The sequence below is a fragment of the Podarcis vaucheri genome (genome assembly GCF_965113315.1).
Source record: "Podarcis vaucheri genome assembly, chromosome: 2".
In the NCBI taxonomy this organism is placed as follows: Eukaryota; Metazoa; Chordata; class Lepidosauria; order Squamata; family Lacertidae; genus Podarcis; species Podarcis vaucheri.
This window is the reverse complement of record NC_138760.1, coordinates 99,545,244-99,833,601: the sequence shown is the minus strand read 5'-3', so window position 1 is coordinate 99,833,601 and position 288,358 is coordinate 99,545,244. Positions and strand designations below refer to the sequence as shown.

At 42.6% G+C, this 288,358-nt stretch overlaps 1 protein-coding gene across 6 annotated transcripts; it reads left to right on the top strand.

Moving 5' to 3' along the window:
- The first annotated feature begins 69,265 nt into the window (after nucleotides 1-69,265).
- CHL1 (cell adhesion molecule L1 like) lies at nucleotides 69,266-278,299 on the top strand. Of its 6 annotated transcripts, XM_082209262.1 has the most exons (30): nucleotides 69,266-69,465; nucleotides 70,745-70,902; nucleotides 119,783-119,865; nucleotides 195,221-195,402; nucleotides 198,725-198,830; nucleotides 202,006-202,196; nucleotides 211,937-212,059; nucleotides 214,607-214,777; nucleotides 217,702-217,743; nucleotides 218,999-219,116; nucleotides 221,049-221,230; nucleotides 230,210-230,263; nucleotides 233,594-233,725; nucleotides 233,895-234,041; nucleotides 235,950-236,061; nucleotides 238,840-238,991; nucleotides 240,765-240,930; nucleotides 248,355-248,479; nucleotides 251,401-251,502; nucleotides 251,701-251,898; nucleotides 254,984-255,054; nucleotides 256,499-256,718; nucleotides 260,059-260,174; nucleotides 260,320-260,524; nucleotides 261,336-261,458; nucleotides 262,622-262,801; nucleotides 269,567-269,728; nucleotides 271,470-271,601; nucleotides 272,403-272,475; nucleotides 275,177-278,299. In XM_082209262.1, exons 4-30 carry the CDS (start codon nucleotides 195,312-195,314, stop codon nucleotides 275,391-275,393), a joined length of 3,711 nt encoding a protein of 1,236 aa, XP_082065388.1. In that variant the 5' UTR covers nucleotides 69,266-69,465; nucleotides 70,745-70,902; nucleotides 119,783-119,865; nucleotides 195,221-195,311; the 3' UTR covers nucleotides 275,394-278,299. The 6 variants fall into 6 exon arrangements, with proteins under 6 accessions (XP_082065388.1, XP_082065386.1, XP_082065389.1 ...); XM_082209260.1 differs by lacking the exon at nucleotides 119,783-119,865; XM_082209263.1 differs by lacking the exons at nucleotides 119,783-119,865; nucleotides 217,702-217,743.
- The last annotated feature ends 10,059 nt before the right edge of the window (nucleotides 278,300-288,358 follow it).

Sequence of the window (288,358 nt, the reverse complement as noted above, 5' to 3'; positions counted from 1 at the left end):
GGTCAAGGCGAGATTGAACAACGAGAAAGGGGTGACATGAACTTTTGAAATTTCCTTCCATGTCCCAGAATACAGTGCAAAATACATCCCAGTTACATCATGAATACATTAAGGAGAGGTTGGGTTACACAGATTACATCATGAATACATTAAGAAGAGGTTGGGTCACACAGGATTAATATATGGAAGAGGGAGGGGGGAATATGCAGAGCTGGAGATATGCGCAGATAAGCACATCCTGAGTACCTGATGAGAAGACAATGGTCCATGTATGCATGGTCTGCCACCTGGCCTTGCCCGGAGGAAAGGCTTGGCAGAGTGATTTGACAGGATTAGGGTCTTGACACCTTGCTTGAGGGATTATGGAGGACAGGGGAGGTGTCATGGAGTCCTAGAGAAATTGAGCAAATTGGCACGTTGATTTTCTATGAATTTTATAGATTTTAGTCCCTTTTGACATTGACAATTGGAAATAAATGGATATATTGTAGCGAAGAAGGAGGTGAAGAAGACATGGCCCCCCTTCCGTATCAATGTTTATGCCAGGCTGAGATGGGATCCTTTAGGAATTCCCTGACATGCACCAGCTGCATGGAAATGAACATACACCTGGCACTGCAGAGGAAGGTATTGAATGGTGACCATGTATGTAGATGACACATTGCTGCTTGATCTATCGTCTGAGGTGCAGAACCTGATTGGTACAGATGTCAGTGCAAAGTCCAAAGAGGAGGGAAGTTATTTGAGCATGTTATACTGTATTTCAGTGTAGAGCAGGCAAGAGGTCCCTGGTTCAATAATTGGCTTCTGTAGGTAGCATTGAGAAAGATGCAACTCTGAAACTCTGGAGAGCTGCTGAGTCAATGTAGAAAATATTAAGCTAGAGAGACCAATAGTTCCCATGGTGTGGTACTATCCACATGGCAGAACTGGCTCACTATCAGGGGCGTCTTACCCATAGGGGCTAGTGGCGCAGGGTGCCAGGGCGCCAAATTCTGGAGAGCACCAGGGAAGAGGCGGAGGCTGGACGCGGTGCCTCCCGGCATCAGCTCGCTGCCCTCACCCACCTCCACCATACCGCGGCAAAGCAGCACCACACCCGGAGCCTCCGTCTTCCATGGCCACCGCGGCACGAAGCAGTCAGCTGAGCCGGGAAGCGTCCAGCCTCCGCCTCTTCCCCGCCAGAGGAGCCACCCTCCAGCCGCTGTCCGCCTCCTCCAGCCCTGCCAGCAGTGCCGTCCTCCTTTAAAAAACTCTGGGAAACGGGTGGGGTGGAGGGAGCTTTGCACCATGGCACCAGATATGCCTAAAATGGCCCTGCTCACTATGCTAGCTAACTCTCAGATTGGTCGCTGTCACTTTTTGGGAGGAGAAGAGTTTGGATTTGATATCCCACTTCATCACTACCCTAAGGAGTCTCAAAGCGGCTAACATTCTCCTTTCCCTTCCTCCCCCACAACAAACAAACCTCTGTGAGGTGAGTGGGGCTGAGAGACTTCAGAGAAGTGTGACTAGCCCAAGGTCACCCAGCAGCTGCAAGTGGAGGAGCGGAGACGCGAACCCGGTTCACCAGATTACGAGTCCACCACTCCTAACCACTACACCACACTGGCGGCAAGGTGGTGGGGCACTTGGCATGGTGCAAAAACATTGAGTTGGCTCTGCATCACATAAATTTCCCTGGTAACTCACTCTTCTCTCTTCTCAGAAAGCAGGAGTGACCCACCTCTCAGGAAGCCAGTATAGTCAGGCTGTTTTCAGTGGTGATGGAACAGGCTCCATGCTTTGTTGCCCTGATGCAAGTTCCACTTAATTGACTAGGTAGGGCTGAATGGGTAGGTGGGCGCATTCAGATATGTACCTAAGGGTAGGTCCACTGAAATTAATGAAGATGACTATCTTAGAATCATAGAATCATAGAATCATAGAATCATAGAGTTGGAAGAGACCACAAGGGCCATCGAGTCCAACCCCCTGCCAAGCAGGAAACACCATCAGAGCACTCCTGACATATGGTTGTCAAGCCTCTGCTTAAAGACCTCCAAAGTAGGAGACTCCACCACACTCCTTGGCAGCAAATTCCACTGTCAAACAGCTCTTACTGTCAGGAAGTTCTTCCTAATGTTTAGGTGGAATCTTCTTTCTTGTAGTTTGGATCCATTGCTCCGTGTCCGCTTCTCTGGAGCAGTAGAAAACAACCTTTCTCCCTCCTCTATGTGACATCCTTTTATATATTTGAACATGGCTATCATATCACCCCTTAACCTCCTCTTCTCCAGGCTAAACATGCCCAGCTCCCTTAGCCGTTCCTCATAAGGCATCGTTTCCAGGCCTTTGACCATTTTGGTTGCCCTCTTCTGGACACGTTCCAGTTTGTCAGTGTCCTTCTTGAATTGTGGTGCCCAGAACTGGACACAGTACTCCAGGTGTGGTCTGACCAGAGCAGAATACAGTGGCACTATTACTTCCCTTGATCTAGATGCTATACTCCTATTGATGCAGTCCAGAATTGCATTGGCTTTTTTAGCTGCCGCGTCACACTGTTGGCTCATGTCAAGTTTGTGGTCATCTTACGTCCATTAATTGTGATAGATCTACTCTGAGTAAAACTTAGCTGATAAGTGGCATCCTAATGAATACAGTGCAGACAAACACTGGCAAGCCATGGCAGCATTGTGCGAAAAGTATGCAATGCTGATGGGAAATAAATTTGATGGGGTGAGGCAGGGCATGTTGGACCAGTTGACTGCCCAAGAGAGACATGTGGCTTTTTTGCCCACTCCCAAAGCAGCTACCATTGGATCAAAACTGGCTGTAAGAGGTGAAAAAGAGTGGGAGGTTGGTGTTTTCCAAGAACAATTTTTACCTCTCCCAAAATGGCAGTTTTAACAATGAGGTGAAAACTTCATGAAATTTAATCCAACATTCATTTAAAATGCACACCTATGAGCCAATAAATTACACCTATTTGATTTTTTTAAAGATTTTTTTTGCTATGTTCAGTGCCCACCTTATGCACAACAGGAATTAAATTCTCTCTCTCTCTCTCTCTCTCTCTCTCTCTCTCTCACACACACACACACACACACACACACACACACACCAGAGAGAGAGAGAGAGAGAGACAGAGACAGAGACAGACAGAGAGAGAGACTTTTATTTCTGTAGGGTTTTTAGTTGCATTTTGTTCTGGATTTTTCCATCCTTTGATAGAACTTGCATTGTGATGTATTCCTTCATTCAAAAGAAAACATTTGGAAACACATTTTGGAAATAATATTTCTCCAATGTAAATGCACAAGGTATCTTACTTGAAACTGTCTACAGGATAAGTATCTTTAAAAGTCCCAGATGGACATGTATTATTGCACATATATAGTGATATCTACTGATGTGCAAAAGCAAAGACAGCTGAAATAGATTTGCTGGAGATTGTCCTTGTAACCATGGTTACTCTATTCAGTGTCTGTGTTGCTTACACAAGGGTAGAAATTTTGGCCACTGCACAGTCAAACTTATCTCTACAACCACGAGGGCTAGAAATGTGTCTGCTCCCTTTTAAAATGAAAGCTGGGATTCTAATGTGAATCTCGGGATTCTGACAAGAACCTACAAATTGCAAAAACAGCCTCAGGAAGTATGTGCACTCACTAATCCCTGATATAAAGTACATGCAGAGGGCTGTTTGATTCTCTTTCTTCTTTTTAAAGTGCTAGGCTTTCCCTTGAACCTTTCCTGTTCTGTATAGGAAAAGATTAGATAGTATTTTGCAAACAATTGTGGAAGACGTATCTTGCTTCTTTGTTATTTCTACTAGGAATTTTCTAGATTATTCAAATATATTAGCTCCTCTTCCCAAAACCATTAGTGTGCTACTCTAGATCCAAGGCCAGTTGTGTGAGATATGTTCCCCGTATCGCCAATAATAGTCTCAATCAAGGAGAGATGTTTGTTTGTTTGCTTGCTTGCTTGCAAATCCCCACACGCGCACACACTTTTTGTTTAAACTCTCCTGTTTACAGTCTTAAATTGGTAGCTCTAAATGAGGCTTTATAAGAAACCATGGTTCAGTGTATTTTTTAAAATGTTGAGTATTACAGAGTTAATGTACAACAGGGGAATGAAAAAGAAAGGTTTACAAAATGGCGTCTGCATCATACTCCTGTCACTGGTGATGTCACAGATGATGCCACACTGCACTTATAACATCCATGCAGACATGCTAGCCACACGGTTCAGAATAGTGAGTGATATATTGGGAGGGGGGTGCGCACTTTATTTTCCTAGAAACAATATATTATAGTTTGAGCATTAGAAAAATGTGACTTTGAAGCAAAGGATTAGGTCCTGAGTAGCAAATGAGTAACAATTTACCGGATCTACACATTTATTATGCTAAAGCCTCATGTTGTGGAACGGTCCTCAATTTCTTCTTAGTGAAAATGTGAGAGTGAATTGGCAAAGATGTCACAGTTGAACAGGGATTTGATCTATTTAGTCTAAGTTTGACATTCTTTCCACCACACGCACTTCTAATATGAAAAGCCACACAAGATGCTCATTCAAGGCCTATCTATCAGACACCAGTTCTATTGAATTCCTGAGAACTTACTCCCATATAGGGATGGGGGTGGGAGGGAATTGAGTCACTTCACATTTAAAGGGAAACCTACAAAATTTGTCCATTTTGAAATAGTATGCAAATTGAAACACGGATGTACTTTCATACTCCTCTGAATTCTGCAGTACAGTATTCCATCCAAGTGAAGTGTAAAAATATATATACTAGGGTAAAGTGTGCATAAAATACATTATACTAGTTAAAATAATATACAAATGCATCGTGTTAGGGAAAACTGCTTCAAAAATGCGCACGTTAGTCAAACCTGCATACAAAAATATGTTTAGTAGGAGAAATTTGCACCAAAATTCTGACAAAAATTCATGAGAATTTTTTAATATATAACCCCCCCCCCCACACACACAAATTGCTGCAGAAATACTAGATTGGGAAATTGAGAAACTCAAAGAAGCGAAATAGACAGTATAAGTCTGTAATGCTGCACCCCCCTGCAATCCCTACACAGATCTGGCTGGTACAAGACACAAAACCATAGCTCGCCCTTATACACGAAGCCAAGCCAGAGCACAACTAAATGCAGCACAGCCATCTTCTCAGAAAAACTCTTCACAAGCTCAAGAGGTCAAGACACGAAAGCTTTAGCAACTAATCTACACTTAATGACCCACCCAGTGATATTCAGAATATCACTCATGAAATCACCCAAGATATCCCTCAAGTAATTAAAGAACAAAAGAAGAAAAGGCACACTAATCTAGGAACTTCCTCTCTGCCCAGAACGTTGGAGGCTATACACCACACCCCTCAACAGTATTTATAGGAACTCAAACACCAGACTCTGCTCTGTTCCAGTAACAAGAAGCCGAAAGCACCAGCCTGAAGATGACGAGTGAGACCTCGTCGAAACGTCGCACAGACACCCCGACTCTTACACGGGAAGACACCCGAAGACACCAAAACCTGCATTCCTGTACCCGTGAAAATCTACGAAAGCAAATATAAGTCTGTAATCCTACACACAAGGCACAAAGAGCCTGTGGTCCTCCAGATGTTATTGGACTTCCTTCTCCTTTGGCCTTAATTGGAAAGGCCAATGATGAGGGATGATGGGAGTTGTAGTCCAGTGACAACTCAAGGCCTCAGGCTTTATGCTTCTGCTATGCACACTTACCCCTTGTGTGACATATCCAGGTGACATCCTGGTGGTCACTTTCTGAAATAGTTGTCCTTTTCAGACACTAATTGATGGTAGATCCATGTGGAGTTCCTTAAAATTTTGATGGCAGGTCATGATAACTATACAGCAGGCATCCCCAAACTTGGCCCTTTTGGGACTACAACTCCCATCATCCCTAGCTAACATGACCTGTGGTAAGGGATGATGGGAATTGTAGTCCCAAAACTTCTGGAGGGCTGAGTTTGGGGGTGCCTGCTATACAGTATTCCTACTGCTAGGAAAAACAGTGGGAATGGGCTGCCTGTAGGCTTCCTAAGTGCCTAAGACTTTGGTCTTACCCAATGGGGCCCTCTTGGTATGTTCCAGCTAAATCACCAGGTTAAGTAGGTGGCCAGGCAAAAGAATCTAATGCATGGAAGGGTTTCTCTTGGTGCTAATGTGTTTTCCCAAGGTGGTCTCTCCTTTGGTAACTGGACCAGCTATTACTTCAAATAAAAATTATACTCTAATCATTCATCTCAAAAGCCTCTAAGGCACATTTTCCTGCATTGTTGGACTCCATTGTTTCATACAATGAACAGTGCAATCGCTTAATCATTATAACAGTTGAATAAAATGCACCAGGAACCAAAATTGTACCAGCATTGATCTTTCTCTCTCTCTTGTAACTCTAAGGGGGGGGGTGTGCAGGAAATGCTGAAATCTGTGAGGAAGGGGGCAAAACTTTTTGACAGCACAGTCACATCTGAACAGTGACTCCCAACAGGGACATTAAATCAGCTCTATAAGGATGAAAGCAAACTGTAGATACACAGAATTCCCTATAGAGGTCTTCTTGGGAGCTACAGCAAATGTTTTGTGTGAGTTTTATAAAGAAATGAGGGTTTCACAAAGGACTCTGCCAGAGCTTTTCTCCCACTGCTGCCAAACCATGTTTAGCAGCAATGGGATAAAATGCCTTTCAGAAATGCAGCTCTGTAATTAGGGTCTGATCCTGCTCATTTTCAATGGGATTACTCACACAAGCTATCTTTCCAACAGAGACACTCTAGGGTAAGCTTTGGACCAAATTCATATTTCTCGTCTGGACAATTGAATAAATTAAAGAAGATCGTTTCAATGATTGTGGTTGAAATAGCAGCAATAATGAATTCTATGTGTCAGTATGAAAAAAAAAGTCTTGCAGGATAAAGCTTCTGTTTAAACAATAATACATATAGAACGACTCACAGCGCTCAGAATGCTTGACAGACATTATCCGTATTCGGACATTAGCCTTTATGCAAATGTGTGGAGGTCAGAAAGGATCTAGCTTGTGCCTTCTGGTCTCACATGTCCCTCTAACATCGCATGCCAACATCACATACCTGAACGAAGATATCTGCAAAGGGCCACCTATATGTGAGCAGCTGTTTTCACAAATGTGTGCCTCATGACTGGGATGCTTTTGCATTCAGGGGGCCCAACTGCATACACAGCATGTCCAAGAGCAGCTGGAACTAAAGCTAGAGGCGGGGCTAGCATGGCATGTGACATTCCATTCTCAGTCCACTTGCCAATGTGCGGGTGGCCATTTTGGATGGAGCACCTGTCATATGGTAATCATCTCTGCATTAGCCAGGGAGCCAATGGTTAGAAAGCTGAACTAGCGCTAGGAGAGCCAAGTTGGAAAATATGGCTACCAGTAATGGAAAATTTGGGCAGAGGCAGGGTCCCCTTGTGTGCCCACCTCCCAGACATATGTTCTTATGGGATGCGGGTGGAGCTGTGGTCTAAACCACTGAGCCTCTTGGGCTTGCTGATCAGAAGGTTGGCGGTTCAAATCTGCACAATGGGGTGAGCTCCTGTTGCCCTGTCCCAGCTCATGCCTACCTAGCAGTTCGAAAGCATGCCAGTGCAAATAGATAAATAGGTACCACTGTGGCGGGAAGGTAAACAACGTTTCCGTGTGCTCTGGTTTCTGTTACAGTGTCCTGTTGTGCCAGAAGCAGTTTAGTCATGCTGGCCACATGGACTGTCTGTGGACAAACACCTGCTCCCTCGGCCTGAAAGCGAGATGAGCGCCGCAACCCCATAGTCACCTTTGATTGGACTTAACCATCCGGGGTCCTTTACTTTTACCTCTTATCATGCTTAGAGGGAGTCAAATGAACTGCCCTCTAGTTAACATATAGTTACGTATAGATGGATGAGGTTCAAAAACAGGCCATTGCCAATTCATGAGTGCGTCAGATTCTTATCATTCGATAATAAATGCCACTGCAATGTTAGATTTGCTTACCTGGAGAAATACACAAAAGCTAATTTTAGTGGCCAAACAACTGATTAACCAACTGCGAGAAATAGTCGTACATTCATCTTTCCCCTCCTCCCCTAGTAATTTCAATGCTACTCAAACTGAAGCTGCTTGAAATGATACATTTGTGGATTTGCTTGCTGGAAAAGAACTTGGCCTCCCACAGCTTTTTGTAGAAGATCAGACTCAACTCATCCCTTTAATTCCATGCAATCTCCCCAACCCTCCCCCATATGCCATCTTTTAAAACAGATTTGTGTCATAAAGAGCTTTGTTCTAACGGGCATTACTTAAAATAGCGTGTCAGTAATATTTATTATTATGGCTTCAGCTATTATTCGTCTGATAATATTATCTTTGCTTCAGACAACACATAATCCTAAATCCCATATTCACGTCAAGGCAGCAGATAACTGTCTGTGAGGAGGTTTGCATACAAATTGCGGGCAGCTACTACAGAATGCATACGTTGAAAGCAAAGGCATTTTAATTCATTTTGATAAAGGGAGCACTTTGCTTCAAAACCCCCCTTTTTTTCTTAGTTAAAGGCAAGAACCCGTACGATTAATTACAATTGTTGTGGCTGGTCACAAAGGTGGCAATAAAATAAAATAAAATCTTGCCGAAATCCTAAACAGTGTGTGTGTTGTGAGACATTGTGATGAAGCCTGACTGACTGAAATGACCTTATTTTCAAACACAGAATGCTTTGTGTTGACCTTAGCTCTTCACCATTTTCCTTTCATCAAATCATTGATTATTTCATATTGTTTTTAAGTATCCCAGCACCCTAAGTAATTTATCACAGAGAGATATAAGATCCAGCAGGCTCCGAAAAATAATTGAATTTTGCAGAAATCCTCTGAGGGCCTGAAAAATCTATAAGTAACATTAAATATTTTAGTTTGTGAAGGCTGTTGAAATATTGCCCGTGCCTTTTAATGGAGAATTCTTTTTTTTTTAAGTTGTAAAATGATTGTAGTGTACGCAACAACTTACAGTGCAAACCTACAGATATCTACTGAAAAAAAGTCTCACAATGGCCAATGGGGCTTTATCCCAAGAATGTGGGTATAGGATTGCAGCCGAACAGAGCAATCCCAGTTACAGGAAGCTACCAATGTAAGTTACCCCTCTTCCATACTCCATTCTGGAGCCTCTGGGAGGGGTTAGGCTGAGCTGGCAGGTGAGTGTGGCCCTGTGTTCTGAAGATTGGACCCTTAGTCACATGGCTGATCTGAACAGGGTTAGAAGAGATGTGAGTCTTTAGTTGCCACGCGACACTTCCGCCATTCCCTCAGATCATCCTTTGTGGGGGGGACCTGTGGTGGCATAAATTATGTTGGCTTAAAGTTTGCTTGCTGAGTTCCAGCTGAACTGGCACAGTCAGGGTAAGTGACTTACGCAAGCATATCTAATTTTTGACTGCAGTGTTTAACACAGACAATTCATTATTATCCTGATAAACAAGCACATCTAGTAATTAAACCCCAGCGCAATGCACAGGAGTTGGAGGAGATGTTTGAAATGTGACTCCAAAGAGAGGGCAAAAAATTGTATGAGGCTACCAACCCCGCTCTGTTTTGAACTACGCCTCACCACTATAGACTTGATGTGACTTTATTAAAATCACTGCACAAACATGGGGATGCTCTGCATGGATGTCTTGCCAAGGAAGCAGCCTCCATCTGCTTTCATTTCACGACTGCTAATTTGCCATTTGCATGTGTGAACCAGGTCTAATGATGGTAACCAATTATTGCAGCAATGTTTTTTGTTTGGCAAGGTTCCACTGCGGAGGACGATAGTCAAGAATGGAAATGTGAGGGTTCATTTCATTACTTGTTGGTTTCATCTGAAGTTTTGTTCTGCTGGCTCCTATTGCAATTTGTACCAGAGCTGGACCAGTGAAAAGGTTTACCTTTCGACATCTCCATACTGCTTCACTTTTGGACCTTTGAGGTCCACCCAGCTCATTCCTGTTTGGAGGAAGAAAGACAATCATAGATTCCTTGGTCATGAACAATTATAACATTGTGCAAGTTTGAATCATAGGTGTTCCAGAGTTCTATGTCTGTGGGGGGATCATTTAGGATGCTCTATTTCAGACCATGAACGACTGAAGGTGTGTCAGCCATTTTGTGTCCTCTTTTTTTCTGATGTACACTGATATTTTAGTTATATTTTAGTTTTTACAATATTTTTTATTAATTTTCACAATTTAACATTATCATCACATAAGTATAAAAGAGTAAACCACACAAAATAAAAAAATATGAAATAAAACATTTTCACACCTTGATATTTTAATTTTAAAGGCTGTTCTGTCCTGGAGGGTCAAAAGATCACAGGAAAGTCCAAAGCATAGCCCAAAATAGATATTTAAAGATTTGTGATGAAACCTAAAAACATAGGGAGGACAAGATAAACCTAACACATTTGGGGAAACTGAAACTAATTTAGATGCTACTTCCTTCCAATAGGCAAAGAAGTTGAGAGGGAGACCTGAAATAATGTATATATGGTAAGCTAGCAACTGAAGTTCTTTAGAGTTACGAGTGCCACTGAAGAAATAAGAAAGAGCTAAAAACAGAAGAAAGAAGCTAGAAAGCCAAACTGCTCACCAACAAGTTTTATTTTCTAAAAACTCTTCATGATAGTTGTTTAAACTGCTGCCTCACAAGTACCTTTAATAGAAGCTAAATTTGTTTCGGGAAAACTGCCCCCTCTATCTGATTGCTTTACCACACTGCCCTGTACATAAGTTCCAGACATGAAGTCGTTGTTCACTGAGGCTGCAAAGGAATCAAGATGACCACTTCTGATGGTAGTGAGGACCACAGAATAGGAGCTCACTTAACTGGCTTGCTCACATATCCCATTCACTCTCAAAGTGCAGCCCAATATACTGTACACCAGTTGATCCAAGTAAACTAAACCTTTTCCACAGTGTTGCCAAAACTTGTTGAATGCCTTTCCCAGAAATGCTTTTTGGAGCATTTCAAGACATATTTATTTCTCCTGGGTTGATTTTATACAGTATTTTATTGCTATTGTGTCATTCTTTGATTATTTCATCTGATAGCTTTGTTTTATCAGTTGCTGTTGATTATGGATTGGGTCCAAAGATTCTTTGAGTGGAACATTGGTGGTGGGATGCTTCCACTGGTGGAAGGGGGCAGAGAATCAATTTTTGCCAGTTCCTCTTTTGCAGTGCAGCAATTTATGCTCTCTGAAAAAGTACTCCCTAAGGGGTTGAGTGAATCTTGGGTGGTGCAGGACTGCAGCAGAATGGAGAAATTGGTGAAAGCTGCCTTCCTCTAAATGGACTACTGGATCTCAAGAGGGACGATCTGTATCCGACTCCATGTATTTGTAATGATTTTTATTTTGGTGCATGCTTGTTCTGGACAGAAAAGAAGCATGGAAGTGTTAAAAGGAATAAAGAAATAGTGACCTTAATCTATATTTATCTGCTGAAAAGTCTGAGGTTCGTGCTGCTGCTAAAGCGCTATCCATCACATTTGGAAGCCGAGTGGCCAAGTGTTTGATCGCACAGCGCTAACAATATTTTTCCTTCAACCAGACAAGTTGCAGCACTGATGATTCAAGTTGACAACCAGCACGCAAAGATTAAGAAATAAATCTGCTCAATCCCTTGCTCACCGCCTGAACACAGGCCTGCTAGCCATATGTGTTTGTTTATATATATATATATATATATATATATATATATATATATATATATAAAAAACCCCACTCACACCAGAAAACTGGGAATGGAGAGTAAGCAAGAATTAAGAGCAAGCACATCCTGCAATAATTTATTGCAATCTGATTTATTTATTTTTAAAGAAAAAGATACAGAACAGCAAGCTGTAAAACAATTTATCATGTCAAGCAAAGCTATGACATTATAAGATGGATCATTTAATATAGCAAATGATGCCAGGGCTGTGTACTGTTCACATTCAGATGACAACATTTTTATCAGACAACTTTTTTATCCTTTGCGAGCTCTGCTTTGCCAGTTCGTGGTCTAGCAAATCTATCATGCCATTAGTCTTTGTTTGCATTCATTTCTACAGATTTATCTCACTTTTGTTTTCTGGTAGAGAATCTCTCAGATGACATGAGGTAGTCAAATAATTATTTTTTGGGGGAAAGCTATAGGTGTGTGATATATGGGTATATTTACAGTAGTAAGTCTATTGATCAAATGTTAGCAATACCGTCAGAAGCGACTGAGCAGAGAAGACACAAGCCCGTATGATCGATCATCCATTACTGCATTGTGTAGTTTCAAGGTGGGCATTAGAATGTGCCGCCATATTGCCATTGATCACACATAATGAGGACAGCAACAATGCTTACTTCCTCCAAGTCTGGATCAATTCCAATTTTTAGTGCATGCTGTGCAACAACAGTGTCTTCTAGGGGAGCTGTTGTGACCAAGATAATGACTCAGCAGAAGTGATGGTTCATTATTTTTATTTATGTCTGTCTTCTCTAATCCTTTGCTACAGGAGAAAATAGCCTGTGTCCTAAGTTAGTCCAACATTAGTGCTCCTTTTGTATAGTTCTAACCATTCATATCGGGGTGGCGGGTGGGGCTATGGTCTAAACCACTGAGCCTCTTGGGCTTGCTGATTGGAAGGTTAATGGTTAGAATCCCCATGACAGGGTGAGCTCTCGTTGCTCAGTCCCAGCTCCTGCCAACTGAGCAGTTCGAAAGCACGCCAGTGCAAGTAGATAAATAGGTACTGCTCCAGCAGGAAGGTAAACAGTGTTTCCAGCAGGAAGGTAAACAGTGTTTCCAGCAGGAAGGTAAACAGTGGTTTCGCCAGAAGCAGCTTAGTCATGCTGGCCACATGACACGGAAAAACTATCTGCGGACAAACATCGGCTCCCTCAGCCAGTAAAGCAAGATGAGCGCCACAACCCCAGAGTCATTCGCGACTGGACTTAACTGTCAGGGGTCCTTTACCTTTACCTTTTTTTAACCATTCGTATAAAATCAAAAATTGTAGATCAATAAATGCAGGCAAGAGTGGCAACTGGGTAGTGGCTGGGTGATTGAGTTCTATTCCTATTTTCTTGATCATCTGTCCACCAGAGTAGATATATTTCAGATGTGGAAGGTTCCTCTCACCCGGATAGCTGGCTGATAGCTGGCTCCCTCATCTCTCCTCTAGAGGGAAACCTGAAGAAGGCAAGGATGGTAAGATTTCTTCTCCAGCCTCCTGGAAGTTCCAAATGGTAGTGGAGGTCTTGTTTATGTCCCAGCCAACACTATCGTTTTAGGAAATGTAACCTGCAGCACATTTCTCTCATATCCGGTTTGAGAATTTTTTAATGCATTGGAAAATAAACTAGCTCTTTGTAGTTAACCAAACACAGGACCATAGCATACACTCATGTATGCAAAAAATCAGAATAAGCAAAATAAAATAAAATATTCCAAGGAGAGTAATAAGGTTCTCATTTTGGTGACATGTTGTTGGGTGTGTCTTTTGCCTTACACTTCAGGAAAACAAAAACAAACACACAAAGTGGAAGAAGAAGCTTCATGATTTTCTAACAAGCAAGAAATGATTAACAGCATCCAGAATTCATACACAGCTGGAGTGGAATTGATTTTTCAGCATCCTAAATCTGATTCTGAATAAACCCTGCTGTAACTCTGCAGAATGTAAAGACATTTTTTAATATAAAAAGGTGATGAAAACAAAACAAAAAAAGGCACCAGGCTATTCATTTTCACTTACCTGAGATGGCACAATGCCATCTTCTCTGACTTTGCATTGATCAAGTAATAGATGAAGGATGGGGCTTGTACCAAAGTCATGAAAATAAATGGCATTATGTTAATGCTTCAAACAGTGCTTTGCACAGCTACTCCAAAGAGATTAATGTTATCTATATAGGAAGTGGGAGGAGGAGGAACTGTGGTCATGGGAAACTTCAAGTTTCTTAACATAACCTACTATTTATGTCACCCTGAGAGAGAGAGGGAGAGACAGAGAACCTCTGATTGCTGCCAACACCTCCGTTGTGTGAATAAAAGAGCAACAAATTCAAAAAGTCTTATGCTATCTCTTCAGACTAAAACATAAAGGGCACATTAGGTTTCGCAGCAACCCTGGAATGACTGCATCTTCAGATTATGTCTCACATACTTGGGCACCTCCATTGTTGTCAGTGGAAGCACACAAGACCAAAACTGATGCTCACAATGGTGAGCATTTCTCTGACATTGTCCCTAGAAATGGAGAGGAGAAATATCCCTCATAAATCTAGAGAGGGCAAAGTAGGATGGCCACGTGTCCTTGTTTACAGAGGACAGTCCTCTCTTGGAAGGAGTTCTTTGTTTGAAAGGCTGTCCAGTTCAAGTCTGTACAAGCATAAGAAGATTCCTGCTGGATCATGCCAGTGGCCCAACTTGTCAAACATCCTGTTCTCAGAATGCCCAAGCAGATGCCTATGGGACTCCCAAAAGCATCTCCTCTTCTGCAGCTCCCAGCAACTGGTATTCAGAAACATACTTTCCACAGGGAGGGCGCCACTACTGAGAAGGCCCTCTGTCTGGTTCCCTGTAACCTCACTTCTTGCAGTGAGGGAACCAGCAGAAGACCCTCAAAGGAGGACCTCAGTGTCTGGGCTGAACTATGGGGGAGGAGATGCTCCTTCAGGTATACTAGGCCAAGGCCATTTAGGGCTTTAAAAGTCAGCATCAACACTTTGAATTGTGCTCGGAAAGGCACTGGGAGCCAATGAAGATCCTGTAGGACCGGTGTTATATGGTCCCAGTGGCCACTCCCAGTCACCAGTCTAGCTGCCACATTCTGGATTAGTTGTAGTTTCCGGGTCACCTTCAAAGGTAGCCCCATGTAGAGTGCATTGTAGTAGGTCAAGTGGGAGATAGCTAGAGCATGCACCACTCTGGCAAGACAGGGTGCAGGCAGGTAGGGTCTCAGCCTGCGTACCAGGTGGAGTTGGTAGACAGCTGCCCTGGATACAGAATTGACCTGTGCCTCCATGGACAGCTGTGAGTCCAAAATGACTCACAGGCTGTGCACCTGGTCCTTCACATGGTTTAGGGCCAGGGAGTCCCCCACACCTGCTTGCCCCCTGTCCCCCCAAAACAGTACTTCTGTCTTGTCAGGATTCAACCTCAATCTGTTAGCCACCATCCATCCTCCAACTACTTCCAGACACCCACACAGGACCTTCACTGCCTTCACTGATTCTGATTTGAAGGAGAGATAGAGCTGTCCAATCCATTGTTGACTTCCATGAACAAAAGGGAGAGTGGGGTGATATTCACAAATGCCCCCTTTCTCCTTCAGACCCCTGTGTCATATTCCTCGCTGCTCCAAAGTTTTCTCCAACCCTCTGACGTGATGTAGGAGGGTGTAGAGGGGAAGAAGCAGCAGTGAAAATATCCTCCCTGATTCACAGAATCCTCCTTGGATCAAGGAAGAGATACAACTGGATATAACCCATAGAAGATAAGACTACATAGTTTATTAGACATGCTTGCAACATAGAACTTCCCTGTCCATCTGAAAATCAAATGCTGGGAATGAGCAACAGATGGGAAACAAGCTATTGCCTACTAGCCCTGCAGGCTTTCTGAAAGCATCCTGGGGGCTTCTTGGAAGCAGGACATTGAACTGTATGGACCTGTAGGCAACCGAGCTCTTCATCTATTTTAAAATCTTTTGCCATAAGGATTTAGAAGTAACAACTTTGGCTGAATGGTGCCCTTTATGTTAGCACAGTCTGTTTGTATGTATGTATTTATGTATGTATGTATGCCTGTCTTTCTCTTTCTTTCTTTCTTTCTTTCTTTCTTTCTTTCTTTCTTTCTTTCTTTCTTTCTTTGCATACTAGCTCCCCCCCCACAAAAGCAGCAACATTCCTTCTCTCCCCCCCCCAATGCCACATCCTTTGCTTTTCAGATCCTTTGCTTTCTCTGTCCCCTTAGGAGTACAGGTTGTTTGTTCCTCTTTCATTTCCTATTATCATTCTAGTCAGCTTAGCAAGGCAAGAGCAAATGGCTGGAATTCTACAAAAGGCACTTTGAGTACCTGGATATAGTTTCTGGTGCTGTTAAATCAGAAAACTGTCCATTGGTGCTATCAGTCCCAGGTTGGAAACAACAATGGAATCAGCACAACACATCACCAAGGCTGGAAATGGCTTTCTCTTTTGTTCTTTCTACCATGTATCACACTGCAGAATATTGCAATTTTGTCTGACTTTCCTTCACCACCAGAGTTTAGAAACAGCCACCACTGCTGCCTCAGCAATGGAATATTATCCAAGCAAATATCACCTTTAGAGGTAGACTTTTCTTCAGGACCACAGCAGAGGAAGAAAGTATTAAATTCCCTCTCCATGTCTGCTGCAGTCTCTGTAATTACCCATCCTCAGCAGATGCTAATTATATTTTTAAAGTCTGCATGCATTTCTGGTCATCCTTGCTCCGGAAGGGAAAAAAAAGAGCTTTTCACATTTGAACTGCAGTTTATCAATACAGCACCATGCTTATCTTTCCAGGCATGCATTTTACTTGAAATGAGTCAGTGTCTTTTTGTGACCTAATACTCTTCTGTCTTTCCTGCTGGATGAGAGAGGATTAGTGCTGCTGAGGAACCAGAAAAGGAAATAACTGCCTCCTCCACCCCCATCCCAACAATTTGTGGCTTTGGTAGGAACTTCAATAGCACAAGCACCTTCAAATGTGTATACTAGCCTTTTATTTTGAAGCGACCCATCCTACGAAAATGTCCCATGTAGTATCCTAAGTGCAGTCAGCAGATTCATCAGAGGGTGTAAGGATGCTACAGAAACATAATTGACATCCCACAGTTTCTTCCCCTGTTCTGCCTGAATCAGTGAGGAATTCTGGAATTCTAACTAATATTAATCTCCTCCACCCCCTGCATGCACGCGCGTACACACACACACCTAATTTATGTTGCTTTGTCTTTCATGCTAACACACATATTTAAAAAATCACACTGACAATGTATACTTTTAGGAATGATCACAGCACAGTAGCTAGGGTGTCTTTTACCAGCTTGAGTTGTTAAGACAGCTCTGGCTGTTTCTGGACCAGGCTAAGTTCAAAGTGCTGGTACAGGTATACAAAGCCCTATACAACATGGGACCAATGTGCCTTCTCAGTCCTCATGCACCCAAACCAACCCTGCATTCTGCAGGAGAAGTCAACCTGAAAACAGGCGTGGGAGAAGAAAGTCAATTCAGGTCACATTGAAAGACGAATCTATCAAGTCTGCAGTTTCTGAAACAAGATGCAAACCAAACCACAAAATTCACACAATCTGATTTTTTGCTATGCAGTTCACCAACCAAAGTGTTTACAGAAATGCATATATTAAGGGAAAGAGTGCATAAAATGAATATATTGGTGAAATTAACAAACGCGTTGTACTATTTAACGTCGTTTCTAGACTTACTTTCTGAGCAATGCCTGTCAAAAGTGGCTTACTGCAACAATAAAATAAAATAAAATACAAAAAAGAGAGAATTGATAACACGAGAGCTAAAACCATTAAATCCCCACCCACCCACCCACAATAGGATAAAATAGATTCAACCAGTCAATGAAATGTTTTTCACAGCAGCAAAAACAGTCCATTTTTCACATCCCAGCCGATAAAAATATCAATCATAAAACATCATGAAAAGTCAGCTGGAATAGAATCCCTGAAGCATGGCAGCTCACTACAGAGCCACGGGCAGGAAACTCCAAAATTGTGGATCCACAACAGAGTCAGCCCCTCCTTCTTATAGTCAACCTAACTGGTCTAAGTGAGGGATACACTAAAAGAGCCCCTGTTGCACAGCTCAGTGTGGGCCCACTTTGTCCAATGAATAGCTTGAGCCCAAACTGTTAAACACTTCAAACCAGCACTTTAAACTGGGTCAAGTCATGCGGCACCAGTTTCAGTAATTGCAGTCTGATAATGTTGGATGAGTTGCCATACAACATCTTTCCCCGGCCTTTCACTGAAGCATGGGAATCCAGGGAATACTGTATAGCTATTGTGTGGCTGAGATCAAGTCACTCCCTGATTTTGTTTTAAAGGGCCCTATTCCCTTTTACAAAAACATTGGCCCAGTTCACATTTTATAATGAAGACTTTACACAACTTGCACCTTTGCCCCCATTTCTTTCTTCTTTTCTTTAATCTATTTCTATAGACCTTTCTCATCTGGAAGATCTTGATGCAGTTTACATACAGAAGAAAGTGCAAAAATCTACATCAAATCATTCATAGAACACAATGCATAAACAACATAAACTCAATATAAAATAAATAAAGAGAGAACTACAAGGCAGCATAACATGAAATTTCAGATGAAACAACATACATATATTCATTCATCCACCCTCAATCACCATCCATTTCAGATAACCATTGTACCCATTCACTACCTTAAACATTACTTCTACACTCATACTCAACAATATTACAAACTCCTAATATCTGAAGCAGTAATGGACTCATGCTGTACTGCCACTGAACCATCTAATACTTTTCTCCTATCTCTCCCCTGAAGGATATAGAACTAGTTCCATCCATTCACTCTAAACTACAGAATCGTAACATACTTGGCACTACACAACCTGGTAACAGACACAAACATCAACTTCACACTCAGGGTGTTCATGAAGCTGATCACACACTTAAGGTGTTTCAGCTTTCCTTTTCCACCAGTTACTTGGCCTGCTCTATCTCATAAACAATGCTACCTTTCAAAATTCATTGTTTGCCAGCTGCTGCAATTCAGTTATCCAACCCCCCCCCCAAAGTGTACACCTGGAGAAAACATGCCAAAAATCACACATATATTAGTAAAAATAAGATACAAAAATATCAAAGAACATTGCTTGCAAAAATGTGTCTCTTAAGAAAAATCCACATAAGAATGTTCTTATCCACATAAGAATTTTCACGAGGACTTATTTCTTTTTTTAAAAAATCAAACCAATTCACAAACTCACGACTTGAAAACTGAGAAACAGAGGGAAACCAAACTCGACAGATTCACTCACCCTCTTAAAGAACCACCCACAGTGACAAAAGAGTCATTCAACTGCTGTCCTTTCAGGTTCTTTATGGGACAAAAGGTCACTGGTGCTATTGTCAATTAAGAGAAGGATTTATTCATTTTATTTGATTTTTTTCGGGGGGGGGGGAGGGAAACCTGATCACTACTCTTTTACACTGGCCACTGAAAGGATATAGAATCCGGAAGTCATCAATTTGGAGTCATAATATGATTTGACCTAGTGAACTAGAGAAGAAAAGACATATTCCAGACAAGTCAGCCAGCTTTTCTTTGTGTGCATTTAATGCCTAGCCAATAGATTTGAATGCCTTCCTCAACAAATTGTAAGTCTTTCGGTCCATTTTCTCAGCTCTAAGGGATTCTGTCTTTTCTGTTTCCCATCTTTTCACTCTCATAGTGTTTCATAGTCAGTTAGATGCATCTGTGAAGGAGGAAGAAGTTTCACCTTCTAGCTGTTATGGAAGAAGCAATTGGGATTTCAGGAACTAATACACTATATCAAATCCAATTTCCCTATCTCTACAGTATGCAGAAGACTCCAAGTTAATGCATTTTATGCCCTACGGTTGCCACTGCAAATATTTGTACTGTAAATATTCTGAACATTTAAAAAGTATCCTGATGCATATTCAGAGCATGTCTACTCCCTTGGCTTCTGTTTCTTATGAGCGTTGTTTTAGGCTGTGATTCTATATCCACCCACCTGAAAGTACCATAAGTTCCATTTAACTTTGGAGAACTAAGCTTAGAAATAGGCACATATAGGATTGTGATATTTATAAGTGCTGGCAGGTCTCATTGGCACTGGTAGGGCAGGTGGCAAGAAGACCAACAGTAGATGTCATCAGAGCCAGTGACCAGCAGAATCCATGGATTCTAGTTTTGTCTCCATTCTCCTCCTTGCTATGGGGGCAATACTTAAACTGAGGAAGAAGCTGACAGAAAGAGCCAGCGTGGTGTAGTGGTTAAGAGCCGTAGACTCGTAATCTGGTGAACCGGGTTCGCGTCTCCGCTCCTCCACATGCAGCTGCTGGGTGACCTTGGGTAGTCACACTTCTCTGAAGTCTCTCAGTCCCACTCACCTCACAGAGTGTTTCTTGTGGGGGAGGAAGGGAAAGGAGAATGTTAGCCGCTTTGAGACTCCTTCGGGCAGTGATAAAGTGGGATATCAAATCCAAACTCTTCTTCTTCTTCTTCTAAAGGGTGAAGGGACACCTGACAGTTAAGTCCAGATGTGAACAACTCTGGGGTTGCGGCACTCATCTCACTTTACAGGCCAAGGGAGCTGGTTTCTGTCCGCTCTGCAGAAAGTTTTTTCCGGGTCATGTGGCCAGCATGACTAAGCTGCTTCTGGTGCAATGGAACACCGAAACCAGAGCAGCACACGTAAATGCCGTTTACCTTCCTACCTATTAATCTACTTGCACTTTTTGGCATGCTTTTGAACTGCTAGGTTGGCAAGAGCTGGGACCGAGCAACGGGAGCTCACCCCATTGCGGGGTTACGAAGCATCGACCTTTTGATCGGCAAGCCCAAGGGTCAGTGAATTAGATCACAGCGCCACCCGCCACCCCTTAAACTGGCTGTAGGTAAGAAGACACACAACTGGAGGCTGGCTGATGGACCAGGCTCCACTGGTGTTAGTGAATCAAGTCGATGGCCTATTTCAATCAAAGTATTCGTGGATGCAGGGGGTGTGTGGAATCTGCATGCTAAGGATTGACTTTATATGTATCCATCTAGCCCAGATTAAATTATTTGCAAGAAGAAGCAAAGTCACCAAAGGTATATCTGATGAATGGAATAATAAAATCATAGAATTGTAGCATTGGATGGTACCTTAAGGGTCATCTAGTCCAACGCTCTGGAATGCAGGAATCTCAGCTAAAGCATCCATGACAGATTGTCATCCAACCTCTGCCTAAAAACCTCCAATGAAGGAGAGTCCACCAGCTCCAAGGGAGTCTGCTCCACTGTTGGAAGCTCTTACAGTCAGAAAGGTGTTCCTGATATTGTCAGAATCTCATTTCTTATAACTGGAAGCTATTGATTCAGGTCCTACTTTCTGGAGGAGGAGAGAAAAAGGTTTCTCCTTTTCACCCTGCGTTCGTGCTTCTTCAAAGTCCATGATGCCTTTGGTAAAGGTTGTTCTCCCATTGGAGCTTATACCACATTTTTTAAGATTTGCCTTGGTTGCCCACCAGTATTTCGCTTTCCATTTTTAAGTTTGGAATAGAGTAGTTCAGGCATAGGCAAACTCCAGCCCTCCAGATGTTTGGGACTACAATTCCCATTATCCCTGACCACTGGTCCTGTTAGCTAGGGAATTGTAGCCCCAAACATCTGGAGGGCCAGAGTTTGCCTATGCCTGGAGTAGTTGCTTTGGAAGATGATAATCACACATTCGAACAACATGACCAATCCAACAAATTTGATTTTGAAGAATCATTGCTTCCATAGTGGTGATCTTTGCTTCTTCCTAATAGTAATAATAATAGTAATAATAATAGGCATCACTGAAACCTGGTGGGATAAGTCCCACGATTGGAATGTAATAATGGGGGGATACAATCTATTTCAGAGAAACAGACCAGACAAGAAAGGAGGAGGAGTGGCGTTATATGTCAGGGATGTGTATACCTGTGAAGAGATCCAAGATTTAGATCCTCAAAGCCAAAGTGAGAGCATTTGGGTCAAAATTAAGGGAGAGAAGAATAACAGAGACCTCATTGTGGGAGTTTACTATAGATCCCCAAGCCAAACGGAGGACATAGATGATGCCTTCCTGGAACAGATGGCCAAGCATGCAAAAGGAAGGGAGATAGTAGTAATGGGGGACTTCAATTACCCGGATATTTGTTGGACGTCAAACTCAGCCAAGAGCATAAGGTCAAACAGATTCCTCACTGGCCTTGCAGACAACTTCATTGTCCAGAAAGTGGGAGAAGCAACAAGAGGAACAGCCATTTTAGATCTGGTCCTAACCAATGTTGATGACCTGGTTAGTGGGGTAGAAGTGGAAGGATCATTAGGCGCGAGTGATCATGCTCTTCTGAAGTTTACCATACAGCGGAAAGGAGCAGCCAAGCATACTAGGACTCAATTTCTTGACTTTAAGAAAGCCGACTTCATAAAACTTAGGGAAGTGCTGGGTGAGATCCCATGGACAACAATACTAAAAGGAAAGGGAGTTCATGATGGCTGGGAGTTTGTTAAGAGGGAGATACTAAAAGCACAACGTCAGGCAATACCAATGAGACGGAAACATGGAAGGTGCCTAAAGAAGCCAGGGTGGCTATCTAAAGAACTTTTAACTGAATTAAGATTTAAAAAGGATGTGTACAAAAAATGGAAAAGGGGGGAAACCACCAAAGAGGAATTCAAACAAATAGCCAGCACATGTAGACACAAAGTCAGAAAAGCTAAAGCACAGAATGAACTCAGGCTTGCTAGAGAGGTTAAAAGCAACAAAAAAGGCTTTTATGGGTATGTTCGTAGCAAAAGGAAGAACAAAGAAACTGTGGGGTCACTCAGAGGAGAAGATGGTGAAATGCAAATAGGGGACACAGAAAGGGCTGAACTACTCAATGCCTTCTTTGCCTCAGTCTTCTCCGATAAAGAAAACAATGCCCGACCTGAAGAATTTGGAGCAAATGATTCAGCAAAGGAAACACAGCCCAGAATAACTAAGGAGATAGTACAAGAATATTTGGCTAGTTTAGATGTATTCAAGTCTCCAGGGCCAGATGAACTGCATCCAAGAGTATTAAAAGAACTGGCAGATGTGATCTCAGAACCACTGGCAGTCATCTTTGAGAATTCCTGGAGAACAGGCGAAGTCCCGGCAGACTGGAGGAGGGCAAATGTTGTCCCTATTTTCAAAAAGGGGAAAAGAGAGGACCCAAATAATTACCGCCCAGTCTGTCTGACATCAATACCAGGGAAGATTCTGGAGCAGATCATTAAGCAAACAGTCTGTGAGCACCTGGAAAGGAATGCTGTGCTCACCAAAAGTCAGCATGGATTTCTGAAAAATAAGTCATGTCAGACTAACCTGATCTCGTTTTTTGACAGAATTACAAGCCTGGTAGATGAAGGGAACGCAGTGGATGTAGCCTACCTTGATTTCAGCAAGGCATTTGACAAGGTGCCCCATGATATTCTTGTAAAGAAGCTGGTAAAATGCGGTCTTGACTATGCTACCACTCAGTGGATTTGTAACTGGCTGACTGACCGAACCCAAAGGGTGCTCATCAATGGTTCCTCTTCATCCTGGAGAAGAGTGACTAGTGGGGTGCCACAGGGTTCTGTCTTGGGCCCGGTCTTATTCAACATCTTTATCAACGACTTGGATGATGGACTCAAGGGCATCCTGATCAAATTTGCAGATGACACCAAACTGGGAGGGGTGGCTAACACCCCAGAGGACAGGATCACACTTCAAAACGACCTTGACAGATTAGAGAACTGGGCAAAAATAAACAAGATGAATTTTAACAGGGAGAAATGTAAAGTATTGCACTTGGGCAAAAAAAATGAGAGGCACAAATACAAGATGGGTGACACCTGGCTTGAGAGCAGTACATGTGAAAAGGATCTAGGAGTCTTGGTTGACCACAAACTTGACATGAGCCAACAGTGTGACGCGGCAGCTAAAAAAGCCAATGCAATTCTGGGCTGCATCAATAGGAGTATAGCATCTAGATCAAGGGAAGTAATAGTGCCACTGTATTCTGCTCTGGTCAGACCTCACCTGGAGTACTGTGTCCAGTTCTGGGCACCACAATTCAAGAAGGACACTGACAAACTGGAACGTGTCCAGAGGAGGGCAACCAAAATGGTCAAAGGCCTGGAAACGATGCCTTATGAGGAACGGCTAAGGGAGCTGGGCATGTTTAGCCTGGAGAAGAGGAGGTTAAGGGGTGATATGATAGCCATGTTCAAATATATAAAAGGATGTCACACAGAGGAGGGAGAAAGGTTGTTTTCTGCTGCTCCGGAGAAGCGGACACGGAGCAATGGATCCAAACTACAAGAAAGAAGATTCCACCTAAACATTAGGAAGAACTTCCTGACAGTAAGAGCTGTTCGACAGTGGAATTTGCTGCCAAGGAGTGTGGTGGAGTCTCCTACTTTGGAGGTCTTTAAGCAGAGGCTTGACAACCATATGTCAGGAGTGCTCTGATGGTGTTTCCTGCTTGGCAGGGGGTTGGACTCGATGGCCCTTGTGGTCTCTTCCAACTCTATGATTCTATGATTCTATGATTCTATTCCAGTACACTGGCATTAGTTTGCCTGTCTTCCCAAGTGTTGTGTAGTATTTTTTCTTGAGACACTGTTGATGGAATCTTTCGAGGTGTTGGAGATGGTGTTTATAAGTAGTCCATGTTTCACAAGTGTACAGTAAAGTTGGTAGTACAATAGCTTTGTAAACGAGCATTTTGGTTTTCCATCCTCAAACATTCCACTTCATTCAGGAGAAAGTTGGACACTATACTTTTGCTGGTGCATGATGTTGCTGGTGCATGTGTTGCATATTGAAAAGAGGGTGGGACGGGGACCAGAGTTTCTTCATTTGCACATTTTAGAGTTTAGACAAACATGTGAACAGGACCAGGGATGCACTGCCCAGCCCCACCTAGTTCAGTACATCACCATGACCACATTTAGAGCCATTCATGAGTTTCAGAGTGAAGTTATGAAGTGGAGAGCCTCCTCTCTTCATAGTGGCTCCCTTTATTTATTCATTTGCAGCTATTATTGTGAAGAATGCATGGGGAGCACCCACAAGCAGAGAAGGCTCCCTGCTGTAGACCTTTGCACTCAAACACATGGAGGGGTATAATTTTGAAAATAGTGATGTGTTGGAGCATTGAGAGCCCGCTCCTATTTGCATGCTTCTTTAGAGACAAGTAGAATGGAGAGAGTGCAACGTGATGGTTAGAGTGATGGGCTAGGACCTTGGAGATTTGAGTTGAAATCCCCACTCAGGCATGAAAGTCAAGGGGTGACCAGGGACCAGTCACTGTTTCTGGGACTACCCTACATTGTAGGGTTCTTGTGAGGGGCAATTCATATATGCCACAACTATCTGCTTGGAGGAAAGATGATATATAAATAGAAGAAAGGTAGGAAAGGAGGAAATGAAAAAAGGAAGGAAGGAAGGAAAGACAAATATGACTATTGTCAACTTGAAAGCATTTATGCCACTAATGCCATACATCTATCATAATTTCTATGTGGAACTTTAATTATATTTCCTTGTTCTTAGCTAAACACTTCAGTTCACCATCACCCAAATGTCTGAAATGACCATCCTATTGCAGACATGCACCCAGGCACATTCAGATTCACTTTATATATTGTGTGTAAACATACACTTAAGCAAACAGGCAGAAATATATGTGGCTTACTGGGAATGAATATTGCCTCTGGCTTAATGACTGGCAAACTGCAGTTAGTGCAGATAACTGCAAAACAATGGATACTGGAACAAAAGGGAAACCTAGCCCATCTGCTAAAAGCCTAGATGCTGCCGAATACTGATTAGGAAAGAGATCTGGGAGTTGTAGACAAAAATCTCCAAAGCATTCAGCTTAATGTGCAACTGCAGTGAAAAGGGGAAAACGAATGCTGGCTTTCCTTGCTAGCGGAAGACGGTGTTAAATCAAAGCAGCTGGCACGTCTCCTATAAGGTATTGTGCATTGGCATCACCTAAAGTATATTATTGATTCCTGCCTACTATGGGGCCAAAAAGAAATCCTTTGATATTGAAGACGATAAACTGCACAGTACCTAAGATACCAGAGTTGTATTATTTTGATTATTCCATAGAGTAAGAAAGATTATCAATCATTAGGAAATGGGGGAAATGCCATCATGTGATCAAAATGGCTTCGTTGTTGCCAAAAATAGGTCTTTTTTTTGTAAAAATAAAAGAGATCTACCATCCAAGACCCACATTAAGATTCATTTTATGCTGCATGGATAAGCTTTCAGGAAATATTAAGTGACCGGATGAAAAATTAACAGGGGAAGGCTCCAGTGTTCATCTGAAGGTACATGATGCAACTGAGAGTTGTGGCAAGGTCAGGTGTGTGGGGGCACATGGATGAAGCCAGTCCTGTATTCCTCCCAGAGCATCTGCCCCACTACTCCCACACCAGTGGCGTAGCGTGGGTTGTCAGCACCCGGGGCAAGGCAAGTAATTTGCGCCCCCTAACCCGTGGATTTTAGCACTTGAGTGCGAGCGCGCCCCCCCCAAGATGTTGCGCCCGGCCCCCCCTGCACCCCCACGCTACGCCGCTGCTTCAGGCCCCCCAATAAAACATTTGAGGGGGCCAGTCCCCCAGTTGATGGGCATTGCCAATGTGATCAACTATGCAGGGCGGGGTTTACTTGCCTCCCCCCCCCAATATCATACTGTATTCACGTTGGCACCCCTGATGAACTCAGCGGGGCTTACTTCTGCCCCGTAAGCCTTTGCACCTCCGCGTCTCCTTTCCTCTCTATATGTAAGAGGGTGAAGGTCAGGCTGGCAGCGCAAATAAGGGCCCCGCTGCTGAAGGCCTCGCCCGCCACGACCTCCTGGTCCACGGGCAGGGCAAGAAAGTGCCTTTTCCTTGGGGGTGGGAGTCTTAAAAGTTCCTTAAAAGCCGAGCACGGAGTGAGGGGCTGGGCCCGGCGGAGTCTCGCTGCCCCCCAACGCCTCTCGAGGCGGCATGAGGGGCGCCGCGTCAAGGGCGCCCGCGGGCGCAGCGGCGGCTCCTGTCAGGGCACGAGGCGGGCCCGGCGCCTCTCCCCCACCCACCCCGTCTGCCCACCCATATCTCGCTCAGGAGGGGCCGGTGGGCTGGCGAGCGCCTCACGCCAGCAGCACCAGAGAGGGAGAGAAGTCCGCCTCCCGCCGCCGCCGCCTCTTCATCCCCAGCAGCAACTTCCCTGCCCGGCTCCCCGCCGCCGCCGCCTCCTTCTCTCCCTGCTTTGCAGTAGCAGCAGCAGCCACCGCCGCCACCGCTCCTCCTCTCCTCCCGGGGACGATGCTCTGGCTCCTCAGCGGCAGCTCCCGAGCCGTGTCCCCACGGCGCCTCCGCTCCCCCGGGCTCCCCTTGGCTCCCCTTCGCCGCCTAGCTCCTGCTGTACCACCTGGGGGCAGCGCCCATGGCCGGGGCTTCCTCCTTCTCGAGACATGGGGCTCTGCTATAGCCTGCGCCCGAGGCTCTTCGGCGACTCCGGAGGCGGCGAACGCCCCCCCGGATGTTGCGCCCGGTGCGGCCGGCACCCCTGGCACCCCCCACGCTACGCCACTGTCCCACACTGTCAAGCTAGACATGACCAATTTAATTTACTTCATTTTTTTAAAACACACACACACACACACACACACACACACACTATAGTTCTTGGTAGCAGTCTGCTCTTCCCAGCAATAGACCTCTCATTGCTACCACAGGGTAGGGAATGGGCACAGAATCTAATGTAATGGCGGGCAGGTTCATAAAACAACTGCCAAGTGTGGAGAGTCCTCCTCTCCCTTCGGAAACTTCACAGGTAAGAATTAACGAGCAGTTGATAGATTTATAGTCCTTTTATTACAGCATCATGTTGCAAGCACAAATACACAGTTGCAAGCACAAATACACACAGTGCAAGAAGGGCAATTGGCTACTCTAAATCCTTTTTCCAACTTCCACAGCATTTGAGGCGCCAATGGGAAGTTCCTCCCTCCCTCTGACTCCTTTGCTCTCCGATACATTCCGAACTCTGTGTCTGTGGAGAGGGGGGTTCCCCCACACTCTCAACTTGTTACCCCTCCCTTCTGGTTGCCTTGTCATTATCTCGTAGCTGGGTAACTCCTCCCTGAGCTGTTCAGCTTCACTCTCTCTCTGCTTCTGAACACACTGTGGACAAGGGGGGGGGGACTCTTCCCCCTCCAGCTCTCCATCAGAGAGAAGCTGGTCTGCCGTAGAATGCATTCCCCAGTCCTCGTCTTCAGACCATTCCCTTTGTGTATGAAGCATTGCCATCTGTGAAATGTGAGGCGTTTGACGTTGGCACATACTCAATTCTGAGTTAAATGAGTGCAGATCAAGATGAGTTGGAATGATCAGTTATATAACCAATTAAATCTGTATAGCTTGGAGGCTTGGTCGACAAAACAGGTTCCATTTGGATCAAATATTTGAAAATGTTGAACCGCTAAACCTTGCAGGAAAATAGCACTCACGTAGAAGCAAAATTGCAAGCTGCTTGCATTAGGCATGCCCATTTACTGTGGAAGGACTGTTTGCTAGGAGTTTTGCAAGAATTGTCATTTTCATTCCTACATTTAATCCTAAAGGGCTAGAGGATCATGATTTCATTTCAAGTATAGGCTAACTGTTGGAGAATTAAATTCTGTAGTAGAATTATTGGCTACAAGGTGGGAAATCTTGCAGAGACCAATGTGTGCAAATGAAAGGGGTTCCTTATAATTTATAGAAGACAGTGGCATTCTATTATTTCTAAGTGGCAACAACACAATCCTAAATACACATCTTCAGTATCAGCTTCTGGATCATACATATTATTCTGTAGTTTGGCTTGCCCTCGGGTCGAAAAACAACAAGAATAAATTAGATGGAATGCTGGTGTGATTTGAACGGTTTTTGCTGTAACAGTATTTTAATAATCAGAAAAGTCATTCATGTATAGTTATGATAAATTGCTTTGCTACAGGGTAATATAAACCTTAACAAGTATGATGAATATTTCTGCTTCACCAAGAAAAGTGAAGTTATGGAAAACACTTAAAATATATGCATCAGACAGGATGGCGATGGGGAGGAGAGTGCTGAAAATAGCTCAAAATGCATACTTCTGTGTATTAAATCAGAAAGTGGATTTCCTAGATAAGCAATTTAAAACCCAATCCTTTTTCAATAAGGCCAGGAAAGAAAAAAGACAATGGTGCATTACCTTGAAATGTGCCCAGGAATGGAAAAAGAGAACAAGAGTTTCTTAAAATTGGTTTGTCATTTGGGTTACACTGTTATTTGGTCACTTGACTTCTCACACCCAAAAAGTGGAAAAATGGATTAATTAATTCGTTTCACTAAAATGGGCATTAAACTGTTATGAAAGTTACTGATATATCTGCACATACGCAGATATTTGGAATTTTCCTTCTTGCACTGTCCCATCTCCTGTTCTTTCCATAAATATGATGACCTAGCTAGTGTTGATTATTAGAGCTTGTAAAAACCATATTGCACCGGATAGATTGTGAAATTACACTGGCAGTGTTGTCAGGGAAGGCTAATTAGGAGAAGAAGTCTCTCTCTCTCTCTCTCTCTCTCTCTCTCTCTGTATGTGTGCGTGTGTCATTTTGAAATTTTGGAGAGTATGAAGTTATGTGACCTCCGAGCCAAGGAGATAAGTAACTATACAACCTCTAGAAGACATCTGAAGACACCCCTGTATAATGTTTAAAGCTTTATTATGTTTTTATATAAGTTGGAAGCTGCCCAGAGTGGCTGGGGCAACCTAGTAAGATGGGTGGGGTAGAAATAACATAATAATAATATTTTTAATATTTTTAATTATCATCATCATAGATGTCCCTGTTTTCATCAGATAAATGTTAGAGAGTATGCAACCCACAACTTTTGCACGACGGGTTTGATTTACATGTGCAACGGAAGCCTTATGTCTTGTGAAATAACTAAACCAGGACTAAACTGCAGGGTAAATCCTATGACGGGGAGGCTTGGACAAGGGACCTATTTTTAGCCACATAGTATACATCCTGTTTATCTTCCCTAAGGACCCTTTTGTTATGGAACGGCCCCCCTAAAGGTCACTATCACATGAACCTTTTATGGGGCCTTTGACTGGCATTTGCAACCGCAGAGCTGAAGTAAGATGTGGTGGGGATAAGCACAGCTCAGACATCTAGGAAAAGTCTAAAGGGCCGCCCGCTGAGTGAGTGCAGTGGTAAATGATAACAAAGAGCATAGTCACAGGCCAGGGCAGTCATTTAGGCTGTCACTGCAACAGGAAGTTCAAGAGTGACCTTTTTATCTTTAGGCAGGAGGTTTGTGAACAATGCTCTCAAAGTATTTGGCTCGAGTTTATTGCATTCGTCGCTATATATATTTCATTGTACTGTGCAAAGACTTCTAGGAGAGCAGCATTTTATGCTTCTGTCAGATATCTGTATATACCGGTAGTGCATAGAATACTGGCAACCGTTGTTTTATTCTCTTTTCCATCAGATTTCTATATATTTCTGTGGTCCACATTGATTCCTCTTCCATTAGAGCTTTATATCCCGGCCATTACAAAAGGAAAAATAAAATAAAACCGAAGTGTGTTGGGAATCCTTTTCATCAATGAAGACAGAAAGATGAAAACAAGGGTAAACACAACAATTTGTCTGAGACAGGATTTACTACTCCAAAGTCAAAACATCTTCCGAAAGAGGGATCAAGCAACCCTTCATCGGCTCTGCTTCACACCCTCCCTGGAGGTTTTAGTCTGGCTGGAATGTGTCACTGAACACTGATAATAAGTCTGGCTTGCCTAGGTAGGGCGTAGAGATCAGGGGTTGTGGGTGGGTATAAAAACTAGCCTACTTTACAAAGGTAAAATCTGCATTCATTGCTCCACCCACTTTTCCTCTGGGCCTACCCACAACCACTATTGGTATATGGCTCCTTTCTGGAAGACAATGTGGCCCATGAGCCAGAAAAACTCCCCCACTCATGGCATACGAGTCAAAAAGCTTTATTGTCTGTTTTGCATACAAACAGAACAGGGAGATTCACAGTCACCCAACTCTCACATGGAAAAGGGGATACAGGGATGCATGAGCTAGCCTTGTGTAGCAGAAATGCTTTCTTACCATATGCATGCTTGGTTGGTTTGTGGGAGGAGATCTGTGCCCAAATGCCAGAGAGTTCCTCTGTGAGAGAAGGTACCATGCCTGAACCTTGGGGCTTTACACGTGTTGGAGCTCAACACGCATACTGCTCGTTCCCACCCCAGCCCAAAACATGCATTATGGTTGTGAAAATGCTACAGTACTTTAGTCCAAATAAATGAAAGTGCATCTACTATCATGACTTCTGTGTACTGTGAGTGTGAACTTGTGCACACTACTTTGTCACATACAGCTCCAGCCCTCAACAAAAGGACACTTGGAGATGGCTACTGCCATCCTGCAGAGTGCTTTTGACAAGTGGGTGCATTTATCTCAGCCCCCCAGTTCCCACTGTGCAGATGAACCTGATAGTCAAGAACAGACCCTTTCCTGTGCACTGAAGTACCTTTCTGAAATCACATGTTCCTTAAGTGAATCTTGAGAGGTTTTTTAAAAATAATAATAATACAGTAATTTTAAAAAGGAGCATCCTCTCACAAAGGTAAGGCAATTGGGGTTGGGGTTGTTCTTTTATTGTTCCCTTGGGTAACTCTACAAGCCTCACATGCCTGCAGAAGAGCCTAAAGTTGGCAACTCTGTACCCAGAAAGAGTTGCTACTTGCTTCCAAAGAGTCAAGACAGCAAGACAAAGTTTAAATTGTTTCACTTCTTCTTTATTTGTTCTGGTTTTTAATTTGCTTGGAGCTGAGCTTCTGCTGAAACCTAATTTGCTCATCTTAATTAACTGTAAGGAGCTCTTATTTGCTCTGTCAGCTCAGGACTTGCGCAATTTCTTTTGCTTCTCCTACAAGCCAGCATTATTGTTCAGGAAACCTCAATGAAGGAGTAAGTGTTTGGTAGCCCAAGAGAAGAAAATGACCACAAGGAACACAAAGTACCGGGAGAGAAATGGGATTTAAATACATAGTAAGGAAGATGATTGACCCTAACACTGGTAGCTGACCAGTAGAGTTGAATTTTAAAAGGTAGAAAGCTTCACAGAGGATGAACTAAGCTCTGTATGGCTTTTTGCCAAGAAGCAAAGTTTGAGATTGGCTAGCAAAGTGTAGTCTAGGAGCCAGGGCTCTTTGCTACCAAGACAGCATATAAAGTGAGGATTTAACAGAGCCAACATATTGGAGAGTCAGAGGTAGGCAGTAGTATGTTGAAGCACTTTACAGGTCCACACAGGTGTGCCAACTTCTAGGGAGCCAAGCTGTCTTCGGCCTCCTCAATATTTGTTTGAAGGGAGCCTGGCCCCCTCAGTGTTGAGGGGTCATGCTGGTCTGTGCAACATCAGGAGACACTGTGGGGACCAGTGCAACATGGCACAAGAGCTGAGATTTTGGAAAGCACACATGACATCACACGGGCATGTTGCACGTGGGACGTCATGGGCAAGTGATGTGCTCTGGGACCCCTCAATCTTGAGGGCAACCTGGTGCATCTGGGCCCACAAGACCAGCAAAGCAGCCATAATTGCACCATTCTTACTTTGCAGAGACCATACAACAGGGTTGGGGGGGGGGAGGCATTTCTCTGACTGCATGCCATGCCTGTTCCAGGTAATAAAGGATACCTGACCTGAGGACCTCAGAGATCCTAGAGCCAGCACCGTCATCAAACTGAATAAATAACAAAACAATAAGAAATAATGTAGACCTCTGGGTCGGGAGCTGGAGTCGGAAGTAATAAAACACCCGGTGTCAGTGAAGTTAACTCTTTATTCAAAGGACCAAAACAGTAGCTCTTGCTCCAATGGGGCAGTTGAGAGAACTTCCCACTGTTTTCTAAGGCTCCTCCCTGGTTCCTTCTCCAAAAGCCAGGGCTCTGTCATCTTGTCTCTCTTTTCTCTACCCTCTTCATTTATCTCCATGTTCTGGGAGACTGGGGGGGGGGGGGAGAAGAGCTGGTCACAGCAGGAGGGGGAGAATCCCTCGCTTCTTCAACAGCCTCCCTCAACTCTTTCTCCTGGCCTCCTTCATCTCTTGCCTGTGATTCTGGACTGCTGTCTGCTATAGCCTCTTCCTACTCACTAAACCCTTTGCCTCTTCAGCTTCTGATACCTCCTCCCCCCAGTCTTCCCCCTCTTCTTTGACCATTCATCATTGTCCCACACCAATCCCCTGGCTCTGAGCCTTCTTCCCCTGGAGGTTCCCTTGAGGGTTGCCCAGCTTGTTTCCCCTACCACTTCTCTGCATCCAGCCAGTCCGTGACACTCTGTGAGTCACCATCCCTTTTCCAAGATGATGGTATTCCAGAGGGAGACTGGAATCAACTCAAGTGAGTAAAAATCGAGTGCTTGTTCAAATGGAGAAACCACTTGGGAGTTTTGTGCTATGATGAGCAACAGGCAGGACAACATGTTGAACTGCATGACAACATCTTTGGGTGACTAGTCTGATGAGCTGCAGTTGGTTAGAAGCCACCTTTTAAATCTCCCACAATACTATGTGCTGTGTTGTGTGGGGGCATTGTAGCAAATTAAAATGGCAGCTCTGTTGTAGATGGGAATATGGCTGCCTCTGCCACCAGGTAAGCCAACCAGGGCTCACTAATATAGATAGGAGAGAGGAAAACAATGAGGGCACTTTGCCAGTGCCCCCCTCAAACCTGGACCAGCCCTGTTAATAGGGAACTTGAGGTGTGTGTGAGAGAGAGAGACAGAGACAGAGAGGGTTGGGAGAGAGACTTACTGGATAACAACCAAAATATATTTAAATTACAGTATCCTATGAATGCCAACTATCTAAAAGTGATTCATGTGCACTTTACCCGAGGAAACAAGGAGCATCAAAGGAGACAGAGCAACATTTCTGAAACTGTCCATTGTGTCTCTCTTTTCATCCTGTTCAATTTTGTACCTGAGCTCTAACTGAGGTGAAGGTAAATGGCAGAGGAGGGCAGCCCACAATTGTATAGGAGAAATTGGCCACTTTTGATCGCCTTATCTGAGGGCAAAACAGACACTTTCTTACAAAACAGGCTGTAGATTACAATTATTGCTGCAGGCTAACCCACCCTTGAGGGATAGAGGTGCTGCACATGAATTAAGCTGGTTCATAATCACACATTTACATAGTGGAATAGCCTTTGAAAGGAGGATTATTATAAAGCCTAAATACCTAATTGAAACAAGGTACCACAGTTAACACAATAACAGCTTAATTTTGTGCCTTTTTATCAACTCAAATGTAATTTAATGGTAGAGAAAAGAATCCCATCATAGGCAGTAGGTAAAAAACTAATGATGAATATTGTCTCACATAAGAGGCTTATGTAAATGAAGCCCAGAAGAACTCCATTGATTGGAAAGCTTTTAAATGCCAAATAGTTTATAGGTTGTTGTTTTCTTTTTTTAAAAAAGACTTCCTTTAATCTGGTATGTTTTGTGAGTGACCAATGTGGTGACTGCTCATTGTTGTTTGACAACAAGTCCCATCGTCCCTGTCCATTGACCATGATGTCTAGAGTGGATAGCAGTTGTAGTCCAAGAAAAACCAGAGGTATCACACCATACGGAACCTGCAAATAACAGACTAGTGGAATCCCATAGCCACCACTCTGCCTCAACTTCCCAACCCATGATGTTCCACTTCTGTGTCTAGTTTCATACTTCCAACACATAGATGAATTACTGCAGGTGTTAACAATAGGAACTATGCCATAATGCCCTCTGACTGAACTTCTCAGTGCAATTCTCTCTAGAACAGGGACGGAAAAGTCTGCCAGTTTCAGTTCACTCAGCTTCTCATTTTTCCATTATTAATTGATTCTCCACATTGTGAATTCTCTTTTTAAAAATCCTTCAAAATGTTAGTGTGGATTTCTCATAATAAACACGTTTTTATATGCAGTTTTCACTCATGTACGCATTTTTGCAAGCAGTCTCTTCCTAATATAAAGCATTTCATATGTTAGTTTCACTTTGTTAATTTAGTGCATACATTTACCTAATGTGTGCATTTTTGTAAACATTTGTTGGTTTGAGAACTGCATCACAACATTCAGATAGGTGTGAATTTTGATGGATAGCTATGTTTTGGTTTTCCTATTGTTTCAGAAAGTATGGATTTGATGAATATGAATCAAACTTCTCCCCATTCCTAACCTCAATGGTACTTTTTAGATTAGGAGACAAATGAGATCACTGTAGCTCTGTGAGGGGAAACTACAGTTCCCATGATACTTTGGGGAAAATCTATGTGCTTTAAATGTGTGTTGGTTGTACTTTAGATGTGTGGCATGGATCTCCTATCAGAGAAGAAGTGTCCAGAATTCAAAAGAAATTCAAGCTGGAGCATATTTTCTACACTAGGGATACAAAAGTAAACTCTATGTACAGGTAACTCACAACTTAAAAGGGATGCGGGTGGTGCTGTGGTGTAAACCACTGAGCCTTGGGCTTGCCGATTGGAACGTCAGCGGTATGAATCCCCGTGATGGAGTGAGCTCCCATTGTTTGGTTCCAGCTCCTGCCAACCTAGCAGCTCGAAAGCACGTCAAAGTGCAAGTAGATCAATAGGTACCGCTCCGGCGGGAAGATAAACAGTGTTTCTGTGAACTGCTCTGGTTCACTAGAAGCAGCTCAGTCATGCTGGCCACATGACCCAGAAAAACTATCTGCAGACAAACGTCGGCTCCCTTGGCCAGTAAAGCGATATGAGCGCTGCAACCCCAGAGTTGTTCGTGAGTGGACTTAACTGTCAGGGGCCCTTTACCTTTTTTTAACTCACAACTTACACATTTTTGACTTGTGCACATTCGGCTTTATGTGGTTGGCAATAAAAAAATACTAAAAAGGAGATGGAACAAGGCCAAGCATCTAGGAAAGTTGTTTTTTTTCCAATCCCACACCTCATTGAACCCAGTGTATTTTGACTATATGTGATTTTGGCTTTATGTGCTATCCCCAGAATATAACCCCAGCATAAGCTGAGAGCTGCCTGTACTGGAAAAAAAGAGATTCCCTTTGCTAGGTCATGCATATAAGTGCCAATGTAGGTCAAATGACATGACATGGAGGGAAGAGTTTCTATCCAAGAGGTTGATAATTTTATTTAAACCTCCAGTAAGGCTCAAGATCACCAAGATCACATCTGAAGATAGAGGAGTCTTGGCTTGAGCCATAAATAATCCACAATACTGACCTTTTCAGCTCTACCTTTAAGCTGAATGACCAGTTATGACAGTGCAAATGAACTGTTGGCGATAAATGTTCAGAGTTATCCTTTGGTGCACATCTGCTGCTGACTTTCATGCATGAGCCAAGGCATAAAAGCTGAAGCGAGCTGTTGGATGGATACAGAAGGGCACTGAAGCCATTTCTTTTGCTAAGACGGGGGTTGAAGAGCCATTTGCCTGAGTTCTAGAGTGGCTGACTAAGGTGTAGATGTAGGCAGAGGTTGGGGGATTGTGACCCTCAAGATGCTGTTGGGCTCCAGCCTGCAAACCAATGGTCAAGAATGATAGGAGGTTGATGGCTTCCTCATCCCTGTAATAAGGGAAGGCTGTTCATTTTGAAGAGAAGGGGTTCTAAAGTCATTTGACTATATTTTGGTTCAGGTTCACAGTGGGTCAGTAAACATAGCTTCAGCTATGGCTCCTGTTTAACAATATTATTTCTTTAAAGTACTTTTATTGTGCTCGCCAGCTTCTAGAGCAGCTTACATAAGATGAATAAGAACCTGAACATAAAATTAAGACAGTAAACACAGGCTGTTCAAGGAGGTGACACTGAGGGCAGTTTACTTCCTTTTTCCTCTACTGCTCACATGGTTGTTGGTCCTAATTGCCCATGTAAAGTGAAGAAGGGACCAGTTTCAGCTTCACAAAGCAGCAGCATGTTGAGAAGGCCAAAGATGGCAGCCAAGAAGGGCTACAGAGAGACATACCAGATGTATCAGAAGGTTCTGAGGTTTGATGGGCTTCACCTTTGTTGCAGCATTCCAGAGGTAACTGGCGGGGCGCCCTGTAGAAATTGTTGGACTATAGCTGCCATCATCCCTGCTTATTGTCCCTGTTGGCCAAGGAGGCTAATGGGCATTGGAACACAACAACATCTGGTGGGCACCACAGGATTACATGATCTGAAAAGGATGTGAAGGAAACTCAGTGTAGCAATGGCCATCCTAATATTATCTGGGTAAGTCCTTGTAGTGACAATGTGTGATGCTAAATAGGCTTGCCAGATTGCAACTGGGATCTTTCTCCCCCTTATCTCTCTCTCTCTTTCTCTTCCCAGGACATAAAGCAGCTGCTACACCAATTTTTCATCAGCTCCCTTTCTCAACTCTTTCCCCCTATTAGAGTCATACTTGCTACATTAGGCTGGCAGAAGAGCTTAGATGAAAGGGTTGGTAGAGGAATGTGGACATGAAAACATTCCTACAATGCAATTCAAAGACTAAGCAGTTCTTGCCTTTCTTTCCCTTGCCAGTCAGAATGCAGTCTATTTTTATGCCTCCCCTTCCTCCTAGACAACAGCCGTTGAAAACTGATTTCTGCAATTAGCACAATCTTGCTTTTGCATGGTAATCATTTCTCCAATGTGCCGTCTGTCTTGCGAATTCATCTTTGAACAGAACAGATCCACAGGTTCAATAAAGCTTAAATTGGGGGTGGAATCCTAGTTTTTAGAAGCAAACCTGATTAGAAAACAACAACAACAACCCAGACACACTGTTCACTGCTTGATGACGGACAGAAAGGTACTGACTGATTTTAAAATGCTAGATTTTAACAATCTTGTGCCCTAAGTCCAAGTTGCAGTTTTTTCACAGATTATATAATAATCATTTCACATTTCTTTTTCCAAGTTACCCTTCACTGCTATATTAGTTTTTTTGTGAACAGCTACACTTGTTCGTCAGTTACTAAAAAGATAATTGACCATTGGTATGTTGAATATTCAGTTCAACATAATAATGAGGTTCATGAATATGAACAACATGTCACTGGCATGTTCTTTTACAATGGTATATTAACTCATTATCTTCTTAAGTTCCATGGTGAACAACACATCAGTAGAAGTAGATCAATTGACTCTACTGCAGTCCCATTTAAAGTGGCCTGCCTCAACAAGATGAGAAGTGCTCTTTCAGCCACTTGGCATTGCTGAGCCAAGTAAAAAACAATTAGATAGGAACTGGACTTGCCACATGGAGCTATGTATATACAACTTCTTATACTGTAAAGCTTCTGCCTCCCTCTCCCTCTCTGTCTGTCACACAACCTTGAGGATTTCTTAGGGTTTTTTTCTCATCAAACCATTAAACATATGCTATCCTGGTTCACATTATATGGAAAACCACACTATGGCTTCCTGGGACTGCACAAATGTTCAGGCTTCTGGAGGGGAGCTCACAGCCACTCTGCTCTTGCCAGTCTTTAATTTCTACTCCCATGCCATACTGAGTTAAACCAAGGGTTGGCTTAGCTGGTCATCTGAACCCAGACGCTTGATTAAGTTCTCTTCTTGTTAGCCACAAGCTGTGGCCAATGTGATGTTCATGGCTACAGCTCATGGTTAGCAAGGAGAGAACTCAGTCACAAGCCTGGTCTGAGTGATGGACAATCGGTGTGGGAGTTCCTGCTCCCCATCAAGGTAGCTATTACTAGTTAGGAAGAGATAATACCAGAATTTCTGGTGTTCTATTTCGGATTTCTAGAACTAATAATAATTTTATTACAGTGGTACCTCGGGTTAAGTACTTAATTCGTTCCGGAGGTCCGTACTTAACCTGAAACTGTTCTTAACCTGAAGCACCACTTTAGCTAATGGGGCCTGCTGCTGCTGCCGCACCGCCAGAGCACAATTTCTGTTCTCATCCTGAAGCAAAGTTCTTAACCTGAAGCACTATTTCTGGGTTAGCGGAGGCTGTAACCTGAAGCATATGTAACCTGAAGCGTATGTAACCCGAGGTACCACTGTATTTGTACCCTGCCCATCTGACTGGTTTGCTCTAGCTACTCTGAGTGGCTTCCAGCATATACGAAAACATAATAAAACATTAAACATTAAAAAAAACCTTCCCTATACAGGGCTGCCTTCAGGTGTCTTCTAAAAATTGTCTAGAAACAGGTGTATGGAGGATAGGACAGCATGGTGGATACCAAAAACAAAACAAAACTTGGAACTTCATAGATTTGTTTGGCATCAATGGACTCTTGTGTGAATATAAGCAGGGTATAGCATGAATTTTCAACTTGTAGCTTGTTTAGCTTGTGCCTCTTTCTCCCCAGCTGTGATAATATGAGATTACACTACCTTTTTTTCCTCCTAATTTGACTAGACCAATAGTGAAATTCCTGCATGCACTACAGGGATTGTCAAAACATATTTAAACTGTAATTGTATGTGCTGTTTCCATGTAACCCGAACGCTGTAAATTGTAACCCTGTGAAATAGTGTGTTCATGCACCATAGCCCACCTCTCTGATCATTTCCCCTCTCACCCACACCAAGATCTGCAAGCCACCAAACGCATGCATGTAGCCTTTCTATTTACAGGTCAATTTTTATATGCAGCACAAAATTCCATCAAGCCATTAATTGGCTTTTTCTAGGAGACTCTACTCTATTTCCCTTCTTCTCCATTTTTGATTTCCCACCCTTAAGATTCAGTTCTCTTGCTCAGCATGCTCAGGCCTCATTAAGCTGTTTAGCGGTCCTTCTCCCCTTAGTTCAAAAGCCGCCCCATTTTCTTGTGCATCTGCAAAGCTTCCTCTTTCCCTACACCTACTAATACCTCCCTTTTGTGTGTGGATCGTACCAGTTGGCTATATAAAGCTAGGCATTTAGAAAATGAGTTTGCTGTTAATACATGCTGGCATTTGCCAAATGGGTGCCCTCCAGATCATTTGGAGCACAACTGATTGGAGCTGTATTCCAAATCATCTACAGGGTAACAGGTTGGCAAAGGCTGGCATTTATGATAGGACAAGGATGGGGAACCTGTGGCTCTATAGGTGCTGTCCTCCAAGTCCCATTGGCCCTAACCAACATGGTCAATAGTCAGGGATGATGGGAGCTGTAGTCCAACAACATCTGGAGATCACAAATTTCCCATCCCTGATACAGGATGAAGATGGTCCATGGACCAAAAAGTGCCTGCCCTTTTAAGGGAAGATTCCCACACTTGCAGTTTATCACTAAAGAGGTGGACTAAAAAACATGGAAAGCTGCCATGCAGACACACTCTGAAATGCTAATTTATATCTTGCAAATTGGCAGTTAAGCAAATTGGACAAAATTGCATCCAGGCTTTCAAATTTTTCAATGAGAAGTGGTTTTTAATTAAAAACAGCCTGAGCACACTGTGTCACCAGTGCTGTGCCCTTTTCCTTCAATGACATCCCCTTGAGTTACTCTTCATTTACACCAGTGTAATCGATTTTGCAATCAGGCATCCTTGCCAATTTGATTTTCTCCCTTTCCAGGCTATTCTCCTCCCAAGATGTACAAGCGAGTGTGTTTTATACAGTACAGGTGAAAAGGGGATTGCTAATTAAGGCCTATTATTCACTGTCATTCTGGCATGAACTGGAGCTGGTGACGTTTGAACAATTCATCTTATTCACTATCACAGGTCACAATTCAAGCTACTGAACTCATCAGAATAAACAGCCCATAATCACTCCTTATCCACTTCATCACAATTCAAGCCATATTTTGCTCCCACTTGCCTTCCCAAAGCTGCTGCTCTGAACACACTACATGATTTTTTTTTCTTTCCCAGGCACTGCAGAATGTATCAGAGTGGTTCACATACATCTTAGCTGAGAAGGATTTCTGACAATCTCGGCAGCTGTTAGAAATTTATGATCTCTCATATTTCTGCCCGATAACCTATCATGTCTGCACCTTCAGGCTAAATGGAATGTTTTCTTTGGGTGAATGTGCAATTCATGTTCTCTTGGGAGATGGCCATTCGATTACACAAATTAATAGGACATGTCCAAAATTGAGTCACTTTAACATAATCCGGTACAACAATAGGAAGTGCATGATAGCTGATTAATTAAGCTACAATTTACTGCTGTGTAGTACGGCATTCCTAGTAAGAAAATCAGGATACCGATTTTCATCTATGGCTGTGCACACACTCCCAGTTTGTCTGCATCCACTGGTTTGGGTAGTGCTGTACACACGACATTGGCCACAATCCACAGGTATCCTGCCATTTCTTATAAAACACTGCATCGTGATGTGTTTTTTTCTTAAACCAACTTCAGACCAAACTGAGAAAAGGGAACAACCTTGCTACCTTTTACATCGGTGAAGCTGGAACGTGCTGCTAAGGATAGAAGATACGATGGATTGGGTGTCAAAAAAGGTTATTTATGTATGCCACTACTGCGGCCTGTGTTTTGTTAGCCCCAGAATGGAAAATGAGAGAGGTCCAAACCCAAGAAGAATGGCAACTTAAATGGATGGAATATGCACAGCTTACAGACTTAACATATAGAATAAGAGAACAAGAAGAACATACGCTTAAAGAAGAAAATGTTGGAAATGTTGGGAAAAGTTTATTGAATATATGGGGGGAAATTGTGTACACTTGAAAACTTTGGCAGCATTAAGATAAACTCAACAGTGTAAATAAGTTTTGACAGATGTAACAATGGAATACTGAATGGTTTAGTTATGTAAAATATGCAGGGATTTATGGCATGCAAAATGAATGATGGAAAGAGAAGAAGGAAAGTCATTGATATTTTAAGGTTGTTTAAATGAATATTCTAAAGATATGATATGATACTTTATTGTCATTGTCCCATACAGTACAATGAAATTGAAAAATCTACATATGACATTCAAAACCCCCTAAAAACTCTGAACCCCCATTTTAAAAATACAATATACTCCTATAGAGACTCCTTATACTGCATTTAAAACCAGAATTGCATTTGGGTAGAAACTAAAATGTAAAACAGAAAAAAAATTAATAAAATTATATAAAAAAAGAAGATATGATGCACCCCAGCAGAAAACAACGCTCCCTAGAATGCTCACAAATATCCACACCTTGATAATGACCACTTTCCACATCAAATGAGGATGCCCTTTGCGTGCCTGTGCGCAGCACCCCTGATCCTATGTGACTCCTGGCACAGCACTCTTGAACCGCTTACCCAAGTCGCAAACCTTGAGGTTCCTGCCAAACCTCAGTTCAAAGGACCAGTTGCGATTGGGGAATCATAGCCAAGGGAGCAGACCAAGTAAGGGTCTACTCTTTAAGTATAAAAGCAGGGGGAGCCTACACGGGAGCTCTTAGTCAGCTCCAGAGCTTCACCCGCCCTACCCTCCCTTCATTTAGGGTCTTTTTTTATTGCAGGTTAACTTCTTCTTTACAGGTATGCGGGCGCTGCCAGGGTCTTATGATGGTTCCTGTTAAAGGACCAGGAAGGAATTTCCTTGCATTGGCAGGTTTCGCCTTCCCCGTAGCAAAACGTCACAACTTTGGCAGTTATAGGCCTTGGGCGGAATCCTTTAGTCTATCTTCCCTAAAAGGGGGGAGGGCATGAAGTGGTGACACATGACCTCCTGCAGCGGCGATCCCAGGGTTCGTATTGACGAGAGTCACTGGCCATACACTGAAAAGTTATCAGTGCACTCCCCTGTGTTGTGGCAAAATGGAGGGCGGGCTCTCTGCTTAAACATACGTCTTCCAGAGCAAGCCCAATCCCCAGACAGATTGGCTAACCCTGATGTGTCCCAGATCCCCAGCCGGGGACTGGGAGGGATAAATGCCCAATGCCCAAGCCAAGATCTTCCTACACCTGAAAGTTTAATAAAGTTGTGGCCAATTTTAATCCCATAACACGGTGTTACAAGTCATTATTCCACCCGGGTGTCATCTGGGGTTGGGGTGGTCTCCGCCTGGGCACGCAATGAGACCAATGAGCCTACCACTGATGCCAGTTCCCCCCCTTTATTGGGGAAGTGAAATATACTTGGAGTTGAGAGTGGATTTCATGCTCTTTATTCAGCTCATAGTGGTGAGGAGGAATGGAAGTTCCCCCAGAATGTCTAGTTTATATACATTATTTACACAATGGGCCCCACATGATTGGCTAATTCCAGGATTCACCTGTAGGCCAATCAGGTTGCGGATTCACTTCTACCTGGAGCTGGATTGGGTGGCTCCTGTGGACCAATCAGACTGCTGCATTCTGGACCCTATTGTTCTAGGACCAATCAGACTGCTGCGTTCTGAATCCTGTTGTTCTAGGACCAATCAGATTGCTGCCTTTTGGATCCTAATCAACTCAGTACATAACAGGAAGGGATTGAAATGGTGGGGTGTCTGCTGCCACTGAAAGCTGTCTTGGAGAGTGCTTTACAAACTGGGCTTAACTAGGGGAATTTGCATTCTAGTTCCCAGTTCCCAAAGCTGCCACCATCTTGACCTGAAACGTGTCCCTAAATTCTCTGCAATCTTGGATTTACAATCCATGGAGGGATTCCAGAACAGACCAAACTGAAGTGGAGAGTATTTCCCAAAGGCAGAGTGTTTGGAAACCTCCTTTGAGACTACCGCAAGCTGCCAATACTAGGAGCAGGATGCTGAGTGGCATGAATACGCCCAAATGAAGACAGCAGAGTCGTAAATCCCAAGGCAACACAAGTGGTTTGAGTAGGAGTAGAAATCTGTACTGAAAAGAGTTCTGGTGTGTGTGCGTGTGCGCACGCTCGAACACATTTCAAGTTCTGCCAGTTCTTCATCGGGGGAGTATCTGAAAGAAAATAAGCGAGTAAGAATATCTCATCACTCCTATAAAAGGTATATTCAAGCTATAAAAGTATGTGCAATATAACCGTTCAGGGGTTTGCCATAACAATCTCAAACAAAGCTCATAACAAAGCCGTAGAGATAAGGTGCAATATCGCTCAATTGTTTCAGAGCTTATTGCCAGCCTCCTGAGGACATTCTCAAGAGCTCGCAGATCCATTCATCCAAGGGTAGAGATTTGCCCTGTAATAAGAATAGTGTACCTGCTGTTTGCATGTAGTAATGTAGTCTGGATCACAAAGATTGGCTTTTGAGGAGGCAGGAGAGTCTTTTTAAAATGTGGGGTTTGGGGGGGTTATTGGGTTGTATTTTTATTTTGGTTATATATTTTGTGGTTTTATATTTTGATTTTGTTCTGTGAACTGCCCTGAAACCTCTGCGTATAGGCTGGTATACTAACAACAGCAGCAGCAGCAACAACAACAACAACCTTGAGCCCTAAAATTGGACTCTGTGGCCTTTGGATCCTTTCCAGGTTATGACTCTGTGATTTAGGCCTATCAGATCTACTAGAGAGCCAGTGTGGTGTAGTGGTTAAGAGCGGTAGTCACGTAATCTGGGAAACCGGGTTCGTGTCTCCACTCCTCCACATGCAGCTGCTGGGTGACCTTGGGCCAGTCACACTTCTGTGAAGTCTCTCAGCCCCACTCACCTCACAGAGTGTTTGTTGTGGGGGAGGAAGGGAAAGGGGAATGTTAGCCGCTTTGAGACTCCTTAAAGGGAGTGAAAGGCGGGATATCAAATCCAAACTCTTCTTCTTCTTCTTCTTAAACACAGGTAATGGTACTTGCCAGCCTGTTATATCCTGAGCAGCTTAATTAGATTCAGAGAGTCTGATATTGCTCATTGATTAAAGTACTGTGACTTTTCCTAGACATCAAAGGTTTACACAGGGGCATAACATTAAAAACAGCTGCATTTTCCATTCCTTCCTTCTCTATTCCCCACCCCGCACCAGGTCATGGGGAGATTTCTCTCTCTCTTTTCTTTACTAACCATATGTACTATTATTATTTTTAACTGTAGCCTTGGTTTCACTGGCCTCATTTGCCATGAGACACGCCCCCCCCATACTCTCACACGTACTACCTCTCCGTTGTTCGGTAAATTGAATCTGCTGAAAAATAGTGTGGAAAACAAAGTAATCCATCTTCAGCAACCTCATGAGATCACATCTACTAACAAAGATAGAGGCAGCAGAGAAGAGGAGATGCCTTCTTCAGGTGTGGGCAGGGGAAGGTGGTGACTGGAAATAAGTTAATCAATTAGAGGGGGCTGATGAGCAGGACGGCACTGAAACTAAAGGCCAAGCTCAACGTGCCATTAAACCTGCTTTTTGCATTTAACACGCAGGTCTTTAAAAAGCCAAGTAGCACTGGTTTGCTGGGGTGGGGGGGGGAGAAGAAGGGCTGATGTGGAAAAGGGATTTCACATTTCCTTCCTCTGCTGCAGTCTTGAGCAGCACCCCTCTCTTGAAGCCAGTATTTGCTTTTGGGGGAAATCTGCAGTTGATGTCAGTCAAGAATTTCCTCACAGTGCAAATAGCAGCTTCAGAGGAGGGTATTTTTGTTTGCCAGGGGAGGAAAAGGTTAAATTCTGCCCTCTCCACCTGCTGCAATCCCAATCATGCACCCCAGTAATGTCATTACAATGCATCTCAGTTTAATAATGTCTGGTGTTTTATTGTATTTTATTGTAATGTATTTTTAATATTTTGTTGGAAGCCGCCCAGAGTGGCTGGGGAAACCCAGACAGATGGGCGGGGTATAAATAATACATTATTGTTGTTGTTGTTGTTGTTATTTCCCCATGCCCAATCAGATTTGTTAGGAAGACGTTACTCAAGTCATTGACAGACCTTTGATTTTTGAGCCTATGGTAATTTTTCTTGGATATTTAGATTTAATTACTAAAATATAAATATTAAAATATTTATAGCCCACTCTACATAAAACTGATCTCAAGGCAGGGTACATAGTCCAATCAGAACAAAAAATAATAATCATTTTTTGAAAATCCACGTTGAGGGGTTGTTGTTTTTAATTAACAATCAAGGTGTATAAAAATTTTATGAAATAAGCAAGCAAACAAACAGACAAAGAACAGATAATACATGGTGACTGAGTGGAACGGCTCACACTTTAATTATAATATTAAGCTTCAGAGCCACATGTTGAACAAAAATATAGAGAGCTGCTGTGGTAAGAAATGTTGGCAAAAAAATTGGCATAGCTCTGAGGCTGCTACCCTATTAAATTATGGAACACAGCTAAGATTATGAAATGGAGCAAATGTGTACATATTAGAAAGGGAAGAAATACAACTGGAACATTTTATATAAAGCAACTTTCTATTATTGCTTGTGACAAATAGGTATCGTTTGAATGTGTTGAAACACAGAAGTTGACCAATGCTGTAAATGAGAGGTAGAATCCTTTTCTTGGTAATACAGTTAACATTTAGCTGAGTGTAAATTTCTTGTGCTAATGATTTGCGTGTCGAGGTCCCCCAAGCCACCCCTAAATAATTCACAAATCACACATAATTTTTGTTTACGTTTTTTGGCATAATTTTGGCCACAACTTTATTAAAATACATAAATGGGAGTGGTTGCTTAGGCATTGGTTCCGACTATCTGTCCCCCGCCCCGGGACAGAACTGACTTCCGGATTCCAGCGAAAGCCAGTAAGGAAAACAATATTGGGGAGAGCATGGAGCCAGGCATCAGACCCTCATCCCCCTCCCACATGCTCCCGGGGGCTTGCGCGGCCCTAAGCCCCATTCAGGGGTACGGATGAAAGAATGGCAAGCCCCTGGATTCCTTTAACGGAATTCCCTTGCAGCAGCAGCATTGGAGGGGCAGGCACCGCCAATCCTTATCCCTCCACCAACCAATTTTTTAACCAATGCCTAACTGCAACTTTACAAGGTGTGATGATTTGCTACGCAGTAGGCAAAGGCCAAATGGCACCAGCCAATCAGCCAAATGGACAAAATTCCTACCAGGCCCCTGCCCCAAAAGCAGGCAACCCCATGACAGACATAGCAAGGTCAACGCAATAGCCCAAAATTAAGGAGGGTGGGCGGGTGATCCGATTCACGAGCAAAAGAGCCCAGTCAGTGCTGCATGACTTGATTTTATAACTTTTGGTCCAACCCCCTAAATGGCAACACCAAAATTTGCCCAGTAACCCAAACACCCAATCAGTGTGGATGGTCATCCAAACTAACCCGCCCAGCAACGGGGGGGGGGCTGCCAGACCCTACCGCAACACATGCTGTCTATGAATGAGAACACGCTTTGTTTATACATTGTGAAGTTTGTTATGTATCTCCATTTTTAAAAGGTTTTTTTTGCAATAAAAATTCAATACAGGATCAACTTTCATATTTTCTTTAATATTGGCTGTGAATGGCTAACTTCGTTACGAGTTTCTTGGGCATATTGTCTACGAGAAGAACTGGAATAACAAGAGCAATAGATGAAAATCTCCAGGTTAAAAACAACCTATAGTATTGTAGATGTTCAGTTGTAGCATTACCCAGCTGTTTAAATCCAATGAAAGACATAAAGAAGCTGCACAGGCGTTTGTAGGACTGTAGTCTGCATCCTTAGCAAAACAATTGATTGCACTAAAAGGGTTTTGCAATGTTTCTGGTGTGGAAACTATGGTGTATATCGAACTTGCGCTTACTTTTCTACAGAGACTATTTCCATAGAGGAAAATTCCTCCTCACTGTCCTCCATTCAGAGTTCTGGTGAGTTGCATTCTTGCTGAGAGTTTGAATGTTGGCATGGGAATTCTTTTTTGAGTTGATCACCTAATGGATGTGGGCAATTCTTTAAGTACACGACATATGCTAAGTTCAGTTCAGGGCCCTTGCAACAGGTGGGCCCTGTCAGATTTCTTAATTGATACCTTGCTGAGAAACTAACTCTGGCATTTAGAGGCACTACTCCTTTTTGCATTTTTTTTTCTTTTGCCACCAGTCCTTAAACATGCCGAATCTGTTGGGCAATGCCATGTCTACAGCAATAAGCTGGCTGCAAACTTCCAGGGGGGGGGGGGAGAGAGAGAGAGAGAGACATAAAATTTTTCAGAAAATATGAGTCATACTTCTATGTAACATTCTGCTCCATTCTCTTAACAACACTGCAATATGTAGTGCAAATTCAGTATAATTCTGGCCTATGGCATTAAATAGTGTGGAATGGCTATATATGCTATGAAACTTTCTAACATTATTTCCCCCCAAGCGTTCCATGGCACTTAATTTTCAAATCTTAGCTAACCAACCAGGTATTGGGTATTAAAAAATGTTACTTCAGGATATATAGAACTTTTGGGGGCAGTGCGAATCCATTCCTTAACTTTGCTGGCTTACTAAGATTTTCTATGCTTCCAAATAAGCATAAATTTGACAGACTGAAGATAGGCTGTTGCACAATCTGTTCAGGATAATTTTGTAATGTATTATAAAGTTATTTAAAAACTGTATTTTTTGAAGATTTTAGGGTTTGGGGGGGTTTGCCTTGTAAGTTATCTAAATTAGGGAGAAATTCCATAAATCTGTCTGCATGTGCCTGAATATTCTAGGAAGATTAAAGCATATGATGTAGAATCAAAGATGACATGGTTCTTTTTTATATATAATTTTTGTTAAATTTCTGTTTTACATTTTATAACATTGACTTAAACAATCCTTCCTCTCTTTCCACGGTTCATTTTGCACAACATAAATACCTGCATATTTTATATAAACTAAACCATTCAGTATTTCATTATTATATCCATCAAAACTTATTTACACTGTTGAATTTATCTTAATGCTGCCAAAGTTTTCAAGTGTACACAATTACCCCCCATATATTCAATAAACACTTTCCAATCTTCTTTAAACGTATGTTCTTCGTGTTTTCTTATTCTATATGTTAGGTCTGCAAGCTGCACATATTCCATCAGTTTAAGTTGCCAATCTTCTTTAGTTGGGACTTTGCTCATTTTCCATTTGGGGGCTAACAAAACACAAGCTGCAGTAGTGGCATACATACATAAACTTTCTGTCTTGAGCTATCCTCAACAAACATTGTTCTAATCTTGGAGCAGTCCTAATTCCTTGTTCAGAGCAGTGGTGCTGTATGCAGCAATGCATCTACTGCCACATCCAAGGCCCTGCCACTTGCTCCTGCCGGTGACAAGGTGATGAAAATATAGTTTTCCGTTGCGCCAGCTCCTGGCTTGTACAGCAGAGCAGCCCAGTTCAGAACCATTGCCAGTAGATGGAATAATTTAGGATCCAGCAAATCGTCGGCTAGCATAGCTCTACCCACATCCTGTCCCCAAAATTCACTATTTCGTTACATAAGAACACAGGTCAAAGTCCCATCTGTTCCAGCACTCTCTTCTTACAGTGGCCAACCAGATGTCCACAAGAGGCCTGGAAGCAGGACCTGAGCCCAACTCTCTCCAGCTATACTTCCAAACAACTGATATTCAAAGGCTGCCACCAGCAATGAAGGCAGATCATAGCTAATGTGTCATAGATTGCCTTATTCTCCCTACTCTCAGCAGCCAGAAACATCATAACCAGGCACTGGAGAGACCTGTCAGGAGTAAGCATGGACCAATGGTACCAAATAGAATGGGGAACAGCCTTATTAGAAAAATTGACCAATAAACTGAAACTGACACGGGGACTAATAGAAGAAGATGTCTTCACCCCAGTATGGCTCCCCTTTATCACATACACAGCCCAACAAGACAACGACAAGAATCCGCCAACAGAATACGAATCAATATGGCTAACCTGATTCAAAAACACCCACCCACCCCACTCACACATGAAAACAAAGTTCACCACAGCCAGTCACAAACAAACAATTACACCCTAGGCCAACCCCAACCTCTCTCACTACCAAAGGAACACAAGGGAATAGTAAGGAGAACCTGCACAAGCGACACTGACACAAAACCCCACACATACATTAAGTAAAATAGAAACACCGCCACCCGAACCCCACTCACCAGCCCCCCTCCACCTCTTCCCACCTTTTCTTCCTAATGTAACACTAATGCCTCAACAAATGAAACTGATCTGTAGAAAATGTAACTTGAAAAAAGAGACATTGTGCATACTTTTGTAAACCAAGAAATCTTTAATAAAAAACACATTTAAAAAAGCCTTATCCTCCATGTCTTTGTCGGATCTTCTTTCAAAGCCTTCTGTGGGAGTGAAATCCATAGTTTAACAATGTGCTGAGTGAAGAAGCATTTCCTTTGGCCTATCCTGAATCTTGGGACATTCAGCTTCAAGGGTATGCACTGGCTACTGTTGACAGGGTAGATTCTGTCTGTGGAAGATGCTTCTACTGGCAGTATACTGAGCTAAGTGGGAAGATCCCACCACCGTGTACTAACTAACTCCAGTGCCACTGTTTGGATGTTGGTATTGCTCTGTTAGCAAGGAAGTAAGATGCCACAGTAGACTGAATAAGAGAGCAAGAGTTGTACAGTGGAAAGAATCTTAGGTCTGGATACAGGAAACACTGAATCAACTAGAAATCACGCCAGGTGGCTTTGGGCATGTCACTACGTTCTGCCCAATTTACCTCACAGTCTGCATTCCACTCACAACATGGGGCTACTCAGAATTATTTATTCGTATCTGAAATAACAGAGGTGCAAAAAGAGAGTCACTTTTAATCATCACAGGTAAATTATTTACCTCTGAGATAAATTAGGCCAAGCATGCTGGTACTGGGCTACATAAAAAGGTGTATTTATCGCATCTGTAATGTCCCTTCCTCCGAGGAATTTGGAGGAGTGGAAATAAGGTTGCTCTTAAAGTTAATTGCCTGAGCACCTCACAGGCAGAAGCATTTCCCAGCTTTGACTCTCCTTCCCTCAAAATTGAGGCTGCACACTTGAAAAGTATTGCTCTGTCGCTGTAGCACAAACAGAGAGAGTATGCTTCTTCTGAAGATCAGTTGTTAGAAACCGCAGGAAAGGAGGGGGCTCTTGTATTGAAGCCCTGCTTTTGGGTTTCCCACAGTCCATCTGGTTGGCCACTGTGAGAACAGGATGCTGGACTAGATGTGCCATTGGTCTAATCCTGCAGGATCTTATTATGCCCTTACCATAGTCCTTACCTGCCAGGGTCAGACAATGTCCTAGGAATCATTTGCTGGACATGTGCTCTCACACATGTGTGTCTGCCAGAAACCCTTTGGTCTGTCATTCCACTTAGGTCATTCAAGTAAGGATAGAAATGACCTCAACTAGCTTGTGTTTCTAATTGTTCAGGCATTATCTAGCATTACACTGTCAGGATGCAGATGGGCTGTAAATCTCTAGAGCTGAGTCCTTCCTTATCACAGCATAAATTGCCAAGATCAATACCATGCTTGTGTCATGAGGCATTACTCAAGTGCGAAAAAAATATGCATGGGCACCTTTCCCAAGATAAGAACCAGCTGTGCCTGGAAGATCTGAGAAAAGCCAACTGCAAAGGTACCTACATCTGATGCTCCTGCTGTATGTGCACATTTTGTGCAATTTCTGTCATACTGCTGAGTCTGCCCAGTTCTGTCTTTTGCCTCTGGGGAAATTATTCTAGTTATGTGGAGGCAGTGCCTCCTTCATTTCTGGTGGAGATACAGTGCTTCCATCTCCTTCACCCCCTTTTCTTCCAAACCTAATCATTGTCATCTCTCAGTTTGTCCAGCCTCCATAAGGGTTTTTGCTGTTGTTGAGACAGGTCTGTTTTAATTTACTTCTGCAAATGTCAGAATGCTCCTGGTTCTCTCTTTGGGACATGAGAGAGAGAGAGAGGACATCTGGCCCCCTCCAGCATCCCCCAACCTTGTAAAGAAAACCTGATTGGTGGTTCCTTTTGAGTTTGGAACTCTTTGAGCCCTGTCCTAAGCATGTAACTCAAAAAGAAGCCCCATTAATTTGGTGGGGCTCACTTCCTAGCAGATGCGATGAGGACTACTATCTGTAGCCCAAAAAGTACAGGTGGGAGCTACTTGAAGAAGATGAAAAGTAGAGGGAGGGCTATGTGAGAATTAATGAATTGTTGGATTTAGTTTGGTTGGCATGCATATTTCTGGTATGACAAAACAAAAGTGCATAAAGGATTTGGAAACCATGTATTCCATAGATCTCTATAGGAAATATGGGATAGGTATAAAAACCCATTACAACATAAAACACCATGGTGGTTGTCACCTTTGGTAAAAAAGATAAATATAAGTAAAAATCGGGCCACATATGAAAAGTTAGTAAGCAAAGAAGGAAATAATTGGAAAATTAAACCTTATGAAGAGGTAAAAGAATATGTAAATGATTGGTTGCACTATCGCCAAATTAATGAAATGTTTAAAGAAGATTTTAAGAAAAATGGATTTGGTTATACTAAGTCGAAATTCAAAATGGAAATATTAAATAAAAAATTTAAAACATTGTCAAAAATGTATAAATTGCTGTTGGAATTTCAGTTATCTGAAAGACAATTGTAACCAACTGACTACGATTGTAGGACTACAAGAAGTTTTATAAGGAGAGCTATATGAAATATTTCAGAAAAGATTTCTGCGAATGGATTTTAGGATGGATTATTAAAAGTAATAGTTAGGATAACAAATGTCAGATTAAGAGATGAGGTTTCTAACTCATCAGACGTGGTTGATGGAAGTCTCAGGCTAAATAGCCAAAATGTTGTATAAGATGAGATGAGATGTTCTGTTTGGAAAATATATGTAAAAACTAATAAAAATGTATATTAAGAATGGAGAATTAACGACTCTTTCTAAAATATTTCCATGAACTGGCCATAGATTCATCTTGACCATGGACACTGGTGAAGGAAGAGGATAGCGGGGGGAGCATACCCCCCCCCACAGCACAATCCCGGTGGGGTGCCATCACGGCTGCCCGCACTGGGCACCACGCTCCCAGGACACTTACCAGCCATGCCCCCACCTGCTCTCCGCCCCCCGGCGCTGGAGCCTTAAGCTCCGCCACTGACCATAGATTCAAAATATATTCTATTCCGGAGTGTGCGCCCAATCGCATTTACAATGCTGACTTTGATCAAGGCTCTAATTCAACATTAGACAGAATGGGCAAGTCAGAACGGCTTTTGATCCAGCAGAGGTGTCTACTGACACAAGATGAAGGAAAGCAGTTGTCTCATGCCTCCCTCCTTGGCTGTTCTGGGTGATCCTTCAGTCCTCTGTGACAGATTGTGGGGGGCGGCACACTGGAGGCTGTATTAGGAATGGCAGAAAATCACCTGCGCTACACTTACATTAGGAGGTGCTGCTGCTTGATCAAAAGTCATTCTGCAAATGTAATGGCAGCATGGCATTTCACCATTCATATGCTTCCCTGAAACATATTTTAAATTATATCTATATATTAACTAGATTTATAGCTTGTTAAAGTATATTTCAATTAATTGTGCTAGGTTAATATGTAATTTGATCCCAGAAATAAGAACGATTTTAACAATCTGTTCTGTTCATCATGACATTTGTTAGCATTTGTGTAGGAAATAAGTATTGTGCAGCTCTAATTGGTCTGATGATCACTCAGAAAAAAGTGAAGTAATTATCTTTTTTTAAAAGTATGGAACTGACAATTTTATATCCTCTGTATCCTCTTTGAGTAGGCATGTGAAGTGGCAATGATTCAAAATTTAGCTCCCATTACCAAAAGGAATTACATGGGGGCAGAGCTGACAAAAATGCCTGCTTTATCTTATCTTCAGTGCCCTTATGTTGTTTTATGATGTTATCTTTGGCTACGTATTTTATGGTAATATTTAAAATTTCAGGAAACCATTTCCTGGCATGCTGGAAAGAATGAATCATCTTGCCAAGTGAATTTACAATGAAGGCACAAGACTTGTTTACCACTCAAGTGTTCAAGGTTACAAAACAGAACACTGACAAATAAATAAATAAATAAATAAATAAATAAATAAATAAATAAATAAAATAAAATAAAATAAAAAAGTATTGCTACTCCAAGATAGGGCTACAGTCTAGAGAACCACACAAAAGAACTATATCATTTAAAATTTGCATTTGTTGGAGGGGGATCAAAAGTTGATATATTTGCTGCTGATTTCCTCCCACTTAGTAGTAAAGAACGCCAGATTTATTTTCTTATTTCTTTTGCTAGATTTCCCAACTGTTGGGCTAATTCTAACATTTCATGGTGCTTGCTGCTCCAAGTTTGATGTGCTTGGCTTTTGGTTTCTTAGATTTACATGAGAGTGTTATATTTTCTTCTTCTAGGGCTGCGTTAACATTTTCTATTACGATACTTGTCAGTGAATGCAGGTTTTTGAAAGAGGGACATGCAGACATCTGCAAGAGCTGCCCCCCCACTCCATGTAAGAGGGCCTTTTTTAAAAGCTGCGTTGCAGACATGCCTTTTCAGTATGTTTTATTGTTGATCACACAGTTCTCCAGAAGCATATGATTTGTTAGAGTGACTTTGATCTATACTGAGACACATGAATGGGGACGCACTGCTCTGGCAGGCAGATTTTCGAATCCTTCCTTTGAACCTCTCGGGCACATGGCCGCTGTAGGGCTTTTTGCTTAAAAGCACGCAGATGCCAACAGAATGCATCTTCCAAAAGGTGAAAGGGGCTCTGATGGAAAGAGTCACTCCAGTGAGGCTGCAAGTTCCTTCTTTCAGCCCAATCGTGTTTGTACTTGGAACCCATGCTGAGAAGTTACTGTACCGTACAATTCAGCATTGAAGGGCTCTTTCAGAAAATGTCACTGTTGCTTAGTGAAACGCCCTCTACACATACACAAACACAGACTCACAAAAGGCGTGTTAAAGGTCTCATCTAGCTAGGATTTCCCTATCATCCCCCTCCCAAGGAAGAGCTCTTAATTTGCAAGCTACGGCTGTGAGGTTTAGATTGTGGGTTGTTTTTTTAACCGTCAACAGATTTCCATGAAAAATGTGCCGTTTTCTGAGTAGCAAATAACTGAAAGAGCTTCATCCGTTTAATTAAAACATCACACTAGATTCTGATAATTATGGCTAAAAGATTCCAAAGAAACCAAAGTGTGTACACACACCCACACACACATACCCCTGATGCTTTAGAGCAAGGCATCTTTACACAGAGTTATGTTCATTTTCTTTCTGTGCTAAATGCTTGGAAAATCCTTTCCCCTGTTACAGTTGGGGAAGAGCTGTAGCTCACTGGCAAGGAACATGCTTTGCCTGCAAAATATTCCAGGTTCAGTCTGCAGCATCTCCAAATAGGGATGGAAATGACCCCCTGTCTGGAGAGCTGCTGGCTTGCTGGTGTAGACATTGGCCTGAAATAGATGGACCGATGCTCTGGCAGGGGATATATGGCAGCTTCCCATGTTCTTAGGAAAATGGGATTTTCACACAGCAGTAGGGAAAAGCAAATATTTCCCCCCCTAAAATCAGAATATATAGCGAAGCATAACAATACGTTTTGAACAAGATGTGAAGAGACCCATAGAGTACCGCAGGCATGCTTTGAATATTTTTCTCCCTATTCACAACTCTTCACAGTGCCCTAAGATTTAGTGGCGGCCAGTGAGAGGGTTTTGCTAGGTGAATTGTCTGCTGTGCAATGACAAAGTGGTGGGTGAGAAATCAGTACGTGGTTTCGGAGTGGATAATCTCCCGTGCTGATGTCGGCAGCCTGTGTCCACTCCAGAGTAAATACCCACCCAGCAACATTGCATTGGCAAAGTGCTTGTGGCAACATCTTCACTGACAGCTCCTTGCATCTAAAAAGGCAACTGCAGGATTTCCCTTTTTCCATATACCACAGTTACCAGTGGTTCTACCTAGCAAACTGCCTTACCAGTCACCACTGCTAACTCTACTCTTTGAGTTTCCTCAAATTTAGATCCTTAAGATCCTCAGCAGAGCCTCTCCACTTTTGCCCACCAATTAGATCAGTGAGGTTGATAGGCTCCCATGCTTTAGTTATTCCAGAAAGCCTTGAGAACCTAGCCTGCCTCAGGTGGCCTATACATGATTGGTGTTGCTTCTTTGTTTTGGCTGAGATGGCATGGCTGCTTTTCTTTAATGGTTGGTACTGTGGTAGTTATGCTTTATAATATGACTGGAGTATGGGAAGGGGCATAGCTCAGTGGTAGAACATCTGCTTTGCATGCAGAAGGTCTCAGGTTCACTCTCTAGCATCTCCACATAGGTCTGAAATCCTGGAGAGCCACCACCAGTCAGCATAGACCAGTGTTTCCCATATTTGGTCTCCAGCTGTTGTTGGACTACAACTCCCATCTCCCCTAGCTAGCAGGACCAGTGGTCAGTGATGATGGGAGTTGTGGTCCAACAACATTTGGAGACCCAAGTCTGGTGTAGGCAATATTGAACTAGGTGGACCAATGGTCTGTCTCAATCTAAGGCAGCTTCCTGGGTTCCTATTACTGCTGGCTTATTAACGACGGTGGGATTGCAGTAGTCTTCTTTTCCGATTATGTCAAGTAGTGTTAGTATCCCAACTGTATTATGAAACCTGCACTCAGAAAAGTGTCCTATGAATGAATACAACTAATAGAGTTTTACATCATAACAGAATGTATGTACCTTCTTTTACGCCATTGGATGGAACCTGCTGTGGTAGATGACAACTTCAAGGATTGAATGGGATGATTAAAGGAACTATTAATTTTTATTTTTTGCAACACATGTCAGTAATCGAACGGGCATTTTATATCCTGATCTTGCGACCTTCTGCTAATGGATTGCTTTGAGTCTTGGCCCGGACATTTCTTTATGCTGACAGCGGAACACACTTTGTGCCACTCCAGATTAGAACCACTGGTTTATATATAGTAGCAAAAGGCAATTGTAAGACATTGAGTCAATTGTGTAATCATGTACTTGGTGGGAAATAAAAATCTGTCATGACCCCCTCAGGCAATCAATTTATGCCCTGAAGCATGAGATTTGATTAACCATGTTATTATCTTGGCTTGCATAGCTACAAATGTTATATGCAGTCATAAAATTATCCAGGCCTTAAAATGTATATTTTAAAGGATCCCAGAGTACTTGACTCTATGACCTCATGAGACTGAATTCCAAAAGCTGTAGCCGCCTCTAAAATGGCGCCTCCGTTTATTTGCTGCAGATTTTGCTATTTTATAGCACTGACTTCCCCCTCATTTTCTCTCATTCTCCAGAGGTATTAAAAAATATGTCCTGTTATTTCCCTTTTGAAATTTTCAATAGTGCAATCAAGAGCCTTCTAAATAAGGCTCTGAGCTCCAGCGCTAAAGAGGAATAATATTCGATGATCATTTCCAAAACATTGCCTAGCTTATGAATGCTGCTTTGCTCTCTCCCCCCGCCCTTCAGTTTGTTGTGCTATTTAAAGATCACATTTTTTTTGCCTCTTCCGCTTGTACTTGTTACGGACTTCTCCTTATGCTAGATGAAAATCTGGTTACCCACTCCTCATGGAGAGGCTTTGAACAATCAGCCTGAGCCACACAGAGAACCTCTTCACAAACAAATGGCTTTAACCACTTGAAGCTGTTTCCTTGCAGCTCCTACGCTGACTGTAGAATTGGGCCAATCAATCAATAAATCGAGATACACAGTTAAATATCATCACCACTCTAGATAGACACACCACTGACAGAGTAGATTGTCATGTCTGTATACTAGACCTAACTGATTTGAGAATACTAGCCGAAACCAGTAATGCTACATTGGTGAAGTGCAGGGATAGAGACATATGTAAGCTTCCTTCATCATAGCCCTCATCATACCACAATCACCACAGCCAATAAAATAAAGTGAAAGCTATGAAACTTGCAGAACAATCACATCACATGACACATTTGATGCTTCTGCACATTACTGGGGGAGAAAGGATCAGAAGAGGTACATAGTTGGCTGGTGCTGTTGATGGTGATATGATACTCATATTGCTTAGTTCTACCCAACTGTGTGAGCATTGGTGTTTATGTGTATATGTTGAGGAATTATCTCTTTTTTTCAAGAATTATTGAGATGGGCAGATTCATAGGAGAGGAGGCAGTTCTTCAAGCGGTTTGGTCCAAAGCATTATTTCATTTTCATTTCACTTTTAATTTATATACCGCCTTTCTATATTACTATACAGCAACAAAATATGCAACAAAGGTCACACGCCTTATAATAATCTGATCCACAAAAAGTCATAATAAAAACATAGCTTTAAAATAAACAGCTTATATCAAAGAAATATTCAACAATCTAATAGAATATAATAGTATATGATAAAATTAACTCTCAAAATATCAGCAAATAACAATTAAACAGAAATCCACACTTAACAATTACAATACATAAATACTAAATTATAATCAATAAAAATAACAGCAAGTCACAGTGCATAATATACCACAGTACATAAGAGAACCATGTAAAAGGGAGAAATTGAGAAACAAAGACACACACCTTATAAAACTATTCTTTTTAAAAAAGCATTATAGGCAATAACCAACGTCTTGAAGTGCACTAGGAAACAGGGACACTGAAATATTAATGGGGGTCACATGATCCCAGCACCTTGCCCTAGTCAAGATTTTAGCAGCAGCATTCTGCCATTGAAGATTCCAAGCTGTTTTCAAAGGCAGCCCAGCCCATACAGAGTGTGTTGCACTAATTCAGTTGAGGGAGGTGGACCTACCAAGATGGCGGCCTCTGCTGATCTCAACACCTGAGAGGGTCTGTAGAGAGCCTTTAGTGCACATATCAAGGGCCCTCTATTCCAGACAGACATCACAAACTTTATTTCCAGAAGCTGTGGTGATGTTCCCTATTTTAGAAGGATGTTTAAAAGGAGTGTTCAAATTCACGGACTGAGGTTTATGAGCCATGTTCATCAAATAACATAGCCTTCATCTTCTGGGTGAGGGTACTTCCAATCATCCAGTGCTAGACCATTTAAGAAGAGCTTGTGAGTTCCCCAGGACATCTGGCTGCCTACTACCATAGACAGGGTGCAAGACCAGGTTAACCAGCTGCATTTGCTGTGAATGGTTGGCTGTGTTTAAAATGCCAACTGTGAAGACAGAGGATTTTAATATATATTTTTATCTGAACAGAACTTGTTAAATTTGGGAGGGGGAGCAAGTATATGTCTGTTAAAACAATTTTTTGTTTTGCAATTATAATGCAATGCAGAATCGCTTTCTTATTAAAATGGCAAGGGAATTGCTGGCAAGCTTTATAACGGGAAGCCACTGCTTCCTTCAGATGTTGTTTAAATAGATGCATTCCATCATTCTTCAGACTTCAATGGATAATGAAATTGAACAAATGTTGCACAGGCTGAAATCATTCTTAATATGACAGACAAAGACAGTCGCAAGAAGAAAACATGGACAATTCAGCAGTGTCTAAACAACTGGTTTCTCCCTTCCTGGACAATCTCACTGAAAATTTAAAGAGGCATTTAGTAACCAACACTATCCATATATGTTCAGATTGGCCCGTTATTAAATATACAGTAGCTTAATGAATCTTATTTCCATGGAAGACATCTTAACATAGTTTTCTTCACCTTTGTTATAAGTGATACACTTTTATGGGAAACATTCAATAACCTAAGGGAATGTTGGACTGGACGCAGTGGAAAACATACCAGTAACGTTTACTTGTTTGTTTATTGCCTTTATATCCCACCTTCTTCTCTAGTGAACTCAAGATGCTTTGCATGGTTCTGTGCCCCCCCCCCATTTAATCCCCAGAAGAACCCTGTGTGGTAGGTTAGGCTGAAAGGTTGACAGTGACTGGCCCAAGGTCTCCCAGTGGGCTTCATGGCCAAGAGGGGGGGGGTGAACCCTGATCTCCTGGGTCCTAGACCAACACTCTAACCACTACACAACACTGGCTCAAAGCTGACTGTCAGCATCATAAAAAGAGGACCCTAATGACAAAATTTCTGAGCTGATCTTCGGTTGAGGTATACATTTGGATCTGGCCTAAAATTAGTCACAATTGGTTCTCGCTGAGTAAGTTACTCATAGCTACTTGATTTACAGCAAAGTCTACTCTAACCCTGTCTACTCAAAAGGAAGTCCTGCTGAATTGATCAGGGCTTATTCTCAGGTAAGTGGGGTTAGGACTGCAGCCTTAAATAGTACCTAAGCACAACTAACAGACTGGAGCCAAACTATATGCTGTATTCATGAATGGAGGTTGCTTAAATTCCACTGGTGTCAACCATGAGTGAGTCATATAGCAATCTGCAGCCCTGGTCAGATAATCAGCAATAGAGTTAATTATGTGTACATGGCTAAAAACCCCATGTTTGCATTGTGATTAATGTATATAAGGCCTAATTGGATTAATGGCACAATCCTTTATGTATAGACTCAAAAATAAGTCCCACTGAGTTTAATCGGACTTGCTCCCAGGTAAGTGGTCACAGGTTTACAGGCTAATATCCCTGCGACGGGGTGATCTCCCATTGCTCGGTCCCTGCTCTCGCCAACCTAGCAGTTCGAAAGCACATCAAAGTGCAAGTACATAAATAGGTACAGCTCCGGCGGGAAGGTAAATGGCGTTTCTGTGTGCTGCTCTGGTTTGCCAGAAGCAGCTTGGTCATGCTGGCCACATGACCCAGAAGCTGTACACCGGCTCCCTCGGCCAATAAAGTGAGATGAGCGCCGCAACCCCAGAGTCGGCCACAACTGGACCTAATGGTCAGGGGTTCTTTTACCTTTACTTATGTTTAACGTCAGAATGGATGCGTTCTGCTCCAAGTTTCTCTAAGGCACTGTCAATTACAATGGATACATTTTGAATAGCCTTCTGAGCTGCTAAGAACACAGAAGGATAGCAATTCAGATAGTAAATTGTCCTCAAGCATTTTCCCCAAACAAGTACTGCTGCAAAATTTATAACAATACCCAAAGCTTGGAGTAATGCTCCTTATTGTTTGGATTGCTAGGCAGCGACTCTAGCCCCCAGAAATAGAGGGGGAAGGTGGCAGATCAAAAAGACAAAAAAGAAATCATATTGTGGTAGACAGCTCTGTGAAGATTCTCTTGTTCCTGTAAGACTTCCATACTCTGTCTGGGCTGAAAAGAACATGGAGGGCAAGATGAAGGCAGGAGGTACACTGGGTAACTCACAGAAGGCTGTAGGGATTGCCTGGGTGGGTCACACGTGGCCCATGGGTAAAGTTTCAATGGAAACTAAATTAGATAGTGTTAGATGATGCTTGGAAGACGTGCAAATCCTTATATAGGGACCCATCTCTAGGTGTCACAAGGTCATCCTCCTCCACTTCGAGGATAACTCATCTTGGCAGCTAAATTTGGTAGTCTCAAAATTCATCCCCCAAAATTAAGAAAAACTAATCCAAAAGCATAGGAATGCAGGACATTTTGGTCATTAAAATGCTGGACATCGCATTGCACTACACCCCACATCCAGCTCAATCATTTTCAGAACTGCTGTCACCTTTTGCCTTATTGGCTGTGGAATTTTTCTGCTGTTAGCACTTTCTTTCTTTTTTAAAAGTGTATGTTATATACCCTTGTCAAAACCAATGTGCATTTTATTCACCTCATTCTACCTGCAACTAAGCTCCCGCGAACAATTTTGCCTGAGGTACAAAAGAGATGCTCCCCTGTTACTTCAGTATGTTCTGTTACTTTTCTGGATTTTTTTTATAAATACCCCAGTAATAACAATGCCTAACAGTGCTTGCCTGATTCAATACAATGGTTTTATAACTCAAAGACAATGAACATTTCTTTAGGCCTAGTATCTTATTTTATATTTTTGTATCAGACAGAGAGTGAGGACACTGGGCTGGGGGAGGGGGTTCTGAGCAAGCTTGCGGCAAGGGAAAGAATTATTACAGGAACGAGGAAATTAAAGCTAGGAAAAGATCACCCAGCCACTTTCTTATTTCAGTTGAGACCAAAGAGTTGGCCCAAGCTGATTGAAAAATATTTCCTAAGGGACAGAGAAGAAATCCCAACTTCTCAAATGTGTATCAAAAAGAAAAGTTAAGCCTTCAGGATCAGTTTGCTCATGTTTTGTTTTGTTTTGGTTTGATCACAAAGACCCGCATTTCGACTTCCTGTCTGTAGGTGATGATGATACAGCACATCCCTGCCATATCCCCTTTCTTTGAGGCTCAGGTGTTGTTTTGGAGAGAATTCCCTCTGTGATTCCTGATAATTGAAGGAAGATAAGAATAGCAGATCCCTCGTTTTCTAAGATCCATCTTTCCCACTGGACAAATGAGTCACGATTAAGGATACCCAGGTCTTCTGGGACCACTCTACAGATGGCTGGCAGAAACTGCTTTGCTACTTGTTCTGGCCCCCTTTCTGCTTGAGTTTGAGCTTCACCAAGCCAGGAGTGTTTTTGTGGTGGGTTTTTTGTGGGGGAGGGGGAGAGAAAGAGTGTTGCAGCTGATTCCATAGAGTAGGAGCATATTCCCAGAACACTTCCAGGACACTATAGCATGAGACCGTAATGAAATAGGGAATAGCTGCAGTATGAGACGTGCAAAGCAAGGAAGTACACAAGCATAGATAGGTGGATCTGAAGGAGGTGTGTGAAAGGAAATAATCAAAGATGTAGAATTAGTCCTCTTTCTCGCCCTTGGTGATGGAGCATAACATATCTCATTTCCAGTCTCTCAAGATCAACACTGCTTGAATAAAGCAGCAGGAGAAAATGTTGTGACAGTTGTCTAGAGTCTTCCTATTCCTTCTCCGATGGGAACTCTGGCCCTCATTCCATCAGCAGATTGATTTTTCCATTTCTTTTCCCTTCACTGGTTTTAAGCTAATCAGTCCATTCCTTGACAATGTAGAATGGTTCCCTAATGGATATTTTTCCTAGTGAAGTGTCCAGTCTCATTTTAATTAGCTCGGATAATGGACTCTCGGCAAGTTCCCTCGGGAACCTGTTCCAAGGCTGTACAGATCTTGCTGTTTGTAACTTCCCACTCCCTGCTCTTCAGCTTCACTTTCCCCTTTCTTGATTTTTAGCGTATTGCTTTCTGATGAGGTACCAAAAACAAATGATCAATGAATGTGTTCCTATAAAAAGGAAACACGTTTTAGCAGCTGGGAGGGGATACATCTAAAACAGGCAAAGGAAGAGAGGGCCAACATGCGTCATTCCCCTTGATGCAAACAAGTGTTTGAAACTGGTCACCTGTGGTGTGGTTAGAAAGAAGTAAGCCACAGACCACAAACCACAGCGCTTGAGATTTTATTAAGGAACAAGTATTTATTCTGAAATGAACTGCATTTCAAAAACATTTTTATGGCGCTCCAAGGATACAGGATATGCACAGGTTGAATAAGTTCCTTCTTGTAGAAAGACTGGAGTGGGACATTTTAGTTTATAAAACGAAGGGAAAACACGATAAGGCCGGATCAGGTAATACCGCTCCCCGGTCTTGCCTATTTCCCCTGAATTTATACAAAAAAACAAGTCATGCAAGCTAAAATGGCATAACTGCCTCCTGACCATTCCAAACGACAAAATTAATTTCTTCCTTCTCCTCCCCCCCTACGGCCACCACTAGTGCCACAAAATATGGACCTAGCCTTTAACCTAGGGAGCAATCCAAACCCAAGATCCACTGGGATGAACAAGTTAGGATTCAGGAGATCCCTGTCTCAGCTGACTGATTCCTGGCACACTTGGAATGCACCAGCGTAAGACAAACATCCTGGTTCTGGTGGAGATATGGCCGTGTAATTCCCTCATCCCAGGAAAGTAGTGAGAGTAGGACAAGGCAGGGAAGGACTTACAATGGATCCTACTGCCATTCAGCTCAGTCATGTGACCTGGCAAGCCAGCAGAACTCAGGCCAGCAAAAAAGAAAAAAGAGAATGTGTAAGTATAAATTAAACTCTATTTTAATGACTTGTTTCCTTCTGCAAGACTTAGGCTGGCTCGGCCAGCAGTAGCCCCACTCCCAAACAGAATTTGGAATAATTTATGTGGGCTTAATTTCAGGCAGTGTAAATTTTGCTGGCTTTCTATACTTTGCATAGCTCTGTTGGACACTTACGTGAAAGATGTGTCTGTAATGGAGAACCTTTTAATTACATCTTGGGAGCCCAGCTGACAAGGAATTGACAAGCGACTCTGAGATTTCCATGTCAGCACATCACCTTACAAGAAACAGAAAGGCCCCCAAGGTTCTGCTCAAAGTGCAGAATTTTATAGTCTGTTAAGGCAACTATCTGATCCAACTAAGACATGTCAGTTTGTTGTTAGCTGGGCTCTCAAGCTGCTAAGTGATTATTATTATTTAAGAACACACATGTGAAAGGATAACCTTCAGGACTACCAAAAGTCATGATGGTTATGCTCTGCTTCCACAGCTGGAGACAGGAAAGCCAGTGTGGTGTAGTGGTTAAGAGCGGTAGTCACGTAATCTGGGGAACCGGGTTCGCGTCTCCGCTCCTCCACATGCAGCTGCTGGGTGACCTTGGGCCAGTCACACTTCACTGAAGTCTCTCAGCCCCACTCACCTCACAGAGTGCTTGTTGTGGGAGAGGAAGGGAAAGGAGATTGTTAGCTGCTTTGAGACTCCTTAGGGTAGTGATAAAGCGGGATATCAAATCCAAACTACTACTACTACTATTCTTCTTCTTCTTCTTCTTCTTCTTCTTCTTCTTCTTCTTCTTCTGAATACCAGTTGCTGGAAACCACAGGAGGGGAAAGGGCTTTTGTGCTCAAAACCTTCTTGCTGGTTCCCCACAAGCATCTGGCTGGTCACTGTGAGGACAGGAGGCCATTGGCCTGGTTCAGCAGGTTCTTCTGAGGTTCTTAGTGCTCCTCATATGTGGACTAGGCCCACCTTCCATGACCGTAGCTCCCATGCCACAAAGACAGCAGAAGAACAGGCATGAAGAACCACCCAACACATTCTTTGGAATGACAACTCCATCTCATGTTACATTTATGGGAACTTCCTATGCTATCTGAAGAATGGGAGAAGCTCCAGGTTACATGGGGAAAAGTGGTGCTGCAGCTGCATCTCCTCCCCACCCCAGTGTTGCTACAGGACATGGGAGAGGCATCACCAGTCCCTTTCAGGGCCCCAAGGCTTCCAATGGTACTTTCCTAGCATCAGAAGCAGCTATGCTGTAGTTGATCTCAGGCCACAAAGCAATTGCATTTTTTTTTTTAAAAAAAGATTCAAAACTATTACAGGTATAAACATAGTTAAAATAATTACATACGTATATAAAAACAAATCCTGTACAGATACTTGCTGGGATAAAAAATATCCACTTAGAAGGTGTTTTTTTTAGAAGAGGAAAGTCTTCAGCAGACACTGGCAAGACATACAAATGTGCCTGTCTGGTACGTAGTGGGGGGGGGATTTCCAAAGGGGAGGTGTTCTGACACTAAGGCTACAATCTAACCATGTTTACAAATAAGTCCCATTAGAGTCAATTGGGTTTACTCACAGATAAATGAGATTAGGATTGCAGCATCTAGTTCAGCCTTTCCCACCATGTTGTTGCACTACAAATCCCATCATCCATAGCTAGCAGGACCAGTGGTCAGGGATGATGGGAGTTGTGGTCCAACAATAACTGGGGACTCCAGGTTGAGAAAGGTTGCTTTAGTAGACAAAATGATACTTGCTATATGCCACCTCCCAAAGAGCACAGTGATCAGCTGGTTATATAAATTGGTGTGATATACACACCACACACACACACACACACACATATGCAGAATATGTATGTAAGAATATAGATATAGATATGCACAGAATATATATCTATGAATATATACATAAGAAAGAGGCAGGACATAGCAGAAGCCCTGATACTTTTATAGGTGAAAATTATTACCTTGTTTCTCTGATTTACAAGCCTTTCCACTTTACTTTTTTTTCTTCCATGAGAGCTAGTATCATGCAGGTTTTATGTTGATTCGTTTTTACAGCTGAGGGTCTGGGGAAGCTGAATTTTGCACCTGACATCAGAGTCCAGATGGTGCTCATATGAATGTTTGGAAACGGCACACGTATAATCCAATTAACGTCTATCAAAAGTGAGTAAAGGTTTGTAGAAAACATCACTGAAATGAGAAAAGCAAGCCTGTTTCCTTGCCTACATCCTAGAAGGAATAATTTTTTTAAAGCCACCTAGGGATTGTATCAGAACAGTGTTTTTACTAAAACTGAGAAGAAACTACCAAATCAATGTGCATTTTTTCTCCAGATTTTTGCAAAAAAACAACAACCCACTGATGTTGTGCATCTTTAGACTTTATCAATATTAATTGTACAACACAGTTTACAAACAGTGGAATTCTGACCATGGGTGGTATTCAACTAAGTTTTTCTCAGACCAGACCTATTGAAATTAATGGATCTAACTTAGTCAATTTTAGTGGGTCTTCTCTGAGAAAACATATTTGAATACCACCCCATGTCTACTCAGTGGAGTTGACTTCCAGTTAAATGGGATTAGGACTGCAGTTTTAGCATCTATCTTTTTTTACTTGGTATCTCAGAAATTCAGTTGATTTTTTTTAAATTTAACAGAATGCCATCAAGCAACAAACAAGGTGGGAGGTACTTAGTTTTGTAAAGGGGAAGAAGCAAAAGTAAACATATAACCCTGGATATGGAATATAAATTAGCATAGTAATATAGGGAGCTGCCTTCTGCCTTGTCCAAGCTCCTTTCCCTTCATCCACTGAGAGCCAGCTAAGGCTTTGAATGCATGGTTAAACCACCCCTTGGATTTCAACACTGCACCCCAGTCTTAGAAATGCACAGTTTGCAAAGCTCTATTCTCTCAACTTCAACTTCAGCTGCTCATCAAAGAAATTTGAAAATGATACTGATGTATCTCAGAAGGTTGTTGCAAGGAAGGACTGTGGCAAAAATATACCTGAACACTCAGGCAGAGTAAGTCGGAGAAAAGCATAGAAGTGAGGTGCTGTTAGCATCCCAGGAGTCTAGTTTTTGTCATAGGCAGCTGGACCACCCACTTCACTTCTAGGTAATTTCTATGGCCATTCAGATTAAAAATGCATTTATATGATGCTAAATGGGACGTGGGTGGCGCTGTGGTCTAAACTACTGAGCCTCTTGGGCTTGCTGATCAGAAGGTTGGCGGTTCGAATCCCGACAACGGGGTGAGCTCCCGTTGCTGTGTCCCAGCTACTGCCAACCTAGCAGTTCGAAAGCACACCAATGCAAGGAGATAAATAGGTACCGCTGTGGCAGGAAGGTAAACGGCATTTCTGTGCACTCTGGAACTTGTCACAGTCCTCCATGCACCAGTAGTGGTTTTGTCATGCTGGTCACATGACCCAGAAAACTGTCTGTTGACCAACGCCAGCTCCCTCAGCCTGAAAGTGAGATGAGTACTGCAACCCCATAGTCACCTTTGACTAGACTTAACTGTCCAGGGGTCCCTTACCATTACCTTTATGATGCTAAAGAAAGACATGGCTCGCTTTCTCTGCAATTTGATAGCCACTTGTAAGGGCCAATCTTTTATAATGCCCCCCCCCCTGAAATGAGTATAATCTAAAGAAGTGGCAGAACCTTGATTTTAGCATGCTTTAGGCCAGCAGGTTGGTGCAAAATCGCTGCCCAAACTCAATGCATTCCTATGGACATTTGGAATGACAAGCCTGTTGTAGAGTTTTATGTTGAGGCTTTCAGGGCAAGGTGCTAAACCGCAGTCCACTCACTGCAAGATGACGTAACACATTCATAAGGCCAACTGGAGGTATGCCTTTATTCTGAAGCTTTCTGTTTCTGAATGGGGTGTGTGCAGAATTACAGCTGAGGCAATGCACCCCATTCAGAAAGTCTGCTGATTTTTATGCAGATGAGAGTTGAAAGGGGAATAGTTTAAGAGTATCCAAGCCATGCCAGTGCGTTGCAATGACCATTCAGAAACACAGTTGCTTGCGACGGAAGGCACCAAAGGCTGCAGATGGCTTCTCAGGACCAAACATATGCCAATGCTGGCCATTCAGAAGTCTACTTAGTCGCCTGGGTGTATTCTGAGGTTGTAATGGAGGAAAACTAAAATTGGCTACATCACAGGGTTGTTGTGATTTCTACTGAGATCCTGTTTTAGTACCAAAATTAGTGAGAGTGGGAAGTGGGAGATAAGGTTGTAAGCATCCCAAGAGCTTGGGGGAAGGGGTCCCTGACACATCTGTGATTGATGGTGGGTCTCAACTTTATGCAAGTCATTTCTCCATTTCCTACAACCATTTGAATACTGTTTTGTTGGCCACTCCACAATTCTGTTGATCAACATAGTGGACAATAATGCCTGTAGATCATTTAACAGGGTCTGAGCTATGGGGAAGGGCTGTAGCTCAGTGGTAGAGCATCTGCCTTGCATGCAGAAGACCCCAGGTTCAATCCCCAGCATCTCCAGGTAGGATTGGGAACACCCACCTTCCCACTCACTTGAAACCATGGAAAGCTGCTCCCAGTCAGTGTGGACAATATGGGGCTAAATAGACCAGTGAGCCAATTCAGTATATGGAAACAGAAATTCCCCTGTTTTTCAGGCAGAGAAGGGTAGAAAGTGATGGGTTTGCAGCAGCAATTTAGCATGACATAATCTCTTACCAATGGGTTGTAGCGGCAATTTGGAAAGGCAGGTTTTTGTCACCAGCCTCTCTGTGTGGTTAACCAATCACCCTGGAGTTGAAGTAGCTATTTAAAATGGGTATTTCAAATGGCAATTCTCTGTCACTTGTTTTAGTACATCCCAAAATTAGCCCTGACAAATATCTCATGCATCCAAAACTGGATGCAATCTACTTACTTGTTCAGAGCAAAGGGGCATTTATTTTACTTGCATCCTGCAGAGGAGACGCCCCTGTATAAAGATTGCTCCAGCATGTCCTTTTTCTGGTGGTGGTGAAGTTGGGTGTTGAGGGGCATTATTATTATTATTATTATTATTATTATTATTATTATTATTATTATTATTATTATTATCATCATCATCATCATTACTACATAGCTGATCAGAGTGCATGCCCTGTGCCTCATCTCCCACTTCTCCCCCCACCGTGAGAGGGAGGGGTCTTCTTCTCCCACCCCCATTTCTCAGAGTTCCTCCCCTCCACCCCACAGTGTGGGGAACTTTCCAAGCCGCACTTTTTGGCTGTTCTCGCTGTCTAAGCGCATTTTCGCTGGAAGGGTGTGGCAGATACCTGAGGAGTTCAGGGAGGGGAAGTGTGAGGCACTAGCAACATGCCAGGACTGGACCTCTTTACCTTTGGGCAGAGGGAGGCGGCGGCTGGCATGCGATCCCTCCTATCTCATGCAGCCTGAGGAAGGGGGGGGAGGAGTGCGGGGGGGGAGTTGTGCATGCGTGCGCTTGTAGGGGTGTGTGTGAAACGATTAGAGAGCAGGGCACCAGTGCCAAGGGAGACCTTTCTCCAGCCATCTGATGCCTGGTGGTGCCCACTTCCCTCCTGCTTCGCCCCCCCCTCCTCGTTTTCTCCCCTGTTGCAAGCAGCTGCTCTGAAGAAGAAGAACAACTCGGCTGCCTTTCCAAGGTACGGCGCGCTCCCGGAGGAGCTTCTTGTTGCTCTTGGTAACGCAGGGTGGTTCAGCCTGGCAAGGATAGCGCTCTCTCTCTCTCTCTCTCTCTCTCTCTGTGTGTGTGTGTGTTCTCGTGAGGTAGAGGGTGATCTCAAACTTTACCACCCATTAGGGGATATTCGAATAACGATAACCCGGCGTTTTAGACACACACACTTCTGCCCCCTTAATCTAGCTGGGGGTGTCTCCTCCTTGCGTCTGACTCCTTTTGAGTTAAGGGAATGATCATTTCATTCTATGTTTCGAGGCAGAAGGGAAACCTGGGAAGCTGGGATCATCTCTCCTTGTTTTGTGTCTTCAGGGAAAGCTCATTTAATTTTTATGGCTCAATGGGAGAAGTTCCACACCTGGCTGTATTTGTGTGCATGTGTATTTTACTCGACATATTTGCATGTTTTACACACACACACGCATTTTTCTTTTTTTTAAAACAAATCCAATATATAAATAATTGGGATGGTTATACTGTATATCAGAGTACTCTCACCACAGTCCACCCCCCACCCCCGCCCCAGAAGACAGTGACCATCACTGACCGTTTATGTTCAGGGAAGGGGTTTCACATCTGCTGCAATGGGAGGGGGATCAGGCAAACCCTTCCCCAGCCCTCTGTTCCTCTGTAAATCGGGGGAAGACATTTCACTCTGGAAGGCGTGTGTATGTCTCTCTGTGTGGTGCTCCTGGGAATGTTAAGGGGATGGGGATAATTCACTTTGATGGGTTAAACAGGGGCTCCTTCCCTAAAACACATGATTCCCAGGTACCGGGAAACGTTCCTTTCATCATTCCAGGTCGCCACAGGGTGAGCAGGTCCCTCGATGCCCCAAGACACGCACCACCCACCCACCTCTCTCCCCCTCCCTCTCTCACTCTTTCCTAGGGAATACTACCAGCTCTCTCTCCCAGCTTTGCAGCGGTGTAAAGTGGGGAGGGGGGTTGGCTCTGGCTGTCTTTTTCCTCCCTTGAGCAGCAGCAGCAGCAGCAGCAGCAGCGTGTGTGTGTGTGTGTGTGTGTGTGTGTGTGTGTGTGTGTAGCTGGGAGAGATTTGGGAGGTTTAGGGGCTCGTTGCCATGGCTCCCTTGAAGCTCTGCCGAAGGAGATATTGATGCCAGTCACGGAGGGACCCTTCTTCCTTTCTGCACGCTTGATATTTTCTTCCCTTCTTCTCTCTCTCTCTCTCCCTCTCTCTCCTCCTCCCTCCCTCCCTCCTCCTTTCCCCTTTTGGCGGAGCAGGCAAAGTGATTAATTTGGCGAGCCAGGACGGGGCTTCCTGGTGCTGCGCTCGCCTCCCGAGCAAAAACGGAGCCGGACTCCCTGGCAAACTCCTGCTGCCTCTTCCCGGAGAGGTCCACACGCCCCCACCCCACCCCAGGGGCTGCCCAGGCTGCAAGGTAAGAGAGAAAAGGACGGGTGAGGGTGGTGGTGGTGTTGAAGGAGCAAAGAGTGTGAGAGAAGAGGGGGGAGGGCTGCTCGCTCCCTCTCACCTTGATGGGAAATCGATGGCCATTGGCTTCCTGGACGGAGCCAGCAGGCGACTCCGGGGCTGTCCAGGACGGGCAGGAGAGTGACAGGAGGAAGCCCGGGACAGGGTCTCCAAAATATGGGAATGGGGCGGCGTTTCTTCCCCACACCTTGAAATATGCAGAGATGAGGTGGGTGGGTGTGGCCGGAGCAAAGGCAAGGCTTACCTATGGCTCACCTGGAGGGCTGCATTTAAAACCGCGCCCCCCTCCTTCCCCACCTCAGTTTGCTTCCCCTGCCCGATGCCATGGGCAGTTTAACAGGTGCTTGGCTTGGCTCTCCCAAGGCATGGGTTGGTGGCGGGGTTGAGCGAGGGAATTTCCTCGGAATGGAGCCGTGTTGAGTGTGGAGCTTTTCCTGCGCGCAGGTGCGCGTAAAGTACCACCCCCTTTCTATCCAAGACAGAGGAAAGAGATGCTCTCAGGTTGTGGATCCAACTCGTATTGCCAAAGTATGGGGCGTGGGGATTTCACGTTTAAAGTCCACCATCGCCTCTCAAGAGATCGATCAATTGTGCAGTCCCGGGAAAGTGGGCGGGACTCTCCCCTCCCGTGTGTCCGTGTCGCCTGGAGAAAGTTTGCATGTGGACGCGGTGCGCTGGAAACATCAGAGAGACCGTTTCCTGAGTCTCTGGGGGTGAAGGGGGTCGTTTTGTGTTTCTCGACATCGACAAGTGCGAATCAAAGATGTATGCTGCTGAATGTGAGGATTAGGTACCTTTAGTTGTTTGTGCTATATGAAACACTTAAATCTCAGGGGTGTGGGTCTGAGCCCCACATTGGGCAAGAGATCCCTGCGCTGCAGGGGGTTAGACTAGATGACCCTCGTGGTCCCTTCCAACTCTATGATTCTATGTCATGCTGGATGTTTTGGATGCAGTCAATCTTGCAGGGCTTGGTTTGGTTTTCCAGTAGGAGCACAGCTCTTATTTATGAAGATAGTCTTTCATTCAAATAGGCCAGATGTGCTTAAAGGTAAAGGTAAAGGGACCCCTGACCACTAGGTCCAGTTGTGGCTGACTCTGGGGTTGCGGCGCTCATCTCACTTTATTGGCCAAGGGAGCCGCCGTACAGCTTCCGGATCATGTGGCCAGCATGACTAAGCCGCTTCTGGCAAACCAGAGCAGTGCACGGAAACGCCGTTTACCTTCCTGCCGGAGCGGTACCTATTTATCTACTTGCACTTTTTTGGTGTGCTTTCGAACTGCTAGGTTGGCAGGAGCAGCGACCAAGCAATGGGAGCTCATCTGGTCGCGGGGATTCAAACCGCCGACCTTCTGAGTCCTAGGCTCTGTGGTTTAACCCACAGCGCCACCCGTGTCCTCTGTAACTGAAGAGCACCTGAGATGTTACGGTGGTATGGCCTATGAGTTAGAATGTTGGCATGGCCAACTTCCTGTACATTGGACTGAGCTGCAGCAGGATAAACCCTCCCTACACTAGTCCCGCCTTCCCTCCCAAAAGCCACTTCCTCCCACATGCTTTCCTTTCTGGTAGAAGTTCCTTCCAGCCTTGAAGGCTCCTAAAGGGAAGCAGAACTGCGCAATGGATCTTAGAAGGAAGAAGGCAGGGTGAAAATTTCATACCCTTCTTCCCCCTCCTCAAACGCTTTTTAGGAACGTGGCAGCAACCTAACACAGGGTTGAGATGTTTGGGTGTATTGCCTCGGATTTGAAAGCAGAGTTTCTTTTTTATAATAGAAAAGCAGGGTGGAAATCCATTAAATAACTCAAAAGAATTGGCTGCCCCTGAGTGTGTGTCTCAGACCACTGGATTGAATCCAGTCTCAATTTGTTTTTTATTTAATAGCAGCGAAAGGGAGGAGTGCACTGCCTATCAGACTGTAGTGCAGGAGGAGGAGGATAACTTTAAACCTTTCCTCCCCCAGCCATGATCCTCATGCAGGATAAGGGTTAGAAGAAACAAACAAACCCTGCCATTGGTGCCAATGAGAACCCCCTTTTGCCCAAGGCTATTAGCAGTTTGTTGACACAATGGTTCATTGACAGCATCCTACACACTGCGGTCCCCATGAAAACTGCTTTCTTCTGCACCTGCTATTAAAATTTCAAAACTTGGTGCGGTTGCTAATGTTTAGAGTCAATGTGTCAGTTTGGCCCTAATTTTGTCACACACCTGCTTGAAATCAGTGCGAAAAGTAAGCCATTAATAAAATCAAGTTCTGCTCATTTCAGTTGCACCTAAGTGGAAGTAACTTTAGTCTGGATCATCTAACATATAGCTTGGTTCCCTTCTGATATTGTTGGACTACAACTCCCATTATCCCTCATTATTGGCCATGGCCACTGGTGGCTCTCGCCTTTTGGGACTAGGAGGATAGAAAGCAGGAAGGCCAACAGTAGGTGAAGCCTGAGCCAATGACAGCTGGAGCCAACTTCTTCTAGATTCATCCCTGAGTTCTGCATGGGCAAAATTGAAACTAAGGAGGAGGAAGCCAGCAGCCAGGGAGGACCACTTTCAGCTACCAGGCTGGAAGTTCTCCACTTCTGACCTAATCCATCAGAAATCCATTTGCAGGGTGGTGGTCGTGGTGAATAAAAGTGTAGACTCTGGCTCAGCTTGATTTCAAATTGGGCTCAGCTAATACAAGCTGTTTTCCAAACAAAAACTAGAGACTATATCATTCCTCCAGCCCCCAAACCATATTTCAAAATTCAGAAACGACATCAGGAGCAAGACAAGGCATGAATGCTTCCTCTACGTGTGAGATCCTGCCTGCCTGCTAACCTCTCTCAATCCCAAACCTTACATGATGGCAACTTGAGTGAGTGTCTGCCTCAGTTCTCTTTGCAAATCTTTCCCTTCCTCAAAGGGCAGCAAACCTTCCAGATGGAAACAGTGTAGCAAGACGTGTATGCCAGTGGGGAGGCTCTGCCAGTGACAGAAGAAGGAGCTTAGTTTCAGCTTCCCTCTTGATAGAAATTATTTCCCCCAATGCTTTTCTTCCTCCAGACATACAAGCCCTTGAACTCCTGCAGGAAATGACAGACTAGCCTCTCATTAGCTGGAAATGTCATTCTGAACTTCATTTCTAGAACCAGGAGACACCAAGAAGACTTTTCCAGTCGTTGCTGGAACCCCATGCTGCCTGATACCCCATCATTCTTCTCCATTGTGGGGATGGGGAAGGGAGACATGTCACTGATCAAGTCCTTCTTCAAGGGTTCCTTTCTTCAAGCATTTGATAAGAGTGCTTGAGGGGACCATTTGACTATTGGACCAGCATCTCTTCCCACCACATCCCTATTTGATTTCATTCTTAAGGTAACCCTGATGTTGAAGTAAAATGCCCAAGACTACTGGACTGAGGCATGCATATTTTTACAACGCTTTGGGGGCTGATGAGGCTAGCATTTTCAGGATAGTTATCTTTTAGAGAAAAGCACTGTTCTAGATAGTACCGCTTGAAGAACCATGTGGTTAATGGCCATCTGTCATCTGCTGCTGCTATCATAAGAAGCTCATATTTATCTGGTACAAAATATTGATTTTTCCAGATCACAAGTTGTGGCTGACTTATACATTTATGTGTCATTTCCTGAGACTTTTTTCTGGTTCAAAAGGCAAGCCAAATGTCTAAACTATGTATAGATCAGCAAGGGATTCCTGGAGCATGTGAGTTTTATGTGACAAAGCATCCCTTCTGCCCCTTGAACTTCCCAATACCAACACCAAGAATAAGAGGCATGGCAACTATACCGGCCCTGAGACTATCATTTGGGTTAAATCGGGCCACAACTTTATTGACTACAGATGTAAGAGGTTTGGCATAGGCAGGAATCTGCATGTTGCAGAACTCCTTGTGTCTGAGCTGCTGGTGCCCCCTTCCTGAAAATGAAGGTCTTTTTGTATTTTAGGGAATGAAAGAGAGAGGAGCTAAGAGCATGAATTGAATTGGATCGTGTGGCTAGTTGCTGGGAATCTCAACTGGGGAGAATGTTGTGCTCAGGTTCTGCTTGCGGGCTTCCTATTACAGGCATCTGATTGGCACCTGTGAGAAAAGGATTCAAGGCTAGATGGATCTTTGGTCTACTCTAGCACAGCTGCTTGGATGGTCTCATGAGGCAGGGGCTTGCCTGTGGAGTATGCCCACCTCAGTTCTGGTTGCAGCAGTTTGAGTAAGGACACTAATTGTTGCTCCAAACACAATGGACTAGTTCTTTCAGTATGAAATGAAAATGTTTCATTGAAACATTAATAACAGTCAATGCATTTGCATTGTATTTTGGGTATGTAAAAGTTTATTCATAAATGGAAGAGCATACTACCTACGTCATCAGTGACAGTAATTCTCTACTGTACTACTGTGCTGCCAAGAAATGAATAGTTGTATTCTTTATGAGGGCTTGCAACAAGAAAATTAGGATACTGTACATACGTTCAATTGTGGTTCTTTGGATTATAGTTTTCTATTCAACATAGAGTGAGCTGTCACTCAGAGGAGTGCAATTATTACAGGCATTTAGCATGTGCTACGTTGATAATTAAACATAATGAGTGAAAACATAATAGCCCTGCTATTTATTCCAGAAAGCCGCAAGATAAGTATTCCTATAAATAAGAGATTATTTGCAAGCATTTTATGTTTATTTAGTGGAGTCTGAACTGCAGCCATTTTGTTTGCCACTGAAATGCTTAATGAATCACCTGTCATTGGGTGGGAGGGGGCAAGCCAGCAAAAAGTAGCTTTAAGGTAGTCTCAAGGATGTTGTGAATAGTGGGCATGATAAGAAAGCTTCTCTATTCCCCAGCTTTTCTTTATTTTTAATTTCCCCACTGGGAGAGGACAGGAACTATTGCAAAACAGTACTAATTACTCCAGTTTATCTCATATGTGTTACATTGATGTGGTTAATTATTGCTTTTCCCATTAGCAGTGTTTTAAAGAATAATGAATTAACATATCACATTCATCAAAAGAGCATCTACAAAGTTTATCTTCTCAGAGTCAATGTGTTCTTGCGTTACAAGAAGTTACGGAGGTTTCCCAAGGAACAAAATGTATTGGGATTCCTTTACAAGGTGCTTTAGACCTTGATGAATGACTTGAATTGATCACCAACGAGTGACACAGGCAAACTATTGGTTGCTTAGCAACCTGATGTAATTCTACAAATTTTGGGTGCATTTCTACCGCTAGTGAGGAAATTCTGTTTTTGTTAAAGGAGCACTTTTTTTGTCAGTACAAAAGCCGCCCCGGCAAGAAAACGTTACCCAGAGGAATTCTGTGCCACTCTTTGTAACAGAATATATTTGAAGGATAAAGACTGATGGCTGTTTGCTGGAAAACTGTGACAATCTGGAGCCATTCAAATGTTTCCAGTGCTTTATAATAAGTCATAATTGCATATTTGTCCTTTCTGAGTCAGACGTCTGCAGAAAGACAAGTAGCAGTGGGAGAAATCCCACCGGAGGGATTCATCCACTCTGTGCTTTTGAAATGGTTCATTCATGCTGTCTTGAAGTGTGAGGTCCTGCTAGGTCATGTTGAGTTACATGGTGTTTCATTATGAGTAAATGGAACATAGCATGGAGCATGCAGTTCAGTGATTGCCCAAATTATAACAGGGCAGCTTGGCACAGCTTGGGATTCATACGACATGGGACCTTAGCCGGCTAGTCCCAAGGACTGAGATTGATTTCTTGAATGACTCATCTTCTGTATTGTCTTCCCCAAAAGGGATGCTAAAGATCTAAATTTCCAAAAGAAAATGGGGTGAAATTGTGTAGCAATGCCGATTGAAGACAAAGATGGGATTTAAGGCAACTCGTCGGTTTCCACGGCAATTTGGACTGAAGCTTTGTTTAGAAAGAAGATAACTTTGTGGCTCGGCAAAACCATAATGACACTATATTTGAAACCAGCACAGCTCGTTGCTATATTCCGATGGGATAACTGTTTAAGTGAGCCAATCCACATCTCTCTATCTATACCACATCCTAACATTGATTTTTAGGTAGAAATTCTATTACTTTCCGCTGGAGGACCTTCATTTGAAAAATGGCAAAATATGACCTTAAACACTAGATCAATGCTGCCCAACCATTTCTGGCTCATGAACAACAATATTGAGCAAGTAAGCGACTACAGGCTGCATAGTACTTTATTCCTTATCTACCCTGGAGGAGAAACAAAAGAATGAGAATCTCAGGAGGGGAGGGAAGTACATGGAATTCCTTTCTGTCCAACCTTTCCTTGACAGCTACATAAAAGGAACGAAGGAATGATCACGCAGGTTCATTCAAGAAGCAGTTTATGCACTCTTGGGTATATTTCATGCAATTCTGGTTGTTTCAGGCTCCCCAAGAATACAGTATGGGCAGGAGCTGAACTAAAAATAAAATAAAGGTAAATTGAAATGATTCAGTGAATGGGTTGTCTTCTTTATGAAGGATGACTTTAATGATTATATTTTTTAAAAGTCATAAATAGGCTGATTTGTGTGAGAGGCATAAAAGCTGTTTTTATGCCTTGAGATGGAGTGGAGAATAGATAAAAGCAAGGTACTATCAGGCTTCAAACACATGGGATCATTCACTTTTAAGACAGAAGCTTTAAGAGAAGGAAATGCTAGTTTACCTGGTTAAGCTAAATGGCCCGTGAAAACAGCAGTCTGAAGTACAACATCCATATTTAGTGACAGTATATCTCCGGCTGTGAAGTATAGAAAGAGAATTTTAACACTGTTGGAGGGGTGAATTTCCACTTGCTTGCCACCCACCCCAAGCTCATATGATTTATTTTGATCTCAGAACCTTAATGGCTGTGTGTGTGTGTGTGTTTGTGTGTGTGTGTGTGTGTGTGTGTGTGTGTGTGTCACCTACTATTCTCTGTTTGAAGGGCTGTCAGGTCCAAGATAAAGATAAAGAACTATGAAAAGGAAATCAAGGGCCTTGATATTGCACATGAAGAGTTAGTATCCAGACAGAAGAATAACCACTGGTCACAGTGGTTCTGACAGTCTTCCCCACTTTGGTGGCATGTTCTGTATTTACTTTTAAATTATAACAATGATTTATAATTTTCTAGCAATACATATGAATTAGCACATGCAAATAAACACACTCTTTTTCTTCTCTGGTGATGTGTTTCCTCTCTTCCTTTTTGGCACTGTGTAAGTGGACACTCTAGAGGCTAGTCTTTCCATAAAAGAGTGAATTCCACCCTAAATGGCTCAGATCATGCCAAGGTTCTAGTCTAAGCCTGCACAACATGTGACCCCAAAATCCAAATGCAGTCTGCCAGCTGCATATTAAAAACTACCTGGCAGGCATAATGCAAGCCCGGGGGCTGGGAAGTCACAAATTATTCAGGCCTGCTATAAGCAGTGGCATAGCGTGGGGGGTGCAGGGGGGGGCGGCCGCACCGGGCGCAACATCTGGAGGGGGCGCTCGCAGCTCTCTGCCCCCACGGGTTAGGGGGCGCAAATTACTTGCCTTGCCCCGGGTGCTGACAACCCACGCTACGCCACTGGCTATAAGGTATTTGTATTGGTTTGTGCAGGATTACCGGCAGTAAGACATTACGTTTTTATTATTGTAGATTTTATTTGAAACTGGATTCCCCTCCCCCAACAATTACAAAAATACCAAATGCACATATATAGTATGGAGGAGGGTATCTGGCTTGGCAGTAGCATACATAAAAAGGAGTGTAGCTGATCACAGGTTGAACGTGAGTCAGCAATGTGACGTGGTTGCAAAAAAGGTTAATGCAGCATTAATGGAACCAGTTTCCAAGTCAGAAAAAGTGCTACACTTTATTCTGTTTTATGGAGTAACATGCTCAGTTCTGGGTGTTGCCCTTTAAGAAAGGTGTAGTCAAATTTGAGTGGGTTTAAAGGAGCGCAATGAAGCAGTATCTGTGAGAGAAGGTTGAAGAAACTGACTAAGTTCAGCCAGAAGAAAAGAAGATTGAGTGTTGGAAGCGATAGACCTCTTCCAATCCATGAAGGCCTGTCACAGTGAAGATTCAAAGCCTTGTTTTCTGTTGCCCAAGGGGACAGGACCAGAAGAAGTTACAGGAGGGTTCACTTTCACCAGAGGTCTTCAAGGAGACACTGGGCAGCTGTCTGGGGGCATGGCTTAGCTCTGAATTTCCTGCATCAGGCAGGAGACTGGGCTAAATAGCCCACAACGTGTCCTCCAACAATATGACTCAAAATTCCTCCTCCAGGTAGGGCTGAAAAGGGATGATTTCTGTATGAAACCTTGGATAGCTACTTTCCAGTCAGTTCAGAAAACACTAAACTAGATGGAAAAATGGTCCAGCTTTCTGCATTCCTAGGCTATCTCTGGTGCTCACAAAGAAGAGTGACATTACTCTGATGCAACACAATTGCTTTGTTGGGAGAGTGAATTCTACTTCACACACAAAAAACCCCTTATGTTTCATTTATGAGAGCTCTAAGAGTGGCATTTTTAAAAGTTACGTTTATTCCTAAAGAATTAGAATGAACTGAAATCCCTGGCAATGGAGAGAAGGGGTGGGGAGGGAGTTACTTAAGACAATTACATTGTGCTTTTACACATGTCTCCTTGCATTTGAAGCAAACCCCCATTAAAGGAATTTCTGGCTTAATGATGCATGCTTCTAAGGCTGTCATTGGACAACTTGGATTTAGGGCTCAATATTCATGAAGCTAAGGAGAAACTGTGTAAAAGCACATTCCTCTCCTCTCACCCCATATTTCTGCATGCTTTTATGCACGTCTACTGGCATGCACAGATGCCTGATTATTTCTGCCTGCAATTGCAGTAATTGCCTCTGTACAATAGCCAAGCAAATGCATTGCGATATAGGCCCCTAATTTAGTTCCTTTCACTTTGCTCAGTTAACCATTCAAGGCAGTCAGGATAGAGGGGGAAACCCCAGTCTCTTTGATACCTCTGATGATTTTTGCACATCTTCTGTCACCACAAGATGTCTTACGCACCATTCTCCACAAAGATACTTAGCATATTGCCTTGGAAAATGGAATATGCATTGATCAACATAAAGACACTTTTCAATGGGCTCTGTTAAAGACTAGAGAATGCCCTGTATATATTATGTAGGTGACAAGACAACAGCGCAGATGTAATGGTGGTATAATTTAGATGATTCAATGGGTTCCCAGTCTCGTAAGAGGCTTCCTGTTGGCCCATGTTCCGTATATCTAAGCAGAGCTTCATTCAAATCAGCAGGAGACCAGATGGATGCACAGCCCAGCTTCCAGGAAGAGGTTTCACATGACTAAAGATGCAGATTATACACTGAATTATTTGTAACCACATTACTAAAGCACTGACAGCAGCAATTTTTTTTATGCTGAGCGCTTAATTCTTCTCTGCACCCTCATTTCTTTTTTAAAAAGTATATTATCAGATATCTGCTTTTCTCCTCTATCTCTCAGCACGTTAACTCATGGAACAAATTGCACCTAGGTATGAAAAAATAATGGAAGAAGACATTCATTCAAATTGTCTTTTGCAATATACCTGAAGAAACATTATAATACAGTGGTACCTCAGGTTAAGTACTTAATTTATTCCGGAGGTCCGTTCTTAACCTGAAACTGTTCTTACCTGAAGCACCACTTTAACTAATGGGGCCTCCTGCTGCCGCCGCACTGCCGGAGCATGATTTCTGTTCTCATCCTGAAGCAAAGTTCTTAACCTGAAGCACTATTTCTGGATTAGCGGAGTCTGTAACCTGAAGTGTATGTAACCTGAGGTACCACTGTACTGAGGTCAGGGGCAACACAAGGCATTTTTCTGCCTGAGGACAAGATCCTCCTACATTCCACACACAGAAACAGACTGGACAGGCAGTTGTATTAAAAGAACTCAGATTTCCTCTCTAGCAAGAACACCTTGAATGGTTAACTAAGCAAGGTGGGGAGACCTTGGCTGTGCACCTGAGGGCAGAAGGCCCATTTAGGTGGCACAACAGGCTGTGTGCCATGCACACTCTTGTCCTCCAGCAAAGGCGGATGGCCAAGGAATGGCCTTCCTTCCTCTCCTCCTGCCTTTTGTTTCTGTTGCCTGAAATAACTGCCTCATCACGCTGGCAAACGATAAGCCTGGCCTTGACATAGAGATCCCAATTCTCTCTAGAGGTCAAAAGTTGCCATGTGTCTCTTTTCAAACTGAAATATATATATATATATATCAATAAAGTTGATTAAAATATTCAGCAAAGTAAAGAGGCAAGTAGCAGAATGATTTGCCAGAACATATACAGTGGTACCTCGGGTTACATCAGCTTCAGGTTACAGACTCCGCTAACCCAGAAATAGTGCTTCAGGTTAAGAACTTTGCTTCAGGATAACAACACAAATCATGCTCTGGTGGCTAAAGTGGTGCTTCAGGTTAAGAACAGTCTCAGGTTAAGAACGGACCTCCGGTACGAATTATGTACTTAACCTGAGGTACCACTGTATTCACAAGATAAAAATGCCCAGCAAGCAGATGCTGAATCCAAATGGATGCTGAATCCGAAACATAATTTGAGCCACATCCACACCATACATCAAAAGCACTGTTATATTGTTTTAACAGTTCCATAGTAAGCACATAAATTTGGGTCCCAGGTGGGGGAAAAGGACAGGGTCACTATTCTTTCTCACTCTCAGGTTATAAACTCCTCGGAATGAAGTGGGGGGAGGGGAGGGGCATAGAACTTTTTTCATACGTAAGTCTGTAAAGTACTGTATACACCCATTGTAAAATAATGAGAGAGAGAAGAGATCAGCAGTAAATTAAAAAAGTAACAGTGCTGTCAATTATTTGATAAAAATTTTGATTCCTAAAAATTTCTCGGCATTATACTTTGAAGAGCGTGTATGTAATTCAGTCTTGCAGAAGGATTCTTAATCTCTGCAGTGTACACATATGCTGGATTGCCCAGTTTTGCTTTTTCATGTCTGCCTGGCATGAGAAGATCTGATATCAGTCAGGTTATTAAACAGAGAATACCAAACAGTATCAACAAGACCTTGCAGGCATACAGGTATCTAATTTCCCATGTTGGCAAAACCTGTTTGTCCAAATGAATAGTTATCTGGAAACTCTATCTGAAGGGAGAGCCAAGTGAACTTTTTTTGGCATTGCACTTTCAGTCTGCCAGCAAATGAAGTTTGGAAGGTTGTGTCAGTAATAACGTGGATAGTAGGAGGCATCTATCCAAGTGCATAGATACATACAATAGCCCCAAAAAGAGAAGTGACGGACTGTGGAGTGCTTTTTGGGTTAATGCCAGTTGGTTAACTGTATCAAATAAAACTGTATATCAAAGGGAAAAGGAAGTATGTGGCCTACCAATTTACTATCCATACCTAAAGAAAAAAGAGGGGACCTATAGCAGGAGGAAATTCATCATGAAAAGTCAGTTAGGATCCACAACCATTTAATAAGGCTTACTTATTACATTATTGTGGCCCCTAAATGGCCTGGTCTATAGCATTCGCCATCTCTGGCTTAAGCTATTTGAGTTGTGAATGCCAGGCTATACAAATGGATAAGGGCAGAGGAGAGAGGGTTGGCTGCATAGCTGGTGGAAGGCCGAGACCCTGCTTAATAAAGCCCTTTTTATTCAATGCACTCCCTACTGCTGGCAGTGGGGAGCCCATAAATGCAGGGCTTACTGCCTTCTTGACAAATGTAGGTTTTCATCTGCCAATTGATTCCATGTTTACTCACTCTTTCATCTAAAAAATCTGCGATATTATTATCCCTGATTACTCCATTGAATTCCATCATCCCTGCTGTTTGCCTCCGTGCAACATGCGAGCCGAGCTCCTGCATGCTCTATTGGCAGGTGATTTCATGATAATACCTGCCCCAACCAGGGCTCACCTGCTGTGAGGCAGTGTAATTGGAAATGGAATTTTGAGCTTCATTTCCTGTTACATCCTAGTGAGCAGCTAGAAACAAACACAAAATAATCTGCATGAGAATACAGCAGACAATTTTAATCGGGAAGCATTAAGGCAGCGGACTGGCAGTTACAGAAAGTAATATGTGGTAGGGGCCAGTCAAGCAGCCCCTGGAGTCAATAGGATTTCATTGACTGATTCCCAGGAAGCAGCATTTAGCTTGTACAGGTCTTGGAGCTCATTATGGTTTTGGTGCAGGGAGCTTTTGTGCTTCAGCAATGGAGTTGGCTTCCTCCTCCTAGTGTAGTAGAAACTGTGAATGTTCTTGCGTTGGCTCCCTGCAGTATGCAAAGATTTCAGAGAGCAATTCCAGCTCCTTGTCAGGTTGAGAAATTAATGCTCCCTGTATCACAAATAAGCCTGTTTTCTCTTTGGAAGCAGCATTATCAAGTCCAGGAAAAAAAATACGCTATGCATTTAGTTCTGTTTTCCAATCCCAACCAAAACCGGAAATAATCAATGTGTTCAAAAGGTCAGCAACACTGTAGACCAGGGGTGTCAAACTCAAATTAATTGGGGGCCGCATCAGCAGTTTGGTCACCCTCAAAGGGCCGGTTGTATCTGTAGGACTATGTGTGAATGCATGTAAAGTGGAGGTTTCCTGTGTAGAACGGCCGGCGCCGTTAGAGGGCAGGCGTTCTCTGGCTTGTAGGCTGCCACGCATGCGCTGAAGAGGTGGCTTTCTTGTGCCAAAAAAAAAAAAGCGAGAATAAAAGGTCAAGGCTGGCGGCCACCAGCGGCTACATGGGCCACATGATGAGGTCTGGCGGGCCGGATTCGGCCCGCGGGCCTTGTGTTTGACACACGTGCTGTAGACCCTGAGACAGAACATAATTCAACCAATTATGTTAACCATTGTCATAAAGACAGAGAAGTGTGTTTGTGATGTCTTTTGACTAGGCCTGTTTATCTTCTGTGCATGGTTCCACAAATGATGCTAACTATGCCATTTTACTCTAGCAGGTTTGTTTGTTTGTTTAACCATTTAGGAAGTATAGTATGGAAAATAACTATTGTTGTAAAATGGCCTCTACAGAAATGGAATTCAATTTATGGTGAATTAGCTTTTTTCTCTTCATATGAACCTTCACTTTGTTAAATACACATATAACTGGTGAAAGATCTATAATATGGTAGGGTTGTTGAGCTTTACTTAAAGAAATCACTGAAGTTGTTGAGCTTTTATGGGAAAACCCCAATGTTGTTGAGCCAAACGCCAGAAAAACCACAATTTTTCAAATCACTTGCCTGAGATCCAGGACAAAGCGCCACCTTTCGGGAATTCTGGATGTATGGCGCCCTGTAATATGGACATAAGATGCAGTCTTCTACTCAGGAATACTGAGATGAGTGTGCAGCAAATTCTGGTGTTAATGTCTGTGCTTTCAACTGCAGAGTCAGAAGGAAACCGTGTTGAAAGGAAGCCATAATGAAACTTAATAGTGCTGTTGTCCAGTAGCAGCTGTTGAGTCTCTGCAGGTGGGCCTCTATAAGTCTTCCAGCTTCCCTACACAGTGAGTTGCTGGCACTTACTGAGGGGGACAGAAGAGGCACAGGGAATATGGTGTGGTGTGTGGCTCCTGCTGCAGTGCATGACATCACACCAAGCTCCCTATGCCAAATTCCTCCCCTTTCCTTCTCAGTAGGCACCATTGACTTACTGTGCTGGGGAGCTGAGAGAGAGAGAGAGAGAGAGAGAGAGAGAGAGATGGAACCTGCACCACCTCACCAATTGGTACTGCTGCTATCATAACCCTGGCAATTCAGCTACATATACGTTTGCAGTCCTTATGGATGGAGAGAGATTTTCCTGCAAAAACAACAACCAGGAAGCAAATCTTCTCTGCCCCCCATAGTTTCTTGCCTGTCCTTCACAGCTCCTAGTCCCATTTCTTAACCTGAAACTGTTCTTAACCTGAGGTACCACTTTAGCTAATGGGGCCTCCTGCTGCGCTGCTGGAGCACAATTTCTGTTCTCATCCTGAAGCAAAGTTCTTAACCCGAGGTACTATTTCTGGGTTAGCAGAGTCTGTAACCTGAAGCGTCTGTAACCCGAGGTATCAGTGTATTGACAAACTGGAATGTGTGCAGAGGAAGGTAACCAAGATGATAAAGGCTTTGGAAACCAAGCCTTATGAGGAATGGTTGAGGGAGTTGGGCATGTTTAGCCTGGATAAGAAGAGACTGAAAAGAGATGGGAGAGCCGAATGTCTCAAGAGTTGTCACAAGGAAAATGAAGTAAGCTTGTTTTCTCCTGTTCTAAAGGGTAAGCCCCAAACCGATGGATTACAGCTAAACATTAGGAAGAACTTTCTGGTCATAAGAGCTGTTCAGCAGTAGAACAGATTCCCACAGAAGGTGGTGGAGTTGTTTGGTTTGGAGGTTTTCAAGCAGAGGTTGGATGGCCATCTGTCAGGGGTGCTTTTGTTGAGATTCCTGCATTGTAGAGTGTTGGACAAGTTGAGTCTTGGGGTCCCTTTCAACTCAACAATTCTATGATAATAATGAGTTACATCATTAGTCTTCCATTGTCTGCTTTGGCTGGTACATTTTCAGGATCTCAGACAGAGGTCTTTCCCATTCCCTGGCTATTTGGTCCTTTAAAAACAACTTTGAAGTACCAGGTTTTGAACCTGCGGACTTCTGTGTTCAAACTGTGTACTTCATGACACTCTCAAATAACTGTTACATGACTAGATTAAGAACGACACAGTGTGATTACTTGTGTTAGTTCACTGCATTATTAAAGAGCAAAGTACAGATGTACGGATATCCCCCCCCCCACATTATAATCAAATTCTGGAAGTAATGTATAAAAAGCTAAACTCATCAGCTTCATTTCTGTTTCACTGGAAATTCTGACTGTGCCTTTGCAAATCTAATTTGGTGCTATTACTTAGTCTTGATTACTGCTCTGAGTGTGATATCGACTTGAAATCTTACCATGGGGTCTGGCCTTAATTTAATTAAATCTGCAAATATTTTCTTCTTCCATGTCACACGACCCTGTTTGGGCATTTGGGCATGAGAGAGAGAGAGGCCAGACATTGCACTCTGATGCATAGAGCATGTCTGCAGGAGGCAGCCTGGTGAACATGCACAGGCTGTTCACATGATCTGAAGAAGAAGAGTTTGGATTTGATATACCGCCTTTCACTCCCTTTAAGGAGTCTCAAAGTGGCTAACATTCTCCTTTCCCTTCCTCCCCCACAACAAACACTCTGTGAGGTGAGTGGGGCTGAGAGACTTCAGAGAAGTGTGACTAGCCCAAGGTCACCCAGCAGCTGCACGTGGAGGAGCAAGGACGCAAACCCGGTTCCCCAGATTATGAGACTACCGCTCTTAACCACTACACCACACTGGCTCCACATCTGGAAGCCAAAGGAACAACCTACGTATGTTTGTCAGGCTGCCCTGGGGCAGACGTTCTTCGAAGAGGCTGACAGCACTGAGGAGAAACTGGTGCAGGACTCAATGGTGGAGGAGAAATTTTATTCAGTGTGCATTTAAAGCCCGTTATCAGATTTGCACTTTCTGAAACAGTATGCAAACCGAAGCATGGCTCTCCTTTGAAATTTGCTCTCTTTTGAATTTTGTGATGTGGATATTACAGGAAAATTTTGTATACAAATGAATATGTTATCGGAGAAAATTGCTTGCAAAATGTGTACGTTAGTCAATACAGGATACAGATTCACACTAAAATGATGCATATTCACGACAAAATAAAAATTATAATCACAAAGTTTCAAGACTTTCTCATAGATGAATTGTATTCTTTTCTCTATCTTTCCCCTCCCATTCTAATGTCTTTACTTTTAGAAGGTGTGGGAAGGCCTGTGTTATTATTATTTTCTTTTCACCTTGCAATTTTATTAAGTATGAGATGTTTTAGGTGTGTTTCACATCATGTGATAGCTGGGAAGCATGATAGCAGATACTTGTGTGTGGGCACACACTAGTAAGCATTTAAATTTCATTTGAAAAATGGGGTATATATGGCTGCACATTCTGAAACTGTGGGAAGGCATTCGGCCCTTTGTTGTGGGCATGTGTGCATGTGTATTGACTGGATGCATGGTGTAATATCTTCCTTGCTGTACAATTTATGCCTTTCAAACTGTTCTTTGCTGATGTTGAATGTTGCATTGTTGTTGTTGTTGTTTAGTCGTTTAGTCGTGTCCGACTCTTCGTGACCCCATGGACCAGAGCACGCCAGGCACTTCTGTCCTCCACTGCCTCCCGCAGTTTGATCAGACTCATGCTGGTAGCTTCAAGAACACCATCCAACCATCTCATTCTCTGTCGTCCCCTTCTCCTTGTGCCCTCCATCTTTCCCAACATCAGGGTCTTTTCCAGGGAGTCCTCTCTTCTCATGAGGTGGCCAAAGTATTGCAGCCTCAGCTTCACGATCTGTCCTTCCAGTGAGCGCTCAGGGCTGATTTCCTTCAGAATGGAGAGGTTTGATCTTCTTGCAGTCCATGGGACTCTCAAGAGTCTCCTCCAGCACCATAATTCAAAAGCATCAATTCTTCGGCGATCAGCCTTCTTTATGGTCCAGCTCTCACATCCATACATCACTACTGGGAAAACCATGGCTTTTACTATACGGACCTTTGTTGGCAAGGTGATGTCTCTGCTTTTTAAGATGTTGTCTAGGTTTGCCATCGCCTTTCTCCCAAGGAGCAGGCGTCTTTTAATTTCGTGACTGCTGTCACCATCTGCACTGATCATGGAGCCCAAGAAAGTAAAATCTCTCACTGCCTCCATTTCTTCCCCTTCTATTTGCCAGGAGGTGATGGGCCCAGTGGCCATGATCTTCATTTTTTTGATGTTGAGCTTCAGACCATATTTTGCGCTCTCCTCTTTCACCCTCATTAAAAGGTTCTTTAATTCCTCTTCACTTTCTGCCATCAAGGTTGTGTCATCTGCATATCTGAGGTTGTTGATATTTCTTCCGGCAATCTTAATTCCGGCTTGGGATTCATCCAGCCCAGCCTTTCGCATGATGAATTCTGCATATAAGTTAAATAAGCAGGGAGACAATATACAGCCTTGCCGTACTCCTTTCCCAATTTGGAACCAATCAGTTGTTCCATATCCAGTTCTAACTGTAGCTTCTTGTCCCACATAGAGATTTCTCAGGAGACAGATGAGGTGATCAGGCACTCCCATTTCTTTAAGAACTTGCCATAGTTTGCTGTGGTCAACACAGTCAAAGGCTTTTGCATAGTCAATGAAGCAGAAGTAGATGTCTTTCTGGAACTCTCTAGCTTTCTCCATTATCCAGCGCATGTTTGCAATTTGGTCTCTGGTTCCTCTGCCTCTTCTAAATCCAGCTTGCACTTCTGGGAGTTCTCGGTCCACATACTGCTTGAGCCTTCCTTGTAAAATTTTAAGCATAACCTTGCTAGCGTGTGAAATGAGTGCAATTGTGCGGTAGTTGGAGCATTCTTTGGCACTGCCTTTCTTGGGGATTGGGATGTAGACTGATCTTCTCCAATCCTCTGGCCACTGCTGAGTTTTCCAAACTTGCTGGCATATTGAGTGTAGCACCTTAACAGCATCATCTTTTAAAATTTTAAACAGTTCAGCTGGAATACCATCACTTCCACTGGCCTTGTTATTTGCAGTGCTTTCTAAGGCCCATTTGACTTCACTCTCCAGGATGTCTGGCTCAAGGTCAGCAACCGCACTACCTGGGGTGTATGAGACATCCATATCTTTCTGGTATAATTCCTCTGTGTATTCTTGCCACCTCTTCTTGATGTCTTCTGCTTCAGTTAGGTCTTTACCACTTTTGTCCTTTATTATGGTAATCTTTGTACGGAATGTTCCTTTCATATTTCCGATTTTCTTGAACAGATCTCTGGTTCTTCCCATTCTGTTGCTTTCCTCTATTTCTTTGCATTGCTCGTTTAAGAAGGCCTTCTTGTCTCTCCTTGCTATTCTTTGGAAATCTGCATTCAATTTCTTGTATCTTTCATTATCTCCCTCGCATTTTGCTTGTCTCCTCTCCCCCGCTATTTGTAAGGCCTCGTTGGACAGCCACTTTGCTTTCTTGCATTTCTTTTTCATTGGGATGGTTTTAGTTGCTGCCTCCTGTATAATGTTGCGAGCCTCCACCCATAGTTCTTCAGGCACTCTGTCCAGCAAATCTAAATCCTTAAACCTGTTCCTCACTTCCACTGTGTATTCATAAGGGATTTGGTTTAGATTGTATCTTACCTGTCCAGTGGTTTTTCCTACTTTCTTCAGTTTAAGCTTGAATTTTGCTATAAGAAGCTGATGATCTGAGCCACAGTCAGCTCCAGGTCTTGTTTTTGCTGACTGTATAGAGCTTCTCCATCTTTGGCTGCAGAGAATATAATCAATCTGATTTCGATGTTGCCCATCTGGGGATGTCCATGTGTAGAGTCGTCTCTTGTGTTGTTGGAAAAGCGTGTTTGTGATGACCAGCTTGTTCTCTTGGCAGAACTCTATTAGCCTTTGCCCTGCTTCGTTTTGATCTCCAAGGCCAAACTTGCCAGTTGTTCCTTTTATCTCTTGATTCCCTACTTTAGCATTCCAATCCCCTATAATGAGCAGAACATCCTTCTTTGGTGTCACTTCTATAAGGTCTTGTAAGTCTTCATAGAATTGGTCAATTTCAGTTTCTTCAGCACCAGTAGTTGGTGCATAGACTTGGATTACTGTGATGTTAAAAGGTCTGCCTTGGATTCGTATCGAGATCATTCTATCATTTTTGAGACTGCATCCCAGTACAGCTTTCGCCACTCTTTTGTTGACTATGAGGGCCACTCCATTTCTTTTACGGGTTTCTTGCCCACAGTAGTAGATATGATAGTCATCCGAACTGAATTCGCCCATTCCCGTCCATTTTAGCTCACTGATGCCCAGGATGTCAATATTTATTCTCGCCATCTCATTTTTGACCACATCCAACTTACCCAGGTTCATGGTTCTTACATTCCAGGTTCCTATGCAATATTTTTCTTTACAGCATTGGGCTTTCCTTTCGCTTCCATGCATATCCGCAACTGAGCGTCCTTTCGGCTTTGGCCCAGCCGCTTCATCAGCTCTGGATCTACTTGTACCTGTCCTCCGCTCTTCCCCAGTAGCATGTTGGACACCTTCCGACCTGAGGGGCTCATCTTCCAGCGTCATAACTTTTATATGCCTGTTGTCTTTGTCCATGGAGTTTTCTTGGCAGGGATACTGGAGTGGCTTGCCGGTTCCTACTCCAGGTGGATCACGTTTGGTCAAAACTCTCCACTATGACCTGTTCATCTTGGGTGCCCTGCTCGGCATAGTTCATAGCTTCTCTGAGTTCTTCAAGCCCCTTCGCCACGGCAAGGCAGTGATCCATGAAGGGGTGAATGTTGCATACTGCAGTCCAAATCTGGATTTCACCATCTCTGAGGGAAAACAGTAAAATGGCAATTGTCCGCGCACAGGGTTGTGGTAACACATTGTGGCACATGCCTGTAAACGAAGTGAAGGGCACGTCAAATATTGCCCAAGGTGCATTTATTCCTGCTGGCAGTTGTCAACAGTTACTTTGACGGGCTATTATTGACAGCATCACTCCTGCTATATACCATGAAATCATCTTTTCATGGCATGTCATTCGTAATCCTGTTGCTTCACGTTGGCATGAATGCAGGGTTGGTAAGAATATTAAAGCATTTCCCTGCAGACTCCTGTTAATTGACGGCCTGTTGTAGTAGCTGTTTCTTATGGAACTATGTGAACTTTCTTCTTGGTCAGAAAGATCTCCATATATATCTCCATAAAGTGGAAAAGAGATTGAGCCACAACTATGTCACTCTCCCTCCCTAATGAAATCTAAAGGGGAGGTGTTGTACATGCTTTGAAATAAACTGTTTAAAAGTACTTCCATCCTAGCTATAATCTCTGAATTGAGTCTTTATTCTTAGGCCATAGTTTTCGTCTTCTTATTTTTTTATCAGTGTCAATCAGACAACTTGAAAGTATCCTGTTGACAAGCACAGCTTAAGATGCATTGGCTTAGGTAGCTGAATATGCATAAGGTTGAGAAGAGTCACTGCTGTTCTTAGAAGAAAAATAGTTACAGGAGCAGAAACCAAGACCTTCAGGAAGCTTATATTTCTTTTAAATCATTTTGTGCAGTCTTCGGCAGCATGGCTCCTGCCTGGGCTCATGCATATGATATTAGCTTATCTTTCCAGAAAGTAATCGGAGTGCTGGCAGCATCCAACATGATGGAAAGGAAAACAAACAGAAAATGAAAAAAGCTTGAGATGTAGGTGCATGAAATTTTTACATCTCATCTGAGCACATGCATTTTTTATCCCTGTTTAAATTTTGAGTGGATAAGGTTGGCCCATCCATCTTGTTGAGAGCACACCTTTAAGCATGTACAACACCCATTTTTTATTGCTGCGGGCTGATTAGTTGCTTTTGATTATTTTTCTGGCAATTACTTAGGCTTGGTCTTTTGAAATGTGGCTCCTGTGAGAAGTATTGTCATGGGAAAAGACTTTCTTGCTAAATGGAATCATGGCGCATCAGTGTGGCAGTATTTGCAACAATGACCCAGTTACTGACAAACTTTTCTGAGGAGACATGACAGGAGTACTTGTGACACTTTTATTGCTTGGTATGTCTGCCCAGGCAAGTACCGTAAGTGTCAGCTGATTAAGAAGTTCTTGGGACTGGGCATACAGACCAGAGTTCATCCTAAGTGTCAAACCAGACTTAAAGAAGTGCTGAATCCCAATCATGTATATAAGGGTCCCTGTGGGCCTCCAGATGCAGTTGAACTCCAACTTCCATCATTCCCAGTTGGTATTGCTGATTGTCAGGGATAATGGGAATTGAAGGCCAACAGCAATTGAAGTCCACAATCCCCCATTTCTGATGTATCTGATGGGATACCAGTTTTATGAGCAAAAGAGGTACATAGTAGAAACATGTTAAATTTCCAACCCTTGACTCCCACAGTCTGTTCCCATCAGGCACTTTTATTCTAGCTTGGTTCACCTGGCATTGGAGTGAGGCCACACTGTATATTTTTCCTGGTTCTGAGGGATGCTCCCTTTTGGTATTAGATAGCAACAGCATCTATTTGTGTGTTTGTTTGTATGTGTGTGTGTAAAAGCAATATTGTGTAATATCCGCAATCAGGATCAGCAGGACGTAGCTAGCTTCCTATGGAAAGTATAAAGTTGTCAGGAGTAGCTTTCTCTCAAATTTTGTGTTATGCCAAGTCCCCCTATGGTAGCTATTTCCAAAAATGGTTGGCACCCCCCCCCCCGACAGAGGGCATTCCATCATTGGTAAAACTCCTGATGGTGTATACAAGACCCTACCCTGTGTTCCTTCATGTAAATGGGGACTCTTTTATGGCGTTATTTGAGCAGGGGCTTCTGTGATGTTTGTAAAGACCCTGTTGCACACATTTATAAAGGTCAAATATTTATTTATTATTCAAAAAAACTATAACCTGCATTTTAGGACTTGAGTCCTCAGAAGGTGGTCCACAAAACCAGTCATGAAAACATAAAAAACCCCAACTGAAACTGTACAATTAAACTGTTTCAGAATGAGCTGCAAAACATCTTGAGGGTCTTTGGAAAAGGCAGTAGTCCTGCACACTTCAGGCAGGATCGCTTTAAGGAAACTGAAAGGACAACACATGTCTTCCTATAGGAAGAGAGCTGCTGTTGGTAGCCAGCAGCAGTATTAAGAACAATATATATATATATATATATATATATATATATATATATATATATATATATACACACACACACACACACACACACACACACACACCCTTTTAACTCTCATAGTGGTGTCTGCTGTTGGTTTTTAAAGTGCCATTCTACCACACACTTCAATTGTATTAGACTCCAAAGAGGATAGGTGTGCAGGTAACATCATGCCCAAGAAGGGTGGAGATCTCCAGCACTGAAACCACCCAAGGAGCCTGCCAGCTTTAATATACAGATCAGCTGATGACTCATTCTTAAAGTGTACTTGACTGTTCTGGAAAAAGGCTTGCCCCTGGGCACACTTTGGCACAAAGAATGGTTTCATGTTTGAAATGAAAGACTAGAAATTTCCCCCAAAACTGACTACATAAGTCATAAGGGGTGTTGCATACTGTTGCCAGAACTCTCGCTGAGTAAGTGACATGGTCCTATCTCCAATTCCCATAATTTCCTCTATGCTGACCTTGACCCGCCATCCCCTTTTGTCCTTCTTCCCTAGGGAGATATTGCAATGTTTTTGACTCTCTTTTTTTAAAAAAACCCCACATATCTCTTACCTAGTTGTATAGTAAGGGAGAAATCAAAGAGAGGCCTCTGATAGTATTTTGTCGGTAATAGGCCTTCTCTCTTGAGGAGGCATGGAGATTAAAAAGATGGAAAATCCTCTTGCAGATTGCCACTCAGCTAATGATTAGATTGGCCTATAGCAGTGATATGGTTGGTGCTTAGCAGGGGATGGGAACCAATTAGTCTGCTGAAGGAAATACTTGGTCCGTTGGGTAAGAATATTAAGGCTATTTACAGAGTAGACTTGGGACTCAGAAAAGCAGAGTATCACTTATGCCCTAGATGACCTGTGACATCTTGATAGTTGAAAGGATGACTAACCATAGAGATGTTGCAAAGGTTAGCAAACTTAGTGATATAAGACACCGTATGAGCTAGCACATTTTCACAGTTGCAGGTGGTGTGTCTGTGGTAAATATTCCCCCTCGTCAGTGAAAATACTTAGCGATAGTTACCAAGAAAAGAATTACTACCGAGATCTGAAGAGCAGGTCAAAAGGTTTCCCCCCTTTATGGTTTTAATAAATAATAATAAAAAACCAAAATAGAGGTAGCATATCCTCCAGAAATGCCCACTTCAGGCCCTTCATCATGGACAAAGAAAGGTAGGTATGCATGTCGCTAAAACTGTAATGTATAAATAAAACTAATGAGTTTTCAGAAATCAGTTGAAAGTTTTAGCAAACAACTCTTGAAACAAATCAAACAAATTTGAAACCGGGTTCGCGTCTCCGCTCCTCCACATGCAGCTGCTGGGTGACCTTGGGCTAGTCACACTTCTCTGAAGTCTCTCAGCCCCACTCACCTCACAGAGTGTTTGTTGTGGGGGAGGAAGGGAAGGGAGAATGTTAGCCGCTTTGAGACTCCTGAAGGGGAGTGAAAGGCGGGATATCAAATCCAAACTCCTCCTCCTCCTCCTCCTCCTCCTCCTCCTCTTCTTCTTCTTCTTCTTCTTCTTCTTCTTCAAATTGAACAGTTTTATTGAACAAACAGGTTCTAGATGTTATTGAAAAATATTGGATAACTGGCATCAAATTCCAATCTAATAAGAGGACAGAAGGAACAACAGAATCCTATGCATATTGACTCAGCATGCACTGTTTCTAATGGGGCTTTCCTCCCCATAAATTATGCAGTGAGTTCAAATCTACCTTTGCTGCCAATTATTGGGTAAAAAGGCATTGACTTACAGACTTATCATGTTACTGTCTACTCAGAGGGTCCATCTCACTAAGTGTAATGGAACTTACTCCCAAGGAAGTGTAGCCTAAGGCTGCTGTCCTCTATTCAATGAGGTGAGAGTAATGGGACTTAGTATTGTGTGTAGACAATGTATTTGATTGTTCTGTTAGTTTCTTATTGTCATTGCATATATTTATTATCTAGATGGAGGCATAAGATTTATAAAAATATGTTGCCTGAGACAGTTTTTGAAGGTTTTATTCCATTTTGTTGTTTAGTCGTTTAGTCGTGTCCGACTCGTCATGACCCATGGACCAGAGCATTCCAGGCACTCCTGTCTTCCACTGCCTCCCACAGTTTGGTCAAACTCATGCTGGTAGCTTCGAGAACACTGTCCAACCACCTTGTCCTCTGTCGTTCCCTTCTCCTTGTGCCCTCCATCTTTCCCAACATCAGGGTCTTTTCCAGGGAGTCTTCTCTTCTCATGAGGTGGCCAAAGTATTGGAGCCTCAGCTTCACAATCTGTCCTTCCAGTGAGCACTCAGGGCTGATTTCCTTAAGAATGGAGAGATTTGATCTTCTTGCAGTCCATGGGACTCTCAAGAGTCTCCTCCAGCACCATAATTCAAAAGCACCAATTCTTCGGCGATCAGCCTTATTTACGGTCCAGCTCTCACTTCCATACATCACTGCTGGGGAAACCATAGCTTTAACTATACGGACCTTTGTTGGCAAGGTGATGTCTCTGCTTTTTAAGATGCTGTCTAGAAATGGCCAAATGTATAAGTAGAATAGACCAATGTAGCTCTGAAGTCCTTAAATCAACGTGAACAGTTTAACTGTTGACTGAACAGTCTGATTTGCATTAAATCTAAACCACAATTCAAAAGCATGAATTCTTTGGCGATCAGCCTTCTTTATGGTCCAGCTCTCACTTCCATACAACACTACTGGGTGATTCCATAGACCTCTACCATTTTTACTTGATCTTGTGCAGATGGAGCCAGTGTTGCAAACCCCAAACAATCCAAATTCATGAATAAAAAAATGCAAAACAATACATAAGTTTTCTCTTTAGGTCTGATGCCACCTGCTTTTTAGCACTTTCCCATTTTTGGCTTCTTAAAATTATGTTTTTAAGCTCTTTTTCTAGCCTGGAATATAACAGGCTTATGTTATAAATGGATTCAAGAAAGGCTCACACCTTTGCAGCAGCAGATTACTGTCCCATGTATCCCTGGGCAAACAGACACCGTTTTAACTGGCACCCAAATCTGAAAAGTGTTAGTGCTTGGCACACTTCTCAGAGGGGGTCATTTCATAATTGGAGAGGTACCACAGAGAAGGCCCTATCTTGGGTCATCAGCCAAATAATGGTCAATGGGACCATTTCCTGTCTCAGAAGAAAATCAGAACATTTTCATTACTATAAATAACAGATTGCACAGCAGTATACAGTGATTTCCAATTTATTTATTTATTTCCTTCTTTGTGTTCCTGGCTGTTGAACCGTGCATGATACCATTCCGCGCCCCACCCCCCAATCAGGCCATAGCATGTCTGAAGCTTCTGATATGCCAATAATAGCATTTGATCCCTTTGATATTGAGAAGCGCAATGCTTGTTGGTTCTGATAATATATTGTAATAGTTCCTTCATTGGTGTCATCCGCATGTTGGGCTGGAGATGTGGTAGTTAAATGGGGTAAAAATGTTCTTTTCAAGACAAAGATCCAAGACATTGCAGACTCTCCAGGGAACTCATTAAAGTGCTCTCTTCCTAATGCAGCCTAGTGCAACAGCAGATCCTACCATAATCCCCCACAGTGCGCTTTTCAGATAGGTTAGTTTACACAGAATTAATAGTCTAATTTTGCAAGCAACTAGTGCACCGAACATTGATTTTTTTTATATAACATAAGCCTTGAATGTTGCATTTGTGAATTCTGCCCCCCTTCTGTTTTTTTAAAGACAGCTTTACGCTCTCAGTGCTCATCAATATGCCTTTTGTGAGATCATGTGTTGCATATAAGCTTTGGTTTATTCATAATAAAATTTTCTAACAAATTCATCATAGCAAATTGGCTAATTTAGAAGACTGTTGCTTAGGAAAACTGGGAAAAGAAAGTGAAAATTAATATATGACATCCTGCTGGAAGTGAACACAGGCTAGCAATTAAAGGACAAGTGGCTCACAATTTGAATCTTAAACTATAGATTGGAATGGGGAACATGTAGCCTGCCATATGTCCCTTACATACTGGTTGGGGCTGGTGGGAATTGGAGTCCATCAATGTTTGAAGGACCACAGCCACCTCACCTCTGCTATAGAGCATAATCCTGTTCCAAACATTGATTTGATATGAACCCTGAATTCAAATCCTGCAAGTATAACCAAAGAGAGAGTCATAGGGTAGGGCAACCTTTATGGTGCAAGCCACTGTGTTGGCTAAACCATTGAAGTATCCACAGGTAGCATTGGTTCTTAAAGATAATCTTTCTCTTGATAGTATCACAATAGAGTTTATAGCAGATTGGAATTCAACTCTGAACCCTTTGAATGCACCAGTGAATATGGACTAACTGTCAGTTGATAGGCGTTGCAGATCCTTGCACTATATATTCAAGAAAAGTCCCACTGGCATCAGCTACAGTATATCAGTGGAGGAGTATTAGCCATATTCTCAAATCCAAACCTTTGTTTAGGATTTTGCATTTGTTCCAAACAAAATTAGTTCAAGTTATGTGCACTTAGGATCCCACCACAGTTAAATGTGGGTTGAACCCCAGCTTAAAGCCACACAAATTCCACATAGCTCCACGATAATTAAGTGATTGAGTTGAAAACGATTGAGAAAAGCATTTGTGTGAGATTATAGGAGCAAAACCTGGTCCAAAGTGAAATAACCAAACACTTTTTAGATCAGACCCCTGAGCATGTTGAAATTGCTTGAGAACAGGAGTGCTAACTTTGTGCCGTTCCTCACAAACATTCATTTACATTTACGTACTGAAAATTGCCACTGAAATCAAGCAAAGGAAGTCCAGGTTTAGAAAGAGGTTCCTCTTACACATTGTCATAAGAGAAAATGCTCCTGTTCGCTTTTCCAACCAGCTACTCCCTCTCCCATTATGCACCATTCCATGTCCTGGACACCTCCAACATTCTTCATTTCCCCCTTGCCGTGTGTCCTGTTTTACATTTTTGCCCTCTATCTGAATAAAGACAATCTCAATGAAAGGGCTCCACGATTCAAATGGCTGCCTGGTCCAAGTCCTCTTTAAACATAACAAACCATTGGTCTGCTTTTGAAGGTTTCCCTCTACCTTATTAACTCCCTACCTTTAGCTTTCCTCAAGCTTGCTGATCCCTCCCTTGGGTGGTGTGTCGACTTGACTACATAAGCATTGGCCATCCCAGCCTGAATATTGGATATTTCACCTGTCAATGAAGTTAATTATGTAGGCTTGAAAGCAGACTTCTGAGACTTTTGGTTTTCAATGGACTTTTAAATATACTGAACACATTTGTGAAAAATAAACATATCTGCATATTATCTGCGCAACTCACTTGGAGGCGACTTAATTGTTGTTTTTGGAAAGGAATTTGCATGTGTGTATGGGCTTGATGCAATGTTTTCTTTGGCACTGGGTTGTGAGCCCTTCAGTACTAGGATTGTAGTGTCAGACGGATGCTCTCTCTGCATCTATTATATACTAATAAACGCTTTAGATTTTATTCAACACAGGCTGAATCGCTTACTGAAATACAATTAGGCACGTGAAATATGATGGGCAAAAAAATAATTAATAGCTCGATACGAAGCTGCCTCCTTGACAGCTTGCCTTGCTGTAATGCGACAGGGCACAAAACGAAATGTCAGCTTCTGAGTGGGCAAAATGATTTCAGCAGATTAGCGCAAGAGCAGCAAGCCAAGAAAACCTGGTATGAAAACGAAGTGTGCGATGGATCCTAGACAATGAAGCCCAAACCAAAGCCCATCTGCTCTCCAACAATTGCCATATGGTTTTACGTCAAAATTAAAACTGGACTAGTTTTGGGAATCAGAACAGAACAATGCCTCATACAGCAGGTTTTTATTTGTAATGAATTGAGATTAGCGATTCTTCAGAGCAGGAGGAAGGGTGCTAAAAAAGAAGCTATTCATCACCTCTTTGGCCCGATGTCCAAAGTGCCTTTGGAACTGAATGAGAAATGGTTTTGGCATTGCCATCAAGCCAGGGAGATTGCATGCCACATGTGTGGTGTCTGCCATCTTGGCTAGCACAACATGCTTTTCAAGGACTAAAGAGATGGAATTCCAACTGCTCCCATTAAAGAAGACTTAATATAGCTAGGTTCCTCTAACCTTGATCCTAAATACCCTTAAGCCCCATTGCTTTCAGAATAGCAGAATCACAAAGAAATGGGTTTAGAATGGAGTGGGTTATGTTGAACAAAACAAGACCTCTAAGTCAATGTGTTTTGTTTAGCGGCAGCAGCTGTTGGCTAGTTAGGCCAAGTACAATGTTTGTGCAATGCTGAACACTTCATGTTTCTAATGCTTTTCCAGAAGACTAAGCATTTGAACCAAAGGTAAGAAAGAGATATAAGCTTGGTTCATTTCATTAGCCTCTCTTGTTGCGCATAGTGCCAATTTTAAGTTGAACCCCCCCCCCCTTTTAATCACTGAAGGAATCAGCATTCTGTGTTGATCAGGGAGGATAGTGATGGAACCAATATTATAATTTAGATGGAGGTGGGTTTAACTATTCCATATATGTGTGTACGTGTGTGTGTGTGTGTGTGGAATAATTCTAAAGTTTATAGGTGCTTGCTTTAATTAACTAGATATGTGTTATCTGGATCTCCTTAACTAGAGTGTTTACATGTAAATGGATAAACCAATGGGTGTTGGGTAGACTTTGTTAGGTGTGACATTACCAAGACATAAGAATAGGACATCAAATGGCAAAAAATAGAAGTGTGCATGGTCACTTTGGTTTGAGAAGCAGTGGCCATATGAATACAGAACTGACAAGCCATATGTAAGACAATAAGCACCATCATAAACAAACCAAGTCAGACAGCCATATCACTACCAGACACATTGCTTCTGAGGGATTCTATACTTTTTTCTATTTAAAAGAGCCCACTGTTTTATAGGGAATGCAGATCTAGCTTAAATATGCACAAACTGGAAGTATAAAAGGGAGCAATGACAATCAGTGGTTACCACAGCCAATATTTTCAGATCCTATTTAATCTTTAAAGCCATACTTTCCCTTTGGTTAGTCCTGATGGCCAATGGCATAAACAAACCTTTGTTATCTATTGCCTTTTAAAAACATTGCTGTTAATGTGGTCAAGGTGCGGGCTTTTATATTCTTTCATGTTATTTCTGCTCTCTTACGGGTTGATGTGATCATGCTGTGGTCATAACAAACCCCTATGTATTAAACAAGAGACTGCTTCAATACGAACTGATCAAAGGGTGTGGAAGAGCAGAACGGCACAAAGCATATGTATGCATGTGTGTGCACTGAAAGCCCTGGGAGAGTGATAAACTGAGTTCAAAGGCTTTGCATTTCAGTTCTTAAATATTGTGCTTTGAGCATTTCTGGGACTGTCAACAGGCAACAGTTTGGGTTTTGTATGGAGCTCAAAATTCCTTGATTGGGCAGATTCTCATCCCTTGAACCTGTTTGCAGTTTGAAATTCACTACCCCACTAGAACATCACAAACATTCTCATCCTTACACTTAAAATGGCAGTGGCAGGTCAAAAAAACTTAAGCTACCGCAGCAACACTGTTAGAAATGGTGGGCTTTTGGAGGTACTGTAGACAGTAGCAGACTAACAGCAGGAATATGCAGCAGAGGACGAAGATAAGTGTGCTCTGGCTCCAGTTTCTAAACATGTGAAAAACCCTCCTTGGCAAAAATTGGTACTCTCTTTGGCTTGTATACAGCTAAGTCATATCCAGAGTAGATAAGACTGTGCATGACTTAGTTGGCTTCCCTTCATGTATTCCACATAGGGATGATAAGGCACTGATAATTTAGAATTGTACACAACTCCCCTGGATAATTGCCCTAGACTGTGGCTGAGAAGTTTTTCTGGTAGGAACCCACAAGTTCCTAATGGGACATTGTATGGAAATTAGAAACCAGAATAAATCATGCTAAAAGCCTTGCTATGCATTATTTTTCTTCTTCAGATGTTCAACTATATTGTTTTAAGCAGTGATGGGCAAATTCCCTCTTGCAACTCAATTTGGAATGTGATTGGGTACAGTTATATACCGTATTTTTCGTCCTATAAGGCGCACCAACCCATAGGACGCACCTAGTTTTCAGGGGGGGAAATTAAGGGGAAAAATATGATTCCCCCCCCCCGCAGCTCTGGGAGCAGCGGAAGGGCTGCACGCAGCCTGTCCGCTGCTCCAAGACCTTCTCCCTGCTTTTACGGGAGGTGGAGGAATTTCCCCACCTCCCACGAAAGCCCACAGGAGCTGTGTGTGACTCCTGCGGGCTTTTCGACCAGGAGGGAGAAGGGACTGAAACGGCCAGTCAGTCCCTTGTCCCTCCTCAGGGAAAAGCCCCCAAGAGTGGCGTCACTCGCCTTCCCGCTGCCCCCCGATCCTCTGGGGCTGGCGGTGGGGGGAAGCGCTGCTTCCCCCCACCGCCAGCCTCAAAGAGCAGACTCTTCTGGCTTCAGCGAAAACAACGCGAAGCTTCCGGAGTGCAGGCTTCGGAGGCTTCGCGTTGCTATCGCTGAAGCCAAGGAGCCTGCATTCGCCCCATAGGACGCACACGCATTTCCCCTTCGTTTTTGGAGGGGAAAAAGTGCGTCCTATAGGGTGAAAAATATGGTACTTACACTACTTACTTCTTCCCAGAAGTCAGAACATAAATCATTTCTTTTCTGAACCTATTCTAAACTTTGGCTCTGTTTTCCTTCTAGTTACCTACTGTTAGCATTTTGATTTGTACTTCAAGAGCAAATTCATATCGAGCCAATAATTACAAAGTTCAGTGACATCATTAGGTCTGCATAGAGGATGCATCACTCCTATTCCCTCCAGGATGTTTGTGTGGGACATGGCAATGGCAGGAAAGGGAAGGACTAGCAATGCAGCAAGTTCAGTGTGAACAGGGCCAAAACCTTAGAAGAAATTTGGGACCAATTTTGAATGGGCTGAAAGGGACCAATACATGCAAATTAGTGTTCTGGCACCCACCTATCATGGAATTTGGCACCTTCACTTAGTAGAGATGGCAAACCCATCCATCTTGATTCAAAGTGGGCCTGGTTATCCATGCATTTTCAATGCTTAGGTTTCCCCCAACAATTCTATAAAATGTCAGAAAGACTGAACTGGGACAGCTTTCTGGTAGCCATTCTTCCACTGTCCCCCACCTTCCTTGCTTCATTTCATCACTCATCCCTTCTCAGACTTAATTTTTGGGTGGGGGAGGTTTTGGGATCCACAGGGAACAGCATTTACCAAGGCTCTTCTGACTGAAATGCTTCTGTGTCAGCATTTGAGTGCCTAACTGAGTAGTTCAGAACTACTCAAAACTTGTCTGTATGCTTGAGACATGTATTAGCAAACTAAATAAGAATACAACACCCTCAGAAACCAGGTTTCATATGTATTTCTTCACCAATTTTTCCATTCTCTTGATGCCACTGTCTGATTCATTAAAAAGCAAAAAAGCAAGTTGGCATCCTTCATGGTTTAATTAGGAAGAAACTTGTTGGTTGCATTTTTATTATTTGTGTGTGTGACAGGTAGGCATTTTTATAGCTCACTAAACCTGAGCAGAAATGGAGATTGAACAGCTTGCAGTAAGAATTGAACCAGATGAAAACAGATCTTTGTGATCTATTTATCTAGTTAAACAAAATATCAAAACAGGGGGAAATAACAACTGTTTAAAAGTAATACACTATTTAGGAACACTTTCCTCTTCTAAATAATCTAAGACAGCAAACATTACTCTTCCTATCATTTTGGTCTCTTGCGCAGGAAATGTATTTTAATAGCTGTCTCTCAGACTCCATATTTTCTTTGTGACTGCGTGGGAATGAGAATGAATAATAATAGATGTATTATTCAGTAGCCATAAATATCACTTGAGTAATTGATTTTTATCGCCATCCTGCTGTATTACTTGTCAGGCCAAGTTGATGGGTGAAAACATAACTTCTTAATCCACAGCTGAAGACATGTTTGATTAAACATTTTGCCATTCTTTCCCTGAAAACATTTTTCAAGTGTGGTACCCTAATCAGATACATTTATTTTTTTAAAAAGTCAGATGTTAAATATACATAAAAAACCATCTTGCTTTTTTCTTCGCCGGTAATACTGAGTGACCAAAATTATCTGACACTAATGATATATTTGCCTGGAGTTGAAGTTTCAACTGGCGACAGAAATATTCATACCATAATGAGGACATGGTTGGAAAACTCCCAACATGATTGCAACATTTAAATTCATGATCTTGATGGAAATCTATTTATTTATTATGTATCGCTACAACCCTCACACCTTCCTTGCCAAGTCAGCATTTTGTGGGCCGCAAGGCAGGAGACAAAAGAAAGTATGGTGTGTGGCATACCAGCTTGGCCCTTCACATATAGCTCCTCCCATTCTCTGAGAGAACTGGGATGCAGTGGAGACTCTCTGAGGGAGAAGTGGTAAGGGGTGGCAGTCGTTGCTGATCCCTCCTTCGCGTGCAGTCCCCAGCACCACCCCTCAAAGGCTCCAGAGGATCCGCTGCGTTCTCTGGGGAAGCTGCAGTGGGAAGGAGGAGTCAGCAAACAAATAAAATTGCTGTCCCAGCCTAACAACTCTCCCATGAGGGTTGGAACTACCATCGAGTCAGCTGTGGGAGAGAAGAACTGTGGGGCAGGAGGTGCCCTGTGCTCCTGGTCTGGGCATTGTCGCCTGCTCTGTTCCTGGGAGAAGAGTGCTGGTGGGGAGCAGGGAGCTTTTTATCAAGGGCAAGAGCTACAACTTGCTTTCCCCTCCTCCTTCCCATTCTTTTCCTCCTCATGTGCCATGTTGGATAGTGAGCCTGAGGCCAGTCTTTGTACTGATTTTTGCAAGCTGTTCTGAGAGACTTGGGGGCGGGGAATAGGAGCATGGGAACATAGGAAGCTGCCTTATACTGAATGAAACTACTGGTCCACCCAGCTCAATATTGTTTACACTGACTGGCAGCAACTATCCATGTCTTCAGCTGGGGGATAGCCTTTGCTGTATTTGAAGATGGCAGGGATTGAACCTGAGGACTTCTGCATGTAAAACGGATTCTCTCCCACTGACGTATGGTCCTTCCTCTAAATGGTCGGTATATGTGCCATCAATGAATGAATGAATGAATGAATAAAAGTACAGTAGCACAGGTAAACAAACAAACCCTCCATTAAAACAGAAACTCACATGAGCTTAGAGCCTCTAAGAGTTTTTACAAGGCTGGAGAAATAGAAACAATTTATAGACGCATTAAGTATTGCCATTAGGGTAAGACTCTGGGGCAGAAGTCCAGGGCTTCACCCCAACACAGCAAGGTTGGCTTATCACATTTTAAAGCAATTGAAGTAATATGTACTTCCGTCTAAAGAACACCCCAATTCCTGTAAGACCTTGTAGTCCAGAGTCTAAAGTTTCTGTTCAGAAAGAAACTGTGAGTTGCTTTACTGCAGATGCTGCCAGCTTTTAATGATCTCTCCTTTATGTAACTGGAGAGAGGATTGTATTCTTTACCTGCAGTCAGGAACACTTCGTAAGAAAGAGCTAAATTTTTATTCCCTGAACTTCAAATCAAGTCAAGCTGACAAACATCCTTCACTGCTCAAGTCGAACATGAGTGGGGAGGGAAGGGGGGGGGAACCACTGTCAAAATCTTCCCGGAAGTGTCACAAGCAATCTGACAATTGTGCTAACAGAACCTGAAACAGGTGTGTATTCTGGGAAGCACCTTGAATTGGGCTTGGAAGCACACCAGCAACTGGTGCAGGTCATTAAGAATTGATGTAACACGTGCCCAGCCAGTATTGCTCACTAGCACCCTAGTGGCAGCTACAGCATCCAAAACATCTTCAAGGGCAGCCTCATGCAGAGCTCCTTAAATGTGTCAGGTACAGTGGTGCCCCGCAAGACGAATGCCTCGCAAGACGAAAAACTCGCTAGACAAAAGGGTTTTGCGGTTTTTGAGCTGCTTCGCAAGACGAATTTCCCTATGGGCTTGCTTCGCAAGACGAAAACGTCTTGCAAGTTTGTTTCCTTTTTCTTAACACCGTTAATACAGTTGTGACTTGACTTCGAGGAGTGTGGTAGCCTTTTTTGAGTTTTTGGTGATTTTTGAAGCTTTTCCAAAACTTTTCCGACACCGTGCTTCACAAGACGAAAAATTCACTAGACGAAAAACTCGCGGAATGAATTAATTTCGTCTTGCGAGGCACCACTGTACTGATGCCTACAATGCTTCTCTGAGAATGAAGTCTGTAAGGCAGACACTTGCACATTGCCAGAAACAATAAATGCATAAACAACTTCATTTAAGTAATGCAGACATGGAGCCCAGCTTACTTCTCAGTCTTCAGGCCCTCAGCAAGTTCCTTCTTCAAGTATTATTATTATTACAGTCGTACCTCGGGTTACATACACTTCAGGTTACATACGCTTCAGGTTACAGACTCCGCTAACCCAGAAATATTACCTCGGGTTAAGAACTTTGCTTCAGGATGAGAACAGAAATTGTGCGCCGGCAGCACGGCAGCAGCAGAAGGCCCCATTAGCTAAAATGGTGCTTCAAGTTAAGAACAGTTTCAGGTTAAGTACGAACCTCCGGAACGAATTAAGTACTTAACCCGAGGTACCACTGTATTATTAATATACCGCCCTATACCCGGCGGTGTCAGGACGGTTCACAGAATAAAATCAAGATATAAAACCACAAAATACGTAATAAGAATAAGAACAGCTCAAGCCTCTTGACCCAGGAACTAACTATGTATCTGCACAATATATGCTGCTCTGCCTCAGGCAGCAAAATGTCTTGAGCAGCAGTCACTTTCCACTATCAAAGCATGACAACAGGATAGGCAAGAGGGGTGAGGAAGCTATCAGGCCAGGGTGGCATGACAAAAGAGGCTGAGGGAGTGAGAAGGCTTACCTCAGAGGCTTGGGAGATGAAGCGTAGGAGGGACTGTAAGATGCATGAGCTTTGCTGGCCGGTGGCTGATAAAACCGACTTTGCTATAGAAGTTCAGAATTACACAGCTGGAAGAAAGATTCTTGCAAAGGAAGTTGATTTATACCAAGTCAGATCACGGGCTCATCTACCTCTGTATTGTCTACACTGATTGGCAGCTTCAGGGTGGAGTCTCTATCTACAGGGATTCAGGTTGGAGTCTCTGTCAGTCATACCTGGAGATGCTGGGGTCCATCTTGAAGCTGCAGTCCATCCCCATGTCCATAGCCATGCAAAAGTAGCATTTCTTAGATGGTTTAGATTTAATGCAAATCAGACTGTTCAGTCAACAGTTAAACTGTTCACGTTGATTTAAGGACTTCAGAGCTACATCGGTCTATTCTACTTATACATTTGGCCATTTCTAGACAGCATCTTAAAAAGCAGAGACATCACCTTGCCAACAAAGGTCCGTATAGTTAAAGCTATGGTTTCCCCAGTAGTGATGTATAGAAGTGAGAGCTGGACCGTAAATAAGGCTGATCGCCGAAGAATTGATGCTTTTGAATTATGGTGTTGGAGGAGACTCTTGAGAGTCCCATGGACTGCAAGAAGATCACACCTATCCATTCTTAAGGAAATCAGCCCTGAGTGCTCACTGGAAGGACAGATCGTGAAGCTGAGGCTCCAATACTTTGGCCACCTCATGAGAAGAGAAGACTCCCTGGAAAAGATCCTGGTGTTGGGAAAGATGGAGGGCACACGGAGAAGGGGATGACAGAGGATGAGATGGTTGGACAGTGTTCTCGAAGCTACCAGCATGAGTTTGACCAAACTGCAGGAGGCAGTGAAAGATAAGAGGGCCTGGCGTGCTCTGGTCCATGGGGTCACGAAGAGTCGGACACGACTAAATGACTAAACAGCAACAACAGACTGCATGGCATTTAATGTCTTTTTAGTCACTAAAAGGCTGGTGTTAATAACCTAAATACGTGTGTCTGAAACCAATCTATTATGCAAATGAATGCAAAAACCACTGTAAAATAACCTCCTTTGCAGCAGATGTAAAGGGGGCAGGCATCCTCTTTAAAGCAAAATTTGTGCTCTTCAATTTGCATACAGGTTACATGCATATTGCCCACCAACTGTTAGCAAATACTAACTGTTAAACGGATTTATGGATTGTAATGCTAGTCAAATTGAACAGAGGTGTTCTCTCTATGCTAGAGGGATTCTAAATTCAAAATCATTCCAGCCAATATAAGCAGATACTTACTTCACAAAATCCTAACCTCAGGTGAGTCCAAGCAGCCTTACTGTCAATTGAGTGTACTGACTTTAATTGACTGTCAGAATTTATTGACCCAAGGGGTAAATATTGACAGAGGCAACTCCTGACAGTTTCTGGTTTCTGCAGAGGTGTGATAAATCTTGATGTTCACTGCAATGTATTATCCACTTGCAGAGGAATTTATTTTTGCCGCTCCACACAATGTATATTGCAATGGAAGGAATTCAGTGAAGGCAGGTGGAAAGAATTGTTTGGTTCCTTTGAGATGAACACTGGGATGGGTGTGGGAGGGGGGGAATAATGATAAGCTAGCTAGTATTATTTCTTTTAAAAATAAAATTATTTATTTATTTATTAAAATTTTACATACCACATGAATGTAAAAATAAAACCTCCAAGTATTTTACAAAAAGAATGGGGGAAAAATGGTCATCCATAAAACAACTATATAAAATACTCAAAATAATTAAACTATGAGGTAAAAATATATATATTAAAACACCCATCAACCTTGTACATAGATTTGTAGGCTTGCCTAACCAAAAATGGTTTTTAGCAGATGCTGAAAAAAGTACAGTGAGAATGCCAATCTGATGTCAATATTTAGCACTGTTAATATGCAACTGAAATATAATAAGGTTTTAAATTATACTGGGACTAGGAAAGTGAAATAAGTCTTAATCAATAGAAAACTGGCGATAAAGAAGCAGCAGATAAGCGAAAGAAATGGCAGTACAGATGAATGAAAAATGATTGCTGCTTATTCAGTGCAGTTAGCAACACTGGGTACCATGTAGCTTCCTATCAGATCACTGCTCTGTGCTATTTATTATTAATTTACACCTCAGCTTTCCTCAATGAAGTTCAAGATGGTACACAAGTTCTTTCTCTTCCACCTTCCCCAATTTTATACCAACTCTAAGAGGTAGATCAGGCCTCCTCAACCTCGGCCCTCCAGATGTTTTGAGACTACAACCCCCATCATCCCTGACCACTGGTCCTGCTAGCTAGGGATCATGGGAGTTGTAGGGCAAAAACATCTGGAGGGCCGAGGTTGAGGAAGCCTAAGGTTGATCCTCATAATTGGCTGAGAGACAGTGACTGGCCCAAATCCACCCATTGAGCCTCATGGCTGAGTAGAGATTTGAACCCTGGCCTCTCCAGTCCTAGTCCAACACCATATTGACTGTACTTTGACCGGCAACAGTTTTTCAGGAATTCAGGCAGGAGTCTTTCTCATCCCTACTTGGGGATGCTACAGATTGAACCTAGGACCTTTTTGCATGCAAATCCCACCCCACCCCCCTGGCCTGGTCCTATTGGAACCTTCAACCTAAAAATCAAACTGGAAGAAAGTTTGACACAGCAGGATTATGTGAAATCTATCCATGTCATCAAGATGTAAGACCAGCATGTCATGAATTGGTTTGACTCATATGAATTGGTGGTTCGACTGTGGAAGATCTCTGTAGCATGGTAGATGAGCCATGCCTTTCTGATAGTCAAAGCACCATGCCTGGCTCTAGTGGTCAGCCTCCGACTGTGGAACCAGGATCTTACCAGGATCTTGGACTAGTCCAAGTCCAACTCTACTGGCCCCTGCCAAGTGCCCTCATAGCAACAAGGTACCTGGGTGATTGGATGTGTTGGATGGGTAGTGTAATGTACTGAATGGGAGATGTTTACCTCCAATGTATGGTGGCTGTCCACGATCAAATCACCCAATATGCAGTGCCCAATTGGATATTGCAGGTTGGGTATTTGGAGAGCCGGTGCCCACTGTGCATGGAAGTTGAGCTTGCCTCATGCTCTCATTCAAAAGCACCAGCGCTACATACCCAGCCACTACACTGCCCTAGCCACTCTGAACGGCTTCCAATATATATAAAAGCATAATAAAACATTACACATTTTTTTAAACTTCCCTATACAGGGCTGCCTTCAGATGTCTTCTAAAGGTTGTATAGTTACTTATCCCCTTGGCTACAGAGTTGCATAACTCCATATCCTCCAGCATTTCTCCGATAAAAATAGGGATGTCCTAAGGAAAAGTGGGATTTTCCAGGATCACATCTGAAACCGGGACAACTTCTGTAAATCTGGCACTGTCCCTGGAAAACTTTGCTGGGGAGAATGTTCTGGATGGCAAGCCGATTTCCTCTCATTATACAAGCACTGCTTGGGTCATTGATGTGCTTAGTACCTCAAGCCACCAGCTAAGATAATAGAGCAAATGAAGCCATGTGTTTTAACTTTTCCTGCTTATCCAAATGCATTTAACACCAAGGCTCCTTTCATTTTTACAGCTCCGTTTGTCAGGAGTAAGTGGAAGATTAAAAGTATGCTTGTTAGCAGCAGCATTACAAGTTACTGTACTATAAATTATTTTTGCAAGTGTGCATGTCAGAGATTTGGGCTATGTCATCTGTCATATTAATCTGGTAAATTAAATAGATGACTGCTATGGTCTGGGGAAAGAATATCTGTCCCTGCCGGAATAGATTAAAAGCAGGTGGGATCTGGATAGAATCTAAACTAGGGCGGCCTAATCTAACAAGAGCCTTCAGTAAGTGACGTACTCAGTTTGCACCCTGAGCCATGTGCTTTTTCTATCTGATTTTAATTAGATGTGTCTAGAAAAGTTTGAGGACTATAAGCTCCTGGTCAACCCAAGCTTTTTTTTCTCCCCCCCCCCCTTTTTTAAAGCAAACTTGAAATTTCACAAAGCTTTGACTTAATCTGCCAAGGATGTGGGACATTAAGGATTAGACATAATATAAATAGGGAAAATCTGGGCTCTTTATAATGTTCCTCTAATGGGCTATTGAATTAGGCCAGGGTTTGATAGCAGAAGCATAAATTTCCTTGAATTAAAAATCAGAAGTACAATTTATTTTTTTACCTGAATAGCATGTGTGCGCTATTGATCAGAGCAACACAATCAACCGTGGTGGTTTTATTGGCATATTATTAATCATATTATCAGAAATTTGTGATCCTGGTTCTTTATGTGATTTCTCCCTCTCTCTCTCTCTCTTTACTGTTTCCTGTGTGAAGATTTAACAATAGGTTGCATATCCAGTTTTTTTCAATGGGAATAGAAAATGCTTCTTCTCATGGAAGGAGGAGGTCTGGAGTACATTTCCTCCTTCATTCATGGTGCAGAATCATTCGGTTAGAGCATGGTGCTGATAATGCCAAGGTTGCAGGTTCGATCCCTGTATGGGAAAACTGCATATTCATGCATTTCAGGGGGTTGGACTAGATGATCCTCAGGGTCCCTTCCAACTCTACAGCTCTATGATTAGAGGTACCAGGACAAAACCCAGAATGAGTTCTTATTTTATGTTAAATCCTGACAGCCAGGAGCAACTGAATTAGTCTAAATGCCAACACGTTGCTTAGATTAAACAAGCTCCAAGCTTGTTATTAAAAAAGGCAGAGCGGGGCAGTGCTTATGTTTCTCCCCCCCCTTTTAAAAAAAAAATTATTTACAACATAGTCCACAACAACTCATACATACAAACAAACCCACCAACATTGACAATTTAATTATCAAACTCCGATCCCCTTACATAAAGAAAACATAACATAAAACTAAAATACTTCCTTTATCCTGTCTATGGCCTCCTTATTTACTTCTTGTATACTTTTTCTTTTATATATGTGATTATTACAATTTTTCTTCAAAAACTGCAAAGTCTCCTGTAGAAATTAACTGAAACATGTCCAGGTATATATTTGGGGGCACTCTTTGGTAAAGTATTCTCTGCATTTCCCCCATTCTTTTTGAAATTCTTGTTTGGGTTGTCCCCTAATTGTCTCTGTTAATCTGGCCAGTTCAGTATAATCTAATAATTTATCCTGCCATTCCTTTTTTGTGCTTATGTTTCCTTGAACATAAATGCCATCACCTGCATAATATCTGCATGAGCATTTAGGAAATAGGCCATGACCTTCAGATGTTCTGAAATTCCCTTGTAAAGCCACCTGTGGAGATCCAGTGTGAGGCAGCCCCTCTCTACTGTCAGAAAGTTCTTCCTGATGTTTAGTCAGAATCTTGTAGCTTGAAGCCATTGATACGAGTCCTACCCTCCAGAGCAGGAGGAAACAAGCTTACTCCCTCTTCCATGTGACAGTCCTTGAAATATTTGAAGATGACTATCATATCTCCTCTCAGTCTCCTCTTTTCCAGGCTAAACATACCCATCTCCTTCAACTGTTCCTCATAAGGCTTGGCTTCTAGACACTTGAACATCTTAATTGTCTTCCTCTGCACAGGGCTTTTCTTATATAAATAATTGCATGTAGGCATTGTGTTTTTCAAAAGAGATATTTTAATCCCCCTCCCTGTGAAATAGTATTTCACACATAATCCAGTCTTTTAAAAGGACATGACAAAAGCAGGGGAGGGGGGAAATCATTTTCAAAGATAAGCAGGGGTTTCAGGTAATTAGGATTCCAACTGCATTCTAGTTTCCCATACTATTTCAATGAAAAAATGATAAATTCATTTTTAGTTTCTCTTTTCAAGCAATAGAACTTTCAGCTGTAATTATTAAAGACTGAATCATCACAATATTTAAAGATATGAAAATCCTGTCAGCTGAGTGGCAGCTCTGCAATTATAGCTTGCATTCATAATGCAAATGTGTGATGCCAGTTCCTCAAACTGCCGTCTTCATCTTTTGTCCTCTCCTAATTCATTCCTTGATTTTTTTTGTTTTTGTAGTTGTTGTTGTTAATATGGAGGCCCCAATCATGATATCCTGTCCTTTGTGTTCACATTCTTTAGTTGGAATAATAATAATGATATTTCACTCAAGTGTTTTCTGTTTCAAGGACATTAGCCTTATTCATAACACTGGCTGATTCATGTGCCTTTGCAATATTTATAAATTTGCTGAAATTTTAACATTCTATGATATTCTGTTGATGCAGATTTCTATGTCATTCCAAAAAGAGAGATCATATTTTTCAGTTGAGTCAGTGGAGCAGCTATCCTTTTCCTTGACATGCATCTGATCTGAGCTGTCATTTTTGCTGGAAGCGAAAAAAGACAGGTAGAACTTGAATAGCAGGTTCCATTCAAAGTTTTTGAAGAAGGATCTGGATTAATTTTATGTGTTACTATTGGGGATGCATGAAAGGGGAAAGAGTTGTGTTTGCTGGGATGGGACAGGGTGGTGCTCTCAGGGGAGCTCAGGTTGACAACATTGGTATCTGCAGGTGTGAACACACCTGCAAGGCCACTCCTGCTGTCTTGGAGCTCCCCTGTTGACTCATGTTCAGCTTGTGGTCCACCAAGACCCCTAGATCCTTTTCACATGTAAGCCAGGTGTCCCTGATCTTGTATTTTTGGACCAGGTTCTTTTTGTCTGAGTGCAGAACCTTACATTTGTCCCCGTGAAAATTCAGCTTGGGCCCATTCTGTCTTCCGAGGCATTAGCTACCCATCCCAGCTTGGTGTCATTGTCAAATCTACAGTGGAACACTTCTTTTGAAGTGTTTGAGTTTGCAAAGTCTTAATTTTGTTGCATTTTTATAATTGCCCCATAATACAAGTTATCTGGGCAGCATAAACGTAAAGGTAAAGGGACCCTTGAGCATTAGGTCCAGTCGTGACTGACTCTGAGGTTGCGGCACTCATCTTGCTTTATTGGCCGAAGGAGCCGGCATACAGCTTCCAGGTCATGTGGCCAGCATGACTAAGCCGCTTCTGGCGAACCAGAGCAGCGCACGGAAACGCTGTTTACCTTCCCGCCAGAGTAGTACCTATTTATCTACTTGCACTTTTAATGTGCTTTTGAACTGCTAGGTTGGCAGGAGCAGGGACTGAGCAACGGGAGCTCACCCCGTCGTGGGGATACGAACCACCGACCTTCTGATCGGCATGCCCTAGGCTCTGTGGTTTAACCCACAGTGCCACCCATGTCCCAATCTGGGCAGCATACAAAACAAATAAAAGAGTTGAAATGCAGCATGAAACTATTAAAACTTAAACATAATTAAAACACTTTTTTAAAAAATGGACAAGAGAACCAGAACAGAAGGCTTAATTGGTGGTGGTGGTGTGGGCAAACACTAATATGGCATTAGGTGAATTGCTCAATAACTGGGTGCCATTACTGAAAGGCTATCTAGGGATCAGCTTGGACTTGAGTATACACATATGCTATTGCGAGCATCCATAACTCTGATAAGTATCAGGCATTGTGTTTTTCAGTCATCTTCTGCACTGGGTATTTGTCCAGCTTCTCACATGGCTAACTTTGCTACTACCCTATTCCCTCATATTTCTTTTCTAGGCAACCTCTGGGTCAGACAGAACATAGACTCCTGCCCAGTGAATATGTCGACATTAATAAAACTTTTCTGTCCTCAGCTGCTGACTGATCCAAACCCTTTGACCCTCTAGAAAATTGAAGGCACAATGAGAAATTTCTAATAAAAATGAGTGTGATTGCAAAGCAAGGAACTGAAGAGGAGGCAGCATGACTCCAATTCATGGCATAGACTCAATGGTGCAACAAATGCAAATTTACTTTCTGCCTTTGTTTAATCGTTCAGAGTCTTTAGGGCATTACCTTTACTGCTCGCAACCAACACATATAAATAAGAGTATAAGCATTTTCCTCCAGACAACAGAACAGCAGGGCATTTTTTCAGGCAAGTTCTGAAAACAGTGAATTCTATCAAGGAATTCATTGTTTCTAGAAGCTGCCCTTTGCAATAACTTACTAAATGTGGCTGTTGGTGGTGGGGGGATGGTTCTTCGCAGCTGCAAACACACTTCATCCCAGAGCTGGCCGTGCGGATGCTTTGCAAGACAATTGATGCCTATAGCGGTAATGAGAAAACATTCTTCTGCCCCCACATCAAGAAAACTGCCAGCGCATCATAGGGAACCCTCAGAATCATCTGCTGTGGCTCTTTGTGAAATAGTCAAAGGGTGCCCTTGACTCCAGTAAGCAGGTAGACTTCACTGCCATAGAACAGCAGCTCCCTGTTGTGAGAAAACAATGGATCTTTTGTGCTTGCTAGCTAGCTGGGTCTGACAGCCAGGGGAACGCCAAAGGAAAGCACTTCTCTGTCTGAACTGAGCAAGAGCAAACTGATTTCCTGCAGAATTGCCACAAAACTGGATCTCCTCCTCTTGCAGTAATGAAGTTATGAGACCCTCTGGAGTGACTCCATCAGAATTGTACATAGAAATTGTATTTTCTGTAGCTCACCGGTGTTGCTTTCCTGTTTCCATGCCAAAGACAAATGAATGAAGGGTGCACATCCTAACACACTTATGGACACTCATCGGGAAGCCACGTCTCAAGCAGAACTTCCTGATGTGCATTTGTCTGTATTTATGGACTTCTGTCTTTCATTCATATACTGCATGTATTAACTGAATGAATGTCACACCCGTGGCATTCATTGGGGCCAGGTTTGTCCCACCCCTCTTCCCAGAGGAAGCAATGTGAACCTGGCAGCCAGTGTTGGTATGCTGGTGACTCTGGCCAATAGGGAAGGCTGTTATCGCCTTTCTATAGAGGGATGCAATCTTTCTCTTGAGGTTATTCTGTGAAGCCTGCTTATCTTACCGGTTGGTAGATGGGGTGACAGTAGCCAAGTAGAAACTGATTCATTCATGAGGCAGGTAATGTATGCATTGAGGGAGATTGAGATAGACTTCCCTGATGAGACTTCCTAAGGTGCTTTCATACTTCTCACTGCCACTCAGTTCAAAGGGTGGTGGTACTTGTAAGGGCTGTAGCTGAGTGGTAGAGCATCTGCTTTGCATTCAGAAGGTCACAGGTTCAAGACCCAGTATTTACAGAACTGGGAATGTATCTGAAATCCTGGAGCCACACTGCCAGTCAGTGTAGACAACGCAGAGCCAGACAGATCACAATGATCTGACTCGGTATATGGGAACGACCTATGTTCCTGGAGGCTTCATCCAGTTGATTGCAGGCCGGCAGAGATGGGATTAAGTAGCAGTCAGATACCTCCTTGGTTTGCCTTAATGAGAGCTAGTGATGAAAGCCAGTAATGGTCTGGATGTGGGCCACTAAATAGAAATGGAAATGGAGTACCTAGAAGATGAAAGTTGAGATTGGTCTGGAAGCTGCAGCTGGTGGAGAATGGTGTAGCAAGTTTACTCTTGAATAAGCTGTACTAGCTGCCAATGAGCTACTGGGCTATGTTCAAGGTTTTGTTTTCATCTACAACACTCTGAACAACTTGGGACCAGGATGCTTGCAGGGGTGCCTCTCTCCCTGCTTCCTGTCCAGACAACTCTAGTTAGCAGCAACCTGGGAGAGGATCTTTGTGGTGGCCCCTTTTCTATGGAATCACCTCCCCTCTGAGTACTGACAGTGGTGATGACATGTTGTTATTTGTAAAAAACAACAACCATATCTGTGCACACAAGTCTTTTCTGGTGTTTAATGTCAGGAATTAATGATGCTCTTGGGCTATTGCTTACATTTATGGGGTGGTATTCAACTGAATATATGTGTTAATGCAAGAATTAGTGCTAGTGTGAGAGGACTGTGCCCCCTTCTCCTCTCTGTGTGCCCCATGCCAGGCCCAAATCACCCCTGCAAGATTGGATGAAGGCTCTTGACAGATTTAGGAGTGTGCAAGGGAAGGAGATGGTGAGAACATTTCGTGTACAAGGAGAAATCCTTGTGCCAACGGAATGTTCTTGTTAGTGGTGCATTGAATACAACCCATTATTGTAATGTTACCATTTTTATCATCGTTTTATCATTTTATAAATAAATAAAAACAAATAATCATTGGGAAGTGCTGGCTAAGAATGGGGATGGGTGTATAATTATTCTTTCTTCACAATTTTTCTTCAAGGGGAAGGAGAAGTGTTTTTTTATGTCTTCTACTCTTAATTTAGGAGCACAAACATGTTATGGAGATATGGAAGGGAAATGTATGTATAAAGGTCAGCTATGCTGTCTCAAATTATTGTGCTTAAATTTGTGTAAAAGCTTTTTTGTGGGTGGCCAAAGTACTCCTCTTGTTATTCAGATCCCTGGCAAGTTAGCTGGTCTCTGAAGTGTTGCTGAGCTTGGGAGAAACATAGTAATTGTTTGGTGCTAAAGGATAATAGGATAGCTAACAGATATTGTGATGGACTGGGTATACACTGGGTGAAGAGAACATTTATCAGAAGGACTGCCTCTGTTTCAGGACTACAGCCAGTGATGTCACTTTGATTCATCATATTCCGTAAGGTTTTTCCAGGAATTATTTTGTGACTAATAGCACAATCTTAGATTCTCAGTGTGTCCTAACTAAATGATGCCTACTCAGAACTAAATCCTCCTGAATTCAGTTGGACTTACTCCCAGGAAAGTGTAGTTTGTTGTTTCAGCCCTAAAGAAGAAACCAAATTCAACATGGTAGGCTGTGGTTTGTTGGTTTTTTGCAATGTCTGCTTGCTCAACTCTGCTGGCTTATTGATCCAGTCTCCTGCCAGCTGTCAACAATGAAGTGACACAAGAGTCACTCCATCAGCACCAGCTTTGCCCTTCCACCCATCAAGTGGGAGCTAGCATAAAGCATTGGGTCCTATCTCAAGCCAGTTGCTGCACCAGCCTGGAAATGGCAGACGTAACTGGCTCAATCATCTTCCCTTCCTCATCATCCACCATGGTTGCTGTGAGCAGCCAGGATGTGGATGGAAAAGTGGCTCTGCAAAGCTCTGTTGGAGAGGAATGAGGGTTTGGATTGCTCTGTTAGTCGTGGCAGGTTTATGTCATGTAGGACATGTGAAAGGCTTTGGTGATACACGTATTGCTCAAGCAGTAAATATTTTACTTTGTGAATTAACTTCTTTTATGAATAAGGAATTGTTAACCAAAGTGATTTCAGATACTCCAAAATAATACATTGAAATAATAAGATCATGTTCCCTATAATAATTTAGAATGAAATACTAAATTTTTCTGTACCCACTTACATGCTGAGTACCCACAGTACTGTAATTATAATCCTGGATGAAGTTTTATGATTTATGAACAAGGCCTCGGAATACACCCACACCCACACACACACCAAGGACTTCAGTATGACATGTCACAGTGTTTGTGCTTTAGATAGGAACAGGCTGAGGGAAGAAGTTTCTCTCTGGGGAAATAGCAACTTTATCAAGGCTGAGACAAGACAAAGAGATTAGTGAGTAGCTGGGAGAAAAAAACCCAACTAGCTATATCTTCCATTCATCATGTCTCCACCCTGATAATGGCTATGTGCTTTATCTTTCAGGTAGTGATTGACCCAGGTTTAAAACAACAATGCACTATTAAAGATGAGAAACAATGAATACTAATAAAGTCAGAACTATTGGCTTGCTCTTATGTGCACATGGAACTGGCATCTAAAAATTTCCCAGTGCGACCAGAAAGGTTGAGAACAAGTATTAACATACCTCTGTGTGTGTATTAGGCATATGCACCAGGCACAAGAATGGGTTTGGATACCACTTCGGTGCTTCAGGAAACAGCCTTCCTTGATCTGAGGTACTTCATAATCTGCCCAATTTAACTCTGTCCAAGTCTCTTTAATTTCACTTGCTAGGAAGTGGATGAAATTTGTAGGCATACTAGCCACTCAAGAATGGGCAAAGCTTGCTGAGTTTCATACAATTTGTGGGCAACCTTATTGCTTTAAAAAGAAACGTCTATAAAATCTTCACTTTTGAATGCCTTTGGGCAAAGGTGTCTTGCCCAGTACATTTCCAAGGACAGTTCAAAGTGTTGGTGTTGACCTTTAAAGCCCTAAATGGCCTCGACCCAGTATAATTGAAGAAACATCTCCACCCCCATCATTCAGCCTGGACATTGAGGTCCAGCACCGAGGGCCTTCTGGCGGTTCCCTCCCTGAGTGAAGTGAGGTTACAGAGAACCAGGCAGAGGGCCTTCTCTGTGGTGACGGCCACCCTAAGGAACGCCCTCCCACCAGATGTCAAAGAAATAAACAACTATCTAACTTTTAGAAGGCAGCCCTGTTTAGGGAAGTTTTTAATGTTTGATATTTTATCACTTTATTAACAACAACAACAACAACAACCACAACAGCAGCAGCAACAACATTTTGTTGGGAGCTGCCCAGAGTGGCTGGGGAAACCCAGCCAGATGGGCAGGGTATAAATAATAAATTAGTAGTAGTAGTATCAGAAGGAAAACTCGTGTTTTTTTTCTGTAAAGGTAGCCATTCTAGTTTCATGTTGTGTAGAAAAAGAACAATTTAATACTCCCTAGTGTTTTGAGGGCAACTAGTCTGAAAATTGCAGACATAAGTGAGGTGCCACTAGTTTTACAACAACAACAACAACAACAACCATGCCACATTGCAGCTAGGCACCCTTAAAATTGATTTAGAGGTGGAAAAAAACAGAAGTAATTAACTTGTGATTATATACATGAGCTACTAGTCATGAAGGTGCTTTCCCTCTGCTCTTCCCCTCCTAGCTTCTAGAATCATAAATTCTCTTCCTGCAAAGTTGCTTCTTCCTCCAAAGCACTGGGATAAAACCATTTCCCCGTGTTACAACCTAGATCTGTGTCAATTTAGAAGGCACATTCCCTTCTCTTTCTGATCCAGAAATTTTCATTACACAGTAATCTGAGTCACATATTTTCAATTTTAGCAGATACTTGTCTTTTTAAAAAAAGGATTGTTGAGTTGCTACAAAGTGCTTCAGGGATCCCTGGTTTGACTCACGTAACCTTGCAGAAATCCTGCTTTGTCTCAGAGAAGCCACACAGCCCCCAAAGGCACTCACATCACCGTTAACTTGTGGTCATGCTGGGGCTGATGGGAGTTGGAGTCCAACAATATCCAGAGGACCACAAATACTGTATTGTTGAGTTTAAGGATGAGGTAGCAAGTGTTGCAAAGGATCTTGGAGAGATATCTGCAATCTTAGAGAGATGCCACCACTACAGTGGTACCTCAGGTTAAGTACTAATTCGTTCCGGAAGTCCGTACTTAACCTGAAACTGTTCTTAACCTGAAGCACCACTTTAGCTAATGGGGCCTCCTCCTGCTGCTGCGCCGCTGGAGCACGCTTTCTGTTCTCATCCTGAAGCAAAGTTCTTAACCTGAAGCACTATTTCTGGGTTAGCGGAGTCTCTAACCTGAAGCGTATGTAACCTGAAGTGTATGTAACCTGAGGTACCACTGTATAGGGTTAAACGAACAAATAGTCTTACACTGCGGCTTCCTCATGCCATCTAATCCAGTATTGTATTTTCACCAGTGACCAGTGTATTGACCCTAGAAGTTCACAAGCAGGTCATGAGGGAAGCAGCCAGGCCATGGTATTGATAACCAGAATTTGCTATGCCAAGCTATACTGCATCTGGATGGAGAGATTCAAGTTTATTATCATGGCCGATAGGCATTTATAAGTATCCATGAAAGTGTCTAATAATTTTGCTAAAAACTACAGGATTATTGAGCAGTTATGTGGGATTAACCCTCGGAGCTACTGGGTCCTTCACAAGCATATCACCTCAGTTCTTGGGGAAGGGAGGCTGAGAATACTGAAAATATTTAAATATAAATAACTATTATCCAGATGGGAAGCCAGTGTGGCAGAGGGCATGCTGGTTCAAAGACAAACCCAGCTGCAGAAATGAAATACAACAGAAATTTAAAAATAAACCCTACAAGATGATTTGTTATTGCTATTACTAACTAACTGCAAAGTCTGTCAGAGATATTGACAAGTCTGACATTAATGTCCCATCATTGCTTGTATTTTGTTTGTCTAAAGGGGCTGTGAAATGAGAAGAATGAAAGAGATTTGAATGTGTCATCTTATCCCAGGCTGGAAAAAAGAAGGAGCTGGCATTACTGGTTAGAATATTTGTATCCTCTTTGCTCTTTTTGAACAAATGAAAAAGCAAACTATGCTATTATTATTATATTTATTGTGATTATTATGTTTTGTAATAGTAGTAATAAATAGGAGTTTTTCTCTATTGGGTACTGTGCATTACAAGCACAGATTTGAATTCATTTTTAACAGGCTTGGTATTTAAAGATGATAGAAATATTGAGAAAATTTCTCTAGGGTTTCTGTCATGTAATTATGAAATACTTCCATATTAAGACAGACAGTACGCTATATGTAAGCAAGCATGCTTATTTCTGTCAGCATAAGGCGACAAGGAATCATCTACTTCATCTTATTGTGGCACAATCACACTGTGTTTCTATGTTGTGTTTTATTTTTCCCCTATACATAGAAAGATGGTAGCTTGCTTGTGGGCTGCTGTGAGAGTGTTTCCTCCAGAATTCAATTCATTAAATGTTAGAAGACTCTACCTCTTAGGACTGATATTGTAGGGAGCCTGATCTACCAATAGGGTTGCCATACATCTGGGAAAACCAGGACATGTCCTCTATTGGGGGTTGGCAACATGCTCATCTGGGTGGATTTTTAGATTGTAAAGGAAATGTCCAGGGTTGGGGGTTTTTTTTTGGGGGGGTGTTATTTGGGCTCGGGCGGATCAGACTTGGGCTTGGGTTTGGGCTGCTCTGCACTCTACAGCCACTGCTAGTCCAAGCTGGGGAAAGAGGCATTCGGGCATGGCGGCAGCCCTGCATGCCAATTTCCCCAGTTTGGGCTGGCAGTGGCTCGGGCTGTCCTCGTTTTTTGCTCTTCAACATCTGGCAACCCTATCAACCAATCTATAGGCCAATCAAAAGTAAATTAAGAAAACTCTTCTCACCATGAAGAAATATATACATACTACAGAAATCTTTGGGTTTTTTTCACTGCAACAGACTAACATTGCTAGCCCTCTGGAAATCTTGGCATCCTATTTTTAGGGATGAACCAACATGGGACCAGAAGGTCTAAACACAAGAAGGGAGGTTCTGTGTGGAGAAAGTTGAAGATCTCGGTCTACCTATTCCTTCTTTTTCTGGATAGCTAAATCAGAAGTGCTACAGAATATTTCTAGGCTGTAGTATTGCAGCTGGAATAAGCAAGAATAGGCTTGCAGAGGATAAGCTGCAAATCAGTAAGTTCAGAAGTCAGGAATGGGAAACGGCTGTTTTCAGTTAACACATAGCAAATGAATTGTTTTAAGACTGCAATCCTGTACCCAGTTATTATACACACCGATATAGATGTGATAGCACGTAACTGAGGTGTTAAATTAGGGAAATGTTTCTATCTCTTTAAACTCTCTTTAGGAATCTTACATGAACGCATGTAAAAATGTCTCAAAATAAAAGAAAATACAATAATAATGTTATGGGCATTGGGTGCTTCGGAATAGATGCTTCTTTATTCTTTGGGTTAGTTGAATGTCAGACCATATGTGGTTTATCCAGGGTTTCTTGTGTGTATGACTGTATGAATTTCTATTCTGTACCCCATGATTCCACATATACAAAAATAGGATCAAGAAATAGGCTCTGATGGCTTTTAGACCATGGGAACTATGAAAAAAAGTGAAATGGTTAGGTCTGTACTTTAGTTCTGGTCAAGTGGTGTTTGTTTGATGTATAATGCTTTTAATCTGTTTTGCTACCTCTCCTTTGCTTCAAAGGGGGACAATGGTGACAGCTGAAAGTTTTTTGTTTTTTTAAAAAAGAAAACACCTCTGGTGATGGTTGCCATGTTTAAAACTTGAGGGGCATTTGTATTATTCTGCACATTAGAGAAGATTTGTCTGGGATGCAGTGGATTTCAAATTTTTCAAAAAGCTTAGTTTCACATTAAAAGGCCACTGAACACAAAGGCTCTGTCTTGGTGATGACATTGCCAAAACTGTTATTTAGTGAAAGAAGAGGCCTGACATTACCAGATTATTTATCTTAAATTAAGCCTTTTTTCGGCATAGCCTTCCACAATAGTGTCTAAGCCTTTCTGGCTGCTTTACAGCACAAATTACAAAGGCACTTGCCATTATTATGAAGTATATTATTAATTTTCTTTCACCCCCACAAGTACACAGAGAATAATAATTACATTATGTGAAGTTGGGAGCTAAATCCAAGCTGCCTTTCCAACAAGAGATGTCAATGGCACAGTGTCCGCTCACTATGAAGTTTGCTAAATCTTTGCAGATTATTTATGATGTAACTTGACCTGAAGATGCCATTTATCAGGTGGTTCCCCCCACCCAATCCCACTTCACAGCCAATGCAAACAACTTCCCACGCACTCAACCAGGAAAGGTCCAGTGGTGGCAATGACCAGGAGAATTTCTTATTAGCTGCTATGCCAACTGTGGCTCTGCCTGGAGAAATCAGACCTCTCCTCAGTTATCAATGTTCTAGTCATTTCCAGACTCGACAGTAGCTATGTGTTGTAGATGTGGTTGCCTTTAATAGACTACCTCTCCCCATAAGAACTGAAATGGACCCTGTGACCTTCCTCCGAGGCCCTTCTTCATGTGTCTCCTCCAAGAAAGGTCCAGAACGACCCTCCCTGCTTGTGGAATGACCTCCTTATGAAGGCTTACCTAGCACCTTAAGGGCCAGGCAAAGAGATTCCTCTTCTACTTTGGCTAATTAAACCATCTGTGGCCTTTTAAACTGGGGACCAAACATGGGGATAATGTTTTGTTTGTTACCATGTTGTTTTTAAATTGTAAACTGTTCTGTGATCCTTGGGTGAAGAACAGCATGATAAGAATGTTAATGTTAGTAGTAGTAGTAGTTTGAAAAATTCGTAACCTTTAATGGCAATCCAGAAGTGTTATAACAGAGAAAGCGGATAGACAGAAATGTTTATCTGTCTTCCAGAATACCAGAACTTTGGGTCACTCAGAATCAATTGGCAGACAAAATCGTTTTATTTGCCTGTGGAGTTATCTTTCAACTTGATGTGGTGACAGCCATTGTCCAAGATGGCTATTAAAAGAGGATTAGGCAAACACATGAAGGATAGATCCATCATCAGCCATTACCAGTGATAGCTCAGTGGAATTTCCATGTTCAGAGACTCTGAATCCTGGTTGCTGGGGGACAAACAATGGGAGGTGGCTGTTGTTTTCATGCCCGACTTGTAGGCTTCCCAGAGACTATTTTGCTGGAAACAACTGGAAACAGGATGCAAGACTAGATGAACATTTGGTCTGATCCAACACACAATGAATGCCAACATGAAGTAACCTGATCCACACTTCCGTACGCAACAGGGTGCAGCTGTCCTTCAGATTTTGCACATCTTTAATGTTTGGGATGTAGTTCTGGGCTCAAATAAATCTGCAAAAATGCATATAAGAAATACATACGGTACTTTCAGAGAAAGTACATTTAGATACTTTCTAGGAAGCACTTTTTTGTTCATTTTCTAATGTAAATTAATACAGAAATGAGATGGAATGGATTTATAGATGAACATATGCAAAAGTGACATGGACTTGAAACAGATCTGTTTGTCCATCACCACTTGGTGGGAGAAAGCAGTCACAGAACGCTACTAGCAATAAGAGATCCTGAATTTCAACTACCAAAGAGAGAGAGAGAGAAAGGAGTACTCCTACATTTGGTGTGTGTGTACTGTCCTGTTCAACCCAGTTTCTTCAGTCACTCAAAGGCAAGTTTAGAGAACACTTTGTTCCCCCATCCTGTCTCAGCTTTCTTTCTCTCTCTTTTTCTCATCCTTTTACATGCTAATTCCCCGCAGTGTTTAAACAGTTTCCAATTGCACAGACCTTTTCAAATGACCCGTGCTCTGCCTGACCAGAGCATGAACCCTTGCTCCAGTCATTTGCGGGGAGGTTCCCCATTCCATGCATATAAATACATGCTATAAAACCACAGAGCGCATAGTTAAATGCACACTCTTTTGTATGTAAAGCTTCTTTTTCTGCTCAGGCTAGTTTAGCGATTGTATCTAAATTGCTGTTTGTTCTGAAAGGGGCTTCCAGGAATCTTCCCTTGTATTTAAAAGATCTTGAACATTGTCTTTTCTTTTTTGAAAGGTACCTTTCAGTAAATATTTGCAGCTGGTGCTTTCTAAGCTGCGGCGTCCAATTCTGTGCTTTAAAACTTGGATCATATTTCATGCTGGAGTAGTCATTGACGTGAGGCGTCCAAACGGCCTTTGTCTCCTTCCTTAAGGAAAGCCATGCCGTTTGGTTAAAGAAGTGGCCTTGGCAGTAGAATTGGCTCATTAAAAATTAGCTGATCTCGGATAAATAGGGCTTCGGTACACTTCATAAAGATCATAATAACTGTAATAATAAATTAATTAATAATGCATGAAGGGAGAAGGGCTCTAGACATATCCAAAGGCCCTCTCATCTCTGGAAATGAGATTTTCACAAAAGCAGGCTTACAAGGGCAAGTGTCCTTGACGGCTGAAGCTTGGCATTCTTACATTCTGGCGTGTTTTCGATGTACCTTGGAGTACCTCGACAGAAATAATGTTTGTCATTTGCAACTCAAGCAGTCAGGATGCTTTGACAGTGAGAACCATCCCTTTGGCCTCATTTCAGAGGAGGCTGAGCTCCAGAAAGCAGCACTTGGCTCTGAAATCAGAACCACGTGTCAGCAAGGGATTATTTTTGTCTACTGCTTAGACAGGAGGATACTGTTGAGTCATGCGCTGTGTCTTCCTTGCCCTTCCAGCATACTGAAAAGGCTCCAAAGAGAGCAAAGGAAAGGGGCTTCTCCAAGTAGACTTGAGTTCTGACACTTTCAAATTTAAGTACTCCTCGTTTCCTGTTCCATCTGACATTCTGATTGCAAACTGTTAGTTCAAATCAACCATGCTTTCTTAGATAGCGTACCATTCCTGTTTTCGATGTGTGCAAGTTGGATCTGCAGCAAGTTGGATCCGCTGTGGAGTGTTCCTGTTCACAACCACAGCCAGCCAGTCACGTTCCCTTCCAGAATACTCCATTCCATCCTGTTTTCGGCACTCCCAATGTTCTACTCCTTATCCAGAATTCCATGACCACTGAGCACTGGACTGTTTGGGGGTCCACCTTCCAGATTTTTTGCCTCCCTTTTTGAACCCACTGAAACTATTATGCATGGTTTGTACATCAGCTGGCTACTTCAGTATCCACACTCAAAAAATTACTTAGCTCCGTGTTTGTGTGTGATATCTAGGCACAGAGAGAGATGCATACGATAACTTTGAATACAGTTGCTTCATACACGCACACATCTCTCTTTTATTTTAAAATTAATTAATATACCACCCTATACCCACAGGTCTCAGGGCGGTTCATGGAATAAAATCAGAATGTAAAACCAAAAAGTACATAAATCTGTTTCGCAGAGAAATCAGATTTGTATATACACCACAATCAGCAATACTTCTTTTCGACTCTCTACAAAATGCATCATGTTCCCAACCCAAAAGCATCAATGTGGGAATTAGAAGTGAAAAGGATAAAATATGATAAGTGACACTGGCGACAGAGGCAGGGCATGTACGAAGGTTGTATATAGAGAATATATGCGAAACATTATATATATACCATATATGTATATATCCCCATCTTGGAAATACATTTCATTGTTTTCAAGCCTTTCTTATGTGCAAATAGATCCTTTGAAATTACCCTAGGGAATACCCCTATTATTTCCCCATCTTTCCTCTCATTTAGCAAGGACTAGTCAAATGTGTAGCATATATGTGCCTGAAGGAAAGGTCAGTTCAGACTTAGCTCCGTCGCAGGTCTTCCTTGGGGACTGGGAACAGATGGTGTCAAGACCTCCCACCACCCGCTTCAATAGCTTTCCAGAGGTTCTCACAATTCATCTTGGTGGACAATGCTCCCCAGGAGACGAAGCACCTCCCAGAGTGCTGAATGGATTAGCAACACAAATCTCGAACTTAACATTACTCAGGATTCAATGTTAATAGCATGACCTCAAAGAAATATTAGGCTAGCTTGTGCCTTTGGCCTTGTGTACACTGTCTCAACAACGAATTAGCCACAGGTCACACATCATGTGGTGGTAGTTGGCTGATTATGTTTGAAATCAAAAGAATCGCGCAGTGCTGTATTGATGAAGAAATCTATGGATTCTCTTTTTGTGGAATAACCTTGAAAACTGGTTCCATTGTACAAGGGACATGTCCCTTGTTAAACTGGTAGAAAGTTTGCACATTTTTTAAAAACAACAACAACAACAACTTTGCACTATTTTATGATATTTTGCTTGGCCTAATAAAGGTATTGCCCTATATATACTTTCCTATATATATTTATGGGCCAACACAGCTACCTTTACTTTGTGTATTGATTCCCTGGTTCTTCATGAGATCACTTCAAAAGGGATGCATCTTTTTTATGGTGCAACCATGTTAGGTGCAATAGATATTTAAATAATGTTCCTGGGTTTCAAAGCACCACCATTTCTGCGTTTTTCTTCTCATCTGACAGAACTGTATGACTGGGTGAAATTCAGCCATCTTCATCTTTCTGCATGCAGTGAAGATTCTCCAGGGAAATAAAGTGGGAAAATCTCATGCTTGCTGACTACAAATTACACCAGCTATAATTTCAGCTGCAGTTGCACTACCTCAGCAGAGCTCTCTTGTCTCCAGATGTGGTCAGGTGGCTTAGACCTTATGTGCAGCAGTGGAAAGGATTTCCCCTTTAGCACTTCAACTACACTAGCTCCAGTCAAATTGGGTATCCAGATAACTAACTGTGCAAACTAGTGTGTGTTTGTGAGGGGGTAGCTAGCATGGCTGTATGGTAGTTGCAAATTGGTCACTATTCAATTATAGGTGCTTGTGAGAATCACACAAAAATGTTAGTGCTAAGCATTAACTTTCATAAAAAGTAATCAGAACTTGAAGTGTCTTACCTATTTCTAGCAGCTTTAGTGATTTTTGTGAGAGGACTGATAAACAGCTTCGTAAAGTGATCCCCGATTATCTCAGATAAGCTATATGACTGGAAGTGTTGTCATAATTCTAATGGACTTAATTTGGCTATAGCATACCCCCAACGCCTTGAAGCCAAAATCCTGGACACCTTCTTCCTGTTTTGGCAAGGCAGCCATTTTGGTTGTGGTGATCTCATGTGATTTTGTGACATGGTTTCCCTCACAAAAGCACTTTGGGGGGCACAAAACATGCTTAGGTGCTGCAAAATTGTGTGAGATCACGGCCACCAAAATGGCTGCCATTCTCTCATGAGGTAGAGTATGCTATAGTGACTTCAGTACATAACTGCATCTGATGTGCTATATAAGCACTGTGATGTCCGATAGTATGCAGGACTAGAAGCAATGGGTGAAAATTGAAGGGGAGCGTATTTTGGTTAAACTGTAATAAAAATGGCCTAACTGTATGAGCTGTTTGGCAGTGGGAAAGACTGCCATTGGAGGTGGTGGGCATTCCCTTGCTGGAGGTATTTAAGAGGAGGCTGGGCAATAATTTGCCAGTGGTGCTCTAATTGCCATTTTTATTGCAGATCATGCAATGAGCAGGGAATTGGGTTAGTTGATCAAAATGCCATCCAATTCTATGATTCTGTGAGAAGAAGGAAGAGCTACTGAGAGCACCTTGGCCATGTAGCCCCTGAAACCCAGAGTATTAACCCAAGGTATTTTGCCACCTGAGGCAGGAATTCCCACAAATGCCTCTCCACTTCTCTGCCATCAAAACTCTTTATTTAATAAATTAACCAACCATTTCCTGACACCCTGCCTGAGGCAGATGCCTAACTCTGCCTAATGAAAGGCTCAGACCAGGTGGATATCAAACAAAAGAATGAACAAATGAACAAATAGACTTGAAAATCCATGCAAGAGCAAATAACAAAGGGACAGTCCTGGTGATTACAATGTTCTGCTGACATAGGCATTTGTCCCTTAGAAAGTAGACTGGGATCACAAAGTCAAAATCCACCCCCAGCTGGCTTCCACCCACTATCGACCATGGTTGCATTTGAATTGATAACCTTGAGATAAAAGACCCTTTCTTGCGTCCCCAATCTGCAAAGTCATCGAGCCTTCAATATGCCATGTAAAATCAATTTCCATATGACATTTTTTTTGATACAATCATTCCCTTTATTAATTATTATTAATATTAATGACTGCAATTGTCTTGATGGATGTAGTCATTACTATCAGAGTACGTAAGTTCATTGTCTGTGTGCCTATTGCTTCTTGTGTCTCTTCCACACAGTTGCTGTTTAGATAGGCAACACTGATAAAGAAAAGGCAAAGAGAATAGAAAACTAGGTTGCGTTCCTTTATGCATACTGAGTGGCAGTGAAATATTGTAAGGACCCCAGCAGTCAAAAAAATAAAAATAAAAAGGAGAGTAATCCCATCAAAGGTGGTGTGTTATTTCCAGTAAATTGAAAGCTGAAATCCCATTTTGATGATGAAATAAGCATGTCTGCAGACTAATATGTGAGAATGTTAAAAAATAGGTGACTTAAAATAAAATCAGTGAGAATATGCAACACGGCAACACAAATCACCAGAGGGAAAATTCAATGAAGGAAGCAAATTACATGCCCTCAGTGGAATGGCTTTTTGCCCCAAGGAAATAGAAAGCAGGTCATGTTAATGGGCAGGGGGAACCTTGGGAATTCGTCTTTCATATACATGCCCCTTCTAAAATTAAAAGCAATCATTATATAAGGGACAAAGAGCACAAGTTGGATAAAAATCTTAAATACGGTATCTCTCTCTCTCACTCACTCACTCACTCACTCACTCACTCACATACACACACGAAATCAAACCCAGAAAGAAAGAAATAGTGGCACATGTAAGAAATTTAGTCTGTGCAGCCCAAATGCTGAAGTAATGAATGGATCATGCAGCAAACATCATAAATCAGTCTTTTTCATTCAAATTTAATACAAATGACCCACAAGCTCAGAGTTTAAGTGACTTCAAAGTCCAGTTGGTGCCCTTGGACAGGAAACAGATGTAAACAGGGCTAAAAATTACATCAAAGCTAGATTCTCTGAGCACAGTATGCATCGCTCATGCTCTAGTGTGTTGCAGTGTGTAAATTAAGCAGCCAAAAAGCCAGTGTTGCCTTGGGATTGAGGTCACTGAGAGTTGTCTGGCAGCTTGCTCATGGGATCACCACCAAATGACTTTTCTTCTTTCTTCCATGATACCACAGCAGCTGCAAATGGTGGGTCAGGCACTTGCCAAAGGTTGGGTTCCTTTAGGGGCCCATGAGAACCAATAGCATTGCTGTGCTTGATGACACTTGGTACTAGGCTTAGTCTGATTAGAAGCATCACTCCAGAATCATCCATAACAAGGTTACCATAATTTGGAGATAGTTGTGGGACATTACTTGACTGGCATGTTAAGGAAATGTATGAGATGCAGGAGCTGTAGTTCCCCCTTATGACACCTCGGTGTATGTTCTTCTCTGTGGCTGTAGGCCCTTGGCTTATGTCTACGACTTCTGCTTCAAAAAGGAGGAAGTGACTCTTGGATCCTTTTCAGTCTTGTTTTGCACAAGAGACCTCCTTTGAATCCAGCATGATGACAAGATCTTAATTAACTGGCATTGTCCATTTCCCACTGATAATAGGCCTTTGAAATCTGCAATCATGCTTTGGAAAGTTCAAAGAAAGTGATAGCAGTTCCCATTTCAGTAGGCCAAAAGATAGATATCAACTTTCTTTTTTCTTTAGAAAGAAGATTCATGTATGAACCATAAACGTACCATGTGCTTTAGACTTTCAACAGAGTTGTTCACCGAGATAGGAATTTTAAAGAGGCTTCGTGGTTACTGAAGGCATTTCAGCCAAGAAATTGATTAATGTCAAGATGCCTAACCTTATTTATGGATCACACTGGTAAATATACCCAATTTGCTTGTTCAAATTTTATCTCATGCTATCTATCACAAAGGATGAGGGCTGACAGCCACACGAGGCCCAACATTTTGTTTAAAACAGAATCTAGTCCAATTTAACTCTTATAATATTAAAAGCTGTCAATTCAGTTGCACCAGAAATACTACAGACAGAATATATATCACCAATACATAATGTATGTTTCTCAGGAGTATGAAAGATATAGAACCTGGACCTGAGAAAAAGGCACTTGCTGGGTAATCTAGTATTGGGAACACTGTACAAAGGCTCTAGCATATACCGTACGTTTGATGTATGGTGGGTATGCGAGCAGCCTTGGGCTCATGAAAGCCCCCCAGTGAGTACGCAGAACATCATAGGAGATCTAAGTTGAACCTCACCTAACTGCATGATCCATTCATCACAACAAAAGAGAAAGACCATTCCCTCTATAGATACAGCTTATTATTATTCCTTGGCAGCAGGATGCGGTCTCACTGTTGATCCAGCATGTACAAATAGATGCTTCCAAAAAAAGTTCCTGCTCTTCCTCAACATGCATCTACGTATGTACATATGTATGTGCAGGCAACACAAGGAGCCATTAGAAGGAATGGGCGCTGGTTGTGTGTGCCCTTAATATCCTGTCCTTCTCTTCATGATTCAATTTATCAATGCTTTGTGAGTATCTGAGTAATTTGAATCAAGGAAGAGATGTTAGATAGTCCACTCAGCAGATGACAGCTGAACCTGTGTTCGAAGGCAGGGTGCATCGGAAACAGTGGAGGTAAATCCTGTCCCTCTGAATATAGTAGTGTATGCTTTCAATGTAGGTAGTACTGTTTTTATTTTCTTGTATGCTTTTTCTTCACAATTATAATCATCTTAAAACAAGCTCTGGAAACTTACTGGGTCCAAAAGCTGCCAGTAAAAGTGGTTTGTCACCATTGCAGGTATTAAAAGGGATCGCTACTCCAAATTTTAGTCCACGACATCAGAGTAGCTACAATGTCTTCCACTTTCAGGGCACCACCAAACCCATCCAAATAGAACAGTTCTATTAGGATGGGTTTGGCAGTGCCCCAAAATTACTGCGCAATGTATGTGAGACTACAATGAGATTGCTATAGATGGTGGCTGTGAAGTTCAGCTAGGCACCAACATGGGATATGGAATTCCAAGATCAAGTTTACCAAATCTGTTAAGAGAATCTTCTAGGTAGATGGATGAATAATGCACTAAGATAATTCCCAATTTGTCTTAATAATTCAGCACCAGGTACCTACTGCTTGATACGTAAGATAGCTGTCAGAATTCTGGTTGTGGAGCAGCTTATAAATGTTGTTAATAACGAAAAAAATGAAATATGGAGAACCCTGCAAAACACAGCATACCCTGCCTCATTCCATCCCAGTTCTGTGCCGGTTTTGGAGCAAAACTCCAGCTGCATATAGGAACACAGAAAGCTGCCTTATACAGGGTCTTAGCATGGACCGATTTAGTGAAGCATTGTCCAAAGTCCAGGGGTCAGCAGACCTTTTCAGTTGGGGGACAGTCCACTGTCCCTCAGACCTTGTGGGGGGTCAGACTATATTTTGAAGAAGAAAAATGAACAAATTCCTATGCTCCACAAATAACCCATAAAATGAACCCATAGATTCATTTTAAATAAAAGGACACATTCTACTCATGTAAAAACATGCTGATTCCCAGACCATCTGTGGGCACCGGATTCAGAAGGCGATTGGGCAAGATCCAGCCCCTGGGCCTTAGGTTGCCTACTCATGGTCCAAACTGACTGGCAGTGGCTTTCCAGGGTTCAAGATGGGGAGGGGGGAATTCCCATCCCTACCTTGGGATGCTAAGTATTGTACCTAGGACTTTCTGCATGCAAAACAGATAATTTGCCTCTGAGCAACATGGCCCAAATTCTATATGATATAATTCAGGAAAACATTATTTGCTAAATAATTCCAAACATGGCTGCAATAGTAGAATGTATGTCAAAGAGGAAAAACAAAGCAAAGAAGCTGAGATGATTTGGTAGACTTGCAGATGATATGCAGTCTATTTTAAACAATTATTGATTAAGAAGGGCCAGCAAGTGCTTGGAATACATGAAAATTTACATAAGCAAATTGGCTGATCTAGATAACATGCATCTTTGGGGGGGGGGCGCTAAGGGAATTAGTTAATGAATGTACAACTCATAATTGTCTTTAAAATACTTGAGGGCTATTTCTTTTAATCCTTGCTCAAGCAAAGTCAGTGGGGATCAGATACAGTGGGATATTAGAAGGCGTGACATAATTTTTATCTTCATGCTGCTAATTTGCTTGTGCTGATCTCATAAGAAGAGCTCTGCTGGATCAGACCAAAGGGCCTTTTGTCCAACATCCTGTTCTCCTACTGGCGAACCAGATGCCTTTGAGAGGCACAATAAACAGGACATGATCACAACAGCCCTCTCCTACTATTGTTCCCCAGAAACTGATGCAAGGCCCTCGGTTAGTGGCCACTAATGCATGACTCTGCTTTGTTTTGTGTAAGTGTGCAAGTGGGAAGTTCAGCACCTACTCTGTTTTAGATGTGATCATAGTTGACGATAGAATAATTAAAGAATTAGGGTGGTATACAACAAAGTAGTTCCTTCAGTAGGTGGACCTCTGGTTACATGATGGAACTTCTCCCTGTCAACTCCCTTTGGGTTCCACCAATGCTATGGAGGAGATTTGAGGAGGGTAGGGGGCATGTACAGAGAGACTATTGCCCTATGCAAACTTATAATGGGGGAGCTGAATGGAAAATGGAAAATTAGACAATATGGAAGATGGCAGCTGCTGATTGTGTTTTTGTAGTGTGGCAGATAAGAAACATAGGGTTTGGCAGGGAAGAGGGCCAAGGTGTTGAGGGTAAGAGTCTAGGTGGGGTCTTGGCATATTGTGGCTCTGGCAGGGTGGGATATTAACTCAGGAAGGAAGTAGCTCCCCCCCCCTTATTCATTTAGGGCTTTAAACACCAAATGGGCTTAGCCAAGAGCACAGATGTGACTTTGCATAACTTCTGTTCTGTTCCACAGGAAGTCTCTGGGGAACTGTGATCTGTTCCATGTCACATATTAAATGAATGTGATTATGAGAAATAAGTCATTTAGCATTTAACATACACCAGCCCCTTTCAGATTTTGATTGAGTTGATGGACAATGAATGGTGGCTTACTGAAGTGGCAGAACCAAACATTCCAAGAAATCAGCAAAACTAGTGATAGATTCTTGGTTGTCCGGCAGCTTTCCTGGTGGCTGAACTGAGATTTCCAAGAAATAAGTGAAGAAAACATGCCCTATCAATCTGATTATAAGTCAACAGAGCTGGAGTTCGTCAAGCCAGCCATTGTGTGCAGCAGTCAAATGAAATCTTGGCAACATGTCTTCTCTTACTGGCAACAATCCTTGGTTTGTTTTATAAGATTTGCATGCCCCATTCAAAAGTGCTCAGGACTCCTACGTACCATAAAGCAAAAGGCTAATGCTGAATGCCTTGCCTAGATGTCTGATTAAATGGTCCGTCCTTTCCTGCTCTTTGTCATTTTGCAGTGCAGTGCATTGGCATGGATTTCTATTTCCCCCTGAAATAATACATTTAAAAAATGATAGGGGAGGGAAACAACACGGCAATTGTCGAAAAAAACAGGAGCAGCATTTTTGTCTGATTGTAATACTTCTCATAACTTTCTTCCTTCTCACAAATATAGAACCTATGAATAGAAATCTTGTGTGCGGAGAGGGAAGAGAGAATTTCCCCCTATTCCTGATTAGCCATTGGGCTCCCCACAAATTTGTCCCAGATGGTGTGGAGACCCTCTGGAGCAGCATGAGAAGTTACGTGAAGGGCTGAGAAGGGAAAGAGTGGGAATCAGTGAGAATTGCCCTACCTCCTTCCACCACTGGGAGCCTCTGCTGGATCAAAGACTGTGTCATCAATGGAAGAAGCACTGATTTTAATGGAAGGGCAACTCAGATCCAAGCCACTAAGATTGAGGAAAGTGGGGGGTGGGGGAGGAGAGGGCAGTGTGTTAATTTGTCTTCAGTAATGCCACTGTGCAGACATCATCATGCAGCTATATCTGATTGGCTATGTGCTAGCATGATGTCATCATGATGGGCTTGTGATCTGAGATTGGCCAGGACTACATAGGGGAAAAACAAGGTTCTCAAGTAGCAGATGGTGAAGACAATGGCTACAAATAAGCATGAAACAACAACAACAACAACAAAATATCCTAAGAGTAATCAATAGTTTCCCCCATTCATTCATTCCCTCCCATCAAATTTCCCAGGGAAAAGCTAGTATTTTCATATTTGTTACCCTACCCACAAGGACAGAACTTTTAAGAGATTGTTTAAGGAGAACTCAGATGATAGAGTACCGTATTTCTCGTCCTATAAGGCGCACCGGCCCATAAGACGCACCTCATTTTGGGGGGGGGAATGAATTTTAAAATATTATTTCCCCCCCCCAGCCCTGGCTGCTGCCCCAAGCCTTGCGCTCACCTGCCCGAAGCAGGGGAAGCCCTCCGGAGGGCTCCCCGTGCTTCGGGGCGACAGGCTGCCGCCCCAAGCCTCGCGCACCCGGCGGGACCTCCTGCCGGGCGCGCAAGGCTTGCAGACACTCGCCCAAAGCAAGGGGAGCCCTCCGAAGGGCTCCCTGTGCTTCGGGTGACAGGCTGCTGCCCCAAGCCTCGGGCACCTGGTGGGACCTCCTGCCGGGCGTGCAAGGCTTGCGGACACTCGTGGGGGCTGCAGGCTGCTGCCCGCAAGCCTTGTGAGCCCGCGGGTACTCCCACCGGGCTTGCAAGGCTTGCGGATAGCTTCCTGAAGCCTGGAGAGCGAGAGGGGTCGTTGCGCACCGATGCCTCTCGCTCTCCAGGCTTCAGCGAAAGCCTGCATTCGCCCCATAGGACGCACCCAGATTTCCCCTTCATTTTTGGAGGGGAAAAAGTGCGTCCTATGGGGCGAAAAATACGGTAGTTAACAACTCGCCATAGGATCCGCAGAAGACAACAGTTTACCTGGAAAGAGGATAGACATCAGTAGAACACAGACGTTTAACTGAACACTGCTGTAGCTTGATTTCCCCATCATTCTTCCTTCTAAAGGGCTTTCAAGTTTGCTGTTGCCACTTAGAGCTTAGTGTAAATATTGCACTGCAATTATTTACCAGCTGGAATGAACTGGAGAGTATTTCATGTATGGAGTACTGAAGGGACCAGCCTAGTTGCCCTATGAGCACATTAGGCATGAATTATTTCTTGATATGGATTTATTAAGAGTCTTTAAACTAAATGACAGTAGCTCATTAAATTCAATAAGCTGGACACTATTATCAGAATAATAGGCAGGGCCCTTTCCCCCTGTTTCCCTACCGCTTTGCTGTTTCTGTAATCTGCATAACATTTGAAGGCACCTGACAGATGCTTCAGATATTCAAGCATTTGATCAGCCTTGTAACCTTTTGAAATTTAGAAGAGGGATTGTTGAAAAGCGCTGCGCATGAGGATGGGGAAGGGGGGTGTGGATAAATACACCAGCAAATAAATGCATGGTTTTGCGGAGGCTGACAAGTCATAGGGATCTGCTGTGAACAAGAAACAGTTTCTGCTCTAACCAGTCGTTTGAAAAGCTCTGTCATTTGTTGGTTACCACATACAGTGTCTCTATCATCAGAAGAGAAATCTTGGCTCCTGTCAAATGGTGAGAAAACTGCCTACTAATAATTCATTTGGCATTATATCCAAAAAATGTCTCATGCTGGAAAACAAAGGTGCACTGTCTGTGCTCATACTCTCTTGTTATGATTTTGTTGGGAGAAAGAAGGGCCTGCAAATGTTCTATGAAATCTCTTTTATCTAGGATGGAGGAGCCCTTTCTTCCCTAGAAATGCATTCTGATTTTTAGATCGTTTACTAGTACAAAGCCCCTTGAAATTTAGGTGACAGAGAGACCTGGAAGCTATATTGCTAACTGGAGTCAGTGGAAATACCTGGGATTGAACTTTAGACTTTCTGCATGAATAGTGTGTGCACAGGACAAGGAGGAATTATCTATAGGCCTTCTATGCTGGACCCTTAAGGTACCTGGGAATCATCTGAAACATTACCCATTAATGAATCAAGCATTCTGCCTTTGGAAGTGCATTCGCTTCCAATCTTCCCTCTAAACACAATCCTAAGGGCAGCACACACAGTTCCTTTGTGCAAAATGGCACTTTGAAAATAATAACTTGGTTCTCATTGTTGTTAAACATCCATTGCCTATGCTGCATCTTCACCAGTTGAAGCCATTATAGCTCGTAATGTTAGTCATTTATTTAAGAAATCTTTCCAGCATTTGTAAGATCACAGGAGAGATGAGCTGAGAGTGCAGTTAAATAGGTTGGCAGTGAAAGTACTGCATGGATGACGGGCCCATGGAGATCCCCCCCACTGATGTCAGCAGCAGTAGGACTCAGACTGTCATCACTTTTTAGCAAGGTAAATGAATGTGTTTTAGAGACATTTAGTTGATCGACATTCAAAACACTATTCGCTGTCACAAAGGAGATACACAAATAAATGGCATGGGCAGGTGGGCAAGGGCCAGTACTATTCAGAAAGCAATTGCAGTATTACAATATATGCCATTACCACTAAACATACCAATATGTACCATTACTCCTCTAGAACCAGCTCTAAATTCTGGTCACTATGGAATGCTTCCTTTAGCACAAACACCATCCATCAAATTCTAAAATGCAAATGCTTCTTGACTCCCCCCCCCTTTTTTAAAAAAAGGTAATCTGTGGCACTGGTCCGCAGATTTCCTGGAGTTAGAGCAGTGCTGAAACTGTATTTTATTTCCCCTGTGCAAAGACATGTAAGACAACACATTGTCATCGGAATTAAAGTGATACTAAAAGCCTTCTCACTTTACTGTTTTATATTCAAAGCCAGTTGGACAGTTCCCAGAATTAGGCTGCCTTTTTGGTGTACTTTAGAAAAACTAAGCAAACCCTTTCTGTTAACGTCAACAACCAAAGCACATTTCCCTTCCGCGATAGAATGATGTTGGCCTTGAAGAGGCTGTGCAGTACATCTTGGAAAACAAAACAGAAACAATGAAAATCTAAGAGTGTGGAGTATAAACAACTCAGACCTGCTGTCCTGAAAAGAGTTATCTTGTTACAGAGATTGATGCTCTATGGCATTTTGTCAAGTGAAGGCAGGTACAGTTCCACCATATTGAGTAACAGTTCGACTCATCTTGGAACTTTTTCAGTTCGTGCACAGAAGCAGAGATAGCAGAAATGACTTATGCATTGACTTATCTTGCACCCAAGATAACATCTGAAGGAGGTACTTGGACATCTCTCTTAGTGACATGCAGGAGCTTCAGTTACAAATGTGTTCCTCCTCTGGAAGCATAATAAATGAATAAATGCACTATGCCTTAACAAAGTAACCCTAAGTGAATAGCAACAAGGGGGGGGGCACAGAGGCCAGAGTGTGGAATTATGGAGTTCTTAGCCTCCATATATACTTTCCTTTCAGTGTAGGGAACATACAATTTACATTTAGATGTTTTAAAAAAGACTGTCTTTCCCCACAATGTCGTTCAGACATAGCCCCCAAAGTTATCATTAGCAAAGTTTTTAGATCAGTGAAAAGTAATGAGGAGATTTTTAATATGTCTGCTATGAAGAACATAAAGAAACAACAACAACAACAACAACAACAACAACAATTTATTTATACCCCGCCACTCTGGGCGGCTTCCAACTGAATATTAAAAACAATACAGCATTAGAAAAGAAGAAGAAAAGTGGAGGGGGGCATTTTAAAGAATTACTAGGTGTGTTGGGTATCACACAAATGGTAGGTGGCTTGACAAATGGTGATGCGAGGATTACTCATTGAAAGTTAGATGTGGAGGATTTTTGGAAAGTGTTGGTTTGCACCCAGGTTGGCCATGTGGGACCAATGTGGGGCCCTGTAAGTATTAACAACTAAAATTCCCATAAACCCTGACCCTTGGTTATGCTGGTTGGGGATTGATGGGAGTTTACTCCCAAATAAGTGTGTTTAGGATTGCAGCATTATCACCCTTAATCTGTGAGAAAGCAGCCATAAATAAGTACTACATGATTTTGCAATCAGTTCTTTAACAAGAAGCCCAGAGATGAAAGAATTCTGAACCATTCCATGGATAGGGTTCACAGGATAATCTTACAAAAGGCCTTGTGTTATAAATTTTATGCCAGGTATGATTAGTGGTCGCATTTGTCTAGGCTCCTGCTTGGGATGTGTGTGAGAGAGAAGGAGCTGGTTTCTTGCTCTCTTTTGAGGCTGCTTCTCAACACATTTTGAGATTCTTCTAATCCGAGTCTTCCATGAAATTTCAGTGTCTTCAGTATCCAGTGTTTTGGTGTGCATTGTTCAACAATTTAAGTAGTAATTACCTCTTTTAAATAAATAAGGGGGGTAGGGTGGGGGAATCTGCTGAAGTACAACTACTGTGATTACTGTTTCAGTGTAATTGTTAATTACACTGTGGCCTTTCCAGATTTCTTTACTAAGAGATTTCTTAAATAGCAGCCACAACACAAGCAACATCAGCTTAAATGGGAGACTATCAAATGATTCATTACATATGGGATTAAGTGAGGAAACTCTTAGAGGTATGCTCTGAAGGCATGGGATAAAGCATATTTGCTGAAGCTTAAGCAAGGTTGGTTCTAGTCAGTGTCTTGATTGGACAACACTTGAGAACCTCAAGCCTGCTGACTGGAGTTCCCTGATAGACTAATGATGGAATAGCAAGGAAATATATGTGACAGTACAGGGTCCCAAGAAATAGGCAATGTGTGCAAATGAAGGGAAATCCCAGGTTTTGTCTCCTTGCAGTGTAAGAAGCAATAGTAAAGCCTTCTCAGAATATTTGGAAAATGTGACAAGATGATTTGAGCATATGCCACCATTCCTGTCCTGACTGCTCCGGCTGGGCCCCATTCTTTATTTTTGATATCATGAATCATGTGAAATTCTTGGCTTGGTTGTGTACGTTTGGATGTTTTATTAATAGTTTATGACTATTTCATAGTTCATAGTTATGTATTTTTTTGTGTATTGTAAGCTGCCTTGAGCATGATTTCTGCTACAGAAAGGCGGCATACAATAAAATGATGTACAGTATGGATGTATTTAAGGAGGTAGAAGCTTCCAGAGACAGGGAGAAGCAGGGGGAGAGACCCTGTTGCTGCCACCAATGCCATGTTATGATGTAGATTTGGGGAAGAAGGAAGCAAGGGAGAAAGAGGTAGCTTTCAAACCCCAGTACAAAAGAAGCTTACATCCATCTTAAATGAAGGCCCAGGAGCTTGTATTCCAAATTTGTATCCAATTAAAAAATCGCCCCTCTTCCCCACTACAGATTACGTGCACTCATTAGAGCAGCCTTTTTCAACCTTGAGCCCCCCTATGTTGTTGGACTACAACTCCCATCATCCCTAGCTAGCAGGACCAGTGGTCAGGGATGATGGGATTCCTGTAACACCCGGAGACCCAAGATTGAGAAAAGCTGAATTAGAGCACTGGAAGGACAGATCGTGAAGCTGAGGCTCCAATACTTTGGCCACCTCATGAGAAGAGAAGACTCCCTGGAAAAGACCCTGATGTTGGGAAAGATGGAGGGCACAAGGAGAAGGGGACGACAGAGGATGAGATGGTTGGACAGTGTTCTCGAAGCTACCAGCCTGAGTTTGACCAAACTGCGGGAGGCAGTGGAAGACAGAAGTGCCTGGCGTGCTCTGGTCCATGGGGTCACGAAGAGTCGGACACGACTAAATGACTAAACAACAACAGCAGCATTTGTTGTGAAGTGAACAGGTCACACAGGCCTGTCACCCTTCCTGTGCTAGTGAGGTGAAAATTGGCAGCTGATTTGAATATATGAAGAAAGCTATTTGATGTATAGCAAGATTCTTTCTTTGCAAATTGTTGTTGTTGTTTAGTCGTGTCCGACTCTTCATGACCCCATGTTGGACATCACCCATGGAACAAAATGGTGTTTGAAGCACAATTAAACACTTCAAATTGCAAGTTATGAAGTGTTTAATTGTGCTTCAAACACCATTGTGTTCCATGGGTGATGTCCAACATTAATTCTTTTCAGAGTATTAGCTGTTGCTATATCTGTTATTTCAATGGGTCCTCTCTTAGCAGAACTTAACTGGATAACAACCAATGACATTTAAGTTCATCTGTGACATCCTCTAAGTCACTCTACATCATGTGCAACTGAGTATATATGCCACATGTAGACAATATTCACATTCATCGGCACTTCCTGTCTTTCTGATATGCTCATGGACTTTCATATGAAGGAGCCTATATTGTAAATGTGTACAATATTCACAATTACCAAGGTTTTTAATGCATTTTTAATGTTAAGAGTGTCATATTGTTTGTAAACTTTGGGGGGGGGGAGAATGTTTGCAAGGAAGAAACTAGGCTATGTGTGTCTTTTGCAGTGGGGTGGGGGGCATTCATTTTAAATCTCTTTTATTTGAACTGGACTTGGGAAGGGATTTCAAAAGCAATAGCAGATTATGTTGCTTTCACAGTTATTAAAACTCAGCTGTCTCTGTTGTTATAGGCTTAGAAATTTCTCATTTCATAGTATGGAATTCACATTACACAACAGAAACTTGTGCAGACTGCAGATGTATACCATAGCAATGCAATATCTTGCCTCTAAAAAGTACATGCAAAACAAATTTGCCTCAGGTGCATTTTTTCCTGGCGAGAAGATATGTGAGGGCATCTATCTATCTATCTATCTATCTATCTATCTATCTATCTTCTATAACAAGATGATACAAGTCAGATGTCAGTAGGTTTTCATGTCTTTTGACCCTTGCAAACAAACCCAGCTAGAATAATCTCATTTTCTAGAAATAAGAATGAGGTATAAAATAGAAGCCTATCAGTATGTTCTGCAAAGGATAATGGTAACCTATCAGTATGATCTGCCAAGTACCGGTATTTCACCATTTGAATGTATTTAAGTCTGAAAAACATCAGCACTGTTTTAAGTTCCCTCTTTCTCCCCTGTAATAGGTAGAATTTATTTTGTACAATGTATTAGAAGGGTAACCAAACAGTTGCTATTTTGAGTCACTGTTTGTTTGGTCTATGTTCCTCGAGTCATTGTTGCCATCTCCTAGCTAATGTCCACCACCTGTTCTGGACACAGAATTCTACGAATAACTAAACCTTCTGTTAACCTACTTACAGAACCAACATATCAAGGTCTATGATGCAATTGCCAAACAGATGGCAAGGCTCTCTGTTGTTTATCTATTCCAGGTGGACGAAGAGACTCAATTCAAGTATTGATAAGTTTATCGTGAGTGGAACTTAGTTCCTACTGATAACTCACTGCTTACATGCATTGGAAAATGATTTTGGGGAGTGTATGGGGGAAAGGTGGGACAGACAATGGAGTATAGGGTTTGGTGGCAGTCACCCAGCGATGAATATGCCTTTGGAAGATGCATAAAGGTTAATCAAATGTGTTGGATTGTGCATTGGAGTTCAATGGCTACAATTGGTTTGGGGCCATCAGATCAGTAAGGCAGGCTACATCACATTGAATGGTATTTGAAATAAATATGAATTGACTTAGTGATGTGCATCATAAAATGGAACAGAGTTCTGAGAGAGGGTGGAGATGGTAGGCATCTCTCGTGTCTACTGCAGCTGGATCTGATGTTCCCTGCTACTGCCTCCATTGACTGAGGAAATAGTGGTAAAATGCTGTGGTGGGGGTAGGGTTCCAAATATTTAAATATCAGCCTTAGGATCTCATTATTTTTCTTTTTAATTTTTTTAGTTGCCTTTTTAATCAGGAGCTATTCCAGATGACCTCTGATCTCCCTCCGGGCATTTATCTACAGCTATGTTGTGAGGGGTCTTTGTAAACTAGGCATTGCTCATTTCTTTGGCATTCTCAAAAGGCAGTTTCACTGCCTATCTCAGAAAATAATAATCTCTTTCTTTGAATTACCATTTTAATATACAGTCTCTTTTATTTGAAGTCAAACTTACTAGATGTTCCAGACACAATGCAGCATTCTACAATGCTGTTTGGCACTGAATTACGTTATTTTTTTTCTTCCCTATACTTCATTATAAATTTGAACTTGTGGAATATGGATTTGCAGTGTGCCCCCTCAATCTGAGTATAATTAATCAGATTTTTTTATAAGTGTCTCTTTTTATTGTGAATGCGAACTGCATAACTTAATGCAACTGGTCCTAATCATTGCGGAAGTCAATGCACATCTGATGATGAATAATGCAAAGATTGCTTTGACATTATATATAATTGCAGGGCTTTATTGCCGTTGCCTTGAAACTCCCACTTGTATTGTTGTGACATTGTATGACATAGATAAACCCAAAGCCTGTAATTGCTTTTTGTGGGGGGGGGGTCTACTTAAAAAAGAGAATCATGCATAGTATTAAATGCAAAAGAAGACAACCTACCCTTTCAGCATTCCTATAAGTTTTATTGCTATGCAGATATACACTGAAGGCTGAAAAAAAGGAGAAAGGGAAAAGGATTAGACATAACTTTAAATGCCTATGTCTAAAAATCTGTGCATTCAAAAGAAGAGTCAACTTGCCAGCTGATTGAAGTTATCCTTTCATTGGTTGAAGGAACACGGATCGAGCATTGACTTCCCACTAGAGGAAGAGGCAGGGTGATCATTTTTTCTTGATTCCTTCTTCCCTCTGCACCCTCCAGTGCCAGCTCTAACATCGTTCTGGAGTGTCCCAAACCCTCTGAGCAGATTTTTAGGGAACAGGAGGCAAATTTCCATCCCTCTGCATCCAGTTTACAGACTTCTTCTGCACACAAGCCTGGACCAAATCTTAGGATTCTCCCCTCCCAATAAGTGGCAATTCATTAATGTGATAATATCAATAAAATATGTTAATAGAGATTAATTTATTGGCAAGACAAAAAACACACACACAACAACACCCCCCCATATGGCTGTATTAAGATTCATTTATTTAGATGGGCTTTTCTGTTTCTTTTATACTTACACTTGCTCTGTCTATCACCACTATTCAATCAGTCGAGTTCTCAAGAGACATCTTTGGCCAAATTAGTCCATAATCTGTGGTAATGCTCTCTCTCGAGACTCTTATTACTAAATGCTTTTGCTAAGTAATAGCATATGCAAACTAAGTCTCTAGTCCCACACAGTCAATGAACAATAGTGTAGTACAGTAAAAACTCCATTATACACAGGACTAGAACGAAGGTCACTTTCTGGATTTATGTTTTAGGTTTGAATGGTTGCTGCTTTCAGTGAAAACACACATGCAATAGCATTGACAACCTGGTGGTATTTTTTGCTAAGCACACCCCACCCATCGTTTGCTAAATCATGTATCATCTGTTATTGGATTCATCCAGTACAAAGAAAAATGACACAGGCTAATTCATAGCCAACTTGAAAATCAAGCTGGCAATGCTCTAGTAAATGCTAGTGCCCAGAGTAGCTTGCACAAAGGTTTCCATGCAGTCTAATCCCTGAGCAATTGGGGATCCAAATTACATGGAATCCCTGGCATTTAGTTCCCTCCCTGCAGACATTTTCCAGGTACACTGAGATACCAGGTAATGTGTCTGGTTGACATCAGGTGGCTACTCAGCACAGTCCCATTAATGGCAGGGAACAATGCATGTGCAAAATGTCCACACAGGGCTGTGATGGCCAGTCCGTGGCTGGCTCTCTAAATGTTTTGGACTCCAAGTTCCATTATCCCTGGTCCATGTCCATGCTGGCTGCAGCTGATGAGAGTTGGGAGTTCAAAAACATTTGAAGGGCTGCAGGGTAGCCACCCCTGGTATAAGGCTTTGATTTTACCCATATTTATTCAATAACAGTGTTCCCGTGTAACTTTGGCAAATATAAACCAGCACTGAATATTTCATTCAGGTTCTCCTTCCTCCTCTGGCATGGCCACAATGAGATCAGAAGCATTTGTTTCGTTTTAAACTAATTGCACTTTGTTGTGCTCCCACCTTCCCAGTGCTGTGCGTCACTGCCACTTACCAAGAGGGGGTGTGGCAAGGCAGCGAAAGCTCAATACAGTACAGGTGCCATGTGGGCACAGTATTGAGAATGTCAGATGCTTCTGTGAGCAGTAGGGACACAAAGCATTGGAAGGCAGGGGAACAATGCAACCTCAATGGCTGCTACCAATGAGATGAGATAAACCTATCACTTTAAACTGAGCATGAAAAGATGTAAGCAGAACTGGTGTACCATGATCCCATCTGGTTATGCCCATTCGTGTTCTAGCATCTGCATTTTGCCCTGGTTGAACCTTCTAGGTCATCTTCAGGAGCAGCTCCACATACTGCAGTCCATTTGGAAGGGACACACATCCTAATATGTGTACAGTCCATGTGCTTGAAGACCAGGCCAGCTGTTAGCAAGACAAAGTTAAGACAAGGTCAGCTCTGTCCAGCAGCAGAGTGATGTAATTTGTTTCAGGCAACAGGCACCACATAATTTGGGGGTGAGGGGACTGGTGTCTGGTTGGTTAAACAAGACCTTTTAAACTGTTTGCTATAGTTGGGAGGAGGTCATGGACCAGGGCAGGATTAAAGGAATAGAGTGGGCGGCCTTCTGTCTTTTCTGCCTGACTTCTCTCCCTTCAGCAGTGATTTTTCCTAGAGAGAAAAGATACAACCTTGGAAGCAAACATGACTTCACACTGCTCGATTCCAAGCGCACCTAGAGTTGTTTTATTCTAGCCCAGAGTTTTAAAGGTTGGTTAACAAATTGGGTTTTGAAATCATGGGTCCACTGAAAATAATAATAATAATAATAATAATAATAATAATAATAATAATAATAATAATAATAATAATAATAATTTATTTATACCCTGCCCTCCCCGGCCAGAGCCGGGCTCAGGGCAGCTAACACCAGTAAAATTACAATAAAGGCATAATGGGAGGGGGAATTTAAAATACAGGTTAAAATACAATTTAAAAAGCAGTCTCATTTTAATAATAGTCCATAGATCAAAACCATAAGGGGAGGGAAACATAAGGGTCAGACTGAGTCCAAACCAAAGGCCAGGCGGAACAGCTCTGTCTTGCAGGCCCTGCGGAAAGATGTCAGGTCACGCAGGGCCCTAGTCTCTTGTGACAGAACGTTCCACCAAGTCGGGGCCAGTACTGAAAAGGCCCTGGCCCTAGTTGAGACCAATCTAACCACCTTGTGACTTGAGACCTCCAAAATGTTGTCATTTGTGGACCTTAAGGTCCTCCGCGGGGCATACCAGGAGAGGCGGTCCTGTAGGTACATGGGTCCTAGTTCAATAAATGTAAGGCTGACGTACCAGAGCAATATATGACTGCCCTGCCCCCGAGAATGAAGATTTCACATAGCATGGGGTGTGTATGCAAGACAAATTAACCACATTGATCCAATGAAATACATTCACTTTAAATGGGCAGGTGAAAACTTCTTCCAACTCAATGACAACACAACTCTCAAGATCCCTGGGCGTGTGCTGCAACCTTGCACTGCAGCTTCCTTGCTAAGGATGGGGGGTGGGGGGTGGAATTCACTCATTGCCAGGAAAGCCTTGAGTATGGTGTTCCACAAGCACACCTGGGCCCTACTGCTCACTCTAATGTGCATGCCAGGCCTCAAGCCCCACCTGCCCAAGCCATAATGCACCAGCAGATGTCTGAAGGGTGCTCCTAAGAAGGGTGCCCCATACCCAATACCACCTCATTAAACCTAGGGTTTTTTCTCCCTCTGCTTCAGCAACTGCCCAGACTCAGTGCCAAACTGGCAAGCAAGCTGTACCTCTCCCTGAGCGCCAACCAAATTAGCTCAACAGGGTGAAAAAGCAGAGGACCTAAAGCAGGGTGCCCACCCAAAAGATCCTGCTTGGCCTCAGGAGACTGGCAACTAGTCCATAACACTGCTGCAATTCCCAACTCTATGAAGCTGCGGAGTGCAGATGCAGAGACACAGGTGGAATCTACAAACATATAAAAACTGTTCTGAAAATGCTTTTTTTAAAGCATTTTGAATTTTCCATAAGGCTCACCATCACCATCTAGTGTCACATTGTATAGTGCACTTAAAACACACTTAAAATGTTTTATATGCAGCTGTATAGCTGAGTCCACATTAGCAATGCATTCTCTTCTGTGTCAAATAACGCTTGATGTGAGCAGCACATCTTCATCATTGTCCAGCTCATAGAATGCCATAGGGGCAGTTTCTGGCCACATCAGAAGTATTAGGTGAATGTGTTTGACTTTTTACATGTATCTTTTTTTCTCTCCCCCCCCCCCCTTTTTGTTTCTACAATGGTTAGAGTTTGCAGGGCATCAGTTGAAGAAGGAGCAAAAAGGGTTTTCTTGTGTGTGTGTGTTTCTTTGTGGCTCATTAGCTGTTTTCCCTGTGTAAAGGTCAGAGGGGGCAGGGTTTCTGTTGAGGCAGGGGATTAGCTGTGGGAGGAGCTTATCAGAGTTTGCAGGGCATCAGTTGAAGAAGGAGCAAAAAGGGTTTTCTTGTGTGTGTGTGTTTCTTTGTGGCTCATTAGCTGTTTTCCCTGTGTAAAGGTCAGAGGGGGCAGGGTTTCTGTTGAGGCAGGGGATTAGCTGTGGGAGGAGCTTATCAGAGTTAGAGCCATCTTTTAGATTTAGGGGAGCTAGTCTCAAACGTTTGTGGGGGGAGATCTAGGTGTTTTTTTGTGTGGGGGAAGTTATTTGTCCTGTCTTCAAGCTTTTTATGATGGAGGACCTCTGTAGCCAACCCCAACGACACGATCTCAAGATGGAAGGGGAGGGAACAGCTGCAGTCGCCTGCGATTCCTGCGCAATGTTTGCCATCTTGCCAAAGGTTGCAGGCAGCTTTACCTGCAGCAATTGCATGTTGATTGCTCTCTTAAAAGACAAAGTCCAGCAACTGGAGGAACGTGTAGCTACGCTCCAAAGAATTAGAGAGCTGGAGCTCTTCTTGGAAGCAACAGAGCACACTGTCTCCACCAAGGAGGAGACAGGGGACTCCCCTGAGAAGGAGTCTAGTTCACCAACACAGGAGCCAGATATATGGAGAAACGTGACTCAAAGAAGTAGGAGGCCCAGGGTTCACTCTGATTGCTTAGAAATACACAATCGCTTTGAGGTCCTCTCCCCTAGCATGGAAGACGAAGAGCAGACTCCATTTGAGGATCTCTCCCTCATTACAGTCGATCAGGTATATGAAGACGAGCAGCAAAGTCAGTCCTCAGGGAATGTGCAGGCGACCTTGGAACGGACAGCTCACGGAAGAACCCCGACCAAACCCAAGAGGAGGCGTGTAGTGGTGATAGGGGATTCCCTACTGAGGGGAACAGAAGCAGTGATCTGTGGGCCTGACAAGATGTCTCGGGAAGTGTGCTGTCTCCCCGGGGCTAAGATCCAAGATGTAACTGAACGACTGCAAGGAATCATAAAACCCACTGACAAATACCCCTTCCTCTTGGTTCATGTGGGAACCAATGACACTGCAAGCAATAGCCTCCAGAAGATCAAAAGAGACTACGAGGCTCTCGGCAGGAAATTGAAGCAACTAAATGCACAAATTGTCATCTCATCTGTCCTCCCAGTTGAACGACGTGGCCTAGGGAGAGAGGGGAAAATAGTGGAAGTGAACAGCTGGCTTCGCAAATGGTGTAAACAGGAACGGTTTGGATTCTTAGATCACGGACTGCAGTTTCTTGAAGATGGACTTCTGGCAAGTGATGGGCTGCACCTCACAACGGTTGGGAGAAATGTTTTTGCCAAAAATCTCAGAAACCTCATCAGGAGGGCTTTAAACTGACTAATGTGGGGGAGGGAGACAGTGCTCCTGAAGGTAGGAGCCTATCAATTAATGAAGATGATCATCCAAATGTCATAGACCAAATGGAGAAAACAGCACACGGACCTAGTGGTGGGAGGAAAAAATCCTTAAATAAGAGACACGGGGGAATGATTAATGGACTTCAATGTCTGTACACTAATGCGCAAAGCATGGGAAATAAACAAGATGAGCTTGAGCTGTTGGTACAGCAAACTAAATATGACATAATAGGCATGACTGAAACCTGGTGGGATAAGTCCCACGATTGGAATGTAATAATGGGGGGATACAATCTATTTCAGAGAAACAGACCAGTCAAGAAAGGAGGAGGAGTGGCGTTATATGTCAGGGATGTGTATACCTGTGAAGAGATCCAAGATTTAGATCCTCAAAGCCAAAGTGAGAGCATTTGGGTCAAAATTAAGGGAGAGAAGAATAACAGAGACCTCATTGTGGGAGTTTACTATAGATCCCCAAGCCAAACGGAGGACATAGATGATGCCTTCCTGGAACAGATGGCCAAGCATGCAAAAGGAAGGGAGATAGTAGTAATGGGGGACTTCAATTACCCGGATATTTGTTGGACGTCAAACTCAGCCAAGAGCATAAGGTCAAACAGATTCCTCACTGGCCTTGCAGACAACTTCATTGTCCAGAAAGTGGGAGAAGCAACAAGAGGAACAGCCATTTTAGATCTGGTCCTAACCAATGTTGATGACCTGGTTAGTGGGGTAGAAGTGGAAGGATCATTAGGCGCGAGTGATCATGCTCTTCTGAAGTTTACTATACAGCGGAAAGGAGCAGCCAAGCATACTAGGACTCAATTTCTTGACTTTAAGAAAGCCGACTTCATAAAACTTATGGAAGTGCTGGGTGAGATCCCATGGACAACAATACTAAAAGGAAAGGGAGTTCATGATGGCTGGGAGTTTGTTAAAAGGGAGATACTAAAAGCACAACGTCAGGCAATACCAATGAGACGGAAACATGGAAGGTGCCTAAAGAAGCCAGGGTGGCTATCTAAAGAACTTTTAACTGAATTAAGATTAAAAAAGGATGTGTACAAAAAATGGAAAAGGGGGGAAACCACCAAAGAGGAATTCAAACAAATAGCCAGCACATGTAGACACAAAGTCAGAAAAGCTAAAGCACAGAATGAACTCAGGCTTGCTAGAGAGGTTAAAAGCAACAAAAAAGGCTTTTATGGGTATGTTCGTAGCAAAAGGAAGAACAAAGAAACTGTGGGGTTACTCAGAGGAGAAGATGGTGAAATGCAAACAGGGGACACAGAAAGGGCTGAACTACTCAATGCCTTCTTTGCCTCAGTCTTCTCCGATAAAGAAAACAATGCCCGACCTGAAGAATTTGGAGCAAATGATTCAGCAAAGGAAACACAGCCCAGAATAACTAAGGAGATAGTACAAGAATATTTGGCTAGTTTAGATGTATTCAAGTCTCCAGGGCCAGATGAACTGCATCCAAGAGTATTAAAAGAACTGGCAGATGTGATCTCAGAACCACTGGCAGTCATCTTTGAGAATTCCTGGAGAACAGGCGAAGTCCCGGCAGACTGGAGGAGGGCAAATGTTGTCCCTATTTTCAAAAAGGGGAAAAGAGAGGACCCAAATAATTACCGCCCAGTCAGTCTGACATCAATACCAGGGAAGATTCTGGAGCAGATCATTAAGCAAACAGTCTGTGAGCACCTAGAAAGGAATGCTGTGATCACCAATAGTCAGCATGGATTTCTGAAAAATAAGTCATGTCAGACTAACCTGATCTCGTTTTTTGACAGAATTACAAGCCTGGTAGATGAAGGGAATGCAGTGGATGTAGCCTACCTTGATTTCAGCAAGGCATTTGACAAGGTGCCCCATGATATTCTTGTAAAGAAGCTGGTAAAATGCGGTCTTGACTATGCTACCACTCAGTGGATTTGTAACTGGCTGACTGACCGAACCCAAAGGGTGCTCATCAATGGTTCCTCTTCATCCTGGAGAAGAGTGACTAGTGGGGTGCCACAGGGTTCTGTCTTGGGCCCGGTCTTATTCAACATCTTTATCAACGACTTGGATGATGGACTCAAGGGCATCCTGATCAAATTTGCAGATGACACCAAACTGGGAGGGGTGGCTAACACCCCAGAGGACAGGATCACACTTCAAAACGACCTTGACAGATTAGAGAACTGGGCAAAAATAAACAAGATGAATTTTAACAGGGAGAAATGTAAAGTATTGCACTTGGGCAAAAAAAATGAGAGGCACAAATACAAGATGGGTGACACCTGGCTTGAGAGCAGTACATGTGAAAAGGATCTAGGAGTCTTGGTTGACCACAAACTTGACATGAGCCAACAGTGTGACGCGGCAGCTAAAAAAGCCAATGCAATTCTGGGCTGCATCAATAGGAGTATAGCATCTAGATCAAGGGAAGTAATAGTGCCACTGTATTCTGCTCTGGTCAGACCACACCTGGAGTACTGTGTCCAGTTCTGGGCACCACAATTCAAGAAGGACACTGACAAACTGGAACGTGTCCAGAGGAGGGCAACCAAAATGGTCAAAGGCCTGGAAACGATGCCTTATGAGGAACGGCTAAGGGAGCTGGGCATGTTTAGCCTGGAGAAGAGGAGGTTAAGGGGTGATATGATAGCCATGTTCAAATATATAAAAGGATGTCACATAGAGGAGGGAGAAAGGTTGTTTTCTGCTGCTCCGGAGAAGCGGACACGGAGCAATGGATCCAAACTACAAGAAAGAAGATTCCACCTAAACATTAGGAAGAACTTCCTGACAGTAAGAGCTGTTCGACAGTGGAATTTGCTGCCAAGGAGTGTGGTGGAGTCTCCTACTTTGGAGGTCTTTAAGCAGAGGCTTGACCACCATATGTCAGGAGTGCTCTGATGGTGTTTCCTGCTTGGCAGGGGGTTGGACTCGATGGCCCTTGTGGTCTCTTCCAACTCTATGATTCTATGATTCTATGATTCTATGATTCTATATAAGCTTTTATTTTGTTCCTTAGGTGGGTTTTGGGTAGTAACAGTGCATTTATTTATCTAAAGATAAGTAAGCTGAAATGCTAGACTTTGTAGACCCAATGTAATTTGGAAAGAGAAAGACATTCACTCTGCGATTTTAATCAATTTTGGTTTAAGAGAAATGATAAAATTCCATTAATGAAATATCAACATTTTGTGCAATTGCCATGTTGTTTCATTTTTTGAACAAAAAAATGGCCATATATATATATAGTGTGTGTTTGCCAAAGGAACTTCATATTTCTCTTTCCATACATGGAATACATTTTCTATTGGTTTCTAAAGATTTGTATAGATTTATTTCACTGCAGCATACAAAACCAGGCATTCATTTCTTAGAATGCATTAACTGCAGCACAGTGATTGCTTTTCATCTTCAATAATTTGACTGCTTTGTATAGTCCTGGTCTTATCAAGTAGAATAACTAATTTAGTTGTCGTACAGTCCTGAATACAGAATGAAAACTTCTTTCTACCTGCTTTTTACCATGTAGACCATTGTTTTGTCTTACGCTTTAGGCTTTGCAATTTTAAAACAAAATGTGGCTGTTTAATGTTTTAACTAAGCCTGTTATTAGCTGAAATACATTCTGAATTGGTTTTGACCAATCTGGTGGTTTTGACCTATAAAGCCTTAAATGGCTAAGGACCGCAATACCTTAAGGACCGCCTCTTTCCATATAAACCTACCAGTACCCTGAGATCATCTTCTGAGGCCCTTCTTTGTGTGCTTCCTCCTTGAGAGGCCCAGAGGGTGGAAACACAAGAATGGGCCTTCTCTGCAGTGGCTCCCCATCTGTGGAATGCTCTCCCCAGGGAAGTTTACCTGGCACCTTCATTATACACCTTTCGGTGTCATGCAAAATGTTTCTTTTTAACCAGGACTTTGGTTGATTTGATTGACATCCTATGCCCTTTTAAAACGGGGGTGGGGTGGGGGCGTTATTGGGTCGTTGTTTTTATTTTGATTATATATTTTGTGATTTTGTTTTTGTTCTGTGAACCACCCTGAGACCCCCGGGTATAGGGCAGTATATAAATTCAATAGAAAAATTAAAATTAATAAAAATGATTGTTCAGTCATAAAAGACCCTCTTCATACTTACTTGCAGTGTAAAAATATTAAATAACTTACACTGGAAATTGTAGGCAATTAAATTGATTTGGAATACTTGGAGGTTGTTCCAAATGGTCTGGACAATTATCTCAATACCTTATGTCCATGTATTTTATGCCCATGTATAATACACTCGGAGTCGAGAGTGAATTTCATGCTCTTTATTCAGCTCATAGTGGTGAGGAGGAATGGAAGTTCCCCCAGAAGGTCTGCTTTATATACATTATTTACACAATGGGCCCCATGTGATTGGCTAATTCCGGGATTCTCCTGTAGGCCAATCAGGTCGCGGATTCACTTCCACCTGGACCTGGATTGGGTGGCTCCTGCAGACTGCTGCATTCTGGAGCCTATTGTTCTGAGACCAATCAGACTGCTGCATTCTGAATCCCATTGTTCTAGGACCAATCAGACTGCTGCATTTTGGATCCTATTCAACTCAGTACATAACACTTTATGTGAAGGGGGGGGGAGACATATCAGAGCCTAGGTGTGCCAGTTTTTAACAAAGCTAGTCAAAGGAGAAAAATGACAGCAGGGTGCAGAAACTCTTACACAAACCCATTTGGGGTTTTAAAATCTCTAACTGTGTTGGTGATGCTCACTGGTTTGGGTCCAGATACAGCTTTGAGGACTTTCATGCTCATTTCAGACAGACCACTATGAGCATCAGGTTCCCTGAACTGTTTTCAGCGGAGACTTTATGACTTGCACACACACACACACACACACACACACACACACACACTACTTACTGTAGCAAGGATCACAGTACTGGTAGCACTCCAGGCATGAGAGGAGTGAAGAAAGAAGATCTGAACTTCCTTTCCCACACTCTCAAGTGTTCTGATGGCACTCCAGGAAGGGAGGACACAGTGGCCTTGGAAAGATGTGGCTTTAACATGGGCCAATGGAGAAGAGCTTCCGTCTTTCATGCAGAAGGTCCCGGTTTAATCCCTGACATCTCCAGGTAGGGCTGAGACAGCCCTGAAGAGCTGCACCAGTCAGTGTAGACAATACAGAGCAAAATGAACCAGTGGTCTGATTCAGCAGCTTCCTAGGCTATGGCTTGCTATATGAGTAAAAAGGTAAAGGAGCCCTGGACAGTTAAGTCCAGTCAAAGGCAACTATGGGGTGTTGCTTTCAGGCCGAGGGAGCCAACGTTTGTCCACAGACAGCTTTCCAGGTCATGTGGCCAGCATGACTAAATGACTTCTGGTGCAATGGGACACCGTGATGGAAACCAGAGCACACAGAAATGTCACTTACCTTCCCGTCACAGCGGTACCTATTTATCTACTTCAACTGGCATGCTTTTGAACTTCTAGGTTGGCAGGGGCTGGGACAGAGCAACGAGAGCTCACCCTGTTGCAGGGATTTGAACCGCCAACCTTCTGATCAGCAAGCCCAAGAAGCTCAGTGGTTTAGACCACAGTGCCACCCGCGTCCCTTTAGCTATATGAGTGTTCTTGGGTGGATGGGGGAAGGTGGAGGGCTGACTGGCTTACAGACATTTCTCCTAAAACCAACACAGGATATTCCATGGAGTTTCTGCGGCTATCCAAGAACACAGGCAGAATAGCAAAAAACGTGTTTTGTAGATCTCTGCACCTGATCAATGCAGCAATGTTTAGGTACCTGGTGAAATGAATCTGAAACCTTGTGTTCACTACAATCGTACCCATCCTATGAGAATTCTCTCCAGGCTTCTGCCTTTCCAGGTTGGTGGGGTGGGGAGAGCAGACGCATTCTCATTAAGTGCCTGGTTGGCCATTTCTTTGCTGCAAGAAAGGCAGAGGCGCAGGGAATATCATGAGAGTAAAGCTTTGTTGTTCTGAATACCACTGTAATATCTGTATTGTTGGATACATTTTGGTGTGTAATGAGCTCATTCCCAGTGCTAAATCACCCCAAATGGTTCTCACGCTGTCCAAGTTAGTTCATGTGCTGGGCAGGAGAGTTAATTAATCTTTTGGCAGAAAGAATAGCCGTTTTTATTGTCCATAGTGCTGCAATGCATCAATTTAATGGCTATAGAAGACTATTTTGCCGTACATATGTCTCTGAGACACTGAGGATATTTCAGCAGTGCACTAGCCTCTTTGTTCATCCTCTGGCACTTTGGGAAAGCTTTCTTTCTGTCAGTGTCAAAATCTTGCAGCCAAATACTACCTTGTTTCCTCTCTAGAGAAAAATTGCAACATTTCAGTTTGTAAGCACAAAACCCTTTATGCGAGAGCGCCTGAAAACAGTCCAGGAAGAAAATTTGGATTTGTGTTACTGCCCACCGAATCAGCTACTCAGCTACTGCTATTCAGGAGGAGCTTCAAATTTTGCTGGTTGACTTTGTATTTACAGTACTATTATTTATTATTGAAGACACGGGGCTTCCAAAATACAGCATCGCTTCCAAACAACGAATGCTCCACGTCTTTTCCCTATTTGAGGAGATAGCTAAGTGTCCATGGGCATTTCCAAAAATGGGCATCTGTACTCAGAAGCGAGAGGGAAAGTGTGTGTGCTTGAAAGCTGTTGTAATGTTTCCCCTATGAATGCTGCCCAGGAAAAGACACCAGCTATGAATAACAAAGACTGTTTTCATTTGTTATCATACAAATATAGTCCCAGAGGGCTCTTGGCCAATATCACCCAGACAGCCATTTTAGCAAAGCTCCACCTCCTCCATTCCAGATGCTTGCTTCCTCAACTAACCATCCTGCCATATAATCCTCCCCCTTCAGTATTAAAATAGATATATTAGTATAAAATACTAGGTTTTCTTAAACCCATTTTTTAATGTGTGTGTGTGTGTGTGTGTGTGTGTGAGAGAGAGAGAGAGAGAGAGAGAGAGAGAGATATACTACCATTATATTTGTTCTGTGATGCCTTATTTGCATGGCAAACCTCTAGCCTGTGGTTTTTGCATTGTACGTTAAATTTACAGAAGAAATCGGAACAATCTCTTTTCAGTCCTGAAAACTTGTGCATGCCCCACAGAGGAGAAATGGGTTCTAAGGATTTATTCCTAGTTAAGCCCTCATTATTTTGTAACCATTCATACTGGAGATTGGATATAATACTGGGAATTGAATATTGAGCCCTCAGATATAAAAAATATGCATATTGATCATACTTGGAAGAAAGGGGTTGTCTAGGTGAACATAAAGGGTAGAGCTGCCCAGGTTGCCTTCTGAAAAGAGTAGTCTTAGACACAGGATGGGTCACAAAAGAATACAAGGCTCTTAATATGGGACAGTAATATGTAGCAGGGCATTGTTGTGATTGTGGATTGTGCATTTGCACATCTAAGAGTTTTATAACCTAGGGCACTTTTTAAAAAAGGGTATTCTGTTTTCCAAGTCAACAGAGCATGGCTTTGCCTTTGGCAGTCAAGCAGTTTTGTCATGGTTGCCAATTTTAAGTGGTCATGGTATGCTGAGAGATGTTGTGGGGGTGCAGAGACGAAATGGAGGTGAGCAAACAACAGAAGACCCAAAGATGTTACAATGTAGTGTGCCAGCAGGTTTATGTGGAACATCTCCAACTCCTCGAAAGATTCCATCAATTTTACACATCACTTGGGAAGACAGGCGAACTAATATCAGTGTACTGGAAGAAGCAAAGATCACCAGTGTTGACGCAATGATTGTTCAACATCAACTTCGTTGGACTGGTCATGTTGTGTAGATGCCTGATGATCGTCTTCCAAAGCAACTACTGTATTCCAAACTTAAAAATGGAAAGCGTAATGCTGGTGGTCAACAAAAGAGCTTGAAAGACTTTCTCAAAGCAAATCTTTAAAAAATGTAGTATAAACACTGACAACTGGGAAACACTGGCCTGCGAGCGCTTCAGTTGGAGAACAGCCTTTACCAAAGGTGTCATGGGCTTTGAAGACACTTGAACTCAGGACACAAGGGAGAAACGTGCTAAGAGGAAGGCACGCTTGGCAAATCCACACTGTGATCAACTCCCGCCTGGAAACCAATGTCCCCACTGTGGAAGGATGTGTGGATCCAGAATTGGCCTCCACAGTCACTTATGGACTCATTGTTAAAACCGTGTTTATGGAAGACAATCTTACTCAGCTACGAGTGATCACCAAAGAAGAAGAAGATGTGGAACAATGTAACCAGGTTCCAAAGCTATGTGCTGCTTCAGAGATAAGCACCAGAACTTACCAGCACCGTGATTAGAAATGGATATGGGGCATGTCTGAGAAGCAGCACTGACTATTAACTAGTTTGTAATTTGGCATGCACATTTTGGACTAACCATCGTTTCTGAACAGTTTTGAAATCCAAGCCCACTTAAGCCATATTGCAATGGTGTGATCTGAGCATTGCCAAGGTGTGGATAACTATGGTAAGGCCACCTCTGTCCAAGATGGGTTGGAGTAGTTGGTGCACCAACCTCAGTTCATATAAGATGCCCTGTTCCATGGATGCCATATAGCAGGGGTAGGCAACCCGTGGCTCTGGAGCTACATGTGGCTCTTTTACACCTTTGCCGCGGCTCCGGGGCGGATACTAGCAAGGGGAGGAGGCGCATTGTGCGCCCCGACACTCCCCACTGTGGCGGACGCTGTACTGACTGTGACGTCGCATGGGGGCGGTGTGTGCGTTAGTCACGCACCGTCCCGACGTCACCTTCCCGCCCGCCTGCTACATTGTACATTGTACGCTGGTCACTGCATTGAAGGGGGGCATGTACGCTGGTCACTGTTTTGAAGGGGAGTGAAGAACACACACACACACACACACAAAGGTAACTTGTTAATTTAACATTTATTTCTATGAGGAGGAGTAATTCTGAGGGGTCAAACAAAGAAATAATAAAAAGTGACAAAAAAGTTATTTTTATAATGACGAGTTTTGCGGCTCCCAGTTTTTTTTCCTTCGGAAACGGGTCCAAGTGGCTCTTTTTGTCTTAAAGGTTGCAGACCCCTGCCATATAGTCTTGATCTGCCAGCATCCACATCCTTTAGGAGGAATGCAGTCCTATTAAAAAATAGATCAAGCACCATCTTCTTGGCCAGAAGAACTCCACACCAATAGTACTGTGTTTGGGCTGGTGTTTTCATCAAATACTCAGACCTTTATGATGGATTGTGTGGTTTCAGCAGAGCATTTCCATCCAGCCAAGATTCTCAATATGCTGACAGAATTTGTGCGGATTGGTCCTTGCTTGAGTAGGTAGGAAATTAACACACTGCTCAGATAAATGGAGAAAAACTGAAAAAAAGATAAAAATGGAATAATATTGGGAAAGCATTCCTAGTCCCACTGGAGCCATATAGGCTCAGACTACAAGGGGCAGCATATCCATCTCCATATTTCCAGCTGTCTTCCTCATTGACTTTGGTGTGAGATGAAGTGGCCTACAAGAGAAAAATGTGAGGCTATTCAGATACTTTATGACAGAGAGAGGACACTTAATGATTGTGCCAAGTTGATTAAAAATACAATTTAAAAGAGCAAAGTCCATAGAGAGAGCATTTAAATGAGGATTTATTGTTTAGGTCAAAGTGTTTGGGTTTTGTGGTTAGCCAGTTTGTTCAAGAGAAAGAAGTGGTTTCTTTATTTTCTCTTCTAGATGGAAGAAATGGAAGGTTTTTACACCAGCTTCCCATAGGGTTTTGCTTCTGAATACCCTTTTTTTTGGGGGGGGGGATGCAATATTATGAAACACTTTAAGTCTACTGTAATTCGATGAGGCATTAACATAAATGACTATCATCCGAGTTAATGTATTCTGGAATTACACGCCTGTGCATATATAAATAAGGCGACAAAGATAAGCAGTTTCTCATATCTTTGATTGTAATGGGCTTACACGCTAGAAACATTAGTGGGAACGTATAAAATAAGATAGGAAGAATGAGTGTTTTTTAAAAAAATACGAAGAATTGGCTTAAAATGGTAATTATATTAATGAAATCATCTTATTATTCTGCTTTTTTAAAAAAGAAAGCTTAGTACCTTGCTTCTTTCAAGCATGTTAGAAATGGCACATTCCTAAAGATCTTGTTGAGATATGCAGGGAGGAAAAATCTGGAGAGATGGCTGGCAACTGCAGGGCACAGGGGGGAATTGAAAGAAACTTAATGTTTCCCTTTGAGGATTCCAGTCTTATCTTTTCCGCTTCTAAAGCTTTTTGCTGGAGGCTAGTGGCAGTGCCCCAAAGGCGCTGTGCATGTGTGTGTGTGTGTATTTGGATATGTATAGCCAGATTACTATAATTCAGAATTCTTATTCCATTACATGCTAAAGCTACAGTGTAGGAATAAAGAGCCATCATTTACCCAAAGACATTATCAAAACAATACTGGAAAAGTTGGACAACCCCATCTATCATTGTGCAATTATGCAGCCAAGGCCAGGATCTATCCCACCTCATGCAAAATGTGTGGTTTCATAGGGCTCTGTTATGCTCACAGCACCAAGATACCACCAGAGTCTTAGCATCTAGACCACCGCACTATTTCTACAACCACACACCACTTTATTTTAAAACCCACATCTCTGAGACATTTTGTACCAGAGAAATGGGGGGGGGGAGCTTGGATGAGTTGCGCTACTTCTTCTCACACTTTTGAAGGCATATCCTTCATTCATCCAGTGAGGGGAAGAGAATGTAAATAGTTCATGAATCCTTTCTCATGATTTCCTGTGATGTATGTACATTGTCGCCCTAAGTTTTTGACATCATCAGGTATCATGAAGCTAGAGAAAGCCCTTAGCAAATGAAAGGCATTTATTGAGCTTTTTGGTCTATTATAGTTGGCCTTATGATATAGTAGATTAAGTTTTCGCATGTTAAAAATAGTCACATCAATCTGGCCTGTGTTTTCACAAGAACAGCTCCAGTGATGCCATATTCATTGGAATGTGCCTGGTGCATTTGAATAAGCAAAAAAATTCCTACCAGTGAAATTATATGGTCAGAATGGAACACTATAAGAGGTTTGGTGCTGAGTTTGTGCCTCATTTCTGAGCTGTTAATCAGATAAAGAACAGTAAGCTGTTGAGTGGCAAACTAGAGAAGATATAAAGCTCTTTATTTTGTATTATGGCTTAAAATAATCAGTATTATGTGGGAGCAAAGGGAGGTTATTCCACTTTTCTGATTAGCCTTTTTAGCTTGAATGGGACATGAACTCTTAAAAGGTGTGCTGCTTAGTAGAAAATATAATTCTTTGATCTTTCATTCATTGAGGGAAGCTTTTCCAGATATGTCTCCATGACAGCAGATTATTCTTTACAAGAGCTAAAAAGCTAAGTGCATGAGTATTTTTCAGCACAACCCATAGGAAACTTCTCCTGCATGAAACGAATTACTCCTGAGTAGTGTTGCGGCAGAGCTCTACAATGAGGCATATACTTGAGTAGATTTCATGAGCTTTCCCATCTGCCCATAATCAATTTAGGCTTCAGAACAGGAACCTCTGGATTTGGGCAGAAAAATAATCAGTTTTCTGCACCTTCTGATTGTGCATTTCTGAGAGTGTGCCTAGAAGGGGGAAACAAAACCCATGCCATATTCAGGGATCCAAAACAGGCATAGCTAATATCTTTCACCTCCTGGTGTTAGGAACTGATGAACGGTCTCCAGTACATGAAATATTTCCAGGTATTCCAACTAAATGCATCTGGGAGAACCAGCAGCCTTGTCCCTCTGACCTATGTAAGTTCATTAAACATCTGTAGAAAGTCCCATGGGTACAGCTGTGCACATGCTCTTCATGCAATCAGGGCCATCTTTACCCAGGGGTGCAAGGGGTGTGGGGCACCCGGGCGCCAACTTCTGGGGGGTGCCAGGCGCCCACCGCTGAAGCCGCCTAAACTCTTAACTATCTACCTGTTATGAAATAATAAATAATTTTGATCAAGCTAGAAAAACAAAATACATATATACCTAGGTATTACCGAAGTGTATACCTGCTGTTTCACTACAGGACTTTTGACTTTGTGCGCTCATTTACCAAAGACGCGCTGCGCTTGTCATTCACAATGGCAGCGCTTGTCAGACTCAACGATGGCACTTGTCATTCACAACAAGAGATAAGGCATAAGCGTGGTGTCTGACATAAGCATAATAAAAGTTAATTTGGGGGCTAAACTAAATTTTGGGGCTCTGGGCGGATCTTTGCACCCCGGTGGCGCATATGCTAAAGACAGGGCTGCGTGCAATCAAAACTCTATATGTTTCAATTCCCAGTCAAATAGATAGAGCCCTCCCAGGGCATGTGTTGTTGTTCCTGCTGGGACACACATTCTACGTATGTGCAGTTGGGGGAGGAACTGCCTGCACGATGCCTTCCCCTCCTTGCATTCCATGCTGCATTTGGAATGCATGAATAATGACTAGGAAGGGCTTGCGTGGTGTCTGAATAGGCATTGCTTGCAGGTTGAGGCCAGGAGCCAGTCTCCTTGAAGTATCTGATGCCTAACGAGTCATAGATATCTAAAATACCAAATTATCCTATTTAAAGATCTTTATGAAACAAGAGATATTAAACACCACAAGCAGAGAAAGTAAAATATATGTTTTCTGAAGTGGCGTCTGATCTTATTTGTTTATGCCCAGGAGAGTTTTGCCTGAATAAGAACTCCAGTAATAAGCCCCTAAAAAGAGGGTTAAATATTCCTAAAGCTCTTGTGCATCATTCATGCATATATTGCCCAGAGAATCTCCATGATTTCTTAGCACAGATTTTATAAGCTAAAGTAGGGCGGTGTTTCATGAAGCTAGGAACTGTGCAATAAAAAAATAAAAAAGAGCTTGTAGAAAAAGATTTATGTTTCCCATGGAGGATACTCAGTAATTATGTACTGGAAAAGCAGCAAGCTGGAGAGTGCATATGCAAATTTTAAATGTTAATTGTTTCTATAATGAATGTAGACTGCGGTCCTTTGTTTGGTTGTGTTCTAACAAACTGTTACTTCACTGACTTCAGCGTAGTCAACATAGTCCCAGGTTAGTACAAGTTAAAGCAAACTATATCTTATTGGGACATGAACAGGCTGTCTCCAGGAGAGGAGCTAAGATTTGGCTTAGTGCAGGAGTGGGGAACTCAGGGATGGGCCAATACATTTTGGCACCTGAGGCAAATCACAAAATGGAGCCCCTCTCTCTATTGCCCCTGTGCACCCTACCACCCGAGGCGGTTTCCTGACCTTGTCTCATGGGTGGGCCATCCCTCCAGGAATTGGATCTGGTCAGTGGGCTAGATCTTAATCCCCACAAATAAACACACACGGGCCACATTTGACCAGTGAGTCACCTGTTGATCACCTGGAATCGTTATAATGCCCAATGGACATCAATCACCAGATGTCATTCCGTTAAAACAGCTTCCAAAGGTATTCAAAGTGACAGTACTTTGAAGAGACATTGCCTTTGAAGTCCACTTCCAAGCGGTTTCTATTGAGACCGGTTGCAAACAGATTTCGGAGTCCCTCATGGCCCTTCAGTTGATCGGCAATGAGGGGTGTTGCCTTTGAAATCCCATTTCCAAGTGGTTTCAACAGAAATTGCTTGAGAAGTGACTTCAAAATGGAAGCAGCCATTCCTCTCTACCTGCCTCCCACTTGATGATATACTATAGACTGTGACTGAAATGAGCCAGATGTACCACCACTGCTTTTGCCTCATTCTTTAGTTACAGCACTCTAATGAGAATTACAATGGAAAATGAAGGTGTCCCCGTTATAGATATGGAACAGGCTGTGTGATATGCAAGCTCTTGTTGGTCACTCTACATTTGTCCAATTAATGTTTATTGCTTATAGCCTAGGCTATTTCAAACACTCTGCCTTTGTAGAAGTTGCACACCTAGGTTGAGGGGTAAGGGATGGTGGCATCAGGCACACCTCTGACCTAACTGACCTAAACTGTTTTCATTGTCTGAAATGAATGCTTAGCCAGGGTGGCAATTCATGCATGGCCAATAAGGAGGACATGCATCACAGAGAGCAAAAGAGAATAAAGGAAGGCACAGATTTGCCTCAAATTTTCACAAGCTGATTTAGATGTATAGATTGTGATTTGGAAAGAATTACTATAATTTAAACAGAAATTCAATACATCTCACCACAGTGGGAGGAAGGACTATAATCTGGTGACCTGCATGCCTGCTCAGTGCTAACTGTGGAGGGGCAATATCAAGGCCCCTGCTCTCCCTTTTTACGCTCGGCTTTGATTGGGCAGCCTTTTGAAGAGGGGACCCCTTCAACTACAGAATTAGCTTCTGACAACCCTTCAATTAGAGAACTGCCCTCTCTAAAGGAAGACATATAGCTGCCATCCTACTCTCGGTTCAGTCAGGAACTGTGCCTTTGAAGAATTCTTTGTTGTAAGGAGAGGTTCCAAGATGGATACAGTATAAGTATCGGAATACCCTCTGCTTTTGTGTGTTTATTAAGCATAGAGAGAATTGTGGAAAAGAGCTATAATGCCTGATATAACATATTCACTACATAACATTCAAATCCCACATCAGCCACAAAGCCTACAAAAGGTGACCTTGAGCCAGTCACCATCTCTCAGCTTAATCTACTTCACTGGGTTGCTGTGAGGATAGATTGGGGGAGAGGAGAACCATACTACTCTGAGCTCCTTGGAGGAAGGGCAGGGTAATAAATGGAATAAATCTGTGCCTCTACAGCTTGATAAGGACTTGAACTCAGATTAACTGAGTTTTGAGACGAGACTGTAGCTCAGGGGTGTGAAATCACAGGCCTGTGGGTCAAGTATGCCAATCTACTCTATCTGGCCTGTGAAACTCACGCTAGGCCATCCCTCCTTCCTAGACCATGCTCCTCACTAGTCCTGCTCTGCACCCTTCTTGACTGTTTTTGCTTGGCTGGATGTGTCAAACTGTGGTAATGACTGTTGCTTTCCTGGATGGAGGATAGGTAGGTGCACATGCATGTAAAAACCTTTGACTTTTCTGGGGCTTGGATGTGTGCTTGTCAATTTCATATACCTAAGCAAAACCTCCAACATTTTCCGGTGAAACCACAGCTCTTTTCTCTCTTTCTGTATAACATGACTTAAATTGTAACGGGAAGATTACAAACTAGGTCAACATTAAAATTGCATCATGTTAATATACTTTACATCAGCATTAGGAGAATGCAATCAAGGGAAAGGATCACAATTTATCCTTCGTGGAGATTGTTGTGACCAGCTTAATGCAAAAGAAAACCTGCGCAAAGGCTAGAGATGCTGCCAGATTCCATTCAGGTTTACACTGGGTGGTGAATTGGTGAACCTGTGGCAGGACAGACTTCACCATGCAAATGCATGGTTTAATGGCAGTGCGATATCTTCATGGGACATTTGCATAAATGGTTTCTGCATTTGCATGATGAAGCCATGGATCAAGTCAAGATACTGCTTTTTATTGTTTTTCTCTTGCTATTTATGTTGTATAGGTAGAAGTTGGATTCCAGAGCTCTGCTTCTCATCCTTCACCCATAGATTTAGGGCCAAACTAGATGTGATACCATTCACACAATTGTGGATTGGTGCCATGTCAGATTTGGCCTTTAGATTCTGACAGTGCTGTTTTTAAGAACACAAGAGCCTGCTGGATCAAGCCAATGGCCCTTTGAGTGGAGCATCCTGTTTTCACAGTTGTGAGAAACCAACAAGAGGGACCCGAGGACAACAATACTCTCTCCTCCTGTGGTTTCCAGCAACTGGTATTCAGAAACATTGCTGCCTCCAACTGTGGAGGTTGAACATAGTCAACATGGCTGGTAGCTATTGATAGGCCTCCCCTTGACGAGCTTGTCAAATTTTCTTTTAAAGCTACCCAAGTTGGTGGCCTTCACTGCCGCTTGGGAGAGCGAGTTGCATAGTTTTATGTGTTGCACAAGGAAGTGCTTTCTTTTCTCCATCTTGAATTTTCCGACACTTCGTTTCATGGGATCCTAGTGTTCTGCAAGAAGGAGAAAAAACTTTTCTCTCTAGCCACTGTCTCCATGCCATGTGTGGATAACGTTTACCTGACATAAGCCTCTGATAATGTCTGCCTGACATCTTTTGTCATCCATTGATTGTGAAAGGTATCCAGTAAATTGATGGCAGTACAGTGGTACCTCGGGTTACAGACGCTTCAGGTTACAGATTCCATTAACCCAGAAATAGTACCTCGGGTTAAGAACTTTGCTTCAGGATGAGAACAGAAATCACACGGCGGCAGCGGGAGGCCCCATTAGCTAAAGTGGTACCTCAGGTTAAGAACAGTTTCAGGTTAAGAACGGACCTCCAGAACGAATTAAGTTCTTAACCCGAGGTATCACTGTAGTAGTAATGGTAAGTAAACAACAACATGTCCTTCTGATAAAGCCAACACCACGAGGGCATTCTCCCAATGTTATACAGCTTGACAAAATTTTGTTTACAGCATTTAACAACGTCTAAGCATGCTATACTTACTTAGATTTTGACAACAGATGAACAAGCCATAGCATAGGGCTTATGTTTTGTCTAACTGATGGCCAAAGAGCTTAATGAGCTTTGAGCTAGACCAATAGCTTTAGTAACATATGCTTGCGGGAAGAATCCTACTTTTGCTGGCTAGCCACATATTACTTTTAAGCAGTAAATCTGCATTCCTTCGCTTCGCTTATATATTTATCCTTCCCATGTTTCGAACCAACAAGTGCAGTATAGACTTTTCATCCTATAACTAAGCAGATCAGTTTTTTGTTTTTTTGTTTTTTAAATAAGCTGGTTCTCTAATGAAGAAGGGGGGGAAGCCATGAAATGGTTTCAATAGTGGAAGCTGCATTCCGTGAGTAAATTCTCATTTTCTTTTAAACTAACCATTTTCCATCAGCCTTCTACTACATTCTATTGAATGAGTGGATTCTGGCAGACATATGAGAAACAGGCTTTTTTAAATGTTTCCCCAAACCTTTAGCAATCCTCCTTTCATTTCTGTAAAAGAAAAGAGGAGAAAATGATTTTGTAACAAGCGATGGCTTTGATGCAGAGTAATTGTTTTACAGGTTTGCCATTGTACAGTGACATATTATATGATTATAGCTGTGATTTAAACTGAATTGTTTCCATGAGATGGAACAATTGCAAATTAAATGAGGTATAATTTACTGACTTAACCACTAATTATAGAATATTATGAAATCCTCTGGGCATATAATTACTACAAAACTTTCTTTTTCATGACTTCGTCACAAGATCATAATGCAATTGCTTAGATATTTATGCCCTATAAAATAAAGTAATGGTTGAGTGGATTTAAATGGAAAGTGCCAAGTTTTGAGGCATTCTGTACCCTATGTGATAATAGGTTATATTCTTCTATAGGCTAGTCTTTTGAGCCTGTCTCAGCTTTGGAATTGGGAACCTTCCAGTTCTACCCAATTCTATAAAGGATGTCAGAGTAATTATGCACTTCCTATTAGAATGACCACCAATGATATTCTCAGCTGGACTTGACCTCTTCTGTGGTTGAGAAATAGCAGTACCAACTCTTATCTGACTCTTATCTGTAGACTATATTGCATGGAGTATGTGTTATTGCTGTAAACATCAATACATAATTTAATTCAGCTTCTTCTACAAAACCAAAAAAGGCACTTGGTGTGTGAAATGCATGCATGACCTTTTTTCCAGTTTCTGGGGCTTGATTGACATAGGCTATAACGCCCCCCCCCAATTATTATTTTTAGCTTAGTAGAACATTACTTCAAAGGCTCAGTTGGAGGCTTGATTCCATGCTGCAACAGTGTGATACTGTCTGATTTTCAATCCTAGTTCATCATGGAAACTCTGATAAAGAAAAGTAGAACTCCTGCTCCTTGAAGGGGGCAGCATAGCTAACGCCACCCACTGCAAAGAATAGGAGAATATGTAGACGCACAACTTATCTCCCTGGTCTACACTGTAACCACATAGAACCCATCCATCCTGTGGAAATTCTCTTCATCTACTCTGTGAGGATCCTCTGTAAGGATCTGAGCACCTTCTCTGTGGACGTGTGGAGTGTAGGAACATGGAAATGGTGTTCCTTTCCAGTATTGCCTTGCTGTCGCTGTCTTTAAGTGTCAGATGAAAAACATGCTTATTCATCTAGGATCTTAATTATCTGTTTATCTTCTCATGTGGTGGTCTAGGGTGGAGTTGCAAATCTATCTGTGTGTACATATATTTATATGTTTTGTGTGTGTGTGTGTGTGTGTGTGTGTGTGTGTAGTTTCAGATTGTTTTATCCTTAAATGAGATGATTCCCTCCATACATTGAAAGAATATATGGGTAGTGTGGGATATTCCCACCCGCGCTGCCAAGGCATGCGGCAGCCACAACCCCCTGCTATCTGCACATTTGGTCTAATCATGATCTCCCCCCTTGTGCATGCATATATATATATATATATATATATATATATATATACACACACACACACACACACACACACACTCACGCTCACATCAGTATGCTCGGAGACTACCTTCACACAGTGGCTCAATGTGTTGATTGTGATGGAGTGTGTCTGCTGCTGAGAGCAGCAGGGAGCATTTCTGGAATACACTCTGATCTTGAAGGCAGGGTTAGCCCATGTAGCCTCATAACCTCCGTGGCGGATAGAATTAATACTAATGGTACCCACCCAGCTGGATTTGTGCTGTGGAACTAAGTAGAGGTACATTCAAAGGTTGAGGACAGTAGAAATGAATGTGGAATCCAATGATCCTTAGTCTTCCTAATTGGCAATCAAAATTACAGGCACTGGAGACCACAGCATACCAATTTAAGATGTACAATCTTGATTGTATCTCTAAGATATCCGGGTATTTAATTCCCCGAGCAACCAGGAATGCCATCCTTTCTAGGCCTGTATCTTTTGTTCTTTCACATTCCATTGCTATTTCCTCAAGATGCCACATCTTGGTGCTTGTTCTAGGAGCAGGAAACTTGGGTAGATTGGTTTGGTGCTGGTTCCTTCCCAGCCCCATTGGAAACGATGCATGTTTAGAGTTGCTTCTATGGAAAACAACATGGGTTGGGTCCTGCCCTCTTCTGGGAAAGGTGACAACCCTACAAGAGAGACTGCTTTCTCTCTTGTAAAAAGACATGCAAATGCAGAGCATTAACTGAATTGTAATAATAATTAATTAGTGCTTCATGATGCATGAGCCCTTTGCGATTATTAAATGCACACATTCCTCCTCCTTTGCGAAGATGGGCTGCAGTAACAAATGCTGTACTTCACATAATGACATCAACCCTAATAGAGACATTGCCAGCCTGCAAAGTGAGGGGCCCTTAAGGCAAAGACAGAAGGCTCTTAACAGACCTGTTATGTTCACAAGAATAAATGCTGTCCACAAAGATGTTCAGGGGAGAAAAGGCACAGCGGCAAATATTTAATTAAAAGAACTGCGTGGGCTGGCGAATGGAGGTAGCAGCTGCTTAAACAGAGATCTGGTCTTTAAATAAGGTAGACAAAGTCAGCTGATAAAAAAGGAGACCATGTGAAAGAGCTCAAAGGCTAGGCTGTGTAATTGCAAAACTGCAAGCCCTCACTCCCAATCTTCTGCTCACGTCAGCGTCTTAAGACTGTTCCGTATTGCTTGGCTTTCTCATTTAAAAACTCACAAAACCCCAAGTCTGAATGTATGCAGAAAAAGAAACACTGTGGTAAGTAAAGTGTGAGGGAAACGAAAGCGCCAAAACAATATTGGAAAGATCTTTTGTCTTTAACACACTTGGTATCCTCATATGATATATCATATGATGATAGCTTATAAAATTCCCATTAAGATTCCCAGTGAGGGTGAATGAATATGCCGATTTTTGTTTCTTTATGTTTCTTGTTTTCATCTCAGTTCTCATTTGCTGGTTAGTTTGCATCAGAAAAAGAAAAAAGGTCCACATCATCATCATTATCAGTGAATCACCATTTACATGTGTCTCGAAGCAATTTACAAACGTATAATAAAGACGGCTAAAAACAGTTCTGTAAACAGAACAACCCTCTTCCAGCAAAGATTTAAAAACAATACAAAATGAGCATTTAAATCAGATACCCTCAAATCCAACTGGAAAAGAATGCAAAAACAAAAATGTATTTGATTGTTCTTAGAAAGTTCAAAGGGTAGGCACATGTCTTTGTGTGTGTGTGTGTGTGTGTGTGTGTGTGTTGTTCCACAAACCAGGAGCAGCCTCACTGAAAGCTGTGTTCCAATTTACTATGTAGCAAGCTTCTGATATTGGCGGATTTCAAGGAGATACTCTTTTGCGCAGCACAGTGACTTACAGGGAGTATGAGGGATAAGGTGGTCTTTCCGTTAACCTGGTCCTATGCACTTCAAACAATATGTCCATTTCTGTACATAATATCGTGTGTACTTTTTGCAAGCAATTTCTCCTCATATATTTATAATTTCACTAAAAAAAATTATTGTGCACATTTCCCTAATATACACTTTGCATGCATCTTTTTCATCTCAATATTCTGAGAAGTTATCATTTCAAAAAGTAGCTGTGTTTTGGTTCATGGGTTTGAACTGCCAATTAGGTAGGTTAAAGTGCAGAGCAAATGAAATTCTTCCCTGCACCTAGTTCCTAGGCTTCAGTCTGGAGCATTTTCCTTTAAAAGCATTGATTAAGCCATGTATCTGTGACAAAACTGCTGTAACAGTCTAGTATAATAGGATGTTCACAGTGTTTATAACACTTTAGTCAGGCACGGCATCCCTGCAAGTGTGTGTGTGATGGAACTGTACTGCCAATTTTAATTTGACCAGGGAGACACAGCATTGAAAATGCATGTGCAGAGTACACAATAAGTTGCCTTATACTGAGTCTGACCATTGGACTGTCTAGTTTGGTATTGTCTACACTACAGTGACTGGCAATGTGTCTGCAGGCTTTCAGATGGGATTCTTTCCCCTGTGTGAAAATTCCAGTACTGAAAGTGAAACCTTTTGCATGAAACATGTGTTTGCTGCCACTGAGCCATGATCCTTCCCTCAGGTATGTTCACATTAATTTATCCTGACCCCTTCAGTATGCATGCATGAAGTTTCTGTTCCTCTTTCCCATGTAGACCCTTCTTCTCTCTCCCCACCCTCACTCCCCCTGTTTTGACTTTTTCGGGATAATAATTTGCCTGAACGCCCTAGTGCTAAAATGGTGTGGAGGGATGGGTGTGTCACACAAGAACTTGCACTTCTGAGCATGAAGGTTTGAAGAGTCTTTGTATGTACATTTTACTGAACACACAAAGGTCTTAGAGGAACCTAGCCAGGAGAGAATATTCTGGGCACGGAAAGCACAGATGCCCCTTTCCCGCTACAAACTTGCAACCCTTGTGGATTCAGGACAAGCTCTGATTGGCTGCTTGCTGGTAGGACTGTTGCTCAGACAGCTGGGCTGGCAAGGGGGCTTGTTGGACTTCTTCCACCCTCCTGCCCAAAACACACTTGCCATGCCAGTGCATCTTATGGAAACTTGCTGTAGATTGTTTAACTCTTGAAGATGCCAGAATAAAGAACAGTGGGGAAAGGACTTTTGGGGAGTTCAACAGGGCCAATTTTGTCCATATGGTTGAGATTTTGAATGGCTGTTCTTCAGCATTTCATGCCGCATCATTTTTTTTAAGCGTTACAAAAAGAAAAAGAGAAAACTCTAAATAGAAAAAGGAACAATGAGAAAAATGTGAAAAGAGCGAATATGCGATGTTCCCTGAAACTGAGTACAGTTTTAGAAGGACTTCACATTATTATCATTCTCCTATGTGAACAAAGCTTTAATAAAATATGATGTTGTAACAGTTACTGTGCCCCATCCAGAGCACATACTTGCTGATGTGCTGGTTTACAAGATTGGGCCATAAGTTACTATTACTCATGTTCAGAAGTAATTTTCATCTTATTAAGGATTCAATTCCCCTGAAAGCCTCAATACAAAACATTTCCATTAGCTGGAGCTATTGAAACAAGATGATGACCTGATAAATTATAATATTATGCTACTTAATAGAACGTGTCAAAATCTTCTATTAAGATTATATACACTCCACTCCACTTAGATCTCAGCTGAAAAGTTATGCCATTATATTGTCCATACTATTGCACTGTGAGATCAAATCAACAGATCTGATGCGGTCGCATGTTTTTTTCATGTATGCTTAAAAAAAATACCACTTCTTTATTTCATCTTTGGTTGTTTGTTGTTTTTAACTTTTAAGCTATTATTAAAGAAATGCTTAGGAGTAATATCTAAAAATCTCCGCTGAATGAACTAATTCCAGTGCTTCTCTGATATGGACATTTGTTGTTTGAGAGCCATGATCCACAATCTGCTTCCTCGGGCTTATTACCTTTAGACTGATGTAAGCTGTGATCTTGTATACATTAGCTGAAATCAACCATGGATTTCCTCATGGTGGGATACATAAGTAGTATTGCTCAGGCAATCCTTACAATTCTGTGAGGAAAAAAGAAGAATAAACTTGCCCCAAAAGTTTCAAGGCTGAGGAGGTCAAGTTCCACATTCTACTCACTATATCCCATCAGAATTCAGTGGGTTTGATTCTTATTAGGGCTGAAGTTCTAATTCCTTAAGTGTTTCAGGCCTTAACTCATAATAGGTAAGTGAATCCCTTGGACACCAGTTTCATTGTGGTGTACTCTCTGCAGTATCATGGCATTAGCTGCTGAGAATTGTGATCAAGTCCAGAAGAGCATTTGGTTTAGTTTGCTACAGCCAAAACAACACTACTTGTAGCACCTTTAGAATTTTATTTATTGCAGGAAAGGTCTTCATAGGCATGATAAAGTGGCAGGTACTTTCATGCATCAGATGGCACAGGTTCTTGCCTACAGAAGATTAGATAACGTTGACTTTTATCATAATGATTTATGAAATGCAGCCTAATGCCCATATCTTGATCAATGGGTTGGGTATTCATAACTCCCTTATGACCTCAGTACAGGACTGCCAGGCATGATCCAAGTGTATTCAAAATGTTCTGCACTTGCTCAGACATCTGTTTGCAGCCATAGCTTTCCTCCTGAGCCACTTTCCTTGCCAGAAAAGGTACCATTGCCAAATTGGATGGGAGAAGAAGGCAATGGACCACACTTGTAGCCTTTCCTTTGAAAGTAAACCTATCAAATGCCCTTTCAGAATGGGAAAATGTGTCTCCATGGGTGTGCAGACAAGAGTTAAGAATGCTAGAGACCTAAGAATGAGAGGGAAAGAAGGAGAGTTGCGGGGGGTAGATGCATGAACGGCAAGACCTAACCAAGCAGTCAGGAGAGGACTAGGGCTACCAAAGTGCCTCTAATTCACTTTTCTTTTTTTGGAAAATGAATGCTTGAGTCCCAAGGGTCTGAATTCCCTGCCCCCTTCTTTTATATATTTTACTTATTTATAGAATTTTTGTGTGGCATTTTCAGATGACTCAGGAATGTTCATACAGGAAATGAATGCATACGAAACAACAGAAAACAACATTAAGACCACAATCATTTTGAAGTACCACTTCCTGTCTTTGGCGCTAACCAGTGGCGTAGCATGGGGGGTGCAGGGGGGGCGGCCGCACCGGGTGCAGCATCTGGGGGTTAGGGTTAGGGGGCGCAAATTACTTGCCTTGCCCCGGGTGCTGACAACCCACGCTACGCCACTGGCGCTAACTCTCTAGAAGTGCAGTCAAAGTAGTACAAAGATAATTTAAAAGGATTTAGAACAACAGTACAGGAGTATTCTTATGTGAGTACAGGAGTATTCTTATGTTACCTGTAGCCCAGGAATAAATAGCAAATAAAGGTGAACAGAGTTATTTTACAGGGTGAGTTATTTTTTAGCCCACACCCTTTAAAACAATTATTTCTGTATACCATATTCAGCTGAATATTCAAAGCTACCACTTCTATTTCTTTGTAAGTTCATGCATGCAGGACATTTAGTGGTTATGACTTACAAAAAAACCCAAATACTTTAAATAAATAAATAAATTGAGTTGGAGGGCTAATCTTTCATTTATACAGTGAAGAAATTGTAAGAAAGCAATAAGGACATAAGAGCCAGTTGTGATGAAAGCTCTCATTGTCTAGAGTGACTGAGTGCAATATAAATTAGATCTGTGTTGTGTTCATGGTGGCTTGCAATACCCAGAGACAGAATTATTTAGAGATTCATGAGTACTATTGATATGAACAGAAGTGTTCCTGGATTTTGATATTTTATCATGCTTCAGGGACAAGCAGCTGGCATTATTAACCCTTCCTCTCTTGTGGGAAAAGAAACAAACTCTTGTTCTTTGATCACAGATATGTTCCCTTTCTAAACTATCAAGATGGTCTTTGTCAACCAGATGGGAAGACCACTATTTTAACCTAAGTACAAATGCCCTCTCCTCACCTGTGATTCCCAGCAACTGACATTCAGGTTTTTGTAAAGTTGTTATTGCTGGCATCTATCTGTCTCGAGATACAATGGAGCGCACCTCTGGGGGTGAAGTCAAACTGCTATGTTGGCAGCACCAAAGTGTCCTCTCTGGGATGCAAGCCTGGACAGTGTGTATAGGAGTCCTGGGCAAGCTCTACTATTGATGGCTGTTTGGGTCTTTTCTCAGTACTTTTCAATGCTTCTGGTTCCCAGCTGGTTGGTTTTGTGGCTGTTCACACCGCCAGGACTGCTTTTTCTGCCTTTGCCACCAATGCCCCTCTGGGAGATATTTATCAGGTGTCAGTGTGGCCTATTCCTTCCGCATTTGTCAAACATAGATTAAACACCTGTTCCTCTGCCGATGCTTCTATTGGACAGCAAATGCTTCTATTGGTGAGCAAATGCTTCAGAAAGTGGCACAGATATGAGGGTATACAGGTATGACAGGCAGTCCCACTTAGTTGGGTCACTGTCACTCTTCCCTTCCTGCCCTCAGTGGGTAGATCCCATCCATAGAACCCTTCAATCTACTGCAGAAAAATGTAATGTTGGTCATAGGTTCATTTTCTGCAGGCAATGAAGAAAATTTTTGGCAGAAGTGCGAACTCCCAAGCTGGGTGGGGGCATTTGTTCAGGGCATCCTTTTAGATTCTCTCTTATCAAGGGCATGTTCATAGTTTTTTGAGGGGATACCTATAGGAGGCAGAAGGGAGGTGTCAGGAATGTTCCTTCCCAGAGTGACTGTAAGGGCTCTGAGGACCAAGGGGGAGTGGCAGGCAGAAAGAGATAGAGGTTTGTTTTCTTCACATGCAGAGAGTGAAGCAAACCTCTCCAGTCCATGCTCCCACATGCATTCATAAGATTTTCTAATTTACACATGGCTTGTGTAGTGGGGCAAGTGGGGTGGACATATCCTCTCCATCTCCTGTAGAAAATGAACTTATCACAGTAAGTCCAATGTTACATTCTCCACCTCTGTTGCATCCAACACAGCTTTTCTGAATGGTGCAAGTCTTAATAACCTCATCTGTTTATAATTGTTGTTATTGTTGTTGTTGTTATTATTATTATTATTATTATTTTATTGATTTATTGATTTTTTGTTGCTTGTATAGGCTATTTTGTTTTTTAATGTTTGATGTTTTGTTATATTTTTATATATGTTGTAAGCTACCCAGAGTGGCTAGGACAACCCAGCCAGATGGGCGGCATTTTATTATTATTGTTGTTGTTGTTGTTGTTGTTATTATTATTATTATTATTATTATTATTATTATTATTATTATTATTCCCCTTGTAAACTTAGTTCTGGAACCATTAGAAGCCTGTTATGAGAAGTTTGCAAGGCACTGAAATAATAAAGTTTCTGAAGGCACATGGATACACATGTGGTGGAACTGGGGAAAAAAAGGCAGTTCTGGGAAATGATTTACAACGAGCGAGCTTAAGAAAATGATTAAATATTCTTTTCCCCAAAAGCCTGAAACCTTCCTGCTAGGAATTATGGGTAATGAAATTCCAAAAAAGTCCAGGAAAGTTTTTATGTAAGCCACAGTTGCTGCCAGAATTCTAATTGCAAAAGGAAGGAAGGGAGAGGATATCCCATCCAACTCAGACTGGAAAAATAAATTAAGAGAGTACGCTGAACTGGAGAGATTATCAGCAAGGCTATGAGATGTTACAGATGAAAAATTTATCAGAGATTGGGACATATATATAGAATCAATGTAAAAGAACATTGTCAAAATATTAATCCGTTGGCAGAGTTTGATTGAACTTCTGTGCACAAACAGGATAATTTTACAAAATTTAAAGTAAGTTAAACAACATGGAGAAAATAAAGTTAAGTGTGTATTCAAGGAATTTATTTTGAGAACAGAATGGGAGGATTGGAGGTCATGTCAAATTCAGTTACAAAATGGTGTACAAAGCAAGTCTCAGTTAAGGAAGTAACGGTTGTTTATTTTTATGGTCATCTTTATTTGGTCTTTAACATTCACGGAATATCTTTGTTATATATTTTTTAACTAATAAAGCATAAGAAAGAAAAGTTCTTCACCTCCATTCTGACTTAGAAGCTCTTGTTGGTGCAGGTCTTGAAGGAAGAAGAGGCTAGGGAGTTAAGCAGAAGGGACAAAACTACCAGCGAGGCAAACTTTCTGGCATGTGCATCTTTTCAATTCGCTTGCAGTTTGTCCGTAGAATTCTCTTTCATCCTTTTTCCTGTTGAAGGTGAAGTGCCCGTGTCCTTTCGGAGCACATGTTAACCGGTAGCGTGCCAATGTCATTCGCTGAAAAGATAAAAACAGACATTAGTGACAATTATATGTCACATTTTCCAGGTCAACTAACAGTGTTCTGTAAGAGGCAAATAGGCCTTGAGAAATAGGCCCCTTAAACGTCCTTTGTAGGGCAGCTGTTCTGCATGGATAAGAACAAAGAGAATCAAATCTAAATTGTCAGATACTTTTGGCAGCCATAAGGACAGAGCAATGAATGTGGTGAAAATAGCAACCTTATCATATATAGTTTTTAGTGATGCAAATAATCACAGGTTAAAACAGCATTTACAAGATTGTAATAGGGCTGTGTTTTAAGGTGGCGTGAGGTAGATTTTGTAAACTGCTTTGAGGTTTGATTACAATCAAGCTATACCTGTTGTGAAATAAATGAATAAATGAAATAGATAGAGATCAAGATGTGCAGCAACAGCAACAGAAACACAGCCAAACATCTCTGTATCATTGCCTGAAACTATCAGGAAGGTATTTATTTATAGTCATCCGAACCTTAGCAGTTTAAGCTGAGGAGGTAGTGTGAGAAACACATCACTCCTGAAAGCTTTCCAAGCTGTTGCTGACTCAAATTGCTGTCTGAAATACATACAAAACAGATTGTTTGAAGGTTTAAGGACAGAAATGGTAAATGGAAATCTATTTAAAGAGATGAGAACAAATGTTTGGTTCAGCTTCAACTAGACTTAGGCCAGGCTCCAAAAAGCTATGTGAAATAGTGTTTCTTCATGTACCCAGGGATTTTTCGACTGCTGTATCTTATACAGCATTGGTTTCTGCCATATAGAGTACCCTAATCTTCTGGATGAGGGTTTTCTTTCCCTTTTTTATGGGACTACCAGAAGAAAGGAAGCCCTAGATTTCATTATGCACAGAATAGAAATGAGTGAATCTGCAATTTAGGTTTTTCTCAGTTGTCTGTTTCATGGAGGTCCAGCTCTGAGGGCCTTCTGGCGGTTTCCTCCCTGTGAGAAATGAGGTTACAGGGAACCAGGCAGAGGGCCTTCTCGGTGGTGGTGCCCGTCCTGTGGAATGCCCTCCTGCCAGATGTCAATGAAATAAACAACTACCTGACTTTTAGAAAACATCTGAAGGCAGCCCTCTTTAGGGAAGTTTTAAATGTTTGATGTTTTATCGTGTTTTTAATATTCTGTTGGGAGCTGCCCATCTGGCTGGGGAAACTCAGCCAGATGGGCAGGGTATAAATAATAAATTATTATTATTTCTCCAATCTTAACTTCAGTTTGCCACATTTCCATTTTGTGTGTGTATGTGTGTGTTTCCTTGTTTACAAATGTACATTCATCGTCTTTTTCTGCAGGTTGCGTTTTCTACAGATCAGTTACATTTGACATTGGTGTTATATGCAGTATAGGATTGGGAAGAAAAGAGTGGGAGATGGGAGAGAGTGGGTGGGGTGGTAAAGCTTGTGAGACATTGGCAAAGCTTATGTTCTTTTACTTATTTTATGTATGGGGCTTGTGTGTCAGCGTCACTTGGGTAGGTTCTCTTTCTACAGTGGTACCTCGGGTTAATAACTTAATTTGTTCTGGAGGTCCATTCTTAACCTGAAACTGTTTTAACCTGAGGTACCACTTTAGCTAATGGGGCCTCCCACTGCCGCCAGAGCACAATTACTGTTCTCATCCTGAAGCAAAGTTCTTAACCCAAGGTACTATTTCTAGGTTAGCAGAGTCTGTAACCTGAAGTCTCTGTAACCCAAGGTACCACTGTATTCGCTTGTTACATTTCCTTGGTAGTGAGAGAGGTTGGGGTGGCCTAGGCCAGGCATAGGCAAACTCCGGCCCTCCAGATGTTTTGAGACTACAGCTCCCATCATCCCTGACCCTGGTCCTGTTAGCTAGGGATGATGGGAATTGTAGTTCCAAAACATCTGCAGGGCCGGAGTTTGCCTATGCCTGGCCTAGGGTGTGGTTGATTGTCTTTGGTTGGCTGCAGTGGGAATTGTTTGTGCGTGTGTGAGCAGATGGGTTGCTGGGTTAATTTAGCAATTTTTTTAAAAAAAAAATATTTTGAATATTTGTCAGAATTTTAATGAACCTTCCTCCTAATATACACATTTCCCCCAAACACTTTTGGCTAACACAGTGCATTTGGTTATGTTGTTGGGATGAGGACACTCTTTGTTGTTGGAGAACTGCATTGCAAAATTCAGGGAAGTGTGAATTTCAAAAGGCACATGCATTTCAAGTTAACATTATTGTTTGAGAGATTCAACCGTTAACCAAACCAAATTTCTCCACCTTGCCTCGTGTGCAACTCCTTTGGATTGTTCCATGTCATACATAGTGTTCTCAAACTGTAATTCAAGAGCAGAATGTACTGCAGAAACACAGTTCAAGGAAACAAATAAGGGTTGACTGAATTAATCAATGTGTGACATCCTCCTCCTCCTTCTTTTCATAATCTGAAATTTCAACATAATCAGTGGGGCCAAATCTAGGACTCTTCCAGACAGGACCAGATTTAGGTTTGATGAGGCCCTAAGCTACTGAAGGTAATGGGGCCCTTTATATGCCTAGCTGTCCTTTGTCAACAACAAATTGTTGCTGTTTTTTTGTGCTGAATATATGCTATATGATAATTTATGGACCTAATAGGTATCTAAAGCCATTTGCACATCTTGCCACGCAACCAGTCTGTGAAGAATGTAGGCACCCTATATATAGAAATGAGCAAACCAGTGGTATTTTAGGGAGCAGGCTAGCAGGCAGGGCCCATTACTTACATCATAGGAGCCTACACAACACAAAACACTGTTGCTGCATGTAGGTTTTATTTTATTTGTTTTTTTATCTTATATTTTGGAAATGTGCATCCAGTTTTTTCCCCTTTAATTTTTTTTTTTTGGGGGGGGCCAAGAGAGTGGGGCCCTAAGCTATAGCTTGTTTAGCTTATACGTAAATCCGGCACTGCTTCCAGAAATTATAAGGCAAAGATAGAAGCTGAAGTGATGGCTGCAGGGAAGATGGAAAACAGAGATGGAAAACAGCATCGCTTAAAAACAGCACGGAATGTGGGAGGTGAAATAGTTTGCACGGAATGTGGGAGGTGAAACAGCTCTTGGCCCTAGGAAGATATATTGGTACCTTGCCACTATTGCTACATTTTAGTTGGCACAAATGACAATGATGGTGCATGCCATCAAGGTCTGAATGGTCCCAGTTTGCAAAAAAAGACAAGTTATGGTAGGCTGGATAATCAGAAGAAAGAACAAGTATGTTTGTTTTATGCCAAAAAATGATGGGTTACTGTGAAAGGGAGGCATAGTCACTTCCATGGGCTGTGATGAAATATTTAATCAAAATGTTAGTGAACTAGTAGCTTCAAAATGTGCAATTCTGTACATCCCAGGATGCCCATTTCAACACTTAAATGAAGTTATAAAGAAGCCTAGTCTTATTATCAAAGTGAGTCTCATTCCTCAAACACCAAAATATTTAGAAACTAGAAAATTAGTATATGTTCATAAGGTTGTGATGTCAGATTACTGTCACCTAAGACAATTGACATATAAACTCCAGCTAATCACAAACATGAAGTGTGTAGCAACTTGTACAAGGTTTAGAAAATATTATATCATACAGTATCAATTTTGCTAAAGATAGGATGTAGATTCCCCACCCCTTCCCATATGAAGACAAATAAATTGCATCACAAGCCCTTGATTTACAGGTTTTAATTATTATATTTAAAGAGATAAAACTACTCATTATTTTACTGTCCTATCCAATTTAGCCACCTGGTCTCCAATTTGCTTGACTAAAACACGCAAGTCAGATAAGCTATTTTTTGAAAGGACATCTGGCTTCTCAGTTGGATTGCCATTCATATCACCAGTGTATGACTTAAATATCAGAATATTTAGAGGCATGAAATGAGGGCCAGGGCACACACCAAACAGTCACCATGTTGAGCTGAGAACACCTTAAATGGCTTCCCATGCTGGCTGGCTCTGTGCAGCAAGCTGTTTCTGTGCAATTGTTCCCATGCAGGCAGCGCAGTTTTCTCCACATCATCAGAAATATGTGTGTGTTTCTTAAAAAAAGAAAAGGGTTTGCACTGCTGGGATGGGGGATATTTATATGTTTACTAAATTTATATCTTGACCTTCCTCCTAAATGAGCCCAAGCCAGCAAACACTTCTGCAATAAATAAAAAAAATACAGTTAAAAAGTATAATAAAAACAGTGCTCTTTTTCTAGAAAAGGGGTGCTGGAACTCTCCATGAATGCCTCTCTTGTTCTCTTATAACAGCAATGGCACCCACCTGAGAGGTGCCAGAACTGAGTTCTGATGAGTTCTTGCTGGTTCGGGGGGAGCCCTGAAACATATTTAAAACAGTTAAGAACTAAAACTAAAAACATGAAACATCTAAAACAAATTTTAAAACTTATCAAACCAATCCATCTGCCTGGACAGATCCACTGAATGAGAAAAGTTTTCAACAAGTGAAAGAATACAGTGATGGCACCTGTAAAAGGTAAAGGTAAAGGGACCCCTGACCATTAGGTCCAGTCGTGGCCGACTCTGGGGTTGCGGCGCTCATCTCGCTTTATTGGCCGAGGGAGCTGGAGTACAGCTTCTGGGTCATGTGGCCAGCATGACTAAGTCGCTTCTGGTGAACCAGAGCAGCGCACAGAAACGCCGTTTACCTTCCTGCCGGAGCGGTACCTATTTATCTACTTGCACTCTGATGTGCTTTCAAACTGCTAGGTTGGCAGGAGCAGGGACTGAGCAACAGGAGCTCACCCTGTTGCGGGGATTTGAACCGCCGACCTTCTGATCGGCAAGTCCTAGGCTCTATGGTTTAACCCACAGCGCCACCCGTGTCCCTGCTTCATGTCAAATAGGCAAGGAGTTCCATAGTGCAAATGTTGCCAAACAAAATGAATGACACTTTACAAATGGAGAATGGACATTGTGTGGCACTTGCAGAAGTGCATGTTCTTCACATTGAAGTCAGTTCAGCCTGTGTGGGGTAAGACGGTCCCTTAAGTAAACTGGTCCCAGCCAATTAAAGGTTTTATATAGTAATAACAAACTACTCAGCCCAGTAGTTTGTGAATTGCTTCCTATGAAGTGATTTTGCAGTACAATAAAAGCATATATAAAACAATTCTCTCTATATACACACTTAAAAACAATGAGATATATAAATGTTTCAAAATCAATGACAATGGCTAAAAATCTTTACTTAGAAGATTAGTTGAAAAAGAAAAGTCTTTGACAGACAATAGAGAGAGAGTGCCTCTATCCAGTCAACGAGCCACAATGTCCTAATGGTCTGAACATGGAAAGTGGCTTTTGCATGGCAACTTTTTCACAGGGACTACTTGAGTGTTGTTGCATTGATCTAAAGTCCATTTCGGAATAAAAGAACCAAGCTATAATGAGTCTGTACAGTACTGCACTTGCTTGCCACAGCAGAACAGAGGCACTGGCAGCAAGGGTAGAAGTGATAGATAACTTGAGGTCCAGAAAGCAAGGTCTAATAATGCTGGATGGCTTCTGGAAGGGAAAAAAAGATCTAAGGGGGGAAAAGCTTGTGAAATATAGAGGGTTGGCCCCATTGCTCTTAGCACTGGCACTATTAAAAAAGACTCAGCTTTCTACATTGCATTGATCTTGTGGGATCACATGTGAATGGGATTATTGACTAGCTCCCATCATAATCAAACTCAGACCTACACAGTCAAATGTAGTGACTGTTGTAATTTAAAGACACTTCCTTAGAAGGATAAAATAGGGGTCAAAATTTAGAAAGGATTTCTGGAGGAGAAGAGTGAAGCCAGGAGCAGGGTGAAAGAAGAGCTACTTTCAAACCTGCTAGTTGTAATTTCATGCTTTGTAGAAACTGATCGGTGTGATCTTCATGAGAGTGAACCCCTAACTTAATACAGCGAGTATTATGGAAGCATCTCTGCAAAGGTCAGTGTTCCCCAAAAGAGGTCCACCTCACCCTCTGAGAACAGTGACTTTTTACTGAAGCATTTGATTTCAAATTTTCTCCGTCCTAAAATTGTGCTGTCCCCATTTCCTGTTGTGGCCTATTAACACGTCAACGAGATCATATCTTGATGGATGCCTTGATTGACTGGAATTGATTTTAGACCTTCCCTTAAAGCATATCAATCCTTCTCCATTCTGCTTTCAGTGGGGATGAATAAACTGTATCCTTGCTTCAGGAACCTACTCTGTCCACCATATTGCACTCCTGCTGTGCCCATCAGTTTAAAGCTAACCCCAAGCAAGAAAGAAGAGGAAATTAGCAGACACCAGAGGCAGAAATGACTAGATATGCCAACAAATGGGGAGTATGCCTGAGAGATACAGTCCAAGCTGAAGGAGAATGGTTGCTTTGGAAAATGAATGCTGCATTCATTGGCAAGTGAAATTGCAGCACTTCAGTAAGTTTTAATGGGTGAGGAGATGAAGGTGATTATTTATGGCAACCCGTGAAGGAAATAGAATATAAAGAGTTGAATGAAAGTTGAACAGGGTTTTTCTAGGCAAGAGCCCACAGAATCGCTGCACAAGTGAGGTTCTGAATAAGTCATATTTGTTGATTTAATAGGGGATAATCCAAAGCTTGTGGTCTATTTTGCTGGACTGCTGCCTGCCATTCTAATCATTCAAAGTCAACTTTGAATTCAGGACTGCCAGTGGCAAAATTCCCCCCTGTTGTCACGTCCCACTTTTTTCATGATCTAGGTCTGTAAGGTTGTATTTGTGGTGGTATTATTCTCTTTTTAAAAAACCACAACTTTAATAGAGCATTACAAACAGCAAACATAACCACAGAGAGTTATTTCATTTATCCACCAGTGTGATATCATGAGCACTCTGCTCACACACATGTGAAAATTCATGTTATCACAAGGAATCTTGTGCTTTGTGCATTAGCCCACTTTCAGTGGGCCTCTTCCACATAGGAGCTTGAGAGATTGGGGGATATAGAGTTTGTTAACCTTTGTTTATGAAGGAGAAGAAAGCAAGTGGCTGTGGCTTGTTGCTTGCTTGCAAATCACAGTTTGCTTTTTTAAATTATGGTTTGCTGTGCATCTCTAAACAGAACATCTTTCTTTAATTGCGTGCTGAGGTCCCCCAAAACCCCTACCCCAATAACTCAGACATCACACGTAATTTTTGTTTAAGGTTTTTGGCATAATTTTGGCCACAACTTTATTTTTATACAAATTGAGAGTGGTTGCTTAGGCATTGGTTATGACTACCTGTCCCCCCCCGCCTTGGGGGGACAGCACTGACTCCGTAGCCAGTCCCGGAGGAAACATGGTCAGAGTCAGATGGAGCTGCGTCACAGACTCTCACTGCTCCGCGCATGTTCCTTGAAGCTTACACGGCCCGCACCCTGCCGTCAGGGTTTGGACGAGGGGGATGGTAAGCTTCAGAATTCCTTTAACGGAATACCCGTCTGCAGCAGCATTGGAGGGGCAGGCACAGCCAATCCATACCCCTCCACCAACCAATTTTAACCAATGCCTAACCGCCAACCTTACAAGTTGTGACGATTTGCTAAGCAGTAGGCAAAACCCAAAAGGCACGCACTAATCAGCCAATTGGACAAATTCCTACTGGGCCCCCGCACCAAGGCGAACGACCCCATGACAGGCAGAGCAAGGTCAAAGCGCAAGCCCAAATCAAGGGAGGGCGGGCGGGAGATCCGATGTCCACAGCGAAAGAGAAAGAGAAAGCTGTGGACCCTGCTTATATAAGGGGTCTGACCCCACCCCTAAATTGGCAACATCAATTTTGCCCCAGTAACAACTTCTTCCAATCTGCTCCAGCCCATTGCCATCAATGGCCTGGTCACTAACTGGGGGTTTTGTTCGGCCCCATCCGCAACACGTGCTCTCTCTTTTATGAGAACACGCTTTGCGTGCTGAGGTCCCCCAAAACCCCTACCCCAATAACTCAGACATCACACGTAATTTTTGTTTAAGGTTTTTGGCATAATTTTGGCCACAACTTTATTTTTATACAAATTGAGAGTGGTTGCTTAGGCATTGGTTATGACTACCTGTCCCCCCCCGCCTTGGGGGGACAGCACTGACTCCGTAGCCAGTCCCGGAGGAAACATGGTCAGAGTCAGATGGAGCTGCGTCACAGACTCTCACTGCTCCGCGCATGTTCCTTGAAGCTTACACGGCCCGCACCCTGCCGTCAGGGTTTGGACGAGGGGGATGGTAAGCTTCAGAATTCCTTTAACGGAATACCCGTCTGCAGCAGCATTGGAGGGGGAGGCACAGCCAATCCATACCCCTCCACCAACCAATTTTAACCAATGCCTAACCGCCATTCGAGCCCTTACGCTCGCCGCCAACCACTCACAAATTAAGCCACACCCTCAGCCTGGACACCATAGCATCCAACCACACATCATTCCCAACTGGCGAGAGATGAACCCCGTCATCCCTATAAAATTCAATCGCCTTGAATGAAATCAGAGGGTGAGGGATCACAGACCCGCCCAGATTCACCACCAGCTTGCTTGCCGCAGAATTAATCCGCTTCCTTACACGTTCGGTGGCGGCTGGGCAAGGACTACCTCGCCAAATGTGGCGTTGCAATAGCTGTGACCAAATTAGCTTAGTTGACGGCACCAATGCCGCCAGCTCTCCAAGGTCCTGTAATATGGCAGCACGCAGCCCATAGCAGGAAGAGGAAACCATATCGTTCTCCCCGAGCTGCACCATGATCGCCGAAGGAGGGCCAAACCGTAGGACACGCCGTTGCATGAGAGGTAAGAATTCCCTCCACAGCATCCCCCTTCTGGAGATCCACGACACCTGTACGTGCTGCGGAAAGCCCAGGCCATCGCCCAGTCCAGACTGACGAGCTCTGTCCGCAGCCCAATGCACAATACTGTGCCCTACTATCCAGATACGGATAGCAGCCTGACCTGAAGAATTTTATTATTCTTTATTTTATTTTACTTTATTTATTTTATTTTATTATTTTACACTTCCTTATTAACATGCTTACCGGCCTCTTTGGTGGTAGTTTGTCTAGGCACTGGTTCCTGACTAGCTGCACCTGACCTCAGCAGGGCAGCACTGACGACTGGGCCCCACCATATCGTCAGTACCAGCAACATTGTGGGGGAGCAATGAATCCCAAGGCAATCGCATCCCACCAGGTGTCGTTCCCCATAGGGGAAAGATGCACCCCCATCTGCCCCAAAGAGGGGAACAGTCTTGAAGAAAATAGCAGGGTGCAATATCACAGAACCACCTAAAGCAAGGACCTATTTTATTTTATTTGTTATTTTATTTTATATGTTATTTTATTTAATTTAATTTACTTTATTTATTTTATTTTATTTTCCACCGCCATATTAACATGCTTTCTGGCCTGCTCGGTGGTAGTTTGTCTAGGCATTGGTTCCCGACTAGCTGCATCTGACCTCAGCAGAGCAGCACTGACGACTGGGCCCCACCATATCGTCAGAACAAGTAAACAGCGTGGGGGAGCAATGAACCAGGATCAGACTCAAGCTCACCCCAAATGCTCCCAGGGACTCTTGCGTGGCCCTACCCCTCGAAAGGGGGTTGCCAAAGCATGGCAAATCCTTGGTTTCCTTTAATGGAATATCTTTGCGCATTGGAGGGGACAGGTGCTCCAACCCCCCTTCCAGACCACCTTGAACCAAATGCCTTAAATTATTTTGAGTCCAGGGAGACCTGCCATCAACTCAAACCAAGCACTCTTGCATGCAGGAATGCAAACTTATGCTGGAGGAAGACGGCAAATCATTCCCGCCTAGCTGTACCACCAGCACTGCGGGAGGACCTGCACAAGTCATACTCGACCGCACCAAAGGAAGGACGTCCTCCCAAAGCATTCCCCATCTGGACATCCAGCCTATGTTCACATGGGCAGGAAGACTGAGATGGCGCCCCAGTCCAGACTTGTCAGCGCGCTTGCCAGCCCAGTCTACAATGCTGTGGCCCAAATGTGCACAGCTGCTCCTATGAGAAAAGGAAATAACAGACAAGCATCAGCACAGACATCATTGTGACACTTCCTGATATAACCCTTGTCAGTGTCAGACTTCCAATGACCCGTATTCAAAATCCTGTCTACTGACAGGCCCCCAGTGTGCAGCCGTTGCAGCAGCCCTATTCGGAAGGAATGAGGCGTGTCCAGTGGTAGGCAAGCCGCAGGCCATGATAACTGGTGCACGATGTAAGCACATTAATGCCTGGCTAATGGGAACCCATTTTCATGCACTAGGAGTGGGCCAGCCCCCAGGGGAATGAAAAGCCAAATTTTTCTGGTATCCATAACCGTGCAAGGGCCCTCCTCATCTGTAATGGGAAGCCTGCCCACTAAGTCTGTTTTAGAGTTCCCAACTCTAATGACAAGCTCCAAAGCAGATAAGGAAAAGTCCTGAAGCAATAAGCCTCCAGACTCTCAGCCCTGTGCTGGCTCCAACAATCATTTCCCCAACCCTCAGTGCCCAAAATGCAATGGAATACTGAAAGGAGTCTCGCCTTGATCTTTTACCAGCAGACAAGTTTTAACTTGTTGCAGATCCTGCATAGGTAAAATTGACCGACTTCCTGCCCACTGTCCTATGAGGTTGGAGCCTATTCCAACCTTCCAAGGCCCTGCGCATTACAAACTTTATGCAAGGGTCTCTGAAAAATAAAGCTTCTGTATAACAGACATTGCAGCGGACTGAATTCTTATAGTTATAACAGCACGCCCAATCTGCGGCAGGTGGACCAAATACTGCAGGATCTGCTCAGAGGAAGGGGGCCAGTTCATCTGAATGGCCGAGGACTGCCAGCTTAAGGCTAAGAAATCCATCCAGGCCTTCCCATAAGAGCTAAAAGCAGAAGGGGAAATGGAAGCTGCTGCTCTCTGTAATTACTAATTGTTGTCAAAATGCCACAGGTGGTCTGGAAAAGTCTGGCAATAGCTGAGTGTCTGGAGCCCAGGATCTGAAGCGCTCAATATGAAAATGGGATAGAGTGTCAGAGACATCATTAGAGGATCCCGTAATCAGGAGAGCAGAAAGCACAATATTAAACCTTAAGCGGTGCAGCTCAAAAGCGTGAGCGGAGGGGCGGAGACTCTGCTGGAGCGTGAGGACTGTTTAGCCAAGACGCTCACCACTACCTGGTTATCAGACCAAAAGCAGATCCGATGGTCACTGAACTCCTCGGGCCACATGTGAACTGCTACTACAATGGGGAAAACTCAAAAGTTAGGTCACATGATTGCCTCACCATACCGGGCTTGAGGCCATAGCTTTGCACACCAGCAGCCCCTGAAATAAAAAACCAAAGGGGAAAGATCCAGCAGCATCAGCATGAATCTGAAAATCCCTGTGCAAGTATCCTGCCATGGCCAACTACTATTGCATACATATAGGAATTGCAACCATTGCATGAGATCCCATTGCATGAGAAAGGTAAGGGGACCTCAACATTTAGGAATTGCAACCATTGCATGAGAAAGGTAAGGGGACCTCAGGCCGCAGGCAGCCTGGCCTAGTGGGAAGGGAAGGGGCGGCCTGGGGCAACCACTCTGCATGCAAGATTAATTAAGTGACCCAGCAAGATCGGATCTGATGAAGCATCACTTGCTACAGAGGAAGTATTACAAAATAACTTCCTTCAAGGCAGACAGCTTCTCCATAGGCAAGTGGTATGTTGTAGCAACGATATCCAACTGGATCCCTAAATAAAATGGGAATATGGGCAAAAGGTATTGAGCTATTGCTTGCCAGCTTCCAGCCCCGCTTGGGCAGGGGGCATCTTGTGCTGCCATCATAATACGTAAATTTACAGGGCCGACGCTGGCCAGAACCCCTAAAAAAAGTCCCGACAAAACTGCCGCCGAGCCAGCTTCCTTTTCAGACACACACTGTGCAATGCAAAAAACACACTCCGTGCAGTGCACACACAAACCAAGCAATGTAACTATACTCCGTGCGATGCAGCTACACGCTCCGTTCAATGCAACTACACACTCAGTGCAATGCAAAAACACACTTCGTGCAATGCAAAAAACGCATTGCAACTCCATGCAATGCAACTACACACTCCATGCAATGCAACTACATACTTCATGCAATGCAACTACACACTCCGTTCAATGCAACTACACACTCCGTGCAATGCAAAAACGCACTCCATGCAATGCAACTACACTCCATGCAATGCAACTACACACTCCGTTCAATGCAACTACACACTTCATGCAATGCAACTACACACTCCGTTCAATGCAACTACACACTCCGTTCAATGCAAAAACGCACTCTGTGCGATGCAACTACCCTCCATGCAATGCAACTACACACTCTGTGCAATGCACTCTCTGTGCAATGCAAAAAAAAAAACAACAACACGAAAACACACACACACTCTGTGCAATGCCACTACACCCTCTGTGCAATGCACACACACCCTCTGTGCAATGCACACAACCTCCGTGCAATGCAAATGCAAATCTCTCACGCGATGCAATGCAAATGCAGCCCGTGCAGCGCTGAGCCCTGCAACACACAGAGCAAACTGCAGTGCGGGCACACAAAGGTGCTTTCTCCCGCTTGCATATTGCAAACGTGGCGCCTGTTACATCCCTCGCAGTGAGGGAACCACCAAAAGGCCCTCGAGACTAGACCTAAGTGTCCAGGTAGAGCAATGGGGGAGCATGCAGCTGTCCCATATAGGGACCAATCCTGCAACCTAGGCATTACCGGCACTATGCGCTGACCAGCTGAGCTATCCAGGATGATCCCTAAAGACCCAGGACAGCCTCACCCTGACCCCTGTAGAGGTCCAAGGTGATGTCTGAATCATGATCCCTGCTCCTCTTTGCCCTCCTCCTGGATTGCAGCCTTCGAAAATGCTTCCTTCTGGAAGAAGACACCTGGGGCGTCCACAAGTCATCCCCTGCAGGAGAGGCAAGCTCTTGAGGCATTTGCAGAAGCCCAGTCATAGTCCGTAAAAACTAAACAATGTAAGGAACCGGTGAAACCAATGCTTCATGGACCACATGGGGACACTATTGAGGCCGGAAATGCTTCCAGGCCATCGAATTCTAGGGCAAAGCCCTAGGATCACCTGCTAGGCCAGGCATAAATGTTTCCAGTGAAATAGCAGAGTTGAGGCAGCCCACAGCTTGTCCAGGTACCCCTGCTTGCCCTTTTAGAGGGAAGCACCCCTTCAAGAAACCCAAAGTTCTTTTATCACAAATGGGCCGAACTACCCAGCAACAGAATAGCCCAAAAGGAGCAGTTTGTTTTGTTTTGTTATAACAATGGCTAAGAGGGGGATATGAACCCTGTCTCCCAGGTCCTAGTCCTACACTTTAGCCACTAAACCACAATGGCTCGCCTCTAAAATGGCAGTCGCCACTATCAGGGCAAAACAAACTTAAAGAAAATAAACTTGTTCAGAAACAGCATAGTTCAAGAGCATATACGGAGTGCTCATAGTCATTGGAGGCACAGAGAGCCTCTGCCGCCCTCTGTCTGCCTCAGATATACATTAGCGGCAACTGAGCCTGCAAGCAGGTACATTCTTATAGAGAGGTCAGAGACTTAACAATTAACTGCTACCTGTAGCATACTTAGGCTCGGAAGTTATGCACAGGCTGAATAGGGCTCCATGCCTCTGCTCTTGAGAATCTTAGTCTCATAGCAATATTAAAGGAACTCAAAATAGTGCTCCCGCCCAAGGCTAGATTAAAATTTGGCCAACAGCGCTGCACACACTCAAATAAAGCCAACCTTCGGGGTGCTATAAACGAAAGTGATTCCAGCTAAGCTGGGAACAGCCCTGACTAGCCCCACAATTTACAACAGGAGAAATGGGGGAAACCTTTTTGCGAAAGAAAGGCAAGCCACAGATACAGGGAGAATCTTCTCACAGGGCAGGGTAAGGGGTGGAGTGGGAAATTGAACAGGAAAAGGGGGAATTAAATTATTTAAAGGACTAAAAAGGATTAAAAGAAGGGGGAAATAAAAAAATATAACCAGACAATGAGAAGTTTGCATCACTGTCCTCCAGACAGTCCAAGTGCTCCATGTGATCCGATGTCCACAGCGAAAGAGAAAGAGAAAGCTGTGGACCCTGCTTATATAAGGGGTCTGACCCCACCCCTAAATTGGCAACATCAATTTTGCCCCAGTAACAACTTCTTCCAATCTGCTCCAGCCCATTGCCATCAATGGCCTGGTCACTAACTGGGGGTTTTGTTCGGCCCCATCCGCAACACGTGCTCTCTCTTTTATGAGAACACGCTTTATGGTTTGTTTGGCTACCCCATTCCAGAACCTCACCAAGCTGCAAAGACATGAGGCAAAAGCATCTGGAAAGCAATAGATTCTTTGCAGAAACAAGCCATGAATTGTTTGCTCATCTGTGAGATGGTTTGTGGTCAATTGAACAAATCATGCCTTAACATTATGTGTGGATAATGCGATAGTTTGAATGAGGTGGTGTAGGAAAAGTACTTTGGATATCAACAAATCCAGTTTTGCTTTTGAAAACTAAGGCCATACCCACCAGAGCTCTGTTTAATTCAGTTTTTGTCATGTCAGCACAATGTCAGCACATACACTTTGCTATTGGTCACACAGAACAGCAACCGCATATCTCACACTTATTGTGCAATATTCAGCATGTTTAATTTCTGAAATTAGAAAATTATTTTAGAAGGTTTATCTGGCCATTTCATTTATCTGGCAGCCCTGAAGCTCTAATTTCTAATTGCCAATGACTTTTATGTAGCAACCTTTTAACATGGCAAATTAAATCTGTATTTAGCTAAAGTAAAGGTCATCTGTAGCATTAACTATTGCCAAACTTGCACAAATCCAATTATATTATTTTTTGTTTGCTGCACTGTATAAAAACTTATAAGATCTAGATTTGAGAGCATGGTTGTTTATGGGCACTGGCACAGCAAAGAGACAAATATCTTAGAAGGCTGTATTTAGCAGTACAATGTAATTTAGTTTTCTTGCAGCAAAACTGTAATCTGAGATTTTGGCTTGTCATGCTGTTAGAATTTATGAGCTATTTTTAATACAGCAATTACATGTGGTGAAAATTGCTCAGGAGCTTTAGGAGATAAATTGAATTTTAATATTTTCTATCCTGTTTGGTTGTCCAATATTTTTTTATGATGTATTCCAGGAAAAGGTAATGTACAATACTGGAATCAAGAACGACATGGCTCCTTTATAAACTGGTATATTTTGTGGAAATGGCAAGCTGCAAGCAAAGGGCATCTCATTAAACAAAGAAATGAGCTGTCCTCAAAGCAATCAGTATTTACTATTAGTCAAAGGGTACAGTAAATAATGAATTGTAGGTGAGGAGTTATGGGTAATTATCCACAGTGAATTCAAATTATTTGCTTTTTTAAAAACCTTGAGCTGAGGAAATGGGAGAGCACAGCAAAGAAAGAGTGATACTTTCGCTGCATCTCTAATATTGCCTTCGTAAGAAAGAAAACATTTTTACTGGAATTGGTGACCTTTTGTTGATTTAACGCTACAGGGTCTTCTCTCCTGGGCAGCCTAACCTATACAAACAACTTCATAAAACTGCACAAAGGGCTCACCAGCCGTTCTATATTCTACATTCACTGTTGTAGAGGCATTTAGAGGTTGGGGGCATCAGTGGGGCACTAGAGGTATGCATGGGCATCAGGCTTTGAAAAGTTGGTATCACTGGATCAAACTCATCAATTTTGTTGAATTAATTAAACTAAATAGTTTTAATTGAATTTCCAGTGAAAGCGCAATTACATTTTTAGTGTTTTGAGTTTTATTGTGCCATTATCTTCCATAGTGGGTCGTGCAAACCACTATCCAGAATGCTATTTATGGGGTATGGTATTGGGGATGAGTTTATTGAACCAAGCAGGTGGTGGTCTAAAACCGTTTGGGAACCACTTCCTTAGAGCTTCTCCTGTCCACCTCATGCAGCTACCCAGCTCACTCTTCATCTTCCCAAGCCATTTCTCTCTCTTTATTCTGCAGTCCCACTTTGCACCCCTGTTTTTACCTTCACCCCCATGTTCATTCTTCCTCCTTTTGTGCCACACATCCTTCTGCGTCTCCCTTCTCCCACACATTGCAACTACTATGCTCACTATCCCCCTTCCACCCAACTATCCACCATTCCACCCAATGAATCCATCATTCCCTCCTATTACTCTGAACCTTTCACACCCCTGCTATCATCTTCAACCCCATTCCCATGCCTTCTGCTCCCTCCTTTGTTGCACCCCCATTTTCACCTCTGCTCCCTTTCTGCCCCTACCTTCCTCCTTACATTTCTCAACTCTCTCTTGCATACAGATCAGACCCATTTCCATGCCTCATCTTCTCTCCTATTGTGCAACCCCCTTCACCCCCTACCACCGCCAGCCATTTCCCCCATCTTCTCCTTTGTCCAACTCTCCCTTGCACATGGTCCTGGATCCATGTTTTAAGTGGCTCTTGGGCCTTCAATACATCCACCTTCTTCTTAACTGTTCACTCGCTTGTCCTTTTCCTCCTAGCCTAGTTTGCACCACCAGATGGAGGAAGCAAAGTAGGTATGCTTATTGTCCTTCCTGTTGGTATTTGCTTATAGGCTCCAGAAAGGCCGTTGAGCAGGTAACATCAGCAAGGAATAGTAGCAGCAGTTATTGGAATCTAGCAGTTGGCAGCAGAACCCCTTCCATGGCTTGGGCCTTAGCAGGAGCCCAACAAAGCTATTCCCTGACTCTAGCCTTGTATGCGTTGATAATCAAAGTGGTGACTTCCTTCCCATCTAGCTACCCATGTATTAATGGCAAGTGTAGAAAGTTTGGGGGAAAGCGCCGACAGACTTGACTTCCCTTTTATTTTGTTGAGCTCTTAAACTAAGTAGCTTCCTGAAGATCAAAACAATTGGAGTAAAGGGCACATTTAAAACGTCTCTAGAACTGTTGAAAAATGTCACAACATTGCAATTTTCCTGCTATGCATGGAGGCAGAAAGTTCCATGTTGTTTGATGTCATGCTGCCACTTTAAGCTACACTAAACACTCAGATACTCGTAGCTGAAACCCATATCTGGAACAATACTAAAATTTCTGCTGTTTGGGTATAATTGTGCATGAGGCTTTTTTTGGTGGTGGTGGGATGTGGGGAAAGGTTTTCTCTCAGATTGAACTGGTGGGTGGAACCTGTTTGAAGCTCTTCAAAAGCTTAGGAGCCAAAAGTGAATCCTGCAACAGGCCAATTAGTGAGTGCAGTCAAACTTTTCACTTATATTGAAAGGCATGTTACTTTGGGAAGAAAATAAAGGAAAGGAAAAGAAATGGGATAAGGTTTTCAAGGAGCCTGCTGATGAATTGAAAAGTTGTTGCATACTTATTGCCATTTGAAGCTTCATTTCAGTATGCAGAGTTTATTCATTATTGCCTTGCCTTTTCCCTGCAGAGCTTAGGACAGCATTCCTAAGATTATTCCAGTCTGTGTGTAGGTTAGCATGGCTGGTGTCAGAAGTATCAGAGAGGCAATGTGATGTACAGTGGTATTTCGGGTTAAGAACTTAATTCGTTCTGGAGGTCCATTCTTAACCTGAAACTGTTCTTCACCTGAGGTACCACTTTAGCTAATGGGGCCTCCTGCTGCCACTGCGCCGTCACCCCACAATTTCTGTTCTCATCCTGAAGCAAAGTTCTTAATCCAAGGTACTATTTCTGGGTTAGCGGAGTCTGTAACCTGAAGTGTCTGTAACCTGAAGCATCTGTAACCCAAGCTACCACTGTAGTAGTATTGGACTAGGACCTGGGAGACCAGGGTTCGAATCCCCACTCACTGGGGCCAGTCACTTCCTCTCAGTTTAACATACCTCATGGGGTTCTTTTGAGGACAAAATGGTGAAATGGAGAACCATGTATACCATCTTGAGCTCCTTAAAGGAAAACGGTATTTAAATGGAGGAATAAGAATAAATAATTCTTCCAAAAGTTAGCACTGTAGGGCAGCTGCTGGCTGCCCACACTTTTGAAGAGCAGCTGCCAGCTCAGGCTATATGAGAAGCACAAGACATTTAAGAGCATATAAGCACAGGTACAATCTTAACTTTTGCTTGCACAACAGGAGCGCCAACACAACCAGTTGCACCCGCATAAGGTGGCAAAGGAATGCATTGCCTGTGACACTGCATTTCATTGGGTATGGATAGGCTGGCCCAGACAGACACCAGCTGCTAATGAGGGGACTGTTTGGCCATTCCCTGTGCTGCCTGTGACTCTATAGCGGGCATATGGAGCCCTGTGGCCCTCTAAATTTGTTGGACTCCAGTTCCCACCCCCCCTGACCATTAGCTATGCTGGTTGTTGCTGGTGGGATGGAGTTCAACAGCATCGGGTGGTTCACAATTTCCTCATTCCTGATGTATAGATCCATAATAAGTTGCCCAAGCCTATCTAATAAGCACAATGTCTGGAAGATGGTGTACATTCAGGTCCAAAAAATATGTGCATATGCTTATACTGTGATCTAGTTTGAATCTGCTCTGGTTCAAATCCCATCTCATTTTCAGCTTTGATTTTTACCGTAAGGAGAGGGGTGGTAGGAGGGAGCCTCTGAATATGAAATTCCATCAAAGCCCCACTCATTTAATTCTGGCATTGAGTCAAAAAACTGCTGAGATCTCCATAATTTCTACCCAGTTATAAACCAATGGCCTGTAACACCCTCCCAATAATTGCTGGTCAGCCAGCTGTTTCTTGCTGTCTCTCTGGGGCTTTATAAGTGTCACTTTCTGGCTGCCTGCCTTCTTCCTCTGAATGATAAAAGCAAAAAGGTAAGTCTGCTTCTCTCTAGTTCAAATTGTGCTCCAGAAAAAAATTCTGCTGGGATAAATGGGCACCAAACCTTCCATTAGGAGGGCCGCTGGCTGCCAGGCCAAGACTTCTCTTTCTTTATCTTGGGGTATTTTTCTCCTAACAGCACTTTTGGCTTTTAAATGCCGATCGTTTTTATTATTGTTTCGTAACATTTGTACTCTGCTTTTCTTCCAAGGAGCACAGGGTAGTTGACGGCTTCTTGCCTGCTCTCAGTTTATCCTTACAACAAATCTCTAAAGTAGGTTAGGGGGAGACTGAGTGAGTTTATGGGTGAACTTCACAACTGAGGCAAATTTTACTGGGGCAAGTGTGACATTCATTAAAAAAAACCTACTGCCAAGCAATGATTCTTTCTTACGGCATTGAATATTTAGCAGAGAGACTAACAAAAAGCCACAGTATTCCCCCACCCCGCCCCCGTAAGTCTGTATTTTATTTTGAAACCTTTTTGAAAGGTTTAGCAAGAGATGTTAAACAGGAATGGTTGGCCGGGGAGGTGCACTATTGCACACCTAGCCTCCTGAAAGCAGCAGGTAGTGATAAAGAGAGCCAGCATGGTGTAGTGGTTAAGAGCGGTGGATTCGTAATCTGGTGAACCAGGTTCACGTCTCCGCTCCTCCACATGCAGCTGCTGGGTGACCTTGGGCTAGTCGCGCTTCTCTGAAGTCTCTCAGCCTCACTCACCTCACAGAGTGTTTGTTTTGGGGGAGGAAGGGAAAAGGAGATTGTTAGCCGTTTTGAGACTCCTTCGGGTAGTGATAAAGCGGGATATCAAATCCAAACTCTTCTTCTTCATCATCATCATGGTCACTTAGGAGGAGGGAGGAGGTGGCTGGGAGGTTGGAGTTGTGCAGCCACATTGGCAGTAGTGCCGGATTGGCTTCCCTCTCTGCCACCCACTCCTGCTCTTAAAGGGTTATTGGAGTTTTGACATTTGCTTCCTCTGTTGGCAGCAAGTTTGATGTTTTGGCTTTTTGCTGCCTTGCCCTTATTATGGGGCACATAATAAGGTCTGAAAGCACATGGGGTCTGAAGGCACCTTGCTGAAGTTAAGCAAGTCTGGGTGCTGGTCTGGTCAGTGGCTGGATGGGAGACATGCTCTGGGTTCCACGGTGGAAGAAATTGGGATACAATTGTAGGAAGTATTCATAGTCATTGATATATCTATATCTGGAGTCATATTGTGGGTGAGTGTAGGGGACCCAGAGCTTCTTAATACAGTGGTTTCAACAACCAAATGAGGCAAACTTTCCTGCCTGAGCAGCACGACTGAAAGATGTTGAAAATATGAGTTATGAAAAATCTTATTTATGATTCCTATGTTCTTCTTTAGATTCTTTGTAATTGCTTACCAAATTGCATTTAATTGAGAAAAAAATGAATGGAAACTATTACAAATGAGGCAAAAAAATTAGCCACTTTTTCATGTATGCAAGCAAAAAAAAAGAAGTAATTAGATTTCTGTGGTGTAATTGATTTTGTTAAGCCCCCCCCCCTTTCTGAATGTGGGATCAGAAGTGGAGGGAGAATAAATTAGAATGTGTATGTTACTATGATTTATGTTTCAGCTTATAAATCTTGACCATTTCTTCATTTTCCTAACAAAATTAGAGCTGATTCCTTGAATTTATTTATGTGGCTTTCTCTCTGTGCTGCCATTTTCAGGCTTCGCTCTCCAGGAGTGTTTTAAACGGAACAAGAGGAGAACTGCAAGGCACTTTTCAATCTGTTTGGACTCCCTGTTTACAGAAGAGAGATGGAGATGCCATCAAACACAAAAGGGGCCGCTGTGTGCCTGGTTCTCTTTGTATTAAGTTTGGCAGCGGCCATTGAAATCCCTCTTTCTGGTAAGTTGTAGCTATTTACTGAATGTTCTCCTGCAGGAGAACAGATTAAATCGTCCAAATGTGCTGTTTCCATTTTGAGCTTTGTTATGCTCCAGTGTGGCCTCTGGGGAATTTGTATGCGATAGAAATGCAAGTTTTGATTTCTTCTCTCGATTGGTTCATGCAGTGTAGTAAACAGGTGCAAACAGCTCATTGTTGGTTACAGTGGTCACTTATGCAGCACCAGAAGAATAAGAGGGCAAAGGAGCACACAGATTTGCAATATTCATATGTGTGGATGCAGCTTTAGAAGTAATTGCTGTAATTTAAATAGAAATACAAAGCATTTCACCCTAGTGAGATTGCTCAGGTGGCTTGTGGGCCTGCTGTTGAGGTGCTATATGTGATGGATAACTATGAAGACATTTCCCAGTGTGAGGAATAGTTGCAGCATTTAGGATTTTTTAATTTAGAGAAAATGTGAGTAAGAGGTGACATGGTAGAAGGCAGAAGTTTATAAAATTATACACGATGGGAAGAAAGTAGATAGCGAAAAAGCCTTTCTACCCCTCTTGCAACACTGGAACTCATGAACATTCATTGAAGCTGAATGTTGGAAGATTCAGGACTTCTTCATGCTTGGATCGCAGGTGGTGATTGCTGTTGTGCTTATGGCCACTGTGAGAATGTTATGCTGGACCAGATGGGTAGTAGGCCTGATCCAGCAAACTCTTCCTATATTCTTAAGAACCCACTTACAATTGTCTTGGCATCCCAGTGAAACATAGAACCCGAGGTGGCTATATCAGTGCCAGACATTAATTATATAACCCAGTGGTTGAAAATTCACCCCAGAAAATATTGCCAAATAACTAAATAAATTTATGCATGTTTTGGTCTTGGGAATCTCTCCGGGGCTTCTTATGCCACCTCCACTTTGCAAAGATAAGGGTTTTTACTGTTTGTGGCGATGAGCAACAATAACAGAGAGGTGTGGGGAGAGGAGAGTTTTGAGACCCTTTTCAGTGTGTAGCTGGACGAGCCCAAATGGGCTCCATTTTTTAGTATTTGGTCTTGTGAGTTTCCATGTTCTTTACATTTTTGAACCCTCTCAGTTCAAGTATTCTCCTCATCACTATGAATGAGACTGTCAGTGCCCAATAGTGGAGCATTCCAAGATCCCCTTAAGACAGTAATCGGTGATGAGTTAGTAGAGTAGATCTCAGGGTAAGAACTTCAAACCAAAATTTAGGAGGTGAATTGCGAGAAAGAACTCTTTCTGCAGTTTACCGTGTTTTGTTGATGCCTCATAATGTCCACCAGCCACGCAGCTCTCATCTGTTTCTACCCACAATGCACCTGCACATTGTGACCCAATTATGTACATATGTGGCCAAATTAACCCAATCAGTGTACTGCAACCTGAGCAACCAACCAACCAACCAACCAGAGAAGGCAAAACAAACCACACCCCTTGGCTAATCAGGCAAAAGCAATCCTCTTGGATTCTCACTGGGACCACCTAACCCTACCCTGCTACATGTGAGGCGGGCTGGCAGGTTTCTGTCTTCCAAACCACTGCTAAAGGGAGGCATGCATGCTTTCATTTAATGCTTCAATATACTTCTCCATCCATGGGATCCTTGTTAGCAAACACCTCATATCAGCCTCATGCCTCATCTTAAAAGAGTGGTGGCAAAGCTCATAGGTTGTGGAGTACTTTTTAATTTTGATACACAATGCCATAACTAGATAAGAGTGTGCACTTCCAATCTGCTTTGAACATGAAAAGACTGAGATTAGGAAAGTGCAACCCCATTTCAATAGAAAACAGATTTAGCAAATAATTTTTTAAAAAATGAATTAATTCCTTTGATCTCCATTCACTAAGAGAATGAATTATTTCTTCAAATCATATTCAAATTCCCTGATAAATCACATAATTGGAATTCTGGTCTACCTGTTCCCAGACTATTTGACTTTTCTCTGACCCTACATTTCCATTTGATTCTTAATTTCTGTTAATGAAGCTTTTCATGGTTTTAATAAACATGAATTATATTTGGCTATAAACAAGCTGGGCAAAGCATGGCGGCGTTTGAGATGTAGAAGACGAGATACCATATGGTGCAGCAAGATAGTACCACATTTCATGTGAGCACCGAGTTTTCTGGTTCACTGGGCTTAAAGAGTTTCTAGCCAGTACCCTAATATTCATTCCTGTAATTTATAACGGAGTGGTAATTCTATTATGGTCAATTACTCTTCAGGGCCCAATTTCCATTTTTATAGTTTGGTTATGTGGAGATTCACAACACTTTAATTTCTTCAGGATTAAAAAAATGTAAATGCATGAAATAGAGGATTTGCATAGTAGTAAAACCCAGTCATCCCACCATGGAGAGTGGGTGGTCCTGAATGATGATGCCAATGGTAACTGAGGTTGTTTATGTCAGTATCTTGAGCAGCACATGGACTTTGGTTGCGTAACAACTTCTCTTCTTTAACTATTAATTTGAATCCAATCCTGGCATTATTTGTAGGGTTTTTATTTTTTTAAAAAAGGGGGGGGTGAATTACATTTAATGTGCACACAATATAAGAATGCAAGAGCAGAAAGAAGAAAAGAAATAAGAAAAGAAATTTACAACCTCTGTAACAATGGGAATAATGGTTTCCTGCCACCCAAAGTCTATTATCCTTGCGTCATTTGTTTCTGCTGCGTTCCTTGGGGCTATATGGCAAACCCAAACAAAAGGCCTTGTATTACTCATAGGGATGTTTACAGAATTCAGTTTTGTGAATTCCAATATGAACAAAACTGATCTACCACTTCCCAGGCCAGTGTGGAAGCTGGACCTTTGTGTTTTCATGCCTTAGTTACTTATTTCAACCTTTTATATACCGTTTAACGCTGCTTACTTATCAGGTGGCGTACAATGGAGATACAAAAGCAATACAAAAGATAAATCCAGTTGAACCATAAAATCAGGAAAACCTGCTTGAAATGCTTGGTAATTTTTCTAAGAAGTCTTTGCCACTAAATACAGTTGGGAGGGAGTTCTATAGAACTGCGCCCATGATGCCATATGCCTGAGCCATGGGAGATATGAACACTGTGAGCACTGACGTCCGCAAAGGCCTCAGTGATTAGGCAGGTACATAACATATTTTCTGTCTCCCAGTGTAGATTTTGGCCCATCCTCCCCCAAAGTATCAAAATGTGTTGGAATAGAACTCTGGTTATTCATTCACCCCCAATGCAAATAAGCTATTTGCAATTTACATATGGGTTACTCTTCCATTTTTCTTTATTTGACCACATGTCCTGGTTCTGTTTCAGTACGGCAACTCCCGACAATTACAGAGCACCCATCCGATCAAGTTGCATTTCCTTTCGATGAAGAGTTTACAATCAAGTGTGAAGCTATAGGGAACCCACATCCAAGGTAAGTGTGTTGCAAAAGCTGGTTTAGGACTGACTGTATGTGCACCCCCTGCATGCCACAGTTGGGCTGAGAGAGAACTGGCAGGCATCACTGGAGGCGAGGCAAGGTATGCTATGTGTGGTGTGGGCCAGTGTGGTGTAGTGGTTAAGAGCGGTAGTCTCGTAATCTGGTGAACCAGGTTCGCGTCCCCGCTCCTCCACATGCAGCTGCTGGGTGACCTTGGGTAGTCACACTTCTCTGAAGTCTCTCAACCCCACTCACCTCACAGAGTGTTTGTTGTGGGGGAGGAAGAGAAAGGAGAGTTAGCTGCTTTGAGATACCAAATCCAAACTCTTCTTCTTCTATCATAACTTGCAGATATACGGTACTTGTTTAATTTTTTTTTATTACATTTCTATATCACCCTTCATCTGAGGATCACAGGATGGTTTAAAATATAAAAATACATACCATAGTAACAAACAAAAACAATAACCCACACCCACCCAAAGTTTAAAAGGCCATAGGTTATTTAATTAGCTAAAGGCCTGGGAGAAGGGGAAGGCTTTTGCATGGCACCTAAATATTTATGATGAAGGTGCCTGGTGAGCCTCCCTGGGGAGAGCATTTCACAAGCTGGGAGCAGCCACAGAAAAGGCCTGTTCTCGTGTTGCTGCCCTCTGGACCTCTAATGGAGGAGGCACACCAAGAAGACCCTCAGAGAACAACCGTTGTTACCCTGATGTGGGCCTGAAGAACTAGAACAGGGGTCTGCAACCCGTGGCTCCGGAGCCGCATGTGTCTCTTTTACACCTTTGCCGCGGCTCCGGGGCGGATACTAGCAAGGGGAGGCGGGCGCTGTACTGGCTGTGATGTCGCATGGGGGCAGTGCATGCGTTAGTCACGCACCGTCCCAATGTCACCTTCCCACCCGCCCGCTACATTGTAAGGGGCATGTACGCTGGTCACTGCATTGAAAGGGGGCATGTACGCTGATCACTGTTTTGAAGGGGAGTGAAGAACACACACACACACACACAAAGGTAACTTGTTAATTTAACATTTATTTCTATGAGGAGCAGTAATTCTGAGGGGTCAAACAAAGAAATAATAAAAAAGTGACAAAAAAGTTATTTTTATAATGACGAGTTTTGCGGCTCCCATATTTTTTTTCTTCGGAAACGGGTCCAAGTGGCTCTTTTTGTCTTAAAGGTTGCAGACCGCTGAACTAGAAAAAGAGCTTGCTGTCACCCCTGGCCCAGCCTCTTAAATTCTCTGGTGCCTGCCCACCCTCCCTGTGCTGAAACATAGCTTCACAGCTTACACACTTTAGGAGCCACAAATGAATATTTGGCCTGGAAATGGAATTAGACAATGTTTAGGGGATTTCTTTTTCTTTGGGGGGGGGCTCTCTGTACTGCACTGTGCACTGTGGGGAGTTTAGGTTGGTCACAATTTGGGCTGGAGAAAGACAGCGATAGATGAGGTAAATCTGCCTTAAGGTGAAGGCAGATTCCAGAAATTTGCCTTTCACATAAATAAACAACTGCACAGTACTCAAGATCTCATAGATTAATAACTAAGAGTTAAATACAATAGTGATCAGAGATAGTGATTTTAAAGCTTAAAAGCATAGCTCCACTTTTCACCCACTGGCCCTGACTCACTGATCCAATTCAGGCATAACAGCCTCAGCTTAATAAATACTACAGATGTCCACATGATCTCACTATTGATCTCCACTTCATATTGCAATTTGCACTAGTGAAAGATTAAATGAATGTAGTGGGAGCCTGTGGTTTGAACAAGCCATTATAAAGGCATCAAAGCTGGTGCAGGAGAAGACGGGGAGATTACATGGGCATGACAGCATTCTTGGCTTAATAAACCATGGTTTATTAGGCCGAGATGGTTTGAATCGCCCCTGAGGTTCCTATTCAGGAAAGACCTGGTGGCTAGTGCAAATATAATGCCATGATTTACTGTGTGCACCCTTAGCAAATTATATGAAGTGTATAATAGAAATCAGAGGTAGCAGCTGTCTACATGCCTTTTGCATAGCTTTGCCTTTTGCACGTGGACACACACACACACACACACCCTCTTTGTAGTAAGAGGTCTTATGAAAATTTCCATCAGTGAGTCTGTTTCCGCAATCTTATTAATCTCATTTATAAGCACAGTGAAATACAGTATAATGCTATGACACAGTTTGTGTGTTATGAGGATTCCAAATTCACTCATCCACAGCATAAACAGATTTTAACACACATTGTTAATAAAACTACCGTAATTGCGAACAGAGATGTCACATTCTCTAGGGCAATGAATGAAAAACCTATTACTGTCCTGATCTGACTTTTTGGTGACTCACAGCTGATAAAAATACTAGCTCAGACCATTCCTGTGGAGCAATTTTCCATTTGATTTATCTTCTACCTCATCTTTTTTCATTTTCTTCCATGCCTAAAAAGAGAGAGTCTAGCTTCACACACTGTCCTTCCTATTTATAGTCTGCAACTGACTTTGCTGATCTTAGGATGTAGAGGTGACAATTTTATCTTAAGGATGCTTGGATTCATAGTCCAAGAAATACTGGATGCAAGAGGGTCTTTAACAGTAGGTCACCATTTCCCCCCAATGATTTTTGAGCATGCAGCCTCCTTTAGCTTTGCCTATTGAAATCCATGAAGGCACGCTGTCTCGCTTATAGTGGGGGAGATTTGTGAACACTTCCAAAGAGTCTTGAAATCTTTGAAGCAATGGCCACAAGTCCCCAATAGTTTTCAAGGTAAGCAGATGAGAGTTCATCCATGTTTTCATGTTACCCTATTTTACACATACAGAACTAGTGAATCAAAGATTTTAAAAATCAATCTAGGTTTCATCGCAAGAACCAATTTTCCCATGTGCAGATTTTTCTTTCCCTTTGGAAAAGCATTCATCCCCCCAACTTTAGCTGGTAGTGACTTTTGTGAGATATAGTTAGAAATTAAGACTACTCCTTAATTTTAGTTTATTTATAGAGAGCTGCCTTGACCCCAATTAAAGAAAAGGGGAATATCAATGTTTTAAATGATTTATTGATAAAATAAAATAAAATAAAATAAAATAGAACACGCATTCATGCTACTGCTTAAATCTTCACCTCATGAATTGCAGCCAAGTTCTTCATTGTATACTCTTGTCATTTCAGCTTTACCTGGAGAAAGGATGGGAAGGTGTTTGATCTGCAAGGTGACCCAAGGATACTTACATCAAACAATTCCGGAACATTTGTTGTTCGGAACCGTGGAAACATCTCCATTTTCCAAGGAAGGTATCGCTGCTTGGCTTCCAATGAGCTAGGAACTGCCATGTCAGACGAGATTGAACTAGTAGTTCCAGGTAAGCGTTTATTTGTGCTAATTTGATGCATATCCCAAAGAACAAAACTACAGCTTGGGCTTAATATACTTTTCACTGTGCTGTTTGTTTTTACTAATGATACGTGGAGTGATTTGGGATTCACAGGAGCACTGCTCAGGAGCGCTGAGGAGTTAAAAGCCACACTTGTTTCATTTTGGAGAAGTTACACACTTTTCTTAAGGACTCCCTATACTCTGGTTGAGCTTAGAGTACTCTGTTCAGCTGCTTTCTCCAAGGAGTATTTGAGCGTACTTCAAATGGGACTAGGTTTACCGTCCCTGCAAGAGTCGCTTCAACAGCACAAAGCAATATTGGCGTGGCAATAAACACAAGCGAATGTGGTTTTTATTTCCTTGACCCGCTTCATTAGCCAGCTATCTAGCAAGAAAATGACAGAGGAAGATAAGACACCACCCTAGGAGGCTTATGAAGAATAACAGATGGACAATACACAATATTGTACAAGATATGTGAGAGGCCAGCTATGTTTTCATGTTCATGGACTTTTTTTCTGGCTTCTTTGTTAGAAACACAACAAAACAACCCCATGGATATTTTGTGGATCAATGTGATTCATTAAACGTGAGAAAGTTGATTGTAAAAAAATTGACAACTGAAAGATATCAGGGACAGCTTGGTATTGTGTGACAACGCTAGTCATTGTAATCATGTCCATTGGGGAATGGCCATAACCCCATGGCAAAGGGTCCTTGGTTTGACCCCCCAGTGTCTTCAGATAGGCTTTGGGATGTCTCCTGCTTGAAATCCTGGAGAACACAGATGTCAGTCAACATGGGCAATGTGGAGCTAGATGGACCATTGATTTGATTTGATATAAGGCAGCTTTACTGTTATGTTTACAGTAACTCTTGAAATTCTCAAGTAGTATCCTTTTTTAATCCTACTGCCTGAGATCCTTTAAACTGGATCAGGAATTGGAATTGAAATCTCACTACACTCAAGCTAATGTGTTCCCAACACTTAATACCTTTCCTTGTGGGTTCAAATCCTGCCTCATTCATGGACCCGCTGCATGACTTTGGGCAAATTACTGTTTTGAGTCACAGGACAAAACTGACATGTGACAGGAGTAGATATTTGAAAGTGGATCGCCACCATGCAATGCTAAAGGATGAGCAGAGAACAGTTTTTCAGCAAAAGGCAACAAGTTACTGCTTAATCCTTTATTCTGTCCACTACTGACCCCCAGGGTTCCCCTTTGTCCCTAGCTGTGATACTTTTCTGGCCTAGGAGAATTGGAAGAAAAGTAACTGGCAGGCAGAGTCACCAGAGAAGTTTTGAGGACAATTTCAGCACCTTCTCCCACCACATCTCCACTTCCCTGTCAACTTCTTGTGCAAGGTTTGGTGGCAACCCATGTTCAGAGTTGTTACTTAGAATCCCAACATCAATCTTGATTCCCCAGCTGTAGAATGGGAACAGTAACAGGCTGTGTATCAGCAATATAGTGCGCACCAAATGTTTCGGACTACATAACAGCAGAGGCTCATGGGAGTTGTAGTCCAAAACATCTTGAGGATTCTGAATTGGAAAGTTTTTCTTAGAGTCACAAATACGTTCATCTTAACTTTTGTTATGTTCATGCTTTCAAAGGTCGAGAAAGAGGCTGGAATGACAGAGATAACTCTGTCAAAGTCAAGTTCCTTAAATCACTTCCCTTTCATTCAATAGTAACTGATAATCAAAAATACAGGAGAATAGTTGTCCTTGACATGTTTCTAGTTCCATAGAAAGGCAAGGGGACCTGTGAATAACCCAGTGCAGCAAGAAAAGGATGTGCAGGAAGAAACTGTTGCTGGTATAGGCAGGAGACTAACGCTGGGGTAACAGCCTTAGACTCTTAACTGTGTAAACGGTTAGATAAGTCATGTTGGAGTTTGGTAAATATATTGCAGTGGTGTGCAGAAAGAAATAGCCTTTTAAGATTGCTGGTTGGTTAGATAAAGAAAAAGTAAGATTTATTATGTAAACAAACAAAGCCCTTCTACATATAGGTTTTATTTGTGGCCAAGAAGCAGCCAAGTTAACAGTAGCACATGCTAACACATACTGATTAATCTTGGGGAGAAGCAGGAAGAAAGTAAAGCCTGAAAGGAAGTGATCTTCATAACCAGCAAGTAGTTACTCAAAGAGTAATGTGTTACTTAAAGAGAAGGAATCAGTGAGGCAGAAGAACAGGTTGCTTTTCTGTCTATCATCACCACCACCACCTCCCGTTCAGGTAAAATTTTGCAAGCATTGTTGCTTTACTCTCAACAAAGCCTTAGTGAATCTCATTGTGACCTGCTTTGTGAGCATCTGTGGGTAATTAATCACTTATTACTTTTTTTGTATGTGAAATTAACATGGAACAATAATTTCCTAGCATAGAACTCAAACGTCAGTCCCAAAACACTAAGTTGCAGAAAGTGCGGTTGATTGTATGCATGCATACATTTTCCTTCCTGTGTAACATTTGTTGTTCTCTGGGACTTGCTGACTGCCTTCGATCACACATTCTCTCTGGGGTGTAGGTTGGCAGGCATATTAATATACAGCCCATTTTAAACAGGGGGCCCTCAAGGGAACCAAGTTTTCTCGGTGGCGGAGAGTTATTTGATTTAGGTAGATGTTTAATGCGGTATTCCTTCTTTTCCTCTTGAGGTTCATTTTGTATTCTCCGCATACTTTTACATAAAACCATAATGGATTATTTAAACACTGTTTATTTTGGGCAACATTTTCAGAAGAATTTTTTTAGAAAAAGTAAAAAACCTGAGGGGAGAAGGCACATTTCCCACCCACCCTCATCCAAATTCCTTCAACCAACTTCTTACCCCCCCAGGTCAGTTTGAACTGCCTCTGTACCCCATTTTAAAGGTAAAGGTAAAGGTACCCCTGCCCGAACGGGCCAGTCTTGACAGACTCTGGGGTTTGTGCGCCCATCTCACATCTATAGGCCGGGGGCCAGCGCTGTCCGGAGACACTTCCGGGTCACGTGGCCAGCGTGACAAAGCTGCATCTGGCGAGCCAGCGCAGCACACGGAAACACCATTTACCTTCCCGCTAGTAAGCGGTACCTATTTATCTACTTGCACCCGGGGGTGCTTTCGAACTGCTAGGTTGGCAGGCGCTGGGACCGAGCAGCGGGAGCGCACCCCGCCGCGGGGATTCGAACCGCCGACCTTTCGATCGGCAAGCTCTAGGCGCTGAGGCTTTTACCCACAGCGCCACCCGCTGTCTGTACCCCATTTTAGTCTTTCCTAAATTGACTTGCTGCATCAGTCCAAAGGCAAATGCTGCAATAGACAGTACACATATAATGGACTTCATTTAGGGCTGGCCCGTCCACGAGGCTGACTGAGGTAACAGCCTCAGGCAGCAGAATCCAAGGGGCACCTCTGTGGGCATGACCCCCGCCACCAGTGGAGAAGTGATGTGAAGTAGCTGTGGCAGTTTCCAGGTTCCAGTGAGATCTGGCGATAGCCCTATGCAATCTCATGGGGCTCGCACAAGATCTCACCAGAACCTGGAAGCCTCAGCCACAGAGCCCCAATAGGGGAGGCTTCGGCGGCGGTGGCAGTGTGTGGTACATGTGCAGGGCAGAACCTTCCTGTTTGGCCTCAGGCGGCGAAATGGGGTGGGCTGTCCCGATTGCATGTCGTGGTGGTATATGGGGTTGGAGAGGAAACCTAGCTGCTGTTCCTTCTGTCTTATAGAGCAAGTGTGGGGAACCTTTGGTTTTCACAGAGAGATGAGGCAGACTCTGGCTTTGGTGGGCCTGTGGTTGCCTTGCTGGGTTTGCATAGTCCCAGGCAAAATTTACCAGGTGTTCCTGGGCAGCAGTACTTCTTTTTCCATTCAGGAACTCACCCTGAATGCCTCGCTTGTTCTCTTATAATCGCAATGGCGACCACCGGAAGGATACCGGAACTAAATTCCGGTGAGTTCCAGATGAAAAAAAAAGCTCTGCTGGGTAGGAATCTCATGAGTATTGCAAGTAGCTGCCCTTCTAGAGTGTGATCTGGCCTTCCAATGACATAAGCATCAACAGACACCACCAAACAGAGCACCTCTTCCTTTGGGGAGAGTTCACCCTCATCCAGAACAAGCATATTGCTCCCAGGAGCCTCCAATCCACAAGACTTCCATCTTGCCGGGATTCAGATTCAGCTTACTGATCCTCACGTGGTCCATCAATGCATCTGGTCTGGATCTTGCACAGCCACACCACAGACGTAACAGAGAAATAGAGCTGGGTATACTCAGTGTGCTGGTAATACATTGCTTGCTGCATCATTTAGGTGCGACCCTGTACAAAGACTATGACAGGCTGTTTGATTTCATTCCACCAGCACACAAGTTTGGGGCATATGGCTTGCCTTTTATGTGCTTCTTTTGACTCCAAAATATAGCAGTGGTTCCATTGACTACAGGGAAACCTGAGCACCTGTGGAAGGCTCCCCGCTCTCCTCTCCTCTCCTCTCCTCCCCACCCCACCTCCATTTTGGCCATATCGCAACCCAATACTATGACACACTGTGTGGCAACGTTTGATAAGTGCTGCTGCAGAGGAGCTTGAATAAATCAATTGTGATGTGTGCGCAAATATAATCAGAGCCCGAGCTCTGGAAAGTGTGAGATCACTGTGTGCATTCACGATAACAGTGTGGTGCTTGGCAACATTCTGCTGGCAGATTTCAATGGGGATGCAAGGTGCTTGGCAACCCACCACCTCAATAAAAGTGGAAAGAGCAACAAGTCACACTAGGTGATGCTTTGGAGCATAAATTTTGCCCTGCGAGCCATTCAGCTCCACAACAGTGGGATACCCAAGTCAAGCAAAGGGGTTCTTCTGGCAGCGAAGACAAAAGCGTTGCTTAAGCATACCAGTCCTCCCAACAAAAAATAGAAATACTATTTTTTTAAAAAAATATTTAAAATCCCACAACACTTTACTATTAAACTGGTTTTCAAGAAAAACAATGACTGCACATTTGTTGAAGATTAAGATGCAAAACCTACAATGAAATGAGCGTTTTTTTATGCAGCTTATCCTCAACCTTGTGAATGTTTAATGCTCATTTTACAGTATTGGGAAATAAAAGAGAAAACTCCAGTAATTATACGGTACCTGCATAATTGAAGCCAATTATGAAGGCAAAGGCACCGACTGCTGAGCTACTTAACCAAGAGAATCTATTCCTTTTAATTATCAAAATGTTCCCAGAGCCAAAAGGGAGGGGGGATCCGCTCTGGGACTGGGGAGCTAAACATGCCGTTTCATTGACCATAAAGCTGCACAGCAGTTTCTGTGACTCTTTCCCAAATTTCACGCTCACCATATCCATAGTCCTTTCTAGGGCTTACATAAATCAGGCACTCTAAAGGCTGGAGCAGATTTCAAGGTCAGATTTAAATACTTTAGCTCGGGATTTACTACACAAATGGGGTGTTTAAACAGGTCTAGCTTGGAGAGAGAGAGACAGAGATCAAGTAAAACCTGAGTTCATACTGCTCCAAAATACGATATGGTAGAAAGTACAGGAAAATATCAAAATGGATATTCAAAATTTAATATTCAAAGCAGCATATGAACAAGTATTCTTATTATATATGGCACTTATTAATACACTTTTCTTCAAATAAAGGCAAGCACATGTTTTTATGCACCTCCAAGGTACAGAAGTTCTGATTTAAATGTATTTGTTAAATAAGCGATTGATTAATTACACCATCCCTAGGAGTCTCTGGGGCTACTGAATGGTCTGCCCTCTATGGGCAGATATGGGGTTATGTCCAGTGGTCCCCCTCATCAGTGGCTCTACCTCCTGTGCTACCTCCAAAGTATTCCAAAGTGTCTTCCAACATAGGAACCAGATTTGGGGCAACATCAGGAACTACTGGGGGCAAGGACATGAAAGTGCAAAATTGTCTTAGGAACATAGGAAGCTGCCTTATACTGAATCAGACTACTGTTCCATGAGCTCAGTACTGAACACACTAGCAGCCCTCCAGGATTTCTGGTGGGGGTGGGGGATTCCCAGCCCTATTTGGAGAAGCTAGAGATTGAACCTGGGACTTTCTGCAAAGAAGACGCTCTACCACAAGAGACTAGGGCCCTGCAGGACCTGACATCCTTCCGCAGGGCCTGCAAGACAGAGCTGTTCCACCAGGCCTTTTGTCAGGGCGCAGCCTGACCCCCTCCTCTGGCAATCTGCACAAAATTTTGCTTGATGGTTGCCATTAATTTGATTTTAATTTGATTTAATTAATTTTATAATGAATGTTTTAGAATGTTGAACTATTTTGATTGTTGTTAGCCGCCCTGAGCCCAGCTTCGGCTGGGGAGGGTGGGATATAAATAAAATTTATTATTAATTTATTATTACCACTGAACTACAATCCTTCCCTTCTCCATTCTGCTGAGGGACATCTCCACTCAATCAGAGAACCTTTCATTAGTGCAAGAGACACAGATAGAACCCAGAGTATGGAGTATGTAGAGAAGAGTTTGACTGGTATTGCTGCTATATACACTGTGATCTTGCTCAAGCATTGGTAGTGTCTCTTCGTAGGGAGCGGGTGGCACTGTGGTCTAAACCACTGAGCCTCTTCGGCTTGCTGATCAGAAGGTCGGCAGTTAGAATCTGTGCAACACAGTGAGCTCCCACTGCTCAGTCCCAGCTTCTGCCAACCTAGCAGCTTGAAAGCATAGCAGTGCGAGTTCCTAACTAGGTACCTCTGCAGTGGGAAGGTAAATGGTGTTTCCATGCGCTCTGACTTCCGTCATGGTGTTCCATTGTGCCAGAAGTGGTTGAGTCATGCTGGCCAATTGACCCGGAAAACTGTCTGCGGACAAATGCCTGAAAAGCAAGATGAGCACCATACCCCATAGTCGCCTTTGACTGGACTTATCCGTCCAGGAGTCCTTTACCTTTACTTATTACCTTTAGTGTCTCCCATTTCCTTTGTATAACTAAAAGGCTACTCAGCATTCCTTTTCTCCCATCATCAAAGTTCCTTCCAGTAGCACCTTAAAGACCAACTAAGTTAGTTCTTGGTATGAGCTTTCGTGTGCATGCACACTTCTTCAGATACACTTCTTCAGATAAACTTCTTCAGATACACTTCTTCAGATACACAATGTGTATCTGAAGAAGTGTGCATGCACACGAAAGCTCATACCAAGAACTAACTTAGTTGGTCTTTAAGGTGCTACTGGAAGGAATTTTTTTATTTTGACTATGGCAGACCAACACGGCTACCTATCTGTAACTAATCATCAAAGCTGTCAGCCATTTGTAAAAAAAAAAAAAAAATCGTTCCTCAAATAGCACATATAAGAAGAAATGATGAGAACCAACAAAGTGATGATAAAAAAATCTGAGCATCTGAACCTTAATACTTCTAAGATCATTTTCACATCTGATTTGCCACTGCCACTACTGCCACCAGGAATTGAATCAAAACATGATTCCACATCCTACATGTCCTTCATTTCAGAAAGTAAAAGCTTTTGTTGTTTTAGTGCTCTAAACTTGTCAAAATGACATCTCAATTCTAGCCTCATTGCAGCTGAATGACACCTGGCTCTCTCTCTCTCACTCTCTCTCTATATATGAATGAAATGAGCTGCAACTTGAATCTTCATGAAGCGAATGGCCTTTTCCCTCCCTCCTCACTAACACGTCTTGCTTTATCAGAGGGCTGGCACCTTACCTGTGAGAGCATGTGCTGTGAAATGATATTTCTCCATCAGATGGCTTCCTTCCACCAAGTGTCGGTATAGCACTGCTACTAACTTTCAGATGGACTCAGTGTTCTACAACGGATAGCTAAATGCAGGCTGCCTCCGAGAATAGTGGCTTTCAGACTTTTGCGACTACATGCGCGTCTTTTATCTACCAGATGACGAGCCAGATTGGACCTCAGCAAGCAAACCTTTTGGAAGATGACCCAAATTGCATCGTATTATCATTGCCGGGCAATTTTCCTGCACGGTCAGGATGTATCCTGGAGTATAATTTCAGCACTCATGAAAAGAGAGAGTACATTACCGTGTTTCTGCCATTATCCCCTGTAGGGCTCTCAAGGAGGTTCATGCACATTTGCTTGATTTCTATCAATTCATTCACACTTAGTCTAATGGGACAAGCTTGTCACATCCACAGCTCAGTTAGAAATGGGGCATCCCTCCCACCGTACCAGTTTTGACACTTCTCTTGCTTGTAGTATGAATGAAAGAAGTGTCGATAAAATTACTTGGTTATAAATGCTGCTAAATTCTGTTAAAGGATATTCTGTTGCTTTGACTTGAGAACTAGCAAGTATGTAATAACTGCAACATGCAGTTTATGGGAGAATTCCAGTCACTGCTAAGCACTTTTAAGAGCGGCTGGTTTTTAATGTGCTTAACTTCATTTTGATCACTTCCATAATGTGTAGCCTTAATAGTTACTTGCCAGAGAAAGGTGCAGATGAGTTGCAGTTTACATTGCTCTGAATGAATAGGCCTTGAATTGTTTGTCATGAGTATCTTGCCTCCTACAGTCAAAGACAAGGTTTACTGTACTTGAATTGATACTAGTAATTTTTTTAAAATGCAGATTTTCAAACAGTTTCCTTAAGCCTTCAGAAGCGTAATTTTAAAACTTGCTGAAATATAGACATTTTAGGCTCCTTGTGGTAGAGGAGATAAAACCACAACACCTTTATATGTCCCAAAGACTCCAATCCCCACAGGCAAAACATCCTGCAAAGGTGGAGTGCCACTTGCTAATGGCTTACAAGCTAAGTTCATTCCCTTTCTTTTTGCTTTGTTCCTGCTGTTTTTTTATTCTTTCACTATGGCTTAATTACACAAGAGCTGATGGAACTGCAACAATTTCTCATCCGTTTCAACTTGCCAGGAATGAAAGGGAAAAGAGCCCTGAAACAACCTCAATCTGCTGGGGAAGGAAAAAAAAATTTAATCTTCCAGGTTGATGTTTGCAGGGATCTCTGATGGGAGGCATGGAGATCTGTGACTCCTTTTCCAACATTAGGACAATGAAATGTGATCAGTCCTGGCAATACTGATTCTTGCTTAAGTAACTTCACTGTTATCTTCTCTTGTGTTTGTTAAGACTCTGTTGGAAATGTGGAATGGGATGGAGCAGTATAAAATTGCAGTCTGCACACAATTTGGTTATTCTGAAACAGATGAGATTTGCATTGTCTCTAAGGCATTAGAGCAGTCAGACTGTAAACTTTATCAGCAGGAGTCAGGGACTTTCCACATTTTTGAGGCAGCCATAATCCTACTCTGCTTGGCACTGTCCAGCACTGTTATTTCTGCCAGCCCAGCGCAACTTAGGTGTGCGTCTGGTGATCTGTAAAAGTCCAATGGCAAAACCAGTGTCAAATGATTCAGCACCACATGCGTAGCAGAATGTGTGCTTGTTCTCCACACAGAAAGAAATTTGTTTCAGGATTCCTAGGTAAGTGGCATTTCTACACATGCATCTTCCTGAAATTGCCCGTGGACAATTTTTCAAATTCAGAATTTATGGCTGCATTATTTTCCCACATATTTTGGTTATCTTACATTGTGAATCATAAGACTGCACAGTCATTGGAAAGCTAGACAGGTAGCAATTCATACAGAGAATGCCAGATATAAAGTTCATAGGTGCTATTCAGTGACTTCTGAAAATGTTTCTTTTCCATTATGTTAGGTATTCCTAAATTCCCCAAGGAGAAGATTGACCCGATAGATGTAGAATATGGAGATGCAATGGTCTTGCACTGCAACCCTCCCAAGGGAATCCCACCACTGCACATTTATTGGATGAACATTGGTGAGAACCATTTCATTCCTCTTTGAGCCATTTAAAAATAAAATCTCTCTTTGAAAGATTTTTTCCCCATAACTTGAACTTAATTAAAACTGAAACTGTTCAGATGCCTCTTCGGTGTGCAAAAGTATGCAAAAATGAACTGCAGAAGTGTTTAGAAAATGCTGAAAAGTTGTAAGGAAATTATATAAATGGTTAGTATATTTCAGCATGAAAGAAAACATGCTGAAAGGATAAGAAGGTAAGAATAGCCCTGCTAGGCCAGTCCTGCATCCTGTTTACATGCTTATGGGAAGCTCACACAGCAGCAAATTATTCCTTTCTTACTTGCAATTCCCAGTGACTGGCAATCAGATGTGTATTGCCTCTGATATCGGAGGTAATACAGCCATCATGAGTTTTGTAGCCATTGCTAGCCTAGTCAGAGTTAGTGGACCTGAAGCTTCTTGACATAATGTCATATCTTCATGTGGCAGGGCGGATGAAAGTGAAAGAGAAAAGCGAGAAATGGCTACTGGTTAGATTCCAAATTCAGTGCTGAAATGAAGCCTATTGAAAGCAGAAACAGCCAGCACAGCTGACCTCCCGGCACCAGCATCCCTGTGCCATATTGGGAGTGGGGAGGCGGGGAGATGTTGCCATGGTGTGGATGTGCTGGTGGAAGCAGCAGATTGGCTCTGCCGGTACATCCTCAAAGCCTTCTTCCTGCCGCCTTGCCCTTCTCTCTCAGTGTCACCAGTACCTGGGTGCCAGATGCAGGCTACCACCTCACTGAACTGGTGACTCCTAATCCAGTGTTTCCCAACCTTTTTTGGGCAACGACACACCTGTTTAAGGAAAAAAATCTCGCGGCACACCACCATTACAGCCCCGTGACGTCAGCGCGCAGCGTCACGCCAGGAGGGACGCAAGAAAGTGAAAGTTTTTTCCCTCCCCCTTGCCGGGGAACCTCCAAGCTTTGGGGGTGGGAGGAGGCAGCAGAGCGAGGGACTGAGGGACGGCGGCAACTGAGGCGGCGGCAGCTGTTGTGGTGGTGGCGGCGATAGCGGGCGGAGGAGGGGGCGGCGGCGGGGCTTGAGGAGCCGTCGCCGGGAGTTGCTGCTGCTGTTGTTGCTGCTGCTGCCCGGACATGCCGGCCTCCTCCTCCTCCGCTGTCTCGCGCTCCTCCCTTTTGCACGCGCTGCCTCGCCGCTCGGCACCACCACCGCGGAGCCGCCCCCGGCTCGATGCGGATCCTCGCCGCCGCCGCCTCTCACCGCCCGACTCGCCCACCTCCCTCCCACGGCACACCAGCCAATGTCTCACGGCACAGTAGTGTGCCGCGGAACACCGGTTGGGAAACACTGTCCTAATCTAATATTTCCAGAGAGGCCCATGTTGTGGCTGTCCATGGGCCTGTGACCTGTATTCAGTTGTTGGTGTCTTCCTTTCCCTCTGTTCTCCCAAGCTACCTTGACAGAGAGACAGAAACCAGGGTGCTTAAGGGAGGACAGATTTTTCCCCTCTGCCCAGTCTACAGCTCCCATCTTGCCATCTGCATCAGGTAAAGGCCTGCCAGGGAGCAGAGAGGCTCTGCTTACTGACATGCTTCAGTCTTGGTCTCACTTTCCTAGAGTGAAGTGAATGACCAGACTGCCTCAATGACAAGATGATCTCTTTCTTGTGCAGTGAGACCTCCACCTCATCCACTGTCCAAAAAGAAAGGAAAAAAAAATGTGGAAGGAAGCAGAAATTGGCAACTTGAGGCTGTGGTTTCCTCAGGAAGATGAAGGATACAAGTTACCATTTGCCTACCAAGGCCTACTGAAGCCTTCCCCTGTCTGGTATGCTCCAGCTGTTTTTGGACTAAAAGTGCAGTCAAAACCAGCCAGGTTGGCTAGGATGATGGGAGTTGAAGTCCAATTCAGCTGGAGGGTAACTGGATAGGCACGACTGTCCTGTTGGTTTGGAAGAACTTGATCCAAGGGAATTACACCTCCAGAACATGACCTTGGAATCTCATTTGCTGTGACAGTTACCGCCTCTTGATAAAAAAATATTCAGAATTCTTCGGCTATCAAAACAGCAAATTAAAAATGGAATCACATTATGGAATGCAGGCTATAAGTGTGCATTCTGTGTGACAGGAGCGAGGGGCTTCTTGACAGCCATGACGTCTGTAATGTAGGCCTTTGTAATATTAATAGTTGTGCTGGTCTGAACGATTAAAATGATGCAGTCTTCATGGCACTTGCTATATTGTCCCTGCAGAATATTTATGCAGAAGGCAGTTTACATTTGGTGGGTGTGTACTGGTACAGGAATTTGTCCTGCTTATAAGATGGCGGCATTTTTTGTCTTGTAAAAAAAAACATGGTGAGTATCGAAATATACTTTCAGACCTCATGACTCTTTAACATCAAAGAATTATTCCCTTACCTGGGAGCAAGTACTTTGACAGAACAGTGAGCTGCCGCCTTTTCTCTTTTCTTTTTGTGGAGTGTGGGGGGGGAGTGGAAGATCATTATCATACTGTATCATCATTATATTATTATTATTTTTCCTTGTTAGACTTGCAACACATCCCACAAGATGAAAGGGTCTCTATGAGCCTTAAGGGGGATCTTTTCTTTGCAAATGTGGATGAAAATGACAGCCGGAGTGATTATTGCTGCTTTGCTGCATTTCCGAGGCTGAGGACTATTGTGCAGAAAATGCCAATGACACTGACAGTTACACGTTGTAAGTCTGGGGGTTCAGTTCCCCCCTTTTTTCTTTCATTCTTCCACCTCTCTCCTCCACCTGCCTTAATGTCTATCCCAAAACCTACTCCTCTGAGAATTCTTATATGTGACGTGTGTCTCTAATGTGATTATTCCTAACAAAAATATATGCCAATGTATATTTGTTCCTGCACTGTTGTCCTTGTTATGAGAGCCAGGCCCCACTCATAAAAAGATCCGCAGCTGTTGGCCCTACAAAGCACTTCTGTTGTTTTGCTGAATTTGCTGAACTGATACAGGAGACATTCCTCAGGGCACTTGCCAGCTGCATACCTGCACATCCTCCATTGTTTACTCAAACAAAAACAAGAAAACACATATTTCGGCTAACAAAATAGGTCCTAGTCAAAATCACAGAGATCAGCTAGCAAAACGATTTTTGCAAATTATGGTTTGGCGCTACAGCAGCAGCCTGTGGAGGAAAGGCTGTTGTCAACAGCTTGCAGTGCCATTACAAAAGGTTGCTCCCTAGCGACGGGCGAATTTGTCAGTTTTGATTTCTCTCAGTTTCTCTTTTCGTTTTCCAAATCTTTAGTCCGGTTTGCCACATTTCCGTATCACTTTGCTAATTTCAAAAATGTTGTTATGAAAATTCCTCAGCACTTTGGTGGGCATTTCTACTAATATGCAATTTTGCCCCAAGTGTGAATTTCAACAGGTAGCTGCATTTCAGTACAGTGGTACCTCAGGTTACATACGCTTCAGGTTACACACTCCGCTAACCCAGAAATAGTGCTTCAGGTTAAGAACTTTGCTTCAGGATAAGAACAGAAATCGTGCTCCGGCGGCGCAGCAGCAGGAGGCCCCATTAGCTAAAGTGGTGCTTCAGGTTAAGAACAGTTTCAGGTTAAGAACGGACCTCCGGAACGAATTAAGTACTTAACCTGAGGTACCACTGTATTCATGTTGCTTCAGGAAATGAGAATTAAGAAGGTTTGCATTAAAATGTGTCACAGGCAGAATTTCTCCCCATTCTCTGTTGCTACCAAATGGGGCCTTTTTCAGAGTCTGAAGACTTGAAGGACTGAAGATTCATTTGAAGCTCATCTTGCTTCTCTGCTCTTCTTAGAATTGTATCGTTTGTCAATGTTGACATGGTCTCCTCTGTATCTGAGGCCTTTGAAGATGGTCTACAAAAGAGATTTCTACTACATAGAACAGCTGTGGCTTAAATGCTGTTAGGGAATACTTAGTCATGTCCACAGAGATGTTTATTGTGTTCAGTCCCTGACTAACGTGCTCTATGCCATGTACAAACAATCAGTATCTGTTGCCAGCATTAGCAGGGCAGTGCTATACTAGGGCACTGGTGCAATGCCTACAGCTGGCATGATGCTAGTGAAACACTTCAGTTCCATTCGGCATTCTTACTTGCTGTTGGAACAGTTTGTAGGTTTGGCAATAAATGGCTTGATTCTGCAGTCATATTTCAGCAATATGCTGCAAACAATTCCCTATATATCAGAATATCTGACCTGTTTTGAACATGACTCAGAAGCATGGGCTCCTAGAGGAGCAGTAAGAGCCTAAATCGATCCCTTTTGACTTTTAAAATGTGCTCAGGTATGTTCTTGTGGAGCTCCCCCACCTCCATCAGAAAAATGCCATGAAGAATGAGCCATCATATGAGCGGAAAAGGCTTTCCACCCATGGAGGATAGAAGCAATTTGTTTGTCTTAATACTTTGACTTTGTAAATAGACTTTGTGAATAGTGTGCTATTTCAGAATTGAATAACATCCTGATGCATTTTTTAAAAGCAATGTTCAGCTATCTGCTTTTGTGTTTTATTGCCGAACAGTTCAGGTTTCCCCTTACATTTTTCACATTTGTCAATCTTACTTTCCTCAGATCTGCCAAGATTGGGAAAATCTTAAATAGCACAAGGAGTTACCACAGACAGCATGCATGCAGGCAATCTGACTCATTGGAAAGTACATGTGGAAAGTACATGAAAGTAAAATAGAAACAAAATTGTTAGGGGATCCAATTGTATTAAATTATCTAAACTGGATATGTGAAGAATCACTCTAGACAATTTGTATTTAACAACAGCAACAACCAAACACCCATTTGCTTCCCTAAACCTTCCTGAGATGTTTTACTTGAGCAGATACCTTAAAATTTACCTTAAGAAATTGTTTTAGGCAAAATCAGCAGGTGCCGTAAGTGAAACGAAGCTAAATTAAACTATCTTTCCTGATGTAACAAATCAGGAAAAATGTTCAGCTGTGTAGGGAGACAGCCATTAACCATCTCCATGGCTGATGCTCAATGTTTTCCAAAATCACAGTATCACTGTACTATATATGTGTGCAGCCTGGTTCCCAGTAACATTTCTCCATGCATTATTGGACATGTGGTTGGCCAAGAAGGGGGAACAAACTATGTTAACTATCCTGAATCTTGTCCTTTCAGGAGGGATACTGTTTTCTAAATGGCCGACTTAATTTTACAACACAGGTTAACTTAAAATGATTTGAATTTGACATCTTTCCCAGCATTTACATTGTTTCTACATCAGTTCATTATCACTGTGCATGCTTGCATTACATGTTTAATAATTATATTTGTTTTTTTAAAAAGAGAGAATACTATGGTCACACAATCCTGGGATATATATAGTGGCTTCGAATTCAGGTTTTCTTTTTTTTCCCTTTTTACTCAAATGACATTGCATTCCCTCTCACTTCATGTGGAGAGTTTGAAAAACTGCTTAACGTGCAGCATGATTAGGGTGAATATTTTGGAGAGTGGGGTAGGATGAAGAGAAAACCCAGCAGGCAAGCACATTTGCAACACTGTTTGATTGCTTCCATCAGATCTTCAATAAATTTCATCACCATTCATGTTTCCATTTGGTTTCCATTTTTGTTTATTTCAGCAAAACATACTAATGATTCCAGTTCACCTAGCGCTGCCAAGGGTAAGTTGTCACTATTTAGCATTTGCACCCGCAATGTCAATAATATGGATTGGAATGGAATAAAAGAATTTATCCAGATGAAATAAGAGTTACTACAAAGGTCCAGTGTTCATGTTATTTTACTTTTCAGAATATAAAATAATGGTATATATTTTGGTTCTCAAACCTTCATCCTAAGTATATTGCTATATAAGTAAAAGGGCGATATAAGAGGTACAGCCTACAATTCAGCATGAAACTGTTTTGTTTTGTTTTAGCCTATGATTGTTTACCTACTTACCTGGGAGCAAGCTCCATCAAACTCAATGACACTTGTTTCTGAGTAGACATGTAAAGAATTCTACAGCTGCTTCTTTATAAATGGCAAGTCATGAAACACCCTTCCTCCAAGGCATACATGGTTCTCCCACTTCCCCCGTCCAGTTTTTCCCCCTGACAGCAACCTGTGAGGTACGATTTGGCTGTGATACAGTGAGAGGAGCAGCTTCATGGCTGGGTGGGGATTTCAACCTGCTTTCCCCCAGTCATAGTCCAGCATGCTAATCACTGCACCACACTTAACTCCAATATCCAGTAGGCTTGTTGCTTACTGACTTCCATGTAACCACCGCAGCTGGTTGCAGTTTTCTGAACAGCTCTTTGTGCTGCGTCAAAAGCTGTTTCCAAGGCACTCTAGTAGATTACAAAATGGTAGACGTTTTGACTTTCCCCAAACACAAGACTGGGGAAGAAATGAAGCTGAGCAATAGAAATACTCTTGCTCTGAGGGAGACAGCTTTGCCTCCAAGGCTATGGCGTGACTGTTGTCATTTCCCCGGTTTTAACCCTATCTTCAGCTCCACGTGAATGATAAATTTGTATGGAGCAAGACTGCAGATGCGCTCTGCTTTTTGTTTTTACTGATACCTAACTGCATCAGCAGGCACATAGGGTCTGCAGCGAATATCTGGTATACACTACAGGAAGGGAAAACCAGTGGTATTTGCTGCACTCCTAAAATAGATCCACAATTTTAAAATACCACATTTTGATATGGACTTAGATGTGTATACCCAAATACATACTCTGAAATCAATGAGAAAATTGTTGCCGATCTAGTCTGATGCCATTCAGTTTTTCCAGTGCATTAGCTATACAGGAATCAATTGGCATTAAGATTTCTATTGTTCATGAATGATAAATATTAGGAAGAGCTCAGCTCATTTCCAAAGCTCTGAAATTACTTCTCTCTCCCCCTACCCCACTTCATTTTCAGCAAATTTAATCAAGGAAAGAAAACCAAAACTTGTTATCCCTGAGTCTTCTGGCCACAGTTCAGAAGTGACTGTCATAAAAGGATCTGATCTTTTTCTGGAATGCATTGCTGAAGGACTGTGAGTATTCCCTTTTTTCCCACAATTTCCACCATGAGAAAAGTGGAGTTGGGGGAGTAACCAGGCAATGTTTCTTGAATTATACATATACTTTTCAAAGTATGCAGCATGAAATAATGGACCATACTGGGCATGAAAGGCTAGACCATGAAGGGGCAAATAGATGAAGGCAGCAATTGGTATTTGATTGGTATAGCAAGCCTTTTTAAAGGGTTGGCCTCAGTGTGGAAGAGGGCAGCATTTGTTCTGCTTTTCAGGCAACAAGGAGCAGTGAGTCTGCACTGCACTTCTCCAGTTTTAAACTTGCGTCCTTTTAGGGGAACATGAGAGTGTTAGCAGCCATAATATTGCATATGGCATGCTGCACATGCAATAAGAAGAAATGTTGCATAAGCAGGGTCAGCCCTTGAGCAGAGTGAGACACTGGGCCTACTTGGTGTGAAAGCCTAAGTCCAGCAGGCCCTGACCGGCTTAACCCTCTAAGGCTGTATCTTGTGTACCTGGGTCCACCCCCATCTCCCCTCTGTACAGGCCTGCCATTGACCCTGACCCTGAGGGAAAGCTGTACAGAATTTTCTCTTTCCCTTCTAGGTGCTGTTTAATTATTAGGGAGGAGGAGCATTTAAGTACACTGATCGTTGTCATAAGGAACATACGATATATATGTTTGAATGAGTTGTTCTGGATGTTTGTAAAGCTATATCTATATCTATATTTGTAAAGATATATCTATATTTGTAAAGATATATCTATTTGCCCAGGCTTTGCCTCACCATGAGATTGGGGGTGGATCTATACACAGGAAAACCCCCACTATAAATAAGTCAGAAATTAATTTCTTATAAAAGGGGGGGAGGCATTATGGAAAATCACAAACAATTATTTATTGCTCTCCAGCACCATCTGGTGTTGCATGTTTATAACACATTCAAAACACTGTTTTTTGACTAATGTCGCTGAGACCTGGATCTTGTTATGTCTGAATTCCTATTTTTACCTCTTCCTTTTATATATGCATGTATATATTCTCTCACACAAATATATCTGTAACTGTTCTGCCTTTTTGTGATTGTGTATGTGTGTTTAATTAGGTTTTCTAACATTAAATGGATTAGTAATTCTTTAAAATAAATAAAGCCTTAGGGAAAAGTTGGAAGCTTCGGGGGGAGGAATGAAAGCTATGCCTTCTGAAGAAAAGAGATGTCACATGTACTGTGAACATTCTGCTCATGGAAAGCCATAATATATTTTAGGAACCAGAAGGAGAGAGTAACCTGGGTCTCGGCATGTTGCCATCTCAACAGATGGACAGAAGAGTAAACAGCCAGGACTTGGGTCTATGTGTGCCATGTAGTGTGCTGGCATCGGGGAGGCCAGCTGGGAATGGGAAGTTAGCAGCCTGCCCTGAACTTCTGTCTGCTTTGTTATGAGAGTGCCCCATTAATTCTGCAAAACACAAAGTTTCTTTTATATTCAGTTGCCTGGAGAATTAGCTCTGGCTGGGCAAGCACAGAATTGATTAGTGTCATCGCGATGAAATCTTTAACCCCATTTATAGCTGCGAAAAGCTGTCATGGAATGGGATGAAACAAGTTTCCGTACCTCTATGTACATGCTACTGCCTTTCTGTGGTGCTCCAACCAATTTCCAATATGTTGTTGGCAGCGGACCATGCTTTGCACATTCACCATGTCCTTTAATGAGGAGGCAATGCCTATCCCAAGCAATGCATGCCTCTAATCTGAGGTGTAACAGATTATGTATATTTATATATGTCTATATATGTGATTTATTGAAGTCAAGGGTTTGATAGAACAAAGGTAAAAGGCACACACTCTGAAATATTCAAACTATCCAGCTGTTTTAAAAAGGAGACAATGTCACTTTTAAAAAAAGTTAAACCTTTTCCTGTTTCTTCTTTTCTGGTCATAGTCCAACACCACATCTAACCTGGAGAAGGGTTGACAGAGGCAGGGATGACAGAGGAGTCAGAGAGAATTTTGGGAAGATATTGAAGATAGAACAAGTCACTACAGATGATGGAGGGGTCTATGAATGCATTGCCAAGAATGTTTTGGGAGAAACGAAACATCAGTTCACAGTGGACGTCGAAGGTATTGTGATCTTATTAATGATGCTCTTTGATATATGTTTGGTAGTTGAATTCCATCCTTCCAGGCAGTGCTACTATTCTCATTCATATCAGACTGTAAATCAGGCTTGTCAAACATGTGTTGTTCCTGGCAGAACAACAACTATGTCATGTTCTTTGCCCAGTATTTGACACACCTGGGTGGTGGGAAGCCTTCACCTTGGTGGATTACAAGTTGCTCTGACCTTATTTAAACCAGTGATTTTTAAAAAGGCTGTGCACCATAAAAATTAAATAAAAATAATTTGAATATTTTAAAAAGCAGATTACATTTATAAAACAATGTGGTCAACATTCTGTGCAACTTCCAAGTTCTACACTGGAGCTAAACCACTCAGGGGATCTGACAGATGTTTCAAAGCTTCTTAGAATCATAGAATTGTACAGCTGCAACGGACCCTGAGAATCATCTAGTCCAACTTCATGCAGTGCAGGAATATGCAGCTGCCCGGTATGGGGATTGAAGCTGCAACCTTGGTGTTATCAACACCACATTCTAATCAACTGAGCTATCCAGTTGGTCCCATATAGATTCTGCCACATATGTCCAAGACACAAATGTTCAAGAATTCACAAGAAATTCTGTGTGGCATTGCATGTATAACAAGGTAGACATAGCTTGTATTTATTTATATTCATATAACATGCCCAAGAAAGCATGCATAGGATGGCAGTGCCAGTGTAATGTAGCCTTTTTCAACCTCTCATTGTTGAACGCCAATTCTCATCAGTCCCAGCCAGAGTAGCCAGTAGACAAGGATGATAGGACAGGTGGTCAAAAACATCTGAAGAGCCCCAGGTTAAGGAAGACTTTATTATGTGTGTATGCTGCCCACAAAACTAGGTTCTCTGGGCAGTTTACAGAATATTAAGGTGGTTTACAAACCATTGATTCTAAAGGATACCATGCAATTGGATTTTTTTCTGGTTCCATAGCTTGAAAATAAAAATATGATAATGCTATCCTGATGCAGGCATCATGGATCATTCTTTCTAATCGCCTGAGGAAATTACCTCAGAGAGGGAGGGAGCCAGGGAAGAGAATTGCCAGTTATATTTCCTATCACTTAAGCAGAGAGTGTGAACTCGTGCTGCGTTGTGCCAGTGTGAGTGCTGTGTCGTCAATGGATTTCAGTCGTGCAATTTTGCTATAGTAATTCTATCAATCTGCAAGCTCAGCAAATACATGTTCTTACAGTGAATAGCCTTTGAAATGACACACTTAACGGGAACAGTCCTCCAGCCGTGCATTTCATTGCTGCTTCTGGAACAAGTCACAGAAGCATTGCAGCTGTATTGCTGTCAACTAGACCTCAAAAGGGAGAAGCATTATCAGAGGTTGAGAAAAAGATCAAGGTTCAAGTGTTTCCGTTCCAGATAAATAGTTCAAATAAAGCAATATGGGATTATCGTCTTAAGTTGTACGGGGAGAGTTTTCTACCTCATACCTTCACAGGAGTCGAAAGCCATATCTACACATGGAAAATAGAGAGGCAGCCACTACCACAGGGGAAGTTGCAGGGGTGGGTAGGGTAGGATAATAGAGAGAAGCCGCAGGTAGGAAAATAGTTAAAGACACACAAACATCCTAGTCACCATTTCTGTCCCAATGTACATCAAGATTTCGTTGCATACATTTGTAGTCACCATATAAATGACCTTAGATGTACTTGACATATGAAGAGGTAGCTTTTTATGGTTTTCCATGCAATCAAGTTCTTCTAAGTTCTGACCATGCAGCAGTAGTAGTAATTTATTATTTATACCCTGCCCATCTGGCAGGGTTTCCCCAGCTACTCTGGGTGGCTCCCAACAGGATGGATGGAGATATATATATATATATATATATATATATATATTTGCTTTCGTATATATTTGTTTGATTATATATATAATCAAACATTAAAACTTCCCTAAACACAGCTGCCTTCAGATGTTTTCTAAAAGTCAGATAGTTGTTTATTTCCTTGACATCTGACAGGAGAACGTTCCACAGGGTGGGTGCCACTACCGAGAAGGCCCTCTGCCTGGTTCCCTGTAGCCTCACTTCTCTCAGTGAGGGAACCACCAGATAGCCCTCGGAAATGGACCTTCGGGCTAAATGATACGGGTGAAGACACCCCTTCAGGTATACTGGGCCAAGGCCTTTTAGGGCTTTAAAGGTCAGCACCAACACTTGGAATTGTGCTCAGAAATGTTGTTGTTTGTTTAGTCGTTTAGTCGTGTCCGGCTCTTCGAGACCCCATGGACCAGAGCACGCCAGGCACTTCTGTCTTCCACTGCCTCTCGCAGTTTGGTCAAACTCATGTTTGTAGCTTCGAGAACACTGTTCAACCATCTCGTCCTCTGTCGTCCCCTTCTCCTTGTGCCCTCCATCTTTCCCAACATCAGGGTCTTTTCCAGGGAGTTTTCTCTTCTCATGAGGTGGCTAAAGTATTGGAGCCTCAGCTTCACGATCTGTCCTTCCAGTGAGCACTCAGGGCTAATTTCCTTAAGAATGGATGCGTTTGATCTTCTTGCAGTCCATGGGACTCTCAAGAGTCTCCTCCAGCACCATAATTCAAAAGCATCAATTCTTCGGCGATCAGCCTTCTTTATGGTCCAGCTCTCACTTCCATACATCACTACTGGGAAAACCATGGCTTTAACTATACGGACCTTTGTTGGCAAGGTGATGTCTCTGCTTTTTAAGATGCTGTCTAGGTTTGCCCTCACCTTTCTCCCAAGGAGCAGGCGTCTTTTAATTTCGTGACTGCTGTCACCATCTGCAGTGATCACGGAGCCCAAGAAAGTAAAATCTCTCACTGCCTCCATTTCTTCCCCTTCTATTTGCCAGGAGGTGATGGGCCCAGTGGCCATGCTCTTCGTTTTTTTGATGTTGAGCTTCAGACCATATTTTGCGCTCTCCTCTTTCACCCTCATTAAAAGGTTCTTTAATTCCTCCTCACTTTCTGCCATCAAGGTTGTGTCATCTGCATATCTGAGGTTGTTGATATTTCTTCCGGCAATCTTAATTCCGGCTTCGGATTCATCCAGCCCAGCCTTTCGCATGATGAATTCTGCATATAAGTTAAATAAGCAGGGAGACAATATACAGTCTTGCCGTACTCCTTTCCCAATTTTGAACCAATCAGTTGTTCCATATCCAGTTCTAACTGTAGCTTCTTGTCCCACATAGAGATTTCTCAGGAGACAGATGAGGTGATCAGGCACTCCCATTTCTTTAAGAACTTGCCATAGTTTGCTGTGGTCGACACAGTCAAAGGCTTTTGCATAGTCAATGAAGCAAAAGTAGATGTCTTTCTGGAACTCTCTGGCTTTCTCCATAATCCAGCGCATGTTTGCAATTTGGTCTCTGGTTCCTCTGCCCCTTCGAAATCCAGCTTGCACTTCTGGGAGTTCTCGGTCCACATACTGCTTGAGCCTTCCTTGTAGAATTTTAAGCATAACCTTGCTAGCGTGTGAAATGAGTGCAATTGTGTGGTAGTTGGAGCATTCTTTGGCACTGCCCTTCTTTGGGATTGGGATGTAGACTGATCTTCTCCAATCCTCTGGCCACTGCTGAGTTTTCCAAACTTGCTGGCATATTGAGTGTAGCACCTTAACAGCATCATCTTTTAAAATTTTAAACAGTTCAGCTGGAATACCATCACTTCCACTGGCCTTGTTATTTGCAGTGCTTTCTAAGGCCCATTTGTCTTCACTCTCCAGGATGTCTGGCTCAAGGTCAGCAACCACACTACCTGGGGTGTACGAGACATCCATATCTTTCTGGTATAATTCCTCTGTGTATTCTTGCCACCTCTTCTTGATGTCTTCTGCTTCTGTTAGGTCCTTACCACTTTTGTCCTTTATTATGGTAATCTTTGTACGAAATGCTCAGAAATGTACTGAGAGCCAATGTAGGTCTTTCAGGACCAGTGTTATATGGTCTCGGTGGCCGCTCCCAGTCACCAGTCTAGCTGCTGAGGTAAGCCCTCTCACACATGTGCCTGCCATTGACACAGACTGACCATGTCTACTGACCATGAGAGTAAACCTTATGCACACATCCCAACATGCAGGAGCTCTTCAGCATGATGTGGAGGGGCTCTCCTCCTCCTTGTCGAGACCTTTCTTACAGTCACCAAATGTGTGTCCAGTGATGCAGGTGGCTCGGTCAGAAGCTAGCCTACCCAGGTCTAAGATACCATCGTATCAGATTTTAACATATGGACATGGTCATTGGAATTCCTTCCCACACACCCAGTTAGTTGTATGGACAAAGTAATGGGTGGAACTCCACATGGGGCCAGTATGATTGTTCCACCAGTGCAAGCATTTCTTTTTGCCAAGCAGAATGCTCTTCTCTGTGCATGTGCACTGTTCTGGGGGTTCTCCTGATGCGCCAAAGCAGATTTGGGTGACACAAGTGGACGAAATGGGAGAAGATCTATATAGCACAAGCAGGTGTCCTTGTACTGGCTTCTACTAGCACACTGGGTTTGTTGAATCTGGGCCAATGTGTCTAGGTAGATGGCAAATACAGTGTCAAATATAGTACTATGTGGACCCACCTTTGTCACAGAGGTTGGGCTGTCTGGTCTCTGGGCCCAATGTGACCTGTGAGGCTTAAATCCTTTCATCCTCCCACCTCTACACAAAACAGCAATTGGACTTGAAAAAGCATTTCCCCCCCCTTGTGAAGGGTTGTAGTTGATGAAGGAAGGACTAGCGCTCCACTCTCCACACAATGTGATGTCCCTGCTTGAAATTGACCACAATGGGAGTCTTTTGCCATGCCTAATTATTTGGGGAGGGGGCACCTGTCATTGTGGAAACTACTGCAAAGACAAATTATTATATAAGGTGAGCCATAAAGGCAAGTCTCAGCCACCTACCTTCTTTTTTCACTTCCTACCTAAAAGAGCCATGTAACAGATGTAGGTTGTTCCCCAATATGGGTGCCACCACAGAAAAGATCCTGTTTTCTTGCAGCTAGTCATTGGGCTTTCTAAGGATTACAGATCTGAAGTAAGGCCTCCAATAACGGACAAAGTATGGTGGGGTGGAGGTGGGTGGGTAACATATGGCAGAAAACAGTCCTTAAGGTACCTTGGTTCCCAGCCATTTGCAGTGAGCAGCGATATCAAATAATAAAACTGCCCGGCCTTCTGAGGAAATGAGCGCAGAGAGCATTAAATTGCACACATCTGTCTCCTGCTTGATTTTAATATTTATCCCACTCTTTTCATCTCCCTGATATCAGAGGAAATCCAGGAACGAAATAAGCATTTCAAATATTTATGATGCATCTTCTTGTTACTTTTTAAATTGCTGGGGCACTTTTTAAAAGAAAAAGAAAATAAGCACTAGCATTGCTGTGCTGTTCTATTTGACTTTATATAGTATTTATCGTGCTGCACAGGAGTGTGTGTGTGTGTGTGTGTGTGAGAGAGAGAGAGAGAGAGAGAGATGCGGGTAGGGAGAGTGCATAGGGCAATTTGCACTACTGCAAATTGCTGACTTAGAAATCATTCCAGATGGCTTGGAATGTCTCTACAGTCGTTGAATATCTTAACAATCTGGCTGAGGATTTTTAATATATTTTTTTACTGAAAAACTGAAGCCGTCTTCAAAAGCGAACTGCAGGAGCTGCAAAAGCAATCAAATGCCAAGGAAGTCGCAGCAATTAAGCGGCATAGAATAATGGCCGCAGATTCAGATGAAAATTATTGCCTCTGTTCGTTAAGATGCACAGATGCAAATGCATCGATACCACCACCCTGTGCCCAAACAGAGTAGTGTGGATAGTTTTTCCCCCACCCTCTCTTTCTGAGCATGGAAATCTATTAAATAAGATCAATGGAATTGACAAGGATTCTGTTTATTATCAGGAGTCTCCCCACCTATGGGAAGCCCGGGCGAAATTGAGCCCAACTCATTTTTTCCCTCTCCTGAGTTTCCAAATGGCAAAATGTCACTGCCATTAATCATGGGCTGACACCTTCCTTCCCACTCCATCACGTGCTAAGGGCCAGTGCTCCTTTGGTGTAAGAGAACTTAGCTGTGCTGACCTCACTGGCTTTAATTGATTCCATTGGCATTGCAGTCAAGTTACAACCAGGCTAAGCTGCTCTGGCTCCCTTCTCTCAAGCACATGGGTGCAGATAGAACATAAATTAAACCCGGAGGTGGGTAACTGGCACTCACAATTTCTTCTTTTTGCACCATGTCTGTTCTCTCTCCTGCTGATAACAGAAAAGTGAAAGCCTAGCTATTCACATAGTTTTCTATCGTGTCATTGTGTTGAAAGCACAAGACATTTTCAACAGCTTGCATGCCTCTCACACACCATCTTAGAATCATTTGGAAACAAAGGCTGCCTGGTTATACATTTTAAGGTGAGTTTGCAGCTAAAGATTGATGGTTTGGTCACCCAGCATCCCCCCTTCCTCCCTCTTGCACAGGTATTTTCATAGGGATTTTCTGCATGGAGTCATTCCTAATAATCCTTGGCTTTTGATTAGAGGTCACATGCCTAAGGTTGCCTACCCAGTTCTTCTGATGGCCAATCTAGTAAAGCTGAAGGGCTGTTAAATGTGGCCTAAGATGCTTCCAGATACAGTGGTGGCTCGCAAGACAAAAAGAATCCGTTCTGTGATTCTCTTCGTCAAGCGGTTTTTTCGTCTTGTGAAGCAAGCCCATTGACGGATTAGCAGATTAGCGCTATTAGCGGCTTTTAGCGGCTTATCTGCTGATCGGATCAGCTGATAAGTGGCGTAGCGACTTAGAAAAAGGGGAGGGGGAGGGAAAAAAACCAGCAGGAACTCGCAAGACATTGTCGTCTTGCGAAGCAAGCCCATAGGAAATTCGTTTTGCGAAGCACCTCCAAAACGGAAAACTCTTTCGTCTAGCGAGTTTTCCATCTTGCGAGGCATTCGTCTTGTGGGGCACCACTGTAACCTGTTTGGCAGGGTGGAAAAGATGTTCACGGGTACTGAGGTCTGTGTATGTTTGTGGGTGCCCAGGATCTGTTTAACTAGGATCCTTTTAGGTTTATAATGGATGCCATACGGCCATTTCATACATTACACAATGGTAAAGTAGGGTGATCATTTAGCATATGTTCAGTAGGGAACTGTAGCCTATCAAACCTCTGAGAGTAGCTATATGTTTTTCATTTCCAGGCGTACACTTAAAATATCTTTAAATGCACTGTATGAAATGACCTGCATTTATGCACTCCAGTTGCAATTTTATGCAATCATTTCTCCAAATCTCCCTTAACTGTAAGAGCTAAGGTAGGAAGCTGAGTGATCCCAGGCAAAAATTTCCATTTAGTTGTTGTTCTTTGCTTCAATGCTGAGGTCTCCAACATGGTACCTGTGAACACCATGGCATCCACCGACAGCTCCTTGGTGCCTGCCAAAACTCCCTTTACCCTCCCAATTTTATTTTATTCTTCTCCTCTCTTTTTTGCTTCGGGGGGAGATATTGGATTATTTTTGTGGAAGGTTGCCTTCTTCGTCTATGTATCATTTGTTTTTATGGGGAGTGTATAGGTATGTTGCCTGCTTTGGATGAGGGGTTCACCCTTTTCTTCTGTGAAATGGGTATTTTATGGTTCCCACCACAGTTTCTTAGATTTCCCTGGTGCCCCCAAAGGCTGAGGACTCCTGATTTAACATGATGAGCTGCACTGAAATCAGTAACAGGGTGTTTTCTGTGTACAAAGACTCTAATTGTGCTTGACCCTTGCGCAGGTATGCAAGACAAGGTGATGGTTAACAGGGAGCTCGAGAACTCTCATAGTTCTCAAGATTAATCCTCTTATATCCTAATGCCTCTTGAGCTACAAACAAGGCAAGAGATTTAGACTAATGGGAGTACTTTTTGAAAGCAATCTTAGTATTTAAGCCAAATTTTCCTGCGGTTGTAAACAAGCAACCAACACTAAACTACTGAAAAGCACCAATAAGCCCATGTTGGTTAGGTTCCCAGTTTTTTTATTTTTTTAACGAGCTATTATTTAAAAGAGAAAACTGACTCCTGACATCAGGTTTAGGCATTGTGCAAGTGGATGCATGGAATGCCAAGAAGCAACTTGCTAAAGCTAGTTGAAGGGGGATTGATCACTTAAAAGAATGTCCGACAGTTTTCTGTCCAGCAGTTTTTCAAAAGCATCCATGGACTGAGTTTCCAAAATCACCGTAGACTGATCAATCCATTGCTTGCAACATGTTTCTTGTAGTTAAGATTAGGATGGTGCCAAATGTAGATGAGTCATTTCTCACCTTTTTTTAGCGTCCAAGAAATCTGCTTGGCTTTTTTTGTGGGTTTATAGAAATGGGTTGTGTCCAATACTCATCCTGCTCAGAGTAGACATGTTGAAATCAATGAACTTGGAGTTAGACAGGTCTATTGACTTCAGTGGTTCTGCTCTAAGCAGAACTAACACTGAATACAACCCAGAAATTGCCCAAAGCTACTACTGATTGCCATGTATACATCCTTCTTCCTTTTTTTCCATGGATATAATTGAGGTTAAATATTGCAGGATGGTTAAACGTTAGACAAAAGTTTGCTACCCCTCCCTCCTTATATATCTAGATTGCGTGTGAGTCTCTGGCATGCTCAGTTTCTATAGAGGTAAATAATAATTTCCCGGCTCTCTTTTCAGATTTGTTTGGTGAAATTAAATGATTAGGACATTCTGTGCTCACACCTTGCTCCCACCCTCAAGTTTCATTTACTGGAAAATCTCTTAGTGAATCAAGTCAAGGGTGATGGGCCAGTAGATCAGGCTGGAGGGCCTGATCTAAGTGTGGTCAACCTTTTATGTCCCACTATGGCACAACTTTGAGAATTGGGAATTTCCATTTTGCCTACTCCGGAAGAGAAGTGTGCCTGCTTGTTTTTAGACTGCAATGTGTTAATCTATCATTTATTTATTTTGAAGATGTATCCTCTGCCTTTCAATCAAATGATTCTCAAGGTGGCTTTCAAGCAACAGGTAATGGCATCCCCAGCTGCCCCCCCCAAAAAATTTTCAGAATTCTGTTACAAATATACTCAAACACACATAGCAGCCAGCCCTTAGTCCTCCAGCTGATAGATGGGGATTCCTTTTGGTTCTGCAGTCCCAGGGAGGACAGTTGGAGGCAGTGGTGTAGTGTGGGCAGTAGCCCCAGATGCAAAATTATTAGGGGTGCAAAATTTCAAGAAAAGAAAAACATAGCCTCCTCTCAGTCTGTGCCTCTTTCTATAGGCAGGGAGCACCTCAAATACCACCAACCCCAGTCCCACGATTGCACTCCCGCACCCTTTCCCCTCCCAAAGCCTTTGCTTCTTCCATTAAGACTGTTTATATATTTTCTTTTAATCTTGGGTTAGTGGGGGGCAGTGGCTGTAATCCACATTGAACTGAAGGTAGAAAGGGAGAAATGGCCATGCCAGTGCTGTCACTGGTTACTGGGCACAATACTTGCCTTGCCCCAGGCACTGGCAACCCATGCTATGCCACTGGTTGGAGGCAGCTCCAAGGAATCAGAAGTGGGGATGAGCACAATTGCACTCAGGTGCTGCTCAGGCGGGATAAAGCTGCTATGCTAGCTTCCTAGCAGGTGGGTGGCTGTTGCTCTGGAGAGGGTCAAGGCAGTGCTGTGGTTGGCATGATGCAGGAGTGTCAGATTGATTGCCCCAGTGGATTTGCACCACACCAATCACTCTGAGGCCCTGTCCCTCCTCTCCTTCCCGGTAAGTAACAGTCAGGAACGTGGCACAGCTAGTATTCCTTGTGGACTTCCCACAGTCGTCTGGACAGGATGCTAGACTAGATGGGCCACTGGCCCAACCCAAGAAGATCTTCTTATGGTCTTAAGATTTGGGAGGGAGGAAGCAGAAAGGCAAACACTCTGCAGCTGCTCCTTGTCTGGCTGGTGTGCTAGGCCAGGTGGCTTTCCTGCTTGCCTTTCTGGCTGCCATGGCCTGACCCTTGGTCCCTGGCCAGCTGCAGAAGCCAGAGGTGCTTCCCTTCTGCTTTCCATGACTACTTCACGACCCTAAGGATCACAATGCTTGATTGTGAATGCAAGTTGTTCCGGGAGCAGAAAATACCATCCTCCACCTGCACGCCATTGTGCGTACTGTTACTTCGCTGGCTCTGCATGTTTCAATCTTCCTTTCATGATTTCGGAGAGGGTCACCCAGTGTTAGGGAACTTGGCAACCCCTGCAAGCAACAACAAACATTGCAATCATTGCCATTGTCGTTGAAGATGCAGTGAACGGGGTTTGGGGTAACAAATCGCAGGATTTCTTATGTCTGCTTCCCCACCCTTTCTCCTTTGATACAACCAGAGCTGAAAAGGTAATAACAATGCCAGTAGCATCACACGGTGTAAAAACACAGCCTTTTGAGTTTCCTCTCCTTTTGCAGTTGTTGCCAGAGAGTGCCATCTGCTGGTAACCTGGAATAAAAGAAGGAATTAATATTTCCTTAGTGAAATTTTTAGCTGCATAGCTCTTTTTGGTCTCCCCCCAGGCCAATTATTACTATTTTTTAAGGCCAAGCTATACATTATTTAGGAACACAGGAAGCCATCTTATACTCAGTCAGAGCATTGGTCATTTAGGTCAGCACTGTTTTCACAAACTGAAAGCATCTCTCCACAATTCCAGACAGACAGAGGAGATGCCAGGAATTGAACCTGGGACTTTATGCATGCAAGGAGATGCTCCACCACTGACCTCCAAGGCTTCTGTCAGGTGCCAGCCTGGTTGCTCGAGAGCGAACAGGCAAGACTCCCACCGGTCTTTTCCAGGCTTTATTATCTGTACAAAACCTTTACAGTGCAGAACGCCTCAAGTCCATGTCTGCTCAATCGCTTGCAGAATCTGGGAGTGGGTGGCCCTTAAACTTTCCCCAGCATAGCAGTCTTTTGACCCCCATCCTACGCCTTCCCACTTTGCAGAGAGGGCCTGGGCAAAAGGGGACCTGCCTCCCCCTTGCTTTGCTCAGGCTTGGTGTTGCGGCTCTCTCTAGCATCTTCCAAGCCCTGCATCCCTTCCCCACTGGAGGCGGGGCCTCCCTCCTCTCCAGAGGAAGAGCTGCTTCACACAATCTTCAGACGCTCCCTGTAACCCAACTGCCCTTCCACCTCTCGCCTCTGAGCTGATGGCAGTTCCCTGACAGCTTCCTTCTTTTATTTATATATTATTTTTATTTATTACATTTATATACCACTTTTATCCTCCAAGGAGCTCAAGGTGGTATACCTGGTTCTCTTCCTCCCCACTTCCTCCTCACAACAACCTTGTGAGGTAGCTTAAACTAAGAGATGGTGACTGGTCATCCAGTAAGCTTCATGGATGAGTGGGGATTTGAACCCCACTCTCCTAGGTCATAGTCCAACACGCTAACCATAAGGACAGCTTCTCTTAAGAGAATGGTTACAGTGAAGGGGATTTGGACGAAGGCTGTGGTTTATGGGGAAAAGGATCTAAAAGCCTGTACTCCGCATTGATTCCCCCATGAACTTTTCTGCTGTATTAAGCTTCTATTAGTCACAGAGAAGAAAACACAAAGGTACAATGTGGGGGCCTATATATGTCACCCTCCGTGTCTAATAGGAGCTTCAGGGGAATGGAGAGTTTTTATTGTGAAATCTGTGTGGGTGAGAAATGTGTCTTTTTGAAAAACCATTCCGCCAATCCAAATCAGATTCCCCCAGCGGTTTCTAAGAAAAATACAGCTGGTCATGACTATTGCATATAGCACAGGAGCTCCCAAGGTGGGTGGTGGGATTACCTAGGGAGACTTTAACAGGTAAGTGGGCAGCAGGCAGCGCTAGAGGTGAAAATGACTATCACTATTTGAAAATCACTGCATCATGTTCATCAAGTTTGTTAAATTAATAAACTACATAGTTTTAACTGGATTTTGAATAAATGTGCAATTAAATGGTTGTTGTTTCAAATTTTATTGTGTTACTATTTCCCCGAGTGGGTCGTGCAAACCGCTACTCTGAATAATGCTATTTATAGGGTAGGGTAAGGGGCACCGAAGAGTTTATGGAACCAAACGGGCAGTGGTCCGAATAAGTTTGGGAACTATTGATGTAATGTGTAACTTGAATGATACTATATGGGCCATTTTTTTCATTATTATTTTTTTGCCTAATTGGAGACAATATTATATGCATTTTCTACAGACATTCTATAATTGTAAAGCGCTTCAGCATTTTAGGTGCCTTACTGTGGTTGTGGTGGTGATGTTAATCATGTGTCTGCCTGCCTTTGACTTACAGCCATGGCTGAAAGATTACTCTCTTCTTTCTCGACAGAGCCACCCATATGGGTAACGAAACCCAAAAGTGGAGTTTACGGTGTCGGTGAAAGTTTTGTGCTGTTGTGCCAAGCCATTGGCTATCCTGAGCCCACTATAAAGTGGAAAGTGAATGGCAGGTCTCTTGATGGTAAGGACAAGGTGCAAAACATCCAAAATAATAGTAGTAGTAGTAGTAACAACAACAAGGGGCAAAATGGATGAGAGCTTCTCCCTGAAAGCCCACTTATTTCTACATTCCCAGGAAGGCAGAGTTTGACTTACTGTGACCCTGTATCCTATTGTTGTGTTTTTGGCAGAGGCAGAAATAAAATCCAACAGGGCTGTTTTTTCAACAAGGGAGATCAGCGTCACTGACCTAGAGCTGCAAGACAGTGCCGTGTACCAGTGTGAGGCTACAAACAAGCATGGCACCATCCTCGCCACAGCAAACATCAATGTGCTTAGTAAGTCTTTCCAGCTTTTCGCAACATGCATGGAGTTCAGCGGAAGAGTGCCTCGGCATGTAAAGACCCTGGATTCAGTCCCTGAATCCATAAGATCCAGGTCAGAAACCCTGGAGAGCTACTGCCAGTCATTACAGAAGACAATCTTGAGCTAGGTGGACCAGTGGTGCGACTCAGTATAAGGAAGCTACCCAAGTAAACTAGGCCACTCTAGGGCTCAGTTTCTCTTCCAACTTTGATAACAATAGGACCAAGGGGATGAAAGAGCATCTCACCTGGAAGATCCTTGGGCACAGCTAGTGGCTTTATTCTTTTAGTAGTGACTCATACGAGTATGGTGACTGGAAAGAGTGCTGTCATCTGCCCCAAGGAAGCAATGGGTAGGACTCCCTTCTGTCTTATGATACTATTCCATTCCTTCTTTCCATTATACAAAACTGCTTCAGAAGGCTCTGAGTGACTTGTGACAATATTTAAGACAGGCATGTCCAAAGTCTGTTTCAGGGGCCTAATCCAGCCTGCTGGTCAATTTATTTCAGCCCCTGTGGCAGTATATGTCCTGGGGTGAAATCCTAAAAAAAGCTCAACAACTCACACATTCACTTCATCAAATCTGGCCCTCTTTGGAAAAAGTTTGGGGCACCGCTGATTTAAGATTTTGGCATTAACAAGGAGGCAGAAGATGGCCTCCATACCCCAGGTGGTAGTTCATGAGGCAATTTGCTGAAGGCATAAGCAAAGAGAGGGAACCTCAGGCACAGGGGCCGAAAGCAGTCCTCCAGGTCTCACTCTCCTGCCCTCCACAGGCCCCATCCCTCCCCAGCCATCTTTTGCACCCACCTTGAGTGTTTCTGCATGGCAAGAAATGTGTCCTTGAATTCTGGCAATGCTTCTTGCTTGTGTGGACAGATGGGTTGTGTTGGGGGTCTATGCAGAAACAAGCCTACTGTCCAAAGGTTAAATGTACATTTCTTGCTCCACCTACTTTTGCTTCTGGCTCCTCCCACCATGGACATGTCCCTCCTGGAAGTTTGTGGCCTATGGGCTGTTAAAGGTTTCCTACTCCTGGTCTAGAGGCAGCTTCCAATGGGAAACCCTTAGTTAACTGACTAACCAATACCCAAGGAGGAGAGGATTCCCATGTCCTTATGAGAGGATGCCCAGGGATACAGCAAAGGCACGAGATTGGTCAACACATAACAAGCATGGTCTAGCATGGGCCACGATTTCAGCACTTTTCACTAGACACTGCTAGCCACTCAGCAGCCACATGCCTAAGCTAGCAGCTACTATCTTGCAACTCCTTTTGGCCAAGGCATGAAGGTCCCATCAGCAGAGTTGGATCACTCAGCATCCATAATCTGACCAGATTGCAGCAATGCAACAGTGCACCTGAGGAGACAGCAGGCTAGCCTGAGGGGTGCCAGTCAGACTGCATGGCATCCAAGCTCTGTCTTGCAACCACTCGCTGCTGCTCTTCCCAGCATCTGCTGCCTGAGGTGGCCACTCACTCTGCGTAATGGTTGCACCAGTTCTGCCCCCTCAGTCTTGTTTGCTTCTGCTTTCTTCCTCCAAGAAGCTGCCTCACAAGTTGTTACTGCTGCCCACAAAGATAGGGGACTTCTTGCTCAAAGGGACAGATGGGGTGTCCTCTCTCAGTAGTTACTGTTCCTCTGGCCAGTGAGTATGATGTTAGATTGGGCTGACCATTACAAAAAAGCACCCCTCCACTCTGGTCTGAATAGCAAGTGATTTGTAAACATCTGAGCTAACTCCTAAGTGCAACTCACTTTTGCTGGATTCTAGACAGCAATGTTTTCCCAACCCCATGGGATGGCAGGTGTTTCTAAATCCAAGCTATTTATAGATCTGTAGTTCTAACTTTTTTTTTGTTGTTGACATTTGCAGACATTCCTCCAGAAATGTTAACTCCAGATGGTGAAGAATATGTTGCGGTTGTGGGTTACCCAAGCCGCCTGTACTGTCAGTTTTTTGCTGTCCCATCACCTGATGTTACTTGGTAAGCTCATTTTAGTTCTTTCCTCATGTTCATAGGCTGCTGTTGGCATTTCTGGCTGCAGAGATGTAGTTCCATTAAATCTCTATTGATTTGTTTTAAAAAAAATCAATCCACTAAAAATTGCTGTCATAGGATGCCAAAGATGATCCAAATATACTTATACTTTAAAAGTTTCAAAGACTAATATGCCAAGCTTAATGAAACCCCACATTGTTTGTTAGCAATGGAAATGATAAGGTCCCCCATGAGGTGGTGTTCCATTTCCTTTATCTTCAGGAAGGCAAAGGTCAACAAAGCTTAGTTTGCTCAGAGGCTTTTCTTGCTCAGGTGCAATTTAGATGGCTTAATAAAAAGCAAATGTTAGTTTTGAAAAGATAACAACACTTCAGAATCTAACTTGTCTTGCTTCATTCTTTAGGGAACTTAGTTATGTACTAGGCCATGTTCCTTGTGTTTTCCTACTCAGGATCTGTTATTGTCCTCTAAGTTGGCCAGACTATAACCCTGATTGGTTATAATATTGGTTTCCATGAAAAGGTAGCAGCAGCTCCTCTGAGTAGCTACAACTGATTGAGTACCCTAAACCAAACCACTAGACACCTGATAATCCAGAGAAAGAGAGCGGTGTTGAGAGAGAAATGCACAAACATTTCACCATTCACCCCAAAATGGGTCGATAAAATTAGTCACTATTGTAAGTCAGGTCCTCCATCATGGAGGGCACGTGTTGTGGTGAGATCACCAAAAACTGCCTCCCTGTTGTGGGGCAGGACCATTTGGATGGCCACAATGACCCATTGGTTGCCCCTCTGTTGCTGGGGCAGAAATTTGGTCATTTAGGTTGGCTATTGGCTGCTGAGGGGCTCCTTAAGCTGCTGCACGTTGCTGGAGAGTTTCACTTTCTTGCAACATGCAGCGGATCACCCGCCCTCCTCTCCCTATATTTAGGGTTTTCCTTATGGCCTTGCTATGCCTGTCTAGTGGTCGTCTGTTTTGGAGCAGGGGCCCGGTAGGAATTTTGCCATTTGGCTGATTGGCTGGTGTCACTTGTTTTTGCCTACCATGTAGCAAATCGTCACAACTTTGTAAGGTTGGCAGTTAGGCATTTGGTTCAATGTTTTGGGGAGGGGGTGTAGTGGCTGTGCCTGCCCCTCCATTGCTGCTGCTAGGGAATTCCGTTAAAGGAATCCAGGGGCTCACCTTGCTTTAGTCCAAACCCTGTCAAGGGGCAAGGGCCACACCAGAGCCCCTGGGAGCATGTGGGGTGAGCTGTGAGATCGAAGGAGGTCTCGCTCCCCCAGGATGCTTTCCCTTACTGACATATGATGGTGCCCAGTGTCAGTCCTGTTCCTGGCAGGTTCAGGTAGTCTGGAACCAATGCCTAAGCAACCACTCACATGCTTTAATCAATGAAGTTGTGCCCAAAATTTAATGCCAAAAACATTAAACTAAAATCTGTGTCTATTGTGTCTTCATTTGGGGGTGGTTTCGGGGGTCTTCACCCACAAGAGAATATTTATGAAGGACCAAGGCTTTGTAAGTATACACAGAAAATTCTTGAAAGGCACCCCGTACCTCTGGTATTTCCCTCCTTATTGTCTTACACAAAACATATGCAGCAGAAGGAGAAGGCAGGAGCAGCAAAAGCTGGGTCTAAAGCAGAACATTGTTTCTCACATAAAGACTTGTCCGCAGCAAAAAGCAGAGGCTTTGCATGCCAACTCTTGGCCATAAGTATGCTTATGAGGGGTATTGATTAAGGAGGATCCAGAAATCCCACTACTGGAATTCTGCGATGGCTAATGCTCAAAAAAAATACAGTGGTGCCTTGCACGACGAAATTAATCCATTCCTTGAGTCTCTTCCTCTAGCGGGTTTTTTGTCTTGCGAAGCAACCCTATTAGCGACTTAGCGGATTAGCGCTATTAGCGGTTTAGCGGCTATTAAAGGCTTAGCGGCTAAAAGGTTATTAGCAGCTTAGCGGCTTAGAAAAAGGGGGGGAAGCGGGGGGAAAATCGGAACACTTGCAAGACGTTTTCGTCTTGCAAAGCAAGCCCATAGGGAAAATCATCTTGCGAAGCAGCTCAAAAACAGAAAACCCTTTCGTCTAGCGGGTTTTCCGACTTGCGAGGCATTTGCCTTACGAGGCACCACTGTACGCTGAATTTAATTAAATGAAAATATTGTTGAGTAGCATTCAAAAATACATTTAAATGCGCTCTATGGTTTGACACAAAACCATAAAAAGAAGAAGAATTTGTTACTAGAGTATGGAGCTAGCCAATCATCCTAAATATTCTGATGTGGTGGTGAGAAATTTTGGGACATGGCTACTGTGGGAAGAAGGTGCATATTCATTCTGATGGTGAAGAAAACTATTTCTGGGAAAATGAAATCTAAGGTAAAATCCACACTGTACATTTAAAGCACATTTATTGCACTTTAACAGTTATGAGGCTCATGGGAACTGTAGTTTCTTCCACAGCACCCTTAACTAATTTTGGCTTTCTTTGGGTGAAGCCATGTACTTTAAAAGCACGGTGTGAGTGTGACCTTAATTCAAAAGTATGTAATTCCAGTTCATTCAGAAACAAGTCTTCCTTCATTTATGAGCTGAAGCATCTTTTCAGACTGAAAGGAAGAAATGTCTATATTGATTTATAGACATTGCTTTGCTTCTGCTTCCTATCATGGTAGTTAAGCTAAGACCTGGCTGCCCTGACATTCTCATAATCTCTAACCGCACGAAATAACTTGTGGTTCTGGTTTACTTCCTAGGACTAAAGATTACGACATGCAGCACCTTGATCCTGATCAGAATGGAACCCTGGAAATCAGAGTAACGAGAAAGGAAGATGCTGGGTCTTATACTTGCTGGGTGAAAAATTCTGCTGGGAGACGTGCTATCACTGCTACCCTTACTGTCAGAAGTAATTCTTCCTATGAACACAAGTTACTATTAAAAATCTGATTGCTTTAGCCTCATGTATAGATGTGAAAAACGCCCTGTTTAATTCTGAAGACAATTCCATCTCCCCAAACAATGGTATCACGCATTGCATCAGAAGCAACTATGCAATTTTCTTAATGGATGTGCTTAACTCACAACATTCCCTATTCAAAACAACAAATATAATTGCATAATGCAGCAAAATATGGGTAATGCAGTATAATGCTGTTTGCACTTTTGAAAATTGGCATAATTGTATATTGTTCCTGATTTAATGGCTGGTTGAGCACTATGGATGTTCCCCATTCAAAAGGAGAGACCTGTTGCTGATATTAATAATGGTTGTGGAGTTTCCTCAATGAAACACTATTTTACACAGTGAATGGAACAGACTGCCTTGGGAGGTGGCAGCTCGTCTTTGGTGGAGGTATTTAAGCAGACGCTGCACAACCCAATTTCAGGGACGCCGTAGTTGCATCCTGAATTGAGCAGTGGGTTGGACCTCTAAGGTCGCTTCCAACTCCGTGATTCTATGTGCCAGCACTTTTTTTTAGTAGATCAGCAAAACTTATTTGTGAACCTATTGCTTTCCTAGGTCACATATCCACAAGAGCAAATTAATCACATTTGCTGACATTGAGTAAAATATTGCTCGTCTTCACACCGGTCTTCACACTGGTGCTTTCAATTCATGGGAGGTGGGCCAAGGGACCATGAACCATTTGCCCTTTGTGATTTCTCCCTTCTCCCTTCTCTACTGTTCTTAGCAAAGTACAGGTGGGACATGATTTGGCTAAACTGGAGGTGGGATGGGAACTCAAGCAGTATGAATTTCATAAAGGGCCCTGCTACATTTCCTACCCATAGCGCAGTGCCATCCCACACTGCAGGGGCAAACGTGTGAATAACTGAGATCCCACCCCACAGGTGTGTCTTTCACTCTAGGGATGGCAAAGGAATTCAATTCAGTTTGAATTTTAATGCGAGCATATCCAATTCAAATTTTCCATAACAACTTGTGAACCAAAACAAAGCTGTCCTTCCAAATTTGCAGCTCTCCAGATTTTGTGATTCAGTTCTTCAACTGATTGATGACATAAAAATGGAGGGGGAAAGGGTACAGAAATGCATTTTATTAGGGGAAATGGCTTGCAAAAATCTGTATAAGAAACAATGGCATACAAAAATGTGTATATTATGGGAGAAACTTGAGCAAGGATTTCTTTTAAAGTATAAAGAAATATGGAGGACCGAACTTAAGACTGGGAAAGCAAGAAACCTAGAGAAGCCAAAATCGACAGATTCACTCATACCCGTTTCCGTATGTTTCACTGGAGAGTTTTTCAGGTGTCAGTCTGAACAATGAATGATGGCCAAATAACTCTGGCTCACTTATAAAATGTGAAACTAATTTAGTACTTCCGAGGAATGTCAAGGGGAAAGTAAAGGGTTTCAAAAGGAACAGTGACATTTCTCTGGAAAATCTGTACAACCCTCTGTTATCCTTGGAGTTTACCGAAAGCAAAATTTGAAGCACAGCTGCTAGTCATTCTTGGGTGAAATATACAAGGGCAGCCAAAAGTATTTCAATAAGACAAGTGAAATTTCTCAATTTAAAGTGCAATGCATCATTATATGCAAAACAGGATTGATAGCTCCCCTATTCGTATGCGAAGGAATGGCACAAGGACTGTAAAGAAATTTGCTCATTGGATGCATGAACAAACGGCAAATGTCTTTCTTCACTTATTAGATGCTACCAAAATATCTGTTCTGCCTAAGAACCCACAAATTTTGAAATCACATCCAGTTGCATTGAAATGCCATGCTGAGTTTGACTCCCATTTGAAACACCACTTTCAAATCTCTTGGAGAAAGGACGGAGAGGAGCTTGTAAAGAATGACACAGAGGATGGGAGGTAACAAATGAGAGTTTTCTCCTTATTCTGCTTTCTTTTTACATAAATAATTTTAATTCATGGGAATATGATCGTGCGTTTATGGTCCTGCCCTAATGGGCGGCTTCTAATGACTGTTGATTCTGGCATCAAATAGTTGTAGCTGTTTCTTGTGCTGTAATCCTCTGCACCAGAGAGCCAGGCACAGTGAGGTCTTATCTGGGTCTTCCCATTGATTTACACAGGAGTGCTTAAAATATCACCACCCCTTTTGCAGGAGTAATAACATAGGCAAGCTTGGACATACGGGAGTTCCTGGGTCAGCAACAAATAAGTGGAATGGGATGTTTTACACCATACTTATATGTGTTGTTTTCAGAGTGACAGTAGATCAGAGAGAGGCTGTAGCCCAATAGCAGGACACATCTGCTTTGCATGAAGAAGGTTCCAGGTTCAATCCCTGGTGTCTCCAAGTTGGGCTCAGAGTGTCCCCTGTCTGCAATCTGGGACATTAGTACAGACATGATTAAACTGGAGGGATTCAGTATATGTTAGCTTCCTATGTTCCTAGCAGCACCCTGGGTTTGGGGAGTTATGCTGTGCCATTTAGCAGGTGGACGTTGGAGACAGTATCACATACCATGAGGCATGCCACTTGCCTTTCTCATGGCTTCATTTTTATTTTTTAATATTTTTTGCAACACAGACATAATGGATTTGGTCCCATGATCCCTGACTATTGACCATGCTGGCTGAGTCTGATGGAAGTCATAGACCAAGATATCTGGAGGGCACCAGCTTGATGAAAGTTGCTCTAAAAGTATTACATAAACCATTTTTTAAAAAATTCATGTACATTTGCAGCATGCCTTTCTGCCCACTGGAACCCTTCAGAAACATTCCGGTGCAGAACCATAAAAATAATGTCCAAAACCCCTGAGCAATTATATATATATATATATATATATATATATATATATATATATATATATGCAGGTTTTGGTGTCTTCGGGTGTCTTCCCGTGTAAGAGTCGGGGTGTCTGTGCGACGTTTCGACGAGGTCTCACTCGTCATCTTCAGGCTGGTGCTTTCGGCTTCTTGTTACTGGAACAGAGCAGAATCTGGTGTTTGAGTTCCTATAAATACTGTGGAGGGGTGTGGTGTATAGCCTCCAACGTTCTGGGCAGAGAGGAAGTTCCTAGATTAGTGTGCCTTTTCTTCTTTTGTTCCTTAATTACTTGAGGGATATCTTGAGTGATTTCATGAGTGATATTCTGAATACCACTGGGTGGGTCATTAAGTGTAGATTAGTTGCTAAAGCTTTTGTGTCTTGACCTCTTGAGCTTGTGAAGAGTTTTTCTGAGAAGATGGCTGTGCTGCATTTAGTTGTGCTCTGGCTTGGCTTCGTGTATAGGGGCGAGCTGTGGTTTTGTGCCTTGTGCCAGCCAGATCTGTGTAGGGATTGCCGGGGGGTGCAGCATCCGGAGGTGCCACTATAGTTTGGCTACTGGATGGAGTCTGTAATATGTCTGTGGAGAGGGTCTGGGTTTGGGTCTGGTGTGGTTGATTGGTGACGGCGTTCTGTGTGCCTCTGGTTCTGGTGTCGGTTTTTGTGGGGAGGGCTAATTTCCAGATGTCTGGCAGGCGGGACGTGTCGTCACGCTTGTTCATGTTGTGAGGGTGTTTCTCTATCTCGATGGCTTCCATGATTATTCTCTTGTGGTGATGTTCCATGTTAAAGAGCAATTTGGAATCTGCAAAATTAATTTCGTGTCCTGTTTCTTTCATGTGTTGGAAAAGAGAGGAAGTTTTTTCTTCTTTTTTGACGGCATTCTTGTGTTCTGCGATACGTGCATTTATTCGTCTGTTTGTTTGTCCAATGTACGTGGCTGGGCAGACTTTGCAGGGTATTTCATAGACCCCTTGGTTTTCCAGCTGGATTTTGTCTTTTGGGTTTCTGAGGATATTGGCTATTTTTTGGTTGGTGCAGAAGGCTGTTTTGATATTGTGTTTATGGAGGATTTTGCTGATTTTGTCTGTAGTGCCCTTGATATAAGGAAGGAGGGCCATGCCATTGTTTTCTTCTGTGTCTTGGTTTTTTGGGGGTGTTTCTTTTTGGATTAGCTTCGTAACCCTGTTTTTCTGGTATCCATTGGCGATTAACACATTTGAGAGATTCTGTAACTCAGTTGTCAAGTGGTCTTTGTCAGCCAGGCGTTTGGTTCTGGAGATGAGAGTCTTGGCTACGGAGTTTATTTGTGCAGGGTGGTGGTGTGATTGTGCATGTAAGTAGCGGTTGGTGTGTGTTTTTTTCCGGTAGATAGTGTGTCCTAGGGAGCCATCAGGTTTTTTGTAGATTAGGACGTCAAGAAAGGGGAGTTGGTTGTTGTCTTCTATTTCCATAGTGAATTGTATTTTGGGGTGTAGGCTGTTGAGATGTGTGAGGAAGCTATCTAGTTTTTCTTTCCCGTGTGGCCAAATTACAAAGGTGTCGTCAACATATCTGAGCCCTCCTTCCTTATATCAAGGGCACTACAGACAAAATCAGCAAAATCCTCCATAAACACAATATCAAAACAGCCTTCTGCACCAACCAAAAAATAGCCAATATCCTCAGAAACCCAAAAGACAAAATCCAGCTGGAAAACCAAGGGGTCTATGAAATACCCTGCAAAGTCTGCCCAGCCACGTACATTGGACAAACAAACAGACGAATAAATGCACGTATCGCAGAACACAAGAATGCCGTCAAAAAAGAAGAAAAAACTTCCTCTCTTTTCCAACACATGAAAGAAACAGGACACGAAATTTGCAGATTCCAAATTGCTCTTTAACATGGAACATCACCACAAGAGAATAATCATGGAAGCCATCGAGATAGAGAAACACCCTCACAACATGAACAAGCGTGACGACACGTCCCGCCTGCCAGACATCTGGAAATTAGCCCTCCCCACAAAAACCGACACCAGAACCAGAGGCACACAGAACGCCGTCACCAATCAACCACACCAGACCCAAACCCAGACCCTCTCCACAGACATATTACAGACTCCATCCAGTAGCCAAACTATAGTGGCACCTCCGGATGCTGCACCCCCCGGCAATCCCTACACAGATCTGGCTGGCACAAGGCACAAAACCACAGCTCGCCCCTATACACGAAGCCAAGCCAGAGCACAACTAAATGCAGCACAGCCATCTTCTCAGAAAAACTCTTCACAAGCTCAAGAGGTCAAGACACAAAAGCTTTAGCAACTAATCTACACTTAATGACCCACCCAGTGGTATTCAGAATATCACTCATGAAATCACTCAAGATATCCCTCAAGTAATTAAGGAACAAAAGAAGAAAAGGCACACTAATCTAGGAACTTCCTCTCTGCCCAGAACGTTGGAGGCTATACACCACACCCCTCCACAGTATTTATAGGAACTCAAACACCAGATTCTGCTCTGTTCCAGTAACAAGAAGCCGAAAGCACCAGCCTGAAGATGACGAGTGAGACCTCGTCGAAACGTCGCACAGACACCCCGACTCTTACACGGGAAGACACCCGAAGACACCAAAACCTGCATTCCTGTACCCGTGAAAATCTACGAAAGCATATATATATATATATATATATATATATATATATATATATATATATATATATGCAGGTTTTGGTGTCTTCGGGTGTCTTCCCGTGTAAGAGTCGGGGTGTCTGTGCGACGTTTCGACGAGGTCTCACTCGTCATCTTCAGGCTGGTGCTTTCGGCTTCTTGTTACTGGAACAAAAGCCGAAAGCACCAGCCTGAAGATGACGAGTGAGACCTCGTCGAAACGTCGCACAGACACCCCGACTCTTACACGGGAAGACACCCGAAGACACCAAAACCTGCATTCCTGTACCCGTGAAAATCTACGAAAGCATATATATATATATATATATATATATATATATATATATATATATATATATCACTATGCAATCCTAACCTGGTACAGTCAACTGGAAAAGTAGAGTATGGGATTAAGGATTCATTTGGCAGTGGCACATTGTAAGTCCTGCAACCCATTGGTTGTCCCTGTCTTTTGCTGAAAATATCTTGTTTTTCCTAGTGGGGTCAATAGAATATCTCTTGTTGACCTTGGCAAGATGTTATATGAGTCCTTGAAGAACAGGTGACTAATCTTTGGCCCTCCAGAAGTTGTCAGACTCCAGCTACCATCAGACTCAGCCAGCATGAGCTCTGGTCAGGGATTATGGAAACTAGTCCAGCAGCCTTCAAAAGGGATAAAATTGGAAAACTGGTAGTCGGTATGGCATGAGACTCTTAGTCTCAGAGCTGTGGGTTCGAGCCCCACATTGGGCAAAAGTTTCCTGCATTGCAGTGATTGGACTGGATGATTCTTGGGGTCCCTTCAAACTCTACAAATCTATGATTCCCTGAAACTGGAATGACTTTCTATCTCAGTAAGATATAAGCAGCCTTACAGTTCTGCACATGATTTCATAGTTGTCCTGGAAGGACCTCTAGTGGTGAAAGCACAGCTCTAAATCTACATTTTGTATCCAATAGGCCAGATGTAGTTATTTTGAATAGCTCAGAACTGAACAAACCAGTCAAATAAACCCACCAAATAAAAGTCGTGTTTTGCTGATATCATCACATGTTCAGATTATGAGGTATTTTATTTTGTTAAATAATGTAGCCAGAACAAGTAAAAACAAACAAACCTCCACCTTATTAATTTTGGCCTATGGGCCACATGTGTCCCTGAAATAATTATCTATGGTTTCTGGACATTCTACCAATAATGTTTTCAACATTCCTTTGCATCTCTTTTTTTCTTTTCAGTTGTACATATACTGTATATATATATATATACCCAATATTGATGTGCAACATTATGCATGAGCAAATTGTGCTGCTTATCTGTTGAAACCTGCTAGAAAGCCTGTTAATTTGGTTTTTTAATTTTCTTTTTGGGGTGGCGGTTATGAGACATCAGCTGATCATTCCTGACTTAAAAAGTGCAGATACTATTGTCTAAATTCAAGTGCCAATTAGGAACATAGGGAACTACCTTTTCTCAATGTTGTCACTTCCAGAACTGACTGGAAGCAGTTCTCCAGTGTTTCAGAAATGGTGTTTCCCAGCCCTATCCTGGATTGAACCCATTCCTTTTGACTGCAAAACTTGTGCTTTTCCACTGAGCTGCAGACCTCCCCTGGTTCACTGTCATTTCGAAAACACATCTGTGCAGATGTCCACACAGTTGAAGGGCACATTTAAACATTGCGTTCCACACACAGGGCCTTTCAACATAGGGCAAAGTAGATGAGATGTGGAATATCCATGATTGGCTCTCCCAACTTTCCTTTGCATTTTCATGGGGAAAGGTGTAATGTGTATGGGTTGCTCGTGTGTAAGTTGCTGCCTCTCCAGGCTTTGTTGCCTTGCTAAACCTTTCAGTCTGGGCAGCCCTTCAATTCATGGCTGCCTCAGTCGCTAGCAGAATCCGTCAGTGGGAGTTTCTTAAATCTCTTCCAACATAAAAGTTGTTTGACACCCAGTCCCCTCCTACTCTCTCTGCACAGAAGTCTTCTGCGCAGGGTGGGCGTGGGTAGCGGAGGACCCGTGCTCTCGCCACTGGTGTCCAGTGAAGAGTCTTGGAGCCCTCTCGCCGATTCCCCCATCAGCCCCTCTATATCCCTGGTGTTGCGCTGATTTGCTTCCCCATCTGCGGAGCTGCCTCTCTCCCTGCTGGGCCCTTCTCCAGCATCATTTGAAAGCCTTCCCTCCGCCTCTAGCTCCGATGTCAGTTCCCTGACAAAAGGGAAGAATTGGATCAGGACTTTTGTGACCCTTAGGGAAGGAAATATTAGCCCTTCCCTTGTGTTGTTTTCCCAATATCAACCCCTCGTAGCTATTATTATGTATACCCCCCCCAAATGTTACAAGCAATAAATTGGGAGGCCTTCGATATTACATATATAACCAGTGCTTTTTTTCTTTAAATAAATGTTTAGGGATACTCTCATTTTGACTCAAGAAAATTACCATTTTGTAGTTCAAATTGGGAAAAATAAATACAGTAAATGGACAAAGATTCACAAAATATTTAGGGGCATGCGTACCCCCATGTTCCCCCTAGAAAAAAGCACTGTATATAACATAATTTTATCTGTATGCCACCTTTCCACAATTCTAACCATGCTCAAGGTGGCTTACAACACGAAAAAAATACACCACTACAACATCACAAAAGTAGCCATAAAGAATAAAGGTAAAGGTAAAGGGACCCCTGACCATTAGGTCCAGTCGTGATCGACTCTGGGGTTGCGGCACTCATTTCGCTTTATTGGCCGAGGGAGCCAGCGTACAGCTTCCGGGTCATGTGGCCAGCATGACTAAGCCGCTTCTGGTGAACCAGAGCAGCGCACGGAAACGCTGTTTCCCTTCCTGCCGAAGCGGTACCTATTTATCTACTTGCACTTTGACATACTTTCAAACTGCTAGGTTGGCAGGAGCAGGGACTGAGCAACAGGAGCTCACCCCATCGCGGGGATTCGAACCGCCGACCTTCTGATCAGCAAGCCCTAGACTCTGTGGTTTAACCCACAGCACCACCCACGTCCCAACATAAAGAATAAATTAAACATTAAAAATATTATAAGCAGACTGGACAATTTCCACATAAATCACAACAAAATCTAAAATAAAGATACAGAAAACAAACAAACATAACAGCGACAATCCCACCCCCCACACAACAAAACACTCCAGCCCAATAGTTTGTTCAGCAGCCTCAGCTTTTGTAGCTGGAGTCAGTCGGGCCCTCCCCTCCCAGGCCAGGTGGAAAAAGGCAACTGAGATGCTTTCTGGCCATGTACATGGGAAATAGCATTGTGGGAAGGGGTTAAACCCTCCCTTTCCTTAGTCCTATGGTGCTGATCCAATTCATATCTTCCCCTTGACTTCTATAAAGGGGGAGGAAATGAAACACTGGAAATTTAGATCACATCCATTTCTCATCTTGTCTGGTTTGACCCGTAATAATTTAGTCATTAGCACCCAGTCTAATCTATCTCACAGGGTTGTTGGAATGATAACTAAGAATTGTCTAGCACTTTGTGGACTGGGGACTGTAGATGAATAATCTCCAAATTTCCTGAAAGCAGATTACAAGAACTATGGCTGTTATAAGTTGGTACAATCAGTTGCAGGTGCTTGAAACTGTGCTGGTAGTTAATGCTAGCAATGTGTATGTTTGTGTGTGTGTGTGTGTGATGAATTTACTACCTAAAATGCAACTTAAGCATTATTGCAAGCTGCCTCATTGTGAGAGGATTTCCATGTACAGGCTTGGCAAGGTGAGGTAAAGAAAGCGGATTCAGGATGCTAGTTTTATTATTGCTCTCTCATTTATGTCTTATTTATACTTTCCTTCGCAGAATAATTATGGAGATGGACACCTTGATTATATCAAATGTGGAATTAGAAGATCAGGGTGTGTACACCTGTGTAGGCCGCACATCTCTTGACATTGCCACAGATGATTCCCGCATAACTGTCCTTTGTAAGTAAATTTTAAACCACTGCTTGCATGCTAAGTTATTCTGATGCTTTATTTAAATCCCTCTGGGAAAATCTGTTCTTACTCCTTCTCTACCAAGTAATGGCTTTTGTTCTGAAGATTTGGGCCCATTGCAACATCAGTGAGATTCGGCACCATTTATTCACATGCACATTTCACAAATGGCCGCTTTGCCGCCTGACCCTGAGGGCTTTGGACAGGGGTGGTGTTGCTTCTGGGACAGAGGGAGGGATGAATCATGGCTTTTGGGCATATGCCATGTGGATGCTAGGAGAGGGAAACACAGGAGACTGTCTAAGGCTCCTTCACCTCTGCCCCCTTAGCCTCTTCTGATTTCTCAGTGCAAGATTTTCCATTCACTTCTGTTCACTGTGTAGGATTGTTTCTGGCCTGTCTGTTTGTGTGCCCTGCTGACATATTCTTCCAACTCCCTGACTACTTTGAAATATGTACAGTGGTACCTCAGGTTAAGTACTTAATTCGTTCTGGAGGTCTGTTCTTAACCTGAAACTGTTCTTAACCTGAAGCACCACTTTAGCTAATGGGGCCTCCTTCTGCTGCCGCGCCACCGGAGCACGATTTCTGTTCTCATTCTGAAGCAAAGTTCTTAACCCGAGGTAATATTTTTGGGTTACCGGAGTCTGTAACCTGAAACGTATGTAACCTGAAGTGCATGTAACCCGAGGTACCACTGTACCAGGTTGATGAGGAGCCAGTTTTGCAGGCATGCCATTGGATTAGGTTAATTCAATGGCCACATTGGGATAGAATCATAGGACTGTAAAGTTGGAAGGGACCCTGAGGATCCTCTAGCCAGTGAGAGCCAGTGTGGTGTAGTGGTTGAGAGCGGTAGTCTTGTAATCTGGGGAACCAGGTACGCGTCTCCGCTCCTCCACATGCAGCTGCTGGGTGACCTTGGGCCAGTCACACTTCCTTGAAGTCTCTCAGCCCCACTCACCTCACAGAGTGTTTGTTGTGGGGGAGGAAGGGAAAGGAGAATGTGAGCCGCTTTGAGACTCCTTAAGGGAGTGAAAGGCGGGATATCACATCCAAACTCTTCTTCTTCTTCAAGTCCACCCCCCATGCAATGAAAGAATATGTAGCTGTCCCATACAGGGATCAAACCTGCAACCTTGGTGTTATTAGCACCACACTCTTACCAGGCTGCGCATGGGAGATTCACTAGGAAGGGACAAGGGTTGGTGAGCACCCTTAGGCAACTTTTAGGGTGAATGGCAGCTCCCAACTCCTGCCAATCAGGGCTCTGGGACCCTTGAGCAGGATATGTCTCACCTTTGGGGTAACCTCTCTCATTCAGTTGGAGTCGTAAGATTCTAGGAGGGGTGATTTTCGAAGGCCTCCTGCCCAACTGAAGGGGTGTTTTTCAGTGCAACTCACAAATTTATTGATGAATGAGCATCACATAAGAGGGGTTCATTTTTAAACTGGATGAAATCCACCTCCTCCCCCATTTTTCCTTACACGTATTAAAATCCTCCTGGGCTGCCAGTCTCATTACAGCCCTGCAAATGCTACCCCCAACTGTGATCCTTCTTTTTCCCATACATTGTCATTTCAAATCTAACTCCCAGACAACCACACACTGCTGCCTTTTAAAAACCCTGCACTTCTATTCTTAGCCATCTATAAAAACCACATATTTATGTAGAAATCCTCCTCCAGCTCTGCCTCATTGCTTTCCTGCTACCAGGACAGTTGCTTAATAAGAACCCTGCTGCGGCTGAGACAAGAAATAGAATTTGACCTTTGTTGGGGAACGGTTCTGGCTATTGGAGCGGAAAGAAGTATCATATGCAATGCATGAGGGACAAATATTGGATGCCAGTGCCCATCCCACTAGTATTATAGAGTGGATGCCTGAAATACGTTTTGAGCCTGGCCTTGGAAAACAACTGTATTTCTCACTGCATACGCTTTGCTCCCAAGTTTCACATGGAACTGTTTTATTTGCTCAACAGTCTTCCTGTGAAGGAAGTGGTGAATGCCAAAGCCGGCTTTTTAAGTTTGATAGGACAGACCACCTTCTACTCTGCCCCTCCAAACTAACATAAGAAGCTGCCTTAAAGTGAGTCAGACCATTGGTACATTGAGCTCTGCATTGTCCACACGGACTGGCAGTGACTCTCTGGGGTTTCAGACAGTGGACATGCCCAGCCCTATCAGAACCTGGGACCTTTTGCCTGCAAAGTATGTGGCCTGCCACTCAGCTAAGGTCCAGGTATTCTGGCACACAAGTACAGATTACAGATTACATAGCATTACATATTTACTACATTTTTTGCCCTTCTCTTACATGGGACTCCCAGTGACCACAGAGCTGATCAGATCTGTACCTGTTTAGCATCTGTATGCAACAATGCCGCAATTTCAAATACTCCTAGTTCAATCATTGGACCCCTATAATGTGGATGTTTTTAATATTCCCTGTAGGATTTCCCCTCCTATATAATTTTGCTAAAAACAACAAGTGCGCATATGTGCAAAAATCTGTGCAGATTATACTTTCTAGAGCAGACCAATTCATGCAACAGACAAGTGTTGCTGTAGTCCTCAGAAGCCTACGCCACAACAATTGTGCCAGTCTTTAAGGTGTCAAAGAGCTCTTTGCAGGCATAGCTTTTATTCTTGTGAAACAGGTAAAGATGAAGCGTGTGGTATGCGGCTATGTCGGCACTGGGGGGGGGCATAGCTGACTGGTATGACGTTTCTCTCATGTATTCCGTGAACAGATGGACAGGGTCATATGCACAGCCCTAATGTCAGAAGCAGCAGTGTGATTTCTCTGAAGGCCCCACCTGAAAATATTGCACACGTCTCTTGCTCAGAGTGAAGCGCGGCAGCCAAATGCCATTCTTCTTATGTTTCTTCCATTTCTTGTACAGATGTCCCTGACCCACCAGAAGACCTCCACCTCTCCGAAAAACAGAGCAGAAGTGTGAGGCTATCATGGAATGCTGGGAGCAGCAACAACAGCCCAATTAATGGTAAGCGGGAGTCTAGTGCTGCCACCTCACTGTTATAGAGTAACAGCAAGTGCTTCGAATTAGATCAAAACTACCCTGAAAGCTGCACTTAATTAGTTTTATTGGTGAAGGTTTTATTGGTTGCTGATCATTTCCTTCCCTTCTTTCCAGTTCGTTTCCGAGGATCTTAATTGTGTCTCCACTCCTTGTCCTTTCTAGAATCTATTGTGGAATTTGAAGAGAACCGATGGGAGCCCAGAAAGTGGCAGGAATTAATCAGGCTCCCAGGGAATGACAGTACAGTTGTCTTACCACTGTCCCCTTATGTAAATTACCAGTTCCGTGTTATATCTGTCAATGCCGTTGGGAGAAGTCAGCCTAGCGAACCGTCAGAACGATATGAAACACCACCAGCTGGTATGCTTTGCTACCTGTTTCTTGTGTTTAATTATATCATATTGAACAGGGTATACTAGCCTAGAATACACCTGATGCATATTCAGGAGCCTTTGTTTTGATTTGTGGGGGAAACAAGTTCCTAAGCTTTGTTTTGTTTTAGATTAATTTATAGGCTTGGTTGGAGGTGAGCTGCTTTCTCCTATCCCACTTGGTAATTGGTGCCACGTCTTGACATTGTGAAGCCAGACTCTGTTGTGGATAATTATAAATATTGTTTAAAGCAGCCTTCCCCAATCTGTGTTCCTTCTGATGTTTTGGAATAAAACTTCCATCATTCCTGACTATTGACCATGTTGGCTAGGTCTGATGGGAGTTGTTGTTCAAGAAGTCTTGAGGGCACCAAGTTGGGGAAGACTGATTTAATGTGTGTCATCCTCTCTTTTCAAAGTGTGGCTCTTAAGGAGATAACATTTTGTTGATTTATAGTTTTTTATTGAAACTTTTTCATCACACAATGCAATAAAAAACAAACAAATCCAAATTTTAAGAAAAAAGCAACAGAAAAAAGAGCGAAGAAAATACAAAGCCCCCTCTCAAAGGTAGATCTTAATCCTTGTCTCACACAGAAGAGGGTGGACCCTCCCAGCTGTCACCTAGGAGATTCCCTTTCTTCTTCAAGCCTCCCACCCTGGGAGATCTTTCCTTCCCTGCCTCTAGAGTCCTTCACTAGCCAGCCATCACCTTCATGTGCATATAGTCTCTCTCTCTCTCTCTCTCTCTCTCTCTCTCTCTCTCTCCCTCCCTCCCTTTCTCTCTCTCTCTCACACACACCAAGGAGAAAAGACGAAAAAGAAGCAGAAATATAAAAATAAGAAGAGAAGCAAAAGGAAAAGAGTGTTTTATTTAATTGAGGACACAGTATTGTACATTAAAAGTGTTGGGATGCTGCCAGGGAGACGGGGGCATCAGGCAGGCCCCAAGCTGGCTCCAGCCACCGGCCGGCAGCCGGGTGATCTCCAGGTCATGGAACAGCATCAATCAATCAGCGACTCGAGCCTCAGTAGCCTTCTGAAGCTACCGAGCATGCTAATTAGCAGAGTGAATAAATCTCCACAACAGAAGTGGCGGACAGAGCCATGTGTAAGCATTATATACAGCATTTTATTCAGCAGCAGGGACAAAGGAAAAACATGTCTGCTTCCCTTCTTCTCCAGAGCAAAACAGCAATACAAAAGCAATATACAAAACGGAAGTTCCCAGCAGACTGTGCTGGAAATGTAAACAGGCACGGGACACACAACAGTCATGCCTGTCCCTTTCAAGGTGGAACGGAACTATATCCTAACAAAAAGTACAGGTAGCTGTGTTGGCCCATCAGAAACATTCCAAAATTTGTTTTAGAGCAAAATCATTATTAGCCAATCAATCTGTCACAAAATAGTGTGGCAGCTTTAGAGTTCTCCACACCTGTACACCTGTTTAGTCTCTTTAGCCAACTAAATGGTAGACAAAGGGGGGGGGGCCTGATGGTTATGCTCTGGAATTCCATTCCATTCATAGTTCCAAGATGGAATGAGGCATTCTTAAGGGCTATGCAGGTTTCAGGTTGTACCAAAGACTGCCAAAAACAAGACATATAAGATGATTCAGCCCCAATCTTTGGGAATATAAGATCCAAGGAATAGAAGTTATTTGTACATGGCAATGCTCCATACAGGTAGGACAATCAGTAAGACAGAATTTGGAATACTTTGTACAGTTTGGGTTGCAACACCTCAGAAAAGGCTGATTTACAACTAGAAAACAAATGTACTTAAGGATTCAATTTTTAAAATATCTTCTGAGAAACTGCACAATTAACAAAACATGTAGTTAGGCTCCAAATATACTGCTTTTAAGACTCAGGCTAGCTTTCTTCTTCTTTTATGTAGACACCATGCCTTCTGGATGGGCTATTTAGCAAGATTTATAGTGAGTCTCATAGCAGCAGAGGACTTTGGATAAATTTCTATTCACAACCAATTTCTCTTGGTATAACATGAAATAACTGGCTCCTGAAAATCCTTTTATAGAACAGCTGTTCTGCAAGGTTTCTTCATTTATATTCTCCTAACATTTTAAAAAAAACTTTTGTTTCTGTGCCTTTCCTAGCTTTCAAACTGTGCCTCCTTTTAATGATACACCTTCTGTTTTCCTAGTCCCAATGGGCCAACTCTTTAAAATAATCCCATTAACATCTGGTGCTTTGTGAAACTCCCATTTAGTTCTTATTCAATCATTTTAACCAAAATGACTGAAACCATATCCATTTTATGGTGTGGGGTTTTTGTTGTTGTGCTTTTTACATGACAATTGATCATATTATCCAAGGGTGTCCTGGGATGAATTTATTTACTGGTGTCTGTCATAATGTAATTCTTTCATCTCAAAATGGCCCCTTAAGATAGTGGAACTCCTTTTGCTCATTCCCTCATGTTAGCCAGAAAACAAACTACAGTAGGAAGGCTCTCCGTTCACTATTATTATTTCCTGGTTTTGCTGAACTGGCAAACGATGGTTAATGGCTGGACCAAAACGAAATATTAAGCCATCTTCCCATGATAGCACAATCCTGTTCAGAAGCTGTTAACCACAGTTTCCCAGTTTGGAAAAAATGAGAAACTATAGTTGATGGAAGAATTACTGATCTGTTTTCTTACAGGTGAGAAGGGGGAAGCAGAGAGGCTGTGTGCACGGCCCAATGCCTTGTTCATATGTCAGCTTATTAAACAGAAATCTAATAATTTGAATGTAGCCGATACATCCATTCTTTGAAATCCAATTTGCAAGGAGTTGTGTGTGGTTATCATAACATGTCACAAGCCACCATAAAGGGGGCAGCGTGTTAAAAATGATAACTTTATTACACAGTGAATGTAAAATTCACCTGAAGTTTTTCAAACTTTATTTTGGAATAATTTACTGCTGTATAATAATCATTACTAGGAAATTCACATAATTAGCCAGCAGTTAATCGATTTACCATATAATGTAAATGTAGACATATAAGTAACAAAGACTGGTTAATTAAAATACTCTTGCATTGTATTTTATTGATGCATAGCTCCAGACAAGAACCCGGAAAACATCCGAATTGAATCTTCTGAACCACATGAAATGAACATGACATGGGAGGTAATGCTCTTTTAATTGAAGATATAGACACAATTGCTATGGTCCAAGTGAAGTTACCTGGTTCATTTTTTAATAAGCCTCAGAGAACACAGTGGACTTTTGGAGTGGGCATGCATAGCACTGGGCTGAATATGTGATTTAAAAGCAAAACAAAAGCAACCTTCATTGCAGCTGAAAGAACAATTGTAGGATAACATCTAGGAAATAGCTTTAATCTCCACCATCCTTGATTTTGCCTTTTATTCCTTACATGCCACCTTAGCTCCTGTTTTCTAATAATTTCTTACTAATGATTCTGTTTTAAAAAACATAGAAGTAGCTAAGAAGGTCTAAAGAAGAATTAAGTTTAATTGCTGCTTTGGGTTCTACCTGCCCCAGCCCTTAAAAATAGTTTCAAAGGAGATTGTTTGATGAAATGCAAAATCCCTTGGGTAGAAATGAGACTGTGAGCCCATAACACCTTCCTTTGCCTCCAGTTTTCTGTGAATTGACGCTTGGCAGTTTCCATCATATCCTCCATTTTGGCTTCCTTCATTACAAGGACTGCAAATGCAGAAAGTATGCCATGTATTCATGAATGCAGGTGCCTTCTATAAATCACAACAAGCAAACTTAACTGTTTTTTATTCATCCTCATTCTCTTTTTCTTTCTCCTCTTTCCCTCTGGCAAATTATTTTACCAGCTATTATTATTTATACAAGGACATCATTGGACATAGCAGTTTACAGAGTAACAGAGTGGCTGGGGCAACCCAGTCAGATGGGCAGGTTACAATGTTGTTGTTGTTGTTGTTGTTGTTGTTGTTGTTGTTGTTGTTGTTGTTGTTATTGCAAAAAGGCAGGTCCTGCCCACAAGGAACTTCCAATATACATCTTTGACAGAGGGAAATCAGAGAGGAGGAAAGATCGAAGTTTATGCATATTACTGTTGTGTAAATGACTCTGAGCTAGATGAGCACCTCAAATGAGCCATAAAAATATTATTATCCAATAAGTCATTCAGATATAGTTTGGGATTTTTGTTGTCAGTTGCTTAATATTCTGTAGGGTAATCTTATGTTTTAATGGACAAATCTGCAATGGAACATTTTTTTGAAAGAACTGTCATAGTGTAACCACAGTACAAATGACACATTTTCATGTGAGTTGATTGACATGGTAAAATGTACTGCAAATTGAGAGGTAATGCCTCCAACATTAAAGTATATGATTTAATAATCAATGTGCTTTCAAGCCATCTGTTTCCCTCTCTTGCTGGCTTTTGAAAAGCCATAACATTCTGTCCTTCACGTACCTTAAGCCTATCTTTGTGATGTTTGCCTTACTTAAAGCAATCTTTGTGATGCACTTCTGAATTATATAGCCAACTGTTTCATGAAAGAGTGTTTCCTGTAAGCCAGCACAACAACAACAGTACCTGATTCCTTTTCTTCTTCATTTGCAGCCACTGAAGCCCATGGAGCAGAATGGACCAGGGCTGGAGTACAAAGTGAACTGGAAACAACAGGATAATGTTGAATGGGATGAAGAAACAGTGAAAAAACATTTCTTGGTATTGAAGAACACCCCCACCTTTGTACCTTATGATATCAAAGTTCAGGCAGTGAATAGCTTTGGGTCTGGCCCTGAGCCCAATATAATAACTGGCTATTCAAGCGAAGACAGTAAGTAATGGGGAAAAAAATCTTTATACAAAGAATGGTCTGTGGGTGATTTTCAAGCTGAAGGGTGAACGAGCTTAGAGTTAAGAGCTGGGAGTTAAATTATTAAAAAGACAGAAGACTGAAAAATGTGGAGGTACAGAAGCTTTTTGCTTCCCAACATTTGGCAGGGAGGGGGGGAAGCAACCTAAAGCACAATTTTCAAATGAAATGCAGAAAAATGTGGTCAGTTGTTTGTCTTTCATGATAACCCCATTTTGTGATCGTATGTAACACAATGTTTCTGTTACTTCAGTAACAGAATTCCAAGCATTTGTTATTATGTAATTAATTCTGACTTTAAGGGACGAGTTCAAGGAAGGTGAATTGTCACAGTCATTTTTGAGAGGTAGAAAGCTTCACATGGTAACTTTTCTCAGTTATCATCCTAAGCTTTCTTGTGAAGATTTGTCCATATGGCTAGATCCCCCCACAAAAACTTTACAAAAAGTAAACATCTCCCAAAATTATATTGTGAAAGCACATCCTAAATGTGTCTCAAGCATATTGATAGTTTCTTTAATGATGATGATAGTGATAATGATGATGATAAATATTTATATGTCATCCATCTTTGAATCTTACTGGGTAGCCCCAGCCACTCTGGTTGAATCCTAACAAAATGTTAAGTCACAATAAGATAACAGCCATTGAAAACTTACCTGAAGCCTTCAGATGTGTTCTAAAAGTCATTTATCTGTTTGACATCTACACACACTTATCTGTGGGTATGTCCCCACTGAACTCAGTAAGATTTACTTCTGAAAAGACATGCATAGGATAGCACACTTAATAAATTTACAAGGATAACAACCAAATTTGCTGCCCTTTACGCCTAAATGACACCTTCCAGCCAAATTGCAGTCACACATAAATATCTGTATATGTTCCAGCCGAGACTTTAGAATTTAATATTTAAAAAGAAGTGGTTTAGTTTAGATTTTAAACCTCCAACAGACATTTATCCCTGCCTAATCAATATTGTTCACTTGAAACTTGCAAGACATAAAATACCCATTTCCCATCTCAATATCCCAGAGTTATATTCTGTTATTACATTAGTCTATGATTTCTACATCCTCTGTCCTTCCCTCCCACTGCAGGCACCACTGTCATAAACCACTGTACAGAATTTTAATATAAGTACACAGGAAGTCATAACCCTAATAAAATAACTGTGAGTGTACAGTAATAACACAAAGCAATTGTTTCTTGTGTAAAATATGGAAGACTGAGAACCTCTGCTCCCCTGTTGAGAAAATTGGACAACAGTCTTTCCAGAAGCCTTGCTGCTGTTACACTGCAATTTTTTCTCTCTTATCTTGTTTAGAGAATGGATATATATATATATATATATATATATATATATATATATATATATACTTGGAAGATTATAAGCCCCCTGCTGCAGTACTAGGAATCAAATACTTCTGCAAGCAGAACAGCTTTTTTTTTTTTAATGGGCCCACTTCAAAAAAGCAAACCAACCAAAAACCTAGCTTTTAAGGATTTAAGGCTTAAAGCTACAAAAAGAGGAAACCCCACAGTAGTCATTTGGGACAGGATACCTCAAAGTCCTTGATGTGACTGAAATATGCACAGTCTTTTAGCATGTGGCAGCAAGTGATTGAGATGCAGACAGCAATACGTTACCAAATTGTTTAAAATCTTACGTTCGCATTTATGCAGGTACTGAGACTTCTTAGTTCAGCCAGGAAGAATAGTTATTCAAGAAGGCCTGCTAAAATGCTCCCATGGTAGGGGTGGCTATGCAGAAGGCCCCCGAGATTGTACTCAGAGGGAACTTGTCACAGCCTGCGGGCACATTTTAGAATCTGAAAATCTGAGCTATCACTAAAGGGGGGGGGAAATGCCAACCCTTGTAAAAATATATTTATTTTTGCTGTTAGAAAAAATAATGGTCAAGCTAAAAATGGTGGAGCCTATTTTCTGAACATTTTCTCCACCCATCCCCATTTTTAGGAATTTGTTACAGAAGTATGAAAGGGGGCTTTATATATATGCCGGCTGAGCCAGTATCAGGGCACCCGGATGTATATTCATTGAATCATAGAATTGTAGAGTTAGAAGAGACCACAATGATCATCTACTCTGCAATTCAGGAATCACAGCCAACATTCATACAGCAATTAATGTGTGTGGAAGCTCTGACTCCAGAACTCCACCTCTCATATCTGGCTCACCCCTAGAGAAATATCCTATGCACTGGAGCTGGGCAATTGGATCTGGCCAGCAGGCCAGCAGCAGGTCCTGTGGTATGACAAGTGGGTGCCACTCACCTGTCACCTGACATCAGGTGACCCATTTTCTCACACGCTCTTTGAAATTAAACCATACTGTGTGTGGCACTTTGAACCCCGGATGATCATTGGGGCTTGCAGAGAAACATGCATAGTATTTTGCAGCCCTGACAACCAGCTGATCATTGGGGCTTCAAAGGGTCTTTCATGAGTCTTGCAGGCACAGAATATCAGATGGTTATCAGGGCTCTCAGGGCATTGTGCTGTGTACAAGGCTTTGCAGGTGGTCCTTTGCCAAAGCTCCCTGTTCAGCACAGTTGTGTCTTTACATGCCCTATACCTGACATCATATGTGATGCCCAAAGCAGCTTTGAGAGCTAAATAGAGAAGCTGGGTGGTCTAATTAGACTAGCAGGCCTGAGGTTCCTCACCATGGCTACATACTAATATGAGTTACAATCCTTATGTAGCCAAAAAAGCACTATTTGCACTATTCAATAGGCTTGGAGTGATTTTGCAGAAGTAAAAGAAATATGTGGTATGGGGGGGTACTCCAGGCAGGGAACTCCCCCCAAAAATAGCCAAAGGAGGACAGAACCAGCTCAGTGGGCACAGAATTCTGACAAACTGTTTGAAGAAATGGAAAACCAAGAGCAAAAGAACACAGTATCATGGAATATGCCAGTGACTGAGCAGAAGCCCACCACACTGCAACATTTTGTTGTAGGCCCCACTGATAGCTCATATAGCACAATTCTGTGCATATTTACTCAGAAGAAAGCCCCGCAAAGTTCAAGCTGAGCCTATTCCTAGATAAGTGTGCATAAGACTGCAGGCTTTGGCGCACAAGACACAGCATTTTAAAGGAGTAGTGTGCGAAACTCTGGTTCATTAACTCTCACTCTCTTCTGTAAGTGGCCCACCAAGAGAGTTAGTTAGCTGGCCATCCTTTTAAACTCATCATGCATGCTGCCACAACTTCAAAATATACTATGCTGAGCACAACAATTAACACAACCCTGTCACCTTCCTGCATTTCCCAGTTCCGGAAGCGGCTCCTTCCAATGTGATTGTACACGCTATCAACAGTACTCTCGCTAAAGCCATCTGGTCTACCATTCCCAAGGACAGAGTTCGTGGCCACCTCCGGGGCTACAAGGTGATTATGGTTCTCCACACTACCCTCTCCCTCCCTTACTGTACGTTTCAGAGCCTCTTCTAAGGGTTTTGTTTTTGCTAGGCTATATAAGGGTCCTGGTTGTTGTCCCCTGCCTCAAATGTTCAGTTGGATCTTCCCACTACAGGTCAGCTGGTGGAAAATACGAAGCCGTTTAGATGGAAAAAGCCATCGCCAGGAGAAACGTTTCTTGACATTTAACGCAGACCGAAATGATGGAATGATTCCCGGCCTGGAGCCATTCAGTGAATACCTCTTAACTGTTTTGGCTTTTAATTCCAAAGGAGCTGGACCAGAAAGCAACACGTACAAATTCCAGACCCCTGAGGGAGGTAAATGAAGGAGGGGAAGGGAAACAGTAGTCAATGTTCCTAACTCTATTTTCTCTTTGCTTCAGCTGTGTGTGGTGTGCTAGCTGTTTCCCCCATGTCTGAGTATTCTCGCAGCCAGAACTATGGCATTAGCATCTTTCAATTGCTACTTATGTGTTTCTACGACCAGATTTTGTTTATAGTCTGCTTCCTGCACCCAGCTGGACATGAATGAATGTGGATGAATGATTACCAGCTTTACATAAATAATCACTGCAATTGTGCATTCATTGGGCCTCACACAATTATTACCATTGTCTTTCATGGGAATATGTTTGGTGTCATTCTCCTGCCTTGGAAATCTCTTAAGAGCATAATGGGCATGCATCTGTCTAGATGGCCCACGTGAGTAGCTTCAGAGAATCAAAATTGCTGGTGGAATGAGTCACACTCTCTTTTTTCACATTTCCCGGCTTTTGCATCTCCATCCAGGGGAAGTTGCACAAACACACTTCCCTGCACTGTGGATATGGTTCTGTAGTCCTTGGGAATTCATTGTCAATATCTGGGGTCCCCTCTGAGTTCAAGCTCTTGGGTCAAATATGGTAAAATAGATTTTAAAGGATCTATTTGGCTGTGTAATGGAGGATGGCATGCCTAAGGAAAACAAGTCGGCTCTGAAACTTTACTTAAGGTGTTTCAAGTGGTGCAGTGTGTTTAATAAAGGAGGGGGAAGAACCAAATGGAAAGATGCTGTAACCTTATCCGAGATCAAATGGAATGATCTAGTACAAAGAAAGTGCATAATGTGTTTTTTGGTTGTGTTTTCCAGTACCAGAAAAGCCACACTTTCTAAAGATACTAAACTTAGATAAAGACTCTGTAACACTATCATGGGGACCACCGAAGAAACCAAATGGCATTGTCACTGGATATATTTTGCAGTACCAGATAAGTAAGTACGTGCAGTTGGATGTAGAGCTTAATAACAAGCAAATTTTGGAGACACACTGTTGTTATCCAGTGTTCAAAAAACAGAGAGGGACCCAAGCTCCTTTCTTTTGCATCATTCTCATTAATCCTGGTTTTTTGAAAGCTACAGAGGGAACAGAGCATGATTTGGCTACAAGTGGGGGGAATCACAAACTAAACAACACTGTATGTAGTTTTTAAAAACCCATTAACAATAATTTACAGCATTTCAGCACCTTCTATTACATGAAATCTTATATAATATATACAATGCCAAAGTACTAATGACTCACACAATTCAGTATCTCAAAGCCAAGCAGTCTAAATATTCCTGAAATAAGTCTGTGAGAGAAACCTTCTATGTGTATACTTGTGCTGGTGTGGTCCCAACGGAACTCCGACAACGAGATACCCGGATTTCTATCTCTGTTTCATGAATCTTCTCCTGGTCAGCCCAAAAAGGAACTACACAATGGCAATTCAATGCTCCACCAAATAGGTCAGCTTCAACCTTAGAATAGCACTTTGCTCCTTTTTGTAAACTACATGCAGAGTTGTTTAGTTTGTGATTTATCTCTCTGTATTTATTGGGCATACAATTGGGAGGACTCAAGGAATGGAGCTTCTGAGTTTCATTAAGGACCTTCTGGGTTTTCTCCCACAACTCAAGCACCACCGTTATTTTCTGGAATAGCTAGGAGGCTGAGGCTATGAAGGGGGGCTTGTGCAAAAATCATATCTGGAGCTATCGCATTTTGAACTGAGCAGAGCTGGCCTACCACTAGGCAGAGTGAGGCAACTGAATCAGATGGAAGATGGCAGCAGAAGCCCCAGCAGTTCCTTCTGAGCCCCATAGCGATTCTTCATTGCCACATAGCTTCTAAGGCAGTGCTATTTTTCCACTTTTTTGTGATACTCAGAATGAAAACTGCACTAGATATTCCCCCCTCCCCCCATTTATGAAAATCGATCAACATGTCATGAAAGCTATGTATTTCATAATGTGCACATAGAGATTTAAGTGCCTGTTTAGCTCAGTGTTCATGGATCAGGGACCTGGTCCATGAGGCATGCTTTTAACAAGTCAGTATCCTTCCAGATGATGGTGTCTGACTGACTACTATTCTTTGCTTCTTCTTTTTCTAGTTAATGAAACTGATGACATTGGGCCCTTGCATGAAATCAATATTACTAACCCATCATCATTCAACTTCAGGCTCTCCAATCTGAGCATCAGTACAAAGTACAAGTTCTATGCAAGAGCCTGTACTGTACAAGGCTGTGGGAAACCAATCACAGAGGAAGCAGTAACAGTAAGCGAAGGCAGTAAGTTACAAATAGAGTGGTGCTGAATTTCCATTTGATGTTTTTGCATTAAAATCCTGTAGGTTTAATGCCAATGACTTTTCCCCCTGCTTTTCATCCAATTCTCGGATACAGCCAACATTTAAGGCTTCAAAGAGCAACAGAGCTCTGAATGTCGTTTAAGGATATGACAACATTACCATTTTGTTACTGTTTCACCATTACCATTCTGAAGTATTTACAAAATTGCTTCCTGTGATAATTCTCTGAAGAAATGAATTTGCATTTTATTCAATTTGTGAGCCTTCACATTTATAAAGACCTGGACTTTAAGGGATTGAATATCTGAATTTTGCATTCCACTTTCTCCTGGAATGAGAGAGAATGGTATCTCAAACATTTTTTGGGGGGGGGCATTCAGTTCACCTTAAAGGTGAACTTGTCTAATGCACACTTTATGAAACAATGTGTGAACTAAAACACAACCATCCTTCGAAATTCATACTTCTCTGAATTTTGCAGTGCAGTTTTTCAGTCAAGAAATGCATACAAAAATGCAAATACTGGGTGGGAGGAGTGTGCATCAAATTGTATTATATTGGTGAAATTAAGAGACAGCCGTGCATTATATTAGGGCCGTGATGGCCATGCTCAGCCCTCCAGTTGTTTGGGGACTACAATTCCAATCATCCCTGACCACTGGTACTGTTAGCTAAGGATGGTGGGAGTCAGACTGCAACCACCAGGTATAAACTTGTGTCTTGTATAATACAATGCTTGCTGCAGGCAGACCACTACCTTTACCATAGATGTGGCCCAGAGTAAAATAAAAAATAAAAAAAATCAGTTTTGAATTCTTCAATCACTCATTCATTGGTTATATTCAGTGGTTCACTTGCTGATCTGATAACCAAACCCCTGCTAATACAATTACCCATCTCACTCATCTAAAAAACAATCAGAAGAATGGCTTGACCAGTCCACAACTCCAGTCTTGTTACTGAAAACCAACTAGATACTAATTGCTACAATTAAGTGAGATTGGCACACCAATTTGCCAAAGGGAATGAGATAAGAAGAAGATGCCCGCGCTTATCAGTGTGGATAATATGCAATAGCAGTGTTGACAGGGGAAAGTCAAATATTTTCTTGCACTTTCTTGCATTTAATAGACTCTGACTTGCAAGTGGCACAACCCATTTAGACTGCAAATCAAGTCTATGGGAGGTTGGTTCCTCATGTTAAGATAAATTAAACACACAGCATGAATGGTTTCTTTGAATGTCTGGTCAAATATACTCCACCCCCTTTTACAAATGATATTGTCTGCGTCTGCCAGCCAGACCTGGCATGTTATGATCCTTACTCTACAATATTAAGTCCCACTGAAGTCACTTATTGCTGAGGGACTTATTGCTGAGTAGACCTGCATAGGAATGCATAGTTAATGTTTTCCACTTCGCATGCTTGAGAATCTGAGCTATTTGTTCTGCAGGTCAGTTCTGCAACCTCACCAATAGTTTGTCAACTTTCATGACAAGTGAACCACCTGCTCACAGCTCCCCAGTCTCATCAGAATTCACCTTCAGCTTTTTGGCCCTCACCCAGCCCTCCACTGTGTCCAGGCACAAATTCAAGACTGGTTCCTATGTAAGAAGAAATACAGAACGGAAGATCAGAGGGAAAGAATAGTATAATGATGACGCATTCACATATAGCATGCAATTAGCCTATCACATACACTCCATGTGTCCACAACTACCATCCTCAGTCAGTCAATCAGTCAGTTACCCAATGACTATGTGCAACCCCACCCCCTAACATCAGCATCACACTCCAGAGTGGAGAATATTCACAATTTTCTACCAATCACCCCACCCAACAAGGTACAACAAACAAATCCAACTGTTAGCCAGGTTCTCCCGTTGGTTGAATACCAACCAGATACCCCCCCCCCAATCTCACATCAGAATATTAATATTCACTGATTAGTGTATCTAAGGCACCTAGGGCCACCCATAATGTCAAGCAACCAAGGAGGTTGGCACTCTCAGCCTAGTAGGGCTGCACCTCTCTATGTCACAGTGTACCCCTTTAAAGCTTGCTGCCCTTGAACTTGCTCAGTGTCCTGGTACTCCATCTCTCCTCTTCCTCCCATATAATGCAGATTAACCTAGCCTGTGAGGCACTTGGGAGCTAGGAGTGGGGAGGAATTAAATACCCATCTCTCTTCCCCCTCAATGACAGCTTAATTGTTTCCCTCCAGGGAATCTGCACCAGGTCTCCTCAAATCCCATGGTCCCTTGAGTTCTTAGAGAATGCTAGGAGTGTAAGAAATACGACTTAACCGTTTTTTGTCACCTAGGCAGATTCAGGTAGTCAGAGCTTCCTCTACGTGATGTACACAGTCTGTCCCTCGAGATGCATTTGCGTGGAGGTCTTAAATTGTTATTTGGGACAAACACAGTGGCAATTTTCATGATCATGGCAACACCTATTTCTAATGCTGCAATCACAGCAATTGTTTCTGGCTGGATGCAGCTGTATCTGTGAATGGCTCAGATCATATACTATATTCATAGCAATGATGTATCTGCTAAGAGAGCTTGCATGGAGAAAGTTCTGAATGCCTGAAGCAACTATCAAAAGCTATCTTTTGTTCAGAATGAGATATCCCAGAGTTAGCCAGAAGGTAGTTCTACTTGCACAGCAGATCACTACGGTTTTAATAGTCATTCTTTAGAGGCAAATTTCACCAAGACTGTCTTAACTTTCCATTTGTCATGTGAAGTTGTTGATCAGAGACCAGCTGTCCAACATTTTGTGATAAGTGTGTTGAATAGCAGACACATATACTATGGGAAAAATTGTATAATAGCTCATCTTTGGGGAAGGTTTAGCTCATTTTCCCTACAGTATCATAAGTTCTCATAAATCTCCAAACCCAAGAGAAATCTTCTGAAATTGCACTCAGGTGTTTAAGGGTCATGTGCTTCCCTTTGTTTAAGGTTCATGTGCTCCCCTTGGTACAGCAGAAAAATGAGGAATGGTGTTAGTTGGTTTATTTTATTATTGCTTCTATCTTTCTGTATATTAAAAATACATTTAAGCTGGCCGCTTTCAGTTTTCTAAAGCAAATGCCTATAGCTCAGTGACCTTTCATTTTATTGACCATAAATATGTCCTTACCAATGTGTTTTTGCTTTTTATTTTTCAGGTTTCTCCATTTCTTTTCCTGTTCTAGCCACAAATGCCTACCCAATTATCAATGATTTCTCTTGTGTAGCATTGTGTGCCTATTGTATAATGAATAACTCACTTATTTGGCAGGGTATAGATGCTCAGCTCTTCCTCAGTGGACTTCTGCATTAAACAAATCTTAAGACCGCCCAGAGAACAAGTGGTTGAATCTCAGTATAGAAGTCTTCTGGAGGGCAATCCTGAAATCTGGCAAATTAACTAGATGTTTGGTAGATGTCTTTAAGATTCAAGGCTTCCCTGGCATCCGATCTCATAACATCCACTGCCCTTTTCCTCTCGGATGGATAGGAGGAATATACACTATCCATTTCAGCCCTTTCATGCCTACTTCAGACAGTTGGACTCCAAAATGTCTCTTTAAAAACCCCCTTCCCCAGTCAAACAGCTGGTGAATTCCAGTGTTCAGCGTGATTTGTAGGCCAGGAAACCAGCAAGGCTTCAGTGGAAATGAAGCCCCAGAAACAGTGCCAGATTTACGTATAAGCTAAACAAGCTATAGCTTAGGGCCCCACTCTTTTGTGGGCCCCTAAAATATTTAAAGAAAAAACTGGGTGTACATTTCCAAAATATAAGATAAAAATAAAATAAAACCTACATACAACAAGAGTGTTTTGTGTTGTGTAGGCTCCTATCATGTAAGTAATGGGCCCCGCCTGCTAGCCTGCTCCCTAAAATATCACTGATTTGCTCATTTCTATATCAATTACTTTGGTAAAATACACATTTTGTTATGTGCAAATGGCTTTAGATACCTATTAGGTCCATAAATTACCATATAGTATATTCAACACAAAAAAGCGACAATTTGTTGTTGACAAAGGACAGCTGGACATATAAAGGGCCCCATTACCTTCATTACCTTAGGTCCTCATCAAACCTAAATCCGGCCCTGCCCAGAAGTGTATTAAGGACAGAATTTGCAATGGAGAACTCTCTTCTACAACCATAAGGTTCTTGACTAGTGGCTACCATCCAGAAGATCATAAGCACCACAGCTAAATAATGGAATGGCAGGTTCTGATCTTAGTAAAGAGACATGTGATCCTTTTGATCCTTTGCATAGTGATGCCCATGCACTGCTATCTTTTAAATCACAGCCTTAACCACTGATTTATTGTTATCATGATAAAATTTCCAACCTGCAACAAATATCTCTGAAAGGTCACATATCCAAATAGAATGTGAGTGTAAAATTACTGCCATACTTATTCTACAAATTAGAGTCTCTTGCTACTTTTCCTTTCAGTTTTTAATCTCACGGAGCTGACATTTTCAAGTGTTTTGCATCATTCATTATGACAGAAATTGACACAACAGAGTTTATTTTTTGCCTTGTTGCCTTTTAGACAGCATTTCTATTAAGTGTACCATTTAGACTTTGAGTTGGGGGGGGGACATAATTAAAATATGACTTGTAATGACCTGCTGCTTAATTTGTGGTTTGATTAGAAAATGTAGTTTCAACTTTACAAAATTCATTTAGCAAAATCTACTCTGCTAGATAGTTTTAATTATGTTAAAACCCTTCGCATCAAATTTTGGTTAATGTGCCGATCAACATGTTCACTCTCTCTGTGGTGGTATAATAATTAAAGTAGTGATTGTAATTGATGGATTGTTGTCTTGGAGAAACATATCATATTCTGCTCTCTTTGACTATGCCCACAGTGTTCTTAATCTTTTCTTTTTTCCTTCAGTTGTCTTCTGAGTGTTAATCTCTCAAAGCTTCTCTTTGCTTGCTTTGTAGTTTCAGAACTAATGATCATAACTTCAGCACCAGACAGGCAGATAGTCCAAGAGTTTCCAAGCTCCATATTATGTGACTTAATAAACACCAAATATCTTGTTCATAGTGGGACCTAGAATGATAAATTACATCCAGCAAATTAAGCCACCGAAGTCCCTGTTTAGAAAAAGTGCAAAAGAATCAACACTATCTAATTTATTTTATATACTGCTACATATTCATAAAATATATAAGAGCAATTTACAACAGCAGCTTATAAGACCATGCAGTAAAAACCACATTAAAAAAAGAAGTTTAAGAAGTTAGTTGGGTTTAGATTGCAGGGAATGTATTGAAGTTGCCTTGGGCAAGTCAACATTTCTTGGCTCATTTTAAATAGGATTACATCTCTGTTTGGGACCAATTTATCACATCTAATCCTTGATTGATAAATAAAATAATCATTATGCCACTACCAAATTAAAGTACATCTCAAGGTTGCTGCTGGGAGTTGAAGGAACCCATAGAAACATTTGCAACTTTCTGACAGTTCATATTCTGTCATTTTGAAAGTAGAGATAGGTCAACACATTAAAAAAAAAGTCTTATGGATCAATTATTTTAGTTATCCTATTTCACAGTCAAAGTATTCTGTATATTAACAGATCTTTATTAATGAGCATATGGCCGTGTTCAGCTTTAGGCTAGTAGTGATTGTGGGTTTTTAAAGAGCAACAAACCATGATCTCTGTTTTGCACGTAGTGGGAATCCAAGTCTTCTTGGTTTGTGTATGTGACTCACACAAGTGGAAGCGTGAGAATAGAATGATCAAAGAGTCTGCACTTATATACCACTTGTTCACAGTAAACTAGGAAGTCTCATTACATTCCAATCATAAGATAAATTGAATCTGACCAAATAGCCCTATTCCACTGACATTTAAACCTGAAACTCAATGGAATTTAAGTTAAATCAATAAGACAAAACTCACTTTTCATGCAAGGAATCCATACTGAGGTGTGACTGTAGGCTTCATATTAGGTCAGGCATAGGCAAACTCGGCCTTCCAGATGTTTTGGGACTACAACTCCCATCATCCCTAGCTAACAGGACCAGTGGTCAGGGATGATGGGAATTGTAGTCCCAAAATATCTGAAGGGCCAAGTTTCCTTATGCCTGTGTTAGGTAGATTCTGTTTATACTGTTTTGTGATGCTCAGAAACAAAGCTCAACAAGAACAGAGCAGTTAGCAGCAGATGTTAGGGGGGAAGTTTTCCAGCCTTTCTTAACAGATATAGATTTAAATATAAATGTTATCATATAAAAATGATTTATGTGATATTAAAATTATTTATGTGAATATAAAGATTACCTAGAAATAGAAAAGTATTACTATATTTCAAATACTGACATTTATATTCAGTGTTTTCCAGAATACTTCTAATTAAGGCAAAGCACCTAATAACCTAAACGAGCAGGTCTTGTTCAAAATTATAATTAATATGTTATCTAAGGTAGATGTAAACCTCATCAGGTTATACTGTCAGTGTTAACTTCTTCTCCATACGTTTTGTGTTACATTATACATTGCAATATATACAACATACCGGTAGTTCTTTTAATTTGAATCCTAAACGATCCCCAAAGGAAACACTGATGATGTTCACATAATCGCTTACCTAATCCTTGGAAGGGAATAGCTAAACATGTTCATATTTACCTGTATTGATTTTGTAACTGTGCCTTCCAAGGCCCTAACCCAATTCACATATTTTACTTAACTCTGTACATTTCGTAGGTAAAGCTGTCGGGAAGATTTCTGAAGCAGTAAATCCCACCCCAAAGACTCAGCCTCTTGAGGCACTTGAGCCTGGAACTGCACACACAGTTCGACTAGTAACTAAGAATTGGGTTGATAATAATAGCATTTCTGCAGATGTAATAGACGCCAGGGGGAGAGGTGAGAATTTTCTAAGGCCTCTAATATGGCCATTATTTTTGTAAAGCAAAGTTTAGCAATATAATTGCAAGTTGCTTCAGATAGAGAGCATTATATAAACACATTTGGAGAATACAGACCCACTGCCAACAATCTCATTGAGATTTCTACCATCGACTTCAACAGAAGCAACGCTCACTCAACTCACAATTCTCAAGCCACTCTCTGTTGAGGAATTTCAGGCCGGGCCTTGGCCATAAAGGCTTCTGCTGAGATCAAGCAGTGAGTCAGTTCCATTTGTAACCTGCTCCCTTCTTCAGGAGGACCTTGAGCCATGAGGTCCATCCCAAGCAGGCAGCTGTATAAGGCCAGGTATACAGAAATATTGCCGAGACTATAGAGGAGGTGACATTTTAGTAGCCAATACCTTTTTTGTCTTGTGGGTGGTTATTCTTATCACACCTTTGCCTTAGGCAGATAAAGTTTGCAAATGGTTTTATCTGTGACTAGAGTCATCCTACTCCACTGAGGGTGATGCAGCGAAGAGAAAAGCAGTCCTATATTGAATTGGGAGGGGTGAGATTTAAGTGGTGGATGACCCACCATTGCCAAAGCCCTGCCATCTCACCTTCTGCTACGGTGGAAAGGGCTTGCATCTTTTTGCCTGTATTAAAAAACAAACAAAAATCCCTCACATTGAAACCAAGAAGAGATCAGTTAATTATAGCTGTGTCAGACTGGTATTATTATTATTATTATTATTATTATTATTATTATTATTATATAAATTTGTATACCCATAGGCCTCAGGGTGGTTCACAACACAAGGCGCTCAGTTAAGGGGCTCAGTCAATTGGCATATATGAAAAACAAAGAGGGCTGGATCCAGCAGATTCAAGGCCCCCCACAGAATGCCCTGTTTTGCCCCCTGCACTGATGGAACACTGAAGGCAGTACATCACAGCCTAGAGACTTTTCTGCAGCCAGTCTTGGAAAGTCTCCAGTATGGGCAGCAAGCAGAGTTCCACCTCGCCAATGGAATCACTCTTCTGTCCAGTTCAAACACCATTCAGTTAGCCTTATGCAGAGGTTAAGGGTAGTCTCCTTGCTTTTGTAGCTTTTCCTAAACTCAGTCTCCCATAAAACTCACTTGTACCAGTGTAGGTGAGTTTGGCGCTGGCCGATTTCCATTTGTACTCCAGAGTGAGTGGCTTGAGAATTACAGTCTAGATTTAAAATGCCGCTCCGCACATTGCATTGCCAAGAAGGGTGAAAGTGAAATGATTTTTAAAATGTTGAATGTGTATTATCTACAGACTTTAGCCGCTATGCCCAATCCCCAGCGGGCAGGTCTCTTACTCCTTGCATCTTAAATGCAGCTAGCTAAGCACTTGCATGTGTTCTGTATACTTTTTAACTCTGTCTCTATTCCAAAAACTGCTTTTGCATGACAGGCTTACCTAAGATCTGTATTGGCTTTCCTATTTGGCATGAATCTCTTTAATCAAAAATCTTTGTTGGAATTCTCATTCCAGAGATCGGTTGCGTGTGCTGCAAACTATTTCTTTGCCTTTAATATAAATGTTGATCCTCAGTTCTGTCCCACTTGGAATGATGGAATCCGTTCCTCTGTAGCAAAAAGTGTTTCATGCAGAATCAGTTTTAAAATGCATCTTTTAAGTTATTGTAAATGAGAATATAATGATTTGGATATTCTTCTTTTCTGATGCACGTACTTTCCCCCCATTTCTCTCATTTGAAGCATCCATTGGGATTTATGAAAGAATCTCTACGCAAGGCTGGTTTATTGGACTGATGGGTGCCATTGCTCTTCTGACTTTGTTGTTGCTCACAGTCTGCTTTGTTAAAAGGAACAAAGGAGGGAAATACTCAGGTAAACCATGCTTGTGCTCTCCAAACTGAATAAACCTCATCTACCTCATGCTCAAACCACCGTTAGACTGCCACAAGCTCCATGATCCCCTCCAAGAAATGGTGCTCTGTGGGTCAATTCCAGCCATTGAGAGGCCCTAACCCTTGCAGAATTTCTGGAAGTGAGCCTTCCTCTCTGTTGTCCCATCCCCTTATTCCAAGGTAAGGTTTCCAAAGGGAAGATGGGAACTCCAATAGGGAGTCTGTGAGAGGAATCAATCACAGGTTGTAAGGTAAAGGGTCCATTAGGTCCAGTCGTGGCCGACTCTGGGGTTGTGGCACTCATCTCGCTTTACTGGCCGAGGGAGCTGGCGTACAGCTTCCGGGTCATGTGGCCAGCATGACTAAGTCACTTCTGGCGAACCAGAGCAGTGCACGGAAACTCCGTTTACCTTCCTGCCAGAGTGGTACCTGTTTATCTACTTGCACTTTGACGTGCTTTCGAACTGCTAGGTGGGCCGGAGCAGGGACCAAGCAACAGGAGCTCACCCCGTTGTGGGGATTCGAACCACCAACCTTCTGATCGGCAAGCCCAAGAGGCTCGGTGGTTTAACCCACAGCACCACCCGTGTCCCAATCACAGCTTGCAGTTGGTGCCAAATTTGAAAGGTGCTGCATTCAAGCCCAGTTTGCCAGGGGAAGGGAAGGCTCCAGCTTCTTCCTCTGCAGCCATATCATTACCGGCTCACAATGTCACATATGAGCAGAGCAAAGGGAATTTGCAGAGAACAACTGAGAAAGTCTTATCTCTCTTTCTGTACAGTGAAAGAAAAAGAAGATTTGCATCCAGATCCCGAAGGCCAATCCATAAAAGATGAAATCTTTGGTGAATATAGGTTAGTGTGTGCTTATAGCTCTTTGCATTGAACTATCAATTGGAATGTCTTTTAATAAAAACAACACAAGCAATAATTTTTCAGAGGAAATCTCGTGAGATCCTATACAGTGGTACCTCGCAAGACGAAAATAATCCGTTCCGCGAGTCTCTTCGTCTAGCGGTTTTTTCATCTTGCGAAGCAACCCTATTAGCGGCTTAGCGCTATTAGCGGTTTAGCGGCTATTAATGTCTTAGCGGCTTAGCGGCTAGCTATTAGCGGCTTAGCGGCTTAGAAAAGGGGGGGGGGAGCGAAAAAAAATCGCAAGACTCGCAAGACGTTTTCGTCTTGTGAAGCAAGCCCATAGGGAAATTCATCTTGTGAAGCACATCGAAAAACGGAAAACCCTTTCATCTAGCGGGTTTTTCGTCTTGCGAGGCATTCGTCTTGCGGGGCACCACTGTATTGGCATGAAATGCATCTAGAATACTGTTCACACACATGTTGATGAAGGAAAATGGCTGGTGGAATGGTTCTTCAATGTGAATTGTTTCTTGTCTAGATCTCTAGATATATTAAAGGTGGTTTTATTTCCAGATTGGGCACTTACTGTTGGTGACAAAGAAAAATATATAGAAAGTATAGAAGGAGGATTTCCTGGATGCCAAGATCCAGGTTTGAGGGAAGTACTCTTTGGTAAGAGAACTCCAGCAGAGATTTAAAATCATAAAACATGTAGCAAGGTAAATCATAGAAATATAGGCTGTTAGACCTTTAAAATATGTCCCTGTGAGTTCCAAAACTTTCTTCTTCCCTTAGCATAGAAAAGACCACACTTTTGGTAAGTTAAAAATGGTTTACTTACAAAATCTCCAAAGGTCAGGTCCATGCCTTTTTCCATACATCAGTTAGAAAACACAGGCAGTCAAACTTGACTTAGTTACAGTGGTGAAAGTTCCTAAATTATTGGTATAAGAACACAAGAGTGGCTTGAAAAAGCCATGCAGTCTGAGCTTGGGGCATTTATCTCATAGGCAGGTCTTGTTGGTATTATATAATGCATAGAATTCTACAAAACTGCTTAGTTGTTTTCTATAAGCTGGAGAAACTCACCACATATGCAGTGCAGATTTCCCTCTGTGCACATGGACAATCCCTTCCATAACACAAACGAATGAATGGGGTCTCTGTTTGAAATTTGCCACACTGTTGTGAGCAATGCAAGTTATTATACGTATTAAAATCTATGTCAACCATATGTAATGACTGTTTCCTGATCCAGCAAACCAGCTGTTCCTCATGGTGAATTTAAAAGGTTTCTGACTAAATCTAAATGATCCACCAAAGGTACAAAACCACATAATGTACCATTTACAAGTTCTGCATAATTCCTTGTATATTTAATTTTTAATGCTTTCTTAATGGGACAGATAATTAGAAAGGTAAGCAAGTCATGCAGGTGGTATCTTTCAGTCCCCAGGTAAAGTATCAGGTTCACCTCCATGCCTTGATTATCCCTCCAACATTGGTATCTTCTTCCCTTTCCTTGGTTTCTGTTCAAAGGTGGATGTGTCAGACTTACCTTCCCATTTATTCCTTCTTCCCTTCTCTTCCTACTTTCTTAGTAGAAATTGCTCTTCCGATTCAACAATATTCACACCTTGTTGTAACTTATAAGTAAATAATGTTATATAGACAAGAGTGTAGTGAAAGGATATCTGTAACCCAGGAACTTGTGTCAAGGAAAAATAAAACCAAGCAAGTGAAAGATTCAGTCATATAGATCAGGAATGGGAAATCTGTGATCCTCCAGATGTTGCTGGACTCCAGCTTCCATGAGCCCTAGCTAGCATGGCCGAAAGTCAGGGATGATGGAAGTTCTAATCCCACAACATCTGGAAGGCCACCAGTTCCCTGATCGATTGTTTTCCTCAAGAGGCTTCCATGGTTCACAGAGCTATTAAAATAATCAAATTTAAAATATAACTAGATTATGCTTGATCCTATTTAACTATCCAATTTCCTTTTTACTTGGATGAACCAGCAGCTTCCAAAACTAAGCTATAATTGGAATTGTGCCAAAATCTGTCCTCTGGTTTTTTGTTTTTTGCTTTCTTTCCGTGTAAAGGAGATTTATTTGTTTTTCTTCCACTTAGTCAGGAGACTTTAGAATTTCTTTGCATTTCTGTATCATGGTGTGGTGGTTGAGGGTGGAGTCTTTGTTTTCCATCCCAGAAAACATTTCCTTAGTATTCTGCTGCCACCCCAGCTGCTCATACTTCCTGATGTGAAAAAGCCACATGGGCAGAGCACTTGGCTATCGAGTGCCTAAGTTTGCTGTGCTGGCTGATTTTGTTTTTTCAAGTTCTTCTCTTTCTTTCCCTTTTTCAAAAACACTTTCTGCCCTGATTTCTTTAAAAGTAAAAAAGACTTCAAGGTTAAAGAACAATCATGGACACTACCTCCCCTCCTTCCAGTTAAAGACATCATGGGATTTTTCAGGAAGTGCAAGCACTTAGGAAGGTTGCAGGATGCAGAACACCAGAGACATGATTTGCAGAAAGAAACGATGCTCAGAAAACCCCTTGGCCATCTCGGAAGAGACAAACTAAAATTGACAGTGTTCTTGCTCCAAATAGTTTTCCCAATTGCTCTTTTCCCTTGATGTGGCTATGTGGAAAATGCCTGTGTGTGCTTCTCATCCATGCTTCTCCTTTTATAGTGACAGTGATGAAAAGCCACTCAAAGGGAGCCTGCGGTCTCTTAACATGGACATCAAAACTGCAGAAAGCGCTGACAGTTTGGTGGATTATGGAGACGGGGACCACAGAATGTTCAACGAAGATGGCTCTTTTATTGGAGCTTACACGGGCTGCAAGGAAAAAGCATCGGTTGAAAGCATTGGCAGTTCTACAGCAACCTTCCCTCTCCATGCATAAGATGTTAGCATGAATAATTCATTTCAGATCACCATATTTATCGTTTACTAGCCATCAAATATCATACAGGTCAGACATAGGCTGCAGGAAAGTTCAAGACCTTGACATCCGGCCTATGTAGAAATAGGCGGTTGACTTCGAAAGCTGGTTTTTGAGACTCTTCTTCCTCAAGGCGTGGTCGTTTTCAGTTAGTTAAAATGTGACTCAGACCTACAGTTTGGTAAGATATATGCCACTCAGTCTGACCAAAACCATGGCTACTTCAGTGTTATATATGTATATAGGGATCTGGTGCCCTCCATGTTTCTTACGACCCAGTCCTTTAGATATGTGTGGCTGCAACGGCACTCAAACAGCTTACACTAAAATGTTTACTATGGCGTCTTTGGTTTCGATGGTGGGTCACAGGAGTCCTCCTGCACTGCCTCTCAGATGCAATCGCATTTTAAAAAGTGACTACCAATTACTGGATGCTTAGGATTGTGCTGGCATGACTTACCCCTGGGTTGGCCAATGTCAGATAGGATGCTATCTGACCAAATCATTGCCAGCCCTGCCTCTGCTAAACCCACCTGGTGCTCAGTTCTCTGCTGCACAGCAACACTATGCTATGCCATGCCAGTGTGTTGCGTCTGCCAATGGTGTGCTAACACTGACCCATGGTAGCAGTGTGGCATCTTGTATCCAGAACGATCCCAGTGCAATGTACTCTACTACTCACCCACTCAATTCCGAATGTTTGTTGGCACACTATAGCTAAAAGGATTGGACCTTAAATTAGAACTTACTTTTGTTTCTCATTGCCTTTGTACAAACATTTCAAAGCCCATTTTCTAATACTATCATAACCCCGGTACTTACAGGGATCAGACTCCGGGCAGAGAAATCAACAGTTACTTATAGTAAAGTCCTACATAGTAAAGAGAGAGAGAGAGAGAATTATAAATAAATGCATTCCAAATGCTACATTATTTAATGTCCTAAAGGCAACTTCCCCAATGATTATGGAATTCGTATTCCGTGTTGATGGCAGGGGCTTCGAAATGCAGCACGATCTACCTTCTGCCAAACTTCCTGAAACAGTGGATTAAAAGTTTTTCTCCTCTTTTTGACCACTAGCTGGTGCTCTTTCTTTAGGAAATCAGCTGCAACAGCTTTCTTCTGGCTGGGGAAAGCACAGGTCTGATTCAGAGCAATTGAGCCAGTTGGGGGGGGGGTATAGGTTCTCTGACTGCTTAGCACCCCTTTTAAGCAAAGTGCTGCCTTTTGAAGCAAACTGGGTTTATCAGCACCCTAGCTGTATATTTGTACACCCACACACCTTTTTGTACATATTCTGTTTATATTGTTGGAATGGGGGCAAGACACATTTTTTTTGTTGCTGCTGTTGTTCTGGGGGTTTTTTTGCAGCAAAACACAATGGTTTCTGGGACCATGGAGCTGAGGATCAACTGGGTTTCTCTTGTCAAGTCCAGTTTTATATGAATGAGGTACATTTTCCATACAAAACATGTTGAGAAGCATTTCTGCTGTATTCAATTTCCCTCCTCCTGTTTTACACACACACACACACACACACACACACAATCCCCCAATGAATATTTTAAAATTCATTGCAGGCACAGCTTATGTGCTACTGAATCAAAGGAAATGTCATTACTGAAAAAAGTCTTTTATATATATTATTATTTAGTCCCAGCAGAGTTGTCTATTTGAGCTTGTAGAACAACTGTTACCCAGTACTAGAATTATTCCAGTGAGTTTTATGCACACGTGGTCAGGTTAATGACAATGATATTGGAGGCTGCTGCATGAAAAATTTTCCCAGGGTGAGATATCTCAGCATTTTGTGTGTACATATAGTCAGTTTGTTATTCAACCTTTCCCCATATTATTTGGTGAGCATTTACATAGACATACTGATAAATCTGGTGCATGCATTTTAAAAAATAAATTCTGAGCATGTACAAATATTATGCTACTATTGTTCTCTTTTGAGGTGATTATGGAATTTAACAAATAGTGATGGAGAACTAGCTCCACTTACTCCAGGGCGGACTCAGAATCTTCATAGGGCTTCAGTTTAGTGCAAAGGGCATCCCAGTTGGCAACACTTCAGTCAGTTACTTTGGGGGGATTATTAGAGCATTTGGTGCCAAGATGACTGAGATAATTTAGGCTCTTATAACAGTTCACACAGGTAGTTCTTTTGGCCTGTTCCACAGGTGACAGAGGAGACTGCGTCACCAAGATTGGCTGTGCGTTATCGTTTATCAACTTAAAATCTGGCAGAGAGTGAGGAAGTTTGTATCATTCCTTCAGTGGTATTTTGGAAAGTAGTAAAATCTGAACTAGATACACAGATGCAGCAATGCCTTCCTTGTGCAAATGCCACAGAAGAAAAACCTGAGCCAAAGTCTCATGTGCCTTCTTTAGAGGGACTGAGGAGCTGGATGGATGCAAAGCATTCAATGCCCTTCAGGGCCCACCATATGATGTGGAAATTCGCTAGTCCTCAAGGACTCAAAACGCGAGGCTGACCTCCCAATGTTGGTTCAAAAATCTGCTGGGGGGACGGGACACAAAAGCCCTGTTAAGGCCTTCAGTTACCTGGGAGCACCTTGCTGACCATCACATAACAGCAGTATGTATCAGACTTTTTACAAATGCTTTATGATGCTACGGCAATATCCCTTCTGTTTCCCATTTATCATATGAGTGCTTTTATCTATTCCAATTTTTCCTTCAGAAGGTGTAAACCTTAATGTCACATCTCAAAGCTAGAAGAAAACATAAAATGCCAAAAGAGAGTGCACAATGAAAATGTTTTTAAAAATTGCATTGAATTGTTAAATATGTGTTAGCTGAATATTAATGAATAGTGTGAGATTTTGTTTTTTTTTTTTTTTTAAAGTCTGCCTATTAATATCTTTCCATTGACACGCTCTAAAGACTTCTTTAAAAACAACAGGAAACTCCGGAACATTCCTGGACATTCTCTTGAGCAAGAGAGGGAGGGAGTTGTGAAAAAGAAATATTAATGTTTTCCAGTATGAGCTTAATAGTTGAAGCCAGAATACATGCTGTGATTTTAGCAGGGATGTTGTTTCCCCCCACAATAAGTGTAAATTTGAGATGACAGCAGAGTTGATTTATCATCTTAAAAGCAGAGGTTATGTTGAACCTCTTTCTGCATTCCGAAATATAAAATTCCAGTAATGTTAAATATTTGCCACTTGATATGCAGAACTGATAAACTGACATTGCATACTTAGATTTTCAGAAAGCTTATGTGAAAGGGATGGGCCATACTTGGAAACTTATTTTCTTCATATGATTCCTGCCCCAAGTCTACAGATTTGGAACTGTCAGGATAAACCAGATTGTATTCTGCACAGCCTGAAACAGATAGCCACTGGAAAAAACATAGTGAGAGCTGATATATAAGCTACAATTGGTCCAAATATCTTACTACGACCACCACCAATTACTATATGACTGAATAACACATTTGGAAAATATAGTTGCCATGCAAAATTAAAATTATATCTAAAAAGCATCTCATGGTGATTTACAATGTGAAATTGGCCTAAGATTACAAAACGATATGGCTTTAAGGGTTTCAAATTGTACAAACAATGCAACATAGCAGATAACACATCATAAGCCACTACTTACTGGAAAGGGAGAAATAACTAATTCTTCTTTGTTTCATTATATTTATAAAGATTGTACGGAAAGCATTTCAATAATAGAGTAGTTCTAGCAATATCCGTGAGATTATATAGCAACTGCTTTGAGGATTTTGATTTGTTTCGGAGCTCTTTTCCATAGGATGTGGACCCATGCTATGTTTATAGAAAAAGAAGTACCAGAACTCTTGTTCCCTTATAATGGTAATGGCACCCACTTGAGAGGTGCCAGAACTGAGTTCTGCTGAGTTCCAGCTGAAAAAAACAGTCCTGTTGTGGACCCATGGTTGTGCAGAAATGGTCCAGTTGCCATCTTCCTAAAATTTCCATTGACTTGGCAACAGAGCAGGCCCTCTTAGACTAGGATTTGTTTCAGCTGGAATATTAAGTCTTTCACCTCTGAACGTGCAATCATGTGCAGACTCCTGTGGAGGTAAACTGTCTTAAACCAAACCCTGTTCAGGTATCTGCCTCCCCACATTAAATTAGAATCATATTAAAAAGAAAGCCCTGTCTCCTCTTATCATGTACTCACATGCTGTTGGTAAAATTTCTCCAGTGAGTAGCCTGTTCTGCATGACGGAGGCTGCATAATATATTGAATGCAAACTCCTGGGTAGAAACTCAGGGAGTGCAGGATGAGTGCAGGTTAGTTAAAAGTGTGACATTGGAGGTTTATTTGCAAATCATCCCTATGCACAAATGGGAAACAGGGTGGCTGCAGATCAGGGTTCTGAATTGTTTAGACCAACTGCAAGTACAGAACAGGCTGCCCACAGCAGAATTTGCTCCTCCAACACATGGAGGCTGATGGAACCAAGCAAGGACATGGCAACCATGAAACTTTTTCAGAGTAAACACAAAATTACACTATAAATCTGCCATTCAGAGTCTTAAATGTTTACATGTCAGTCCCATTCCTATTCACCTCAAGTCTCCAAATTTGGGATCATCTGTAATTTTTCAGCTTTTGCACAGAATTGGTCAGAGCCAAAGCATAGAATTTGTTTTTATATATACATATATACACATTTCTTCATGGGGGAAAAAAAAGATGGGGACATGAATACCAGGCGCATACTGTTACTTTTTGAAATCAATGTTAGTGGAGGTTTATTAAGGCTTAGAAAAGTGTGTTTGTATTGTAGTTGCTGTTTGTATCATGCCAATGTATATGTATGGTTTTAAAAAAAATATTTTCATTCTACATGAATTTCAACTTTGCTAATAAAAGTTTGACTTGATGTAATCTTCAAAAGCCTGACATGAGGTATCCTCTTATCCTATGAAATATGAGAGTAGCACAATTTTTTGATGGCTTTCAGCACTCCCAGAGCAGAGTTCCAGAGGCTGGCAATTCCATCTATGAAAATGTGACCAAATATTGCTGTGTGTGTATTTTACAGTTGAACACCATGCCTGGAATTTTCTTCCAAAAAGATCTACCAATAAGCCCATCTTCGATCTTGTGCCATTGGGACCCCTATTCTCATCACAGAACTATGCTCTCCATTGTGGTTTAACAGACAATCCCACTTTGCAGGGAACTCCAGATATTGTAGCTCTAGGAATAGTGGTCTCCTTACAAGTCTCAGCAAGCTTAACAAACTACAGTGCCCAGGATTCTGCTGTTAAAATGGTATCATAGTGTTCTCAATTGATGCAGATGTGGTGTTAAAAAGAAGCCACTGTTCATGGTAATGCTTCCTCATAAAACTGGGAGTTTTGACACTTTGAAAATATATGCGAGATATCCCCAATTCCCTCCAAATTCACCAATTATGAAAGAGGCAGAGAAATGTTACAGGGGATTTCATAAGACCCCAAAAGGGAGATTATGTTTCCAAAGCAAAGAAACTAAAAAGCAGATGACAGATACTGTGCAAGGGGAAAAATAAATATATATGTGTAAAATCTGACCAGCAGGCTGTTGTGAACTGCAAACTGAGCCATGATACATATTGGACGGATGGGAGATGGGAAGATGATGCCATTCAATTTGCAACCAATGCTTAGCACCTTCACCTCGGTCCCCAATTCACTTGCAGCATTCTTCTCACTTGTGTTATCAAACGATTCCTCTGCGCCACGCACCCGTCTCTCTGCGACTGTGCATTTAATGTTTTCGACCTTTTTACCTTCATGAACTAAACACTCACAGAGGCCAAACCATCAGTGCAAATACAAATGCACCTTGGAAAGGTATTAACCTTTCAGGGAGGTCTCAAGGGCATTTGAAATTTTGCCATTACTATTCATATTCCACATATAATGAGATTGATACTTTTCTCAGTATCATAATGGGGAGAGGAAAAAAACTCACAATCATGTGCTCCACTGGGCTGAGAATAAAGATGCTACTTCCACCTTCAGATACTGAAAGTTCAGATTCATTGCAATATCATATGCTCCATGACTGACTGAAACCAGGAAATGAGGAGAAACGGCGGCTGAGACGCAAAGTTAGGAGTGCAATATGGAACCATAAGATCCAGCCTGAGGGACTCAGAATGAGTCAAGGTGCCATCTTGTTTACTTTTCCAGCAAGGGGATTCCAGCTGACCCCTGTCTAAAACATGGTAGTAAATTACAGTGAGGGGTTGGCACTGCTCTAACAGAGAGGTACAAAAGAACAGAAGAATAGCCTACTAGATCAGACAAAGGCTCATCTTGTCCAGCCTCCTGTTCTCATAGTGGCCAACCAGATGCCTGTGGGGAACCAGGGAGCAGACCATGAGCACAAGAGCCCTCTCCCCTCCTGCAGTTCCCAGCAATTGGTATTCAGAAGCATAGCTGCCTCCCGACTGTGGAGGCCAAGCACGGCCGTCATGGCTTGTAGCCATTGATAGCTCTCTCTCTAAGAGCCAGTTTGGTGTAGTGGTTAAGAGCGGTAGACTCGTAATCTGGTGAACCGGGTTCGATTCCCCACTCCTCCACATGCAGCTGCTGGGTGACCTTGGGCCAGTCACGCTTCACTGAAGTCTCTCAGCCCCACTCACCTCATAGAGTGTTTGTTGTGGGGGAGGAAGGGAAAGGAGATTATTAGCTGCTTTGAGACTCCTTAGGGTAGTGATAAAGCGGGATATCAAATCCAAACTCTTCTTCTTCTCTCCCCATGACTTTCTCTAATCCTCTTTTAAAGCCACCCAAGGTGGTGGCCATCATTGCCTCCTGGGGGAACAGGTTCCATAGTTTTACTCTGCACTGTGCATCATTGGGTGTCCACAAGTCCTGGTGTTATGAGTATTTCTCTATCCACTTTCTTTGTAAATGTCTATCATGCTGTCTCTGACTCACCTTTTCTCTAAACTAAAATGTCCCAAACACTGCAGCCTTTCTCCCTAGAGGAGTCGCTCCATACCCCTGATCATTTTGGTGACCCTTTTCTGAAACTTTTCCAACTCTACGATGTCCTTTTAGAAGTGAGTTAACCAGAACTGTAAACAGTACTCTAAATGTGTTTGCACCATAGATTGGTATGACAGCATTATGATATTGACTGGTTTATTTTTCAATTCCTTTCCTAATCATTCCTAGCATGAAATTTGCCTTTTTCATGGCTGCTACACACTGGGTCAACATTTTCAGCAAGCAATCTGCTATGACCCCAAGCTTTCGCTCCTGTTCTGTCACCTACAGTGCATATCCAATGAGCATATATATGAAATTCAGATTTTTTTGCTCAAACATGCATCACTCTACACTTATTTACATTGAATTACATTTGTCATTTTACTACTCATTTGCTCAGTTTGGTGAGGTCCTTTTGGTGCTTTTTGAAATTACGTCTTTGTTTTAACAACCCTGAACAATTTAGTGTCATCAACAAACTTAGCCACTGCCCTGCTCACCCCTGACTCTGCAACAAGTTATGAACAAGTTTAAAAGCACAGGTCCCAATGCCAATCCTTAGGGGACTCCACTTTCTACTCTTCATTTGGAAAACTGTGCATTTATTTCTGTTCTTTGCTTCCTTCAACTTAACCAATTCCTGATCCACGAGATCCTCTTATTCCTTGACTGCTAAACTTACTCTTGGGAGTAGGGTCACCATTTCTCATGTGCAGGTATACTTGTCATTAATCTAACTTGAGCCACAATTTCATTAATTTAAAATATACCAGAAATCTAGTGCAATGGGACTTCAGACACTAAGAATGTTGGCAATGCAACTATTCCTTGGGTGTGGGAAAGATAATGTATTGCCTACATTATCTGGCCTCCACACCTTTTCAGGAGACCTTCCTGTGGGAGACTTCCTGAGCAAGCTGGACATCAGCTCTCAGAACAGTCCCTACAGGGTTCCCATAAGTCCCTACAGGGACCACTATAGACCCCAGCCTCTTGGATAATGGCATTGTCGCGAGTGAATTTCCCTTCCCCTTCTTCATTTGTCATCATCATCTCCTCTACGAGTGCTGCTGAGTGCCCTCTGTCTTCAAGCTCTTTGCTCTCCTACTTTTAAGGCTCACTGGCTTCTGGGAGATGGAGGTTCTAGAAGGCTTTCTAATGATAACGTGTCGGCCAGGTATTGCTGTGGCTCTTCCATGATTTCCCAACTTTCCCCTCATCTGCCTCTGAGCTGTGACCTTCCTCAAAGCCCTGTAATAATTATTTATTGTCTTCCTCTTCCTCCTCCCTTGAAGTGTCAGGATGGGGGGGGGCGGCGGTTACCACCACTCCTCCTCTGCCAAGTCCCTGACACCACCATTGTCACCACCACAGCTGGATAAACCCGCCAGTCCATCCGGAGAAGGAGAATATGAGCGGCAGCTGCAGCAGGATCACTAATGGGCAGCAGGATCACTTAGGGCATTTTCCTGCCCTAAGACCCCATAGCCCTTAGAAGCTGGCCTAGAAATCACCCTTCAGAACATGGGAAGCTGATTTATACTGAGTCAGACAATTGGTCTATTTAGCTCAGTATGGTCCAGCAGCTCATCAGGGTTCCAAGAAGGAGACTCTCCCAAGACTACCTGGAGATACTGAGGGTTGAACTTTGGACCTCCAGCATGTAAAGAAGATGCTCTGCCACTGAGCTATGGCCCATCACTTTTCTCATCTTGGTGCCTCTGGGTCCTCACTGATGATGTTCATGCTTAATTTAGCAGGCAGGGTGTGGGATGGGGGCGGAATTAGAATTCGTTGGCTTTGCCTTCCACTGCCTTCTGTTTGGGCTCCCTGCATTCTGCCCCACTAGTGCTGATAGGCACCAGCCACCACTGGTGTATAGACTTCCCTCATGTCCAATTGAGGATGATTTTATACCCAAAAGGCAATGAACATAAAATTGCAGCAGTCTGTTCCTTTCTTTCTTTTTTAGTGGCTTCATAAGTCTGATGAGCTTGTTCTGCAGTTGTTTATTCCTATCTTGGCTGTTTATTTTATTTGATGCTCTGCAGCATCTTGGCATCTGCACTGGTGAAGGGCAGATTATAAACCTTTGAATAAATAAACAACTGAGGTAGAATTGTCCCAAGCACTCAAGGGTTTTGCTCGAAATGTTCAAGGTGAGAGAGTATCATTCAAAATGTTCAGTGCTGAGAACTTTCTGGGGGGAAAACCCACTTTTCAAACTAAATGAAAGGACTTTTGGGGGAGGGGACAGAGTCTGCTGAGCCCTATAAGTATTGCATAACACAGAAGGGAACCAGTCCGCTATTTGTTCATAAAACATTGCTACCTGCTCTTCACCATAAGGTCCCAGAGCAGGTTACAACAACAGAACGCAACATTATTAGAACAAATAAAAATATTGCAATTATAAAACACATAAAGACATTCAAAATACAGCAATGTGAATTCAGCAAAAGATATGTGTCTCAAAAACCAACCTAGAGTGTAAAGCTAGGCACACCACTATGGGGTGAGAGTTAGCATGTTGTATAATTTATTTAATCTGTTTTCACATTCCAGGCACACTGAGAATTGACAACTTCCCATGCTTTTCCCTTGAAACTGGTGTGCCACAAGAAACTATAATCCTACATTATTGAAATATGTGGGATCCATTTGCATAATGGTGGTTCTAATTCAGGGGTCAACAAACTTTTTTAGCAGCGGGCCGGTAAACAGTCCCTCAGACTTTGTGGAGGGCTGGACTATATTTTTTGGGGGGGAAATGAACAAATTCGTTTGCCCCACAAATAACCCAGAGATACATTTTAAATTAAAACACACATTCTACTTATGTAAAAACACACTGACTGACCATGGCTGGATTTAGAAGGTGATTGGGCCAGATCCGGCCCCAGGCCTTAGTTTGCCTACCCATGTTCTAATTCTTTGTCATCTTACCAAGCTTCTTCCCCTATGGAAAATGGTGACGCTCTGTCATTCTGCTCATGCTGTTCATATATATGGCATCCCAAATCTTTATGAAGGCAGCAGGCAAGAGTGATGCATCTTCTAAAGCAACCTGAAGGATGTCATGTTCACATCGCTGCGGAACAGTGGACCAGTGATTACATGATGGATTATATGTCAATTTCACAACAGGGTAGAAAATGTTAGCCTGTTTGGTCTCTGCTGTCTGAATCTAAATATTGTTTCATTCTCTTTGTGTTGTTATCATCAGGCAACCACGTTGCATGGGCTGCAATAGAACGGGTGGCAGTACACAAACAGAAAGAAAGGGAAAATAGCTTCAAACTAACATTATTAAGAACTTAGGAAGAGCTCTGTCCCATCAGTCCGGCATCCTATTCTCACAGCGGCCAACAAGATGCCTATGGGAAGCCCACATGCAAGCAGGACTTCAGTGCAACTTGTGAATCCCAGGAACTAGTGTTCAGATGCAAACTGCCTGTGACACCAGAGCTATAACATAGCCATCATGGCTCATAGCCATAACGGCTGGCTGCTAGCCATAATTGGTATGTTTTATCTCCAGTGTCAGAGGCATCATAACTGGGAAGCTCTGGTACCCAGGTCCTGCTTGCAGACTTCACATAAGCATTGGATGAGTGTATAACACAGCCGTCACGTCAAAGTTCCAGATCTGTCAGCTCTCATTCACAGCATTTATGTCATCAAAACTGAGATGCATATAATTCAAACAATGAGCCTTGTTCCCCCCGCAACATTCACTGACATCTGCAATTGTCATGTGACAAAACAAATAGAACAAGAATGGTATTCATTAGAGGTTTTTAAACAGAGGTTGCATGACCATCTGTCAGGAATTATTCACCTGTGATTCCTGCATTATGGGGAGTTGGCCTAGATGACCTTTGTGGTCTCTTCCAACTCTATAATTCTACAATTCTAGGAAAACAGAAATATTGAAATGGGAAATCACACCTGGTAGATTATTCTAGCATTCCTGAGAGTTGCCTGCAGTCACATATGGAATCTTGCTCTCCAGAGGTTTTCAAGGAGTTGAGCAAACATTTGTCAATAAAAGGTTTCAGTTAAAGCTTTTTCCCCTGAGAAAATGAGATTTTCTGAGACTTGTCTCTTTCTCTCCCAGAAAAAGCATTCACTATTCTCCAAAATCTCTCTATGACAGTTTCTTTCAGTGCCAATTCCCATTCTCCTCTCCCTGCTGCCAAGGCCATGGAACCATGTGAAGTCAAGGGCATAGTGCAAAATGGTGGCCAGGTAGCCAGCATGGCTCCTGCTCCTGCTTTCATTATTTGCAATGAAAACAATACACACATACATGGTGTGTGTGTTAACAAGGTGTGCTATTCAGGTTTGTGCAGAGGAGCGAGACAGCTGGGTACACTTGCCCCAGGCCTCAGAGGGCTATGCCAGCCAGAGGGGTCCACCAGGGGCCTGCTGGACTGACGCTGTCATGCCAAGAACAAGGCCTCAGGCCTCAGACCTCTGTGTGTGCTTGGTGCTATGTCACTGCTAATGGTGTGGCTCTGGGAGGTGGGACTCATTGGAGGAGCAATAACAACATATATTATAGAGCATATGATAGAGGTTGGAAGATAAGTATGTCCTAGAACATGATTCCTGGGCTGTCTTTACTCAGGGGTAAAGGCACAGGGCACCCTGGTTCCAAATTCTGGGGGGTGCCAGATGGCTGGCTGGTGCATAGCTTCCCTCCCAAGCCTCTGCAGGCATCAGTGGCAGAGCTTCATGCTCTGGCACCAGGGGGCGGAGAGCAGGCGGGGTGGGGCTGGTGCACGTCCCGGGGGCATAGCGTGCTGCCCGCAGGGGTGTGACAATAGTCCTGGGGGCGTGGCATGCCACCTGCGGGGCGTGCCACCCAGCGTGGGCAGGGAGCAGCCACGATGGCACCCCTCCAGGATCGCGCTGCCAGGGGCAGTGCGCTCCCCCGCACTCCTCTTCCTCCGCCAATGGTGGGGATTGCTCTCCTCCCACAGTGGCATGGGGGAGAGTTGTGCACAAGCCAACCATAGGGCTGGCGGGCACGCAGCTTCCCTTCCAAGCATCTGTGGGGTTTGCTGTCCTCCTGCAGCGGCATGGGGGAGAGTTGTGAGCCCACCAATCAGATGGCTGGCAGTGCGCAGCTTCCCCCCCGCCATGCCACTTTCCGTGTATAGAACGACCTTGTCTAATACATGGGGAAATATGGTAATTTGGGGGCACTGGGCAGATCTTTGCACCCCAGCGCAACATATGCTAAAGACGGCCCTGCATGATTCCTTTGTTTAGCGTCAGACAGAGAACCTAATAATCTGGGTATTGTGCTATGTGCTGATTCTCTTGGGAATATCTTGGATATGAGGGTAGGCAGTGGGGGCAGGGATGAATCCTCACAGCTGCCCACATTGTTGTAATACCCTTGGGGTGTTTGGCTACAGGGGCTGTTCTCCTGCATTCAACATTTACTACTATAAGATTGCGGCGAGACCCACTTCTGAGAAACTGTTGGAGAATTTGTCCTTTCCCTGAAGGAACCTGGTGAAAAAGTTCTCTCTCCAATTTCTCTCCCAGGAAATAAGGTGGAAAATTTTGAGAAGCCATTTGCAAACAGTTCTATTGAGTTCGGTTAACAGTGCCGGGTTTATTGATGGTGACCCTGAAGGCTGCTTTTAATGTAATAATTCTATCAGTAAATAAGACGGGACATTTGTGGTAGGAAATTTTTGCTTATGAGGGGAGAAGATTGAAAATATGTGAATGAAGAGCTGAAACAGCAAAACAACACTTTCCACTGTTGCTTCTCCTAAACCTGACTTCAGTTATCAAATAATTAAGCTAAGATGAAATTCACGCAGCAGCCTGAGAGCCTGTGAATCACTGAGCCATGTTCTTGGTAAGTTTGCCAATTGCCTGGGAAGCTAAAGCATCTCT

What these genes read in the sequence shown, in the direction of transcription:
- CHL1 (XM_082209260.1), top strand. Translation starts at nt 195,312, where the DNA reads ATGGAGATGCCATCAAACACAAAAGGGGCCGCTGTGTGCCTGGTTCTC. An exon ending in GAATGCATTGCTGAAGGACT is followed by an intron (nt 219,117 to 221,048) that starts GTGAGTATTCCC and finishes TTCTGGTCATAG; the next exon opens with TCCAACACCACATCTAACCT. An exon ending in TGCTACCCTTACTGTCAGAA is followed by an intron (nt 238,992 to 240,764) that starts GTAATTCTTCCT and finishes TTCACTTATTAG; the next exon opens with ATGCTACCAAAATATCTGTT.